Source organism: Eupeodes corollae, chromosome 3 (assembly GCF_945859685.1).
Source record: "Eupeodes corollae chromosome 3, idEupCoro1.1, whole genome shotgun sequence".
NCBI lineage: Eukaryota > Metazoa > Arthropoda > Insecta > Diptera > Syrphidae > Eupeodes > Eupeodes corollae.
In genome coordinates, this window is record NC_079149.1 from 3,265,461 (window position 1) to 3,523,702 (window position 258,242).

A 258,242-nucleotide genomic window follows, 5' to 3' on the forward strand; every position below is an offset into this window, starting at 1 on the left:
TGGACAAAATAAAAAATTCTATCATAATATTATTTAATTTTTTTTCTACATACAAGTACATATATAAATATATATATATTTACATAAAAATAAACAAAAAGAAAACAAAGCTGATACCAGTTAATAAATAAATGGAGTGAATACAATTTATATATTTAAATAAAATCAATTTTTTTTTGTTTAAAGTAAAAAATATAAAAAAGTAAAAAGTAAAAAAAAACAAAACATGCACATTAACATATTATATTATATTATTATCATTATTGCAGATTTTATTATATATATATATTTTATATTATATTATTTTGATCGACCTAATATTGTTGGGTGTTTTTATTGATTATTATTTTTTTAAGGAACAATAATAAAATTATGTATTACAAACAATTTGTATATTTCACTATAAAAAAAAAACAAAACAACAACAAAATACAGATAATTATATTATGTGTATACATATAAATATCAAAACAAAAACAACAACAAACAAAAAAAAACAACAAAAAAAGCGTTTTAAAGAAAAGTTTATCAAGAACATTTTTTGGAACAATAAAAAATTATTTTTTATTTATAAAAATAAATATATAAATTTGTTTTATTTGATATTTTGTTAATGGGAACATTTCTTACTTTTGAATTAAACAGATTTTTGTCACTTGAATAAAATTAACACGTAAGGATCGCACAAACGCCGACACAAAATAAACGCTGGTGTGCCCCAGGGCTCTGTTTTGTCTCCGATGCTCTTCTTATTTTTATAAATGATATTCTATCTGGAACTTCTAACCCACTAAATTGTTTCGCTGATGACAGTTCTTAGCTTTTTATATTAATGTTTAGCTTTAGATGCCCATCTTTGTCCCTCGGATGTGGACTATTAACGGCAGCATATAATAAGTTCACTAAATATTGATCTTGAAAGCTTAGGTTTTCTCCGTCGATGCAAGAAGTTTTTTTACCCCTTCTGGTCTGGCTATAATTTATAAAGAGTATATTCACCCGAAAATCGAGTACAATTCCCATATCTGGGCAGGTGGTCCAACAACCCACTTGGGTCTTTTGGACAGAATTCAAAAGAGAGCTCTAAAAATGCTACGTTAGCGTTGTTTAAGTGAAACTTTTGTATGTTTTAAGCACCTTCGCCGTCGTAAGGTTTCATGTCTTTCATTATTCTATTACTATTTTTATAAACAATGCTCTAATGAAATAGTTGCATTCCTCCCCACAAATTCAACCATAATGGCCGTTTTTCTAGAAACGCCCATCAGTTTACCCTCGAGTCCAATTTCGGACTTATTGTTAAGTACAGAGATTCTTTTTTAGTTGCACTACACGAATTTGGAACAGACATTAAAGACAGACAAAACTAATGTGCATCGGTATCTAATCCTCTCATAATTGCTCGCACTGTCAAACATTATAAGGGTATTCAAATCCCCTTGAAAAACAGAAGTCCTACGTTTTTTTTTAACATAGCACAAAAGTTGTATAATTTTTTTCTAATTTATTTTTTCTTTTGTACAAAATAGGTAATCCAGTCTTTTATTATTATGCTTAAAGACTACTTTGTTTAAAACAAATAAGGTAGTAAAAACATGAATTTTATCAAAATAAAGCCAAAACGAATAGTTCAAAATAAAGTATAAAAAGCTAAAAAGAAATATTCAATATTAAGATTTTTTTCCAGTATTTTGTGGAAAATCCTTTGTTTTTTATAATTGCTGCACATCTGCGTGGCATAGAGTTCAGAAGGGCCTGACAACACTCAACTGGAATTTGGTCCCATGTTTCCTCGACAGCGTCCCACAACAGCTTCAAATTCAAGGGTCTTCGTCGAGAAACACCCTTTTTCACATCTGCCCATAAATTTTCTATGGGATTGAGGTCAGCCTCAACCTAAACCTCATTGACCCGAAAAAATTCTTTGGCAGACTTACTGGTGTGTTTCGGGTCGTTGCCTTGTTGAAATACCCATTAATCCGGCATATTCCAACTCGCATAAGGCAGCATCACACTGGACATTATATCCACATAAACGCGCTGGTCCATCGTGCCAATGATTTGATGTATGGGGCCAACACCAGCGTAAGAGAAACTGCCTAATGCCATCACTTTAGCACCTCCATGCTTTAATGGTGTACCGAGGGTTAAACTCGGAATTTTCTGGACGTCGGACGTATTGCCTAGAGCCAGTTCCACCTAATAAAACAATTTTGGTCTCGTCAGTCCACAAAATGTTTCGATATTTCTCTGCAGGCCAATTAGCATGGCTTCTTGCAAATTTTAAACGAGCGGCTACATGTTTTTTTGTAAGCATCGGCACTTTTCGTGGACTGCGAGCGGAAAGATTGTGTTCCAAGAATCGCCTTCTTATTGTTTCGCTACTTACTGCCAGTCCTAGATATTCCTGGATCATCTTAGATGACGCAAAAGGATCCTTTCGGCTGTAGCGAACAATACGATGATCGTCATTTTCACTCGTTTCTCGTTTCCGTCCCCGGGCTTCGACTTTTCATATTTTACAGCATTGGCGATCATTTGGTCGTTTATATCCTTATACGTTTTTCCTTTATTTCGCAACTTTTGTATGATTTCCCGTTTTTCGTCGGTGCAGTGCTTTCCTCGGCCCACTAAATAACCAAACTTGTTTAGATATTCCATTTATTTAATATTTAATATTCCTATTTTAATTTAGTTACTTTTTTTAAGTTTTAGATTTTTTTTGTACGTACAATATAACTCACACTCCTATTATTTTGAATATCCTGATGAAGAGTAAAGACCATTTGATCTCTGGTTACAAATGTAAACGGTTATGAATTGCAAACCAGTTAATTGTTTTATCATATTTAATGTCCCGTTATACTTACCGGTAGAGAAATGGGCTGATTAAGTGATTACCTGTATGCACATGGTAAAAAAAAACACTTGAGCAAATTTTGTAAAAGCACTCCTATTATTTTGAACACAACTGTATGTATTTTTTGTATTACAAATTTTCTAATAAATAAATTCAAAATAATTAAATCAATATACATATTAATTTGCCTTTCAAAACTCCTTTGTTCCTTATGAGGAATATTGGTAAAATAAATCAATTTATTTTTGATATGGATCTGTCAAAATACAAATTTCCCCTGTTTTTGCATTGGTCGCATTCGAAAAGCTAGTGGCTACGTAGTCAAGGGGTTCTGATTGGCTAAATCTAGCTACAAAAGTAGTTGAAATTTCCCCTCCGACGTAGTGTAAAAATTTCGGCTAAAAAGTTAGTTGGCACTGATTTTGACGTTTCACAATCAGCTGTTGAAAAAATTTAAAAAAGATACAAACATTTCAAAATGAAACTTATTGTGCAGTATTTAGAAATAAATTACGAAATAGAGGCAGATGAAGAAATTTGCAATAAAATCTTAACAGGTAATGTTTTTTAAGTAAGCATAGGACTTGAAACATCCAAATATTTCAATCGACGAAATCGGCCTTTGAGAAAACCAAAAGTTCGCTCTATGGTTATTCTGGCACTGCTAAGGCGTGTATTGAAATTGATTTGCCTTTCGAGAAGGTGTCCATTGTCACGGAAGGGAGTTATTAGGTTTTGACCTAGAGGGTAGGCAGCATCTCCTACAAGATGGTAGTCGGCAGGCAAGAATTGAGCCAATTTATCAGAGAGAGGGCTATTTCTAAAAACTCGAGCATCATGTAGTCGACCAGGAGCGCCTACATAAATATCGATGAAAACAGCTCGATGGTCACAAACTCCTTTTAAAGAAATTAATATGTAAATATATTTGTTAAAATTAATATAATATTAAGTGTACCTTGTAAAATAATCGAATGCGTATTTTTTCTGTTGTAGTAGTCTATAGGGTTCTTGACCGGCTGTTTTATTTGAATGTGACACCCATCTATCGCACCAACGATCCCGGGAATATAACCTCCTGATTTTTCTCGAAATACCTTCATTAGAATATTTATGTATGTGTTATTTCAAAATGATGAACTGAATTTGTCAAAAATTTTATGTACACATACCCGGGATATATCATTATATTGGCTTATTGATGGCCACTTAATGTATTGAGCCAAAAGGGAACACAACAAATCCAGAATCTCACAAAATGAATTGTGTGCTGAACTTGGTGCTAAATTGAAACGATCGCCAGATGACAAAAAACTCTCTTGTTTGCTTAAAGTCCAAATAGTATACAAAAGTTTTTTTTCCAACTGATGAACACACTTGAGATTTCCAATCTTTGTCATAAGATCCTTTAAAGAACTAATTAATAACATACTTATATAAACAAAAAAAAATTACCGAAAAACAACTTCGACTCATTCGAAAATGGCACCGGAATTCTTCTAAACTGTAATCTGGAATTACTACTTCATAATAGTTCGTATTCCTTACGCGATCTTCTTTAATGTTTTCTTGAAGTTGGTCAGATAAGGAACCCACTGCGAGGAGATCGTTTACGACAATCACAGCTCTAGCTATTTGGCAAATATATGAAGTGTCTTAAATTGACCACAATTAAACTATTTTACATACTCACTCATTTTATCTAATTTTTTGTATTTGTTTTTATTTAATTTAAAAATATTGTTGTTATTTGTTTAAAATTCTTAAAACTTTCTCAAATGTTTCCGATTTTGCGTTTGTTTACTTTTGCATCTGTCATTAATATGACAGCTCAGGATTGACTAGCTTTGTAGTGAAGTTTTGCATTCACAAATCTAGTTGAATTTCGACTACGTAGCCACTAGCTTTTCGAATGCGACCATTCCATGGGGCAAAAATAATCTGTTTTTGAGTTAAGATATCAAAATTTCAAATAGTGAAAAAGTAGAGTTCTGAAATTATACCCCTGAAGTTTGGAATCCATTGAAAATTAGAAAACCAATATTAAAGCCTTCTTTTGGGTGTATCCAATTTGTATTATGGGTGGAATAGTAAGGTAAAAGCTCAGCTATTTTGGAATTACTTTAAAATTTTGGCTTTACAAATATGCCTCATATATGTTGGGTTCAGCACGAAATGTTATGTTAACGAAGCTCTGATTTAAAAGGAACAAAATGTATGTTTTTACATGCTCAATTCTCAATTCAACAATTCGAGTCACATAGATAGGGACAAGCTTTTTTGGTTTTTTATTTGCCGATATTTCTTAAGCCCTTAGGTTTTTTTGTAAACCCAAATGTGGAATGAATGAGGTATGTAATAAGTTCATATTGCAAACAAACATTTCGGATTAAGTTGGTAAATACAAGTTTTTTGGTTATTTATCCGGAGGTCATAAATAGTGACTGTTTTTTGAATAGCTACAAGATCTAAATATAAATAGAAGACCCTTTAAAGTAAAACAACAACACAAAATCTTATGTTTTAGGTAAATATTGATTTTATTAAATGGATTCAAATAATTTTTAGTAATGTGTGCTGCCCTTGTCCCTATCCATGTGAGTTGTATGTCAGTACCTAGTTTTGGCTCTGTAAAAAATAGAATTATCTAACAATTTTCGACTTAATATCAAATTTTAAATCTATGAACAAATATACTGGGTGTCGCCGAAAATGATTATCTAAAATCAAAATGGTGACCTTTCAGAATTTGACAACTTGTTATACCGAATCATGACGGTTTTCGAGTAACCGATGATTTATAGTCCAGTAACTTTGCCATTGAATTGAAATTCGGTATTTTTTATATCTTGGCAACTTGTTTCTTATCTTGGCCTAATTAATAATTCAAGTTTCCGATTTATATTTCACTCTCCATGCAAGAAAGCGTAAAAGGCCTTTCATTATCATCCCGAAAGTATTACTTTTCATTTGAAATTCATTAGAAATAGTCGGTTCAAAATATCTTTTCAGAAATGTTTACTTTCCGAACAAAAAAAGAGTAAGTGCCTTTATACTTAACCAATTAAATTTCCCAAGCCTTAAACTTGCTATCGATGTCTTCAAAAGTATTCTTTAAAATGTTTACCATATAAAAGCTTTGACCAGTTTCATGATATTTTTCAACGTGTTTTCTTCTACAAAATGATTCATTGCTTGGTACTATTTTTATCCGCAGTAACCAATTGTCTAATTGATCAAACTTAACGAAAAACAAAACTATTTATCACCCTTATTGTGAAGATCAACTATCAATTAATAATTTAAATTTTTTAATCAATTTTATTAAATGGTATTGTGAGTGTCAACTGTCAATGAATTCCTGATACATTGTAGATTTTTATCAATATCCTATTGTGAATGGAAAAAAATTGGTATTGTGAAAAAAATTTATCGACTTTCTTGTCAACTGGCAATTTTTTTTTCAATCGTAAATTTGTAGTCGATGAGTTCGTGTTTGCTGAAAAAATAACAAAAAAATGTGAGTTTCGAATTATACAAATTTATAAAATCGTAATATTTTTATTTTAAAGGTCTCAAAAAGTTATTAGTAACAAAAAACAGATATGTAGATTAGTCCAGTTGATGTTACAAAATATTGAACTCGCTAAGGGATTCTGCCCAAAAGCTGGAGGACATTCAATATGGGAAAAAATTTCTGTAGAGCTGAATAGCTTAGGGCCGCCAGAATGTACTTCAGAGAAGTGGCAAAGAGTTTGGGTCGACCTAAAATGCAAAACAAAGAAAAAGAAAACCGAAATATCAGCCACTGGTGGTGGTCCAAATAGACTTCACCACTTCAGCGATATGGAAGAAGCTGTTGTAAGTTTATTTGGTCTAAATACACCCGGAAGAGAATTTGGTTTGGAAACTATTAACACCTCAAATGAAAATGATTTATTGACTGAAGAAGCCGCATATGAACGATCAACGGGTTAACAGATTGACCCGGATCTAGTTGAAGTTGTTGACAAACAGCAGAAAAAAACCTCTTCAAAGAAATAAAATGAAGACGATAGAATATTCTTATTAAAAACCCAGACTGCAGACCAAACACGGCACTGCTCGAATACTTTTGCAGGGCTTCAACTTGTCCTCTATTTCTTGGAAAAGATCATGAAATGCATCATTGAGGAGAGCAGGTACTGATTAAGTTATTTGTGTCTTAAAATCAAAACCTTTTTACTCACATTGGCTTTCCAGTTCCAAAGGATTGGATGCATCTCTCAAACTCCTTCGCATTCTCGCCATTTCAATGAGTTCAGAATCATTTGAATCATCATCATCAAAAAATAATTCAGTCGAAGTCATTTTTTATTTTGTTTTAAATTTTTGTATTTGCTTTCAAAACTTCTGTCAGTTGCAAGAATAATAAAATAATTTTGAAGGCATTCACAATAGCACAATATTTTGTCAATTGATTTTCACAATACCGATTTTAATTTGAAATTATATAGTCTATCAACCGACAATCGGTTGATAGTTGATCTTCGCAATAAGGATGTATATTTTATTTTTCAGAAATCTGGAATAAACTATACCTTATTTATCGTCGAGTAGCTTTGTCGCATGTTTCAGGACATAAAACTGTTTTTTTCTCAAATCCTGTAGATCTGACTATTTTGAACGTATATATTTTGTCCATAGACTAGTTTCTGTATCTTGCTTAAATACTTATGAATGTGTTTTGTAGTTGCAATATAGAACTTAGTGCATTGAGCGGTGTGAGTATTTACTTACAAGTAAAGTGTAACGAGTATTTAAACTCCAAGTAAACCGATGTGAAAAAAGGGTCGAGTTTACTTTTGACAGTGTACTCGTCAAACCATTAGTTACTAGCAAGTATTTATAACTTCATTCCGATCTAAATTATATAGAGGTACATTTTCTTGAGTCACACCATTTTCGATTCCGTCTTCCACTTCCCAAGGATCATTCAAATGTTATGCTGCATTGTGAAACACTGCACAAAATTTTTGACTGCTATTCTAACTTGGCTCGAGAGTATGGGAAAACGACGTTTCATCTGTCCAAAAACTTGTTCAATTATTACACTTTCCTGAGCATGGGTCGAAGTGTAATTCCGCTCACGAGCATTTCTTGGTTCGTGAAAAGGAGTCAGTAATCAAGAAGTAATTTCATATCCGCCGTCCTGAATTCCGCTCACTCACCAAATCCTGCCATCATGTACCGACATAAATCCTGGATCACTAACGTATCTCAGAAAAATGTCCATCTTTTTCCGTGCAGTTAGTCCATCAGTGTTTCAAGAAAGTCAGAAAATCTACGTTTTCATTCTCAAACCGTAATAGTCCCTTAGATAGATCAGGACTTATATCACGACGGTATCTATAACGTTACTCACGCAGGTGAGTAAATGCAGCCATCTTTTGTGAACAAGAACGACTGCAAGTCTGGGGTCGGGTTGACTTGCGTTTAGACGAATATTTACTTGCGTTTATTCACATCAAAATTGACATTTTTTCGGGTTTTACTAGTCTCTCAAGTATTTACTCGGGAGTAAGAGTAAATACTTGTTTTATTCACTTTAATTTGGCGGTCACTTGTTATTTTGATATGTTCAAGTATTTACTTGTCCTACTAGTTTTTATTCACACCGCTCATTATATTTTTAAAATAAACCAAGTTCTTTTTTTATATTTCAAAAATGTTAATATTTTAATTCAAAATAAAATAATTAATAGCTAAAAATTGATCTTTATAATTTAATTCAGTTAAATTCTATAAATTCTATCAATTAAAATGAGAACATAGAAAAGATTGTTAAATAAAATGGCCTCTGGAAGTCGTCTCTCAATCAGCTCCAAGCATAACCTTGATATTGCTAATTAGCAATTGATTGTTGTAATCACAAATAGCGTTTGAAAATTGATTGCGATGCAAATGCACAATATCAACAAAACACAGAACATCTGGATTCTCCATCAAAGTCTCATAAAGCTTTCGAATACTTTCGGTTGTTTCTGCAGAATGTTTTATCACTTCTATGCTAATTTCTCCGTTTCCTGAGATCCGACATGTGACGAACATATTCGCAGTGAGGTAACGTAAAATCGAAGCACTAAAGTGAGTCAAAAATAGAACATTGCTGAATCGAATGGTCTTTGGTTGAATGTCGATTATTTTCTGAAGAATCTGGGAATAAAATTTCCTCTGGTGGTCATCCTCAAATTTGGTAAGGTTTCCATCAGTTTCAGTAGACCATAGTTCGCGATTTTCCTCAGATCCCAAAGTACACTGAGGTTTACCTTGTACAATAGGATCTATATTGTAGAGTGAGACTATTTTTTGCCGCAGGAATAGTATTTCCACATTCGCGAATAGACTGCTCCTCAAGTCGACCAAAGGTTTCCCCCTAAATAGCTTCAATGGCAATGGGTCATCAGGAGATCCCACCAAACAAGCTATTTGCTCATACTGCCACAAAAACACTTTTTCAATTTCATTTAATGCCTTGCGAAGATGGAACAGTTGCTCCTCGGTGGACAGATTCTTTATGCAAACCCTCTTGTTATGGGAACCACGATAAACTTGGGTCTTAATGCCATACACAATTTTACTCCGAGCATTTTGTAGGATCTTTTGTTCCGGTGCAATCGGCTTTACTTTAAATCGCTCAAAGAATAGCTGCCGCACCTGACTGCGTATCTCATGGCACTTCCTGTTGTCCAACTTTGACTTCAGTTCGTAGGAGTAAATGTTCGATTCGATGGCCTGCATCTGTTCGAACATGAATTTCCGATTACACACTTCGTGCTGGATATAGAAATCCATTGGAATATATTTTTTCGGAAACAAGGGGAAAATGTTGCGGGTTCCTATTTTGGCCATCATCGCGTCGAGGTAGTCTCCGATATTGTCGGGTTTTAGGTAGTTCAAACAGACCAGATAGCATTCAGAGTTGCCTCGCTTCGAGGTGGCTGGTTTAAAGACATTCACCTCCTCAAACACGCAATTTAAAAAGAATACCAAATTGACACTGGGCGCCTCGAAGAGTGTGAACATTTTGAGAAGGAAGCTCCCACCTTTGGCAAGAATAAGAAGGCCTGCGCAAAACTCAGCAAAATGCAAAGCTGAAACTACTTCTTCCTGTTCGTCTGGGGTCTCAACGCAATCAATCGATCCATCGGCTGTGACCAAGTGAACGTCGCCAAGTTTCTCTTTGCATTCCTTGACCATGTGTAGGATATTTTCGGGGTCCATGATGTTTCCACTGAAATCTTCGTGGAAGAGCCAACGATCTAGGGTGTGCAGCAAGAACCGGTCATCTATTATCATCTTATTCAGAGGATTCCCTTCGTAGTAGGGATTGAGTGTGGTTGAAAGCCATTTCCAATTTACCTACCAGAAAAATTTGTATACAAAGGTTACTTATATTATAGCCATTACTCGCCCTTACCTCATCAAAGTTAGAATGCAAATAATGATTCAGAGCTGCTATAAACGCTCCAGGAGCTTCGCACAAATGCATGCTGTTCAAAGTTCCATCTTTGACCATTTTGTATTGATGCAGGCATTCGAATAACTTGCACCATGCAACTGTAACGAATTCAGCTTGAACTTCATTCTTAAGTTTCCATGGAATTTCCGTAGATGGATCCTTCATCTTTGTATGGACACTCCAGTCTTCCAGGACATAATCATTGAGTTTGCTCTTCACGGCATTCAAGTCGTGTTTGAGTTGTTGTAAATTATCAAATTGATAGAATTCTTTAAATAGCTCGTCAACTGGTGGAAGCGTCCACTCGGTTGTTTTGGTATATTTATATTTCTTTTCGAATAAATATTGATGTACCCCAATTGAGTTTTGAACTCCCAAATAGTTCGATGGTGGGCTTTGATGCCGGATAGCATCTTCGAAATTATTTTTATTTGATGGTAACGACATCATCTTGGAGTTGTTATGCATTTATTTTGTACTGGGATTGGTTTTTCATTATTTTTATAAGCCTTTTAATTTATTACTTGAGGAAGAGTGTAATATTTTGCAAATATTTGTTTAATGTTTTGTCGACTATTGGATTAAATTTGTTGTTTTCTTTTATTTTGAAAGATGCATTTTGGGCGAGTTCAAAGAAGTATATTCCAAAAGTGCTGCCAAGAATATTATTTTTAAATAGAAGCAGAAATTATGCTTTAAACGCAATGCACACGTTTGAGTTGGATACTATTTTCAAACGTTTGACAGAATGTTATTCCATGAAGAGATTACGAACATTTGAGACAAGCGAGTTTTGAGATTTTCGAAATGTTCAACTTTTCTTAAGTGAAGCATGGATTTTCACATCGCTAAGTAGTAAGGAAATATTTAGTTTGATTTTCAAAGTTTTACTTTACTTCTTACACAATTTATACCCATTTTAAAACGATAGCAAGGAATCCACAAATAAACATGGCGGAGCCCATGTTTAAGCTGTTTTTGAATCTATATAATGTCAAAAATAAACAAACTGAGAAAATTGTAGTACCCGTGGCATGATGGTTAGTGCGTTGGACTGTCATGCAAGGGGTCTTGGGTTCAATCCCTGCCTGTGCCACCTTAATTTAAAAAAAATTAATTTTCGCGGGTACTGCCTCTTGCGAGGAATTGACAAATCCTTCAAGAGTAATTCTTGTCATGAAAAAGTGCTTTCTCAAACTAGCCGTTCGGATTCGGCCTAAAATTGTAGGTCCCTAGCATTCCTGACAACAGTACTCGCACACAGGAATGGTTGAGAGTTGTAAGCCACTAGGCCCTGGTTCACAACGGACTGTTGCGCCACCCCATTTTTTTTGATTGAGAAAATTAAGTTGTGAGACAATTAAAAAATTAAAATGTCAAAAGGCTTAAGCATATACATACGAGTTCATATCAATTCTTTGATATTTTGCTGGATGTTGGAATGCTACCACCCAGAGAAAATCAAAACCTCTACTTAACCTGAATCGATCACTTTGAAATAGATGAGGACGATTTGTATGAAAGGTATCGATTTGAGAAAGAAAATGTCAAGTTTATGATTAACGTTCTAAATTTTGAAGATCGAAATTCAATGAAAGATTTGTTTCAATGAAAGATGTTTCCAAGTCTTAACAGTACCAGCGCTTACATAAAATGTCTCCAGTTCAAATAAACACGGGTTTAAATTATGACTATGAATATTTCCTATACTGTTTTATTTTATCCTACAATCTATTTTTGTGATCCAATAATTAGTTTTTCTATTTCACATCAGGGGGAATTTCGTCTTGAAAAGTTTTTACGGTTTCCAACTACAGTTTCAACAGACTATTTTAATGTATATGCAAGTGCAATATTTTTTAATTAAAGAAAGATGTATATTTGGCAAAATACATATGTATAATTTTTCCCAAAGAAAGAACAAACGAATCATCATTGGACAAAATGATTGAATGGCAACTCCTTTGTAAACGTTTTTTTAGGAAAAAATAAATAATGTTATGGCCAAGGATTTAGCTATATTGCAAAGATAATGTTTGAAATTTTGTTTTAAAAATCTTTTCGGGCAATCTCTGCCACAACTGGTTCCAATAAATTCCAGCTGAATGGCCCATTTTTCGACAAATTTTTAGCTATAGGGCTACATTTGTGTCATGTAAGCAATAATGTGCAGATTATTATCTTCAAAGGAGTCAATCGTCTCCGCCGATAAGTGACTTTAAATAAACCAGAAAAATAGTCCGGTGTTAAATGACATTTTCTTCAAGGACAATATACGTCACAGGCCTACCACGTAAGGTAATGGCACTCCTTCAATAAATGAATGCTTCACGCGAGCCCAACCATTATTTTTTTGGTAATAAATTTTGCACAATTTGGAAACGTTGTTAAGATTTAAACATATTAATTATGAAACAGAAAACCAAAATGTGCAAATACAAATTTCAAAATAAAACCAAATATTTGTAGTTTGATTTAAATTTGACAGTTCTTAATAGACTTGACAGATAAATAATCTCTCCAACTTCAGAAATTTCCTTGACTTTCCAAAAATATTTGTAGAGATTAATATTGTGGATATAAAATTTAGCTTTATTATCAGGCTCAAGTTTAATGTCAAGGAGCATCACAAGCTAGGAGCAGCGCTCTGAGCTTCGGTACCTGCAAAAAGTTGCAGATTTTATTTCCATTAACGTCGGAAATACAATTTATATGAGGGTTTAACGTTAAACAAATATAAGGCGCTTCTCCTCAGCAAATCTCTCCAAATAAAACTGGTTAGAAATAAAATATTACATTCATTGCTACTCCTTGTTTAAGCCTAGTACATACTTGTGAACCCTCTCGTGAACCCATACAAATTCCATTTTTTGGTTCAACCGTAAACTTGCTCGTGAAGCTGAGTGGAGAACAAAGTGGAGAGTTTTCGTTCACGGGCAATTCACGTGCAAAATGTACGGGAACTGTTGGTGAAGCTTGGACATTTGGTTTCAAATGTTCACAACGTGTACTCACAAGTGTGTACCAGTGAGCAATGTCAAAAGTTCACTTTCTCCACTGGCGAACGTTCACTTCACGAGGAAGTATGTACTAGGCTTTATTTTGGTGAAATACCTTTACCACTCATACGTAGTTGTAGAAATTGATGTTTTGAAAATCTTAGAAATATGTATGTACGTTCTATAAATTAGCTCCCGTTTTATTTAAAGCAACATGTTCAAATTGATTGTAATTGCATGCATTAATAGGAGTTCGTAACGTATACATTATAAGAAAAAGTCCATTCTCAAAAGTATGTAAAAGGAATAAAAAACACTTGTTGAACAATGTCTCGTACAAGCTCGTAAATCAGAGTAATTTTATTTATATCCCAAACCCAAAAGCTCATAGCGAGAATATATGAACATAACATCCAAAGACGTTATGTTCTACTAACATGATGTTAAATGAAATACTTTTAGTTTTATAGTCTGTTGTAATTGTCATCGTTAAATGTGTACGTTTCGTGAAAACATTTGAAGGATTATGCAGCTTTTAAAGCTTGAAGTTCCATATAGGGTTATGCTCAAAGTTAGTTCCTTAAAAACATCACTAAACAACATCGTTGTTACTTGTAAGAAGCTTCAATTAACAGGAAAAATACATAAAATTATAACTCATCTTATTACTATTCAAGAACTATTATCCGGACGAAGTTTTAGTTTGATTACTATTTTATTGCAGAAAAAACACCAAATAAACCAATGAAATGAACGCGCCACAGTGAGGAGAGAAATGTAGGAACCAGCGCAGCGGTTTTATGTAGTTTGGTTGGCGACAGACTTTTGTTCATTTAGCGTTGATATACGACATTTTTATAGTAAGATACATACTAATTTAATTTGCTCCTACTTTGGGTGTATCCTGTTAATAAAGGGTGTTTTTTGAAGAGCTTGATAAATTTAATTAAAAATACCGGACAGAAATGTTGTTGGAAATCATTTAGTTTTTGAAAATAAGACTTACATACATACATAGTCCATTCGAGTAGTCCATTTTTTTACCACTTTACTTTACTAGCGTGTAAACCGCACTTAAATTTAATTTAATGAATGTAATCATGATTCTTAATTGTCGTGAGATTTGAAATTAGCTGATTGATCAAGCCATTAAAGCAGAAATGTGCATTGTCAATCTTTGGTTGGAATGTGCTTTTAACGGAGTTAAAAGTAAATTTCAACAATTTGTTCTACCGCTTAACAATACATGATAATTTTCGAAATAGAAATGTCAACACAATTTGACATTCTCAGCTGTCAAAAAAATACCAAAAAAAAACACCCTACAGATAAATAACGTTACTATGTACATAAAATATCAATTGTGACGTTTGTTATTTAATAAGTTGAGCCCATTAGACTTAAATTAAACATTACAAATCTTTTGTTGGAGTACGTTATTGTTTTTAAAATATCAACATTATTAGACAGCGTGTTTTTTTTGATGTCGTAGCTTTAAATAAAACAAACATTTTTTTTTTAAATTGACATAACAATTAAATTTACTTTATTTAAAAGTTAATCTTCTGGTATTAAAATTTCATTATGATTTCTGATATATGAATGCCACGACTCAATGAATGTTTCCAACATTTGTTATATGGGAAATAACGCAGAAAAAGTTGTCCTCCAAGTCATCAATCGTTTCGGGCTTATCACTGTAGACTAGCAACATCACATATCGACAGAGAAAATGGTCAAGCGGAGTGGCTTTAACTGTCAGAATACCAAACGAAACTGAAAATAGATCATTTGACAGCTTAAAAAGTGGCCGACAGTTAAAATAGTGTTGCCAACTTAAAGTTCTATGCCTCTAAGAAACACCTGTTATGATCATCGTGGTGAACGTGCGGTATCAATTGTGGCTTAAGAATGTTAATGCTTTAAGAGTTTCTGGTTTTCACTTAATTGATTTAGCAATAAATTGATAGCTACTTACTTACTTAAGGTGGCGCTACAGTCCGGGGCGGACCTGGGCCACAACCAACAAGCGTCTCCAGCCAGCTCGGTCCCTAGCTAGCTGTCTCCAGTTTCGCACGCCAAGTTGGTTGAGGTCCTCTCCCACCTGGGTGCGCCACCTGAGTCGCGGTCTTCCTCTACTGCGCCGTCCCTCGGGATTGGATTCGAAGACCTTCCGGGCTGGAGCGTTGATGTCCATCCGCTCTACATGACCTAGCCATCTAAGCCGTTGGACTTTAATTCTGTTAACTAGGTCAGTGTCGCTATACAGCCCGTACAGTTCGTCGTTATATCTTCTCCTCCATTCTCCATCTATGCGTACGGGACCAAAAATCACCCGAAGAATTTTTCTCTCGAAGCGTCCTAAGACGCTCTCATCTTTCTTTGACAGGGTCCAGGCCTCAGCGCCATAAATGAGAACCGGTATAATGAGTGTCTTATAGATGGTGATTTTACATGCTCGAGAGAGGACTTTACTTCTAAATTGCCTTCTAAGTCCAAAGAAGCAGCGATTTGCAAGAGTTATTCTTCGTTCGATTTCAGCGCTGGTGTCGTTGTCTGCATTAATAGCGGTGCCTAGGTAGACAAAGTCCTTAACTACCTCAAAGTTATAGCTGTCAATGGTGACGTTTTGTCCAATACGTCGTCGTTCAGTGTCCTTTTTTGATGACAGCATATACTTGGTCTTGCCCTCATTGACCACTAAACCCATCTTCTTCGCTTCCGTCGCAATGCTCAAAAACGCTCCACTGACATCACGCTTTGATCTTCCAATTATGTCAATATCATCTGCGTATCCGAGTAATTGGATGGATCTTTGGAAGATTGTGCCTCTAGTGTTGACGGTTGAGTTTTGCACAATTTTTTCCAGAACGATGTTGAAGAAGTCGCATGACAGTGCATCGCCTTGTCTAAAACCTTTTTTGATAGCTAAGTGCTTTCTATTTCAAGCTGCACCGTATTGTTTTATCCAAATGTCATTTATGTTCACTAATTCATTTTTGTAAAGAAAGTTTCTACAATAGAAGTGATGTTCTGGAGTTAAATAATTCATGATGAATTGCCAAATCTAACTGAACAGAAATGTCAACAAAATTTGTCATTCGTAACTTTCAAACCATTAAAAATAACCATCAAAACTTTTCATGTAGCTAAAAACATCATTCGCCACTAAAAGGGTTTTCCTTATTTAAATAAAATCAATAATTTTTTTGATCTCGATCTATGATTTAAGATCAAATTTCCAGATCTAGATTTCTTGGAAGATATACCACTCTTGGTACCAATATAATTATAAAAAATATACGATGTTAAACTAAAAAATCCCAATCGAGTTCCGTGTGCCACAAAAAAAATGGAAAACCCCATAAGCATATAAGCTATGAACTTTGACACTTTCCAATTTTTAAACAAATAAATATATAACAAATTTCTTACAGGAGCATGGAGCATCCAGAAAATCAAGGAGTAAATACTTATTTTTGAAATATTTATTTATTTCATCAATTGATCGAAGATCTGCTGATTACAAAATTACTATAAAATAATAAAGCTTATAAGATACATACATATTTGCAAGGAATTTTAGATTACTTTTAATTAATTAATCAATTTCATATTTCTAGAATTTATTTCTTAAAACAATCTCTATTCATACATAGATCAATTTCATTATAAACCATATTAAATAGATACAGTTAACGCCTTATTGGTTAATTTAGACCATAATTAATCCTATAATAAAATAAATAATACATTATGTTGGAATAGAATAAGTGAAAGTAAATCACAAGAATTTAATTGTTTATCAATAATATCCTTAAAAAACATAAACAACAATAGACATAAATAAGGTCTTCAAAGTAAAGGAATCCTTAAAATCTTTGGAATTCCACTCCAAGAAACCTAAAAGTGAATTACCTTTAGATACCATGTAATCAACATGAGATCTAGAGTCAATTTTTGAATCAAAAATCACCCCAAGATCATTTACTTCAATTTATTACCCTCAGAAGACTAACATCATAGAATTTATTTATATTCAAAGTCAATAAGGGATGAAGACTTAGATACACTAAAAATTGTACACTTCAAGTAGTTCAGCTGAAGATGATTTTAGTTGCACCAATTAAGAAAATTCTTTATATCTTTATAGGAGAAGACCATGATGCACTCGGTCAAAAGCTTTAACAAGTATGTATACATTACATCAACTTGTCTACCCTTTTCAACATGGTTATAACAATAATTTTCAAATAGACTTAAATACGTACACGTTGATCTACCCTTTACAGAACCATGTTGTTTTTGAGACAAGAAATTCTTGAAAGCAAAATAAAGTCTTTGGGTGACCAATTTTTTTTTTTTAAGTTTGGGAATAACTGATAGTTTTGATATTGGTCTATAGTTCTTCACTAACTGCTTATAACCACTATTATAAATGGGATCTTTTTACGATATTTTCCATTCATTAAGAAAAACACCAGTTTATAAAGATTTATTAAAAATAAGGGTTAAAACACTACAAAGTGAATACGAACATTTTGAAGATTTCTTTTAAGCTACCCAAAACGTCTTGTTCTGAAAAACTCTGTAGTTTAAAATAAATCAAAGGAGTTATATCAGGATACCGCTGCTAATATTTGTTAAAATATCACAATTATAAGAAGTTTGAAAGAATCGAGCAAATAGATCGCATGAGGACTGAATATCATTGGATGTAATTTCATCGTATTCCATTCATTGAGGAAAAGAAGAACAATTTCTTTTAGAGCTCAGAAATATCCAAAAAGATTTCGAATTATGTGTTATATTAGATTCAGTATTTATAATATAATTGCTATACAAAAACTTGTTGAGAAAGTCAAATTCTTTTCTTAACTGAAGAAATACTGCACGATCTTCCGAAGAATTTGTTACTTTATAACGCTTAAATGACTTATTTTTAGGATTTTCAAAATTGTTTATCCTTTTGTTAAACCATGGAAGCTTAAACTACTTTTTCTTAGTTAAGGTAGAAACAAATCGTTCAATGCCTTCATTAACAATACTTTTTAAACTTGTAAACATATCAACTAGAGACTTGCCGCCCAATAAACCATTCCAGTTAACAATATTATACAAATTATTTAATGTCGTGGAATCTGCCTTTGCAAAATAAATTTTTTTTTGTTTTTCGAGAGGGGCAGAAGCATAATTATAATTTTTTAAAAGAAAGATAAATAGCCTTATGATGAACAGAGATATTTAAAAGAGGAAAATCAGAAATTTGTAAGAAATACTTTAAATCATTGTTAATAAAAACTTAATCCAATATTCTATTTACACTGTTCTTAACATTATTAATTTGAAACAGGCCCATGGAAAAAAATGAATCAACTACTAACATTTGTACATCTTTATTTTTGAAAAATATCAAAGCTAATAGAGTTTGTTTTTAAGAGCAGCGCACATTAATGACCATTAAAAGGTTCAAAGGGTCAATCGTTTTCTAAAACAAATATATATTTCAAAGCCTGTGTGTTGCAAACACGAAAAACTTGATACATAACAATCCTAAAAGTTTACTTACCATTTTTCTCTTACAATTCATTTATCAATTTATTGAGGAAATTTTTTGATTTCCCCTGAAAATAAAATTGTTTGTTTATTTTTTTTGTTTAAATAAGAATACAAATAGAAGCTGATTTATTTTAAACATCTATGAAAACTTTTCTGAGAAATGTACGTAGGTATATAGAAAAAACCTTCCCTAAATAATCCCCAAATAAAATGTGATTGTAAACATTAGGGTGTTCGATATTTAACAAAATTTATTTATTTTTTTAAATCCTATTAAATTCATATTGAGTAAAATAAGTGTGTCAGAGAAATTGGAAATCAAATTCATGTTTTGAATGAGCTTTTCACAAGAGATATTTTTAAAAATAAATTTTATTAAATAAAAACATTGATTTTGAAAAATAAAGGACACCCTAGAATACAAACTTGTAGTCAAAGCGAAATTGGAATTTTCAACAATAGAAAGAAACAACGAAAGTCATTGAAAGAATCTTTAATACTCAAAGTTCTGTTCGATTTCGAAAAAAGTTTAAGGAAAGTTTTCAAATTGATTATTTCTATAGCTCATAGTAAGAATAGTATAAAATAAATAGATAGAATAAAGGCGGATTAAGACCTTTTCTTATTGCTAAGGTGCTTGTATGACACTTTTATAGCATTTATATTTGATACAAATAATTTCAAGATAGGAGAAACCAACAAAAAGTAAATAAGCATTTTCCAAAGGTAACTACTTTCAAAAGTAAACTTGACTTGTAATTTCCTTTTTTCAAGCTTTTTATTATATTTTTGTAATAGAAAAAAGTCATGCAAAAATAAAACAATTCTTTTTATTTATTTTTGTTGTGTTTTAAAGAAAATATATGGTTTCTTAGAGGTAAACCTTTGATGTGTTTTTTTCTTGAAAAAAAAAATAAAACGATTTTATTTTTTAAGTATATAGAACATTTACAGATGTTGGGACAAAAATTGTTCCCAACCAACATTAAGTAAGGTAGTGGAAGTTAGGGGTTGACTTTTGGGTAAACTTTTCCACAAAACCATCAAACCCACAAAATATTTAATCTGTACAAATATGGTTTTGCTTAAATTGACAAAAACGTTGTTTGATAGGATTTGGGTTGGTCTTTTTCATGTTGATAAAATGTGCGGCTTCACCATTATTGAATTTTGAAATGAAACAAAACCTAAAAGGAGGTATAGGCATATGTAAGTAAAGTACCTACCTATAAGAACATTTTCTTTTTAAATCAACTTGGATCATTGAATTTCATTTTTAAAGTAACATGCGACTTTAAGAAATTATTGAAAAATTACCCTTGTTTTGTTGGAAAATCTATCCATAGTATAGTAGAATTTTACGCGAATAACAAAAACAATATCCGTAGTATGAATACTAGCGATAAAAGTTAGAGTAGAATCTTACTAAAGATGGGTTTTTGAGATTTATACGAGTCTCGAATGGATCTTATGTGATTCCAATTTATCTGAACTGTAGTCACTGGCAACGCGACTTTGAAAAACTGCAAGACCTAAAATCCATTAGAACCAACAAATTTGGTGCTGATAGGAGACTTGAATGGAAGAATAGGCTTTTCACAAAATAATTTCAGTAGTGGAATCGACACATCAAAAATTGCTTACCGTCGTACGTTAAATCAAAGGGAGAACAAATTCTTGAACTAGAAAATGCATTTGATTGTCGTATATTAAATGGAAGTTGTAAAGGTTATCGTATAGGAGAATTTACTTTTATTCGTGGTTCAGCATGATCAATAACAGATTATTGTTTTATTTCTGGAGATTGGTACTTGTGTTTTAACGATTTAAGAGTAACAGTTAAACGGGTTTCAGATCATATGCAATTAGAGGTAACATTCAAAGCAAGATCATCTTCAAGTGAAGCTGCTGTGCATATGACTGAGCTTCTTCCAAAACTTATATGGAGAGACGACTTCCGACCGATATGTCGGCGAAATCTAAAAAGAGAGCTTAATTACCAGGTAACCGATAACAGTTTAAGGATGCCAGACGTAAAAACTCTAATTAATATAATCAAAAAAGCAATACCACAAGCAACATCAAGAAGAAAAGTTTTAGAACAGAAGCATAAAATGGTTTGACAGTGAATGTTTGAGAGCTTAAAATGAGTCTTTTGCTCTTTTGAAACAAATGAGAACAACCAACAACTGTCCCTTCAAATTGCTATATGCACAGGCAGATAAATATTACAAAATGCTCTGTAAGAAAAAAAGCTAAATGGATCGGAGAAATATTGAGACAATAAACAAAACAAAATCTTCAGAGGAGTTTTGGAAAGCAGTTAAGCTTGTAAGTGTGGAAAAAACATGACCTGCACAGTTATCAATATAAAAGAGTTAAAAATGCATTTCATGAATCTTCTCAACACAGCACAAATATCACGATCGCCTCAGTATCCGCCACCTTACATACTTGAGGAATTTTCAGATGCTCCTATCACGCTCCCTGGAGGTAGAATTGGTTATAGAGAAATCTAAAAATGGGAAAGCTCCGGGAGAGGATAGAATACCCTTTGAATATTTTAAAAATCTAACACCCGAATTTTTAAACTTTCATACCGTGGAGTACAACAGAATTTTTGAGACAGGTGATGTACACAAGAAAGGAGACCCTGAAGATCCGACTAATTACAGAGGCATTTCACTTCTCAACGCAGTGGCAAAGTTATTTGAAGCAAAAGTGTTCAAGCGGTTAAGCGAGTGGGTCGAGTATTTCTTGGGACAAAATCAAGAAGAAGTCAGTATGTTATTTAAAATAAGAGTTAAAGACATTGGTTTGAATTATATTCCACATCGACCAGAACTACCATTATTGTGCGATGTATGCAATTTAAAAATGCCCGGAGATGTTTTTCACTTTGTGAGAATCTGTCCAATACTCAAGGAATTTCGAAGGCGTTTCTTTGCAGTGGGGTCTCTTGGTCTAGACGAAGTAATCATAATTTTGAATTGAGAGAGCGATTGGGACCTTCTAGTTGGGTATATTACGAAAGCTTTTCGTTACAGAAACCAAATTATACAATAAAAATAATAATAATAATAATTTGATGTGTTAAGCTTTTTATATTTGAAAATGTACAAATTAAATCAAAATGTCACTCTGGTAGACGGCCTTCGGCCAAACCATAAAAGACTTAGTTTTATCAAAACACTGAAATGTAAATTTGTTTATATTTTTGAAGTCAATAAAACTAAACTATCCTATGTGATGTTGGTACGATTGTATTGCATTTGTATCTCGATGGCTGTGTTCGTTGAGTAGTTGTGCATTTGAAATCATGTGTTTTCCATAGGCGAAAAAAAATCAATCTGTTACTGTTGATATTAATAACTTCCCATAAGAAGTTATTGTAATGGGTCCGATTTGTCAAATTGAAAATTTTTACATTTCTCGACGTTTCAAGGTCCCTAGAGTCGAAATAAAAGATTTTTAGAAAGATGTCTGTGCGTGCGTGTGTACATACGTTCGTACGTCCGTACGTAGCTCAAGAACCAGAAGAGATATCGATTTCAAATAAATTTTGTTATACAGATAATAGGCAGAAAGATGCAGAAAGGGCTCTCAAGAAAATTGCGTGGGTAGTTTTTTTACCATAGCAGTTTAAAAAAGATGAAAATTTTGGTTAACGCTAAATATCTTACAGACCAAAAACGCTGGAGACTTGAATTAAATTTTATATAATATATTGTAACGTGATATCGAAGAATTATATTTTTTGAAAAAAAATCCATCTAACGGTTTTTTATAAACCAAAAAAACAGAAAAAAAATTTGTCACCTCCAAAACTTTAACAAAATATGGTTTCATCTCCAAAACAATTGTTTTTTTTGAGCAACGAAGAATAATGTTTTTGAAATCTGATAAAATTTTGAGAAAAATCGTTTTTTTTATAAAAAATAAAAATCTAAAAGTTGGTAAAAATTGAATATCGATTCAAATATCTTTCCAAAAACTTGAAATTTAGGCTTCAAACTTATTTTATCTTATAAGAAATATTGTTTTCAACATTCTGAAAAATGTTGAGAAAAATCTAATTGACAGTTTTCTTACAAAAAATAAAAACCTAAAAAAAATTTATAAAAGTTGGTAAAAATTTACTTTCGACTCAAATAGCTCTTCAAAAACTAAAAATATTGGTTTCAAACTTATTTTATTTATGTTATCCATATTCAGTTATTTGTATATACAAATCCAACAATCGGTTTTTTCATAAAAAATAAAATCTACAAAAAATAGTACGCAAATTTGGTAAAAATTGATACGAGTACATATAGACAAACTTTTAAGCAAGTCAAATCGACAGACGGGATGGGAAGTTATCAGTGTGGGTCGCATCCCAGCCTCTTTTTTTGGGATTATTTTGCAAGCAAAAATGTTGAGTTTGACAGCACTTTCTAAATTGTAAATGTTGTTTTGATGTTTCTTATGAAGTGCAAGTGAGATAGTTTGATTCGTGTTAAACAATGAAGAATGAAGAAAAAAAAACTATATTTTTTGTACAGAACCATGCAAATAAACACACCATAATGTATTATCTGCAAAGCCAACTCCTCCACACAGGTTTTTGTTCACACATTTTTAATAGACTCTGACTGATGGTTAGTGCGTTGGACTGTCATGCTAGAGGTCTTGGGTTCGATCCCTGCCTATGCCATCTAAAGTCTTTTCACGGGTACTGCCTCTTGGGATGAATTGACAAATTCTCCAAGAGTAACTATTGTCATGAAAAAGTGCTTTCTCAAAATTAGCCGTTCGGAGTCGGCATATAAACTGTAGGTCCCCTCCATTCCTGACAACATTTACCCAATTATACCCAATTTATTTTTTTATTTATGCAATTGTTAAATAAACTTTTTTTTATATAATCTCAATTTCCAGATGTTTTCTTACCATTTCTTCTTTAAAATTTTCCATTTTATTAGCTTTAGTTAGTTTTTTTTGCTAAGTTATTTTACCGTTTGATTTTCACAAAACTTTCTTCTGTTTGTGTGTTTTTATTATTATTCTGACCGATCTTCTTTCAGTTGTACCAACTTTAAATACAAAAAACTGGCTACTGCGGATCGTTTTGATGGCAATTTCTCACTCTACTATGTATGGAATACGAAATAAAACGCACTTATTATACTAGTAAATTTAATGGAAATTTGTTCATATCTTATTTTGAATACTTCATATTTTTCTTGTGGATATTTATTCAGTACTGCATTATTTTATATATAAAAACACAAACAAAATAAGTAAAAAATGGGGCTTATTTATCTAATCAACCAAAAACCTTAACGAACGCCTTTTTGGCATATTCTAAGTTATTGCTTGTATTCCTTATTTATCGAAAGCTTATTTTTTAAGATTCATATCTATTAATAAGCTGCTTAGTATTGAAATATCATTATAGTCTAAGAAGAAAATCATATTAAAGCACCCAAGCTGACCAACTAAACTAACATAATAATAATTGCGAATAAAGTAGATGGAAATAGAAAACACAATTTCTGGACGATTTAACCTTTTATTACTTATTTTCCTCTTTCTTTTTTGTGGCCAAAATTCAGGGCTGTATTTTAAGGAATGTAACAAAATTAATATTTTTGTCTGGAAACAAAATTAAAAGAGAGGATGGGATGCGACCACGCTGATAACTTCCCATTCCGTCTGTCGATTTGTCTTGCATAAAAGTTTGTAGAGTTGGGTTAAAAAAATTGTTGGTTAAATTATTCTTAAAAGTTTTAAAATTACCAACAATATTTTTCTTATAAAGAAATAGGTTAGTTTGAAAATTTCGTTTTGTTAAATAGATTTTTAGTCAAAAACAAATTTTTACCAATTTACCATTTCTTAAATTTTTACAAATTGGATGAATGAAATAAATTTGAGAGATATCAAGAACCGAACATCAATTTTTACCAAATTTACGTTCTTTTTTTTGAAGATTTTATTTTTTATGAAAAAACGAAAGTTGGATTTTTATAAAAAAAAACTACTCAATATCGAAAACAATATTTTCTGTGAAATACAAAAAAGTATGAAGACAATAGTTTTAATTTTTGAAAAGCTATTTGAGTCGAAAATAATTTTTTACCTAGTTTTATTATCGTTTTTTTGTTAGGTTTTTGTTTTTGGTAAAAAACTGTCAATTCGATTTTTCTCAAAATTTTAATGAATGTTGTCAACAATATTTTTTAAAAGATAAAAGTAGTTTAAAGCCAATATCTCAAAGTTTTGAAAAGATATTTGAGTAGTACACGTGACATGATGGTTAGTGCGTTGGACTGTCATGCCAGAGGTTTTGGGTTCGATCCCTGCCTTTGCCATCTTAAGTTTTTTCACGGGTACTTCCTCTTGCGAGGAATTGACAAATTCTCCAAGAGTAACTCTTGTCCTAAAAAAGTGCTTTCTCAAATTAGCCGTTCGGATTCGGCATATAAACTGTAGGTCCCCTCCATTCCTGAAAACATTAGTCGCACACAGGAATGGTTGCGAGTTGTAAGTCACTAGGCTCTAGTTCTCAACGGACTGTTGCGCCACCCAAAACAAAAACAAAAAACATTTGAGTCAAAATTTAATTTTGACCAACTTTTACTAATTTTTTTGTTTATGTTTTTATTTTTTGTAAAAAAACGGTAAATCCAAATTTTCTCAAAATTTTTCAAAATGTTGAAAACAATATTTCTTATATTTGGAATTTTAAGACGTCATCTTCAGTTTATCTCAAAACCATGAACTGATTAGTGAATTTAAAGCTAAAGGACTTTTTACGGTAAAATATAATTTGACTTCATTTCCATACAAAATGTCGAAATTGATTTCTGTTCTTCATTTAAATTTACAATAACTGTTTTATTCTGAAAGTTCAAAAAAAAATGTTGTTGCCCAAAAAATTATATATTTAAATTAAACATAAAGAACAAACAATTGACATTTACTCAAATAATGAGTAAATGAAAATTGAAAAAAAAAAACTTGTACAATATTCTAAAAAGGAGCAGAACAAACTAAAGGGTGTTTTTTTAAGATGCATGAGAAGTTTCGATGATTGTCTGTGTGTAGTTTGACAGCTGAGAATAAAAACTGTACAGATATTTCTGTTGGTTGGTAATTCAAAATCATGAATCGTTAAGAACCTGAATGTTTGGTTAATACTGTAAAACCACCAATTTTTAAAATACTTTAAGCCAATATTCAAGCTACTAGCCTTACGGCTCAATTCATTGGAAAAGACATGTTTTTAAAATATTATTCAAGAAATAAATGCCAATAGATTAAAATATTAAAAACTAATTTCAACAAAATTGTCTTGTATAATTATTTTGAATTCTGAAGCTTATAAAAAACACCCATTAATTGGGTGTTGAATTCAACAACAAATCAAATGGGGTGGCGCAACAGTCCGTTGTGAACCAGGGCCTAGTGACTTACAACTCTCAACCATTCCTGTGTGCGAGTACTGTTGTCAGGAATGGAGGGGACCTACAATTTAAGGCCGAATCCGAACGGCTAGTTTGAGAAAGCACTTTTTCATGACAAGAATTACTCCTGAAGGATTTGTCAATTCCTCGCAAGAGGTAGTACCCGTGAAAATTATTTTTTTTTTTTTTAAATTAAGGTGGCACAGGCAGGGATTGAACCCAAGACCCCTTGCATGACAGTCCAACGCACTAACCATCATGCCACGGGTACTACGAATTCAACAACAGCTGATGTTTAAAAAAACATTTTGAAGGTTTAGGTGAAATATTGGATCTGTTTAATAAGCATCTAAGTTCAAAAGATGATTTTGATAACTTTTAAGCGATTTCAGCATTTAAACAACTATTAACATCTTACTAAATTTGAACTCACTTTTGTAACTTTTATTCAAATCTTCTAGATCGAAATGACATTTGAGTTTCTGACATTTATGGCTGAAACACAAACACGCTTCAGCTTCGGCTTCGCCTGACGTTTACGAGTTCAGCCATAGGAATTCAATGCATGCTATCACAATGGAGCTTCGACCTCACGTTTCGTTTGACAATCGTAAGGAAAAGAACGTAATGTGACTCCAAACGGAAGCTCTAGTTCAATTATCTGAACATTTGCTTTGTCTGACAGCTCATCAGCTGTAAATAATGTCAACAAACAAAATATTTGCTCTTTGGAGGGATGAAATAATAGAAATGTCATTCAAAGCAACCTCGAAGCAGGCCTAACGTAACGCAGATGAAGCCGAAGCTGAAGCGTGTATGTGTTTCAGCCATTAGAATTAATAGCTTCGTTCGTTAGATTTAGATCTGTTTGCTTTTTTTCACATACTGTCAGTACTTAGACGTGTTCATATGCACCACCGTTTTAATATAAATAATAAGTATCTTATTTCTTAGAAAATGATTAACTTTCTGAAAAAGCTACAAAACTTTCAAATGTCTATCTTATATTTTCTTGGTCGAACAATGTATAGAAGTCCCTCAACAAGTAATAACATAACCCTAGTTTCTCTGCCCAAATAAATCCATCCCTTAGCCATTACGCACTCGTTCATAAAAAAATAGAAATACAAAGAAAAAAGATTGACATGAACAAACTATATTTATATAAAAACCATTAGAAGATATTCTTTCTTCCAGATTTCGAACAAATGACACAGTATTCGGAACATTAATGTTTCATTACTACATTCGTCTAAGAGTGTGTAGAACTATTTGCCATATTGGCATTTATATGTCAATTACAGATAAATCTCGTCTTTGGCATTTTTTTTTCGTTCTTGGCTTTTGGCTTTTATTATGTTTGATAGAATAAGTTTTCTCATTAAAAGAACACAATAGAAGGATGGATGTTAAATTGAAAAGAGGGCAATATTGATAGAAAAAGAAATGATAGAACATTCGAAGAAAGATTTGAGTTGGGAATTCACCATTTTTGTAAATTATATTTATCTGCTATGTTATAATAATGATTCATAAGTGATTTTGAATGTTATTATCTAAATACCGTTCATGGTAGATTTATTTTTGATTGAGTCTGATTTGAAATTAAATATTCAGAATAGTTTTACTGTTCATCAGAAGAAGCTTTCTTTCTTACAGTTGCGGTCTTTAGCTTTTTACGTGCTTAAGCAACTTTTCCAAATACCCCTTCCATCTTAAAATAAAATAATCCTTACCTCCCAGATTTTTATTCCAATACTCTGCTACTTAATTATAAAACATCTTACAACAAAAGACGGTCTACAATTGTGCTATTGTTTTTAACAAGGCACTTCTGCCATACCCAAGAAACTACATTATTTTTTAATTAACTTACCCATTACCCAAGGTATTGCTTTGGACTTCTATAATAAACTTATTTTAATAGGTTGTCGGAAGGAACTCTTATAAGAAGTTATTTCTCGTCTTTGTCATTGTGTTTTAGGTCGATCCTTGTCCTTTCCTACAATACAAGCCCACAAGTCCTCAAGCCCACACGCCAGAGCTGCTGACGCTTCGTCTTCATCTTCTTATATATATGTATGTTTGTATGTATATGTATCTACGGTTGTCGTTATCGTCTATTACCACCAATTTCACTCATCGATTCATTCGACTTGAAAAGTAGAAGTTTTCTTTCGTTATTTTCTAATTACCGCTTTTAAACCTTAAGAAAGAACAAATAGCCAATCTATTCAAACGTTAATTATTTTTATTCCAAAATGAAAAGAAAAGAAAAAAAGTTGAACAAAAAAGGAAGCTTTTGCAATTTTCTTTCAACATTCTTTTCTTAGATCGTAAAAATTGCATAATGGAAGGATATTTGTGAGGGTTTATTGGAATAATTTTAACAATTTAAACACACTTGAATAGACAAATATCATTTAATCTTCTTTTCAAAGTTAAAAACTTAGATAATTAACTTATGAACACTATTTTCCCTTTGAAATTTTAAACATTTCCTCACCTGTACATTTTTGAATTTATGTTTAGTCTATTACAGCTCCTTGATTGAAGAATATTTAAATGAAAATTTCGCTTGTATGGTTTCATAAGAATTTTCATTGTTAAAGGTTAAATAAAAAATTATCATATTTTTTCTAATGCGTCCAAGTGAGAATGTCGGGACAAAAACCACTATATACCAATTTTTGATGGACTTTTACGCTGCAAAGCTGTTTTTAAAAAAAGTAATACTTTAATTCTCCCGACTGTATCAAACAGGAAAGCTGTTTTGGCATTGAGTGAAACTCAAATAGGTGAAGATTCCGATCATTCGGAATTCAATCTAAACATTATGGCTTTCGTAGCAATAGGTCCACTGGTGATCTCATGGTTTTTATCGCACGGAAGAGTGGAACAAATCTGTACATCGTTTTGGAGAAAGTAAGATTATTGCACTTGATATTTCTAAAGCATTTGATAGAGTTTGGCACCAATCTCCTTTATCGAAAATGCGTGCTTTTGGTATTGATGAATCTCGTATTCGTTGGATTAGTAATTACCTTTCTAACCGTTCAATACAAGTTGTATGAAATGGTTTTAAGTCTGAAAATCAAAATATAAATGCTGGTATCCCCCAGGGCTCCGTTTTGTCTCCGACTTTCTTTCTTATATTCATAAATGATCTTATGTCTGCCACTTCTAACCCATTAAACTGCTTTACTGACGACAGTACCCTCAGATTCTCATACTCGTTTCTAGATTCACATCCTTGTCCTTCGGATATGGAACTTAAACGGCAGCGTATAAATTATGATCTTGACAGCATTGTCCAATGGGGAGTCAGAAACAGTGTAGAATTTAATGCTTCGAAAACTCAATGATGTATCCTATAGTTAAAGCGTAACACACACCCGATTCCACTGTCTATGAGTGGCACTTGCATCAAAGAAACTAATCAACTGTCAGTAATCGGTATGTGTATCACAGATCACCTTTTAAGGAATGGTCATATGTTTGATATTGCCAAAAATGCTGATAGGTTCTTAGGATTTCTCCAACGCCTTCTTAATCTGGCTGTAATTTACAAAGATTCTTTCTTAAATCGCACATCGAGAATGTGGAATGCTTTAGCCACCTCTGTGTTTCCCTCCCGTTTTTATGTTCAGAATTTTACGAACAATGTGCACCGGTATCTCCTCTTAAATCCTTCCCTATTTTCCTAATGCTCGCACTGTGTTTAAATGTAAACATATAAAGGGTACTAATAAACCCTTGAGTGCCTGTTAGTTATTTAAAAAAAACTGGAAATTTAATTAAATACTACATGACATTGCGATCTATTGTCAGTCTATCTGTTCTTGCCCCTATACCCTAAAAAATTTGGTCAATTGAGTTCAAAATTAAAGTTTTGGGTTGTAAGCAAATTTTGTTCGGGTGTTCTTATTATTTCTCTCTTGAGACCAAAAATAATAAGAAGACTATGAAGAGAAAATGATAGAACTTCTGTCTGACCGCTCTACATATAGAGTCATGAGAACGACCCCCCTCACCCCCCTGCAAAACAAAAACAATGAATTTGTTAAATGGTTACACACTAAAAAGATCATCGAAGACAGAGAGAAAACAAAAATGACCAACTACACAGCACAAATACCTGCTATATATGGACTACCGAAAATACACAAACAAAACATGCCTCTCCGCCCGATAGCATCATCGATGAAAGTGCCTTGTTACGAACTCGTCAGGTTTCTTGGTAGAATATTACAGTGTGTCACGAAAGGATTTTCCTACTCAGTCAGAAATTCGATAGAGTTCAAGTGCAAAGCGAAAGATTTAATAATCGATAAAAATGAAGTTTTGGTTTCTTACGACGCTGTTTCTCTGTTCACTAATGTTCCTGTTCAACTTGTCAACATTATTAAAAGGAAATGGGAAATTATAAGCGAAAACACAAGGTTGAGCCAAAGAAAATTTCTCGAATTGTTTAATTTTTGCATAAAGGACAATAACTACTAACAGTTTAAAGACAATTTGTACAAACAAATACATGGTATGCCAATGGGAAATCCTCTTTCCCCGAAGATTGCTGACTTGATTTTACACTATTTGCTTGAAGAATGTTTTAAACTAAACTACAGACCTAAGTTTATAGCAAAGTATGTTGATGATATTTTCGCGATTGATAAAAGAGAAGAAATTGATAACGTGCTACCAATTCAACGAAAAGATCCAATTTACCGTAGAGAAGGAAGAAAGTGAGTCAATAACATTCTTAGACGTTAAAATCTATCGGGAAAATGACCGTCTATCTTTCGATTGGTATCAGAAGGATACGGCATCTGGAAGACTTGTCAATTTCCGATTCAATCAAGCCAAACAGATACGTATGAACACAGCTTTCAAAATCATAAATAAAGTCTTTGCATTGAGTGACTCAAAATACCACTCCGACAATGAGAAAAAAGTAACACAAATACTCATTGACAATAGCTTTCCGATAAAAATCATAAGAAACTTGATACCTCGTCAAAAGTGTTGTGTATGTTCCCAAACTCTCGGAAAATTTCATAGAAGTTGTCGCCAAAAACAACCCTGACGTGAAGTTAGCATATAAATCAAACCAGACAGTTGCATCTTTATTTAATAATTGATCTTACAGCCGAAGCTGGAGCGTGTTTGTGATTCAGTCATAACGGATGAAACACAAACACGCTTCGGCTTCGTCTGCGTTACATTGGGCCTGCTTCGAGGTTGCTTTGAATAACACTTCTAATCACGGTTACCACATTGGTCATCTGTGTACAAATTTGGTCGTTATTTTTTCAATTGGTCAAATAATAATTTTTTTATTCCACTTGGTCATATTTTTCGAAAACGAAAAAAGATGTTCGGCAGTTTGAGTAACGAAAACGTTCTTTTAACATACCCACTTGGCTAAACAGAAACAACGGTTAAACTCATTAAAGCAACTTTGTGTACATAAAAACTTTATTAAAAATATAAACTCTTGATCTGAATTGGACTTAGGGAACAGAGAAAATTATCTACTCATTACATAAGCCCTACAAATTCTCAAAACAACTTACTACTTTTAATACAATTATTCTAAAAACAAACGCTTTACATTTTTATTTACGTATATAGAATTTTTGAAACGACTGCTACTAGTTATTTAAATTAAACCTTAGTAATAACTAATAACAATTTAAGAAATGTATCCAAAATAACTCCAAAAAGTTTTTTGTAGGATTTCGAAATTTCAATATCATCTTTAGTTGTTTTTTTTTTTAACTTGGTTCAGGGTGATCCCAATGATGAAGTAATTGAATGGACGATGCTTATATTTTCAAAAAAAAAAAAACAATCAACGATAATATTGACATTATGCGAATTTTTTGGAAAAGTCCGTTCTTTTTTTATTTTTTTGAATAGTTTGTTTAAAAAAAACGAACAGACTTAATTTTAATTACGTGCTGGGCAAAGAGCTTCAAAATAACAGAATAGTCTTACTGCCTGTATTTGCATTTATATTTTTTAAGCTTATAAACTATGATCTCATATTAAAACTTTTTGTTTTTATGGTTCGTTACCTTCATTTGGGTTAATCTAATTTAATTAAGTTTGTTACAGATTTGGTGAGTTTATTTGTACGTAATTAAAAAATAAATGTCATCTGCATAATATGGAAAATATGTTAAGAAAATGTGAAGACTTAATTAATCTGTGTTTACAAATTTTTCGGACTTGAATTATTTATGTTCGTCATTTTTACCTACAAGTGGTCATTTTTATTTTCTAATTTGGACACAAGCTTTTTTTCAGGTTGGTAACCGTGCTTCCAATGTGACATTTCTAAAATGGCACTTCTGTCATTAGCAGCTGTTATTTTCTCTCAAAATAAAAAATATGAGTTTTGAAATCGAAAAAATTAAATTTATCGCGGAAGTAGCTTGCATAACCTACATATAATAACCAATGGGAGTCCCTCTAAAAGCAAATGAATTTTGTTTGTGGACTTTTTCTTACAGCTGTTGAACTGTCAGACAAAGCAAATGTTCAGCAAATTTGAACGAGAGCTTCCGTTTGGAGTCACATTACGCAACATTACGTTATTTCCTTACGATTGTCAAATGGAACGTGAGGTCGAAGCTTATGATAGCATGCATTGAATTCCTACGTCAGGCGAAGTCGAATCTGAAGCGTGTTGGTGATTCAGCCATAATATAATTTCACTTACTGATTTGAAACACTTCATTTTCATCTATGCAGTGAATAGTTCAGGACCTAAAATAATAATAATAAAAATCAAAAAATAAATAAGATAACGTTTAAATTTCTCCAAATGGTCTTTATTCCACGTTGATTTTTTGTTTTTACAATTACTTCTTGCAAATAAACACTTAACATTTTATTTTGCGCTAATATTTTTATGTTCTTATTTTCTTATTTATTAATAGCTAAAATACTTTTGTTTTAGTTTTTCCTTAATATTTTGTTTCGACTCAAATGGAATCTTTTGTTCAAATATATGACTTGCATAAAAAAGTTACACAAGTTTTTTAAGAACCTTAGTGATCTAGAGTGATGAAAAATTTTGTGTGTATTTTTTGAGTATGTGAAATGTAACAAACAATGAAAACAACAATGAACAACAAATATTTCTTATAAATAAAATACCGTAATGACACCGCGATATTATTTAATTTTTCTTCTTCTTATAGTTTTGTTTGTTAAAGTTTTTTAATAAAGTGATTGTCTTTATTTTATTTTTATGTTTTCTTACATTTAAATGTAGGTGCTTTATAAGCATGAAATGTTTTTTATTTCTACTTTACAGAAAGAACATAATTTAATTAAAATCTATAAAACACTATAATAATATTTATTTATTCTTTGAAAACTTAATAGTTAGCACAAATTTGTTCTATTTTTCAATAAACAAAATTTATTGATTTAAAAATAAAAATAAAATTACATTTGTTTTTATTGAAAATTTAAAAAAATTGGATTTGTGATTCGCAGATTTTTGTTGTATTATTACGTTTTTTTTGTTTTAATAAATTTTACAGCATAAGCATAGTCCTAGCTTTTAACCCCTTTTTTAAGATTTTTTGTTTGTATTTAACACTATTGTAATCTTTTTTGGTTTAAAGTTTTTTTTTCTTTTAATTTAATTTGTTTTATTATAGAAAAAATGCTGGTTAAAAGTTTTCGACTTAAAAATTGTGTATTTTTTTCCTTTATATTTTCTACATAAAATATTTTTTTATAATACCTTTGGTTTTTCATTTTTTTTAAAATAAATTGTACGTTGTTTTTTATTAGTAGTAACCACTTGCTGCAAAATGATCTTTAAATAGAGTTTAATAAAAGAAATTATAATGAATAAATTTATTTTATTATGAAGTTGAAAATATAAATATTTGAATTGAAAAATAAATTTAAATGTTTTGTACTGCTACAAAATTGTATTGTAATTTATTTATTTTCTCTTGCAACTACGTGACATGTTGAGCAAATCATAAGAAGCATTTTGTTGTACCTAAATCTTTGTGAAATAAGAACTAAATAATTTATTCAGCTATTAAATCATACAAATAATTTTTTAAATCATAAATATAAACAAAAAATAAATAATATGTTTGTAATTTAAAGGTTAAACAAACAAAAATAATGGTTTTCATTTTGAAAGTTTTTATTTGCAAAACAATTGATCTTTCCTCACAAAATAATATATTATTTATTTAAAAAATAAAATTAAGTCGTTTTAAGAAGGTTGCTATTTTATGTCACTTTGTATTGTTAAAATGATTTAAAAAAACTTTTTGTCCACTGAAAGAAGAAAGAAAATGAAAACCTTCATATTAACATATTCACTGACTACAATTTGAAAGTTACTTCAACAAAAACTGTAGTCTTTTCAAAATATTCATGGCTCAATAAAAATACACATCGGTTTATTCGAGTCACCATGATATTGGTAAAATTTGCGATTGCAATCAATTAATTCAGTTAAAAGATTGCATTCATTTAATTCACATAACGACTGGGAATCAATTAAATTTAAAAAGATTTTTAAAATTTGTGTCCACAATCATTTCCTCACAATCTATTGACTGCAATCTTTTAAGACTGTATTCACTTGGAATGATTGCAATCTTTGAATTTAAAAAAAGTCTTTATATTCTTTTAAAATCTTTGCAATCATTATATTTACGTTAATGCAAAAATTAAAAATTAAAACAGAATGCAAAGACAGAAAAAAGAATACAATGACGCTAGAAGAATGCAAAGACTGCAAAAGAATGCGCAGACTGCAATTGAATGCAAATACTTCAAGTTGACTTTTCAGAAAATAAGTAAGTGGCTCAAGAGTAAAGTTGTAAAACAATGAAAAAATTTGCGATTTCAATCAATTAATTCAGTTTAAAGATTGTATTCATTTAATTCACATAACGACTGGGAATCAATTGACTTTGAAAACATTTTTAAAATTTGTGGCAACAATCATTTCACAGTCTATTGACTGCAATCTTTTAAGACTGTATGCATTCACTTGGAGTGATTGCAATCTTTGAATTTTATTAAATTCTTTACATTCTTTTAGAGTATTTGCAATCAGTGCATTTACGTCAATTCAAAAAGAATAAAAAGGCAGAAAAAAGAATACAATGACGGTAGAAGAATGCAAAGACTGCAAAAGAAAGCACAGACTGCAATTGAATCCAAATACTTTAAGTGAATGCAAAAGAATGCAATCAATTGATTGCAGTGAAACTATTGAACAGTGATGTATTGTAGTCTTTTTAGGGAAAAATGATTGAAGATTGCAACATTTTAAGTCATAATCTCTAGTTGATGTAATTGTTGTAATCATTGACTTTTCAGAAAATATGAAAGTGGCTCAAGAGTACAATTGTCAAACAATGCATAAATTTGCGATTGAAGTCAATTAATGCAGTTAGAAGATTACATTCATTTAATTCATATAACGACTGGAAATCAATTGACTTTAAAAAAAATTTTAAAATTTGTGTCCACAGTTATTTCCTCACAATCTATTGAGTGTAATCTTTTAAGACTGAATGCATTCACTTAGAGTGATTGCAATCTTTGAATTTAGTTAAAGTCTTTCAGTCTTTTAAAGTTTTTGCAATCATTATATTCAATGCAAAAATTCAAACATTTAGAAAGACAGAAAAAGGAATACAAAGACACTAGAAGAATGCAAAGACTGCAAAAGAAAGCACGGACTGCAATTGAATGCGAATACTTTAAGTGAATGCAAAAGAATGCAATCAATTAATTGCAGTGAATAATTGCGTAATATATTGCAGTCTTTTAAAGGAAATAAATTGTAATGATCGCATTCAGAAAAGACTACATTCTTTTACAAACCTTCTCAAGAAAATTGTATCATAACTTGTAAGGCTATAATAGCACGTACATTTGGGAGTCGACGCTTTAAGCTTTAAGACATATGTATTGTGTCATTAAAACCTTCATTGAATTCAAATATTTAGTGGTTAAAGTCTTCCTTTAATATAATATGAAAAATAAAATTTAAATAATTTTTTTAAAGGTGTATCTATAAATAAATAAGTTGTATAAAAATAAAAAATAAATTGAACAAAAATAAAAATAAAACAGCACACTACTATTCTCAATAAAATTCCACAAGCTAACTTACTTTTTTTTTGCTTTCAAAAACCACATCCTTATAATATTTTAATTTAATATTTTTACTTACGTACATTTTTATCCAACAAAGTTTATCATCTGATTCTTATGCAACTAAGGACAATACAATATGCACACTTTCTAAGCTTCTAAATTCATATTTAAATTTAATTTTTTTTTACTTCTGCGTGATGTGTATTGAGTTTTTTAAATTTTTATTTGAGGTATTTTTAGACAGTTTACAAGCATTTACCTTATAAAATACTCTAGTTTTATTGCAAGTGAAAATTAATTAATTTTGTTTGCTTTTTTATTCAAACACATTTTTGCATTAATAATAATTTTGTTTGTAAAATTTGTTTGGTTAGCAGAAGTATACATTTTTCAAGCATGAAGTGAAAGCTTAAAGCCTAATATAGCAAATTTAATAATATTTATTTAACTAATAATAAAACAAATATAAAAGCAATTCAAATATGCGCATAAATTAAAACATGTACATAATAATAATTTATTATTTATAAGCAACATTTTAGCCAATTTGGTTATTAAGTTTTGACCATAAAATCTCATCGATCAAATCTATAAAATAAATAAAAATTAATGAAATAAAATATATAATTTTGTTGTTTTTTTTTTATTACGAATGTTGTTATTTTTTTTGTTAAATTTAATTTGTTTAGGGCTTAGAATATTTATGAGTACTTTAGTTGTTCTAGTTTAGGCGAATTTCAGGAGTTAGGTCATCCAATTCAACATCAGGGACGCTTTAATCTAATAAAATTTCTACGGAAGTAAAACTATTTAACTTATAACAAAAACACAATAGGAAACGACAAATGGGTTGCCTTAAATTTCTTATTCTACTTAATGGATTCTTATTTTTTGGTTTTTGTTTAATCGTGCTTTTCTAATCTATGATTTTATATAATTTAAAAATAAAAAGTAATGTTTTTTGTTAGTCATTATTTATTGTTTAATAATTATTTATATCAAATGCCACACATACAAAATGTCCGTTTTAGTTATTTAGTTGTGTATATACGTAATCTGTAGATATTAAATTTTTCTAATATTTAACAAAAACACATTCGGTTTCAGCAGGAAATTCAAGATAATTATTATTTTTGGAGAACTTAAATGGGCTGTTGTAACGAACTTCTGGAACTGGTTTTTGAATGCACTGGATGTAAAATTATGTTAAGGTAAAAAATACAAAAGAAGAAAATGAAAAAAGGTTAACTTTTCCTATATTGTTTTTATTTTCAATCAAAGGAGCGTTTTTAAAAAAAACGGAATTTTAATGTTGTTTTTTAAACACCGAAAAAGGATCTACTAACGAAGGAATTTAAACTTATTAAAATAGTTTTCTAAGCAAACAAAACATTCAAAACATCAAATCTTAGAATATGTATATTCATACAAGGAAATTATTAAACTACTAGTACTTACCTATGTAATGAAATGTACATGTTTAAAAAGGTTTAAAATTATAAATATAATACTAAAAATGTACTTACTTTGTTGTTATTTATTTTAGTCAATACATTTTTAAAAATATTTCGAAGTTATGATTTTACCTTTTAAAATTTATTTAAGTCAATCGTTCCTTCGAAATTACGAACAGACAACCAGTTTTAGCAATTTTTACGAACGAAAGGGTGTTTTTTCGACGTATATACATTTAAAATGGAATAGGAAGAGTAAAGATTAATATTTCTTAAACTGACAAACAATTTGGTTTTTGTTAGCGAAAAGTAATCTTTTATGACCGTCATGGTTAGTTCGAAGGTACTTTTATCAGGAGGTATTATTTTCAATAACTGTTTCCAATATTTGTGGCTATAAATCATAATTAGCTCCAATGTTCAACTCAAATAGCCAATGGTTTGGCTTCAACGAAACAGTCAAGCGGAAGCGTAAAATTAAACGATCTTTGAGGCCGATACAAGGGTCCATAACGTGAAAGTTTCCAGTTACCAAACATTTCCTTAATATTTAAATTAATTGTGGCACGAGCTGTGTGAAATTTTGCACCGTCTTGTTGAAACCGAAACTGCTGCACCTTATAAATAAATAAGGTGGCGGAACAGTCCATTCTTGTGTGCGAGTACTGTTGTCAGTGATGGAGGGGACCTACAGTTTTTAGCCGAATGCGAAGGGCTAATTTGAGAAAGCACTTTCCATGACAAGAATTACTCTTGGAGAACTTGTCAATTCCTCGCAAGAGGCAGTAACCGTGAAAAAAACTTTAGATGGCACAAGCAGGGATCGAACTCAGGATCTTTGGCATGACATTCCAACGTACTTTTTTTTTTTTTTTTTAAATTCATTTTTATTAGTTCAATCTTAAACCTATCTTAAAGCTAGACAAAAATTCATAAAACTAGCCTAATTATCCATAACTTACAACTAACTTAATGGTCCCATACGGACACTCTAAGTTAAACTATAACACTTAAAACTAATGCCTTTCGGCCCTAAGATCTATTTTACTTCATTTAAATTTTATTTCATTTATTTTTGTATTTATTAGAAAATTTGAACAAAAAACTAATATCAATATCCTTTTTTTATTTATTTTTACTTACAAACTACTTAAAGTTAGGTCCTTAAATAAAACTTAAAACTAACTTAAACTACCTATTCTACCTATAAACTACTTAAAACTAGAACAACCACAGCAGCAAATCTAACATTTTTCGTTTTTATATTTTATTGTCTTTTTTGTACGTTTTTTAATTTTTTTGTATTTTTTTGTTTTTGTTTTTTTTTATATTCCATGTTTTTTTTTTTTTTTTTTTAATTTTTTTTTTTTTTTTTTTTTTTTTGTATTTTTTTTTTGTGCCACCATGCCTATTCTACTTAAAACTAAACCCTAAAACTATAAAACAAGTATGTAAGCCGGCCAAGGCTTAAAACCCCATCCCGACTACCCACTATCAAGTGCCGATTGAAGCCACCAAAACTGGTTCTCCTGCTTCACCCTATCAGTTCGGTCCCGCTCGGACACAGCCCTACTGAACCGAAGGAGCTCTGCTCCGCCTTGTGCCATGACGTCCCGATTGTACAGGAGTCGCCTATCCACGGTTCTTCGTCTGACGTGGTAGATTAACGGAACTGCCAATCTATCCTGTATCAGACCGCATCTATCTAAAAAGAGGAATGCCTCTGGGGGAATGAAGCCGCTCAAGCGTGCACTCTCAAAATACTCGTCGTTCGGATAGAACGCCCCGAAAATTAAATTGTTGGTCGAAGACATAGCTCTTGCAATGTGACCTCGAACGAGTTTTATCACGAAATTGTCAATTCTGTTGATTCGAGCCCCGTTGTACAGGACCTCGTTGGAATAATAATGCACATAAGAAGATTCGGCTGTTCGATATAAGCCGGTACAGCGTCGTAAACACTGCCGCTCGAACACCCGAAACTTCTCCATCTGGGAAGGGGCAACGTTGAACCACACAGGACAACCATACACGATCATTGGCCGTATGAGGGCCATGTAGCAAATTACCTTCACTCTGGGGTCAAGCCGACTGCTAAAAAACAGTCGTTTCGTCAGAGCGAAGGCTCCTCTGGCCCTGGTCAGAGCAGCATTTATATGTCTGTCGAAATATAAATACTGATCTAACCAGATACCGAGGTACTTCACTACACTTTTGCTCGCTAATGGCTGCCCGTGAAGATCAACGATGACCATCTTGCGCCAATTCTTACACGTATCCCTCGTGGCCCCAGCCAACGGAGTCCGGAACAGAATTGTCTCTGACTTCTGGACATTTATTTTCAGTTTCCAGTCGTCGCAATATCGCTGAATCTTGTCGAAATCACGCTGCAAGAGAATTCTAATAACCTCAACCTTTCGGGCCGTTCTGTACGCAATTAGATCGTCGGCGTACGCAATTGCCTTTGTAAGACTACCTATCAGATCGCTGGTGTAAATGCTGAAGAGAATCGGCGAATTCACCGCTCCCTGTTGAAGACCATTTTTAATTGAGAATGTTGTGGTAGAAGTTACATTGCCACTTTTGACAACAAACTTTCTACCGTTAAGCATATCATAAAGTATATACAACAATGGCTTGCTTATGCCAAGCCTGCTCAGTTTTAGGTAAAGACCCTCTAACCATACGGTGTCAAAGGCCTTTTCCAAATCAACCAGAACAGCACCTGTGCATTGTTGTTTTGATTTATTCCATTGGATATCAGAAACGAGTTTAGACGCAGCATGAATTGTGTCATGACCCGCCTTGAACCCGAACTGATTATCCGGAATTATTTTGTTGTCCGCAGCCCACTTAGTCAGAGCCCTATTAATGATTTTTTCGAAAACTTTGCTGATGCTCGGAAGAAGACTTATCGACCGAAGATTTGACGGGTTGGAGTTGTCCTTTCCCTTTTTCGGGAGAGGATGAACCACAGCGGTCTTCCAATGCACTGGATAATATGCATTATTCAGTGCATTATTGAAGAGCGTGGTGTAAATGTCAATTGCTTCCATCGGTAAATGTCTTAGTACAACGTTGGATATACCATCGACACCTGCTGACTTTTTGTTTTTTATTGAATTTAAGATGAGCTGAAGCTCAACCTTCGTCACTAACAAAGGACTTGGTCCCGTTTGCTCGGCGATTATGGCATTTGCCAAGGAATCGTCATTGAACCGCATGAAACCGCGGTTCTCAGATCGCCATTGTGTCATATCATTTCGAAGGTAAAAGTGATTAAGTAGGGCTCTGTTTTCCAGGTCGTGGTTGGGGCGAATGCTAACATTCACCTTGTACACTTGCTGGAAAGCAGCTCCCACCGCCTCCACTTTTTCCTTCGGATCTTCAATTATATAAAAGTCATCGTCAAAGATGGCTTCTTCTGGATCTATTTGCGCTGTCATGAGTACGTCTCTGTTTTCTTCGGTTCTTTGGAGTTTCAGACTCGGAAGGTCATTGTCGTTCTTTTTTCTGAATATCTTGTTGATTTTAGGGAACATACTAGGGTCGCTCGAATTAACTGACCGGATCTTGCGGTCCCAGTACTTGTTAATTGATAGCCTGTAGTTCTCCTTAATCAACAGATTGACATTTTTTATTGACGACTTCAGTGTCCTAACCTCCAAGTCGTGTGGGTCTGTAAGTCGTCTGTACAAATTTTTGAGTCTTGTCAGTAATCCACTCTTGTGCTTTCGCAGTGCGTCAATTGTCGCGTTTCTGTAAGCGTCCATTTGGTCCCGTTCTCTGTACTTTGGAATTGTCCGTTCCATCGTTCGTTTTATTGTTTCGTCCATCTGTTGTAAATGTTGGTCAATTTCTGTATTTGTCAGGTTTCTGTTGTTTGGTGGGGCTATGTCACTCGAACGAAGTTCTCTCGCTAGGGCATTGGTGAAACGAGGCCACCGCATCTTACTGTAATTGTAAGAATGCGTTGGAACGTATTCCTCCAACTCCACGCGTTCGTTCGGAATCTGCATTACAGCAGCCAGTCCGCAGTGATCACTGTCGTACTCGACTGTCTGTAAGCAGTTTCGCGGGTGATTACCCACTTTGTCTGTAACTGTCAGTCTGGTGTCGTACAGCAAAAGGTCCAGAAAGGAGCCGCTTCTTGGATACGATGGCCTTTCAGTAGCCAGCAGGTCGACGCCATATTCAACGCTGTAAAGATTCATCAAATTAAAAAGATGATTACCTCTGGGATTATTATGTTGATTTCCCCAATCTTCATGTTTTGCGTTCAAATCACCAGCCAAGATGAAATAGTTTTCTTCCAAGCTCAGTTTCAGTTCCCTAAAAAGAATCTCGAGTTCTGAAGCAAAGTAAGTAACCTGCGGAGCTCCAGCCGCATAAGCCGCAATCATATACATCCGCTTCCCTTGAGTGAGAGAGATGCATACAACGCAAACTTCTAGCGTCTTGAGCTTTCGCAATTCATTGTTGTATATGACTTTATAATTAATACCTTTTCGTATAAAGAGAGCGACACCGCCCCCTTGAGTGGAGTCGGGCCGGTCTCTTCTTACGATATTGTAATTTTTATGAGTCAATTTGTGTTTGCGGTTTAGCTTAGTTTCGCTAGCCATAAACACATCGGGACTGTAGTCTTTCAACAATTGGAACATATTGGCTCTTCGTTCAATCCTAATCAGTGAATTTACATTCACAGCTAGGACTTTTAGGCGCGTCTCCGGCAGCGCGCCCATTATGGTCTAAATTGCGCCAGGCCAGGCAACAAAGAGTAGAGATGATCTACCCTTTTGCCTTGCTCCTTTATCTGACTTTGCAGTCCTGTTAGTTGACCTTGAATGCTCAACAACAAGGCTACAATGTCAGGCTGCACCTCTGGTGCCTTAGGCACAGGGGCCTTGGGGGCAACCGTTGGTGGAGCCTGTCTCGTATTCCCATTCCCTGACACCATTTGGGCGTAAGAGAATTTGGGATCCACGAATATTTGTGTTGGAGCCTGTCGAACTGTTCGACTTCTTTCGGCTTTTTGACTGGCCTGTTTTTGTTTAATTTCTTGGACCTTAGGGCAACCCCTATAACTAGCCGGGTGCCCTTGGTTTCCGCAAAGGACACACTTGAGCAGGGTCAAATCCTCAACCCGCTCATTCCCCAGCTTGCACTCTCCTTCTTTGTGGGTTTCTCCGCACCTCACACAACGCAACTGCATATTGCAGTTGGCATTGGCATGGCCAAACCTCTGGCACTTCGTACATTGTAGAATGTCGTCGTGCCTTTTTAATGTCTCCCAGCGTACAGCTTGATTGTCGAGAGATTCGATTCTCTCGACACTACTAAAACTGCTTTGGGGCGATAATGTTACGAGGAACATTGGCAGCCTATAACCCCCTCGCCTGGACTTCACCGTAGTGAAAGGCTTGACCCCGATAAAATCGAGATCGTCACTGGCTTTTTGGCGGAGCTCAGCTAAGAGCTCCTCCGGTTCCGTGCAGGAACTTATGCCCTTCAGAAGGACCGTCTTAAACTTTTCACTTTTGGGTGTGTAGCTGAAGAACTCAGCTGTGGCCTCTTTAAGCAACTCTTTTACTAGCTTGTATTCGGCCAGTGAGAAGCACTGGACCGAATAGCTCTTTTCTTTTTCATTCAAAATTTTTATAAGAAATTTGCCCTTAGTGGCCGACTTACATACCTGTTTTATGTCCTGTATGTCAACCCGGTATGTCCTTATTGGTGGTACCTTTTCCTTCTTGGGCTGTGGTTGTTTCTGGTGTTGCTGCTGTTGCTGTTTTTGCTGCTGCTGTTTCTGCTGCTGCTGTTTCTGCTGCTGTTGCTGCTGCTGCTGCTGTTGCTGCTGTTGCAGGATTGGTTGTTGCTGCGGCTGTTTTGGCTGTTCTTGTAGCCGTTGTTTGGCTTTTGTTGAGGTTGTTGGGTCCTCAACATTTGGGCCTGCTGTTGCTGGCGGTGCCTTTTTAAATTGCTCCGCTCCCGAGATTTTAGAAGCGGGCTTGCTTTGTGGATGTTGCTGCTGTGGTTGTTGTTGCTGTTGTTTTTGTTGCTTCTGCTTTTGGTACAGTAGCCGTTGTGCTGCCTCTTGTTGTCGGCGGGCCTCTTGCTTCTGCTTGAGTTGACTGAGGAGCGGCTGCATTTCCTCCTTCAGTTTCTTCAGATTTTCTTCAAATTCACTGATGGCTGCCTGTTTAGATTGCAGGGCCTGCATCAGTGTATTTTCTTCTTGGCGGATTTGGTCAACATCCACCTCCAACGCCTTATTTGTCGACGGGTCTGGCTTTGTTAAGCTCTCAGGTCTGTTTTTCGGTGACCTATACCGCCCTTCTCCTCCGTCAGAGACGTACACGGGGGTCTCCGAATCGTCTCCCTCAGATACTTCACTCTCTGACGTCATCCCTGTATTATTAAGTGGCAACGTCAGCGGCAGCTTTCCTTTCAAGGCTGCTCGCTTAGCTGCGTTGGGTCGCTTTATTAGGTTGGGCGTCTGTCTTTTCCTTTTAACAGATGATTGCGGATCTGATGTGTAGCCTGATATTACAGGCATTTTCGATACCGCTGTTGGAACTGTTCTGGCATCACCCGATGTGTCAGCCGAGGTATCTTTCGATACCCCTGCTCTTTTCTTCTTCACCATTTGTTTCTCTTCCCAACTAATAAAATCCACAATTTCTCGGTTGTGAAAAAAAGCTATCAATTTTTTGGTAGACTCCGACTGGGACTCGAACCCACGACCCTTCGATCTGCCTTCGGACGCCACTTCCACTGGGCTATCGAATTGTTATTTTTCTTAGTGGCAAACTGCCAACTTTACTTATGATTTACTTTGCACTGTTTTACTTTAAAATAAATATAAATAAAAACACCTCTTCACTGCTTGGAAGTCAAAGAACGACTGTCATTCCAACGTACTAACCATCATGCCACGGGTACCACAGCTGCTGCACCTTATGGTTGTTAAATTTTGTTTCAACGCTGTCACCATTGACTGAAACATTCTTCGAAGCACCTATTTTAAAGAAATGAAGACCAATCATTTCAAAGCAAGCTCATAAAGCACACCAAAAAGTCTGTTTTTGTAGATGCAATGGTGCCTCAACAAAGAAGTTTATCATCAATTAAAAAATTAAATTTTGGTTATTGACGTATCAGTTCATCCAAAAGTGGAATCAACCGCTTAGCGCGATAGGGATTTTGAACAGACACATGATTTTGAAAATAAATTTGGAGAATTTGGAAGTGTTTTTAAAGCGTGAGTCTATTCATATTGAAATTTTAAACCAAATTTAAAAGAAATCACTTGACAGCTGACAAAATGGCCGCCGGTTGAAATAGTCAGTGCCGGATTTAGAGGTCCAGAGGCCTCTGGGCAATATAGGAGGGGAGTCCTCGCCCAAATTATATTCAAAATAAAGTAAACTTTTTTTTCACTCGAGTTTTTCAATAAATAATTTATTGTTAAACCGAGTAGATTTTTTTATTGAACAAACGGATAAAAGAATTATCTAAAATAAAATTTTAGGGTTAACGAACAAAACCTTTCGATTGATTTTTTATATAGTCCTTTTCCTTTTTGTATGATCCAATCGAAGACACAAATTGAATCAACTCATTACGAAGACTAGGCTCTAAATCATCCGGATACCAATTCACCAATGCCTCTGTTGCAGCGTCCAAAGCATCCATCTTCTCGATGTGATTCAGGAATCCAAATCTCGAACTTACAGCTTCATAGGCATGCAATCTTTCAGTAAGAGAAACGGATAGCTGGTCAATCACTGGGATGAAGTTCGATAATTTGTATTTTTCCTTGGATGACAGATTTGCGTCTTGTGCTTTCGCGTAATCTAGCGGATTTAACCTCACATTTCTCGTTCTGGTGCGGGTACGCACCCGCATATTCATAGTATGTACATATTCATTAGTATGGGATATTTTTTTGGCTGTTTTATCAAAATTATTTCGTTTGGATTCCACGAATGATTTCAATGATTCTAGTGCACCCATTGCCAATTCAAGAATTATTTTCGGGTTTTGCAACATCTTGTTTGTAGCGTTGAATCGCTCCAAGCGGTTTCGAGGCCACTCATTTTCTGTAAAAGGTGTACTGCTTAATTCCTCGCGATGTCTTTTTACTCTTTATTGGAAGATATACTGGTTAGACCTTCTTCGATTTCCGAATAGCCGTTGACTTAGGCTTTCGTAGCTTTGCTTCAGCTCAACAAGACCAACGATAGTCGCTGAGCTTTTTCAAGACTAAAAACTGGCCGCTTTTCTTCTCCGATAATAATTTCTCAATCAGAATTCGGTGTTGCTCTGTACTGGATGTGAAAGAAGTTTACAAATTCAGCCGATGGACAAGAGCTACCAACTGCTTTTCCCACTTAATTTAGAGAATGACCAAATCAAGGTACGAACGCCGATAAATGATTTTTCTCCAAAATAACAGCCAGCTTCTCCTTGTATTTGCCACTTCTAATTAGGGCCATTAGAGATTTTGATATTTCACTGATTGCCTGATTGGAGTGAACAAATATGGATCAATGATTTCTGTTTTATTAATATAATTAAATAATCTAATCACGTATGTACAAAGTACTTTGGGCTGTAGGTAAAGGTAAAAGAGCAAAACAAAAAATACACATGAAAGGAAAAGCGGTTTATTGGTTTTTGCTAGTTCCCCGGGGGCTTCCACTCCAGTTGCACTCCCTTAAATCCGGCCCTGGAAACAGTGTCGCCAACTTAGAGTTATATGCCTCTAAAATATTCTCATTAATCAGCTGTGTGTCAACTTGATTAAAAGTAAGCTTCATAAATTGAAGATGATGAATGGTTCTTTCATGTGCCGTTTAAAGTAATGTTTTTGTTGCTCAGAATATTTTGAGAAACGTCAAATCATACCGACATTTTCTATCATTTTGGTCTTTTAAGTAAGACACAAGGCTTTTTGGTGCTGTGGTTTATTCTTTACAATAAGTTGCAATAATAACTTACAATTTTAGGAGTACCTACTTTAGAATATTTAAAAAACATTATTAAACAAATGATTGAGTAAAATTAATAGCTTGAAAACTGAACATTGAACTTAGTGGATTTATTTTATTGCATATTTTTATAATTTACAAACGTTAATCTAATTGATGTTGTCATCTTTATCTGTCAAACTATTCAAACTTCTCATTCAGTTAAAAAATACACCTCTATTTGGACCGAAACCATCTATTCTATTATCTATGAATAATTGTGCAGTTCGTTCCCGAAAATATTGACAAACACTAAAACTTAAATGTTAAAGATTTTATATTTTAGAAGCTAAGAACTTACCTTTGATCCACTTTTTTTTGTTTAAATAAATATTTAGATATAAATTAAAAACAACTTAAAAAGAAGAAGAAATTTCATACACATTTCCTTTATTGCTCACCACATTTAATAAGAAAAATAAATACAAAATAAAACATACTTTTGTTTACAATCTAACTTATAATTAAAAGAAAAAATATAAATAATATTTAACACAAACAATTTTCTAATGAGGGGACATCGAGATTCGAGAGTGCTCGTGATCAATTGAGTAAGGTTTTTCTATAACGACATTTTAACTGTAACAAGTGGTTAAAAGAAATTTTACAGAAAAAACAACAAAAGAACTACATTTTAGAAAAAAGGTAAATTTGAAAAAATGTACAAAACTAAATTTTTGAAAATTAAGTGATTTTGAGTTAGGTATATAATTGAACTACTGTGCAAGGCAGGAAGTGTGTTCGTTTGTTGAATTTGTTCTAAAACTACGTTTGTGCTTTTTGTTTTTTGCCGTTGAAGGATCAACATCAGTCAATACGTTTGAAGAGGCCACAAGGACCTTTCCACGTCTATGCAAATGGAATATATTGAACATTTTAAATTTGCTCTGTAATTGTTCTGGAATTTCTCCGTCACGTTTAACGATCGACTGATCTTGATTGTCTTCAGAGCGATCGTGACGATCAATGGTTGGGTCATGAGGTTCAATTAGAATCGTTGCGGGAATTGTGGGGATATCTTTATCTTTGGACTCGTTGGGTTCAAGAGAATTGCAAATACGTTGGCGTCGTTGATTATGACTGTGACGCTTGAGGGACTTCCAACGGAATATACTCCAATTTTGTGTGGATTTTGAACTTTTACAAATCTTACAATTCGAACAGCCAGTCATATGAAATGGGTCGAAAGAGGAATTCTTGGACACTGATGGCTCAACACGGAGATCTTTAACTAAATCTGGTTGAACATCATGATCCAAACCACTGACCGTAAGATCTATGGCACTACATGTTTCCCATGCAGCTACAGGGAGCGACATTGGACGCATTTTTAACATTCCAGGACTTAAATAACAATTATCAACTGTTTCTGTGGATGGAGACATACCTGCACGCTCGTCATGGTACTCATCGTCGTCGGATGATTCAAGGCGATCTTCAACAAGGGATGTTTGACGCGATAGACCCTTTTGAAATAGCAAAAATAAAAATAGAAACAACCATTTTGTATTATTTTAATTTTTATAATTTCCTTGCTTAAAAAATGTTGCTAAAACATTTTTGAAATGTTTCTGAAACAGAAATTTTGTTTGGTGGTAATAGATCCAACCAATTTTTCTGTCGCTGATTCTGCAAAGTATAACTCTTGCAGCAGAACACAGAAATAAATTTTTTTCCAAATAACTTTTCAGAAGTTTCTTGGACCGTTATGCTTTAGTATCTCTCAATATTTATTGAAGAACTTATTTAATGTTTTAGCTAGCTTCTTTCTAAACCTACCGTATTATGACGTCTTCTAGGCGGTGATCTCTTATTCCAGAGTGCTTCTAATTGATCGAAATGCTGTGATTGTGCTAAGGCCGCTTGTTCAGGCCCCAGATTTGTTTGTGATGTAAGTGTTTTCATTTCAGCGATTTTGGAAATTTCTTCCATGCTAGCTGATACCGAAAATCTCCTCTTCAAACGTTCATCGACTTGAGCCATCATTACCGAAGACGTCAAGTGTCCATACTTTTTCTGCCAAGTATATGTGTCTAGTGATACTTCCTTTTTGAGCAAACGTTTCATTTGACGTTTCGGTCCCTGGGGTCGAAGATCTAATTGACCAAGAGGCTTTAGAAAAATGTACATAACAGATAAAAGTCTCAATTGATTTACCTTCTACATCTCTAGCTGGGGCTGAGTATGTTGGAAGTTTAACGTATTGTGCTGGAGTATTGTGCAAGCAAATCACTGGCAAGTTAAAACTATCTACAAGTTGAATGAGAATTCTGGAACAGTCCAAACTGATGTCGAACCGTGTGAAGGACACATGGAGTTGTAATGAAGTTAAGGCCAAACCACGCTTCGTCTCCCATACGATGATTGTTTTGTCATCACTTCCTGAGACAGCGGTTGTTCCTATTTTAGATGATCCCAAAAGTTTAATGGAATGATTCTACCACATTTTGACACCGTAAACTCACCATCAGCAGAAACTTTGACACATGTCACTTGAGCCAAATGACCAGCCAGTGTATGCAACTCTTCTCCTGTATGTAAATCCCAAACAATCAAATTATAGTCCTTCGAGCCGGATATCACCTGTGTCTTATTGGTTACCGAAACCGTGACGCAAGTGACCGCATCTGTGTGTCCAACTAGAACTTGAGCCAACTTTCCACCCGTTGCTTGCCAAACCTTAAGTGACATATCTTTCGAACCCGTTATTACGTATAAACTGTCAGCTGTTATTGTGAAACAAGTGATGTCATCTGAATGCGATACCGAATACTTTTCGTCCTCTCTCGTAAGGGACCAAATTTTCAGACTGTTATCACCGTTAGTACAAACCTTCAAAGCAACGAATAAAAAACCAATCAATTTTAAAATATATGCATTTGGAATTGTTCGTCCGAAGACTTACAGCAAATTTCATGTTGTTAGTGGAAGCGAGAAACTTGCATGGTCCTTGGACAGTTTGCAGGAGAGTAGCTGCTTCAGCTAACCAAACATACAAAAAACCTTCACGATCCGATGAAATAACTCTTCGGGAATCCATTAAAACCACCACTGACGTGATTGTTGAATTGTGCCCCTATGAATAAAAAGTATTTGATTTGAGATGGAGTTCCATACCACTTAATACGGTCACGTAAAAACGGAATCTATTATGCAAATATCTAAAATTATAAACTTACTTTAAATCTTGTGACAACTGCTCCTTGAGAAATTCCCCAAATGCTAACAGTCTTATCTTCAGAACCGCATGCCAAAAATTCACTATTCGGTGCAAAGCTGAGGCATGTGACAGCCCCCGTGTGTCCGTCGCAAGTCATCTGATATTCCGGTGTGTTATTCACCTTTAGAATATGAACACTCTTGCCCGAGGCAATGGCAGCCAACTGCGAGTCTCGTGATACATCAAAACAGCTTATCGGTGGTAGGGTGGTGGAGGGAGACCTTTGCGATTGCATTCGCTTGAGGGAGCGTTTTCGCCGTTGATTGTGCGAATATGGATGAACGTAGAGCTCCTCATTGCGGAACGAATAAAAGGTAATTTTATTTCCACCCACTGTAATCAAGAAATCATCATTGTCCATGGCATACACAGCTGTTACTGGTCCCGGATTTGGTGGCATGGACCGGATAAGCTTTCCCGAATGCATGTCAAAAATTAAGGCTCGTGTATCCTCGCAGCCGACCACAGCCCTTTGGCTATCCTTTGCAATTGACAGAGTTCGTATCTGTGGATTTTGTATGCATGTACAGAAAACCATTTTTTCAAAAATTTTAGATCCTCTTAAAGCCTTTTCGACTTGAATTGTGGATGAGGATGTGGTATAATACCCATTGGCAGTTCATGTATGGTCTAGGGAGTGTGGAGTGTTGAGGAATGGGAAATGGGGGGGGGGGAGAATTTATGTATTCATTACCTTGGATTTGTGTCCTTTGAGAGAATGCAGCTCCGTGCCAGTTGCTAGGGTACGCAGATACAATCCATTGTCCTCACAATGAGCAAGAAGGAATACCTGTTGAAAGGGAGGCGGAAGGATTTTTTTTTATTAATCATTTTCTGAAGTCCTTAGGGCTAGTAGCAAAGTTGGAATTTCAGGAACCCCATGACTGAGCTATTATTTTGATTAAGGGTTGCTGTGTACTGTGTAGTGTATCAAGTGGGTCGATACGCAAATGGCAACAGTGTAACAACAGAATAGGTGGTTGGTCGGTTGGTCTATACTCGACGGTTTGATGGAAGTTTCTTCGTCTTTATAGCAAAAAGGAATAAAATGTGGAGTTAATTTAGGGAGACGATGATTCCCCCTTCATTTCAAAACGCAGCTCAAATAATTCTTAGAGTCTGAATATTATTTTTTTTCGGGATGAAAAATTGTTTTCTTAAGCATTTTATCGATGAGGCGTGCCATATAGTTGCGCTGCTGATGGTAAGGCACGCTATACTTATACACCATAGCAGAGGTGGTGAAAGTAAAAAGTATTTACCGAGAGATTTTCAAGGAGAATCCTTGTGGCATCAGCATAAACTTTAACGGCGCTATTAAATAATTTGTTGGTAAATATTTGATGTTTTTCGAATTTAAAGCAGATGCGGTACGTTTAGCAAAGTTTTGCTCTGAAAAATATGTTTTTTATGTTGCAAAAAAAGGTTAAATTGCTGTAATTAGTGTGTGTTGATATTTTGTGAAGATTATTATCGAATATAATGAGAAACTAAGACCATTGTGAAAATATTTGTTGATTAAAAATATTATAAAAAAATAATTATACAAGTTTATTTTGAAGGTCTTGAAGAACAAAGGAAACTTATATGTTTGACAATGTTAATGTTGTTTAATTGCTTAAAGCTTGAAGGTTTATTTAATGTTTAATAATGCTCCATAAATTGTTATTTATAATTATAATGAAAGGAATGAGTCTTGGTGACTTTAGTATTTTCTAAAAATTGATTTCGTTTTGCGAATTTAAAACACCCCAATATTTTATGTCCGGGAAACACCTTAATGGCTGAAACACAAACACGCTTCAGCTAAAGCTACTTCGGCGATAAAATGAAATTTTATCGAGAAGCGAACTCGTTTTTAATGGAGTCAAAGATTGTGTAAACGTACGAAGTACTCCATAAACCTAACCAACGAGTCTATTTATATGATCATTCCAAGTCAAAAGACGATTAAAAGTCACACCAATATTCTTTGCTGTGACCACATATTCGATTGGAGCATTGCTCAGAACAATCGGTGGAAAACAAGAAACGTCAAGAGATTTTCTATTAATTACAAGACATTTTGATTTCTTAGGATTCAACATAAGTCAATTTGACAAAGGCCAATTTGCCGCTCTTTTCAGGTCTTTATTGACGCAGAAAGCTCCATGTTCGATAAGGCCAAGTGGACAGCTGAAGTAAAGCTGAACGTCATCAGCATGCAAGTGAGAGTTGCAATTAACTAATGAAGATGGAAGTTCATTTACATAAGCAGAAAATAACAGAGGATCCATTATGGAACCTTGTGGTACACCAGTGGCATTTGGCAAAAATTTGACAGTGTGTCACCAACTTGCACTGCCTGTTTTCCTATCAGTTAGATAAGAAAAAATTAATTTAGCTGCACTAGATGAAAAATTAAAATTTTGCGTTAGCTTTCTACATAGATTGACATAATTAATTTAATAGAAAGCTTTGAAAAAATCCAACAAAACTGGAAACGTAACCTCGATTTTCTCTAATGCTTTTTTAATGTCATCAGTAACGTTTAAAACTGCGGTAATACAGCTGTGTTTCTTCCGAAAACCAGATTGATGAAAACCACCTGATTCCGAAAACCAGCAGATGAGATGAGCAGTAAGTTTGTAGATAGAAAGACGATAATTTGCTTTTGAAGGTTCCTTTCAAAAACTTTCGACAAAAATGGCGATACCGAAATATGTCTAAAATCATCTCTTTTAGCTTTTTTGGGAAGTGGAATGATTTCAGCAACTTTCCATGACTCAGAGATGTACATTATCGAGCCCAACAGCTTTTGACTTAATAGAAAGAAAACTTTCGACTACATCAGCACTATCTACTGCGGAAAATTCAAAACCAGGCACATTACTGTCGCGTTAGTCAGTTAAAAAATTGAACGCCAAATTTGTGGGACCTGTGGAGATGGAGAAGAAATTAATTTCATTAAAAAATCATTATGTTTATTGCCATCAATGTCCTCAACAGCACCGAATTTTGTCTTTCCGATTCCGATTTTGCATAGATTTTTCCAGAGCTGGGGACCAGTTAAACTTGTGCAAAGCTGTTGAGAAAACTGTGGTATTTAGCCTCGCGTATCATAGCTACGGAGCTACTCTGCTACGGAGTGAGCGAAACATACGACGCAGCTCGGTTAGTCGATATCTTTTCCAATTCGTATACGCGTCATCTCGCTGTTGCATGAAGTCTCTAATGGCACGAGGAAACCATGGATTATTGTTTTGTTTATTGAAAACAAAGTACTTCATGATTTAAAACTCCAAAAAATGTATATAATTACATAATGTATGTGTTTTTTTTTCGAAACTCAAAAGTAATATTTCAAAAACCTGACATAATAGAATAATTTTGGTTGGTGTCTGATTTTAATTAACTCTAACGAAAAAGTGTAATTAGGTTCTCGGAAACAAAATCATTATAATTCAAAAATCACAAATGCTTGCTCGAAAAAAAGTTCACATATTTGCAAAAACCAGGGAAAGTTTTAGGTTAAATAGCTTGATCTCGTTTCTGTACTCTCGAATTATTTTTTTAGTGTTTCTGAAAAAATTTTTTTCGGCTTCTATAGAGTATTCTAAACTCTTACGTTTTAAACAAATAAACGGACTAACGAGCTTTTAAATTTATTTACTAAAATTTGTTTTTTTCATTTTTTCAGGCATTAAAATAACAATACCTTTTTTAAAATAAGTCACTAATTATTTGTAGTTATTTTACATTGAACGAACAAATTGAAAATTTTCCGAAGGCAGCATTCTCTAGAATATTTTGGAATGATTGGCTGTATTATAAATTCGAATCGGTTTAAAAATCAATCAAATCTTTTCAACAAAAGTACTTATACGTATATTGACTACTCAACCATTTTATGTCTTTTTTGTATTTCTTATAAAATCACATACAACTCTAATGATGTCTAAGATCCGTCTTTGAGCTTTCATAAGTCTGTTAAACTGGTAAACATGTCTATTTTATTACTGACATTGCTCAATTTTTGTATCCTCTCTATTGTTTTGTTTTTCAACTGAAGACTTAGCATTTTTTTAAAAAAGAAAAAAAAAACAACAGAAAATAGAAAACTCAAAAAGAAAATAAATACAATGCGTTAAATTGTTGGGAAAAATGTTTCATACATAACCATAAGTCTTTCTCCCAACCCCAAACATATACACCCTTTGAGGTTATGAGGTTTTCCGAGAGACTGGGAAGTTGGTTTTCTTTGTTTTTATTTTCTGGGAATGGAAAGAACAAAAGATTTCTTTATTTTCCTTCGTAAGAAAAAAGACAAATCGACATTAAAAAAATGTTCCAAACTACAATCTGTTTTACTATCTGGATTTCTACCACCACCGTGTAACCCTGTAGATCTACGACAAGGAAGCTCAATTCATATCCAGAGGGTACGTGGCGAATTTATTTGTAGGGGCAGCAGTAACAAGGTTTGTAAGCCACAAAGACTTGAAGTGAATTTTTTCTCTAACTAAAGAGAAGGGAACGAAATAAAAAAGCATTATAAGGATAATCTCCGTTGCCGGAATTTTGTTTCCTTATCCTGAAGCTTTAAGAGACAGACCAAATAATAATAATAAATGGATTCCCGGATACGGATCCGAACCTTACCGAATCTCACCGCACCGCATCACACAGCTTCCAACTATACAAAACACGAGTAAAAATGAAGATAAGGAAAACAACTTACCGAATCACACGATATGTCTATTCTCATCACAGGACTTGCCATTGTCATGGTGTTAAGTAAAGTATAATCTTCCAAGGACCATAGACAGATGAGCTTGTCATGGCTGGCCGAGATGAGTACATCGCAAGCGGAGCTCACTTTGACAGATGTCACCGGTCCGCGATGATGTTCGATTTTTTGAAGCTAAATAAGAAGAAATATAAAGAAAGAAAGAAGGAAAGAAAAATATAAAGAAAAACAATATGTAATGAAGCACGTAAGGCATTGTAAGTTATTTATTGAAATAGGGGCCACATTTGGTCAAACAGTATTAATACATTTTGTAGTAGATTCCTTCTGTAAGGATAAGATACCACGTGGAACTTATTTGTGATGGATAAATGAGTTGATTTGGATGGAATAAATGGAAAGCATATATATTAATTTTACCCCATAATTGAAAGGATATGTATTACGTGATTAATCTTAATTATATATTCTTGAATGCTGAAAAACGATAGATTACAATAAATTGATTTAAGTTATTTTGCTATTTGTTTTTGTGGTAAGTGGTGGTATTTCCGAAATTATCTATATTAACCATAAGAACCTTATTTGTAGCAATGTGCAATTGTATGATTGATAACAAACTTTACTTGTCAACTTTAAGTTTGTTAAGGAGAAGTAAGTTATCCAGAATGTATGTTTGAATTTTTGAGGCAATGTTTAAAATTCGCGCGAATGCCTCAAAAATTCAAACATGCATTCTGGATTTTTGCATTCGAGATTTTTTTTTTTCTAGATTTTGGCATTTCGAGATTTTATTTTCTAGATTATTGTTTTCGAGATTTTTTCCATTCTATATTTTTGTTTTCGAGATTTTCATATTCGAGATTTTTGCTTTCTAGATAATTAATTTCTAGATATCGTGGTAGACCCGTTTTCTAGAGTCAATTTGATCTTTATTGCTATTCAATAAAATTCATATTAAATTACAATCACTTACTGTTCCTAACGTCAAAGAGTCAATTTGCAATTTATTACCGCTGCATAAAGTTCAAATTCAATCATATCTATGAAAATAGTCTTCGCGTGCGCTTTGGAGGATCTTATGTCGCGTTCCGAAAATAAACAAAAGTGAATCGAGAACGCGACAAAATATGTAATAAACTATTTCTGATTTTTAATTATTTTGGTCGGCTTCGCTAAACTTTATTTTAGCTAACTTCAGTAGTAATGGTATCAGATTATTTTTTTTAAATTTGATAAATCTTAAACTATGTCACAAATTAAGTTTCTCAACACAACCATAATATTTGACATTAGTTTCAACAATCAACTAATATGTCAATCATTCTGTCACACTGTCCAAAAAAAAAAAATATAAATAAAAAAAATCAGAACACGGGAAAAAGTATTACGATTGACGATATTGTGTTATGATCATGGTTATGATATTCTATGAGTGTTCCTTGATGCTCCCAGATTAACCGGAAAAACTTTCTTAATTTCATTTCTTTTGGCGAGGATCAGGTCGCGAAATGATGTTGCTCTAGCGCTGTCTTCATCATTGAAATTACCATTAAATATACAAATCACCCTAGCACCCCTTTGCAACATAGCCAAAAATGGCCAAGATCCAGGTATGCAAGTTAATTGTTTGGGATGAATGCACAATGGCCCATAAGAGGCCACTGGAGGCGCTGGACAGAGCATTGAAGAATCTTCGTGACAACCAAAATATTTTTAGTGGGGCCATGATTCTGTTGTCAGGTGATTTTCGTCAGACTCTTCCAGTTATTCCCCGATCAACTGTTGCTGATGAACGAAATGCATGCCTAAAATCATCGAATTTGTGGCAGTACGTAAAGCCACTCCAATTAACAACTAACATGCGAGTATTTTTGCAACATTATGAAACTGCAAATGTGTTTGCGAAGCAGTTGTTAGATATTGGAAATAATAAAGTTGCAATGGACAACTCGACCGTGTTCATCACATTTCCCACAGATTTCTGTCAAATCACAGATTCAAAAGAGGAGCTTATTCAGCGTGTTTGTCGTATAAGTATTTAAGGAGTGGCCTAGATTTTTTTAAATTTCTCTTGTTGACGATGATGATGGTCTTTTTAGATGTTGAATATATATATTTTCATTAACTTTTGCGATAACATTCGAAAAGATATCTTGACAGTCATCTATGTTAAACTCATTCAGTTCAAGAGAAACATTATGCAATCGGGCAAGTTGAGTCCATTCCTTGAATGGCAATACTTCTGTTCGCAAAAGAACCTTCATGATAGACGTGTGAAGATTCGAACTTGGTTTACTCATTACTCCTGTTAGAAAATATGCATGCAATTTCAAATTTGTACATGAATTGCACAGGTTGGAGTCAAACTAGGTAACCGAAATAATCTTTAAAAAAAGGACTTTGTATCAACTCAAGTTCTTCAAAATAGGTGTGACCAAAAACTTGAATACTGTAAAACAAGCAAGTGTTAATGGTTGTTTAAAAAACTCGGTATTTTGATCCTAAGTCTATGTTTTTGTTAGAGAAGAAAGTTGGCCACACTATGTTGAGAGCTTCTTTAGCTTCTTTACTCTTAAGCTGAACATGTTTATTGAAGCTACCGTTAGCAGACATCAACACTCCAAGATATTTAAATTTTTGTGTTATTTCAATAGGTTGGTTGTTAAGGAATCACCTTTCTTGTCTCAACCTTCTACAACTCCGTGCCTAAAATACCATTATTTTTGTTTTCTCTGGGTTTATATTAAGGTCCCAGATATTGGAGTTTGTTAGGACCCTATTACTTTCTAGCTGAAGAGAGATGGGTTATCGGCTAGCATAACCAAGTCATCCGCGTAAAGAAGTACTTTTATACGAATATTAGAAAAACAAACTCAACCGGGTAAATTATCTGAAATATCATCAATGTAAAGGGGAAACAAGATTGAGCTGAGGATACATCCTTGGGTAAAACCTACAGGCGTTTAAAACCAATTTGAAATCTCGGCCCCATCCCAAACTGTCCCATACAAACTTTTCGTAGATATTTAGAAATTTTCTTGATATACCAAGTGAGGCCATTTTGTAAATGAGAGCTTGTCCATTGACGGTATCAAATGCAGCTTTAAGTCGATAAAGCAAGTTTACATCTTCTTTTTTGGATAATTTATTATCAATACTCGATAAAGCAAAAATATGGTCAACAATTGAAAAGCTCTCACGAAACCCAGCTTGAAACATACTTAGCGAATGTTTGATTCTACCCAATTGATAAGTTTTTTGCATAGGATTCAGCAAATACTTTTCTAATGGAATTTAATATTGAAATACCTCTGTTATTCTCAGGTAAGCTAGCATCTACTTACTTAGGGTGGCTTACGAATGGTCGACAAAAAAAATTTCGACTGGCCAACTGAAAACTTTACAGATTCTTAAAATGTCGACTGAAGTTTGATCGCTAAAAAAAAAGTTGCCCATTTAAATGTCGACTATAAAAAATGTCGACTGAAAAGTTGTCGGTTAAAATGTCGACTGTTGTAAAGAAAAAAACAAGAAACTCTCTCTTTAATGTGGAAACTCAATTTTATTTTTAATTGAATGATATACTATACACATCGGTTCATAAAAAAATACAAATTAATAATTTCTTTAAACAAAACTTTAAACGAATGTAAACATTAACAGTTAACCGAGAGTGACTTGTTGATCGATAGTGACAAAGTGAATGATGTTCACATGCAAGCGACGCCGCATGCATGTGAACATCATTCACTTTGTCACTGTCGACCTTTTACTAGTCGATATTTTCAAAATCGACATTATAAGAGTTGGCATTTTGTCCGTCGGTATTTTCATCAATCGACTTTTCGACAATCGACATTATAATGGTCAACTTTTTTAAATCGACATTTTAAAAATCGGCAAATCGTACCCAACCCACTTACTTACTTACTTAAGGTGGCGCTACAGTCCGGGGCGGACCTGGGCCTCAACCAACAAGCGTCTCCAGCCAGCTCGGTCCCTAGCTAGCTGTCTCCAGTTTCGCACGCCAAGTTGGTTGAGGTCCACTCCCACCTGCGTGCTCCACCTGAGTCGCGGTCTTCCTCTACTGCGCCGTCCCTCGGGATTGGATTCGAAGACCTTCCGGGCTGGAGCGTTGATGTCCATCCGCTTTACATGACCTAGCCATCTAAGCCGTTGAACTTTAATTCTGCTAACTAGGTCAGTGTCGCTGTACAGCCCGTACAGTTCGTCGTTATATCTTCTCCTCCATTCTCCATCTATGCGTACGGGACCAAAAATCACCCGAAGAATTTTTCTCTCGAAGCATCCTAAGACGCTCTCATCTTTCTTTGACAGGGTCCAGGCCTCAGCGCCATAAATGAGAACCGGGATGATGAGTGTCTTATAGATGGTGATTTTACATGCCCGAGAGAGGACTTTACTTCTCAATTGCCTTCTAAGTCCAAAGAAGCAGCGATTTGCAAGAGTTATTCTTCGTTTGATTTCAGCGCTGGTGTCGTTGTCTGCATTAATAGCGGTGCCTAGGTAGAAAAAGTCCTTAACTACCTCAAAGTTATAGCTGTCCATGGTGACGTTTTGTCCAAGACGTCGTCGTTCAGTGTCCTTTTTTGATGACAGCATATACTTGGTCTTGCCCTCATTGACCACTAAACCCATCTTCTTCGCTTCCGTCGCAATGCTCAAAAACGCTCCACTGACATCACGCTTTGATCTTCCAATTATGTCAATATCATCTGCGTATCCGAGTAATTGGATGGACCTTTGGAGATTGTGCCTCTAGTGTTGACGGTTGAGTTTTGCACAATTCTTTCCAGAACGATGTTGAAGAAGTCGCATGACAGTGCATCGCCTTGTCTAAAACCTTTTTTGACATCAAATGCATCGGTAAGATCTTTTCCGACCTTGATAGAGCAGCGTGCATTCTCCATCGTCATTCTGCACAAACGGATAAGTTTGACAGGGATGCCAAAACTAGACATTGCTCGGTAGAGCTCTTCCCTATAGATGCTGTCATACGCGGCTTTAAAATCGATAAAGAGATGGTGGGTATCGATTTGAAGCTCCTGGGTTTTTTCCAAGATCTGCCGTAGTGTGAATATTTGGTCAAAGTGGACTTTCCTGGTCTGAAGCCACACTGATAAGGACCAATCAGGTTGTTGACGAATGGCTTCAGACGTTCACATAATACGGCAGAGAGGATCTTATACGCAATGTTAAGGAGACTGATGGGTAAGCTAGCATCACCTTTCTTAAATATTGAAGATTAAACAGCCTTTTATAAAGCTCGTGGGAATACAAGCGGAATCGTACAAGTTGTTGTAAAAAGCAAGAAGATATTGTTTGTATTCTAAAGATGAGTTTTTTTTAGAAATTCAACGGGAATGCCATCAATTCCTGGGGGCTTATTGTTTTTTATGTTAAAAAGAGCACTTTTCAGTTCATCAAGGACTATTACAAAATCAAGCAAATTGTCGACTATGTCTGGCAAGCGTAATGAAACGAGTGCAAGTCATCTTGACATTACAACAAGGATCAGAAATGGGATGCCAGAACTTCAGCTTGTTATACATTTGAAGACATACGATTGCTTCCACCCAACTCCTGTACATTATGCCAAAAATTCTTTGAATCTTTACACCTTTCTAAGCTGGTCGGTAGATTTAGTGTGTAATTTAACTTTTTAGCCTCGCAGACCTGTTTTTATATTTTGTTAGCTTCCAGATATATGGATTTAAAATGGTCTAAATTAAATCTTCTAAATAACTTAAGGAAAGCAATAGATTTTTTTCTGAGCCTCATACATTCGGAATCAAACCATTTTTTTCTGATTTGCAGCTGCTTGAGACTACTAAAAGCTCCCTACGACGTTGCTGTGCTAGTTTTGACTTTGTGAGAGTGGCAGATATGGCCTTTATTGTTGCTTGGGTGACGATTAATATGTCTATGCATTAGTTTTCCTTATTTCGGGAAGAAAGATTCTTAGCGGCTTCAGAAACCGCTAGTACCTCATCCCTAAGGACAGGTACGGCTTTTGAATAGTCTGACTAGGTGCGAATGTCTATGTTAATTGTGTTCTTTATGTTCCTGTGACCAAAGGAAGCCATCTTCCAGTTGTTACACTGTATTCGACGAATTGATTTTTTTGCCGCCAGTTTCTTCACGAGTATAAGAGGGACTTGCGATAGCAATGTCTTTAGGGCTGCAGTTGATGTGGTCCTCGTGGCACTTGTATTACCTATACATACAATTCTTTGAATTACTACTTTTACTATTGCCATTAAACACGACGATATAAGAATGGTTCACTGTGGCGTATACGCACTATTTAATTTAATTGAGATTTAAGTATAAAATACTGTTTTTCATACCCATTTTGTATTGGGGAAGTACCCTACGACCTAAAAGCATGCAAGCGTGTTCAAATCTCACTCATTCGGATTACTTTGAAAACAAGGTTTGTTGATAAAAGCGGACTTTTCAAAAGTTTAAAACTGTGTACCAGAAAGTTATACAAAAAAACTACATTAATCCATAAATAACTAAAAATGTTGAAATTTTATTTTCAAACACGCAAAAACAGAATATACGCTATGTTAAAGAATTCAATGGAATTACACCACAACAATAATAATAAAAACATAAAGGATCGTTTGGCATCACCATCACCATTTGTGTTTTATTTTTGTGAGTTGTTAATTAATTTATAAATGAAACAATATGAATATGTACAAGAGAATATGTAAAAATATGAGAACTAAGGTAGCTGAAGAGGAAACACAACAGATGTCCATAAAAATTATTACAAAATTCTTCATATAACGATTTTATATTATGCATGCTCATATGAAGACATTAATATGCATATTCGGCGTTCCAATTCTCTCTCATATATAGGAAGGGCTCGTAGGTACCTCTGTGGCCTATAATTCCAACGAGGTCTTTGTTGTAATTCCAACAAAAGTCCATGTAAATTGAACGAGATACCCCCCTTTTTTTTTGCCATAGAATTCGTGTACAGGTTCAGTACCTACACGGCTGGTTTGGATGGTTGCACGAAAATAATAAAAATTTGAAGGCTTCGCGTACACTCGAACCACCAACTTGTGTACGAGTATGTTATACGCAGACTTTAAACGAACCAAAACTCGCACTTGACTCTTTGTTCCGACACGACACGCTACCGCGACGTCTGCGTCTGTCGCGTAAATCACTATAAAATCCTCTTGTTTGTTCTGCTCCAAAAATAGTATTTCTATGTTGTGTACCTTTAGTCTTTACCACCTCCTGTTTCAAATTGGAGGCGGAATAGAGGTACCATAGAGTCCCTAATAAAATCTGCATGATACCAACTTTGACTTTCAAATGTTTTGTAGATTTTACGAGCGTTTTTGGAGGGTAGGTAAAGGATATAGTGTGGGACATATCACGAGGTGGTTGTACAATGACAAAAAACCAGTGCGTAGTAAAATATACACAAAATAAAACGCGCGTATCACACGGTAATATAGCTCATACACCAAATCAACGATAAATGCGTAGGTCACACGCATCACGCACGCGGGTGGTAGCGAGTACCTATATAATATTTAGAGTCTTTAATAAAGTTTATTTTTCCTTAACCGTTAAGCCTGTCATCTTTGGATTTATCTGTAAAACGAACAGAAGTTTTGTGACGGTAGGAGAGAATACCTGTGTACCGTAGCTGACTCCTACCTCCTGCCTTCAGCCTGTGCAATGGTGAAATATAGCATTATTATTAGGAGAAATTTTTATGACACCTAAATGGTGATACTTTAACGAGAAAAGGTTTTCTGGTGGAATTTCCCTTACATGATAGGTACACACATAACATACATATATTATAATCTTGGGTTGTAGGCTATCACGCAATGTATAGTGCGTAACGTGTAATATAATATACACAAGTTTTCCAAAATCCACTGGGGGACGGACGTTGTAACGCATAACTTAGAACGAAATAACTTAAAATCGAAAGTATGTAATATGTTTGTTTTATGATTAAGGTAAAGGCAAAGTTAGATACGTAATAAGTGTTGGTTTCATCTTAAAACGAATAGCTTAGCTGTTTCACACGTACCTGGCTGTAAAGTTTTAGAACTTGATACAAGGAAAGTCATAAGTTCAAAATTCACAACTCTTTTTTTAATCCAAGTGAATTGGTAATAAAACTTATCGCAATTTTTATATTTTCTTGTAAAACGTGTGGTGTAAATGTGTTAGCTGATACTTCAACAAACTTATTTGTGTACTAGCTGGGCCATCTGGCTTTGCTTGAATAGACAAATCATAGATACATATGTGCAGAAAAACATAAGATAACTTTCTTAATTTATATTTACACTGGACAAAAATATCAAGAAAAAGAAAAGATACTGAGATTATTTTAATATTAACTTGGCTTTTGATATGAATAATATGTTTTTGTATTGCTACAAAAAGCTACACTTTATAAAGTCTTTATTTTTTGTATTTTATTTTCTTCTGCACAAGCTTGTTATTTGATGTTCGAAAACAACTATTTTTTTGGATGTAAACAAGATATTACATTTTTTTTTCAATTAATTATATTGCAAAGTTAAACTCGTGTCACATTCATTAATGTTTAAACAACAACGTTACCTTCGCCACTGTACCTTCAATTCTATGAACGTTCCAAAGAAGGCATTAGGTCCATAGCTCCGTTTCAATTTTTGTAACTTTAAGGTCAATGGACATTCTAACCGCATATATTTTGTAAATCAATAATGCAATATGTCAAATCACATCGTTTATTCCGAAAATTTATTAGAACCAAGTAAGCAAAACATTTAAGAAAAAAAAAAATAATATTAAAAAAAAGAGGGTGAGATGCGATCCAGACTGATAACTTCCCATCCCGTCTGTCTATTTGTCTTGCTTAAAAGTTTGTAGGGTTGAATTAAAAAAGTTGTTAGTTGAATTATTCTTAAAAAATTTATAAAGTAATCAACAATATAAAGAAAAAGTTTAGTTTGAAAATCTAGTTTTGTTAAATAGATTTTTAGTCGAAAACAAATATTTAACAATTTAAGTAGCATTTCTTAAATTTGTACAAATTGGATGAATGAAATTAATTTGAGAGATATCAAGAATCGAAAATCAAATTTTACTTAATTTGCGTACTATATCTTGTAGATTTTATATTTTTGTGAAAAAACCGATTTTTGGATTAAAAAAAAAACTGCTGAATATCGAAAACAATATTTTCTGTGAAATAAAAAAGTTTGAAGACAATATTTTTAATTTTTAAAAGGCTATTTGAGTCGAAAGTAAAGTTTAAGAATTGTTTTTTTGTTAGGATTTTATTTTTTTGTAAAAAAACTGTCAATTCGATTTTTCTCAAAATTTTACTGAATGTTGACAAAAATAATTTTTAAGAGATTAAAGTAGTTTTAAGCCAATATCTAAAAGTTTTTAAAAGATATTTGAGTGGAAAATCAATTTTTACCAACTTCTATTAATTTTTTTGTTTAGGTTTCTATTTTTTGTAAAAAACTTTCGATTTGATTTTTATCAAAATTTTACCAGATGTTAAAAACGTTATTTTCCGTTGCACGAAATTGTTTTAGAGACAAAATAATTTTATATACCTTAAATTTTCGTTGTGACAATTTTCTTTTAGGTTTTTTGATTTATAAAAAACCGTTATTTAGATTTTTTCAAAAAATGTATTTGTTTGGTATCACGTTACAGTATATTATACAAAATTTAAATCAAGTCTCTAGCGTTTTTAGTTCGTAGGATATTTAGGGTTAACCAAAATTGTCAACTTTTTTTTAAACTGCTGTGGTAAAAAAACCACCCACGCAATTTGCTTGAGAGTTCTTTCTGCATTATTATTTGTATAACGAAATTTATTTGAAGTCGGTATCTCTTCTGGTTCTTGATGTATGGATGACGAAAAAACGTCACGAAAGTACGGACGTACGAACGTAGGTCTTTTATTTCGAATCTAGGGACCTTGACACGTCGAGAAATGTCAAAATTTTCAATTTGACAAGTCGGACCTATTACAATAACTTCCTATGGGAAATTAAAAATTCTACCGGGTGCTATAAAAGTAGTTAGTTATTCGTTAAAACTTTGTTTTGTTAAACCGAAATCTAAGTGCATAAAACGCAGTAATAAGTTTACCCTGATTTCTATTGAAATTTTAAAAATTGAAGAAATGCTCGAGTCTAAATAATTTTCAAACCAATTTTAAAAGAAAAACCAAGACTTTTAAATTAATTTTAGAACTTTCTTTGTAAAAGGAATTACAATTTTGACGATAAACTTATTTTTGGGTACATTTTAAAATCTTGTGTTTCACGTACTATTTTAAAACAGACTCTTTGGAAACAAATACGTACGACCCAACCATGCAGTTTGTTTTTGAATCCATTTTTCATAGGAAATTATTGCAATCTATCCGATTTGTCGAATTGAAAATTTTGAAATTTATCGACGTTTCAAGGTCCCTAGAGTCTAAATAAAAGATTTTGCAGAGAGAGATGTCTGTGCGTCTGTGTGGACGTTCCGGAAGCTTTTTTCGTCGTCCATATTTCAAGAACCAGTAGAAATATCGGCTTTAGAAAAATGTTGTTATATGATAATAATGCAGAAAGTTGCAGAAAGGGCTCTCAAAAAATTTAAAAAAAAGTGAAAATTTTGGCTAACCCAAAATATCTCTGGAATCAGTAACGTTAGCGACTTGAATACATTTTTTTATTATATGACGTGAAAAAACAAACAAAAACGATTTTATCTTCAAAACAATTTCAAGGTACGAAGTATAACGTTTTTGACATGTAGTGAAATGTTTGTGAAAAATCGAATTGACAGTTTTTTTTTACAAAAAATGAAAATCTGAACAAAACATTGCAAGAACTTGGTAAAACTTGATAAATCTCAAATGTATTTTGAAAAATATATGATATTATTTTAAAATTAATTTCATCTTTCAAAGAATATAGCTTTCAACATTCAATAAAATTTTACAAAAAACATTACGAAAACTTGGTAAAAATAGATTTTCGACCCAAGTATCTTTTCAAAAATTTCAGATTTTGGTTTCAAACTCGTTTGTGGTTTGCGGTATTCAATAAATTTTTTATAAAAATCCAACATTCAGTTTTTTCATACAAATTAAAATTTACAAAAAATAGTACTCACAATTGGTAAAAATTTATGTTCGGTTTCCAATATCTCGTGATTTATTGACCTCAAAATGATTTCGGCTTTAGGTATTTGTTTATATAAAAAATACTAATTTTCAAGAAATGCAACTAAAATTGGTAAAAATTGGTTTTCGACTAAAGATCTCGTTAAAATAAACAGATTTTGAAATCAAACTATTTCATTATAAGCAAAATATTGTTGATAATATTTATTTAATTTTTAAGAATTCAACTGACAACTGTAAAAAACACGAAAACTTACAAATACAACTGAAAACTTATAAGAAATGGTTTTCGACTCAAGTATTAGAAAACAAAGAAAAATATCGACTTAAAATTATTTATCTTAAACAAAATATTGTTATGAATATTCTGTTAAAGTTTTAAGCAAGACAAATCGACAGTCGGGATGGGAAGATAACAAAAACTAGTTGCCAAAAACCTTGTTCTTAATTTGAATGTATTCATTTGTTTGTTTAGGTAATTTTTGGTTTATCTTACAAGCTGACATCTTTCTAAAACCATGAACCTTGATTCTAGGGACCTTGAAACGTTGAGAATAGTCAAAATTTATAACCGATTGCAATTCCTTCCAATAGGGAGTTAAACAAATAGACGACATACAAAAAGGTGTGTCCACACCAAAGAAACATTTCAGGAAACTTTGTTTAAGAAACGTCTCTGAAATGTTTCAAATTTGTTAAAAAAAACATATCGAATATATTGCTTTGTTTTCTTTTTTAGAGAAAAATGTCTGAATTTTTTTTTTGTTTCCTATGGATTTTTGTATCTATCTCATCTTTTGTATAAGTAATATTTTCGGAAATTTTAGACAAATTATTTTGTTTTTAATTTATTTCGAAAATTTTCTTAAAGTTGGTTTTACAAAAATATTTGTATGCATTCTCATTAATTAAATAACATTTTTATTAATCCACAGTTTTCAGACACATTTCACATACGTTTTTTAAATGTTTCAAAAATGTTTGTTTAGTCTGGACGCACATTATTCAAGATACCACACTCTGCAGAGCACACACTTCTGACAAAGAAAAACACCTGCTGAACTGTCAACGATACAACATAAATTTACTTTTTTTTTTGACGTAGGTCCAGTGTATACAAATTTATATCATTTCTATAAAATCGTGATAGGCCCCGTATTGTGCCTGAAAACCCTTTTAACTAGCCTTGTTAAATGTTTGTAAAAATTCAAATGACTATAAACCAGAGTCATACCTTAAAACAGGCTTAATTCTTAACTTATTTCAAAACATTTATATTCCGTTTGAACAAACGTGCCTTAATCACATTTTCTCTAATTCTATTCGTGCTTGCTTCTTAGAATTTTCATTTCTGACTTAATTAAAATCACAAAAAACACGAACTTTACTCTAATATACGAGAAGCCCATATAAAATTAAGATTTAAATTCATAGTATACATAGGTCCTTATACTCACTTTCTTTCCAGTATGCAAGTTAAATATGACAATTGTTGCATCCTCACTGCCACTAATCACGACGGTATTATTTACGCCAACAGCAACGCACGTAACTGGACCTGTTTGTTCTCTGCAAATAGAAACAAATCGCCCCTCAAAAAAGTGTTAGAAGCCATCAAAAGGATATTCTCAAAATGAGACAGAAAAAAAAACAAATTTTTAAAGACATAGAAATGAAAACTAAACTAACCGAATGTGAACTTTCATTTCACGGTTGCTCACGTCCCATACAATCACAGAAGTATCCTCGGAGCCAGTCAACAGAATATCCGATTGTGGTGCAACTAGCATACACGTGACCGCTGCCGTATGTCCTGCGGATAGATATAGACGACACATTCATATATGAGTTGCTGTTGCATTGATGCAAGCAGAGTTGCACGATAAACATGCATTTAATTTCAGTTCACGTCCGTTGTCCGTAAACGTAAACGTCGACGTCGACTTCTACGGCAACCAATGTCGCCTCCGTACGTTCGTCCTTTCGTCCGTATGGACAAAAGGAAAAAAAAGGTTATATCAATGCAATGGTAAATTTCAAACTTACCCTTAAATGTGTGTTCCAATGAATTGCTCATTATGTGCCATAGCTGGACGTCACCGGATTTCGTAGCCAGGATGAGGTGTTGTTTCGATGGAGCAACTACAATATCTCGAATTGGACCCGTTCCGGATACAGTCATTGTGCGTATCTGTGATGGCAGAGGGGCCGGAAGCCATCCCGTAAGTGGTACGAGCAATGGAACAGTGTATCCGTCGCACCAAGCTGTTGCTGAACGAACTGTGATGCTTAACAGCGAATTGTCATTCTCATCGTGTTCGCTTATAGGACGCAACCAGGAGATTACCTAATTGCGCGAATGATAATAATGATACTTAAAAATATATATATACTCGTATTGCTGTGAATGGTGTCTTACCTGAGCTCCTAATTGCATTGGATCACGCGTAAGGACATCACTAGACTTACGAATTGTGTAGTAGATTAGCTCAATGTCACGGTCGAGCAAGTAACATCGGACATGCTCGATTAAGCAGCGAAGGTAACTTATCGAAACGGTTTGTACCTGGGTTCCATAATAAAGACGAACGAGATAAAATAAATTAAGGGAAGAAAATGTTTAAAAATTAATTTCAAACTTTTGAAAGGAATTTATTGTGATTCGAAAATATATCGGTTTGGTGAAGGACAATCTTTAATTCAATGGCAAATCATTTAAATATTGGTAGTTAAATGAAATGCGGGAACCTTAAGCCATAGGTAGGATGACAAAATGAATAAAATGGTCATGTTTTTTTGTTTATATTAATATGATGTTGGCGTGTGAAGATATAATAAATTATAAAAATCTATGCCCTATTAATAGAGAAAAGAATTATCACGTATAACCACTTTAACATAGTGTGGTTCCTTGAAGATATAAATCATAAAATTATGTTGACTCACTTAATTTGGATGAATAAGTCAATAAGTCGCATCACCTTTGCCTTAAAGACCCATTTAATAAATTACAACCTATGTGGCATGACATTTCTTGTATTGAATTAACTACTTAAAATAAATTACTGAAGAGACAAAATAATTGAATGTAAATCAGACTCCAGAAATATCTCCAATTTGATGAAACCTTGAAATCAATCCTTTTGAAAAACTTGAAAAGCCTTAGATACGTTGAAACATTCACCTTTTATTTGTACCTATATACTCAACCACTTTTCAAAAACACAATCTTATATCAACGTTAAAGATTTTTCTTGAAAATCGTCTGAGCTTTTATTTGGAATAAAAGCAATTCTAAGAATTGCTTTTAAAAAATCATGCATGATGCTAGATGCAAGGAGAATCATTGAACTTGTTATAGAAGTCATTGAAATATAATCACTTTAAACCTTAAATCATTTATTTTCATTTTTCATTGTGATATTCGATATATGACCTTTGACTTGACTTTTATTTTATTTCATTTGATTTTTTTTTTTAGAAAGACAAACATGATGATCAAAAAAACAATTTTATAACTTTATTGAAAAATCAATGTTATGACATGAAATGATAACAATGACTTTATTGTTAAATATAAGGTTATTCTTTTTCTTTTACTTTGTTCTCTTTGATTCTTTGGGAAAAGGTTCATTGTTTGAACTTTGAAAAATATTCAACTTGTTCGACAGTGACGGATTAAGGAATTTAAGACACCTATCATGAGCAATTTAAATTGGGGGGCGCTAAAAAATTGAGATCCATTTTCATTGCTAGAAAATTGCATTTAAAAGTAATCATATAAGGGATATGACAAAAAAAATAAAAATTACATAGCTAACGAATTTGACTGAAAGCTGACGAAGGCGTTTTTTTGCCTTTAAGGCCATTTAAATTTAAGCATTCAAATATTGGTGTTGCACTTATTTATTTCAACTAAACAGGTATTCCGCAGAAAAAATCTCAAGTTGCAAAAAGTGTTTTTTTAGGTTCTCAAATATTTTGGTTAGTGCGATGCACTGTCATGCGAGAGGTCTTGGGTTCGATCCCTGCCTGTGCCACCCAATGTTTCTTCACGGGTACTGCCTCTTGCGAGGAATTGACAAATTCTTCAAGAGTAATTCTTGTCATGAAAAGTGCTTTCTCAAATTTGCCAGTCGGATTCGGCTTAAAACTGTAGATTCCTTCCATCCCTGACAACAGTACTCGCACACAGGAATGGTTGAGAGTTGTCAGTCACTAGGCCCTAGTTCTCAAACGGACTGTTGCGCCACAGAATTTATTTTATTTAGGTATTTAAATATTTTACAAAAAATTGCCTGCCGGAAAATCAAAGGTAATAGATATTTGTATTCTCGACAATCCAAAACTCAATTATTTTAACTTGCGCTATGTAAAAAAGGTATGAAAATCAAAGTACCTAGACTAATGGGATTTTTTAATGAGAGGATTATTTTGATTTGAAAATAAATATTTGTATCCAATATTTCAAGACAAACTCGCACTTTCTGTGCTGGTTGTTTTCGATAAGGATTGTCATATCTAAGCTGAAGGACACAAAGTCGCTGGAGCGAATGGCTTGAATGCCGAGCTCTCTAAAGAAGCTGGAGATAAGTTGGTTAGGAGCATGCACCAACTTATCTGTAAGATATGGTTGGTAGAAAGTATGCCCGTTGAATGGAACCCCAGCATTGGTTGCCCAATTCTGAAAAAGGAGACCCTCTAAACTGCACCAACTATAGAGGAATCAGTCTAATTATCATTGCTTACAAAATTTTCTCTGCCTTAATATGTGAATGTCTAAAGCCCATCGTCAACAACCTGATAGGTCCTTATCAGTGTGGTTTTAGACCAGGAAAGTGCAGAGTCGATTAAATATTCACATTACGGCAGATCCTGGAAAACCCCAAGAACACCAAATCGACAACCACTATATTTTCATAGATTTCAAGGCCGCATTTGACAGCATCTACAGGGACGAGCTGTACAGAGCCATGTCTAGTCTTGATATCCATGTCAAACTCGTCCGTTTGTGCAGGATGACCATGAATGTTGGAAACAACTAAACAGAACCTTTCTTTGTCAAAAAAGACTTTAGGCACGTTGATGCGCTGTCATTCGATTTCTTTAACATCGTTTTTGAAAGAATAGTACAGAGCTTCCACGTCAAAACTGTCTTTTAAAAGTCTTTCCAATTACTAGCTTATGCTGATAACATTGAAATGATCGGAATAACTCAGCGTAACGTCAATGGTCTAAAACAAAAGTGGATGAAAGGTTGGGTCGTTTCGAGAAAAAAGTGTTTCGTGTGATCTACGGTCCCGAATGCAAAGAATTGGTGTTCAGGAAAATATGGGTCACAGAGAGCACATGGAAGCAAAAGATCCGGGCCCGAAAGTTTTTTTGGAGCCACACCCAGAGGATAGCGCAGTAGAGGAAGCCCGCGGAGTGGAAAGTGAACTCACCCAACTTTGAGCGCGAAACTGGAGAAATTAAGCTGGGAACCAAGCTAGATGGAGAAGTTTGTTGGGTGAAGCCCAAGTTCACACAGGGCTATAGCTCCACCTTAAGTAAGTGAGTAAGTTTTCGATAACTTCACGAAACCTATTTTTAAGATTTTAATTAATTGGGGGCTATTTGCTCATAGCTGCAAATAAAAAGTCTTAAAATGTTAAATCACAAGACCACGGTGGTCACTTATAGTCACCACTTTAAAAATAACACGGTCGGGAAACTTATTTTGCAAAATTGCATGCCGACAGCCGTCGTCAACCGCCAGAATAAAAATTATATCAATCTGTAGCGAGTTGGAAAGGGAGAGGCATTTTAACAATCATTGTTGGATTTCCTTAAATGTGTCAATTTTGCTTAAGGCTTTAAAGTGAAATAGTAGCCTTATCACTAAAAATGATTTTTCGATTAAAATTCGGATAATTTTTGATGCCCTTCAACTATGCAATCAGCGAAGATGCGGGATTGTTAGTGATCGACTGGCTTGAGTTCTTGGGCTTACTTAACTTGAAAAGCTTTACAGTTTATACAAATTCCAAAGATTAGCGATGAATCGACAGATTGAATTTTCTCCGACACCACAATTTACATCAGAAGTATTTGTATTGTTCTTGACAGACGCACATAGTTCTGATTCTTCTCACCAGAAACTTGTCAACACCCCAAATTTCTACCAGTTTTTTCTTGTCGGTAGAGAAAGTGCTTTACAACACGACCTAAAAAAGCTCTAATTTTTCCTAATGATGTCTTTAAAATTTGTATAACCAATTTTAACCATTTCAATGCGTTGTTCAAGAGTGTATCGTTCAATTTTTGGTAATGGCGTAATTTTCAATAGTCAAAAGATGACTGCTTTAAAATTAACGGTTGCGTAAATAGAGGGATATTGCAAATTAAACCTCTTACTGAAAAATCCTTTATATACAAAATAAGATCTACAAAATCAACTTTTAGGGTCAGTTATTATTGAAATCAACCCGGAAATGTTTTGAATAGATATTTCACAGTGTTTCTGAATGATAATTTCATGTTTAAAATTGAAATAAAACGTTCCACTAATTTGTATTCCAATTTTACAAATGTCCAATGGCAGTAATCTGTCAGTAAAAATGTTTGAATCAAGAAATTTTGTTCAATTACTGGAATTTTCGCTATAAGCGACCTGCGAAAAATTTAAATGATTGGTTTCAATAATAAAAATCGATGATAGCTATAACTGGCCCCTTAAGTTTAAGTCAAGAAAATAAGTGAATGCTTTAAATTTGATTTGCTTGAATTTTATCTCTTGTTAAAATTGAAAGTTTAGAAGTTTGAGTATCCTGCCATTTTTGTAAGGAACATCTCAAACTATATCTAAACCTTATTCATTGAAATTCATCTCTTTTATGCAGTTAACTCAAATGAATATTATTAAAGTGAAATAAATTTTCGTTATATTATAAAACAACCAAACAAAGTTAGAAGCTCTTTTCATTTCCTTGATACAACAATCATTATAGTTTGAAAAAGAAAAGACTACACACTAAAACTTCCCTGCCATTACTTTTTTTTGCTGCTTTCGTCCTTTTTTTAAATTTATTTTTATACCTAGTTGTTCATTGTTCTTCATGGTCATTAATTAGTTGAGTTCCTGTGTTTGATAGAAAAAAGTTTTCCCATAAAAGAACTTCTTCACTCAACTCAGGTAATGATAACAAGGAATTATGGAAAAGCCAACAGAAAAGGGAAGAGAATATCAAATGTAAAGGAAGTATGAGAATCTATCCTTGTTTCGTGTTTTCAGAAAAAAAATGTTATTACAATGCTCCCCTATTCGTAGTGTAGTCTGGAGCCTTGTTATAGCGAGAAGACGAAGAGTGGTTAAATATAACGACACATAGCCAGAAACAGACCATCATTAAAAGTTATATTCGAATTTATTATTTTTCCAAAACTTATTCATATCTGTGGTCCTCTTGAAGTGATTCCATGTCATTGGCATTGGCATGACAATCAGCATTATGTGATGGCTTGGAAAAATAAAACTTTTTTAATTCATATTTTGAATGCTTCAAAAGTTTGTATATTTTTTTTACTTTTCTTGTTGTTAATTTTGTCTGTTCTGATTGTGTTGAGAGGTGCAATTGAAGAGTTTTGAAATTATTCAAAAAAGAAATCGAATTAGACTTTTTATTTGAAGCTGTTCAGAAATGCAGAAGTTTAATGATATTTTAATTTTTTTACTATCAGCGAGTAAATAATGGAAAAAGATTAAAAACTTTTAATGTTTAATTCGACAATAAAGAATTTAAATTTGTACTAAACACAAAAGACTTCTCTAGAATTTTGAAAAAAATTTGCCATACTATATTTTTTACCCAAAGAAATGGAAATACTGATTAGTGCGATGGTTAATAACGGGTGTGTTTTGTAGAGGTATACAACTTTAAGTTAGAAGCACTACTTTAACAGGCGGCCATTTTGTCAGCTGTCAAGTGATTTATTTAAAGTAACGTTTGACGTATCAACAGAAGTGCCTCCAAGTTGTCCAAATTTATAATGAAATTCATGGTTCTATTCCAAAGCAAATTTTGTTAAGCGATGAAACTTACTCCTGGTTGAATGGGTACGTTAATACACAAAACTGCCGTATTAAGAGTGAGGATAATTATTAAGTGTAGTGTAGTGTTAAGACACCATTACAACCACAAAAACTTAGAGTTTGGAGTACTTAATGGGTTGGTGTTCTAATTGATCCGTACTTATTTCAGAACGTTGCATGGTAACCAGAACTGACAATTAATAGGGACTGCTATAGAGCCGTGAATACTCACTTTTTTCGTTCATCTATTGAACAACCAAGATGTGGTTTCAATGGAAGGTAAGGCATTCCACATTCGTATAGTGCAAATAAAATATGAATCTCTGTACTATATGATACGTCCGAAATTGGATTCAAGGATAAACTGATGACCATTTCTAGAAGAACGGATAGTGCGGTTGAATTATTGTTTTAGGGAAGAAATACAACTGGCTATTTTACTAGAGAATTGTTTATGAAAATAGCAATAAAATAACGAAAGACATGAAACCTTAAAAGGACAATGTTAATCAAAGCTCAGCTTTAATTTTTAGAGCTCTCTTTTGCATTCTGTCTAAGAGAGCTAAGTGGGTTATTGCAGCACCTAGCCAGATATGGTAATTGTACTCGAATTTCCTACGAAAATAGGCTTTATAAATAATAGCCAGATCAGAAGGGACGGAGAAAACTTTAACATTTAGCAGTGTTTTTTGGCGACAGTCCACAAGAGGTGATTTGTGATGAACATACATAGAACTGAAGGCTGTTTAATTTCTAGAATGCAAGTACAATCCACGAATAAGGGTATTGGGGTAGAGTTATGTTTCTGAGACAGTAGACGGTATTGAGTTTTTGAAGCATTAAACTTCTACACAATTTTTTGATAGCCCACATTCAAATGACAAGGATGAAATTCTAAAAATGAATATGAAAAGCTGAGGTGAGGGTACTGTCATCAGTAAACACTTTAGTGCTGTCATCAGAAACAATTTAGTCAGTGAGAAGTTTCAGACAAATGATCATTTAAAAAAAATAAGAAAAAATGTTGGAGACAAAACGGAGTCCTGGGGTACACCAGTAGATATAAGATTTGAACCCGCCCAATACTTCTTATATTAAACGGTCCGAAAAACAATTTCTAACCTAACGAAGAAGAGATTCATCAATACCAAATGCACGTATTTTTGATAATAGAGCTTGATGCCCAACTCTAACAAATGTCTTTGAAATATCAAGTGCAAGACCCTTACTTCCTCCAGAACGATATAAAGATTTTTTCCACTGTTCGGTGAGATAACCATAAGATCAACAGTGGACCTATGGCAATGAAAGCTACAACTACAGGTCATTAGGAAGCTTTAGGTCTTAGAGGACAACATTTCGCGAGTTATTGCAGATACTCGGTCACAAATTTTTAAATAAGTCATTAACGATTTGATCTCTAGATTAGACTACATCCGATGCAGCCAAAGTAGTCACAAGCCAGAAACCATATTTTAATTATGTTGCCAGAAGATTATATTTCGAAAAAAGTGAATTTCTTGTTATTTAAAAAAAACATCTTAGTTTTTATCCATTTCAAAGTGTTTTACTTCAAAAAAACACCCTTTACATAAATCCTCCAGGATACTGACAATTTCTCAAATTATTAAAAAGTTCCAGAAACAATAAATTAGCATCGTTTCAAAAAGTAAAAGAAAAGACTTGACATTTAGATGTTGTTGCAACACTCTTAATGTTTCATTTAAAAAATATTTATGAATAGGAATTTTCACACACAAATGACATTTTTCTTTTCAAACAAAAAAGTATTCTATTGAGATTTAAATCCTCTTACTGCCCTTCTGCTTCTTCTTGATAATCAGCTATTAAAATGTTTCGCTAAAAGAAAACCAACATGCACTTATGTACAATTCGAGGATTTAACTTATTTTAAACCTCTTATAAAGTACTCGTGCTTAAAATACAGAATACAAAAAATCTCCCTTATTTTTATTATACGAGAATTTATTTAAATGGAAAACAAGTGAAAAATAAAATTTAAGAGGCAAAAATGTTGTCTGTTAAATAAAATTCTTTCAGTTATCCTCTGCAGTTTATTATGCAAAGTCAGCTTATCTGGCCAACATAAGTCCTGAAGCCAAGCGCATAATTGATTTTTTTTGCTGTTGTTGTTTTAATATTTTATTTTGTATGAGGAAAAGTGGAAAACTTTTTTTACCACGAGAGAGCCCTTCATCAACTTGAATTATTTCCTTTTTTCATTTTTAATTTTCTATTTTCTCCATTGTCATGATTTGATACCAAAAAACAAAAAAAAAAGAACTTAAACCATCTTCCAACTCCCATTCAAAACCCCAACACCTACTCCTTCATATATACTGAAATTGCCTTAGCCTCTTATGTCCTCAAAAAAAAAAAACAAGGACAAAGTTTGACAAAATCTAGTGCTGACTTTGTGTCTCTCCAATTTGCATCCCATTAGATTTCCAAAATTCCGCACACTCAATGTTTTGTTCATCAGAGACTTCAGTTCCACAGTCAAAATATATTTTAAGGTATTAATTCAATGAAGCCACACAAAGCTTTTAGAAATATGCAAGTTTCTGCAAGGGATGGCACTTTCAATTCTTCAATCTTCACGTTGAACTATCCTCAAAAATTCTTTTGATTTTGTGACCTCAATTTATCAGAATATAATTACTTAATTTGTTTTAAATGAAAAGATAAGAATCCTTTGGGGGGGTGCGGAGCGGATGTGGTAAAGGATTTTGGAGGAATGCAAATAGCACACATACTTACCGCGGCAAGGAGAAAATCGAAATTGCACACAGCGATTTGTTTGAATTTTGTGGTATCATCGGACCGCATCAGATGATGCCAGGACTCCTCTACGTGTCGTATGCTGTAGGAGACGTCTGCTGCTATCGGATTGTAGAATGTCGAGTTGTCATCTTGATGATGTGAAGGTTGCTTTGCGGATTCGGTGTCTCGTTCCCGTTGGCTTATGACTGCGGGTTTTTAAAACAATGAAATTGAATTAAATTTAATGTTGTATAAAAAGAGCTGAGGGTGATGTGATGGCTGTTAAATCAAATTTAACCAATTTTCTTAGAAAACGACTTCCAGCGCCATGGCAGAACATGTATACATGACTGATTTAATCAGAAGTGGAACATTTAATAGCCTGGAATATTGCTAAATCTTATATTGAAGATTTTTTAAAAATCACAAAAGTTAAACAACACGATTAAATAAAATTTTGGTAAGTTAGTAAATTAAAAAAAGAAGTTTGCTAATTTTATTCAATTTTAATGTTTTAAGTTCGCAGAGTGTTCCAACTGGACGTACAATATTTTAACATTATAACACTCCACCATTTTATTTCCGATTTAAGGAATTCTTTGTCAAAATTTAACGGTTTGCTGTTGATTATGTCTCCAATTTTTAAAAATAAGGCTCAAATGCCGATTCAGACTTTTAAAATAAGGATAAGTTTTTGAGCAACGCTTAAAAATTGCCTTTAATATTTTATAAAGGAGGTTGACAAAATTAGAAACCCCTAATGTGTATCTTAACCTTACATTTACATATTTCAAGATCTAAAGTTACAATTTTATTTATAAGATTATTTTAGAACACTATTGTCCAGGAAGGTATATTCTAACTATTTAGTTTGGTTGACCCTCTACACATGAAAGCATTCCAAGAATCCAACAGTTTTCTAAATATGCAATATTTAAGATCAAAATAGAATAGTTTAGAAGGTGTTTCTTCAGAAATGTAAGAAATTGTGTTGAAACGTAGTTTTTTTTCAAAAATAATATATTCTGTTCTTTTGGACATTTCTATGAATGCGAAGAGTGCTACAAAAATATTAAAACCCAGAAAAATGTGATATTTTTTCGTAGGAAAACGTGACGTATTTATTCGGACTCAAGTTTCGATAGTCTTGCTGCTTGTAGATTGTAGCTGATGCTAGACGACAATGGGCTCTCAACAGCTTCAAACCATTTAAATCTACAGGACCAGATGGAATAATACCAGCCGAGCTACAAAAGACTTCTGACATAATTGCACCAATCCTTGAGGCAATTTTTACCAGCTGTATTTACCTGGTCCATGGTCCGTCGGCATGGAGAGAAGTTAAAGTCGTTTTAATACCCAAAGCGGGTAAATGCTCGCAAGTCCATCCTAAAGATCTACGACCTATAAGTCTATCATCATTCCTTCTAAGACCTTGGAAGGATTGATTGATATCCATTTAAGGGCAAGTATTGATACAAGACTTCTGCCTTCGTCGAGGGTGACTTTAACAACGTGGACTCATCTGCAGTCACATCTGCACTAGCATCTCTAAATGTAAAGAGTTCGCTTCGAGGGTGAATTCATTTAATGCTGACTAGATGAATTATTCGTTAGTAGAGAGACACCGCAAGGTGGTGTTTTATCCCCTCTCCTCTGAAACCTAGTGGTAAAATCCCAACTCATCTGGATGCAGGGGGTTTCAGAGTGATAGCCTATGCGGACGACGTTGCTATAGCAGTTTCAGGAAAGCATCTTAAAACCGTAAAAGAACTCTTACAAAATGCCTTAGACAGGCTAATACTTTGGGCTGATCGGTGTGAACTGGCTGTTAACCCACACAAAACCGATCTTATTTTCGAGGAGATACAAAATTTCATTTGTCAACCCTTTCTAAGTTAAAGAAATTCTCAGACAAGGCTAAATACCTGGGTCTTGTTTTAGATAAAAAAAAAATAAAGAGTTGCGTAATCCAGGCGGAACTTTTGGCGATAAAAGAAGTCTTGTCCTGGCTTAAAGAAAACGTGTTATCAACACCTGATATCTGTATTTTCTCAGATAGTCAGGCTGCTATCAAATCTCTGTAATAGTCCATAACTGTCGATCATCTCCAATAAAGATGGCACAGCAGTTTATTATTCACCTTTGATGGGTACCGGGCAATAGAGACATTCCAATAAACTTTAAGGCAGATGAACTTACCAGGAACGGTACAGTGCAGCTCATTCTACCACGTTTGGCACATACTGGCATACCAAACACTACTTGTAACTGTTGCTACTGCAAGACGCTATGAAGAAGGCAAACACCAGGTGTAACAACATCACCACGTGTCAGGCCACAAAAAACATCTGGCCAACACTAGATTTAAAAGTTCAAGGTGCTTGCTTGCTAGCGTTTTCTGACTTTTGCAGAAGCTGTATGGACGAGGAAGAGGAAGAAAATATTCTTCATCTTCACTGTACATGCCCTGCTCTATCTTAAAAACACAAGAATTACCTAGGAGAAATCTTCTTTAACGATCTAAACGATCTAAATAATATCAGCATAATCAGCCTCTCACGTTTCGTAAGGGACTCAAACTGGTTCCATTGAGCTTAGGCGGAAGCCCCAAGATTCATGTGCTATGGGCTATTAAACTGGCCTAAGTGTTTTCGTTTCCATCTTGGACAGCCACTTAAACCTAACCTAGAAGATAAATTATAAAAAAATACAATTTTGTTTAACCATTTGAAAATATATTGATATTAAAGGAGTCACCAAACATGAAAATGGTTGAAAGAAAAATGTTTGGTTTTTTAATTTAGGGGATCAGGTGCACAATTTTCTAAAAATGTAAATGAAACAAATTAAGATAAACAAATAAGTTAAAAAGAAACTTTAGTGTGTCCTGTTCACACTTTAGTTCCCAAGCCATCCAAAGCTTTTATATTGAATTAATAGATATTTAATGTATATTAGGTTTTTCAATTAGATATAAGCTTTAGGAATGTGCACTTTTGCTGTTCTTGGGACATTTATATTTTTGAAATTCGTGTTTAAATCTCAGTTCTAGAGCATCTAAATCAAATTTACTTAAAAAAGTAGATTTTTTAATTTTTAAAGACCTTAAAGGTTTTTGAATTTAATAGAAAATCAAATAAAACAATTTTAAAACAAGTTTTTCCAGATCCTAAATTGTGTAAAAACAATAATTTTAGTTGCTTTTGGCAGCATACCACTTTTTGGTGAATCGTTAAATTTATAACAAATCTTTAGATGAAATCTTTACTTATAAAACTTGACTTTATTAGCAATTATGTTATTAGTCAAGTTCTCATCTATAATTAGACTCTTAGCAATAAAGTTTAAAGCAGTAAAATAAAAATTTTATTTCCACATAGCTATGCAAAAGAAATAATTCAAAATATAACGAGGGTCATATCCAATAAAGCAATAAGAAAAGTTTTAAAATCAAGGGAATCCAAGGGAGTTTTTTTTTCGGTATTTATTTATTCATAATTAAATTGGCAGTGAATGACGTTTGCCTCAAAAATGGCGGAGTTGTAATCAATCTAGATGGCCTATCCAGTATTTAAAACCTTTATTTAGTATACACTGTCTTTTTATAAAAATTAATTTTGTCAACCTACGCAAACGCGCCCCGCTCAAAAGTTCAATTTATGTTTCCCATCATCATCGCCCCCAATGGTAGGTGTTTTAAAAATATTCAATTCCGAAAATCACCTGAAACATTATCACTTTTTTCCGCACTCGTATCGTCACTTTCTTCTGCTTCTTGATTGAAAAATATATTTGCAATTTCCATGTGCATCGTCCTCGTACTCTTTGCGTCCATATAACGAGATTTTGCAATTTCCGCACAAAATCGATGTCGCCACTGAATCAGAACCTTTCCGGACATGATTTTCTCTCGAAAAAGATATTCTGTAATGGAAAGTGAAAAACCATAAAACATATTTAAATGGTATAAAACTTTAAACATTTTTCTTCATAACAAAATCAAAAAATATGTGAAATTGTAAATTAGAACGGATGTGTTCAAAAAAGGAAGAAAATTCATCGTCACCAATATTTTATTTTTGTACACTTACTCATTTCGTTGCGGATTTTCTTCAGCGAGGAGAAGTTAAAGTTTCCCTTTTCTAGTTCGATAAACATCTCAGGGTTGTCGCAAGGCATGAGCAATTCCAGCAGTTCTGTTTCCGAAAGGCCATATTCCGAACAAGTTATGTATGCAGCTAATCTACCGAAGGCCTTCCTGCCGTAGCGGTTCTCAAAATGGTCAAATTGCTGCTGGATTTTCTCTTCGAAAGGTAGATCGTCAATTGTCCGCAACTTGGTGAAATTTGCCTCAACCGACAAATCAAACAGATACTCTGTGGATTTGAATCTGTCCTTTTGAATGTTTGTGAACTTAAGCTGGTCAATGGGGGTGGTTGTGCTGCAGATTATTTGCACATTCCAGGGAAGGCTTATAGGCAGCCACGACAGAGCCGCCACTATATCACAATCCAAGGGATTTAGCTTGTGCAAGTCATCGATAAACAAGAACAAGATGTCATTGTTCATGTCCTCGCATCTTTTTAGCAGATTCTGAAACCAGTTGTTGATGTAGAGCGGGTCAAAGGATGCGTCTTTAGGCAAATAGCCCTCGGGAATATTGAATATAATAGAAATCTGTTGGCAAATGACTCTGAGCAGTTCCAAGCTGTAGGCGGACCGTGGAGTGGCAGACCCAAATCGAATCATACGATGGGCACGGGTTGGTAGTTCCGCAAACCATTTGATAACTTGACTATATAAATCAGCCATTAGGGTGCTTTTGCCGCTGCCGTTCTTGCCGTAGATAAAGTAGGGAGCATGACGACTTCCATTGCGGAAATTAAGCATGACGCTTGCTCGAAGACGATCCGGCACCGATGATGAGATGAGACTTTGCGAGTCAAGATGCTCCTTGAGAAATCTCAAGTGGGTGGAGTGTTCGTGGAAAATTTCCTAAAATACAGATACAATAAAGAAACAAGAGTACAGTTTTACAACAATTTTAAGGAGACACTCAGATAAGATGAGGTGAATATCGATTGAGAGCTTTTGAGATGTGATGGTTCATTGGACTAATTTTTTTTTGTATTCATTTTGTTGTACCTTAAATTGAGGAACCTTACGGAATAAGGATATTTTTTAGAATAATGACACTTTGTATCGCAGAAAAAGAAAAATGCTTACGTTATCATTCGAAGAAGAGTGAAGTTTATATAACTGGATACTTAAGGATAACAAAGTATTCAAAGTATTTCATTGTCTTTTTAACAGATATGCATTTGTCTGAGACTTCAAATACTCGTGATAGTGGAAAGAAAAGGATTTTTCCCTTAAATTGAATTGAATGAAATATGGAAACGAAATAAATGAGGTGTTCAGTTCATACTTTCTTTAATGTTAATAGAAAGTCGAACCCAAACCTATTTTATTAGTAAACAGTGGGTGGGATGCGACCCACACTGATAAATGTGGATATTTTTAAAAGTTTTCCCAATTATTAATAACAACATTTTGTGTGAAGGAACAAATATTTGAAGTCAATATTTTTCTTTGTTCTCAAAATACCTGAGTTGAAAACCATTTTTTATCAGTTTTAGTTGTTTTTTAAGGTTAACGGTTTTTGTTAAAGTTTTGAACTGAATTAAATAAAAATGTTTGACATTTGATAACTTAAGTTTGATACCGATATTTGTTTTTGTTTGAAACCAATTTTTACTAAAGTACTTACATATATTTTGTTCAAAGGCTTTTATTTCTTAAAAAATTGAGTTATATCCAAAAATACATTTTGTTCAAAATAAAATGATTTTGAGACTAATAACTCTATTTATTTTTGAGATATTCGATTGAAAAATCAGTTGTTACCAATTTGTCGGTAGTATTTTTAGTAGTTTTTTCTTTTTATTAAAAATCGTTCTTAGTTTTAACTAAAAATCTTACCAAATGTTATAAACAACGTTTTCTGTAAGATAAATTACCTTAGAGCCAATATATTCATTTGTTGATAAGATATTAAAGTCGAAAATACATTTTTAACAGCTTTTACATACAAAGTTGTATTTTTTCAGATTTTTCGATAAAACCCACTTAGGTTTTTATAAAAATCTTCGCAGATGTTGAAAACTTGAGTTTTCAATACATACAGTTGTTTAAGAGGTAATTTAATTTTTGTTTACGAAATATTTAAGGGAACAATATTTTTTTTTCAGTTGTTTTGATTTATAAAAAATCTCATTTTTAACTTCCCATAGGAAGTTATTGTAATGGGTCCGATTTGTCAAATTGAAAATTTTGACATTTCTCGACGTTTCAAGGTCCCTTGAGTCGAAATAAAAGATTTTTAGAAAGATGTCTGACGTGCGTGTGTACGTACGTTCGTACGTCCGTACGTTCGCAACGTTTTTTTCGTCGTCCATAGCTCAACAACCAGTAGAGATATCGACTTCAAATAAATTTTGTTATACAGATAATAAGGCAGAAAGATGCAGAAAGGGCTCTCAAGAAAATTGCGTGGGTGGTTTTTTACCATAGCAGTTTAAAAAAAAGGTGAACATTTTGGTTAATCCTAAATATCTTACGAACCAAAACCGCTAGAGACTTGAATTAAATTTTATATAATAAACTGTAACGTGATCTCAAAGAAGTATATTTTTTGAAAAAAGTCTAACTAACGATTTTTTTCTAAATCAAAAAAACTGAAAAAAAAAATTTGTCACCTCCTAAATTTAACGACTTACATATGATTTCATCTCCAAAACAATTTTGAGCAACGGAGAATAATGTTTTTGAAATCTGATAAAATTTTGAGAAAAATCGAATTGACAGTTTTTTTTATAAAAAATAAAAATCTAAAAAAAACATTACTCAAAGTTCGTAAAAATTAAATATCGATTCAAATATCTTTTCAAAAACTTGAAATTTAGGCTTCAAGCTTATTTTATCTTATAAGACATATTGTTTTCAACATTCAGTAAAATTTTGAACAAAATCTAATTGACAGTTTTTTTTATAAAAAATTAAAAACCGAACAAAAATTAACAAAAGTTGGTAAAAATTGAATATGGATTCAAATATCTTTTCAGAAACTTGAAAGTTAGACTTCAAACTTATTTTATCTTATAAGAAATATTGTTTTAAGCATTCTGAAATATATGGAGAAAAATCAAATTGACAGTTTTTTTTACAAAAAATAAAAACCTTACAAAAAAATTTATAAAATTTGGTCAAAATTGATTTTCGACTCAAATATCTTTTCAAAAATTGCAGATATTAGCTTTTAACTACTTTATCTTTCAAAAAATATTGTTGTTAACATTTAGTAAAATTTTGAAAAAAATCGAATTGACAGTTTTTTTTTCAAAAAATAAAACTCTAAAAAAAAACAATACTAAAACTTGGTAAAAATTTACTTTCAACTCTAATAGCTTTTCAAAAATTAAAAATATAGGCTTTAAACTTATTTTATTTTACAGAAAATATTGTTTCCGATATTCAGTGATTTTTATATAAAAATCCAACAGTCCGTTTTTTCATAAAAAATAAAATCTATAAAAAATAGTACGCAAATTTGGTAAAATTGATACTAGTACATATAGACAAAGTTTTAAGCTAGACAAATTGACAGACGGGATGGGAAGTTATCAGTGTGGGTCGCATCCCAGCCCCTTTTTGAAATAATGAAGTCGATGTATCAGCTAGTTCTTGAGATATGAAGGACGAACAAAGGTTTTCCGAACGTACGAGTTTTCAAACACACGCACAAATAGTAATGTAAAAGTGTTTTCTATTCTAATGACTACAAAGATGTTTTTTTTTATTATTCAACAAAAAATTAGAAGTAATAAAAAAAATTTTATTTGTTATTGATTCACTTAGAGTCCTTTGTAAATAAGCCTACATTGATTTTCTTAACTGAAATTTTGATATATGAGTATGAAAAAGATCGTTTTTTAATTCCTGGTTACTTTTTATATACTAAGTGTAACAATACATATGCTGCAGATGGTATTGTTGTGTTTTATAAATGAAAGTTTAAATTTTGATTGTTGTAGTAAGGACCTTGTAAGTTCTGATATGATTGAAATATCATTAGTATTTAATTCTATCGAACTGGTTTTTATGTGTTTCTATAGATTTCATAAATTCAATGAAAATGTTAACATCGATGAACTTAATTCATTGCTAAACACTAATAATGCAAAGCACAAAGGAATGGTGTATAGTAAATTCACTGTTCGGTAAATACAAATTTTAATAATATAGGTACTGATACCATCGTTAATGCTGGTATTGTTAACTTCATCTTTAAATATTCTGAAGTTTGTTTCAAAGAAAATTTTCGGTTTTGAAGTTTCTTTTTCCTCTTTTGAAATCTACAGAGCTATTCAAAATCTAAATAGTTCCTCTTCAACTACAAATTAATATAGTTGATACTTTACTCCAGTATTTATCAAGGCATTTTCCGGGATAGTTTGAAACTAGCTGAGATTACTCCAGTTTTTAAAAAAGAGGATAAAAAAGTATTTCTAAAAGCTATTTCTATTTTACCATTTTTTTTTATTTTTGAAAAAGTTATGAAATCAAGAATTGTGAGCTTTTTAGAGAGTATTTCGTTTTTCAATGATAAGCAGTTTGGGTTTAGTGCTGGAAAATTGACGGAAGGTGTGCTCTTATCTCACTGTAGTATAATTTATGAAGGTTTGTCAGATTGTCAAAATGGATGGTAACTTCAGTGAAGTAAAAAATATTAACATAGGAGTCCCGCAAGGTTCTGTCTTAGTTCCAATTTTATTTCTTTTTTATATTAATAGTATACTTGCTCTTAATTTAGGAGCAAAAGTAGTTCGCTTTGCTGATGATATAGCGTGTGTTTATTCTAGTTCCACTTTGTTTGATTTGTTTTCAGAAATTATTCATGACTTAGAGTTATTAAGGCATTGATTTAGCATACATAAACTAGTTATTAGTGAGAAAACAAGAATTATATTTTTCAAATCACTTGCTCTAGACTTGAGTCTTCCTCTTCTTGTTCAGCATAGTTATGACAATACTAATCAATTTTTAAATTGCACCTAGATTTCACCTAGACTTTTTAACTTACTGGCTTTTGTATTACGAAGCTTTCGATCAACTTATTTGTTTAACAAAAACATAAAAAAATGGCTTTTTAGCTTTGATCTCAATGAAATCAATAATATTATCAGAATTCTTATCTAATGTTTAATTTACTCTTTTTTCCCATTATTAAATTAAATATGTCTTTTTTTGTATATATATCTTTTCAAGTGTTCACCTCTCAACACTTCTAAAGTAAATTATGTCAAATCCTTTAATATCTTGAATTCCTTTCGGTACTTTTGATTCTTGTCTTTGGCAACAGATTGTACCTTCTTCTTATCTACCAAATGAAAAACACTTAAATATGATAATTTAATATTAGTTAAATGAATTATATTATAAATCATGTTAAACTAATTTTTGTATGTTTGCATTTAAAATGTATTATATATTTAATATTCTATTTTGGTAATAAGAATAAAAAAAATAAATAAATAATACAAAATAAAAAAAATCCCTCTAAAAACCTTTAATTTATAATTTAGGGACCTTGAAAAATCGACAAATGTCACAATTTTCAATTCAAGAAATCAAAATGATTACAATAAATGCCTATGGAAAGACTCAAATAACCAGAAGGTATTCGAATTCCTAGTTTTAGTCGGAGCCCTGTAAAGAAGCAAAAGTTTAATATTCATAGGGAAACAAGGCTCATTAGTCGTAATCTTTATCAACAAGCCAACAATTCTTACAACTGCCAACATTGAAAAAATAGCATTTACAAATTATAGTAAAACCCAGATGGGTCCCTCACCTTTGTGTTGATGGTTCCATTTTCAGATCAGGTGGTTATGTTAAACCAGCTTAAAAGATCATATATACATTGTGTAAACTATTTTAGTGTTTTAATATTTTATATTTGAATTTTAAGACAAGAAACAGGAAAATAAGTTTTTTATTTTTACTTTATTTCGAAAGTCTAACTAAGAACTCTTTTAAAGTTAAATTCGGTAGATTTATACAGAAGAAAAGACAGTTTAGTGGGAAGTGTAGTTAAGGAAAGTTACTAAAAAGATGATTTTCTCAGACAAAATCGATAAAAGAGTTTTGGCTTTCAAAAATAATAACAAACTTATTACGCGAATGCACTTATCTGGGTCTTACTGTACCACATTTTCCCATATATCGAAGTCAAATAGCTATATTTTATTTTGCGCTTACTTTTGAAATGGAAATTGTTTTTAATTTATATTACACACCTAACCTACATACATACGTACATATATACATCCTTGGTTATATGTATGCATGTTATGTTAATATTCCTCAGCTCCTGTCTCAAGAGCATAACCAATGTATCAATTTATGTTCATCATTTGGTGGCGTGTGGTTGGAATTTTAATATTAAAGAAACGCTTTATTAAAATTTTCACCTCGAAATTTATTGTTTAACCCATTTGATGAAATTTATCAAAGCTTAAGCACCAATCGGCTATAAAAGCATTCATGGTTAAAGGAATAAAAAAAAGTAAGGTGTATTCCATCGGCAAATTATGGAACATACACCTGGGTGTCTCTGTTTATTTCTTCATTCTTCATCCTACTTTCTTTTTATTGTCGAAATAAACCATTCTAAAGGTGGGGTCTAATATGAGGTGTGCGGTGTTTAAATAGGTCTTAAAATTAATATAAAATCATTCTGGCGAAATCGTAAACATTTTAAAAGCTATACAGTATAAAGATAGATATTGTATGTGGGAATCAAATTTCTATTTGCACCAGGAGCTCAATTTCAACATTCATCCAGATAAGGGAAGGGCTGCTGATGGGGAAATGGAGATGGTAGCTTTCACTTTTTTGTTTTTGTTTTGCCTACAAGTGAAATCCATTATATTTTGATTGTTCTTCGTTACTTTGAAGTGGTGCGGTTTTGTGGAAAAGGCTCTGCAGCAGTAACCATATAAGGGTAGTAATATTTTATGGTATTTTGAATGTGAAACCTGCTAAAAAGGGAAGGTACGTAGTATATTTTATATGACTCTCAATTCAATTAAGTTCTTGTATATTATGATGAAAAAAAGACTAATAAAATGTGTTCTTCGAAAATTCAGGTATTAAGGTCTTTAATCTGATATTACGAACAATCAATACAATCTACAGGTACCAGTGTTATAAAACCATTGTGGAGGCTTATTTAAACATGTGTGAAATGGATTGAAAGAAAAGAAAATATTAAATAACTAAATCTTAATCTGAATAAAATTGTTTAACACATTTGATAAGCGCAAAGTCATCATATGTGACGATTTAACTTCATTATCTCGCAAAAAGTTTTTGCAAATTTTTTAGAAATAAAAAAAAACCTTGAAAAAATTATTTAAAATTTAGGATAGAAAATATTTGTTGATTTGATTTATTAAAAAACCAATTCGTTATATTTAATAACATTTATGCATTGCAAAATAATTTATCGTGGCCATCTATTAAGGACACTAAATAGGGACTACATTCAAACTAAGAATACTTACGAAGCATTGCATTATTATTGCTCGACAAGTCGTAGTGTGTTAATGCAGTACCTCGTAAATGTATTTTTTATGCAAATAAGCCAATGAAAGTCGTAACTTGAAGAATAACAACGAAGTGCTTAAACTTTTACGGGATTTAAAATGTGATTTTTGTCTTTCATGAAAAGTTTTCAGAACATTAGTGTTCATCTGAAAATGGAAAAAGATGGCTCTGAACTTTCTGATAAACTCTCAAAATGAAAGACAAATAAATAATGTGTTGAAAAAAGAGACATTTCTTTAGACTGAAATACATTCTAAATGAAAATATGAAAAACTGGGAAAATATTTATGTTAACAGAAATGAGCTATAAACTTGAATAAACTAATCGAATGCACAAACCATTTTTTTGGTTTCTTGGTAATTTATGGGATGAGTTTTTTCTCACGTTATGAGTGGTGAGCTCATCCTCTAAACTCATCCCAAGAAAAAATATGGACACTTAATTGATTGAATTAAGACCATTTTTAAGAAAGTTTTAAGTGCAGGGTGGAAAAACAAATTGGTATGAAAACCAAGGATTCGACAATTTTGAGTTAGTTAAAAAGTTCCTTTCAACACCATACCTCTTTTTTCTTAGCAATTTCAATATATTCAATTGGAGAGTTTCGTAAGAACGCCAGTTTAAATCAAGAAAGGTCAATTACTTTCATTGAAATCATAAGACTTACAGTTTTCTTAGGATTTAATACCAGTCCATTCTTCTGACCTTTATTAAGATAGCTTACACCGTGTTCTATAAGACCAAACGGGCAACTTAACTGCGTTTCCACATCATCATTTTTGTACAACTGATGGTAATTTCATTTACATAAGTGAAAATAACAAAGGACCAAAAATAGAACCTTGTGGAACACCGTGAGAGATTGGTAGAAGTTTGAAAAAATCGTTGCTCAATTGAAATGCTTGCTTTCGATCTGTTAAGTAGGAACGACAGCGTTGTACAGCACAGAACGAGAAAGAAATTAAAATGTCGAAAGAATTTGTCGCATAAAACTGAATATCGAATGCCTTCAAAAAAGAGTACCAAGATTTTTTTTTTACGTGTCCACCTAAATCTTATCGTAAGGCTTCCGTTACTTTAAGCAAAGCTGGGTCCAACAATGATCTTTCCGAAAACAAGATTGTTTAGGTGTCAGTAAGTTTGTAGAACCGAGATATGTGGTCATTCGATTTTACAGGAATCTCTCGAAAACTTTCGACAGAAAGGGTAGAATTGCAATTGGCTTGAATTCATCACAATGAGAATTTTTGTGAATTGGTTCAAAATTTGCTATTTTCTAATTATGTGGATATTTACCTGAAGCTACAAAAGTGTTATGTTACAAAAGGTAAACAAATGGCAATATCAGCTTAAGATATTTTGGACGCATCTCACCAAGTCCAATAGCATAAGATTTCATTGATAAGATACAAGCAAATACTTCTGTGCTATTGACAGATTTTAACGCAGTGTTTATAGGGGGCGCTGCTGGAAGCGAATTAAATTTACTGCTGAGTTCATTACAATTATTATTGATGACATAAGAATTTTTGCATCTGCCAACACCTGTTTGTCCACAATTGCCGTCGAGTCAAGAAAGAATTTAAGCAGGTAGAATATATTTTAATAGGGACAGAGATGTTCATTTGAATAAAACCCTTTCCGGCGTCTGTATGCATTGTCTCGATCTAGAATTGGAGACCAAATTTGATTTGAAAACCATGGTTTGATAGGTTTACAATTTTTGTGTTATCAGAACACAATTGTCAATTCTGCTAAAAGCTTCTGTGTTTGCATACTCCAGATTAATTCTTAACCAAAATTAAAAAATTGTTCTGATAACTTCATAAAAAGAAAGCAAAAACTGAGACTATTCTTTTTTGTGGTTTCGAAAGTATAGGGCTGGAATTCGACATCTGTCAAAGTACGTTGTTGAACCAATTTTTGATTTCAGTTTAAAGTCTGATATTAGTGGAAATGGATCGCTTAGCTATCGTACAACGCTTATAAATTTTAAAAACCTACTACAAAAATAGTGGTTCTGCCACAGCCACATTAATTGCTTTAAGAGAAGGTTATGGTATACATAATCGTCCAACAACGCATGCAATTGGAAACATTGTGAAGAAATTTGAATATACTGGATTTTTTTCAGATATTGTCAGGCCTGTTAGTAAGTAAGTAAGTAAGTAAAAGTATTGCGTGAAGACCCCAATGTGTCGATTCCTCGTTCTTTTCAGAAATATGGACTGTCTTACGGCACATTACGGCATATTTTGCATTTGGATCTACGCCTAAATCCATATAAGCTCAGGCGTACACAACAACTGAAGCTAGCTGAGCTGACAACATCGTAGATACGTTGAATGGGTGTTTGAAAACAGGTGGGTATGTTAATAAACTAAATTGTGGTATTTGGGGTTTGAGAATCCTCAAGTAATTGAAGAGATGCCATTATATCCACAAAAAGTTTGTTGTTTGTTGCGCTCTTTGGTCCGAAGGTGTGATTGGACATGCTATTGAAGAATACGACTTAGAAAATATGTAGTTTCAACGAGACGATGCCACATGCCACACAACTAGAGCGAATATGGCTTTATTGCAAGCTACATTTCCAGGCCGCGTAATTTTTCGTCGTGGCGATATCAACTGGCCACCAAGATCGTGCGATTCGACACCGCTGGATTTTTTGTTGTAAGGCTACGTGAAAGACGTTTACTCTGAAGCCGCAAAATGGATAAGCCTGTATATGAAAAACAATTATTTTAAGTCAATATTTTTAAGGAGTAATATTGATTTAGATTTAAGGAACATTACAAATCGATAAATATCAAAAGTTTCAGATTGACAAATTGATACCATGACAATAAAAATCAATGAGAAGTAAATAAAAGAGAATGAGTATTTAATAAACAATGTTTACAAAGTTTCTATTCTAACCACGTAGTTGGTGGAGTCTTTAAAACCAGGTTCTTTAAAATGTTGCGTTAATATTGTTTTTAAATTTTGTTTCAATTAACAAAATTTTAGAAGCAAGTTAATATGACCTAGTCGAGCGTTTTATTTCCCAAACAGAAAGATTGCTCTAATTTCTATCAAACGTCCTTCGAATACGTAATGTTATTTAAATTATCCTTAATTGAAAACACGTTCTATGTGATTTTGAATTATTTTACTGTGAACAAAAATCTAACAGCGGAAACTCCATTATTTCATTGAATCATATTAAAACACTGACATACCTAGATAAAGCTTATGAAATTTAATTTTATTTGAAACGAGAGATTAGAAAAGCGGAGTAGAAGATTTGTGTGACTCATGTAATGTGTGGCATATATAATATTCTTCTGAACCTCCTTGGTTTGTTATATCCTTTCAAATTAAACATTTAAGGAATTTTAATAATCGTCGTCGTCTTGTGCACCTCAAATTTTTCTACATTCCCACATTAAATAAAGATTTCAATTTAAAGTCAATTTAAATTAAGATAGAACATTTTTTTTTCTTGTATTTTCATTGGATGAATTTTTGTATACGCTTGAATAAATTCACAAATTGAAAATTTATTTCCCAACAAAGATAAACCATAAATATGTCTAGATCTACATACATACATAGTAGCATAGTAGGTACGGAAATGATGGAGAGGAAAATTTAAATATCCAATTTGCACAAAAAAAAATACTTTAATTTTAACAACTTTTTCAATTTCACACTGCAGAAATTATTTTAAATGGAATTTTTGTTTATTTTAGATTTATTGTTTTAGCAAAAATTATATACATATAGTGATTTGTATGATTAAGTATAATCCGATTAAGTGAAAGCTATTTTTTAATCTCATTGTGCAACATCATAAGCTTATAAATAATAACACACGGTTAGCCATCAGAATTAATGTACATATGTTTTCAAACTCCACTGCATTTGTGAGAGCTTTAAAAAAATTGTTTTAAGGTAAAGATGAATAGACAAAACTTGTATTGGTGATGACAAGGACTTATAGTAAAAAATCATGAAAAATATTTACATTTAAATGAGTTCCTTAACCTTTTGATATGAAGCCAGGAATCAGACTTTAGTTAACAGTGATATAGAGATCCCTCATATTCTTTGCTTCCCAGAGCTTTTCCATTTAATATACAAAATAATATGGAAATATCTCTTGAATTATTAGGGCATGAACTTAAAGCCATTTGAAATCCAAGTGAGACTAGAAGAATTCGAAATCCATGACGACTGAATACAACTTCTGTTTACATTTCATCACCGCGCTGAAGCAATAAAGTTTTGAAATTGTTTTGGCTTTTTATTTAACTACCTTCCTTTTTTGTTTTTGTTTTTCTTACTCCAAAGTAAACAGCAAGAACCATGTCAGCAAATAAAAGTCTCAACAATTTTGCAAGGAAACATAACAACTTGAATTAACTTTCAAAATAGATGGATTCTCTTCTTCCCTTAAAATAACCATAAAAAACCTTAATTCATGACTAAAATGTTGAAATATTGTTCAAAATATATGTCACATAAAAAACCCCTAACAACAAAACGAAACACAAAATATTCAAATTTATTCATCCGTAGACACAAATTCAAGCATCAGAATTCTGAAAACCGCGTGCAACAAAAACCCTCACCTATTTGTTGAGTGGAGTCCTTTATGTGTGTGTGTTTTGAAATGTGTCAAAACGCTGCTGGTTGATATATCTTTTGCCATTGTGAACACAACACACAAAAGCAACTAGAATCCATTTATCAAAAATTATTGCCATCGATTTCGAACATCAATCGCAAGCAATAAATCAAATTCAATTACTCATTCAAATCAGCAGTTTGAATCTAAAGTACCTTCAAGCCTGATGAGAGAGACACACGCGAAGGGAATGAAGAACGAAGGATATGTACATGAGCTTAACACTCTTCAAGGACACACTACTCTATAAATGTTTGTCTCTATGATACAATTCATTGAGGAAACATTTTTATCCGGTTTTAGGATATTTTGGGGAGGTCCTTCGATGGAAATATGAGTACACATGTATGTAGTGTACTTGTGTACTCCGTGTGAACGATATTGTAATAAACATCAATTATTCATCTTGAAAATGTCGCATTCGCCGTAATAATCCTCAATATACTTTATCCCTCATCCTTGTAAATTCATATATGAGCTGAGCTGAGTTGAGTTGAGTACCTATATTCTGTATGGTTAAAATTGGTTACGTATACGCCCTAGTGAGCGAGAAGTACTTTATTTTTTATCGTTGTGAACTTTTAGTAAATTGAATATTTTTTTATGATCTCTCTTCTTATACACTCAGTTCGTTCACAAATAAAGGTCAGCAAAAAAGCCAATAGAGGGGTATTGCGGAGAGTTGAGGGTGACGAGGTTGAAGGAATCCTACATCAAGGATATGAGTTGTAAAATAAAAAAAATATATGAACAAGCTCGTCAGCGAATCAATGAAAGACATGAGGGGATTATGGTGTTCCATATCTCCATTGTGCCCGTTGACAGGATGTGCAGAGGAAATGCAATTAGTTAATTAATGTGAACTGAATTTAGCACAATACTCACACATTCGTGGAAAGTTTCGAGAATCTATATCTCTCTCTTTCCCTATGTCTGCATGGATAGTTTATTCAGATAGATTTTACATAATGCACATACATATAAGTACATTTGTATGAACTCATAGTTTTATAGATACGTATGATATATGATGGTTGGATATGCAATCTCTTACAAAATATGGAAGAAGGTCAAAATTTTAATGGAGGTACCTAAATTTACTTATATGAAAGCTGAGTAGAGGCGATGTTGGTTAATAGCAAATTTTAACAGGTTTTGAGAATAAATTTAGAATGAAATGGAATTAGTGGTTGAAGGGCTTTTAGACTTAAATATTTTTTCCACTAACATGATTAGTAGGTATAGAAGCACTTAAAATTTGTCCTCTGCTTTAGCATAATTTTGAATATGAAAACTATATGCTTCATTAGTAAAATTTATCTAGCGAGGCTTTTTAAAATAATTAAAATATATTATAATACACTCAAAAATATGAGTTATCTTATTAGCAACAGAGTAGGTAAGCTCCATTTTCAATCATGCCCAATTCACAACTTAGGTGAATCTGGACATCATCTGCATACAAATCAATGGACGAATAGTTGGAAGGTCATTAAAACACATGCAAAATAGCAATGGTCTTAGTATTGATCCCTGGGGGACTCCGGGATAAAGATCAAGCAATCCTGAAGCATGTTTTTCTACAACAACATCTTGTTTTCTCCCAGAAAGGTAGGAAAACATTAAATCAGAAGCTAAATCTTTGAACCGGAACAGCCTTTCCATTTTGAAAATACGAATCGGAGTATTTTTATAGAATAAACTAGGGGTCCAGTAAACATGACCACTTCTTAGAAAAATTTGTTACTAAATTAATTTTTCAATGAATTGAAGCATAAGCCCCCTGAATGATAAGTGATAATTTTGAAAATAAGAACACTGTGATTAACCTATCAAAGGCTTTCGAGAAGTCAAGTACACCTTAAAATCATACTTGATCATGGTCAATAGCACATCTTAGATCATCAGTTACTTTAATGATAGCAGATACACAACTGTGATTTATTCTAAAACCGGATTGGTTAACACATAAGAGATTGTTATTTTTCAACAAATTTAAGATCTGGCTATGTAAAATTTTTTCTAATACTTTTGAAATAAATGGAAGAATCGAAATTTCTTGATCACAGGAATTACTTTTGCAACTTTCCAGGTATGAGCAAAAGAGCTTGTCGTAATCATTGTATTGAAAATATGCGTAAGGGTGGGAAGTATGTGAGGAGTATTATTTTAATAAACGAGGGATGCATTTCATCAAACCCCATGGCCTTAGATTTAATTTTTAAAATATTTTATACTAAATCAGGTTCTTCAACTGCTTGAAATTCAAAACAATTTATACTCGGATCAACTGGTTCTATATCATTAGCTATTTCTACTTCATTAAGACATTCAGACTTTCGCAAAATCAGCATTAAGAACATCAGGATTAATGTTTTCAGGGTATTTTCCTTTCAATGGTCCTACTCCAAGATCTCGTATAATTTCCAAAGTGTTTTAGAAGGTAGAACTTTCCTTAAACGATTTAAATAAACCTGTATTTTAGCTTCCATTATTTTAATGCGTACTTTGCTTCGAAAGTCAAGAAAAGTATTTTGAAACTCAGTCAATCGAAAATCGACCATTGTTTGTAAGCTTAGTGTCTTGGCTTCATCAGTTCCTTAATTTCAAGAGAAAGGCACGAATTTTTCTTGAACTTGACTACCTTTGTTTTGTGTTTCACATGCTTATCAAATAAACTACGAATAGAATTTCTACGAATAAAACCTGGTCATTGGCAGAAGCCATAAAACATATTTGTTGCCAGTTAATTTGAAATCGTGCTCCAGTTGAGCCAAGTCAATATTTTTGAAATCTCGATATTCAATAGTAGTAGCTACTGTTCGAGACACAAAATCAAAGGTAGCAAAAATTAAATCATGGATGCGGAAAGTTGGTCGTAGATCAAGAAGTATTCGATATTAGCAAGTTTGTTTGAATTTGAAGTTAAAAATAAACTCTAAATAACTGCATTCAAAAACATTTTTAAACTAAATTTGAAAAATTTTATTTATACAAAATTAATTAAAAAAACCACTCTAAGAATTTTCAAATAATTTTTTTGAAAAATTAAGGTTTTGTTGTGAAATAAAATTCAATTTTTGAAAACAATTTTGCAGGTACATTTTTAATACGTACAATACAGGGAATATTTTGAAAATAACTCTTTGGATACGTGACCTAGTTCGTACTATCCAGTCGTGCATTTTATTTAAATACGATATTCAGCATATGTCCATACATAGGATCAGTCCAATTCTTTGCTATTTTATACAAAATCTGACTGCATGGATTTAATTGTCTCTCGAATATTGGCTTCCAATTCCTTAAAAGTTCCTTGTTTGTCGGTTTAAACCAATAACTTGACAAATCCCTAAAAAAGTAATCGCGAGGCTTTTTATAGAACAAACGAGGAATCAAGTAAATAAGACCATTTCTGGAAAAATTGTCACTAAATAAATTTTTCCATTGATTGATAAATAAGCCCGCTGTATGATAAGGTGAGAAATCTTATTAAAACTAAATTTTAGTCACATTTTTTTTTTTTTTTTTATAATAAGCGCACACTCAAGGGGATATATTACCCTTATTATGTAGACACAGTGTGAGCACTAGGAAAGGAAGAGAGGGGTTGAAAGGAGATGTCGGTGCACATTGGTTTTGAATTCCTGAATATTGCAATAGCTGGGAAAGACAGAGTGTGGCAAGGCATTCCACATTCGCATAGTACGGCTAAAGAACGAATCTCTGTACTTGACAGTACGACCGAAGATGGGCTCGAGGGTATATTGATGAGCATTCCTAGAAGCGCGAGTATTACGGTTGAACTGTTTAAGGGGAGGAATGCAACTGGCTATTTCTCTAGAGTATAAACCATTAAAATAACGGTAAAACAGGGTGAGACAAGAAACATTTCGACGATGTTCAAGTGACGTAAATGATCTTATTATGATCACCAATCAATCTAAATGCTCTACGTTCAATACTGTCCAAGAGGCTAAAGTAAGTTGTAGGAGCACCGGCCCAGATATGGGAGTTATACTCAAGCTTTGGACGTATATAAGACTTGTAAATAACAGCCAGATCAGAGGGGGAGAAAAACTTCTTGCATAGCCTTAGAAAACCCAAACATCTTGCGGCATTTTTGGCGACATTGCGTATGTGATCCTTCCACAAAAGGTGGTTGGTGATACACATACCAAGAATATCCAGATGTTCAGTTTCCTAGATGCAAGTGCCATTTATGGATAATGGCAGGGGGGGTATATTTCGCTTTAACGATACAAGACAGCATTGCGTTTTCGAAGCATTAAATTCCACGCGGTTTCTTATTCCCCATTGTACAATGCTGTTTAGGTCGGAATTTAATGAGCTTATCATATTTTGCCGTTGCAGTTCCACAACCGAAGAAGAGGGGTGTGAATCTGAAAACGAATATGAAATGCTAAGAGTACTATCGTCAGCGAAACAATGTATTGGATTAGATGTTGCAGACAGGAGATCATTAATAAAAATGAGAAAGAGTGTTGGAGATAGAACAGATCCCTGGGGCACACCAGCATTTATTTTGTGGTTTTCAAACTTGAATCCATCCAATACAACTTGTATTGAACGATTCGAAAGGTAATTACTAATCCAATGAAGTAGGGATTCATGGAAACCGAAAGCACGCATTTTCGATAAGAGAGCCTGATGCCAAACCCTATCAAACGCTTTTGAAATATCTAGTGCAATAATCTTACTTTCTCCAAAACTATGTAAAGATTTGTTCTACTGTTCGGTGAGATGAACCATGAGATCACCAGTGGACCTATTGCTACGAAAGCCATACTGTCGGTCATTAAGAAGTTTTCGTTCTTCAAGATATTTCTTGAGCTGATAATTAATCACCGTTTCCATGACCTTGGAAAGAAGGGACGTAAGTGCAATCGGTCGATAATTAGACGGTGAGGAAGATTCGCCTTTTTTGGGAATAGGCTGGACAAATGCGGTTTTCCATCCGCTCGGAACGAGACCTGAGGAGTAGGACAGATGAAAAAGCTTACGCAGTGGTTTTGCCAGCGATGAAGAACACCTCTTCAGAATAATAGCGGGGATACCATCCGGAACAGCAGATTTGTGTATGTTAAGATCTTTTAGGACTCTCGCTACAGTACGAGTGCGAAAAAAAGATTTGCCCCATAGAATCATTAACTCGCTCAAGTACAGGCGGAGTCATAGCACTCACTGGCAGAGTTGAATTGGCGGCGAACTGCCTAGCACATAACTCATTTCCACATTTTCTCACACAATTCTTTGGTTAAATTATTTTATGAGCTTCGCAAGCACATTTACTTTTTATAAATGTAAATTTTTAAAATTTAAAGCGTTGTTCTGTCATAAAACGTTTGACGATAAATTGTTAAGTCCTAATGAACAGAAATGTCACCATAGTTTGACACTTCCACTTGTGAAACCTTAAACAAAATCCATCAACACGTCTCATTCATCTAAAAAAAGCACCCCATACAATGCAACACGAATATTTTAGTTTTAAGTCAAAAATAATTTAAACGGAAATTGAAATGATAAATATTTTCCTTATGCAGTTGTTCTCTGAATATTTTTCTTGTAACTTAAGTTTTTGGTGAAAAGTAAATGTTTTTTAAGACTTTATTCTCAAAACTAGGACTTTTATTTTGTAGCTTATATTTGATCGTATTTACTGTTTCTTCTTTTATTTTTTGTGTGTGTTCAGAATACTAATTTTAACTCTGCACCTTGAAATTAAACAACAATTTTAAATAGGTGATTAAGACAGAAGTTCTATGAAAAAAAAACTAATGTACAAAACATCTTTTGCTCTTGGCACTTTTTCAACCACAGGTTCTTGCTGCTATGCCGTCTTAACAGTAGAAACTATATCCGTCCTTGGAAATCCTGAAAGTGAAGTACACAAAACTACATGGTGTCCTTATATGGAGGTACTCAGGAATAAAATGTTGTGCTCTTGCAAGATGATTCAACAAAATAAGAACGAAAGCAAAATTTAAAAACCATTCAACTTCAAAGGAATTGCTTCCTCCACACCTCTGACGTGATGTTCACTTTACTTCTCTATCTATCTGTTTGTCTCTCTCTCTCTTTCTCTTTCTTTGATAATCAAAACTTTTCGTCCTTGCTTTTTAAAAAAAACTAATTCAAACATCGCACATCGAGAGCGAGAGCCTGAAGTAATTTTAAAAATTTCCACAAAATATAATTGCATTTTGTTTTTATTACGGAAGTTTTATCTCAAATCTTTTTCCATCATCTTTCTTACCCTCAAAAAGGGATTAAAAATTTAATCACGCATACTTTGAGTAAAATTTTTGTTGTCTTCATTTATTTTTTCTTTTTTTTGTGTTCTTTTTCCTTCCTTTATCAACATCCTACGTTTTACCTAGACTCATATATAAATGTATGTAAATGGAAATGAATGCCACCTCTTGGAAAATTCTGTGGTTTTAATCTGCCGCAGGTGCAAAGGATTTTCAACACAAAACTTCTTTGCAAAGGATTAAGCTAACAAACGTTACAGAGTGACATTTTAAATTTTAAATCGACGTCATTACAACCATATTATACCACCAAAGTACCAGTAAATGCCTTAAAAGGTTTTGACATTAAGTTCATGATGTTCATACTCGTATATGGTGAAGCTCACTCTAGAGCGCACATGTTTGTGGTTTTTGACTTACGTAGAAGAAAAAGTATAGAAAAGATAGAAACAAAATACGTATGTTGGTAAATAAAAAATGTCATAAGAAACATAAATAATACAAATAATCTTCTCTCTCTTGTTAGCAGGTTTAAGATTTAATCCTTTTTGAAAGTAATTAAATAATAAAGTTTACTAATCTTAGGTCTTTCTTAAGTTCAAAATGTTAAGTCAAAAATGACAACAAAGTTGCAAGGAACTTTCTGAAAATAATTTAACATTTTCCAACTAAACTTTGTATTAGAATACAAGGACTCTTTTAAAACCTCTAAAGTAAATGCTTAAGTGTTTTTACTGATGGGGTAAACGTTGAGCTTGAACGTGTTAACCAGCAAATACAAAGATGCTCTTTAGAAGTTTAAGATATCTGGTCAGTTATGAGAATTGCACATTTAAAACTGATTAATGATTGATCAAATACTTGAGACTTCTTGGTGAAGATCTTTCTTTCATTGTTGTACAATTTATACTCAAAGAAAAGTTCATCAAATTTTGATTTTTAATTCGACCTTATTTTATTTTGTGTTCGTTTAATATCAAGTCATCAAAAAGAGAAATATGTACAATCCAGTTTATCTGTGCTTATGTCAGCGATAGCAGCACGAATATTATTTTTATACCAACGATAAAATCACATGGGGCTAAATCTGTCGATCGTGCTGGCCACTGAAGATCACCTCTAAGAGAGATAAGGCGTTCGGAGAATATTCATTGGCCTTCTTGCCGTGTGAACTGAAGCGTCATCTTGTTGAAACCACACTTCCCCTACATTCATTTCTTTAAGTTTGGGCAGACAAATATCCACAATCATGCTGATATAACGTCGGAATTGACCGTAATAGCTCTTTCGTTCTCTTCAAAGAACCATGGGCCAATAATGCCATGAAGTTCTCTCGGGTTAGTGTGGTGCCAATATCGCATGTTTTGTTTGTTGTTTGAAGAATTCGTCACTGTGCGACTAGAAATCTCTAAAGCAGCCGAATGTTTGTGTGCAGATCGCTTAGGGAATTTCAAAATCGCCGCCCTTACCCTTTCGATGTTTTCTGGCGTCATTACGGTTCTGGAAGGTCCACTATCTTTTTTCTGCATACTAGCGGTATTCCTCAACGTGTCCACCCACAAAAAAATCGTTTTTCGATTAGGCACACGACCTGAAGGTGCAATATTGAAATGGTTTCCGAAAGCACGCTGAATTGCGATGATCGAACAGCTGGAAGAAAAGTAGGTCTTCACACAAACGCACGATCTTGCTTTGTCCCCTGCATTGTTGACACTGAACTAGTCATAACGAAAATCTTAGATAACGTGCTTTCGAACAAGCCATAAACCAACGCTCTACTATAAATAGAAGCTCAGTTGCGAACGTTTCAAGTAAGTAAGTAACCACGCCGACTCCTATTAGCTCATAAACTTACTTTATCTTTTTTCGATGTTAGAACAAAACATACAAATATGGCATTAATTGTATGGTTTCCTTTTCTATTCACAAAAACTGCATCGTTTTCAGATGATGCATCAATTTTGTTAAAGAACTATCTACAATTTCTGCACCACATGAACAATTTGCAAAACTCCTGAAACGTTGTCGTACGAAAATTCTATTTTCTGGCCGGCGAATTTCTTCTCCCAAGAGTTGTTGTACCATTAAATTGCAAAGTTTTCTGACACACCTGTGAATTGATGACTTAGAAACAACCTGTCCATCGGCAAAAACATGTTATTGAGTTCCACTTCCAGGCCAATGTAATTAACTTAAAAATGTGTTTCAGGGTACAAAAAGTAATTCCTCTTTGATGCTGTAAATGTGCACCAGTTTTTAATATTCCAGTGCTGTTTTAATGACTAGAAATGATTCATTATTTATTTTTTTTTAATCTCCGAGCGCGCCGGCTACTTATTGCCCTACATGGAGACTAAACTGAGAATCGTTATAAATTTCACTTTCACTTGAAAATATATAGTTTATCATTTAAGGTATTTTCTCTGTCAATACTTTACATTGAATACTGACAAATATGTGAGTTATAATTTTGTTTTCACTTCATAAAAAATGAAAAAAATTGCCGGAAATTCCTGAAAATTTTAGAAAAATACTTGACAACTTATTTTCATGAGAATTTTTGTATGAAACTAAAAGATGATAGCTGTGGAATATTATTACTTTAACAGGTTTTGACAATTGTCAAGTTGCCAAAAACAAATTGTCACATGTTGCAATTTTAAATGTTTATGAAATAAGTCATAGTTGTTATTTAAGTTGCAGGTAATCTTAGTAAAAGTTATAACAGAAGCGTTCGTTTAAAAAATTCAGGATTTTTATTGTGCGCTCCAGCTTTTGATTGCACTACAATTCAGTGCGATTTATTTGTTCGTAAATGTATTTATAAAATTTCTACCTTAATTCCTTTAAGCCGGTAAGCCGGAGAAGAACAATTGCAAGTGGTTTTGGAAAAGTCTAAAGTCGAGAAAAAAAAAAACGTTTTCGGTGACCTCTGCCGGATAAATGCGAACACATAGACGTTTGTCGGAACCATATGCGGTTTCCCTCCCTTTTTCCATTTTTGGAAAACACAAAGATTTCTGTTATCACCTTTTCACTCCGAAAATCAGCACTCAGATTTTGGCCTAAATGAATCTGAATAGTCAAGTTAATAAGTCTTGATCATGTCTTCATTGATAAGTTTATTTTTAAACCCGTGAATAATGTTTCCCAAATTAGCTCAACATGGAACATTAGCTTTATTCTATTTGATGTCGATACCATCATTTTTCAGTAGGGTACAGAATTTAAACAAAATCAGTAAAATTCCCAAATTTAATTTAGTTTAACCAAATTTTAAGGCGCTGTGTCAAAATTTCATACAGATTAAAGGTCCATTATGAACTTTAAACCCAACGCCGTGTGTCAAAAAATCCAAAAGAAAGTCGGTCGTATGTTCGTGTTTTTATGAAAGTGGTCAAAAGGAGACGGATTAAATCCAACATCCTTAAAATTCAAGATCCCGCAAAGCCAAAATCCCGAAAACCCAAATCTCGAAAGACTAAAATTTTGAAAGTTCAAAATTACAAAATTGTGCCGAACAATGGAAATTTGAAAGACTTCTTTTGCTTCTTTTGTATTCAATGAACTTTATTTCATAACTACGAATAACAATTTTGAAACCTTGCATTGCATTTATTTTGTATTTACAGTTTTCATACAAATTTAGTCCTTTTTCAAGGCAAACAAATAAAAATACAAATTTCCTGGCATTTTTAACATAAATTTTCTGGCGAAATATTCGGAAGTGTGTAAAATGTCTGTTTCGTTTGAAATTATTGAAATTGACTGATCCATTTTTCCAAAAATTCAAATTTCACAAAAATAACTTCGAAAATTATTTTTTTAAAAGAAAAAAATAAATAACCAAAGCTCTAAGATGTCAACTTAAGTTAATTTGGTAATATACTAAAAATTAACTTTTTTCTCAAAAAGCCACATTGTAGCCTATAAGTCGTTTGAGCACACTTATAAATCAAATGAAAGAATATTACAAACGTTTTCTCTTTTAAGAACTGATGAATACGTGTGCTTTAGGAATTTAACTGCGATCGATAACTGACGCCCTTGGTATACAATATGGAGTGGAGAGGCTTCTCGAAATAACGAACTTGCTTGCATTAGACAGGTAATTTTCTACTACTTCTGATGCGGTATCGTCTGTCAAACATTTTACTTTATAACATTTCCATTGCATGTAAAAGGTTATTACTCTTGTGCCACCAAGTTCCATTGTGCGTATGTACTAGAATCAAAGGACTCAAAACACGAGGATAACATAAAATATTGATGGGGTTAGAGCCTTAGGGAGGGTGTTTGATTTCGTGAAAGAGGCACATTCAACTGGCAATCATGTCTGTCAATACAAGAATTGCCATAATATTTACATACATTCAGTTATTTTCTCAATAATAAAATAACTGTAGTATAGATATGTAAAATATTTGTATATAGTAGTTAAAGGAAAAGGACTCCCTTTTATCTTGGAATCATGAGGCATTATTCTTGGTGTTTACGTTTGGATTGAATAAAATCAAATTCAAGTGGAACGACGAACATCCGGAATGACATACAGAAGGTGTTCTCAAATATTTGCTTTGATTTGTTTTTTCTGTTTCTGTTTCTGTTTTAGTTCTTAGTCCTTAGTTCAAAGTCCTTTTCATATTCAATCATAAAATTTACTCGGAAAATACACAACATTTAACCCTTGAACTGGAAAGAAGTCGAATGAAAATTGATTGATTCTATGGTTTTTGGGAGAAAATCGAAGCACATGTAAGGTTTGTAAATATTATTAATAATATGGTTGAGTTCGTGCATTGGACACATCAATCAATATTTGTTTAAAGTTAAATTTATTCATTTATCAAAGTTGCAAGAGAAATTTAATAGATGATTTGAATTGATGAATTGATTATTATTAATTAATATGTTTTTGGGTACTTTGAGATCAATTAAATTGAAGAGAAATTCTAAAAAGCTTCAGAATGCTTTTATTTTAAAGGATTTTCTATTTTCACAAAGGTAAGGTACTTATTTGTATATGAAATGAAATCAAAATCCAGGAGCTTCAAGAGTCTTTACGGAATTCTTCGCATTTTCGATTCATTTATTTTATACATGATTAACTTATCTAATAAATGGGTGTTTTTTTTTAAAGCATATAACTTTAAGATGGTAATATTATTTTATCTGGTTGCTATTTTATCAATTGTCAAGTATTTCAAGTATTGAAGCCATAAGGTTACAAGGCGTAGATTCAATGAATGTGCCAAAAACAAGATTGCCGTTGATCCTAGTTTTCATAAGCGAATTGTGTTAACCGATACAAATCTGTTGCTTTTGTGTAGTTATGTGAATCCTCAACTCTACTGACAACTATCATTAAAATTGTACCTTTACAAAGGATTTCGGTGGCCTTAATTCAAAATATATTCAGTTGAAATATTAGTATTCTTTCATATAATATTCGAAACAACTTCAAAAGTTGTAAGATTTTACCTGTCTTACAAAAATCCAAAAGAAACGCTGAACCATTTAAGCTGAAATGATTTTTAACAGAGTTGTCTGTTGTCTAAACAATTCTTTTATATCAAGTTTTTAAAATATATTACAAAATATTAAAATAATGTTAAAAAAGGTATTTTTAAAGAGTTTGGATTTTCTTAATTAGCAAAAAAAGTGAATTCAAAAACTAATTTTCAAAAACTATGAAAATATCAAATTCAAGTTTTTCTCGAAACTTCATAAAGATTAAAATAAACTCTAGTAACTAATGAGAATTTCCAGAAACTAAGTAAGGTAATAAAGATTTGTACTTTTGAAAATTGTTATACAATTAATTGTTAAAAGATATTGTGAGATTTAAATTATGTTAAAAAGCCAGTTTGTGGTTGTTTTTAGCATTTCTAAAGAGTTGCATTTTTAAAATAAGATATGATACAAAAAAATTTATATGATAGAAAAAAATTTAGGACATCCTTATCTTTTGAAAAAGTATTGTTTCGTTCGCACAATAGAAAAAAAAAACTCAATTTTGCCCACCAATTCAATTGGCCCGCACTTCTTAAAAAACTATGCCGCTTAAATAGGTTACCATGATATAGGAGCCATGATTACCAAATTTCGTTCTTCAACAATTGAACATCCATGATGTGCAAGAGCTGTGGTCTTAACAAGACGGCGGGCGCAACATGTTACACTGCTCTTGCCATGTTTGGTTTATTAAAAGAAATGTTTTGTAGCCGCATAGTCTTATTGCATTATAGTGTTAAATTATAATGCCGCTGACTACATTGTTCTGCTCGCGTATACTCCGCAGTTCCTTCAGCTAATGATAAATAAGCTTGCTGAATAAATAAATCCAAAGTGATGGTTTTTAAGAATGGAGGTGGAAGATCGGTAGCAAGTCAGCAATGGCACTATAATGCTGAAAGAGTAGAGTAGAGTAGAGCAGAGTCTTCGAAGCTTTATCGGAATCAGTTATGTTTTATGCGGAGCAAGCTTGAGGAGGACGGAAATATGAACAATTGAACATGTTGAAAAACTGCTCAGATTTTATATAAAACGGATTTTTCACCTTCCTTCGAGAACGCCAAACTACATGATCATTGATCATACTGGAAATGGGTTTATTGCCTTTATTTATAAGAAAAATCAAGCTGCAGGTCGATTAAATCCTTCAAGCTCTGGGTATGCAAAGTTATCGTATCCCAAAGAAAGCAGTTCTTCAAACAATCCAATCCCGAAGTGGATGGTTTAAAGACTGGATAGAACTAGCGAAGCAGATGTATAGTAACCTTGAATATTGGATGCCAACTTTATATCGCCTTATAGCTCGTCTGGATGAAGCCTCAAGAACACAATACACGCAGTAAGCCAAAAGCTTACTGCACCGCATGATTTACAGTAGAATAGACTACGATCTCTGGAAAAGAAACTACTTCCACGACAAATATATAATCGAACAAATTTCGTGCATGTTCAGGCTTAGAGGAGAACTTCTTAATTTTAACTCCATTCCTCAATGTGAGGACTGAACGATTTAATGCAACCTTTATAACTTAAAGGAGCGCGAGGATGTTTTTCATTTTGTTGGACGATGTGCGATATTGAGAGAATTAAGAAGACTTATCCTAGGCAGTGACTTTCTTCCAAATTCTACAGGAAATGCATGTCACAAAGTTTAAAGTTATATGCACATTGCAGAACAGAATTTAAATATAGACATCAAATTTTAATCTTAAACTGCACTTTCTTTTTTTTAAATTTATATAAAACTATACTTTTAGTTGTCAATCAGGCAGACGGTAATGCCATGCATCATATTTGTTGTATTAACCAAATTATTGTTAAAAATATATGTTTAAATAAAATCAGAATCTAATTTAATCTTATGACAGAAGATTATTTTTTTTCAATAAAGTTTGAGCTTTAAAAAAATCAACTATATTTTAATCCATTTCAAAGTTCTATACGTTTGAAGAACACCCTTTTTAAATGGAATGAGGTTAACATACAATCCATACTTATTAATTAACATTGATGTCCTTAAATGTTTATATACTAATTTTAGTGATTATTATTATTTTCATAAGAACTTCAAAAAGTTTAAGCTGTTACCTTTCCAGATATTCAAGACGTTAACTTAATAAGAAAATATATTTGGTAAGACTCTATTTCATATAAAAAAAATACTGTTTAATGTATCCTTAGCAAAAATTATTAAATATTTAAGCAAAAATATTATTTTTTTTCAGTAATTATTATTATTATTAATTATTATTATTATTATTTATTATTATATTCCAATTCACAGTAAGAGTACACTTATAAATTTGTGAAAATTAAAAATATTTAAATTATAAAGCTTTACAATATAACAAAAAATAATTATATGCTTACAAAATAATAAAAAAAAAATGAAAAATAAATAAAACATAAAACAAATTAATCATAGTAACATTACGTTATTCCAGGCATACAAAAGTTAAAGTTGAAGTTGCTTGATAAGGGAAAATGGGAGCGGGTTTGGGGGTGAAAGTTAGCTAGTTGCTTTGGTTAATAAAATACAGTCTTAACTCGTCCCTAAATTGTTGCTTGTCACTTAGTTCTCTCAAGTTTCGCGGAATTGTATTCCAAAGGCGTATAGCTGAGATAAAGAATTGTTTCTCAGATGTAAGGTGTAATGTGGTAAGAGTATTAAGTATTAAGTAATATTTATGTAGGTTTTTAATTTTTCCAAAAAATTGGCAATTTGATTTTTCCCTAAACTTTACTTTATGTCAAAAACGTGTCTTTTGTTGTATAAAATTATTTTGGGGAAAATATGATATTGTGTTCGTAAAATATTTGAAGGGGTAAATATTTTGTTTCAGTTCTTTGTTTTTCTTTTTAGTTATAGAAAACTATCAGTTAAATATTTTGTAAGTTCATTTCAATTCGCTCACAATGTAAACTGTTTGTTAGTTGATTTGTTTTAAATTTTGTTGATTCGTGAGTTAACTTAATATTTCACTATTTTTTAAATTGCTATATAAAAAAAAAACACCCGGTGAGATTGTTGAAAGACCTCTGTGCATATCTTGCTGACTGTAAGACTCAATTTACTTGACGTAGTTAGATCTGCTGGTTCTTGAGTCATAGCCAAGGAAAAAAGGTGTCAAGTAAGTACTGAAGAATAAAAGTAAGTACAGACATATCTCTTAAAACATGGACTAAGATTCTAAGCACCATCAAGAACTGTCAAAACTATCAACTTGACAAATCGGACCGATTGCAATAACTCTCATTAGCAAAAACATGTATAAATGAAAATTGTCTTCTTCTTTTCTATACATACATAGTTACCGGTTTTCCATCAACCCAGAAATAAGGTTATTTTTTGGTTTCAACTGCATAAAATGGAAAATGACTAAAAATCATAATTTTAAGAATTGTCTGCATGAAGAAGACTTCAAAGGATTTAAAAACACTCAAAATAAAATCAAAAAAATGGATTGTGAAATCATCCTTTAATAAAATTTTCCATTAAACCATAAGAGATAAGAATTAAGTGGACAGGAAAAGAAAACTCTTGAAAATTGATATTTTCAAATAAAAAAGTCACCCCAAAGTATCTGAGCATACACATCGAAGAAAAAAGGTCAAACTTTTGTTTCACCTTCCTTAACCTAATATCAAAACAAACACAAACAATGAAAACTTACCTGTACAGTCTTTTTTCTCCCCTTAATGACATCGGGATCATTTGAAATGTGTTCCTCGATTAAATTTCGCATTTTGTCAAAAATTTTATTTTTAAATTTACTCAAATAGGTTTCGTGTTCATCTAAGTCAGCATCAATCCGATGGTTTTCGGATTTTCCTGCAACTCTAAGGAAACGAAACGAAACAAAAGAAAAACAACATTTGTCAAAGTCAAGAAATACGATATTTTTTTTTTGTTAACATTTCCAAAACTTACACCAATGTTGTGTAATTATCCGAAGAGAGATTTATTGTAAGACGATCTTTAAGTTGGCGTAACCTTTCACCGGACTCAACGTCCGGAGGGCTTTGATGGCTTGACCATTCCCGGAATACAGCAATTAATTTATCATTTGAGAGCTCTGTAAAAAACAACATTTTAAGTTAAATTTCATGATATGATACTCTTCGTACAACATCAAGAAAACATCACTTGAGAAAAGTTCAAAAGTTTGAGGATGAGACGCATAACATACCCAAAGCCTTATGAACTTCCATCTCCATTGGTGTCATACGCATCTGTTGGATACGGTCTTGGAGCTCTTTTGAATGATGTTTCTGTTTCATTACAGTGTTGAGTGATTTTTCAATTGTGTTAAGAAGTTTCACGTACTCCGAATGCCATTTCTCATAAGAAAGTGATCTATGTTAATGAAAAATTACAAAAAGAAAAAGATTAAATTCACAGAGAAGCACTTAGTCCTTTACTGCTGAGATGGAATTCAAAACACAAGAGATTTAATATGATTATGACACTACCTCTTCGTACCCTACCCTACCATACCCATACAAGGTACTAAATGACACCAGGATGAATGTGTTTTTGAGTTCAAAAATATAATAAAGTTTAAAGGAGGGTTTCTTCCTTTGAATATTTAGGTACCTACATAAGGAGCATATATAAACCTATACTATGTACGTGGAGTCACACAGGATGAAATGTGTAATCCTGGAAGATATTTATTTGCATTTTTGGTCCAACTTTAAAGTTGGGGGTTTGCCTTCTTTCACAACCAGAAAGGAAACTTCTTCGTCTTTCGGAATTTTATTCTTCTCCATATCCTCTAGAAAACCTTACCTATACTTTATTCGTGTAAAAGGACAAAAAAGCAAGTTTTGAGATTTAGGAAGAAAGAAGAAAGAAATATGAAGACTTTATTGCTCTCGCAAGGATACGTAAATCGTATTTTGCAATGGAAATTTTTGAACAACTACGACTATTTTCTTGAGTTTGTTGTTGAATTGGTTTGTTGTTGAAGTGAAGACTATTTTACAGGCAGATTACTTTGTTTAATCGGATTTGAGTGAGTTCACGAGTAAAATTTGAATTTTTAGGTTGTTTAAAATATTTAACAAGAGAGTGCAGGTAGTTTTAACATTTTATGCAGGACCAACATCAACTTTGTAGAAAACGAAAACAATAAAATAAAAATTGACTACATAGAGTGAATGGAGGTAGAAATAAAAACGTACAAATATAATAACAGTCCTTCAAACTTTATAAGATGGAAAATTTATGTTAGGACCTGGGTTTAAGATGACAGAAAACTTTCAAACTTCTGAAAAAGGAAATGGGTCAAAGATGACAAAGGATCGTTGTAAAAATTAATATTTAAAATGGTCAATTTGGTTTTGATATGTAAGTTCAATTGGAGAAGAATTTTAAATACATTCGTAAGTATGAATTTAATGCTAAAACAGGAATTGAGTGGGAATTGGATGATTTCATTTAAAAATAGTATTTTATAAAATGCATCTTGTCTACTAACTTCTGCTCTCAAATACCTTCAGTTAATCCGAAAGAAATAGAACTGAATCTCAAGGTTGTGTTTTAAGAAATTTGTATATTAACTGTTTGGACAAAAATTATGTTTAAAATGGGGAACTCCTATTGAAATGATGTGTGTTTTTTTTATAGCTATAGAACTTTAAGCTGTCAATACTATTTTTACTGATTGCAATTTTGTCAAGTGTCAATATGGGTTTCTTCTTAATTTCTTAATTTGGCTTGAAATTTCAACATGAATAGACTTGAGTATAAACAACGCTTGCAAATTGTGGACAATTATTTTTAAAATCGTGGTTCTATTCGAAATAAGAAAAAAGCGAACTATGTTTAGCGATATGAATCATATTTAGTTTAAAGGCAGAAAAGCCCGAAACTATTGGGCATAAAAGTTCGCCGTGTTTTGGTCACAATTGTTTCAAAAAACCATCGAAAATTGGAGCTCTAGATTAAAATACGTCTGACACAGTCGTGGTGGTTTATATAATACCAAAAGATGATTTTTCGAATAAAGGCCAATTAAAACAAAATGCACGACTGGGTCAAACGAACTGTCACTAGTCTGTTTAAAAAGTATAAGAGTTAAAAATATGCCTGTAAAATAAGTCTTCAAAGATATAAATGCCATTTGACTTGTCAAAAAAAACACGCGATTCATCTCAAGACAAAGCTCATCCTAGGACATCCCGGAAATGAATGTATGTATTCAACTAGTTCGTTCAAAGCCTTTTCCTTTGGACAGCTTTATTTAAGTTTAAAATTAGAAGAACCAGGATTGAAAATAAATTATCAGAAGATATGAAAAAGGCAGAACATGTATGTTTAAATTGTAAAGCGATCGCCTATTGGTTGTGTAGGTAGGTGTCTAAAACATAAATTTTGAAAAAAAATCAATATTTTTTTTAGAAATCCAAACAATAAAAAATTGCACTTTTGATAATCAAATATTGTTAAGGAAATATAAGATCTTATTTTTATTAAAAGAAGCCAAGTTGTAAAATAAAATTTTTGAGCAAATTTTATTTTAAAAAAACGCCTAATGCGAATCTGCTCAAAACCTGAACTTCCAAGTTTATAATCAATCTACCCAATGGTTTGGGCTATAGGAGTGTGGACAGACAGACAAAACAGACGGGACGGAATCGCGGGACCCACTTCTCTAAAATCGTAATATCATATTTGATTAAAATCTCGAGTTCGAAATTTTTTACGAATGCAAAACTTGCCATACAGTTCCTATCATCTCAAGGTTTTTTCCCAAAAAAAACACTCTCTAGAAGCATTGAATGTAGTTAGTTTCGAATCATTTATGATGCTCAAGTTTTACATATTGGGAGTTCCGTGTCCATCTGTCGAAATACTAAACATCTAGAAAATCTTAGGCCCATATTATTCAGTTTGCTCAAAACTAGTTTAACGACAAAACTAGGTTTCAAGCGGTTTTGAGGCTTAATTTTTGTCAAATATTTGATACACATAGATGTCAATTCAATCAAAATAGTGTTTGAATAAGAATAACTTTATTGAAATGAAAATCCAATTGCTAAAAAAATAAACCCAAAACCATTTTTGAATTTAATATTTTCGTAAAACTGGTTTTGAAGAAACTCAATAATAGAATAATAAGCAGTTAGAAATTAAATTCTTTGAATCATTTTTTTTTTTAAATCTCTGGATATTGTGAATGCAAAGTCGTTATCAGGGCATTTTTTTGTATCGAAAACTGATTTGAAAGATTCAGAAAACTATTATAGTGGCTTTTTTTCTCGTCTCTAATTTGTATTCTCATAAACTTAAAAAAAAACAAGTTTTTAAAGCATCTCACATTCTTGGTGTGCAGCTAAAGAAAAATAAAGGCAGAAATAAAGGTAAAACTTCTTTTCGGTAATTGTGTTCAATAATATTCCATTAAAAAGTCGGAAGAGGATACATTTAACATAAATGTTGGTCTTAAGTCAACGTATCGTACTGTGTTTCCATTGAAAATGGCAGTTGACTTCTTCAAGGCGTCCTCTACAATGGGCCTTTTGCTTTTTTTGTAAATTTTCTTCAATACCTTTCAAAACAGGCAGCACTTCGCCAATTGATGTTCATTGATAAGAATATTGTTAGCTTATAATAAGAAGATACAGACTCTCAAATATACCTGATTTTTGATCTAGTTCAAATGTTAATTCAAAAATACGATTTAAAATTCAGTTTCAAAAAAAAAAACAGTTTAAAATGGCAGTGGAAATTCAGGTTCCATATCCTTAAAAAAAAAAAATCCGAGATGGACTCTTTAGAAATACTTTTTTCAAGTTTGACAAACTTTGCTTACATCTTGAGTGACGAAAGTTACGTAAACTACTTTCGAGTACAATCCTTGTAGATTTTTGCCACTCTTCTTCATACACGGTAAACCGTCTGTTACTAACAACAAAACCTTTTCTCTCTTAGGATCATCGGGCCACAAAAATCGCATCGAATCGGCAAAAAGCTAGTTTCTCAACTAAAGATGCTAAACGGTATGCGAAAATGTTCGCATTTCTTTTAATGCAAAACCTATTATTAGATATTTCTTAACAAAATTTAATATAAAAGCAAAAAAGGCAACAATGGCAACAATGGCGAAAAAAGGCGATTATGGTATAAAAAGGCAAAGAAAGGCAAAGTATTGCAATCACCAGGCCTTGAAACATGTTTGTCAAAATTCGCTTCCGGTTAACAAAAAATAAACCAAAGTTAGTAAAATTTTATCCCTGCTTATAATTAAATAAGCAAGAATAACAATTGGCATAGAACTGTTTTAAAATATTTGAATTAATAGGAACATTTTTGTCGATTTTAATGTAAGACTATCTTAAAGAAATCAATCAAACGTCTTGTGAACAAAACTAAGAAGCTTTGATATGTTATTGCGTAGGAAAGTTCATTTTGGTTTAAATATAAGAAAACAAAATGATTTTTAAATTTCCTCGTAACATTTTCAATTTAAAAGAATGTTATCCAGATCTAAACATCATAGAAAATAAATTGTCCTATGTCTTTGTCATTCTTTTGTGTAACTTATTTATTAATTCATATCATATGAAGACATCAGTAGTTACAAAACATTTAAACATTCTTAGCCAGAAAGAATCCTTCACATCTTTCCTTTATTGACAAATTCATATACTCGTATATCTATGTTATGCCTGCGTTGTGCTCTTAAAGTCCAGGATCTCAATTAAAGGCTCGTAATATGTTCGTTAAAAATACATTTATCTATCTTCTTTTGAAAAACGGAATGTCACACTTATGTAAGATTTAATGAAATAAAAAAGGATCTAACTCCATAAACGGTGGTGGTCCTTATACTTACCGATAGTCTTCTTTAAGTCTATAACAGTTGTTATTGGTGCTGCCGTTGACTTTATTACTGCTCAATAAATACCATTTGTTCAATAGAATTCTTTCATCTTCAGCTATACAGCTACTAGAGATGGTTGAAAAAATGTCAGCATCTATGTGTGTGGGAAGCCACATTTTTCCAATACTTTCCCCAACAAGGGCCTGTCAGAAAAATAAATAAAACAAGATAAAGGCAAAACCAAAACCAAGACCAAAAAACACACTGATAAAGACATCCTGTCATCCATAACATTAACTTACAATAAAAAACACACTTTTCGAAACACGATGACAAGTTTCGATTTCGTCAAGGTAATCGTGAATTAAATATGGATCCTGTTCCAAGGCAATTACGTCCGGAGGCCCAGTTCCAAAGTGCATATCGACAATTTCAATCTATATCATGAGTTTGGAGAGATTCAAAGAAAAAAGAGAAGAAGAAAAATATTTAAATTCAAATTTAAATTTACCAAGATATTTTTTTCTTATATTCTTTTTATCTTAATAGCAGAATGGAGGAGGGGGGAGGTAGGATTAAATAGAATAAACCATGATGATAAATGATGTCTTTAGAAGTTGAAGACTTAAAAAAGAATTAAGTTAACTTAAAGAAAAGCCATTTTATATATGACATCATTCTTCATCATTAGAAAATAAGTTTTAAGCAAGTCTAAAAGTTCAGCTTGATTATCTCTGCCAAATATAACTTTATCCACATTTTGAATTTTTCTTATAAGAATGTTTAATATATTGAAACGAAAATTTAACACAATTTTTGGGAACATTTTCAAAACACTTTCGTTCATTAACTTCCAATGTCATGTCTTTCATTGCTTAGAAGGAAAAGTTCATCTTCATCTACATACATTTTGTGTTTTTAAGTTTCCAGAAATTCATGAATGTCATCTCATCAAAAAGTAAGTGACTTGTGTTTATGATTCTGACAGAAATGTGTTCTCGGGAGTTTTTGTGTTTTGTGTCTATGCAAAGAATGTTTAAGCAGCCCGTGGCGTAAGAATGTCATGATAAATGCCTGGAGATCAGAATCTCCAGGCATTTATCATGACATGGTTAGCTTAGAAACCATGAAAATTTATCTTTTTTAACAGAACTAAAATTGTATCTCAATACAGATTGTTTACTTACATTTATTCAAAAATATATTTCAGCAAAATATATAAAATAGGGTGTTTTTTTAGCTGCATCAGAAGTTTCAATGGTTTTTGGTTGTGATTTGACAGTGGAGGATGTCAACAGTTTTGTTCAGTAAGTTTTGAAATCATAAACCATTTTCGAATCGCTTAACGTCAGAACAATGCTTCAACATTGTGAAAAGTTATAATACGAACAAATAAATCTGTTCGCAAAGCTCATAGAGAATTTTTGTCAATTTTAAGGTGCTAAGTCATAAAAGTAATTTCTGGTTAAATATCTTCGTGAAAAAGTATAATTACCGTACAAGGAAATAGACAATCCTCAAGCCAGGAACGAGTCAACATTCGAACTGACCGTTTCCTGCGGCTTACACGCTGGTGGTGCTGGTAGCATCATTCTTATATCTTTCGAAATGTGGAATAAGCTGCAGTTACTATAAATTTCGAGGAACATTTTGAGGAAATTTGTTTAGTGAAGACGGTGCAACTTTTTGTACAGCATACCATAAAGTTATTGCCAAGTGAATTTGGTGGTAACTTTATTTCTTTTAAAAGTTATCCTGTTAACTGACCCATTAGTTCGTAAGACTTAACACCTTTTTATGGGAGCATCTATAATGTTTGGCTTAAATTGCACAAACTTTTGAAGCATTTCTCAGAATTATTGGAAAAAGTAGTGAAAAATTGGATTATAATATGAAAAATCCATTTCATTAATATTTCTGTCTTGTGTTACTATTTGAAATTATCAAGCTCCTTGAAAAACACCCGATACAAAAATTTTAATTTTGTGAAACCGTTTTTAAATGATCCCAAAGATGTCTTGACATCAGTAATGAAGGGCACTAATTGATATCCGGACATTTAACACAGTTCCTTACTTTAGATTCGTTTCATTCATTAACATTAAATATTTTAACGTCAAGTAATTGGTTTTTGTTTAATGTTTTACTTTAATTGAATTTCAATACCCAACTAATTTCTCGGAATTTGTTTACCCTTTACATTATTTTACATTTGTGTTTATTTCGAGGGAAAAGGTTAAAAATTAACCTTTTCTTTGATTCTTCGTAAAACACCACAACCACTTGAAGATTTATTTTTAAAAATACAGAATAAATCTCAACTGATAAGTTCAATTGATTTTTGTATAAAATGTCAAACCGAAATCTCTTAAAAATCATGTGGTAATATTCTGACAGAAATTAATTGAAAATAATATATGACAGTTAGTTGCTTGAAAAGTAAAGTGAAATTGATGAGCATTTTTTTTAATTTTAAATAGATTCTGATTTATCTAATTTAAAATGATTGATGTTATATTGGTTGTGTCATTTTGTTAGGTTTTTTATTTTAAAATAATTTGGGCATTGATAGTTGAAAAAAAAAATTAATTTTTGGCACATGTCACTTTTGTTTTCTAGCGATGAACTAATCACCTACAAACTTATTTATTTTTTCATTCATCGATTTGAGATAAAGAGCAAGACATGTAAACACCACCTAATAGGAAATTACGTTTACAGCCTAAATACGTTTTCTGAATGACATAAAATATCGCTTTAAATGGCTCCTGTGTTCTAATATAGAATTCGAACATCGATTTGAGAAAATTTTAATAATAAATGTATCTTTATGTGTTTCCATTAAATTAGTGCATATACGTTTAATGTAGTGAATTGGAAATAGAAATTTAATACCTCAATTTGTCGGTCATCATACATCGATTGTAGCTCAGGGCCCACCAGCTCCAGCAGCATACGACGTTCCTCGATGAATTCTGTTGGGTGATATATAAATTGAAAGTCATGACGATGACGTATCAATAAGTACGTGTTGCAATGATAAAATGTAAACTTCTCTATCGAATGAAGAATTAATTACATTCTTTCTCAACAAATAGCAAATAAAAATAAGAAAACGATTAAAATCTTATTGATATGTACACAGCAACAAGAACACAAAAATTACGGAAACAATGTCCGTATAGTGAAAAAATAAAATAAGAAAAATAAAAAGTCAAATAGTAATTATATTGGCCATCTCTGATGATGGCCAACAACAAGAGAACACTCTTCATCAATTCGAGTAAAATTAAAAGGAAAAAATAGAAACGAACTTACCGTCCTTCAAACTGGACACATAGACTTTGATGAGCAATGGCTGGGGCAGGCGTGTTGATTCAGTTGTTACACCCCGGAGGGCGTTCAGGATGCCCTCCTCGACAGGGACAGCCATTTTGTGCTGTAAGAGGGATTTTGCTTTTGTTTAGGGATTTTGGGTAAATTAAATGTCACTTTGGTGTCTTTAATCAAAGTCCCAATTGTTTTTGGGATGCTGAGCTACTGCTGCTATCCTGAAGGTTGTCTGTCCGATGATGATGATGAGATGGTGAAGTATACGGTGGTTCCAAAATTTAATAACAAGCTGATACAATTTGCACAAATTTGATGAAAGTATCAAATTTAATGTATTTACTATCTACGTTTTAAGTGATGTATATAGAGTTGTTTTCTAATATTGCTTAAAGGACGACATCATGATGGTGATGACTGCTGAGTAGTCGGTTTCGGGTCGGTCGACTATGGTTCTTCACGATTTATGAACTGTAATGGAATAATGGAAATTTTTTAGATTATAGTACACGACTTAAGTTGGAAAATCGTTATTAATAAGTTTAAATTTATCAAAGACGTAGAATTTGCAAAAACTAAATTGAGTTACAATAAATGGCTATGACTTGATGTTTTAGAGCTTTATAGTAGAAATACATGTAAGGGTATCCCAAATTTGAAAATTTAAGAATGAAGCTACGTTATAAAATAAGAAAGGAATTATTAAACAACAAAAGGAAACAAGTTTCTTTCTTCACTTAATTTCAACGTATATAAGTGTTAAGTATTTTGAACAGAATCCAAACATTAGATTTGAAAATGACAGGCTATAGAATTATGACACAAACTGGAACAATATATAAGTACCCATATAAGTACCCATATTTCGGTTGAATTAGTCATTTTCATTCCCCCTCTCCCCCTCTTACCTTTAAACAATGCATTCGTAATTTTGGCACTTCCTGGAATACACATTACGTTACCCTTGAGTTAGATTTCGGACGTATTTTCTTAGAGATTCTGTTATTAATCGCACATCACGAATGTGAAAGGTTTACTCAACTTCGTTTTTCCATTCCATTTTGATGTTTAAGACTTTAAGACCAATACGTTTTTCCAATTTTTCTGCGACTTAAAGGTCAAGGTTTTAACTTTCAACATTTTAGGTGAGCATGTTAAAAATATAATGCACACATGGGTTGCACGAACTTACTTATGTATCTTAAGAGTTGGTTTTAAATAACATCTTTATTTAAGTCTTAAAATTTACCCAAAAAAAACTTTGATTTCAAAAATTTAGATGCCATTTGTTTTATCAAAAAGCCTTTATATTTCAAAATTTTGTTTTGAAATTCGTTTGATCGTATATTTTAATTATTTTTGTATATATTTTTTGAATTTGACCTTAAAATATTTTTAGTCCTCAGTTATTTATAACTTTAAATATTTAATATTTTTTTTAAATCAAAAGTAAAATTCTTGATAATTAAATATTTTTGAGACATTATAAAAATGTGTGCAGAAATTTTCGAAATTGAAATCGGTTCATTAATTCTTGAAATTAAATTCTTAAAAACAAAGTAACGGAGGTACCCTAAAAGAAACCAAAATAAGTTTGGATTTTTGACCCCAACATTTGTATGGGAAATACTGATATTTTAAGTCTTAAACTAGTTTAAAAAAACGGCTGACGTTTTGACGGCTTAAAACATTGATTTCCAAATTTAAAGTAAATCGACGCAATGGCGAGGACATATACGCCATGGCCAACTTAATAGCAACGGTCCTTACTTTTAGGTAATACTGTATCTTGTACTTTAGTTAGGCGAACATGTTAACAAATAGGTAGGTTATTGTAACGGTTATTATATTGCCAATCTATTCAACGTTTTATCTTGTGGGTAAAAAAAAGTTATTTGTAATATTATGCACTCAGTAGATAGCAACTACAAAATTTGCGGGCCAAAAAAAATACAAACGTTTGAATAAAAGTAAAAATTATTTCCATTATCGTAAAAGTTGTTATTATCTTGAAAAAGTCAACATTTTGGTGAGAATAGTTTTGAAATATGGCACATAGAAATGGGAAGAGCTCTGAATAACAGCGGTGGATTCATGAGAGAGATAGCAAAAGTCATTGGGCGCTCTGCCCGAATGGTGTGGAATGCTATAAACTCCAAAAATGTTGAAGAAACCGGAGGGCGTCTGTCTAAAATGAGAGCAAGAGACAAAGCTACGTTGGTGAGAAAAGCTTAAACGAATCCGTTTATGTCCTGAAAAAATCTGGAGCGAGAAATACGAACGTTAGTTAGTTCTAGAACGATCTTTAAGGCAGGTGCCTTACTAAGAAAAATACACACCCAGAAGCGGATCTGTTTTGAAAAAAAGGCATCAGATGAAAAGCGACCCACTTCAGGCCAAGCAGCATTGGAGGAATGTGCTTTGGAGCGACGAAACGAAAATACATTTATTCGGAATGGATGGAAAATAGTGTGTTCGTCGCCCAAAGTGCGAGGCCTACAATCTGCGGTGCACATCACCAACCGTGAGGCATGGAGGTGGCAGCATAATGTTATGGGGTTGTTTTTCTTGTTGGGGTTAGACCTATAGAAATGGGAAAATCAAGAAAATACGATTTTTTCTACTTTTGACGGTACATAACTTACGAGGCGGACAAGACAAAGGGAAGGTATACAAACAAATTTCCAGCTTATTATTTTTCATTGCAAGGTTCACCCTTATTTCACATTATTTCACTAAACTTTTAGACAATATAATAGTTTGTTCAAATAAAAATTATTTAAATCAGTTCGTATGGTTTTGAGGATTAAAAAAAAGGTAATAGTTCTATGGAGCATTCCTTTCTAAAGCATTAAAAAATGTAATTTTTAAATTGGAAAATGGCTTTTTTGCTAATAAAAAATACTGTAATACAAATAAATCTGTCTGTTGTTTGAACAATAAATAAACGCTTAACAGAAACCTGCTGAAAAAATGCTATTTTTCCAATTTTGTAATGAACTGAGCCAATGGTTTAAGTTGTAGGGGTGAGGTTCGAATTTTTTACCAATTTAAAATTTAATAGTGATCACTTAGTTTCTATAAGTGGTTGGAAGTTACACTTCAAATATCCATTCATGAATTTTGAAAATTTTTTAAATTGAAGTTTTGTCAGCATTTATTGAAAAAATTAGTGATTTTGTGCTCCTTCTTCGAATAATATTAAACAAATTAAATCAATCAAATTTTAAAGAGATAAATTGAGTTTGAAAACAAATTAGTTTAAAGGTCAAATAAATTCTATATTAGAAGGTGTAAATAATTTAATCTTTTATCCTCACGTATTTATTTACACGAGACGTAAAAAAGTAGAATGTTTAAAAAAAAAAAAAAACAAACACAAATGAATATCAAATAATAGTTTTTGGTAATTGAAAACCTTAAAGAATCAACATGCATTCCCTCTAACATTCCAATTCTGCACTTTATAAATTCTTACTTCTAACACAAAAATCTATAGTTTGTTTTTTCATCTTAAATTTCTCGTATTTTTACCTTCTTTTATACTTTGTGTGGTACGGTGTAAATAACAATGTAAAATGATATAGAAAGAGGTGTATAATAAATTCCTGGATACAATGGAAGAGTCTTCCTTTTCGAATGGATCATCATTGAATGAAAATGAAAATGAAAACATAAAAGGTAATGTTCGTTTTGAAAGTCAGACGGAAAAGCAAATCATTGAAGGAAGTTTCCATACGTATATTTAGTTACCTCTATTCTTACGACCAATTTCTATAGGAATACGATTGGAAGCTAAACGAGGGAATAGTTTCATGATACAGGTGGTATATGTGGAATGGTTTACAATTTTGTTGATGATTTCCGTTAAAATTGGTTGCTTCCGTTTCCTTTGCCTCTATCTAACTTTTGGTTCTTAAAGAGAACTTTTAGAACTCAATTAGTTTGCAAAAATTTACTTAATTTCCTTAATTTATTTATGTACTTTAATATGTTTGGAGATAACAGTTGATGAATCTAACAAGTCTAACTTAGTTTGATTATCTCCTTACACAAAACCTTAAACCTATAAGATTAGCTTAATAAAAAACAATGTTTGTAAGACCGCACCAAGAAGTAAATTTTAATAACTGAAATAGTGCTTCTTTAATAGCTTTTTTACTTACTACAATTTAACCAGAAATGAGCCTAATCACTAAAAACCACACAATGGACTAAGAAGTCTAAAAGCTTTGTAAACACTTTTATTTTTAAAATTTAGAAGCTTTGTTCTGGCGTTAATAGATTCATGATTTAAAGCTAACATTTTGATTTTCAGAACTGTCAAACGATAGACAACAACTATCGAAGCATATCATGCGGCTAAAAATACACCCATTGAGCTGAAATAAAATTAGAACATCTCCTGTACGAAATCACACAATAGAACAAAGTTCAGAAGTTCAAGAAAATCCTTCCTCTAATTTTCATCACGGCTCTTAAACTACACTTGAAAGCATAAGCAACTAATAGCAAAGGTAGTGACTTGCTTGTCTTATTATAGTTTTGATTAAAGCCTTGAATGTATAAACCTCAAACAAAAAAAAAAAAACAATTCTTGCCTATGGACCTTTATATATTAAAAGTTTCATAATTTGTGCCAAATATAAAAGTATTAATCTTCTATAATAGTTCTTTTTCCATTGCAATTGTTTAAGAATTAGTCTCCTTCTTCTTTGTCTTGTTTTCATTTCTTACATTTTATTAAATCCTCTTAGGAATTATTCAATTAAATACTTAAAAATTCTTTTGTATTCTTTTCCGAGGAGCAACATTATTTTCGCATTTTAATTTAATCTAGCAAACAAACAACAAAACAAGCAGTAACCATTTCTAATCCACATTTAAGCACTCCCTAAAGGTGAGTCTCTTAAATACTTTTATTTTTATTATAACATAATTAAACCTCAAACTCAGTCAAGGAGATCAGATGCATTTATGATTTATAACTTATACACTTTAGATTTGTTTAAACAACTCGCTTATGTATAGTCTACTCGTACCTGGTGCAGTTTTAGAAGGATGGAATGCCTTTGTTATGAAACTATGCCCCTGCCCTACAGCTATAAACATTTCTTCATTGTTTGCCATCATAATAATAGTTGTTGACCTTTTGTACTTGTACTCATACAATTAGTATTTTTCTATGCAATGTCCTCCATGTACAAGGACTTTTTATGGTTGCTATACTTATTTTTTAGTTTTCTTTTCTTTTTAGCTCATCCTTTTTACTCTTGTTTCTTTTCCTTGGAAGTGCTTTCGCATACTCTTGTGCATATGTCACGAAAATTATTTCATTCTGTGAACTTTGTCGTGTGCAAATAATGATTTTTAATGAATATAAGTGGAATACTTTCCCACTTAACCCTTTTTAGAGAACAAAGGTTTTTACTTTTAAATTGCCCTTTAAATACGTCCAAAGTGTAAAGTTGAACATTTTAATTTTAATAGATTATGTTTAAAAATATCTAATCGCTTAACGGTCGTTAACTTTTTTGAAAACCAAGAGAGTGTTTTAGGGACAGGAACGAGGTGATGATAAAAGTCTGAGGAGACCATTTTGTTGGAGCTTGGCGAGGCATCTCTAAAGTCAGATTTCAACTATTGACCATAATTATTTTGGCCAAATCAATAGGCGGTAGGTTTTTTTGCCCAATACCATATCGTCCAAATTAAAAATGTCACAGGGCCCAAACAATTTTATTAAAATTTTGATGTTGTACGATTTGGGCAATATTACCGAAAATTTGGACGTTAAAACTTATTTGAGTCTTATGACATTCTAAATTAAATGAAGCATAGGGACTTATTGCCCAATAAAACATTTTAGAAGAAAATGCCAAAAAGCCTAAAACTAATGCCATATTGCCCAGATCAATTTTAAAACATAATATCGCCCAAATTACTTATTGGCATATCGCCCAAAAGATGTCAATTGTTTCAACATTTGGGTATTCTGACAAATTGTTTTTAATATTTTGGGAACTACGACACTTGGAATTTCAAATTTTATCTTCAAAACGCAGACATTAAACGAAAAATATGTCAGAGCACACAAAAATGGTTTGCTTGCTTACAGTGCCAGCACCCAGAACTATATCGTTTGTTGTCTTAACAGTGAAATGTTACCCCCTTGCTTGGGCTGACTAAAGGATTCGGGGTAGGCAAGGCTAAGTTTCTTTAAATCCAAAAAAAAAACCCAAATCCTAAAGAGAGTCCAAGCAGGGGGTTGCAGTTCGCAATTTGCCTCATTTTAAAGCCTAACCAACCAAAATCTTTTGGACATTATGACGTTTCGAAATTTGGGCTTTATGACATTGAAAGTTGTTTTGGGTGATGTGACATTTTATTTGGGCTTTGAGACGTTTTTTTAGTGATATTTTGTACAAAGTACTTAAGTCTTTTTATGATTTGGATTTTTAACTTCTCATAGGAAGTTATTGGAATGGGACCGATTTTTCAAATTGAAAATTTTGACATTTCTCGACGTTTCAAGGTCCCTAGAGTCGAACTAAAAGATTTTTAGATAGATGACTGTGCGTGCGTGTGTACGTACGTTCGTACGTCCGTACATTCGCGACGTTTTTTCGTCGTCCATAGCTCAAGAACCAGTAGAGATATCGATTTCAAATGAATTTTGTTATACAGATAATAAGGCAGAAAGGTGCAGAAAGGGCTCTCAATTTTCTTGAGAGCGTGGGCGATTTTTTTACCATAGCTTTTAAAAAAAGGTGAAATTTCTGGTTAACCCTAAATATCTCACAAGCCAAAAATGCTAGAGACTTGTATTCAATTTTATATAATATATTGTAACATGATACCAATTAAATATATTTTTTGAAAAAAATCCTATTAACTAATTTAAAAAAATTAAATTTAAAAAATTTTCACCTTGAAAATTTTACGAATACAAAATAATGTTATCTCCAAAACAATTTTTGTGCAACGAAAAATAGCTTTTTCAACATCTGGTAAAATTAAAAAAAATCAAATTGATAATTTTTGTAATATATTTAAAATATTTCGACTAAAAATCTATTTAACAAAACTATATTTTCAAACTAAACTATTTCTTTATATGAAAAATATTGTTAATAATTTGAATTATCAGTGTGGGTCGCATCCCAGCCTCTTTTTATGTTTTGGGTCATATGTAGTTAGGTGATAAGACATAAGAAACGATGGAAATCATAACCGTCCTTATGCTCAAAATAAATGTCAGAAATGCCAAACTCTAGGTCATAAAACCCAAATTCAAAATTAAAAACTCTTTTGGGCAAAATGACAACTAACAATTTATGCGTTCTTTTATAAAAACTTTATTTGGGCGTTGCCACATTGGATTTTGGTTTTCTAACGATCTTCTTTTTAAATTTTGTGACCAATTTTGGACTTTATGACATTTTACGATTGTGGCGATATGGTTTTTGGCGAAGGACCTAACTTCAATCAATATTACATAAACACACATTTACATCTAGAGAAGTTGGTATGGTTGAAAAGTAAATTTCGAATCTTTAAAAGTTTTTGCCGGAGAAAAAATTATGTAAGTAGGCATCTTACGTTTGAGGAATGATAAATAATGAGCGTACATTCCCAATTTCCGTGAAAGTTTTCTGTAAGCCCGGGACAATGAATTTTGCTAGTTAGTTTTCATTATTTTAACATTTGTCTCCAGATTTAAAATAGAAAGTCAAACTTGTTATTATTATAGTTAAAATGAAAACACATTACTTAACCCAGACATTTATTTTTAGTTAATTTATAATTTTTTAATGAAAGTCAGAAACTAAGAAGTTATGATATGAAGAAGAAGAAGAAGTTAAAATATGAAAAGTTAAAAACTTAACTGGATTTAAAATTTTACAAAATCGTTTTAAAATTTTGCGGCTTTGCCTTTTTAGGTCACGCCTCATTATGTCAACTTAACATTTATTTAATATTATTAGAAACAAAAAATAGAATGGTTGATTTAATTTTATATTTAAGTACTCAAAACCTTAACTATAAAACCTCAAATAATGTGATATAAGGATATCAGAATATTTCTAATTGTATAAATACAATTATATTTGTAATTGATTAAATGAGATTAAATAATGCACTGATATGCCAAAGAACTTACGATTTACCTCAGATAGAAGAGATAATCAAAGCATCTTACTACACAGTTAACACCAACACTCAGCGAAACTCTTCAGCACCATGGTATGATGCCGACTGTAAAAAATACAGAAAATTATCGTTTGGCTGGTTAAGAGCGTATAGGACCTCAAATGAGGACTATTTCAGACACCAGTATTTGATGGCTAATAAGGCGTACAAAGAAATATGTAATAAAAAAAAGGCTGTTTTCTACGAAGCTGAATCAAGACGATTAGCGCTATGCAAAAACTCAAAAGATTTTTGGAACTTGGCAAGACAGCTGAATGGCAAACGGTTTTCAATCCAAACGAACTTGAGTCCAAACCTTCTGGCAGCTCACTTTGAGAAACTGTTGAATCCAGTACATGAGACACCTTCGGTGGAATACGCTATACCAGCCTATGAATGTGGTGTTCTTGATGCTACAATTAGTTACCAAGAAGTAATATCAGCTGTAACAAAGCTTAAAGATGGAATAGCTGCAGGTTCGAATGGCATATCAGCTGAATTTTATAAGTATGGGACACCAGAACTACTCACAAGGCTAACTTTCATATTTAACAATATCATGGAAACCGGGACTATACCAAATGAATTCAAAGAATCGATTATTTTTCCGATTCACAAGAAAGGAAACATGGCTGAACCAGCTAATTACAGAGGTATATCGTTCCTAAATGCTTCATACAAGATATTTACACTAATACTACAGAAACGATTCAACGAATGGATTGATAGCGACAAACTACTGCAGGAGTACCAGGCAGGATTTAGAAGTGGATATTCAACGATCGATCATATTTTTACCCTTAGATGTATGGCTGAAACATTCCTTCGCAAGAAAAAGAAGCTATATGCCTTCTTCGTCGATTTTAGAGCTGCTTTCGATATGATCGATAGAAAGGCTCTATTTTATAAGCTATATAGTAAAGGTATGTCATGCAAGTTTGGAAGAGTCATACAGAATCTCTACGACGACACAACAAGTAAAGTATGGAATGGTGAAGCGCTTTCGGAAGAATTCAAAACACAATCGGGAGTCAGGCAAGGTTGTACATTGAGCCCAAGCATGTTCGCATTGTTCATTGATGATCTGGTTGACATTCTGCCATGTGGAGTAGAGTACGCGGGGATGATAATAAAACTATTGATGTTTGCAGACGATATTGTTCTGTTGGCAGCCTCTTCTGAATCATTGCAGTTGATGATTAACCGATTATTCGAATACTGTCGGGTTTGGAATCTGATAGTTAACCTTGACAAATCCAAGATTTTAATATTCAAGAGTGGAAGAGGCCGCAAATGTGCAAACGAAAAATGGCATTATAATGGAGAAAATATAGAGGTTGTAACGGAATTCAAATATCTAGGAGTTATTTTCACGCAAAACCTGAGTATGGAAAAACATCTGAAGGAAAAATTAATGAAGGCAAAATGTGCAATCAGTGCTACATGGAATAGATGCTTTCATAACAAAAGTATAGCACACAGCAGTAAATTCAAATTATTTGAAGCGATATCAGCATCAATCCTTTTCTACGCAGCTCAGACATGGGGTACAAGGCAGTACGATACGGTGGAAAATCTTCTACGATACTACTGCAAAAGAATCTTCCAGCTTCCGCGTAGCACACCTAACTACGTTATCATGTTAGAAACAGGAATCTCGCCATTGTTCATTCGAACATTAAAAATGCAAGTGGATTATGTCACGAAAGTCTTGAAGATGGATGATAATCGACTACCTAAAATAGTAGCTCTTGAAGTCATAAGGACAAAGACAAGTTGGTGCGCTGATTGGTTGGAACTTGCTTCAGAATGTGGGATAGTCTTAAACCTGTGCAGTGAAGAATTAGAAACTTCGCTTTATCAACTCATTGCTGCAGTGGACTTAAAACATCGTGATAAATATATAAATGAGGCAACAGGATCTATCTATAGACAACTATATAGCCAATTGAATCATAACCTGGAGGAGAAAAATTATTTTAGGGATGACAATAGTACAGCCGAGATTTCAATGATGGTAAAACTGCGGAGCGAACTTATGCCACTGAACTACATACCTCATAGAGATGATTTACCCATTGTGTGCTCTTTGTGCAACTTAGGTGAAAGAGAAGATAATTTTCACTTTATGGGTAAATGTCCGATCTTAAGAGAAATCAGAAGGGATGTATTCGGAAGTGACATGTTGACACAAAGCCAAATTATACAACTGCTTAACAATATGGATATACAAAAATTATACAAATACTGCAGGCTAGCTCTTCTCTACAGAAACAAAATCATAAATGAAAGCTTCTAAGATAAACTAATTTTTTTTTTTTTTTTTATAAATATATTTTGCAAAAATACATACGAATTATTGCTCAAAAGCAAATTTTCATATTATGTGAAATTTTCATGTTTTGTCAACTAGGCAGACGGCAAAATGCCATGCTTTTATGTTTTTGTAAATTAGGAATTTAATCATTGAAAAAATAATAAAACCAATCTAAATCTAAAAAATCTAATCTATTTGTAATTGGGACTAGGCTAAATTTCTTTATAATAAAATTTCAATTAATACAAACTAATTTTTACAGAAGGCCTCAGAAAAGTCCAACTCATGAACACATATCCTTTGAATATTTTTGATCCGAAAAATATTGCAATTAAGTTTAAGCAGCCTACAAAATCCGTTGGTCCTTAAGCAGTTTCTAATTTTATAGCAAAACCATTTGCAAAGTTTAATATTTAAAATTGTATATATATGTGTAGGTATCTATTCAATGCCCATCGTTAAGCTTATATTCACTTATATATATATTCACCCCTCTACATCAGCCTTGATCTTATAAAAATTTTTGGTCATCAACATTTTAGCATCCTTTTTAGTCGTATTATGAGAGGGCATAAGCTTGTAAGTAAACTTTCTTAATCTTCATTTTCTACTTCTTCTTCTTTTAGTGTGTACTTATATACATATAGATGGATATGTGTATCTTTGCTCCTTTTCGCATTTATTTTAATGGTAATTTTCATTTTAAACTTTTCCCAAAGACAAAGAACCAAGAAGAATATTTCAAGAGAATAACTTTTGCGACAGCTTGCATAATAAGGACATTCGAGATATTTTATACCAAAGATGGTAATTAGGGTAGGTACCTACTTTCTCCAGCTCTGCTTGCTCTCACTCGTTCGTCCTTTGTCTTTTAACACAGGATATATGCATATGTATATTCGACCTTTATAAGAAACAGCAGAAAAAACAAAAACATGGACAAAACAAACAACCAACAACAAAAACAAAAAACAAAAATATAAACAGTTTTCCATTGTCACTCTGTCAATGCATAAATTATACTTTTTCGTAGTAAAATTCTCATCAAAAGGGCTTAACTCCATCGGGGATGATAATATTAAATAAATTCAAGAAAATATAGATAGATGAGGATGAGCGCCATCAGCCAATGTGCTTTTCATCCTGACTTAAGGATAAACTCTCTATTTTGTATGTTTTGGAATAATTTCTAAATGAAAATGTTAGCACATATACAAATATCAGTGTCAGGAGCGTAGCTTAAAAAAAATTAAGTCTACATAGACCCGCGTTACTTTCAAAGGAATAAAAATTACTATAGGAAAATTAGATATGAAAATGGGCTTACTTTGAAAAATTCTTACAAAGCTGAATTTTAGTGAAGGGAATCATATCTAAATCCAATAAACTCCTTAAAAATTCTTCTTATTTTGGACCGGGTGGTGTGATGGTTTGTTAGTAGGACTGTCTCGACAGAGGTCTTATTCAATTCCAATATCCACACCTCCTACAAAAATTAACCTGAGTTTGCGTTTATTATGAAGGGTGGTGTTAAATGTATACCATTTGCATTGACGGGCTATATTTTTTCTAAAAAGTGTTATTTCACGTGGTTGAGCAACAACAATTCAAGATCTAAAGGATGAGATAACTCCGCACATTTGGACCATCGGGTGGTGGTGTGCCGATGAGGTCGTTTCAGAGTAGTACCGGCAAGGAAGAATACTATTATTTAATATCTCCCAAGAAGTTAATTTTTTTTAAAAAAGATTGAAAACAAACTTCGGACAGCAATCATTTTTTAAAAGATAACATGACCATTGTAAGTGAATTAGTTTTTGAGTTAAAGTGGTCCAAACCTTATTTTTCATAAAGATTAAAGTAAGGAAACTTGCATTTTACGTCCTTTTGTTTAGATTTTTTGAAAAACGTGAACAAGTAGATTGTATAGATTACTGATTTCAGCAAGGCCCTTGACAAATTGTTTCATAAAACATTACTTTTAAAACTAGCACAGCAAGATCTTAACGACTATTTCATAAACTGGGTCTCCTCATATTTTTAAGATAGATGTTATAGTGTTAAACTTTGTAATGAGTGCTCAAATTTATTTGTTGTGAATTCTGGTGTCCCTCAGGGTAGCCATCTTGGTCCTATTCTATTTGTTTTGTTTATAAATAATTTGGTTTCGATCATACAAAATTCATCTGACTTAATATAAGAGTATGCTGTTGACATTAAAAATTTCAAAAAATTCAATACTACACCTGTCTTCTCCTGCAAGAAGACTCAATATTATTCAGGGAATGGAGCAATGTAAGACCATGAGTTTTACAGCCAAAAAAGTTATAATCGTCTTTAATTACGTGTTTGATTCTTATCCTCTAAGTACAGTACAGTGTTTGTATTTTCTGACTTCAATGTTGTCTTAGATTCTTAACTAACATTTAATAAACATAAAATTAACTTAATAGTTAAAATACCAAATAGAGTTTTGGGTTTCATTAAGAGATTTGGTCGTTATTTCTGTGATCCATATGTTTTAAAATTACTTTTTGTTTCATTTGTGAGACCAGTCCTGGAATATGCCTGTACAGTCTCCTTACTACGCTGTACAATCCATAAGACTTGAAGCCAACTAGAAAAAGTGTGTGTGTTTCTGTCTACGATCCCTTCCGTGGTTTCATGGTATTCATATATTACCGCCTTACTCACAAAGGCTTTCTTAAACCTTTGTTCTCATAGGAAGTTCTTGCAATTTTGTTTTATTTTTGAAATAAAAAATGGAATAATTTCAAAAATATCAATTATTCGTAGTTTAAACTTTAGTTTTAGTTGTTTATGTATAAGACTACCGAAACCATTTTATTCTAATTTTAGTAGATCAAACTAAGTGGTACATAGCCCCTTAAATCAATTAATTGAAATCTATAACAAATGTCTGTTGGACTGTCATGCCTGAGGTCTTGGGTTTGATACCTGAACGTGCCATGAGAAGTTTTTTTTTAACGGGTACTGCATCTTGCGGAGAATTGAAGTCATAAAAAGTGTTTTCTCAAAATAGTAGTTCGGATTAGGCTTAAAACTGTAGGCTCCTTCCATTCCTGATAATATTACTTGCACCTAGGAATGGTTGAGAATTGTGAGTCACTAGGCCCTAATTGTCAACGGACTGTTGCGTCACCTATAAGATTGTTAACGTTATAATGGTGAAACTTTGTATGTTTTATCTCAATTGCAGAAGGTTTTTTTAGTGAATATCTTTAAAAAAGGGTACTTGAACCCCTTTTTTTCCATGGTCCAAAATAAAAGTATTTTTAGGGAAAGTAAAAGAAGTATAAATGAAGCTTTTTAAGTAAATATTTTATTTTCCTGGATTAAAGTTAGTTTGAAAAATTATGCTTCTACTTCACCCCCCCCCCATTACTACGGTTCTGATCTAATATATACAGGCTGTCCTTATATGATATTTTTTGCACATAGTATTCATTGTCACTTTGATAGTGGGTCTTGGTGCAGTGGGTGTTGCTGTTGCCTACAGAGTGTACATCCATAAACAGTTTCTGTCATCCTAAAGGATAAAGTGCAAATATAAAGAGATCCTTATTGCTCGTATTTTATGACACATCCTATATAAAATATAAGAGAAAGTTATCAACATCATATACAAACGACACTTTGTTATAATATGTGACAAAGGCACTATTCTTTTTTTTTCTAAATACATACATAGGTACATACATATTTCTGCGATAGTTTTCTTTTTTATTTTCCTGAATAAACAATTTATTCAGACACAGAGGTCAGGTCTTGTTAGAATGGGTGTTTATTTTACTAAAGCCAAGGCAATCATTTCAAGAGGGGGCATAATGTTGCTTGAACCTTGGATTGGAATATCAGTTTTCTACGAATTCAATGTTGTTCTTATAAAATTCAAATGTCAACTGTCAGTTCACAATGTCAATTTATTCAAAAAATTAAATGTTTTTGAAAATCAAAGAATTCTAAGATGGTTTTGGTTTATTTTATTTGATTATTATCCTTTGTAGGAAAATAAGATTTGCTGCTTTGTGTCGGTTTTCTTCCGGACCCAAGATATTCCGAAAATGAATAGCTTTGACTTTATTTACTATTTTGTATTTCTTATTCAAATATGTTGACTGTTTTGTTTTAAATATTATGATGTATGTACATATGTACATTATAAAACTTATTTGAGCTTGAAGTAATATTTCCCTTTAGTATCCGGATTCAAACAAAACGGAAATAATTTTGAGTGTGTTTATATTTATTTTGAACCTTCTAGTATGTTTTCTAAGAATTCTTTGTTTTTTAACAGTTTTATGAATATGGATCCTCATTCTATCCAGCAACACTAAACTAAACATACATATTCTGTTTTTACTTAACAAATCCCTTTTATGTTAGGTATCTTTTTTATAAGTTAAGAAAATAAGGTGTATTTATCCTATGAAGTTCTATAGGTAGGTATACAAAGTCTATACACAGGAAACTTTTATCTTTACTTACTGAGCATAATATGGAAGTATAAAATTAGTTAAAGGATAAACAAAAACCCTTTTTAGGGGAAGACATATTGTGTTGTAATTTTTGAAAGTAAAAAGAAAAACCTTTGTTTACAGGCACAATATTTAAATTGTTTGGTGTTTGTTTTGTAAACGCTACAGGCATACATAAAAAGGTAAATCAATTATTTTTTTGTTTTATTCTCCATATTTGTTGAAAACTGATATTAATAAAATTTTAAGATAAAGTTTTGTAGAAGCCATAGCACGGGAAGATCTGGCTTTTGGACAAATTTAAAGTTTCTATGTGTTGAAAAATGTTTAATTTCTTGTAATTTCTCTTAATTTGTATCAATTGTATTTTTATTTTCTCTGAGAAAATTAACATTTGTGATTCTTTAGGTTATTAATACATAATACGTTTTTGATGCAAACTTGTTCACTCAAGCGTATACGTACTTTTATTATTTTGATATATTTTTAAAACTTTTTTCTTTTTCTTTTATCTTTTCATGATGAATTCTCTGCAATTTAATTGATAAAATATAAAATAGCATTTTCTTTGAATTGCGATTGAAAGCAGTTGGTTTAATTTAAACGTATATAAACAATTAAATTTTTAGGAGTTAGACCCTTCGTAATTTACATTCAATTCAAAATTGATTCATCAATGCAATTGATGAGATACTATAAATTAGCCACTTTTATCGCGATATTTTATGGTTTGGTTTGATTAAAGATTCTATGAAAGTTTTTATTTATTCAGCTATAACTAAACTTAACTTAACTTAATTTTTTTTTAGTTCTTGTTATCAGTTTTCAACATTAATTCATATGGTCTCGAGGCCCACATAAAAGCTCTTAGAGACACACAAAAAGGAGACAGATTGCAGATTTTTAGGTGTTGGTGTTAAGATGAATATCACTCAGGAGCGCCGGAGAATCAATATTACCCATTTACAATTGGTGTGCACATAATATATAAGCGTTCTTGCGTCTGATATATAAGAGTTGCAATTCTATCAATTTTAATCGATCGGCGTAAGGAGGCAAGTTGGATGACTAATCCAAGGGAAGGCCACGTTAGTCAAATCGAATGAAACGTCTTTGAACATTTTCAATACTCAGTGAATGGTTTTCATAAAAGGGAGACCATACTTGGCATGCATATTCAAGATGAGATCGGACTAGGAAAATGTAAAGCGCATTATTTACATAAGGTGTGGAAAATTCGTTTGACCATCTCTTTATAAAACCGAAAGACCTATTAGCTTTATTAATAAATTGGTAAAAATGGGATGCAAATTCAGGTGTTTCTTACACAAATAGAACAGACTAAGTGGACGGCTTCATAAAAGAAGTTGTAAACTCTATGAGATGGGATTTGTTTGCGTGAAAAGGTCATTTGTTTACATTTGCCTACATTTAACTCTAAGAAATTATGCATGCGCCAAACAAAAAAGATATTAAGATCATTTTGTAAAAATAAAGAATCAGATGGAGTTAAGATAGTCTTAAAAATGTTCTTATCATCCGCAAACATTAGGATGTCTGAGTTTTTTAATTTAAGACAGGCATCGTTAACACATAAGACGAAGAGTAGGGGTCTGGAAACTGAGTTACGGAAGAGGTTTCTATAAGTTCTATTCGCAAGGTAGGAGCCAAGTTCTCTTAGATAAATTATCTTATGGGATATTTTATCAAAGACTTTGCTGTAATCGGTGTTAACAACATCAACTTCATTACCATTCTCAAGGGCTGACAAAACTTTTGATATAAATGGCTCCTCGCAGTTATTCCCCATACCGGAAATCTATACAATAATAGGGATTGGAATATTATATGATTTTGTTTTCAATTTTTAGTGAAAAATTTCTTTTTTATAAACGTTATTACTCTTTTTTGTTAGAGTATAATTTGTATGTTGCCTGAAATTTAGTTTGATATAAAGGCTAACTCCCAGATACTTAAAGGTTGTTTTAATTTAATAGTGGTTTCAGTAAATAAAAGTTGGCTACTAAGAAAAAAGCAAGCTTTAATTTTTAACAAAAAAAAGATTGCTAGTATTTTTTCTTTCATTATTTATTGTAATGTTCTTCCAATATTTGAATTGCTTTTTTTAAATTCGTTTCAATGTTGAGAGGAAATGCATGCAATGTGAATATTATTGTGACTTCTTCAAATTGTCAAGAAAGATGGTTATCCAAGATTGGAGAGAATAGGACGCTGGGAAGCATCGAAAAACGCTAATCTCAAAAATCCTTACAAGTAAATAAATAAATACAATCCAAATAGAAAAAGTAAATATGTGAACAACCAAAAATAAATAAATAAATACATAAATAAATAAATAAATAAATAAAAATTAAAAAAAAATAAATAATTACATAAATAAATAAATAATCAAATAAACAAATGCAAAAACATGTAAATAAATAAAAACAATAAAAACAGAAAAAGTAAATATGATAAGAAACAAAAATAAATAAATAAATAAAGAAAGACAGAAATAAATAATGAAATAAATAAATAAATAAATAAATAAATAAATAAATAAGTACCAAATTAAAGCTTTAACCATTTTTTTAAGCTTTTATTTTTACATTATTTTTTTCAGTTTCGTGTTTTTTTTTTATTTCGAAATAGCCAAATTTGAGATAAGGTGGTTTTCCGATAGTCTGCAAGATGTATTATATCGCTCAAACAAATAACTTATTCTAAATGAAACTTTTTCAATTTTGGCAAGTAAGTGGAGATTTCCGTAGAATAGTGCCATGGCAGATTTAACATCATTTTTAGTATTTTATTTTGGGTTCTTTGTAATCGAAGTAAATGGCTATTAGCACATTTACCCCAAACATGTGACCCATATAGCATGATACTTTGAAAGATAACCTTAAAAATGATGAGCTTATTTTCAACACTGAGTTTTGATTTCCTGTTAATAAACGGATATAGAATTTTTAAAGCTAAGTTCACCTTATTGATTGCTTCTTGTATATGAACACCAAAAGTAAGTGTTTTGTCTAGGTGTACTCCTAAATATTTAGTGCTCGATTTTCATTCTGTTGGAATACCATTAATTTGAAGCATATTGGTGGCTTGAGTTTTCCCATTTATTTTATTTTTCCAATCATTAATGTACGTTTGCACAATATTCAGCGCAGATTGCAAGTTGGTTTCGATGTTAAAACCAACTGAATCTGATGAATACAAACACGTATCGTCTGCAAAAATAGCTGATTTACAGTTTGTTAACGTCGGGAAATCATAAGTAAATATGGTATACAAAACAGGACCAAGAACTGATCCTTGAGGTACACCTGCAAGGATTTCATATAGATCAGAGTAGGAACCGTTTACTGAAACTTTAAAAAATCTTTCAGTTAAAAAGGAATTTATCATTTTTATAATGAAAATTGGAAAATCCAGAACTAAGAGTTTGTGGAGAAGGCCTTTATGCCACACAGTGTCAAAGGTCTTCTCTACATTTAGTAAGACCAGACCAGTGCTTTTCCCTACTGCGAAATTACTTTTTATGTCATTAGTTATTCTATGTACTTGATGCACTGTGCTATGACAACTTCTAAAACAAATTTGTTTCGCTGGAAGGATATTATGCTCGTTCAAATGCAAAACTATTTTATTTTTTATGAGTTTCTCAAGACCTTTACTCAGAGAACTGAGTAGACTAATGGTATAATAGCTAGAACTTATAGAAGGATTTTTTCCAGGTTTTTGAATGGTAATAGCACTTTAATTGGCATAATGGAACCTATTTTATATATGGTTCCATTATGCCAAACAGAATTAAAAGCTTTCAATCAATATTATTCCTGTTGACTGTCTTACAACATTATTATCCAAAACAAAATTTAAAAATTGTTCTTTTCAAACATATTGCGTATGTTGCTTGTCAAACTTAAACAGTGTTGTTCGAAAAATGTTGGTCAAACATTTTATTACCCTTTTCTAGATCAGTTCTTATAATTTTAGAAACACTACGGGTTTTTTTTTGAATGGCACTGCTCGTCTATAGCTTGAAGGTAAATTAGATTGTTTTCCTACTTTGAGTATAGTCACGACTTTTTTTTCCAAGCTCTAAGAAAATAATGTAATTTATGACACGCATTGATGAGAAATGTTAAAAATTGTATTATAATGTGTGGTAGATGTTTCAAGAAGACATTTTTTTATTTTTCTAAGCCTTTTACCTTTCGAAGGTCGTAAGTTAAGCCAGTGGTGTCAACACTTTACCATCAATTTAAATTCTGCTTCTATTTTTAATGTAATGGAAGTAATATCTTTTAGTTTAAATAAAGTTTAAATTTAGTTTAAAAAAAGAGGTTATCTCAAAACAGCATTATTCAAAATGAAATTGAAAAAATATTATTTTTATCCCTCCTGCCAAAAAAAATAAATAAATGGTATTTAAGAATTTTTGAATACGATCGACTTTATTGGGATACACTTGTTATCCAAAGATTTTATTCTCGTCAAGTGGTTTTGAATATGACCAATTTTAAGTTGTTTCCCAGTATCCTTAAAATGCGGTCACATAGTCGTCTGTATAAACCATTTTTGAAATCAGAAAGTCGAAGGCGTTAAGATCCAATGCGTTTTGAGTGTTTCCTCTCATTAATTCAACTTTCGGAATAGTTGTTCTTTGGATGCACTTTTTCTCAGAAACATAGCCACTAAGTGCTTTTAAAACGAACGTTTTGGTTATCACCTTTACTAAGACTACCTGAAACTTTTAAATCAAGCCAAAATTTTGTTCTGGTCTATATTTTAAGTCCATAATGTATTTAAATTATCTTCCTTTATCTAGCAACAAGTCCTATTTGAATTAAAATCCCTTTTGTTTAAATTATGTATATGACATAGTACATGCTTATTTTAGAAGGCGTTAATAAACTATGAGCATCATTTATGCTTATTGTCTTTGTATGATACGTATCTGATCTATATTTATGTTACTGATTTATGAGTTACACTCAACTCCATTCTATAAAGGTCATACCTCTAAACATTGTGTAAAATATTCTCGTTTTAAATAATTTGTATTAATGCATTAAAAATCATTCGTGTTAAGGGTTGTTTTATAGGAAGCTGAAAAGAAAGCATGAGGTACATGTTTATAAGGATTTTGGGTGTTATAATGTTTGAGTCAGCAATTTATGATTTTATTTACTGTCTAAGTATCCATCACATCAATCATTTTTATTTATTGGAGTTTTGTGTTTAACTAAGGAATATCGAATAATGTGATTTCAAAATTAACTTTTTTTCCTCATCCCTTTAAAAATATCAACGTCATTCTTCATTCAGGCCTAAACTCCTAACTCACCCAACCAAACCCACATAGTCAAAGCAAAGTGATGTTAAAGTGTGGAGTGTATGTAAACAAAAACACCAAAAAAAACACCCTCTATACTCACTTTTTCTTTGTTTTTTTACACACTCATCTCTGGTGTGTGTCATAAAATAAAACTCACATTTCAGATCGATTGACTGAAAGATATTGCAGGAGCTTCTGCCCTTACGTCCTTTATATAAAATACATAGGTTTAGGTACACATAACCGCTCACGTTCAATATTTTTTAGGCACGAACTTGATGATGTTTTTCTGCAACAAACATAATGTTCTCGATTTACGAAAAAACAAACTTTTTGCCGAAAGCATTTTTTATTATACATTACACCATCTATACATATGTACATCTGTGTAGATGGATGTACATCTTACATACCTTCAAAATATTGCTCATCCTTAATCAATCAATATAAAATTTGTATATGAATTGGTTTTTTCATCGCACCCAATTATTTCGCACATGAGTCAAAACATTGAAGTCTACTGTTTCTATACATCAATTTTTTTTTGAAGGACATTCGATATTACTACGTGGATGTGAGTCATGTTGGATTTGAAGAGCCAAAACCAAAAAGAACTGAATGAATACTTAATCAATTTTTGACATAAACCAATTTCAAAGTCAATAAGTTTTGATGAAAAAATCGGCTGTATGGGACAAATAACTGTCTGTAATTTGCTCCTATGGTCCAATCAAAGAATGATCGAAAACTAATTTGAGAGTGTCAAATGAAATAATACAACTTTTCATACTTTTTGTAAGTTTTACTTTAGCGATAAACATTTAGTACATAGTGTTACCAAATTATTGCTGAGGCAATTCTGGCAAGAAATACAAAATTGTATGTTCTTTTTGTAGACTTATTTAGAAGCTATACGGACTTGGTATGACTGAAAAGTTGGGAAAACTAATTTAAAACATATACAGCGGAATGGAAAAAAATAAATCGGAGTGGTTTGCAACTCAATCCGGAGTTCCACAAGGCTGCACCCTTAGTCCAGATCTTATTGCTCTTTATATAAATGAATAAGTGAACTGTTTAACATGAGGTATTGAATGAGAAGGACTGCAAATCAATGATTTTGGCATATTCTCCTGAAACTCTACAACTTATAATTAACAAGTTAAAATAATATTGCGATCTTTGGAACCTTTGTGTACAATCTGGACAAATCCAAAGTCATGATAGTAAAGAAGGGAGGTAGAAGAACAAGTTCGAGCGACAAATGGTTTATGATGGAAATGCTGTTATAGTTGTAAAGGCGACTTTGAAAAATTACTTCAATAACAGTCAAATAAGCCACAGCTGCAAGTATCGGGTTTTTGAAGCTATTATGGAATTTTCTATCTGCTTCACAGACCCAAAGAGTTGGTCAGAAAAGCAGACCTAAGATATAGATCTAAATCAATTTGACGGTGACGGCCTCACTAATGTCGCGTCGTTTTCAAAAAAGTACGGAGCAATTACGCCGCCACCACTGACCCAAAATCCACACTACACTGTTACTTCTTGACGATTCATTATCACCTGGTCAACCTCGCGTGGGTTGGTGTATACGCATATACGAATATTTTGCTTGTTAACACAGCCATTCATCCAAAAATGTGCTTCTTCAAATTGGTCCTCTTCCAAACGATTATTATTATCATTTGATTGTGCTGTTCAATCGTGTAACTTTCCATGAAGATTTGGCATAAGTAACTGAATAATGAACAAAAGATTTGACAGATGTCACCAAAAATTAATAATTTTCGAGATGAGAACAACAGAGCCAAAATCTAACTGATATTCCGACTACTAGAGGAATTATTGGATCTAAATTTCGTACCTTATAGAAGTATTATACCAGTCTTATGTAATCTTTGCAACCGAAGACAATGAAAGAATATCATAAATTTTAGAATCTTGCGAGGGATAAGACGAAACGTAGTAAAAAGTGATAATTTAACAGGGGATTCGTGAACTTTATTATTAAATGTGATAGATGTTAATAAACTATACACATAGGTCAAGGCTGCACTTAAATATAGGAGTCGCATACAGAACGACAACTTTTAAACAATCCAAAAAAATAAACAATTTTAATTAAACAATATTAAAAAAAACATTGAGCAACGAAAAAATTTATAATTTTTAATTCATTAATTGATTGTCAATTCCGCAGACGGAAAAGCCATGCCAAAATGATTTTTTGTATATATTTTAAATTGTAACCAATCTTTGATTAAATAAAATAATAAAACAATTTAATCTTAAATGTTACCAGTTGTAGGTCGAATTTAATTCCAACAGTCAAAAAATAAAATATTGAAACAAAATTTATAAAACGAGATTAAGCAGATTGCTAAATATCATTTGTACGCCATGTGCTTAATTCTCAAGGCAATATGATGAGATTTTAAGCATGCGGAATATCAAGTCATAGGCCTTTTTTCCCACATTCGAAATAGAATTCAAATAATTACTCTTTGATCTTCGGTTTTAGTGGCTTTGCAAATCTTATTGCTATTAAAAACACATTTCCTTCTCTTTCAAAAAACTGTTTGTATTTTTGGAATTCATAACGAAAAGATTGCATATAGTTCGAATCACAGACATTTGGTCTCATTCCTATCTCTACTCTGGGGGCTATAAAATGTTCTTCTTATTAACGTTTTGCTTAGATATACGCAAAACGTTAATAATATTTTCTTCTTCTTTCCATAATAATAAAATGTATTTTTGATTCGAAGCATGAATTTCTTGCGGAAAATTAAATTATTAGTATTGGTTGATTTGTTTTGGTTTTGGTTTTTCTTGGTGTGAGAAAAATAAAATCATTTTTAATTGAGGCTATCAAAATGAGTTGGTTGGAGTTTTTTTTCATCTTCGATGTTTTTGTTATAAAATTGGATGAAGGCCACTTTATGAATTTATTTCATTTGAAAAGAGTGGGAAGTGTTTAATTTTGATTCACTTAGATTTATTTTCGACTTTTTGCAGAAATTTCAATGAATGTTTTATTACTTCTATCTCACTTTAGAATTTATTTAGGAAAGTGAGCCTCATGTCATGATGAAAATGTTATTACACTCATGTCAGAAGAATTTACTGGACAATTTAATTTTATCCCAACTTTTCTTACTTTGAAAGCCTAGACGATTGTTGCAATCATAATTAAAATCAAAGAGTCGAAGGCCTCAATATGCAATACATTTGAGGTGGTTTCTTTCCATATTTCAACGTTCGAAAAATTGTGTTGGTTGAGACTGTTAACTTCGAATAAAAGAAGTTTTCAGAAATGCTAAAAAAAAGATTTTAAAGAAGTTTTTAATATCTCCCTTTGTTCAAAATTCTTCCAAATATTTGTGTTCTCTTCGACTTCTCAGAAAGAAAAAGAGAGATGGTGAGAAGTTCAAAAGTAGAAGTGAAGTTCGAAAGTTTTATAAGCAGGTTAAACGAAATTAACAATTCTATAAACTTGCATACCTGAGGATATGGAAGGATCATTTCCGAAGACTGTATAACGGCCACGAAGAAAGCCAACAATCCCGTCCTCCCAACTGAGACGATGTAAAGATTGTCATATCTAAGCTGAACTCTAACAAAGCCGCTGGTGACGTAATGTTCGAACGTCTAAAATTCATTGCCAACAACTTGATAGTTTTTTATCAGTGTGGTCTTAGATCAGGAACGCAGATGAAATATTCTCATTACGGCAGAAGAAAGAAAAAACCCAAGAACATCAAATTGACAACCACCAACTCTTCAAGGCCGCATATCTTATCATCTACAGGGAGGAGCTGTAAAGATCCATGTCCAGTTTTGGTGTCCACACAAAACTCGTCTATTTATGCATAATGGCCACAGAGAATTCGCGCTGCTCCATAAAAGCTGGAAAGAACTAAACAGAACTTTTCCATGTCAAAAAAGGTTTTAGACAAGTTGACGCGCTGTCATGTGATTTTTTTAACATCGTGCTTGAAAGAATAATGCAGAGCTCACACGTCAACACTATAGGCACTATCTTTCAAAAGACTGACCAATTATAAGCATATGCTGATGACATTGACATAATCGGAACAACTCAGCGTGATGTCAATGGGACAGAGGCGGAAAAAATAGGTTTAAGGGTTAATGAGGGCAAAACAAAGTACACGCTGTTGTCAAGAAAGGACCTTCAACACCGACGTCTTGGTCAAAACGTCACCATTGAAAGACGTAAGTTTGAGGTAGTCAAAGATTTCGTCTACCTGGGCTCCGCTATGGACGCCGAAAACACCAGCGCTAAGATCAAACGAAGAATTACTCTTGCTAACCGCTGTTTTTTGGACTAAGAAAGCAATTGAGTGGCAAAGTCCTCTCTCGAGAAACCAAAGTTTCGCTATATAAGACCCTCATCATCTCCGTCCCACTTTATAGTTCAGAAGCATGGACTATGACAAAAGCGGATGAAAGCACCTTGCACGTTTTGAAAGAAAAGTTATTTGCGTGATCTACGGTCCCGTATGCGTAGAAAATGAGTGGAGGAGATGTACGGGCTGTACACCGACGTAGACATATGCAGAAGGATAAAGCTCAGGCCGGAAAAGTCATCGAATCCACGCCCACAGGATAGCGCAGTAGAGGAAGACCGCGGATCAGGTGGTGTGCACAAATGGAAAGTGACATCACTCAACTTGGAGTGCCCAACTGGCGACTTCTAGATGAAGAAGGACCGAGATAGATGAAGAAGTTTGCTGGATTAGGCCATAGTTCAAACAGGATTGTAGCGCTGCCTTAAGTAAGTAAGTCTTATTGGTAAAATCAAATGACTAATCATTAAAAAAAAAACGGTCGGACAGAAATTTAATTTTTGACATTTTTAAACTGTGCTTTTTCTTTTATTAAAAGCTGTTGAATTTTCAATATTAGTTACAGAAGATTTATCAAATTAGTTTGTAGTTCTAGACGATTCTTTTTACTATAAAAGACAATATCTCTGGAAAAAATGTTTTAATAAATTAGAAATCTTAAATATGTATATGACGTTTTGGGATAATTCATTTTAGAATCAACTTTATAACTTAGGCAGATACAAAGGCATATAAATCATCCTAAGTTTCATTATAGAGGCCATCAAAATATTATTGACTTTCTTTCAATTAATCATCAAAATGAGATAAAAGAAACCCTTAAACAAATCAAAAAATATATAGCTTTTCAAAATCTCTTTCAAATATGTTGGTGACAATCCTTATCTGTATTTAGAACCTTTATCAATTTTAATTTTATTTCTTTTCAAATATTCATCAAAATCGAAATAAGTGTCAATTGAAGTTACACTCTCTAAATAAAAGGGTCTCCAACATACCTACAGCTCGAATAAACGAAAACAAATCAAAGTATTTTCCAATTCCTACTCAATTAATCTCTCCTCATTTTTGTTCGTCTAGCAATTTTTACCAAAAACAACAAAAATATACAATCCCTTTTTCCAAAAGCTGTAAAAATCCAATTTTGTGTCAATACACCCTCAGTTATTATTGAATAAAAACGATCCTGATGTATGCCAAACATACCTTCAGACCTATGTTCATATATATTTATCAGGACTTAGGAGTGAGGCATAGTAGAACACGTCATGCATAAATCATGATGGAACCCACCATCATTGCTAATGGACTTCTAATATTTTCTCTTCTTTTTCTTGTTGTTGTTGGCGTTGCTGCTGCTTTGCTTTGCCTTGGTTTATTTTCTAAGGATAACAGCCGCAGCCCCATATAAACTTCAATGAACGCATAGTCAAAGTCTCAGTTCCAGGATACGAGTATATCCATTTTGTATTTTTTATGTCTTCTCACATCATTTTGTATCCTCATCAAAGTTTATGATAATAATGTTGACGTCCGTCGGTTCTCGGTTCTTAGTTCTTGGTTCTTGGTTGTTGCAAGGGCTATAATTATTAAATTATATGAAAACAACTTATCTCCGTTTTGATCCGATAAATATATATTTATACTCAAACATAAATATTTGCCAAAATGTATATAAACAACAAAAACAACAACAACAATAACTAGAAATAGGACGAATCGGTGTACTCGTATTTTTCGTTTGTGCCGATGTTGTTGTTAATGGTTTTGATGGTTTCGTCCTGCAAACTTTACACAGAGAAAACCTTTCTGACCAAAGACTAAAAACTTTTATGATGAATACAGTCTTCCTTTTTTGTGTACCTATGTAAAAAAGGAGGTCCTTTTTAATAATTTTTTTTAGGTAAAAGCACTCATCCTTATTATTTCTTAATATTTTTTCTTAAATTTTTTATTTGCGCAAAATCAAATGAAGCATCCTGATTTTTGGAAAGAACGATGGTGGCGGGGGGGCTTAGGTGTGGTAAGTTGTTTCTTTTACATTTTTAAAGTTGTGCCAGTAGATGAAAGGAAGAAGATAAAGAACCTATTTCCAGACAAAATATTTAAAAAAAGAAGAAAATAATATGAAAGAAAAACCCACAGGCAAGAACGAAAAAAAAAACTTACAAAGCTTGTTTCAAGAAGTTATCAAAGAATTATCTAGATTTCTTTATTTTTTTCTCTTAATTTTTTCACAGCAAAATTATAAAGTTTATGAAAATTTTTATCTTTAAAAAAGGAGCTTCATAAATATCATTATTATCATAGGTTTTATTTTATACAACGTTAAGTTGTAGTTAAGATATGAAAAAGATGCCACCATAGACTTTATCAGTAGGGTCAAATCAAATATCCATTTAACGAAATAATTGGATAAGGAAAAGATTTACAAATTACAAATGGTTACTGTTTGAAAAATAATTGTACATACCTAAATTTCCTCAAAATAAACGTTCGTCCTTTTATCTTGAAATGAACAAAAGAATTGAGATGGGTATCTTATATCTGCTGCAATAGTGTTTTAAAATGGAAATGGACTATTAAAGTAGACTTAGATGAATTCAATTCTGTTGTTACAGGTGACGGACGGTGGGAGTTTTTATTTCATACGCTTGGACAAAGTTGACAGACGAAAAGCTTAAGACCAATATTTTGAACTCGAAAATTGCTATGCATAGCTTGGAGCAGCACACTTTAGAACAAATCACTTGGAAAGAGAGTTGGGTTCCTATAAAAAATGGAATGTGACAGCTGTCATATAAAATAAAATTTATTAGGTGTTGATTATTATTGTTGGATAAGCTAACAAAACTTAAGTCTACTAACATTGGCGTTCAGGCTATGTGTAAACGAAGGGTTTAACGAACAAGAAGTGAAAAGGGTCTGTGATGCTTTTCAAAGATATGTTTGATGTAATACTTAGCACTATGTAGTGTATTCGAATGCCAAATAGGTTGGAAGGGTCTACATAAATGGCAAGGAAAAGTTAGAATTATAACGACAACCAATAAAAAAACTGGGTTTTCAGAACTTTCATCCTTCACAAAAAAGAAAACAACAGACGATTTGATAAAACGTTTTTGGGTAAATTTGAATTTAATTTAAATATTATTTAACTTTTAAAAAAGAACTAAGTTTTAAAAAATGCATTTATTTATATTTAATGTTTTCTTTGGAAATTTTCTAATTCTTAAAAAGATACGAATTTCAGAATTTTGAATTTTATATATAAATTTGAGTTTCAATACAATAATCTTAATTTTAACAGTAACATTTACTATTAACAGTTCAATTCAAGTAACCATTAAATAAAGTGAGTAAGGTAAGAAGAAAATAGTTTGTATTACTATAGAAAGATCGTGCAGAAAAAGACGTATCAAATAAAAGGTGAAGTTTAACAAATTAAACGATTTGAAACAAGAAACGAAAACTTTAGTTTTACAAACTCACAAAAGGATTAAGCAGTTTATTTGGAAGAGTATTGATTATTCTTATTTTTAAGCAGCATCAACAAATTTGTGTTTATTAGCACCGATAACAAAGACTTGACTCTTACAATCAAGATATTTAAATTTGAGGTATTGCACTTGAAGTACAAAACTGGATTTGATTATACTGGTCAAGAGGTGTCTGTATATGAAAAATCTTAAATAAAGCTATTAAGATCTTTATTTTTAAGAAGTTGTTAAAGGTTACAGCAAATAAACTTTTCGACTTTATAGCTATTTCACTCAAGGAAATGAACATAAACAGAAAATATCACAACCATATTTAAAAATAGATACGATTTATATATTATGATTTAGCTAGCATTTTTCTCAGACCAAGCAGAGTTACTTTTTTTTAAGTTGAAAATCACTCAAATGGTAGTTTTAATCTAAGGTTCTGTTAAAACAAACCTCTAGACTCTAAGATTTCTCATTATACTCTACAGAAGCTCCAATAATCCCTACAGGAGGAAACTAACAAATCAAAGGCCTTTCTAGGAATGACGTTGCATTTTGTTTTAATGGGATTTAGTACAAGACAACAATCATTCATTTATTATACGAACACAATCTTCAATAAGATGCGAATTAAAACTTTTTATAAGCTGAAAATCGTTTGCATAAATTCGTCTTTCTCAAGATTTTATTGAAAGTGGCAAATCGTTTACGTATGCAGAAAAAAGAAGTGGCCCAAAAGCGGAACCTTGGGGTACAACATAGCTCAGAAAGAGTGAATCAGAAAGCCAACTTCTTGAAACTACTGATTGACTTCTTCCGGAAACGTAAGGAAAAAATAGCTTACACATTGGAAAGATTGAAAAAATGTTATAGGTTTCTGAACATTTTATTATGATCCAAAGTATCAATTTCGAATGAAATTCACATGGAAAAAAACATCTGATCCTGGGAGTCGATAACCGATCTGTTAAATTGGCAATCGATACAGTTCTAAGCACTTCAAATTAATTTCAATTCTAAATAAGTAAAAACTAAAAACAAACTCTAAAACATGTTTAAATTTAATATAACAGAAAAATCATCATGGAGGATTTTTGGCATTGATATTAAAAACGATAATTTTTAAAGAGAAATCAATTCATTCGTATTTCCTGTCAAAAACGAAGGTTCACCATTAACAATAGAAAAAGATTCCATGGCTTGATAGCTTTCCAAAATCACATCTAAAAAGTCTTCAATCAATTGTGCAAATTAATAATTTTTATAAGTGGGACGTTTATTATTAGTTATTTTGGAAACCATACGAAACAGAAATGTAATGATTGAAAAGTATTTACATATTTCAATTTTCCAGATAAATAAATTCAATTATAAAAAAACACGTGGCTTGATGGTTAGTGCGTTTGCTCCCTAAAATCAACAAGATATTTAGGGAAAAGAATGATAATGACCTCCCGTGTCTGAAACTCCTAAGAACTGAAGAGAACAGAGACGTACTCAGGAGTCAGGACAGCGCAAATACACCCAGAAGAAGCCTTCTTTAATGATGACTTTTATATAGTTGAATATCAGAAGGAAAACGTGGAGGCGTTGGGAGCTGCTTTCCAGCAAGTGTACATGTGAATGTTAGCATTCGCTCCAACCATGCATATTATCCAGTGTATTGGAAGACCTCTGTGGTTCATCCTCTCCCGAAAAAAGGAAAGGACAACTCCAAACCGTCAAATATTCGGTCTATATAAGTCTTCTTTTGAGCATCAGCAAAGTTTACGAAAAGATCATCAATAGGGTTCTGATTAAGTGGGCTGCGGACAACAAAATAATTCCGGATAAACAGTTCGGGTTCAAGGCGGGTCATGACACAATTCATGTTGCGTCTAAACTCGTTTCTGATATCCAATGGAATAAATCAAAACAACAATGCACAGGTGTTGTTCTGGTTGATTTGGAACACCGTATCGTTAGAGAGTCTTTACCTTAAACTGAGCAAGCTTGGCGTAAGCAAACCATTATTGTATATACTTTATACTTAACGGTAGAAAGTTTGTTGTCGAAAGTGGGAATGTAACTTCTACCACAACATTCTCAATCAAAAATTGTCTTCAACAGGGAGCGGTGAATTCGCCGAAACGGCTGTTTTTTTAGCATACGTCTTGACCCCAGAGTGAAGGTAATTTGCTATATGGCCCTCATACGGCCGATGATCGTTTATGGTTGTCCTGTGTGGTTAACGTTGTCCCTTCCCAGATGGAGATGTTTCGGGTGTTCGAGCAGCAGTGTTAACGACGCTGTACCAGCTTTTATCGAACAGGCGAATCTTCTTCTTGCATTACTATTCCAAGGTCCTGTATAACGGGGCTCGAATCAACAGAATTGACAATTCCGTGATAAGACTCTATTGAGGTCTCATTACAGGAGCTATGTCTTCGACCAAGTTATGGTTAATTAGACAAGTTTAATGAATTTTTGTCTAGCTTTAAGAAAGTTTAAAGAATAATTTAATAAAAATGAATTTAAAAAAAGAGTACTTTTGCTTGTCATGCCAGAAATCTTGGGTTCAAACCCTGTCTGTGTCATCTAAATTTTTGGAATTGGTACTGCTTCGTGCGAGGAATCCATCCTTCCATCCCTGACACTAAGCCCTAGTTCTCAACAAACTGTTGAGAGACCAAATTTATTTATTTACAGACTTTGAAAACTATTTGTCCCGATCTGTTCGAGAATCCTTTAAGGCTAATCCAAGAAATAATAAAATGAAGAATCCCTCTCAATACTGAAATGATATTTTTTGTATCAGTTTATTTCAAACATAAGAATTTAAAAAAAAATTGTTCTGCGTAATTTAGTGGATTTTGTTCAAGTTCTAACTAATCAGAAAGAAAATTACATAGGGAAGTCCATAATTAGCCAGGGACCTTAAGGTATAGTAACGAGTATTCCTAGAAGCGCGAGGTTTGCAATTGAATTGTTTGAGGGGAAGATCGCAGCTCGCTATTCCTCTAGAGTATACACAGTTAAAATAACGGTAAAAAGGATGAGACAAAAAGCTTTACCACCATGTTCAATGATCAAATGATGGTAGCATCACCAATCAATCTAAATGCCATACGTTCAATACTATCCAAGAGGCTTGATTAAGTTGCGGAAACACCAGGCAAAGATGGGAGTTAAACTGAAGCTTTAGACGTATACATATAAATATTGTAGATAACAGACAAATCAGAGGGAAAGAAAAACTTCTTGCATCGCGTTAGAAAATCTTAACATCTTGCAGTATTTTCGGCAACTTCACGTAAGGGACTGTTCCACAAGAGGTGGTTCGTGGAACACATACCGAAAATATCGAGATCTCATTCAAGTGCTATCTTTTTCTACAAAATCTCCTTTATACAGGTCAAATATACAACTAAATTATTTTAAAGAAAATATTGAAAGTAAACATTGAAGTAATAAGCAAACATGTTTTATCCGAATGGAATGTTACTAAACTTGAAACTTTATAGCATTTAAGTAGACCAACAAAATTGCTCATTACACAATCAACTTCCACTATGACCTTTACCACCATATACCATAGAATCACGCTCCTTAATAACTTAACTGATTTATTTTATAGCTTTAATAAAATGTTCGGATAAAAGCAACCACGACCACCGTTTCATGTAAAATACCATCGAATTGATTCCATTGGGGCAACTTAAACATTTTCACATGCTTCCGCATGGCTTATCCAACAAATTCCAAACCCTCCTCTTTCCCTCTCTGAAAATTCCCTCCAAAACCAATTCGTATCCTTATACGAACATAGAAATATTAATGTTTCAACAAAATCAAGCTTCATGCTATGCGGTCTGCATCTGAATTCTGAAATACTGATGCATATTACATGCACTCGTACAAAATACGGAATGAAAACGAAGTAAAATTTGATTTCGTACCATTAAATGGAAACGAGCATCATAATAATGATGATGATTATTGCATTGTATGTTTTGTATAAATGTATATATTTATATAAATCCTGGATAAAAGCCTCATTCTGCATGGTGATGCTACTGCTGCTACTTCTGCTGCTGCAGTAGCTGCGACTGCGATTCATGACAATCTGAGCTGTGTGTATTTATGATGGTATCATTATAAAGCTCCGGAGATTTGTTCAGCCGAAAATGATTATTTCCATGGAAGCAATCGATTTGGCACCTAATGAATTGAATATCCACAACACAGACAACCAACGACGCAGAGATTCAAAAGCTTGTTGCTGTTTAAGAAACCAATTGAAGCATTTATTAATACAACAACGGCAACGTTCTGGATCTGAATATGGAGAAACAAGAGAAGTTGTTTTGTTTCCTGATGATGATGCCATCCCGTATTGGATTGAAGCCATCCATGAGTTGTAGATGATTTTGAATCAAAATCGGATTTAATCGAAAACTTTCTATACTCATTTTCAGAATATAATTGAAGAAAACAGAGTTTGTATAGTTTTGCTGTCACCGCAATGATGCATTCAAGCATTAGTCCACTTTTCAAATGCAAGAATATTTGTGAAGTTTGGAGATGGTCCTTGATGAATGTGTTTAAGTGTTGCCAAATATGCGTGTATACTTATAGTCCTTTGAATTTAATTCCACTCAAGCTCTTGGACTTAAGTACCTTATTAGGCTTAAATGGAATGGTTTTCGAAAATCAAACATACTTTTTTAAACAGTTGAAGTTTTCTAAATTAAAATTTATACGTTTAATGTTTTGATATTCTATGAGCAAAATTTAAGATAAAGTTGCTGATTGAAAATATCTCAGTCAGAAGAGATAAGCAATTTTAAACCAATCTGGAATTTTCCTAAAAATAAAGGGTAACACCTGTGATTTCGTGTGAAAACAGTCGGAAACTAAAAAATCTCATATATTTCAACATCAACACGTGGCAACCATTTGCAACCCTCGTATAGCTCCGTTTTATATGGCTTTTCGACTTTTCTTCCACTCAAAAACATGAATATTTCAAGTACTTTTTTTTTGTTTTGAATCAAATCAATGCATCAGTGCTGGAAAATATTTGTTTTGAATTTCATTTCTCTCAAAAAACCTTCCATCCTTTTATATGTTGTGTGCCTGTGCAGCCAGTATGCAGAACCGAACCCCCAAAAAGAGGGAATCTAACTTGAATGTGAAGAACGAAAGGGAGTAGGACTGAAATTAGATTAAATTGCATCGTCTTAGTCATCGTAGTCGTCGTCTATGGCGGCAGCAACATCGGAGGTGACGGGCGGCGTTCATCCTAAACTAAATAATAATAAAAAAAAATATTCCACATACACCATGTGTGACGTTTATGAGATTTATGCTGACTCCGTAGGTGGTGTTTGGTTAGCACGAAATATGTTTTCATATTTTTTTTCTATTATTTCTCAAAAACTTTTTACTTTTTTTTAGGAACTCGTGCGTGCTAAAATTTTAAGCAATTTTGTATGCAGAATTTATGAGAGTTTTGCAAACAATTTGTGTCTTGTTTTCCTTTTACATTGATGAATAAATTTTGTCGATATAAACATGCAGAAAAAGGTGTTTTTTTTAGGTGGATGAGAAGATTTAATTGTTGTTTGTCTATGGTTTGACAGCTGAGAATCTTAAGGTTTGGAAATGCATTTTGGCTCGTTTAACTTCAGTTTTCGAAAATCATGGACTGTTTCGTCTATTTTAATGATGTTCATTCCCAGTTAAATTGTTGTAGATTGAGAAAGATGCTGTTGTTAAAGTAAATGACACGATCCTTAAAGCTATACTTCTATAAAGGTCGAAAAAATCTCACTGTTGTATTTTATGTCCAAAAGGGTTTTAGACAAGGCGATGCACTGCCATGCGACTTCTTCAACACCGTTCTGGAAAGAACTGTGGAAACCTCAACCGTCAACACTAGAGGCACAATCTTCCAAATGTTCATCCATTTACTTGGATATGCCGATGATATATAGTTGGAAGATCAATGCGTGATGTCAGTGGAGATATAAGATGGGTTTAATATCAATTAGGGCAAGACCAAGTAGATGCTGTCATCAAAAAAAAAAAAAAACATTGAATGACAACGTTATAGCACTAAAGCCTGGACCCTGTTTAAAAAAGATAAGAGTATCTTAGGATGATTCGAGAGAAAAATTGTATTGCTAATTTTTAGTTCCATTTGTATAGATAGAGAGTGGAAGAGAAGATAGATCGTAGAACTGTACGGAATGTACAGCGACACAGAACTGATTAAAAAAATAAAAGTCCAACTACTTAGATTGCTGGGTAATGTAGAGCGCAGTAAAGAAAGACCGCTACTCAACTTCAACCAACTTGGCGTTCGAAACTGGAGACACTTAGCTAGGAACTGATCTGGCTTGAGAAGCATGAGGCCCAGGTCCACCCCGGACTGTAGAACCGCCTTAAGTAAGTAAGTATAGAGCTATGCTGACCGATTTTTTGCTTCCACAAATTAATCAGCTAAACATCAACAAAATCCAACCCAAGACATACAGACAGATTTATTTGAAATAGAATTGAAAAATTGGAATGATTGAAGAGACTATTTAAAACCACCTATAAGCTGGAAATCATATTAAAAAAATAATTGCCATGAAATTATCCACCGGATTATTATTTTAAGTTGTCAAGCTCCCAAAAAAACACCCGATATTAAGTAGGTACATATGAATCACATTATTCATTTTAGCTGATGGAAAAAAGTAAACAGTCTAATTTTTTGCTTCGAGATTAAGCGGGATATTTATTTAATCCTGAAAGTTTATGTATCAAGCTTATTGGTATGAGGTGGAAAAAATTTAAAAATGTTTTTGTTTTTATTATTTAAAAAACCGCAGTTTTTGTCATAGCTTTGGTTTTATTTAAAAGCCTTAAATCATTTACAAATAATTATCATGAATCCGATAATAAGTCTTCACTCCACAGAATCATTTGTTGTTCTGCACTTACTTTTGAAAAAAGTTCAAACCAATTTATCTAACTTTCATTTACTCAGACAACCTCCAGTGAAAGCAGCGTTGCCACAATAGCAAATTCAAATGATGTTCTTTAAAAAATTCTTTCTCTTAGTTAAGTAAGAGTGTACACAAAAACACATTTTTAAATAAACTTAGAAATTCTACAGCTAGTTGAAGTCTGGGCAAAGAAATGAAAATAAAACTTTATTCGAAAAGCCACAAAGAAATGTATGTTGACAAAAATGCTTTCGTGACACAACGGCAACGTTGGCCGCAAGTGTCTGTTATAAAAGAAAGTCGTGTTAGTTACACTATTTATAACTCAAGAACGGTTGTACCGATATGGCTAAAAATTGGTGGGTGGGTGCCTGGGTGGTTAGCTTAGAGCCAGGAGACGGACATGGGATATTGTTTATCCCGTTTGACAGCGTCCCCGTTATTTGTCTTCATTGAGTAAGTATTCAACACATGGGGCTATGTCAAACTTCATATAAGCTTCAATTTAATAGCATAACCACTACATGGTGCTGAGGCTAAAGTATAATAAATAAATTGGGTAGCGCAACAGTCCGTAGAGAACCAAGGGCTAGTGACTTACATATCTCAACCATTCCTGTGAGCTAGTAATTGCAGGAATGGCGGAGACCTACAGTTTATATGCCGAATTCGAATGGCTAATTTGAGAAAACACTTTTTCATGACAAGAATCACTCTTGGAGAGTTTGTCAATTCCTCGCAGAAGCAAATACAACTTTAGGTGGCACAGATAGTACCTGTACTGTTCTAAAGGAAAAAAATAATTTATTGAGAGTATTTTTCCAGATAAACAGAGTAATTATTTGAATCATAACTGGCTCAGGCTATATGGACAGCCAAAAATGTCGAAGAAATTAACTTCCAGATACAACTTGCAGATACAACAGTTTTTACCAGACAAGCTGATGTCTTTTAAATCAATCGATATTGTTGTTAACATAAATGATAGCGTACATCTTTTAATTGAATTTTTAAAATGACTAGATATACCTGGAATGCTACCACATAATCTTCGATTAAAGATTGGTTCACCTGTTATTCTCCTGCATAATTTGAATCGACCTTAATTATGCAATGGTTCACATTAGGTCATCAAAAAGATCACCGGAAATATTCTTGAAGCAACCATTTTAATTGAAAAAATCAAATGAAAAGTGGTCCTGTTGCCACTCATGATATTGTCTACCATACCCTTTATAAGGTTACAGTTTTTAATTCGTTTAGCTTTTGCATCAACTGTAAACAATAATGTCTATTTGAAGGTTAGATTTAAAAAATCTGTATTTTTTCTTTTGAGCAGCTATATGTTGCATGTTGAAAAACTATCGAACCTATTTGTGTTAGCGAAAGACAGGTTAACCAAAAATATTGTGCACCGATTAGTGCTTAATTAAATTGAAATTGAAAGTATTTGTAAATCAAAATAATAAATTTTAATATTGTTAGAAGTTTTTAAACTATCTTCCCCATTTAACTGATTTATAAGTTTAACTGTCACATTTTTTACTAAAAAACTTTGTTATTTGTTACAAACTCGAAAAATAAATTTTAAATTTAATTCTTTTGTATTTTTGATTGTACGAAAACTTGGACCAATTGCGTTCAAAGTGCTTCCCCATCAAATTTCAAACCAGGCAATTTGTAGAATAGCTTTAACGTTTCCGTCTTCGTTCGTAAGTAATAATTTCATTGTCAAAATCAGTCATGAAAGTCGCTATGTGTTTTTACAAATGGCATATATGTACATATGTATAAAAGCATGCTGGTGCGTATGTCTGATGTTCTACTAACGTTCCCCTTAAATAATGTAATATGTCGAAAAACGTTACACACGGCAACGCGTGGCCGGGTTTGCAAGTATTTTTATTAAAAAGACAAATCTATTTTATTTATGTGAACCACTTTTGTTAAATTACATGAAGTCCTTTTTTTAAATAATTTTGATTAAAATCCAATACTCATGCTCGTTATTTAAATTAAATAAGATTCGAAAGATTCCATTCGTATGATGTTGTGGGCGAAGAAAATATGTTGTTCAAAATGTGGAAAAATATCTTCAATAAATTCTTGTTGTATAGACAAACATGGACTTATGTACAAATATTATAAATTAAATGGTCTCTTTTGGCTCCAAGATAATTTATTGATAAAAGTTTTATATTTCTTTTTCTTCCGAAGTTTTCATTTGGCACCAGTTTGTTTCCTTGAATTTCTGTAATAAATTTTCCAAAGAATTTCCTTAATGTGGAAATTCCCATGTTCTTAAGTTAATTGAAATAATATTTATGAGATAAAAAATATGTTCTTCTTTTTGATAGAATTTGATTTTCGATATTCATAAGCTTATGCCAATACATAATTTTTGTATTTGCATAAATAAAAATAACAATAAATCAAAGAGAAATTGATTTAAACAAAATCATAACTGTCCGGAAGTTGATTAATAACAAAAATTCTATTTTTTCGTATGAAATTCACATCTACTGGTTTCCGAGAAAACTGTGGCTGTCGCTTTTGATGTTTACAAATAGGAATCGCATTACTACTAAATTCTCTTTCGTTTTTTAAGTTGGACAGTGGGTTGCCAAAGCTGTAGTCCAACAATGCTATAGGCGGTCGGGGTGCTCTAATCAAATGAATAAAATATCGAATTTTCAAGGACAAAATTTACATCAATCTTTCATAGGGAAAAACTCATATGTTTAGTTAAAAAGGTCTATACCAGAATATATTCCTAAGGTACAAAGCGAATTCGTCTAACCAAAGGCCAAATATTGTCAAACCAGATAAATTGAATTTAAAGATCAAACAAAAAATCATTCTTGTCAATCGCAGATTTCTTTGGGAGGGTTGAGGTGTGGACATTGAAGAAATGAAGGAATCGGTTATCAGAACAGGGCCTAGTGACTTCTTACAACCCTCAAGCATTCCATTTTTATGCCGAATCCGAACGGCTAATTTGAGAAGCACTTTTCATGACAAGAATTACTTACGGGGGATTTGTAAATTTAAATAAATAAAGGCGATACCCATGAAATAAAATTCTAGGTGGAACAGGCAGGGATTAAACCCAGACTTTTAACATGAAAGTCATTCGCCCCAACCATCACGCCACGAATTCTACGAAAGCGTCTTCTTAGGCCAATTAATAAAAAGCTTTGAATTTTTGTGTTGTTGTTGATTAAATCCAATCTGAATGATCCCTTACCAAATATACAGGATTACGATTTTAACTTCGATATAGACTTTATCCTGTATATAAGTACATAAGGTAATATCTTATTCTCCTGTTTAGTAATCTTTTTCACATTTAACTAAATTATCTACCATTAGGCGGCCATGAACTTGACACAGAAAAAAGAAAAGAAAAAATAAGAAATTCTATTAAACGAAAAAAGTAAGAAAAAATTCATTGATCCCATTTATTTGAACTTTTCTATAACAAAATAACAAAAAGAATTATCTCAATGTCACGCAGAATTATCTGATTAATTGAATTACATAAAATCCAAAATCTGTATTCAATTTTGTTTATTTTATTTATTTTGTTTGGTTTGTTTGTTGTTCCTTTATTCAATCAAAAAACCTTTATATACCTACTTTTTCAGAATGTATCACGATAATCCCTTAATTCACTTTGAAAAGTAACTATGAAAGACAAATTTTATTGACTTAAATTTTATAAAAAGAAGGACAATTTTTTTTTTGTAATTCGTTTATATGTTTATACCAAACGGATTTTTTCCCAAATGAAATGAAATAACTTTTTCACAGAAATCTTTCAGTGTGATTGAAATTTTTACAGGGCCGTGTCTAAAGAATGTTTTTGAAATGAACAAAAATCTGAGAAGTGGATAGCTTTTCTGAGAAGTTATTATGAGAGAAACAGGTGCTTTTAAAACAAGTTTGGGTTTTTTATATAGGAACCAAAAAAGAGTATTTAAAATGATAGGTGAAAGAACGATAACCGAAACAACTACGTCACTCGAAAACCGCCGCATTGTTTCATGTATTCAGTTGTTCTACCGGTATTTTAATAAACAGTTTTCTGTTAAATTAGTCGGTTACACAACCGCTCCCTCCCAAATAATTCACTCAGTTTCTTACGTGTCGTCAAGGTAAGATATTCTTTTTTAACCACACATCAAGAATGTGGAATGCCTTACCCAACTCTGTTTTTCCCTATCATTTCGATATTCAAAACTTTAAGACCAGTGTGCACCGGTATCTCATCTTAAATCCTTCCTTTTTTTCCTAAAGCTCGCACTCTGTTCATTCAAACTTAATACTTGTTAAGAGTTTTAATAACCCCTTGTCTGCCCGTTAATTATACCAAAAAATGGACAAAACAGTACTGTCCCTTAAGTGCTTAGTAAAAACTGCTAAGCCCTTTCCGCTAAATTATCGTAAGTTCCAAAATAAAAGAGCTTTAAACGTTAAAGATAAATCAAAAGTTTACTAACGGTCCATGAAACCGTTTTTGCCCTTAGTCATAATTAAATATTATTAATTGTTATTAAGCAAACACTCGACAATAGGTTTTATGACTTTATGTATAAGGAACAAACAAAACTTTAAAGCTTTTTCAAACGAAATTGGTAAAATTTGAAAAAGCTGACTTTTACTGGACTGCTTCATTTGTGCGCCCTCAATACTCCCTCTCATTTTGGACCTAAGCAAAATATTTTTAGGCGGGAGGAATAAGGGTCTCAAAAACTCTTTTTAACAAATTAATCGAAAACTAAATCTTTTTTGAAAAAAAATTATAAGTAAATTTTGATGCTCATCTAATTCTAAACAAAAAAGAAAACAAACATTTGCTAAATATTAGAATAGAGTGCGTTTAATAAAAACTGTAACTAAGTCCTATTTTTGAGTAGGGAAGTTTTTGTATTGTTCCGAACAAAATGTGTCATTAGAAAATCAAAATTTAGCTTTTCGGTAATTTTTCGAAGTAATGCCATTTTTATTAAGTTTGCCTCGACTATAACTCTTTTCAAGCAGAATAATTCAAAACCAAATTAAAAAGGCAAAGTTTTTGACTTTTATAAACTTTATAAACAATAAAAAGTTGTAACCCACGTCTGCACAACCAAAATATTTAAAAAAAGGTTAAATTTTCCAACCAAATACTTCCACAGTGCATATTGGAAATACGCTAAATAAATATATACTGTTCAGAAAAACGAAGATAGTTTTGATAGATATGATAGAAAAAATAATGTCAAGGATTCCTGATATCGATTCCAAATATTCACATGAGGAAAATAAGAACTTTGGTAAGTTCTGCCGTAAACAGAGGATAAATTCCAAGCCTATTTTAAAATATTTATATATATAATAATAATATAATATTTATATAAAAAATAAATACATACATTGATTTTGAAATTGAGTTATCAAGAAAATAAAACACCCGATACCTTGACTGTACATACATTTTTTAGCTAAATCGAAAATTATCAAAAAAAAAACTGGCTATAAAATCAACGCATTGACTCGTAGTTGTTTTTTGGGGACCCGACTAAGCAATCTCAATAATTTCCTGTATGAAGCATTCGGTGCTTGTTTTTTAAGAACTTTGCGGAACTTGAAAACGAGAAACCATCAAGAATTGTTTGCTTAACTAAATCTCCAAAAGCACAATTTAATGAAGAAAGCATTAAGTGTACAGTGGCCATAAATGGTAACTTAGGTGGAATGGTTTCTCTTTATTACTAACTTGAAAATGGGTATTTCAATTTTTTCCGGGTGCGGATAGCAATGGAATTGAGTAATTCATCTCTTAATGGTTTCAAAAACATCTATAAATTATACCGTTGCTGTAATTTATCCCTTGCACTTAATACTTAACCCAAAAACAGAAAAAGTCTGTTTTAAGGAGCAGACCAAAATTGGTGGTGGCATCTGGACCTGGCCCATTCATTATAGCCATAAAACCATTGCTAAGAAAAGATGAAATACTTTTACTCTTACAAGTCTTATATGAACCAGATTTCCATCAGCTACGGAACTGCTAAACAAATGTATCTTAGGCAACAAGTTAGATAAGAGGGATGTTTCATCATCATATAGCAGTACTTAGACACATCTTTCACCCTCCACCCTAAACTAGGGGTTGTTTTTGTGGGAAAAATATAATCATTTTCATCAAAAATTGAGTTAAATATAAAAGAATAATTTGCTTTACGATTACTGCCAAAAATAAATTGATACACTAAGCCGATGATAAGCGACAGACACAGAAACAAAAACAGGAAGAAAAAGCTCACATATTTATATGATGGCAATTGTAGGGAAATTATTCAACTTGGTATATTTGATTACTCCAATTAAGGGTTTCGTGCTAAAGAACCGGAATAAATGGTAATTACATGGCACGACGTCACGATTGCTTTTGGGAGGATGAAATATTACCTACTTTCTTTATTTTGGACAATGTACATATTATAATGAAGAAGTCGGTCATGACTGTGCCATGACGATGACGAAGACGGCGTGTGATGATGATGGTGGTATGAAGGCTTTTCAAGGTTGACGCGCCTTGGTTGGTAATTAAGAAAAACAAATTATATAATAGTGTAAAAAAATGCTAATTTTTGTTATTTTGTTGTTTATTTGAGGTTGAAAATTCCACAAAGTTTAATGACATTTTGAGTGAGTCATCAATTTTTTAAAAGAAACAAAGGTACATACACAGAAAGACAGAATGGAGTTTAAATAAACTACGAGGAAGGAAAGTTTGAGGATAACTTTGTCAGTAAACAAGGAGAGGAAATCCTTGAACGTGTATATTCGTTTAACTTTTTTGGAACCAAAAATCCTTATAAACTCTTAAAGTTTACACATCTTAAGAAACATATATGTAGTTTCATTTTGCATAAGTAGGTTCCCATAAAGTAGTCAGAATGTACATCGGAATAGCAAATCAAAATTATTCTGGGAAAACTTGTGCAATATGAATTTTGTGAAGCATTTGCTCATATGATTTCAAAAAGTTACCATACTGGGGTATAGTGCATCTTCTTCTTCGCTCTGACGACGAGGACGATGAAGGCTTGTTGAAATTTACTTTTCCATATGATAAAGTGAAAGTCAAATATGTCACAATCATACAAAATATGAGTGCATATATGAAATAACTTCATTTCTTATAAAATGCAAAACTTATATAAGTTTTGAATACAATTCGTTTGTCAAAAGAAATATTGCTTTCTATTTGAAATACCAGTTTTAAGTTCAATGCAAACGTTTATTAATCTTTTAAGAAAGTTATGAGTGACTTATGATGTATTTGAATAGAGAAAATCTTTGTGTGCGTTAATATGAATTGCACCTTTCATCTTGAAGTCAAATTGTAGTCAAGTAAATTTTTGATACTAATTTTATTACGACAGTCAATTTGCAGTCAAATTTTGGGCTCCAAGATCTTAATTCTACAAAACCAAAAACAATCGCATATGGATTGGTTCTCATGCATGCAAAACTATCCATTCGTTTTAGTTAACATCAGGTGATTTTGGTCATACTTGAGGGAACACTGACAAATTTAAAATAATAGAAGGCCTTAAACAGGGAAACCATCTTAGCCCGTTACTTTTTGCCCTGTATATGGACGATTTAGTACACTAGTTAAAATTGGTGATATAACAAATAAAGTTATTATGTATGCTGAAGACATTGTCACATTAGCAGAGACGGCTAAATCCCTTCAACTGATGATAAATAGCCTAGCAGACTACTGTAGAATATGGAGTTCAGAAGTCAACACAGATAAGTCTAAAGTTATGATTTTCCAGAAGGGCAGTGGGAGACTTTCAAGTGGTTAACACTGGAAGTTTGATCGAAGAGATTTGGAAGTAGTAAAAGAGTACACTTAACTTGGAATGCAGTTTACATTTTATGTCAATATGGAAAAACACTTACACTTACTCGAAGATTTAAGAGATGGTCGCAACCCACTGTAAGTAACAGATAATTTGTAATAAAATTACCAATTACTTTGATAAAATTTAACTACATTTTTTTGTGTTATACTTTCGGCTTAGCAAACACGCTTTTAAATATGTTGTGATTTCTCGAATGTGGAAGTTATCAAAATAGTGTAGGAAATGACTTTGAGCTAGGTTTCTCCCAACCTACTGTTTCAGTAGTTTTAAGCGAAGTTCTTAATTTGCTTGAAGCAAGAATCTCCCCAGTTAGGATCAATGCAGATATGTCCCCTAATGAAAAGCAAGAAACAATTTTTTTTTCAAAGAGCAGGCTTACCAGGGATAGTTGGATGTGTAGACGGAACTTACATTGGTATCATAGCTCTTGCTCAGGTAAAACACCAATATATAAATAGAAAAGGTTTTTACAGCTTAAATGCGATGCTGGTAACGTACTTCAAAATTGAATCTTGATGTTTAGCTAAAACTTTTTCTTATCAAGGCTTGTGACAATAATGGAGTAATAACATTTATTGATGGTAGATATCCTGGTTCTATACGCATGACTCGTTTGTGTGGAATTATAGTGCGTTAAAATATTTGTTGGAAAGGTGGTGGATAAACGTAGAGCGGTCAAGATATCTTGACCGATATTAGCATATGTTTAAACAATAGGAGATTCAGGATATTCTCTACTCCCGTCTTTAATCATTCAATTAGGAAATGCCTTCACAGTGTCTAGAAAAGGACTACTCAATAAAAATCATGCGAAGGCAAGAAACAGTATTAAGAGAACACTTGGCATTTTAAGAAGTAGATTAAGGTGAGTCCACAAAAAGCCATTAAAAACATCCGGGCACCCTTGGCAATGTCGGGGTTTGCCTCCATTACCTCCACCAACTTTGAGAACTGGGCGTTGTTTGGTTCTTTTAATTCTATACCAATAAAAGTGGTAAATATAATTTATTTAATAATTATTTAATTTGTTCTTACCTTTGTCGATTTCCACTCATTTTTTTGAATTAAAAAAAACTGTGATTTTTTCAAAGTCACCAAGAATTACAGTTCGACCGATTATGACTGATAAAGTTAAGCATTCGTGAATTGTAATAGTACGACATTAATAATTTCAATTCGCCCAAATGTTTGAAGTTTAAGGCGCACGTCAACTTGGCGAATCGGAAACAGTAATGCGAAAAAGTCACATTCGCTTATTTTTTTAGGCGATTCGCGAGTGATAATACGTTCCCTAATCTATCTTAATCTTATCTTTAATTCTTTCTTAGCTTAACTAACAATTTCGTTGTTTTGAACAAAGTATTTCAAAGTTGATTTCTTAGCAATGTTGCAATTGCAATTTGTAATCTTCCAAATAGTGAAGTTTAGTCTGAAGTTTGAGTTTTTTCAAAATCATTTAAATTCGTTTAAAAAAGAGTCTTATACCAGGTGTTCCGAAAACAGTTTCAAAAATTTAATTCCGAAATTCCTTGATTGTTTCAAAGAAATTTTAATTTATTTGGAATAAAGCTTATTAACATCGTTCTAAGGGTTTTCATATTCAAAAATATTTGTCGGTTTTATGATTTTCTTATTTTTGTTTTCCCATATTTTCAAAAACGGTTTCTTTCGCAAAGATTTATAATGCAGTTGTTTTTGTATTCATAAATGAATTTAAGTATATTAAAAACAGGGTTTGGGCACAAATTACGAATTAGGCCAGAGTTGACTCGACTTGAGTTCATTTTCAAAATTTTTGTTTAATATTAACTTATTTGTAATAAACTTGACAAATGTGTGTGGCACATTTTATAATATTTTAAAGACTACTCTACAATGGTACACTTAGGTGTATACTTTTTTCTAAAAACTTCAGTACCATTTTTTGTTCGGCTATATCTCAAGGATTACTAAAGAAATTGAAGAGCGAGAAAATTTGTTTTCAGGATTCTATGTATCGATTGATTTCATAACTTTGTATACTTTTCCAAACTACTTTATAATCATGATATGTACAATTTCTTTTCAATATAATAAATACAAAAATATTAGTATTTTTCTATTAATTATATGTGTATTACAACTATCTACAGATTTATAATTACTTCCGAAGGGTAGCTTTCAAATATCATTTGAAAATGACTGTGGACTTAGTCGAAATTGTGTCTTAAAAGTTTTTAAAGAACATTGTTTTACTTGAAATATTACAGGGAAGACATTTGTCGTTCTTTAAAACCATTTTTTCCGTTAAATTAAATACGAAGTAGAAATATAAGAATAAACTTTCCCCGAAGTCCCTTTTTGTTTTAACACAAATGTCTGCTGTAGTATTTTTAAAAATTAAATACTCTTAATCTAGTTGAGTTAAAATTATTTAAAAATAAAAAAGTACAACACGAAAACTTGCTCCATTTTCACTTCTAAAAAATCAATCAATCAATAAATATAAAAATAAATTTCAGTTTATCAATTTTTATTTTTAAATCAAATTTAAAGTTCATTTCGAGTAAAATTGGAATTTAAAACTTTGCTAAATACAGGAATTGGGAATTAAATTTTTATTTGGTCTGAAATATCCTATGACCAAAAAACGATTTCTACTTAAATTACGCCTTATAAAATTATACAGAAATATTTATCAATTATTATTCTTTGTATTTACATAATATAAGAACGAAAATTATAATACATTGAGAATCATTTTAAACTTCGAAGAATTGAGTGGTGTGAAGTCAAAGCTGTCTAAAAAAATTGTTTGTCCACCTCCAGAATAAAAGAAATTACGATTTTCTTTCTCCAAAAACTGAAAAAGTCATATACTGCCGGCAGAATTCTTGGACCGAGTGGGTTTTTTTTAACCACCTACTCCTTATAACTTTGACCAAATATTTTTCTTCGTCTTTCTTTAGTTCAAAAGTTATTTGACTTTTCATTTTTATAACGTCTACCAAATATTTTTTCCACAACCATACTATTGCAATTCAAAATCCATTTTTGTCCAGTTCAAAAACAATTTATTTCGAAAACCCGCTGAAATTCAACGCACAAGGCTAAAGCAAGACGTTCTGGTAAAATTTATAGAAACATTAAATTGACAGCTTTTGTTACCACAAATTAAAAAAAAATTGTACAAAATAATACCAACAACTGGTAAAGCGTTAATATTAATGAAACGCATATTTTGAGGACAACAAAAATAGAAGAAGTCAACAGGAAACTGCCTGAACTTCAATATTGATTTGTTTATTTGTTCGAAGTTCCTTAAATGAAGGCTTTGGAAAGCCAATGGAAAACAATCAATAAAGGTTGCATTCCAATCTCTTTTTTTGTTCAATTCCGGTACCATAAGAATCTCGTTTTTTTTTTTTTAATTTTTGAAGAATGCAATATGTTCACTTTCATTTTAAATTGTATTCTTTTTCCAAAACGTCTCCTACCCTTTCTTCTAAAGTTAGGTCATTGTTCTTAAGAAAGCAAATAAAGTTCATCCCAAGTTAAGGTGTATAATGAATGCAGCCAAACATAACTAAAAATTGTTTCTCTAGAATGCTTTCACAGGTTCATAACTCTTGAAGTCTTTTGCACAACTTTTTCATAAACTTTGATTTATTTTTCATTTTTCATCATACAAATGAAAAACTTCCGAGTATCTTTAGTTTGTTTTGTATTTATTTTATTTATTAAGTGCTCTACGGAAAAAAGAATTACTTGTGAACTACTTCCTTTTTTCTGTTAGTTTATTGATTCAAAATGAATTAAAGTTCAAGAAAACTTTGAGTAGGTAAAGGCATAAGGAAAACTTCAACATAATATGATTTCCAAAAATATCTCTCATAAAAGGTTATAATAATAATCAGAATACCAAACAAAAACGAAAGCAAACCACCTGCTCTCAAGTTATGAAGGTTTACAAAGGTTTTTATCAATGGAAACGCAGATAGGAAAGCTATATATGGCTATGTGTAGGTAGGTAGGTCCAATGCCATATACCAGAGCCTAGAACCAAGAACTAACCAACTAAGAACCAGAACCACACGAAGGATTTTGTTTCACTGTCACGTACCACGAATATAATGTGTCCTTTCGTGTGGAAGAGACAAGAATACAAAAATAAAATATTCTTGGGGGTTCAATGAAACGAGCTTCCTGGAGTACCTATATCTTTACCTTTATACACAACTTGGAACTCCTGATGCCGAAAAAAGCAAAATAAAACAAAATTCAATTGAATCACATCAAAGGATGAATTTATGATCCAATAAAGTCACACTCCCAGAGAAAAGAGGAACTCGCCTTCGTTTGTTCTTCCTCACTCGTTTTTCCACCCTCTCAATGCACCACATGACAAAAGATGTCGAAAGAAAGAAATTGTAATAAATTGAAAGATAACTCGGGGGAAATATTATATCCCGCCCCAATAAATAAATATACAAAAATTATTATGTCAATTCGTATTTGTTAGAAATAAATTGAAGCACATAGTGAATGGGGTGGTGGGATGGGAAAAGTTTTTCACAGAGTGTATAGAGCTGATGAGGAGAAGGACGAAGGGAAAGGGGTGGAAGCAAGGGAGTTACTTTTTAAAAGAAAGCATTTCCGCAGGTGATTTTGTCTGTCAATGCCAAATAATGAAACTTTTTTGAAAGGAAGCTTCAGGGGATTCGAATGAATCTACGCGGTGGCGGAGATTTCAAGCTTTTTAAGTTAAGGAAGAGTGCGTGTTTATTTAAGGTGCCTTGCATATACTTTTCACGAAAGGAAAGAAGTGTTCTAGGTAATGATTAAGCAAGCATTTTTGTTCGGTATGGTATAGGGTGCAAACCAAATAAACATAATAGGAGTAAAAGATATAAAGAAGAATATATATTGTTTGTGGGTTGAATGACGTATTTTGGCTATTTTTGAGGAATGTTTATGTTTTAAGAAATAAGTTCTGCAAATTTTAAGTACCTGTGATAAAAACGGATATTTATTTTTCTGAAAATTTAATTTTTAAACAGGAAATTCATTATATATATGTTTGTATCTATTATAATTCAATCAGTCTTGAGACATTATTATCATAGTCAAAGTTCATAGACAGCAGAATAGTGGCTTATCATTCTTACACATTTCCACACGCGAACTCATTTAATAACGTTAGATATTCACCGCTTGATAAAGAATGAAAACATCAACAATTATTGTTTTAAGGATCTTCATTATTATAAATTTTATTGTTAATAACAGAATTTGGAATATTCTATATTATAAAAATGTATGTTCTTAATTTTTTTATTTTAAAGTTAAACTTGTATATCAATACTTTATCAAACGCCTTTGCAGTTTAAATCATATTTAAATAATTTATTGTTATAGTAAATAATAGTAATTTTTGGTGATCCTTCTTCGTCATAAGATGACTTATAAGCCTTCATTTGATTTTAAATGAAGTTTTTTAATACTTTGAATCAACGTCCAAAACTGATTTGACCTCAAAACTAGGTTTTGAGTTTCTCAAAACTTTGATAAAGATGTCAATCAAATAAAAATAGCCTTTGAATAATAGCCATTTCATTTGTTTTTAAAACAAATTGCTGAAACATTGCAAAACTATATATACCATTAAACTGGTCTTAGAGAAACTCTATAAATAATATGGTACTTCAAAATTGGAGAAACTGGAGCTCGAGATTTTTTTTAATGAGCGCACACTCAAATGAATGTTACAACTCTTATTACGCAGAGACACAGTGAGGAGAGAGGGTTTAAAAGGATATGTCGATGCATATTGGTTTTGAATTTCTGAATATTGCAATGACTTGGAAAAACAGAGTGTGGTAAGGCATTACACATTCGCGTAGTACGGCTAAAGAACTTTCTTAGATGCGCAAGTATTACGGTTGAACTGTTTAAGTGGAGGAATGCAACTGGCTATTTCACTAGAGCATAAGCCGGTTAAATAACGGTAAAAAAAGTGTCAAACAAGAAACGTTACGACAATGTTCAAGCGAAGTTAATGAACTTATGATGATATTATCATCTAGCAATTTAAATGCTTTGCGTTCAATACTATCCAAGAGAATTAGTAAATTGTAGAAGCACCAGCCCAGATATGGGATATATACTCAAGCCTTGGAAGTATTTAAGTGTTACAGATAACAGCCAGGTGAAATATTTCTTGCATCGCATAAACACCTTGCGGAATTTTTGGCGACATCGCGTATTTTATCGTTCCACAAGAGGTGGTTGGTAACACACATACCGAGAATATCGAGGTGTTCAGTCTCATTGATGCAAATTCCATCCATGTATAATTGCAAAGGGGTAATATCTTGCTTTGACGATACAAGACAGCATTAGGTTTTTAAAGCATTAAATTTTACGCGGTTTTTTATTCCCCACTGTACAATGCTGTTTAGGTCGGAATTTAATGAACTTATCATATTTTATCGCTGCAGTTCCACATCCGAGAAGAGTTAAAAGTACTATCGTCAGTGAAACAATGTATTGGACTTGCAGTTGCAGACAGGAGATCATTAATAAAAATGAGAAAGAGTGTTGGAGATAGAACAGAGCCCTGGGGCACACCAACATTTATTTTGAGGTTTTTAGACTTGAATCCATCCAATACAACTTGTATTGAACAATCAGAAAGCTAATTACTAATCCAATGAAGCAGGGATTCACGAAAACCGAAAGCACGCATTTTCTATAAGAGAGCCTGATGCCAAACCCTATCATATGCTTTTGAAATATCAAGTGCAATAATCTTACTTTCTCCAAAGCGATGTAAAGATTTGCTCCACTGTTCGGTGAGATGAACCATGAGATCACCAGTGGACCTATTGCTTCGAAAGCCGTACTGCCGGTCATTAAGAAGCTTTCGATCTTCAAGATATTTCTTGAGCTGATAATTAATTAGCGTTTCCATGACCTTGAAAAGAAGGGACGTAATTGCAATCGGTCGGTAATTAGAGGTTGAGGAAGATTCGCCTTTTTGGGGATGGGCTGGACAAATGCAGTTTTCCATCCTCTCGGAACGAGACCTGAGCACTAGGATTTATGTGTGACTCTTGCCACAGAACGAGTGCGAAAAAATATTGATCCCATAACTAACTTTCTCGCTCAAGTACAAGCGTAGTCATCTACACTCACTGGCAGCGTAGAATTGGCGGCGAACTGCCTAGCAAAGAGATTAGCTTTCTCTTAAGAGCTAACAAAATGAGTGTCATTGGCAACAAGCGGAGGAACCGATGAAGAGAAAGAATCCTCTTTTTTTTTGTTTACAAATAACCAAAAATTTGTACTGCCTTTGGGACAATACAGTATTTTTTGCCGTAACTTTTGGTCATGTAAAAATTTGGTCCTTCTAATATGGGCGTTGCAGTCCTTCCTGGCTTGTTTGAACTTTTTCCGGCTTTCCTTAGTACGGTTAGCTTACTTCCTTGGAACTAATAACCTATTTATAGCTAGCGTCAAACCATGTGTTTTCCTTAGGTCTGATGCTTTTAACCCTGTTTGGGATAAAAAGTCGTTAAAAGTACGCCCCGATCCCTTCCGCCTGGCTGCCTGTCTGTCCACGCCCCTTCAGCCCAAATTATTAGGTCGATTGAGTTTAAAGTTGGAAATTAAGGCTTTGAGTTGATTCACGTTAGGCGTTTTTTCTGTTTTTTAAGACTAAAAATCCGGCATACATTTTTTTAGTCAAAAATAAAAAAATCGAATTTTTTTCAAAAACCAACCGATAGATTTTTCTCTTAATTTTATAACATTGCTTCTTTCAATAAAAAAAAAAATATTTCTGTGTTGCTACAGATGGGCTCATCAAACGATTTTAATATTTTTTTTCTGCACGGGCTCTTGTACTTTCCCAATAATATTTGATTATCAAAACATTTTTTCATTAACCATTTTTTTCAAAATTCGATATTTTAAAAACAGGTCACTGTTTTTTTATCGAAAATTGAATGTAAAATGTATATTAAAATGCCCTTAATAACTGCATACTACAAATGTTTTTAAACTTAAATTGAACAATAATATATACACAACACTAATTTAAATAGAAATTATAAAGAAATTTAATAAGTAATGATTTTTTTGATAAATTAAATTCTATTTAAAGATTTGGAGACAATTTAATTTTATTTGTGAATTTTTAAAATTTAAAAATATAAGTTCTATTTGTATACAGAGCCTTTGGATCCTGTCGTGCACTTTATTTTTGAACAAGTGCCTAAGTTGTAGAGTTAATTTTTGATGCTGATTTTGAATCTGAACATAGATTTTAGCACATTAGATCCCCTATTTTAACATTATTTTTGTATTGAACTGGTATATATAATTTCAAAATTTGATGGACCAAAATTGTTAAGATGACGAATTCCTTTGAAGAACAATAAATTACTTTCACATTATTTCACTTTTTTCTGTTCAAAAACCATAAATATAGAAAGGGAGATCAAGACCAACAACTAATGAGTTTTTAGTAATAACTTATATAGGAATAAGATAATTATCACGATTTTTATTGAAAAAAATATTCCTAAATTCACATATGTAGCCTTTTATGATAAATTGTTTTTGAAGTCGGATTCGAACTAAAGCCATCATAAACATCAGGAAAAAGTATTATTTTATTATTTATTGCAATTTAACGGCACAATAATGATTTATTTTGACATTCTCTCTTTTTTTTGCTTCCGTGGTTTTATTGATTTTTGTAGCTGTTTCTTAAAGGTTTTTTTTTTAAAAGAAAATTTCCTTTGTCGCTTAAGCATAAATGTAAGTTTTGCTTAGGAAAATTGTGGACTTTGGGTAGTGTAAACTCGTACACTCTTAGCGGCGAAAATGATTTGTATGTGGCTGGGACAGCAGCCGAAAAACTGAGTTTATATCAGGGGAACCTGAAAAAAAATATGGTAAATGCGTATATCTGTCTTATCCTCCGAGGTGATTTGAGCGTGAGTCAAAAGACACTTGTACAAAAATTAAGGTTAAAACCGAAAATAAAAATATCCTTTTTAATGATTTAACAGCGGTTTCTCGCTCTAATAATTAAATGCTACTCTATTCAAATTCTTACCTAATTCTATGTAATTATAATAAGCATTCATAAATCACATAACCAACTTTATCCAATAGAAAATTTCTTAACCTCTCTCTATAAGCTCATAGATAATACCATATTAAATCAACTCATATAGCAATTCTCATTAAGAACATACAAACAGTACGCGTCAGAATATACCTTTATCTGTCAACAATCTCAAATCAAAAACTAATCATAAGGCTTACCAACTCGCATTTATATACATGTACATAAGTAGAGATTTTATCTTTCATGTTTTGTTAATAATGCAAAATTACCTTCATTAAAAGTCAATATACCCACTTCAATCCGATTATATAGAAATTAGTGCTACATATGTACAGGCAACAAAATAAAAAACAAAGCCTGTGGTCTTGGAGTGTTGAGAACAAAGAACAGCTCCTATCCCAGTGTATAATGACCAATTTATATATACGAGTATGTTTGGATGCATATACCTGTAATATCATTAATCGTGTAGTTTTCATGGTAACTCATAAGCCTATTTGCTTTATATAATAGAAAAAGACCTCCTTTTAATATCCATGCCTTCGCAACTACGTGCAGTATTACATACAGTTGTGGTCATAAAATCAACTCACAAAACGAATAAAAACACATTATTTCACAATATAGTGCTTCTGCTACAAGTTAAGGAGACTAAAAGTTCACTAATAAATTTCGGGTCGTGGCAATAAGAACATAGTTGGTAGCGGTCTTAGTAAAGTTTTAGGAGGTCAAAGATTTAAAATAAATCTATTTAGGGGAAAATTTTGCTTACTGATGTTTACCCTTCCCCAGCTTTTAATAATCTGGACATAAAAAGGTGGTCATTGCATTACACATAAACTATCATTGATTTTACCATTGTAATTCACAACAAAAATAAGTTTTGAAATAAATTAAGGGTTATTGAAACCGAAAATATCAATCCTTTTTTTAAAGTATTTTGAGATACATGCAACAAAATTTGCTTATTGTGTTGATAAGAAACCCATAAAAACTTAATTAAATATAATTTAACTACCATAAACTTTACATATCGATTTAAAATTTAACTTTTCAACGGTACATATATTTGTATAAATGGAATAATATAAATTAATCTACATAGTCTAGTAAAATAAATACAAAACAGGGTACAAAATCGGAATGAGAGATTGTAAGCCGAACATTTTTTCAGCTAACATATTTTGAAGAAAAAGTACTTCCTGTTAGTAATATTCATTTTTTTTAAATATTAATTAAAAACAAAATTGCTGAGCCTTTTTCTACTCTCTTTCTTATTTTAGACAAAATATTAAATTTTATGCCTGATAATTTTCGTAAGGGTGTTAACAGCTATCGAAATGGAGATAGTCACGAAAAAGTTGCTTTTGTTAACTTTGGCGACACGAAATTTTAGGAGACTTTCTACATATCTTTAGAATACTAAAAGGAAGGTATAAAGACATTTTCAGCTTACTACCTATCATTTCGAGGTATTTTACTGAACTGCACAAATTATCAAAATCTAAGAGAAACAAACGGAGTATTCGAAAGGCTTTTGGATAGGATCTAAAAAAGAGCTTTGAAAATGAGAGGAGATAAAAATATAACCAAAATATTTATATCACTTAAACACCGTCGTAATGTTTCATGCCTTTCGTTACTTAACATATATTATTACCAGGAATATTTTGTCGAATTAGCCAGGTGCATTCCTCTCCTAAAATAATTCAGCCGTAATACTAGCACTGTTGCTGCTCGCAATAAATTAACTTTGGTTGTTACCATACACCCAAAACATAACCCTATAATGTTTTAAGTTTCTTTCTAGCACCAAACAGCAACTTCAATGTCAATGCCAAAAACAAATGTAGGCCATGACCAATTAATGCCCCAAGGGCAGAGTATCAACATCAATGGCAACGGCTGACCTTGACACCTATACCAAGTTTTCCATCATCAATCGTCGCTCCCAAATAGCGGTAGTTGCAACTGACTTTTAATTTTCTTATCACGTTTTGGTTCATTTCGCATTTTTTGCTCACTTTAATTTTGGGAAATCTTTGCTTTAAAGCACTTCCAGGAATGCTACTCGTTTACCCTAGATTTCAATTTTGTACCACTTTTAACCACTCATCGAGAATGCGGAATACTCTGTTTTATCCTCCCATTTTAATGTTCAAAATTGTAAGACCAATGTACACCGTTCTTAAACCCTTCCCTATTTTCCTAACACAAGCACAGTGATTAAATGTACACATGTTAAGGGTGTTAATAAACCCTGGAGGGCCTGTAAACTATACAAAAAAAGAGGCTGGGATGCGACCCACACTGATAACTTCCCATCCCGTCTGTCGATTTGTCTATATGTATGTACTCGTATCAATTTTTACCAAATTTGCGAACTATTTTTTGTAGATTTGTAGGACTGTTGGATTTTTATATAAAAATTACTGAATATCGAAAACAATATTTTCTGTGAAATAAAATAGTTTGAAACCAATATTTTTAATTTTTGAAAAGCTATATAAAACGAAAGTAAATTTTTACCAAGTTTTAGTATTGTTTTATTTAGAGTTATATTTTTTTGTAAGAAAACTGTCAATTCGATTTTTTTCAATATTTTTATAAGTAAAAATTAGTCAGAAGCTATTTTCTTAAATTTTTGAAAAGATATTTGAGTCAAAAATAATTTTCTACCAACTTTTGTAATTTTTTTTTGGTTTTTAATTTGTTGTAAAAAAATTGTCAATTCGATATTGTCAAAATTTTACAAAATTTTCAAAGATAAAAGTAAATTAAAGCCAATATCTCAAAGTTTTGAAATGATATTTGAGTCGAAAATCAATTTTTACCAACTTTTATTAATGTTTTTTTAGATTTTTATTTTTGTAAGAAAACTGTCAATTCGATTTTTCTCAATATTTTTCAAAATGTTGGAAACAATATTTCTTATAAGATAAAATAAGTTTGAAGCCTAAATTTCAATTTTTTGAAAAGATATTTGAATCGATATTCAATTTTTACCAACTTTGAGTAATGTTTTTTTTAGATTTTTAATTTTTATAAAAAAACTGTCAATTCGATTTTTCTCAAAATTTTATTAGACGTCAAAAACATTATTCTTTCTTGCACACAATTGTTTTGGAGATGAAATCATATTTTAGTCGTAAAATTTTGAAGGTGACAATTTTTTTTGTTCAGTTTTTTTGATTTATAAAAAAATCTTTAAATGGATTTTTTCAAAAAATATACTTCTTTGATATCACGTAACAATATATTTTATAAAATTTAATTCAAGTCTATAGCGTTTCTGGTTTGAAACATATTAAGGGTTAACCAAAATGTTCACCTATTTTCAAACTGCTATGGTAAAAAAACCGCCCGCTCAATTTTTTTGAGAACCCTTTCTGAAATTTATTTGAAATCGATATCTCTTCTCGTTCTTGAGCTATGGACGACGAAAAAACGTCGTACGTCGCGAACGTACGAACGTACGTACACACGCACGCACAGACATCTTTCTAATAATCTTTTATTTCGACTCTAGGGACCTTGAAACGTCGAGAAATGTCAAAATTTTCAATTTGACAAATCGGACTAAATACAATAACTTCCTATGAGTAGTTAAAAAAGTTGTAAATATCGACGCAAAACATAGAAAAGCTATTAAAGAATAAGAACATGAAAAGACGCATTGCTTGGGGTTTACCAAAGGTTTCATAATATTAACCGAAAACATCATTTCCGGGGAAAACATCTTCAGAAAAACTTGTGTTTTGAAATTCTACTCAAGTTATGGGTTGGCTTGCTCAAAGTGTTGTATAAAGCCTCATAGACAATAAAGTTCAGTTGCGTCACAAAAACCGGTGAATAAGGCCTAACTTTGGCAATTATCCAATCGGAATATATTAAAACTAGTCCTCAATGTGCATGTCTGGTCGGTCCTGTCTTTAAGAGATGTGCAGAAGTTATACTTCCACTTGAGTTTATGAAATCTTGAAATTTTGAAAAGCAATGAAATCAATTATTTGATTAATGTACCTAGTTTAATTAATTATTCCAATGAATACTTACATGTTAACAAAAAATTACTTTAATTTCAGTGTTTTAATTATATGACAATAGCTGTATGAACAAAGATATCATATCAAAATATGAAGGCTTCTCTATATCGTAGTTTTTCATTCATTCAGAACTCATGTGAAAGGAATTATCTTACAGATGTACATACATATATGATATATAATCTTCCATACCTAAAATACATTCATATATCACTAGGACATAGTCGCTATTATTCCTTCTCTCAGTTGGTTATAGAAAATTCCCATACAAGTCCCCAATTATACGTTTACACATAAATAAAATACCCTAGACCCTGTCAACTAAAAAAGGATAACTACTGCCAACGGGCAGCCTCTAAAATGTTCCCCCATCACCCAACCCAAAAGCGCCCACGTCACATACTCGTATATCCACATGTTTTCATTAAAAGTTTGTAAATAACAATTTAATGTGAATAAAATTGTGGGTAGTGAACCAAATAAGGTACAATTCTAAATGGCCGGATTAGAACATGTAAATGTGATGTAAATGGTAATAAAAGTCATGGGACCTCGAATTTTTTTCAATTAAAATCAATTAATTAACGTTGTGGTTATCCTTTTGACAAATAGACATTTTTGTTTGGGATATCAAGGACAAAATAAAACTGATTTAGGGCCTACCATGGGCCTTGAGGTATTGCATAATCTGTCCTCATGGATGCTCCCCACCTGAGTGCTGTAAGTTGGACCCAACTCACAGAGCAAATTAATGCCACCAGCAGTCTCTAACTATACTCGTACTCTCTTTGGATGTACGCCTGAGTTAGACATGGCATATTATATTGTCGCACCGAATAGAAATATTACGGGATACGGTGGTGGTTGCGGTGCAGGGGTGAAAAGTTTATAATAGAACTATGAAACACGAGCTGCAGGTTTTTTTGTTTACTTTATAGTATTTTTGTCGTTGTTGGATTAGTTATCTCTTATAGCTTTTTAATCTGGCCTGTGTGTTATTTGGCTTTTCCATTTTGCCATTAGGGCTCTAAATTATAATTTTACCTTCCCTCTTCCATCATCAGAATATACCTATGTAGGTGTATCAAGCCATCATCGTCACCATAGTCCTTCGTCGTCGTTGTAGTCGTTATAGGATGTCCACCAGGATCAGCAACCACGAATATAAATGTACAAACCTTCATTCGTTAGTTAGTTGGCTAAAATGTGTCTCTTTCATAATATTGCACGCAATAGAGTTTTCCTACTTTTTTGTTGTTGTTGCTGTTGTCCTTGCGCGAAAACCATCACGGCCACAATCTGTATTACGTTATATGTAGACCGCTATACCTATAGGTATTTACTAATTAATTAAAATTCATAATTATGTTTTGTTCTGGACTGCAATTATATTATTTCGTGGTTGTTTCTATTAATTGAAGAGAAAATTCTATTATATCAAAAATGTAGCCTATGCAAATGAAGTTATGCGGGATTTACACGCGGATTGACGAAGTAAGATAATAATTTATGTCACTTATTTTTCATAATCTCCATTGTTTAATGAAACTCGAATTGTTGTGAATATTTATGCAAAAACTAGTTAAAATAATAATATGATAATCTTACAGCATAAGCTTCATTTAATGAAGAAGAATTGTCTATTTTATCTAAAAATGTTTCGCTAATAAACGCAATTCTCTCAGCAACGACTATAGAAAAATATTTTGTATTAAATTCGAGCAGATTTTTGCTTAATTCTTTAATCACAAAACTAATTGAAAAATTAACGCTTAAGCGAAACAAGTCACGAAAATAAGGCATCATTTATGAATGTGATAAAAAAAATCGGAGACAAAATCGAACCCTGGGGTACACCAGTATTTGTTTCATGAGTACCAAAGTTGATTTCATTTAAAACAAGCGACAAGATTGGAGGTTGGTAAGTGGAATTATGGACGTTCTGTCATTTTGAGACTCCAAAAAGGTGATCTCAGCTTTTTTCTATTGTATCAAAACTTCTCTGGTAGCTAACAGCGGAGGGAGAGTCATCATTTTAAGCTTGTTTAAAGATTAATTCTTCATAAAATATACATACATATATGGAATAAGAGAAGCTAACATTTATACAACTTCTTTTAATTTTATAAAAATGGAGATAATTGTAATATGCAAATATTTAATCATTTGAAGTGCAAACAAATGATTTTTGCAGATTTAAATTTTAGAATTTTCTTTGATCTATGGGATCTTGATCACGCAATATTCATATTATGGTGAGGTGAAAATTTTTTCTCTTCAAACAAAAGTAAACAATTGCGTTTCAGAGATTCTAACAAGGCTACCTAGATTGCAAAATTCGTGATACAATATTTTACAGTAGACATCAATAGGGCAGATTCCAGCAGTAAAATTTACCTTTAAATATGGCGTGGATCGGGTTTGTCAATTCGTCTAAAATTAAGTTAATGGTTTTTTTTTAATTTCTTCGACTTCACAACAATTATGGAAACAGATTTAGATGAAATTGTCTGTGGGAATTAGATTGAAAATAAATAAATTAGTTAACACAACTCTCATTCCTGTTAGCGAGTACTATTGTCAGGGATGGAGGGGGTCTAGAGTTTTAAGCCGAATGCGAATGGCTAATATGATAAAGCACTTTTCTTTATAAGAATAACTTGTAGAGATTAGAGGATTTGTCAATTCCTCGCAAGAGGCAGTACCAGTGAAAATATCTTTTAAGTGACACAGAAGTAATTGAACTCAAGACCTGTGGCATGACAGTCTAACGCACAAGCTATCATGCAACCGGTACTACTCGAATTTAGTGCCAATTCTTTTTACACAAGTTTAGGAACTTGACGAATTATGCAGACGATAGGTTTTAATGTAGAGACGCGACCAAGAAACGAAAAGCTATAGTAAAAGAATGTAATCTTTAGTGAATGCGGTAATTGCATTCTTTTGAAACTTTTGCAATTATGGTATAATCGTGATTGCCAATAATTGCTATAACATCAAGTTATGGGACAGATTGACAAAGGTTGCAAGGATTGTAAAAAAATAAACTTGATATGAAATCTTATATTTTGACGAAGCAGCAGGTATGTTCATTTTCACGTACGTTCACTGTTTATTCACTCCGTAATGCATAATTGGTAATTGGAAGTCAGGTCAGAAAATATATGACAGTCAAAATCGGTTCAAACATTTGTTCGTTATATCCGTTGTCTCCTTATTATAAATAATTTTCAATTTTGTGTCCTTTATCAAAAAAAAAGCAATATTGCTTTTTGACTGTATTTTATTTTCTGTCCAAATTAAATTCTTCTGGCTTCCTGGCATTTCTGACTCCGGCAAATAGTTGGGTTTATTTTTAAGCTCAGATAAACCGAAAACCATATAATAATTCCATTACTTTGAACCTCTTAAGTTAGTTACGCATGTAAATATTTGGAAACAATTATTAAGCAATTCGTTTATTGGATTTTTCTGGATTTATTATTGTTTCCAATTAGCAGATTTATTATAAATTTTTTAGTGGTATAAAAATGTTATAAACAAAAATAATATTATGAGTCCAGTGAAAAAAATTCTCATACTTATATTATCATATGTTACCAACATTTTAAATAACTTTTAATGACCACTAAATTTCATTTTTTTTTTAAATTCGAATCTTGAATAATTGTTCATAGCATAACGACGATTTAATTAAAACAGCTTCAAATTGATTTCAACCCAAATGATAAATATTCGAGTATTTTTTTATTCACATTTTTATGATGAATTGTGATATGAGGATTTTTTACTCAATCATCGGTTGGTATTCTATTTTTTTCGAACGCACTTTCATTCTATTTATTTCGATTTTTCATCCATCGTTAGCGGTAATTAAATTAGACCTCTAAAGTGACTGATTGATATTTAAATTTAAACAAAAAATAAAACCGAGCACATTTTTGATGTCGCTATAGAATCGATATGATATGAATCACATGGAGTGTCCTTACATTTACTTAGAGATTACCTCTTGCTTCAAGATTGATTGATTAATTGAAATTTTAGTATTTTGTGTTTTGTAAATACTCAAAAATGACAAAAAATTATATAAGACAGCAACATTCACATTCTTTAAAAGTTAGAATGTATTAATATTTTTGTCTTAATATTTTAGGGGATATTTGTCATAAAATGAATTCAAAATACTTCATTTGAAAATATTGCCTTTAAGAATTATGAATAAAACATAATATGTTCAGGAATTAAAGTTCTGATTATTAAAAATTATATACTTTAAATTTGTTTAAATAAATTGAAAAATAGAAACCATTTAAAAAATGTGAAAAAGGGCGCGATTTCTAACATTTTGTTAAATTTTTAAAATGAAAAAAGTGGTAAACTTATTTCCATTGTTGAGCAATGTTTCAATAACGATTATAGAATGGCGGCCATCTTAGTGCCAACAACTTTAATAAACAATTGATGAAAATTCAATATCCGTTCTCATATATTCAAACTCTGGAGTCCTTCAAGGGAGCCACCTATCAACGACGTTATTAATGTCATTGATAGTTTAACTATCTCTATCTATTTCGGATGATGTGAATATAAAAAATGTTATTTAAATTCTATCTGATCTTTAATCAGTTCAGACTTGGTGGGGGGGGGAATACCTTCGAAGTCAATGTATCTCAATGTCAATTCATAACATTCACCAGTAAGTGATCAATTCTTATCTGCCAAACTTAAGGCTTACAGCATCGCAATGTTACAATTCATTCTGTCTGTTTTATTCTTGGTTGCGACCTAGAAGTTTAACTTAGTTAAATTTTCGAGCCCAATTTGATTATAATATTAACAAAGCTAAATCATACCTTGGCTCCATCAAACATTGGTCTAAAGAATTCACAAACTCCAATATCACTAAATCCTTGTGTACCACCTTTGTTAGTCCTCCCCATCAAAACTCGTACTCTCAAAGATTTTAATCTGTACAACACAGATTTCTTTGATTTACACTTAGCGATCTACCTTGGATGAAAATCTATTCTCACCACCTTATGAAGATCGTTTAAAACTTATTAATCTGTATACCCCAGAAAAACGCCGCTAAGCTGATGTACTCTTTTTACATCAGCTTTTTACATCGACTTACCATTTCGTCTAGAAAGAATTCCTATTTATGTGTATAGAAAAATTAGGTTTTCCTTCGGCTTTTTTGGTCACTTTGATCGTGGCAATGAAACAAGGTTGTTACATTAACTTTTCCCGACGTTTCGGCAGGGGTTGCTGCCTTCCTCAGGGGAACTTTATTAAACATGAAATTTAAACACATAGTACAATATTGTGGACAACAAGAATAAGAAAAAAAAACTTACAATTTAACAATTAATTTTAAAAAAAGTGTAAAAAAAAAAAAAAAAAAACTGTATACTATTCCAAAGAACGTCAGACATGCCCCTCTCTTCGCTCTTCTCTTTGTGTTTTTGCAAGTTGTGATGCAACTAAATGGAAGTTATGTTATTGACAATTTCAATAAATACTGTTTTGAGAAAAAAATGGTTAATTTTATAATCTAGAAATTCCCCATCTCTTGATTTTCTTACAAGGACAAAAATTGCAAACAAAACATTCTTAAAACTATAAAAGTATTTTTCTAGAGTTATTCAATTTACAATAATTTAAAAAAAGAACATAAAAATGTACCTCTAGTTTATTTCTAAGGAAAACATAATCCACAATCTAAGAAGTGTCCTTTTTATTTAACTCTATTCATATCTTAAAAAAAAAGAACAGAGTAATAAACATTTTTATATATTTAATCGCATTATCTGAGCCTTTATATTTCCTCTATTATCTTCTATACGAAAGGCAAAAACAAGAATGTTCAACATCTTGTCTTGGAGATAGGAGATATAATAAATTTTGTTTCCAACAAAAAACTGTTGCTTCAAGAAGAAAGAACCGAAAACGAGAAGAGTATTTAAAATACTTCTGTTTGAAATATTGGTTGCTCCCGGTGGTGATGGTGGTGTTGGTGTTGATGGTGGTGGAAAGATATTGAACCCCAAAAATCTTCGTTTTTGTACCCACAAGCCGTTCCTTACTTCAAGTGTCGACAGATTCAAAAACATTTTTTCCTGAATTGTGTTTTTGTAGACGTTTAAAAAATAGCATTTCAATATCTGCCTGTGTGCTTTTTTCAGTATCAGTTTTCCTCGCCTTCATGTTTTTTCTTTTGTAGGTGTTTTTTAAGATACTAAATTAACGAGTATGGAAACATTCCCCACACAATAAAATAAGGACATAAAAGTTTTGTGGAACATAAAAACCCAGCAGAAAATAGATAAGAAGTTAAGTGTTTTTCTTCGTTTTTGTATTTAAAGAAATTAAAGGTTGTTGAGAATAAAAAAGGTTGTTGAAGATTGCAATCTTCTCTCGTATAAACTTAATTTAGTGGTCAGTATTTTCAGTGATAAAACCTTAAAAAAATGTTTGGGTGACCTGTAATTGTAAATTCTTGTTGAATCCCTTTGCCACTTTTTATAAAAATAACCCTAAAATTGATTGCTATTTTCATTTCTTTTTGAGTTTTTTTTTTAAATTTCAGTTGTAAAAATAGCTTTAATTAATGTTTTAATCTTTTAAGGCAATTATGATACATTCTTTTTTTTAAATTCTTAACTCTCTAATCTTAACGATATAACTCTTTAAATTCAATGTACGTTGCTTCTCTTCTGGGTACTTGTCGTTTTCAATGTTTGATTTTTTTTATCATAATTTTCATTAAAATCTGATGTTGAACAAAAGGGTCTATGTTATCAATATTTAAGATTAAACTTTACATAAATAAGAAATATTGTCAAAACAAACTTGGAAAGTCACTATATTTTCAGTTTTTAAAAAAATAATAAGTTTTCAAAAACCAAAGTCTCATATAAAATCCTATTCCTATTATGATTGTTAATCATCATCACTATTTGACATTTGTAATAAATTTGATTAATTGGTCTTATCGTTGGGCAGGTTAAGGCGAAATAAGGGACTTGAATCTAGAATCTGATTGGGCTACTGCAAAAAAATTGCCTTTAAATTAAGGATTTTCATATCCGTTTTTAGATTCTTTTCCTTGTTCTTCGGATGTAGACTACCAACGCAACGGCAGCATAAGTTAAGCTCATTAAATTGATTGTTCAATGGGGATTCAAAAACCGTGTAGAATTAATTGCTTCGAAAACTCAATGCTGTCTGCTGTCACAAAATCGTAACCCTCCCCCAATGCCACTATCCATTAGTGGTACTTGCATCGAGAAGATTGAACAACTAACAGTCCTAGGTATGTGCATCACAAAGCACTTGTTGTGGAGTGATCACATATTTGACATCGCCAAAATTGCTGCTAAGTGTTTAGGTTTTCTTCGATGATGCAAGAAGTTTTTTACTCCTTCTGATCTGGCTATAATTTGCAAACCTTTTATTACTCCAAAACTTGAGTATTACTCTCATATTTGGGCTGGTGCTCCGATAAAGTACCTGAGTTTTCTGGATAGAATTGAAAAAAGAGTTTTAAAACTGATTGGAGATCATTCTCTCATCGAGACATTTGCTTCTCTTAAACATCGCCGCAAGGTTTCATGACTCTCATTGAAATAGTCAGTTTCATTCCTCCCCTAAAAAAATTCAACCGTAATACCCGTACTGCTAGAAATGCCCGTCAGTTTACCCTAGAACCCAATTTCGGAAGTACTGTTAAGTACAGAGATTCGTTCCTTAGCCGTACTACACGAATGTGGAATGCTGTACCAGGCTTAATATTTCCCACTCTTTACAATGAGCAGACATTCAAAACCAATGTGCATCGGTGTCTCCTTTCTAATCCTATCATCCTTTCCTAATTGCTCACACTGTGTTTAATCATTATAAGGGTATTCATAACCTTTATTGCGCGCATAATGTAAAAAAAAAATTTAACTGGAAAGTTAGTCAAGAAAAGTCTTCCTAACTTCATGTTAAGTCTACCTATGTCGAAATGACAATTGATAACGTTTTTTCATTCAACTGAAAGCTGGACTTTACTACTCTATGATTTATTTATTGTCTGCAAAATTCTCTTTATTGTTTTGTATAAAAGTTTTAATTGTAAAATTTGAAAAGAAATAAGTAATATTTGTCTACAATACATAACACAAATGGTGATGGACTTGTAGCTTGTCTAAAGATTGTTTTGTAGACAATATAATGTTTTTGGTAGTGAAGTAAGGTTACACGTTTGAAATGTATGACACTTGAAAAGAAATTCTGCAAATGAAGTTCCTTATGTTGTCTGAACCTGACCGTTGTCATCAATCAAATGTTAATCTTAGACCTATTGTGTATGGTTAAAATTAACATTATTGATATTTTTATTGTAAAAATTGTTGATGGTTATTTAGTTTTCAGTTAGTCAAAAATTTTTTATTGAAACAATATTTGTACGCATCACGAAAGCTAAAAGTATGGCTATTAGATCAATTTTCACTAAAAATAAAGCTGAAGAAGAAAACACATTGAAGCAAGCACAAATATGTATTACGTTACAAAAATTTGTTAAACCAAATACCTGATGTATCCAAAACCTTAGTCTTTGAATAATGTATTTAGAGATATCACTTCCAAGTTAAGTGAAACTTAAAACAGCAATCCCTTCAGCTGTTGGTAACACTCCTATTCTTTATTATCTTAAAAAATGGTCATGGATCTTGAAGAAAGAAAAAGCTTTTCTGCGCTGTAGGTTGTTCCCACAATTTGCAAGGCAAATGCATAGAGATATTAATTGAAAGACTATTTACAATCAAGTTAATTTCTGCCACTGTCACCACAAAGTGAAGACTGTAATGTAATGTCGTAAATAGCTTCGTTTACTCAACGAAACCAACACGGTTACCCTCTGTTGGGTCCCAGAACACTGCGACATTGACAGCAGGTCGAGAACGTTTAGGGGCGCTCTCAACCTAAATTATCATCAACCTACTCATACGCTTCAATATGCATTCCCTTTCCTGGGGAACACCAGGGATCCAAAGTGATCCAAGTCAGATGTTTTCTCGAACCTACTTAATACTTTCAAATGGTTGATATCGTTGTTTTCTTTTGATACGAATTTGGTAAGAACTTCCGTCAGCTTTACCTGGAGAAAATATTTTAATTGCTTAAGAAAAGTCCTTACAGCAAATAGAACAAACATAAATTCATAAGTACAAACTACAAACTTTTGGAAACGTCAATAGGCACCACTCACAATAGGGCTTTTTTTTCATTGACAATTATTAAATAATTTAACAAATTACCGATTATTGATAAATTTTATTAATAGTATGTTAATCTTCACATATTTTATTTTTAATTTTAGGACCTGCTTTTTGTGTACAACTTGACTTAAGCCAAAATAAAACATTTTAAGGATTAACCAATTCCACCGCAAAATTAGTTTTATATGTTTGTAACATAAATCATATTAAAATCATATTTCAACAAGGCCTTCATTGAACTAAAATCAGGCAACAGAATTAATTTTTGTAAAAACTGCAAACATACTTTTCAATAATATTCAAAAATAGACTATTTTTGTATTTTACTTAATTGCAAAAGCCTTAAACGTTTTTAAATTCTTGCTTGTAAACAACCCATGACACATCTATCTTTCAATTCTAAAATAAATAATTTTAACATTGTATAGTATTGAAATCGGAAGTCTTTGAAATGATTTTTCCATTGACTTTCGGAATGCAATTTGATTGACAATTTGTTTTGTTGATGTAAAAATACACATGAAAACGTCTATAAATGTTCTGATGAGATTTTTAGGTTCCTGCGTATTTATCTAAAAATAAGAATTCAAAAATACCAAACCACATACCACATATGTATATGAAGAAAGCTTATGCATATATTAAATCGTAAGCCTTGTATTTTTATTGAGGACAATTTTATGTACAACATTTCTTGCGAAATTTACATTTATTTTTATAGTAAGACCCTTAAAGTCATCATTTTATTATTTGGAAGATATTCGTTTATCTTTTCTTGCTGATGACGAGAAAAGGGCAAATATGTTCTTTAGTTTGCATATTTTCTAAAAACCTAACATAGACAACAAAAACGAAAATAACGTTATCAAATTCTCCATTCCAAAAAACCATCCCTACATAAGGTGTTACAATAACATTTTTGAATCTAATTTTTATTTTACCTCAAAAAAAGGCTTTTTATCAGCAAAATGTAGGAGTAGAGTATGTTTTGAAAAAATTGAAAAGCCCTAAACGTATATACTCCTACAATGTATGTCTAACATAGAATATCCCTGAATTGACAAAATTGATAGGAAAAAATAAATGAAAAGGATGTAAAAAAAGGAGAAGAAAACATTAAGCTACTTTGCATGAGTTTGTCCTTTGTCAATATGTACCTAAAGGATTTCGAATGTATTTTCGGGTTGAGTTTGTTGCCTTCCCTTGGTTGGGAATGTGTGTTATCGATAGCTGTGCATAGGGCATGCCATATCCTTTGGGGGCTTTTTGACCGATTGAAAATCCAAAACGTATTCATCTGTGCCACTGTGCGTGTTGTAAAAATTTAATTTCAAATTGTATAACAAGCCCTAACTTTGTGGCTTTTTTGAGTTTTTTTTTGTGTAAGTTCTTTTCTATTTCAATACTATGATGGATTTGGGCGAGTGCGAGAATTGAAGAGGAAAGGAAAAAAGGTCAGTTCCTAGATTTAATATCTATACAATTGATTTGTGGTAGGTTTTTTATACCTTTTTTTAATTTAAATCGTTTAGGTAGGTTTTCTTTTTCTTAGGATAGGTAAATTGAATGTGTTTTATTGACCTTAGAACAATTCATAGATTTCCCAAGAAAAGAAGTTACCCAAATGTGAATGAGTTGAGAATGAGATAAGGACTTCTAAGGATGTCAAGTAAAAATTATGTAAATATTCTTTTGTATATAAACTCAAAGATATTGTTATTGTTGCTCAATTTTCCGTAAATTCATCTTTTTTGCAAAATTTCCAAGAAATCCTGTTTGAAAAGAAAATGAGTGATGAAGTTATCAAAAATACAGGTATTCTAAAGTTACTGACGTTTCTGTATGGAGTATGTATAGGGTGTTTTTTAGATGCATTGTTACTTTGCAATTGTGCAACTTTGTTGATTTGTACTTCTATTCCGTAAGAGGTGACAGTTCATAAAGAATCCTTAAAAGCTTCCAAATAAAAAAAAAATCTTTTCAAGAAATTTATGCAGTACCTACAGTGTTTAGTGTGAAACCCATTTCTGGTTAATTAGCTACGTCAATAAACAAAACTGCGGAAAAGGTTGACATATTTAGGCTAGATTTATTTTAAAAAAGTATTTTTAATTTATTATTTATTTCCCATTTCTTGGCTCTAGAATCTGTCCTCTAGGGCATTATTCAAAGAAGAGCTTTTAAAATGTTTGGTGACTTACTGTTACTCATCAGTCATCACTAATTCACTAACGTTTATTCTCTAGAACCTAGTTAAATAAGCACTTGCATTCCTCACTAAATTAATTTAACCGAAATACTGAAGCTTGTAGGAATATCCATCAGTTAACCCTTAAGCCCAACTTTGGCCGCACTATGAAGTTAAGAAATAAGTTTTTTAGCTGTACTACGAGAATGTGGATTGCAATGTTCAACACTTTAGAATCGCGTTTCAAACCCATAATTCTCTTTTTATTGTTGTTTTTTTAATACAGCACAAACTATATGTGTGCGTTACTTAAAAAATAAAATATTAATAAATATTCATTCCAACAATATTTCTGTTTTGTATTCAAATTCTTTAAAAAAACACTTGATACAAATTTGTGTTTGAAAACTATGGAAGATGAGTGTCATCGTTGGACGCATGTTGAATATGTAAAAACTTTAAACGTGTTAAGCATTGACTCATCTTGAATGAGCCACATTTAAATTCCACTTAAAATTTAATAGTTTTCTTCCTCATAACTTAAGTTCATTTTACATCTTTTGATTTTTATCCTTCTGTCTACAACGACAATCTTGAAGTAAGAAATCTTCATGCGTCATGTAGCCTTATATTTTCGAAACCAAGATCTACCTTATGTTATCTTGATCCGTAGCTTACAGACGTCAGTGTCAGACGTCACTTTGCAATTTATTCGATTCAAAACTTTTGTTTTTATTTCATTTTCACACAAACATCTTGTGGTAAAAATATATACGTCCTCCACCGTCACCGTCACCGTCACCGCACCGCATCATTGTGGATTCACTTAGTTTTAGTTATGGTTCTCACGTTCATCTGACGCCATCTGTGAACCTAGACAAAAAGTAAACAAACTGTAGGGGTTGATGATGGCAAACAAGGTGAACTCGTATTCCGTATATTTTTGAAATAAGCTCACATATAGTGCAATCGATTGAAATAATGCATTAGAAGGATAAAACTGAAACGCTGATGATGGAGAGGAAGAAGCTTTTCTAATATTAGATTGATAAGGACTATGAGGGTGGTATACCCTCTAACACATACATACGAATGTATCCATGTTGGTATATTTAAAGTGATGGTACTTTATGCTTTTTACATCACGGGTGATAGGTTATAGCTAAAAGCTAATGCATCAAAACAAAAAGTAAACACACTGGGTTTACAGTGAAAGGGTATTTAAAATCATTGATGGTGGATTAAGGATGCGTCCTTGCCTTGAGCCTTGACACACTAGCCTCTTTTCTTTCCAATTCAAATCGAAGGAATTATATTTTTGTTTTATTTTCTTTCTTAAGCTAAACCGAAGGTTTTTATTGATTCATTAAGGCTGTCGATTATTTCATTAAAACCTAGATTAAACGATTGGCAAAATTGATATAATTGAAATACAAGAATGTCCTTTGATTTCAGTCAAATGTGTTACATCCCATTAAGACATATTAATTTGGCAAAACACGTTTACACACAAAAACGTTCGTATTAAGAAAATGAGCAAAAAGGATTTTTTTCTGTTTCTTCGTAAACGAATCGTAAAACTCCTTCATAAATCAAACGTCAAACGCATTGACCTATTGACTTTTTCTGTCTATCTTTTCCCTCTTCTTGTAATAAGGTAAGACCAGATGTTTCTTTTTTGTGCTTGACCAAGCCACAAGCTGTTTTCGAGATATACAATTTTGGTTTTTATGTAAGGTAGGTATAATAAATAATGGTGGAGAACAAAAATTAATTTGCGGTCAGACGAAATGTTTATTGTAACCATTTTTCAACTTAATTTTTCTCGATTAAACATTTGTGAATGCGGTCGTATGAAAAATGTACCTTAAACCTTTATTTGTATTCTGGTTTTGGTGTAATTTGTGATATCGAAATGATTTTAACCTTCGAAAATTAAATGGAGGGCCAGGATCATTGGAATTCAGTTGAGGATTTCTTGGTACACAAATACAAATATTTCAAAAATTCAGTTGGTAAAAAACTACTTTATAACTTTTAGAACTAATTGTCAATGTTATTCAAATCCTCTGAATATTCAACTTACTGGTGGTGATTTTATGAAACTTTATGAAAATTGTATTTGTAATGCATTGAATACAAAACACAAACTTCTCGTACGGCAGAAAAATTTAAATATTTTATTTTGGAAATCCGATGAATTAATATTACTTTGAATACTATTTATTCGAAAACAAAACGTTGTCTAGGTTCTTAGAACTTTTTTTGATAATTTACCTATGGGCACGTGACCAAAACGAATGATACATGAATAGGACTTCTTTCTGTATCACAAAGCTGAAATACTTGTCAACATATTGTTATAAACTCTGCATTTTAATAGTTACAAATTTCCTAAATATTTTACAATTCACTAGCATTTCCTAGATTTGAATAATTATTTATTCGTTTTACAAGCTTGAGAAAAAATAGCTGTGTCCAACCAACTGCACTGGAATCATGTTGGCAGAAAAGTGTACCTTTTTGTGTCCATTGAGTAGATTTCACTAAAAAGCATTCATTGAGCTGAATAGTGTACTCTAGTTTTGAATAATCTGCCCTAAATTTTAAGCTACTGAAGGTTGGTAAGAACTGTCAAAATTAGTCGATGTCATTATTCGATTCTATTTTCCAAATGAATAAATTTGATTTGGTTTTCTTCGCTTTATATTTTTGATTTAAATAAAATAATCGGATCTAAGAGCTATCTATGAGTGTCTCTGGTGATTCAGTGTTGTCCCAACACCAAATTAAATTTGGAGGAAAATAAGAAGTTTATGGCTTGAATTTGCTCCGACAGCTTATATGAACCTTCAATGCACTAAACTACTCTTCATTGGAATTTTCTACTTTACAGTAATTTTTGAAAATTGTAAGTCACTAGCTTCTGGTTTCTTACGAGCTGTAGCGGTAACATCCAAGGATTGGACTTATTATTCCAACGTTAGTAAAAGTCAAAATATTAAAAGATAGTATTAAGAGAAACTTACAAAAATGACTTCAACTTTTAACATCAACTCAATCCTTTTACATATATCTTGGGCAATTGTCTTTGAGCAAGTTAAAAAATATGAAATTTAAAAGACAGGCACAATCAATACTTTTACGATTTCAATACATATTTGTTTTGTCAAAACAAATGAATTTTAATTTTTTTTGACGTTACGATGGTAATGAAATCGAAAAGGGTTCCCCGAATCTGTTCACCTGTGTGTTATTTTATTAGCCCAGCTGTCCAAACATGGAAATTAAGGATTTAAGCCAATTTGCATTTGACGTTTTTTTATTTTTTTATACTTTACATTTATAACTTCCGATTAGTCGTAAATTAAAAAAATTGACATTTCTTGACGTTTCAAAGTACCTAGAGTCGAAATAAAAGATTTTTAGAAAGATGTCTGTGCAAACGTGTGTACGTACGTTCGTTCGTCTGTACGTTCGCGATGTTTTTTTTGTCGTCCATAGCTCAATAACCAGAAGAGATATCGACTTCAAATAAATCTTGTTATATAGATCTTAATGCAGAAAGGGCTCTCGAGAAAATTGCGTGGTTGTTTTCTTTTACCATAGCAGTTTAAAAAAAAGGTGAACATTTTGGTTAACCCTAAATATCTCATGAACCAAAAACGCTAGAGACTTGAATTAAATTTGATATAATATATTGTAACGTGATAACAAACAAGCATATTTTTTGAAAAAAATCCAAAAAATAAAAAAACCGAACAAAAAAAAACAATACTAAAACTTTTTTTTAAATTTACTTTCGACTCAAATATTTTTTCAAAAATTGAAAATATTGTCTTCAAACTTTTTTAATTCACAGAAAATATTGTTTTCTATATTTCAACAGTTCGTTTTTATAAAAAAAAATGAAATATACAAAAAAAATTGATGTTCGGTTCTTGATATCTCACAAATTAACTTTATTCAACCCAACCCAACCCTACAAACTTTTAAGCAAGACAAATCTGCAGACGGGATGGGAAGTTATCAGTGTGGAAGGCATCCCAGCCTCTTTTTTTTGGAAATTCAAAATATCGAAAATTGGTCATTATTTTTTTACGAAATTGAAATGCAAAACGTATATTATATAACTGCATACTTCAAACATTTTTAAGGTAAAACTGAAAAAATGTCTATTATATTTACAAAATAAATTTAAAAACCGTTTTTTTTTTTTTTTTTTTTTTATAATTTGCAGGCACTCAAGGGGTTATTAGTACCCTTTATATGTTTATATTTAAACACAGTGCGAGCATTAGGAAAAAATGTTCTAATGATTAAGAAAAAAATTGAATAATTAAGTATTTTCTAAGAATCAAATGGCATGAAATTTAAGTTTTTGAAAGAAAATTTGTTTGCAGGCACAGTTTTAAATTTTAAAATAAATGTAATATTTTAAACAGCTCAATTAAGTTTGATTGGATACAATTTTACAAATAATTAAGTTAAACTTATCTTTAATTTTCAAAATTTTGAATTAAATGACTTAATTCTGGTGTTTCTTTAAGACTGATTGCTTAAATATTTGGTGATCAATAATAATGATTATAATGCTTGGTAACCATTTAAGCATAAAACACGTAGAATCAATTTTTTTTCCAAAAATTGGTGCAATACTTTGAAAAAAGAAAAGAATTACGATAGTTTCCAATTATTAAAATAACACTTCAGTTATTCATTACAGAAATGTCATTGACAAATTTCCAACAATATTTACAGTTTTTAAAACCACTGCTCAAAAATAAAAGGTTTTTTTTTTTCTGCAAAAGGTCTAAAATTTCAAAAATTAAAAAAAAATTAATATAAAATAAATGTTTGTGTATTCATTTATGATTCGTTTTGAAGTAAATTAAAAAAAATGTAAACATTGTTATAGGCAATCAAAATAAGCAATAACTTTAATAAGCACGAACATTGGTAAAAATGTATTAATAGTTCTCATACCTTGTTGCCCAAATCAATTAAACCTATTGTAAATTCTAATAAGTTTAATTTTATTTTGTTTTCATTTTTATTTTCGAGTAATTAAACAAAAGCATCGTTGTTTAATTTGTTTACCTTGCAGTTTTATTTTATTGTATACGGTCAGAGATATTCGTACTAGTAATTTTCATGATTTTATATTTTCAAAATCAAATTTTATGATCTGACACAGCCTCAAAACCAGAAAAAGAATTTTTTTTGAGGAAAAGGTGATGCTGAGGAGGAGAATATCACTGAAAAGAATATTCAGAAGAAAAAACATTTATAATGTGCACTTAATCTCAAAATAAATAATTTAACGTTTTCATTTGTGGGTTGGATACGTTCAGATTCTGTGGTAGTGGGTAGATATACTTTCGTTGAGAAAAATTGTTTGTTTTTCAAAAAATATAAACCATTTTTTAATTAATTACCTAAACAATGAGGAGTTCTCAAAACCCGGCATGCTGCTTTAATCTACATATATATGTATGTACATACTTATGTATATAGAGTATATAGCAAAATAAAAATAATTTATATTTTTGTATACATTTTCAAGACGATGATAGATGAGAAGGCCTTGAATGATTTACACAAAACATCAATTCAAAATTAAACAATACAAAAAAAAAAACAAACACAAAACTTCAATATCGATGCGGGATAAATTGTAAGTGATTATATAGATATAGACATTGAAAGGGGTGTGGGGGCAGAAAGAGAGAAATATACAAAAAAAAAGGATCTAAAAAGGATGAATCGACCTTTTTACCATTTTTCAAAAAATAGATAAGTTGATGAGCAAGGAAGAAAAATCCAAGGAATAAAGTATCTCATGAATCTTCCATTTATTTTGAACCAGTAAAAAAAGGGCTATATGAAACCGTTGATTTTTGGAAGTGATTTCAAATAAACGTACGAATGTATAAACACTGTGTGTGGAAGAAAAATCAAGGATATCAATTTATTTTTATGAGAAATTAGTTTTTTTTTGTTTTTATTTGTTTTTTCGGAAACAATACAAATCTGTTTGACCGAAATGAAAATTGTATGTGTTGCTGCGTATGTTTGTTCCAAAAAAAGAAAGAATCCTTTTTTTTCTGATGTTTTTTCATCATCGTGCGAATGATTTTTCGTTTAATCCTTTGACCTTCTTTGACTGTTGTATCTTCTACGAGTATATGTATGTATGTATATGCATTAGTAAGAAACCATCAAGAACATTGTAATTTATGATTGACAGGATATCCATATTGAGTACAAATAGCAATGCGAGATTTTAATCGAGGCTAATGGAACCTTTTATCTTCACAAAAACACAGTGAACGCTAACGCACAAAGGATTCAAAAAAGCTCGACACATAAACGCTAATGATTCATGTCAATATTAATAGTAGGAAATATTTGTGTGTGTACTTTTACAATGTCGGATCATTGACCTAGAGAGCTACTACAAAAGCAAGCAGCTATATTTGCGACCAAAGCCTTGCAAACAGTCATCACTTAATGCGTAGTTGAAATAAGATCAAAAAACAAAACAATGTCCTAAATTTTCAAATGATTTAAAAAACATTCAAATGTCATTTTATAAAAATGCTGCTTAAAAAGATGGTTTTGCTAATCTACAAAAAATTTAATTGAAATTTATTAAAGTTAATAAAATAATGGTCAGAGTTTCTGACATTCCTAATTAAGGGGTCATAGGCTTTTTACACCGAGATCAAAACCCGGTTTTCGCAAAATTATAGGTTTTGCCCGAAAACCTACATACACCGAAAACTGAAGTTTTCCCATAAATTTTTGGTAAACCACAAGTTTTCGTAAACCACAAGTTTTGTATAAAACCTCTCGAAAACTTGAAGCAATTCAAAGTTGAACTAAACAAACAAACCTTTCGAAAAATTCAGCGATCAAATTAATGTAAACAAAACAGCTGATGGCTGCTGTCAAACCAAATATTTCATTTTGAAATAAATTTGGTCGTGGTAAGTAATATTATTTATACAATTTAATTACAAAATAAGAATTATGTATTGCTATTTTTATTTACAGAATTACGCAGCGGTCTAGGAATATTTGTGCCAAAACATTCCACAATGTGGGAATCGTTGTTTCAGTGAATAAAACCACAACAATGGACTATCGCTCCTTGATGGACAGCGATGCCAATATCAAGAATATCCTCAGTGCTTTGGACAAGCCAGGCGAGTCCTCAAAGGAAGAAGTCAAAGAGATAGTCATGGAGAAATTGCAGCCCATCATAACAGCTTCAGTGATCGCTTTGGATGAGTGTGATTTTGGTACGAATCTTCAACTAGGAATTGAAGTTTTCTGCTCCGGTCATAAGGACCTACACGAAATCGTTCAGAATCTTCTCAACCCCGCCTATAGTTTGCTCGGATGGCCACAATTGTATGTCGATTCTGAAAGCACATTTTGCCCAGTATTTTGGATTGAATTTGTTTTTAAAGAAGAAGAAAATGTTTTAAATAAAATTAATTTTTATTGTAATAGTTTTGTTTGTTGTTGATTCTATAATATATTTTCTAGACAATTAGCTTCTACCTGGTGAATTGTTCGGACCGGTTGAAGTGAACAAAGAGGATAGCTGCAAAAAACCGAGCTTGTAGTTCTTGTTGGCTCATGTCATGAGCCCATTCCACCCGTCCCCAGAACTTCAGTTGAAATTCTTCTTCGAGACGCGCTAGTTACGGCCTTGTCTGCGCTGATATGCTGCTCTATGACAACACAGGAAAGGATTATCGACTTAAGGGTGTCGACGGCAAAGAAAAATCCTTTGGAGAATATTTGCACTTCAAGAATTTTCAAAAAATTGAATCTTGAGAGAATACATACCATATAGAACAACTTCACTGTGTGAAAGGAAGTATTTGGATATTTTCATTTAATCCGCATCCGAGACGTTGGTGTTCGTATCGAAAAGTTTGTTAAACCACTAAGTGATGGGGTCCCATTCGTTCTTTTGGAGCTCTAAAGTTTCTATCTTGCATTTCCAAATCGTTTAGTTCATCAACATAAAATTTGACAGCCGGTGTTAAACAAATTTAAATGTCAAATGAAAACGTGTAAATGTTCGGTGTGAACGATTTTTGGGTTTTCGAAAACTTTTTGCCGAAAACTCTTTGGGGTTTGATTAAGAACTGTATGCTTTGTGTTTTATTGAAGAACGAGTTCAGATGTTTATAATAAAATGGAGTAAGTGTTTCACCCGTGGCATAATGGTTAGTGCGTTGGACTGTCATGCAAGTGGTCTTGGGTTCAATCCCTGCCTGTGCCACCTTAATTAAAAAAAATTAATTATAGCGGGTACTGCCTCTTGCGAGGAATTGACAAATCCTTCAAGAGTAATTCTTGTCATGAAAAAGTGCTTTCTCAAACTAGCCGTTCGGATTCGATCTAAAATTGTAGGTCCCTTTCATTCCTGACAACAGTGCTCACACACATTAATGGTTGGAGTTGTAAATCAATAGGCCCTGGTTCACAACGGACTGTTGCGCCACCCCATTTGATTTTGAAGTGTTTCACTAGTAAATAAAGGATTTTAATATTAATGTACAAAAATTGATTATTAGTAAAATGGTTAGTCATTCTGGGTTGTTAAAAACTTTACTCCATGATTTTCCTTCAAGATGAAAATTGTTTCGAACTAAATCGCTCCTTCTTGGACGTTAATTCAAGGGTCCGTGACGTAAAAATATGCGGTTCCCAAACGTTTTCCTCAATAAATCTGTATTTGCACAAGCTGTGTGATATGTTGGGCTGTTTTCTAGAAAACACTGCTCTTACACATGATTGATAAATGGAAAAGTCAGTTATATGTTTTTGGGTATGTAACCGTGACACAAAATAATACTGTAAATGATGCAGTATTGTTTATTGACGTATCCATTTAAGCAAACTTGAGCTTTATCGCTACTCAAAATTCGGGCTATTCATGTGTCGACCTTATCATGATTTTCAAAATATATTTGCAAAATTTTAAAGCGTTGTCTATTTATGTGGAAATTCGAAACCAATGTAATAATACATTTTTTGACAGTTGACAATTAAAATGGTGTTGCCAACTTAAATTTCTTTCTCTTAAGAAAACACCTATTATAAATTATTACAAACCTAGGTGGGTGGAAATAAGCTGGTTATTGAAAGCATTTAACTCATTGCAATCAACTCTCAAGTCATGCTCATTAGATGACTAGCAGTAAAATCAAAGTTAGCCATATATAAAAAAATTAATAGTTTCTACATTTTATTTCGATTTCTGTTAAAGCGTTCTTTTTATACATAGGTTTTCAGACTTTAACTATTTGCTTATGAGTTTATGACATTTGTAAGTTGTCATTATTACTAACATAAACTGTATGGGAATTAATTTTTTTAGCAGCCATTTTGATAGGCGTTATTTTCAGTGTTTTAAGATAATTTTAGATTAAATATATTGTCATTGGTCCTTCATAGTTCCTTAAGTTTAAATTAAATCTGATGATTTAAAGTGGGTCAAAAATAAGTTCAGTAAAGTCGTTTATAAACAATTAAACATCGCATAAATTGTATACTTAATCTTTAACTCATTGTACCCAACTCTCAATAAACTTTAAAAATTGTAAAGTTCTTCATTTCTTTTAAATTAACTTGAACAAACGCCCTTACTCAAAGGGAAACTAATCTAATAGAGTGATTGAGGCAATCCATTCGTTTTTATTAATTTGTAAACTTTGAAGTTCAATAGACAAATATAATTTCTTTTTGGTTCAATCTCTCATTTTTTATAAAGACTATTAATTTAAATTTCCTGGAAACACGAACATTTTTTCTGTTAATTATTTCAACCACGAATTTATTTATTTATTTACACTTTTTCACTTTTTTTATTCAATGTTCTGAAATTTAAATTATGCTGCTAACCGCATCAATTAGGTATTTATAAATTTCAATATACTCTGCATATTTACACTTTTTTTAATTGAAAAATAAAAAATAAAAAATAAAAAAACAAAAAGAATGAATAAATTTCAATCAATATTCAGTTCACTATTAAGGCATTTTTTTTAAATATTTGGACTTGTTTTACGAGTTTAAAAATATTAACAAAAAAAAATAAAAAATGATTAAATACTCATAATTCACATTTTATTTCTTTCGACACGTGTATAAATATATCTCTGATGGTTAGAACAATGACTTTATGATGTGTTATTATTAATGTAATTTATTATTACATTAAATATGTAGGCTACTTTGAACTGGTCGTACTTTTTTTTTTGTAGATATATAATTATTGGTAATTAATTATTTTTAATGATGGATTCAATCACAATTACTTCATGAATGATTTATCGTTTTTATCGGCTGATGTCAACCATCCGAACAAATGACCATCAACCATCAACAGCAAAGTAAGTAAATGTATAGACCTGAAATAGTGTCGTTATATGGATTTCATTGTTTCCGAAAAAGTGAACTATATAATTATGGATATCAGCAATACCATAAATGGCCTCAAAATATTAAGTTAACATTGACAAAAGGCACTATGGTATCAGCTGAGTTTTAAGGCCAACTTATATGCCAATTAAAAAAGATTTTTGGTGAGTTTTAGAAATACGACAAGATAAATTGATATAACAGAACAGGAATTTTATTTTACATAATGCTGACTGCTAACAATAATATTTTTAAGAGATTTGATTCAGATTGGTTGCTGTGCAGCATTTTTGCGATAATTTCCCTTAAATTTTATCGTAATGAGCCATAATTATTGCAAAATTTGCTTAGGACCCTTAAATAATTGTTAGTAACAATTTAACATTAGTGCCCGAGGCGTGATGGTAGAGGCGTAGGACTGACGTCATGCCAGAAGTTTTGGGTTCAATCCCTCCAAGTGCCACCTTTAAATTTTTGTTGACGAGTACTGTCTCTTGCAATTGATTGACAAATCTTTCAAGAGTAATTAAATTGTCATTAAAAGTGCTTTTTCAAATGAACCATTCTAATTCGGCATAAGACTGCAGGTCCCCTTCATCCCCAGAATGTCTCGCACACAGGAATGGCTGAGAGTTGTAAGTCACTAGGGCCTGGTTGGGACTGTTGCGCCACCTGATTTTGTTTTTTTTTTTAAACAATTAAACCATATGCAGTACAAAAAATCATAGTTTCTTTAGAGGTCCTGTTTTCTTAAAATTCAAAAGTTCAAGCCAACCGACTGAGTTATAAATCATGCCAATTTAAAAAATGGATTATTGAGTAAAAGAAAATTATGAACAATTTTGCAATAAATTTTACACTAAAGTTCGAAAACCAATAATAATCTTCAGAGATATCAATTTTAATTTCTATTTCTTGAAAATTCTTGGTGGCCGTTCTTAAAAGGAACAATTATTAAAATACTTCTTAAAGTACATAAAGAATGAGCTTTTTCTCACCCAGATTTTGGAAAGTCAAAATTTTTAAATTATAAGAAAAAAAGTTTTCTAAATACAAATTCTGTAATCATATAAGAAGCAGACAATGTACAATTGGCTAACCTTGACAATCGGCTAACCTTTATCCAGATTTTATGATTTAAATCTTTAATATGGTTGGATATGGTAATATTAAGTTTTTTCCAAAAAGAACTCATTTAAGATGAAACGAATACAAACAAAAGTCGCGTGATAACAAGTTTTTCTCACCCGTTAGCTGATGAGTCCATAAGTGACAAAAATATGGGGCCGAAAGGCCGAAATTCCAATTTTGTATGGAATTTTAGGCCGTTAAGCTATCTCAAATTTATAATAGCACAAAATTTTAAACGATTTAGTAAAATGTTAAAGCCATTTTTAGCAATTTACTAAGCTTTAAAGATGAATTACCTAACTTTAAACAATTGTAGCATCTTACTATCTCTAAGCAATTTTTAAAAGTTAAAATCAGGGAATGGCTTCTTCAACTTTTTCTAAATCTATATGACGATATTAAAATTGTCCTGGGCGATTTTAATGCCAAGCTAGGTATGGAAGACATCTTTGGTGGAATAATCGGGAAAAACAGCCTGCACGACAACACTTCTGACAACGGATTCATGCTCATAGAGATAATCCGGAGTTTAAAAATAAACACTACGGAACCTATGAAATGTCAAAAAATGTCAATATTTTGATATTTTGCTGGATTTTAAAATGCTACCAACTAACAGAAAACGAAACCTCTACTTAAACCCTTTGAAATAGATGAACACGATTTGTGTGAAAGGTATCGATTCGAGAAAAAAACTGTCAAGTTTATGATTGACCTTCTAAATATTATAGATCGAAATTCAATGAAATGTTTGATAATATCTGCGTGCTTCCAAGTCTTAAAACCATCTTCATTTCTCAACTGATAGCAAACAAAATAGTTTGAAGGGTTTCAGAGATTTTGTCTCTCCAGCTAACGAAATTTATTTTGTTTTCCTCTACAAGCTATTTGGTATAGGTGTAAGTGATATTTTTCAGAAGTGTAGTAAAATATGCCTTAAACCTGTTTCTAACTAAACAGAGCTGACAAATTCTTTGTGAATAGCAGCTGTGTCTAACCTTTAGGGATGTTAAATTTAGATTCCAGTTCAAATAAACTCGGGTTTAAAATATGAAAAATATAAAATAATGTTTTGTGTCTTGCATTAAGGTATGTTTAAATGGAGAAACGCATTCAAATGTTTAATTTTAAGTTTAAGAGACATCGTGTAACTTTCATTATTTATTTGATTCTTGTTCTTGAAAAATAGGGAAAAAACGCTACAAAGACAAACAGGTTTGCTGTTTTTGTTTTAAAATATTCTTGGGTCACAATTCAAGAAATGGAAAAAGTTAAGTCAAAAGATTTTTTTTTTAATTTAAATTTGAAACTAACATAAATGAACCGAAGAATTTGTCGGTGTTTTGATATTTAAATGTGTCATAAGTGGCCGTGATATCGTTTCAAAAACGGGTAAAACAAGGTAATTTTCTCTTTTAATTTTTTTCATTTTTAGCCAGAGAGAGCAGCTCTGTGTTAATAGTAATACTTAGTTTCATACAAAAAGTTAAAAACGCTTCACCTTCTACCTCAGTGTTGGAAACTAAAAATACCTTACATTTTAATTGTTAGTATGAATAAAACCAAGAAAAATATTTTTCTTTCCTTACCAAAAAATACAGAAATATATTGTTCTGATTTAGCGTGTTTGTGTTTTGTTCACAATTTCTATCACCGTAGCAAATTTATTGAAATGTTTCGTTTAATATAGTTTTTTTTTTCTTTTGAGCAATAATGGATATTTGATTACTGCACATATTCTGATAAAATGGCGGTTGGGTTAGCCCCCAAAACAACTACTGGCTACCTGCGTTTGCCCTGCTGTCTGTTATTAAATCATTTGCATCCAACAATTCAAAAAGTGTTCCGAATTTCTGACAGTTTAAATAAATAGAACTCTTCCCCAGATTTCACAAAATATCACTGTTGTGCGGTAAAATAAGGCCAAGTAAAATAAGACCAACTTTCATAAATGGCCAATTTATGAATTATTGCCCTTTATGTCAAATTTTCATATTTCACTTGTACAAAGTGAAACAAAGCCAAATTTGTTTGGGAAATGAGAACAAATTATTTTTACGGTGAGGTATCAATTTGGCAATTAGCATTATTACACTTTAAAAAAATTGAAATAAGGCCAATTTTTGAAATTTTGACTTGATTCACTGCATTGTGTTTAAACAAAAATTTGGAATAGCTAGTGAATAACTAAATGCTTAAGACTTGGCTAAACACTAAGCCCAAACAATACATTATTTTAAATTTGTGATGATTTGTCAAATTTTCAAAATCTCAAATGTTAAAAGCTGACTTCTGTCTGACAGTCCTTTGCAAGAAAAATCACACCTCAGGCGTTACCTGCATGTGAATACACTCATCAAAGATTAAAGATACTTTTGTTATGATTTTATGAAATATTTATGCAATGACTTTACATAGTATAGAATGATTATAAATTCATAACGGATATTTATTTGTAATGCATGTAGTCAGCATAAATTTAAACACGTAATATACATGATACATATGTATGTGCATTTGACGTACATAAGTACATTCAAATAAATGTCTACATTATTGTGCTGAGCACGATTTCCTCAATGAATAAAAAATCCGGAAATGCTGATGAGTGAAGCGTGATGTCCTTACATTTTGTGGAAATTTCCTGAATTTCAGTTTATGCAATATTTCCAAAATAAAACAAGGAAGTTCTATATTTAGATCTGCCCGCACCCGCAGCCTCAATTATACATCTACGTGCATAAAGACCTATGGGCAAAATGAAAACCAACCGACTCTTCGAACCATAAACGATTATTGCCCATTTGCAGTTTCGAAGCTTATATTCTCATATAGTTAATGGAATTTAATTCCGAAACACATCACTAATTAATTAAATTTATGCCAAACAATTATATTTTGTTTTTATGTCGTATTTTATTTATATTTATTATTATTTGTGATTTGTATAAACAAACAGAAATAATGCTTTGTATGTACAGAACTTAAGGCTGAAGTTTAATTAACGAACAAACGTTTTAATTAACTGAATATAAGTAATATTTGTTTAATACAAATAATACTTTATGTGCCTGCAATTGTTTTGTATTTATTTATTTATTTATGTATTTCAAGCCCACACATTTCAGAGTTTTCCTTTATATAGATATGCCAGGTAAATTTAACCACCATAGATAAAATCGATTCGATTCGAAGCTACTGCAGATACAATAAGTAAGAAAAATGACCAGTGATATAAAATAAATTATTGTTAAGGTTAAAATTGGAAACTTTTATAATCACTTTATACATTTGAAACTTTCTTTTTTTTTAATTAATCAAATCTACTTTTCGATACAAAATTGCTATTTCCCCAAATGAATAAAAATTATTCTACCCATTAAGCCAACATTTATCCATAATCGGATAATTGATAAATCATGTTCAACTGAATTAACACTCCTTTCCAAAAATAAAAGCGAAACATTACAGCAACAAAAAAGAATAAACTCAATAAATTGCAGAATTAATGGAATATTAAAATACCCAACGATAATAATTGTCTATCAAATCACACACACACGCCCAAAAAAAAAGGTCCTTTTTCCCAGTTGTAATCCATTTTAATATTTTAACAACCCCAATAAATTATTCAAAACCTCGCGTATCCTTCACAAAATAATCGAACCTATATTTAAACCTTGGTTTTGAATATCGAACTTAAAGAATATTTCACCTATTTTTTATTTTGTGTTGGTCAGAAAAAAAAAATTAAAATTTAAATGTTTAGATATCCTAAAATCGATTTAGGATTCTTAATTTAGAAGCAAAGCTCTTATGAACTTTACACAAGGATTTATAAAAATAGATTAAAATAGGAAAAGGTAGGATAGGTAGGCGTCTTGTCGTGGGTTGGGTAAAGGTGTTAGAGAAGTGATTACTGATTATGATGCAATAAAAAAACCCAAAGTCTATTTTATCATTTGGGTTGCCATGTCCATACACGATTCCAGTATTCCTGTGCGATTTGGTGCCACCTCCTGTTGCGGGTAACAAATTTTCAGTACTATATACTCGTGTATTGAAAATTGTACACCAGAGGCCCCACATTGCGTTGTTATAATTAACAGTAAAACTTGCTATAATTTGGGATTCTAATTTGCTCGAATGGATGCTTACCCAAATGGAAATATCCTGCTGATTCTTTTTTCTCTCTTGATCCTGATGAACGGAAGTTGATGGTGGCGTTGTTGGTGGCAATGGCGGTGGCCGGTGCGGCGATGATGATGGCAACAAGAAAAGAAATCCTTATCCACAGGATTCGTACTTTTGTACTCTAATATTTTGTAAAGGTACACAAAACAACTGAACGATAATAATTTGGATCACTTTTTACACATACACAGGCATAGGATACTCGTATATTTTCTTTTTGTTGTTTTAGGTTTTACTTTGATTAAAATTATTTCTTTTTATTTTCTCCAATCACAAAAACCATTAAACAAACTTTCGCACTTAATCAAACATTTTTTTTGTAATTTCTTGCTTTTAATCACACACTTTTTGTGTCCTTTATAGACAAAAGGAAAAGAGAGAGGGAAAAGTATATAAAATAAATTTAAAGGACCATAAACACGGTAAAACTTATAGGGACATAACTTATTCAGGAAGATGGGAAAGTAAGAAAAATATTGAAAACAAAAATAACTGAAAAAAGGAAGAAATGTTGCCCTCGTTGAATTGGACCACCACCACTATTCTCTAAGGATTATCCACAACGAGCAACGAGCAGAAGAGAAAGAAATTTTTTTCTTTTTTTTTAACTTTTTTCTTTTATTTCAATTTCATATGGAGGATTTGAAAAAAGGATGAAAACCGCAATGCACATTCGAATGTAACGATTCCTTTGGGGTTTTTCTTTCTATACTTTAGTATTTTTGTTCTCATTTCTTTTTTTTAATTTACTACTAGAACTTGTGGCTTTTAGCAAACGAAGGAGGAATAAGGAACAACTAAATTGCACTGTCAGACCAAATGTCCTTCTTCTTCCTAGCCGAGCCGACCAAATCGACGGCGGTGGTTTGAAGGCGGAGAATCCGGGGTTTCTTTTCTGCTCTCTAATGTAGGACAAAAATAATATAGTACCACAATTTTATAGCCCCTCTGGGGATGTTCACTGAATCATTCTTTTTATTAATAAAACAAAAACAAATAACAAACATTAAAGTGAAATGAGAGTACACAGGCAAAAATAATGTTCTATAAAACTTTCTTATCCCAGCGAAGTCCCGGAGTCCACTATTTCAGGGAATATACACATTTTAAATATTTACATCTTTCGGTCTTCAATTTAATGAGAACAAAAAGGAAAACCAACGGTATACATACAATAGCGCACAGAAAAGACACTCACACACACAAACACAAAATCTACCTATAATGAAAAAACACCTGTGTGTACTGTTAGGCCACCATTTAGAAGAAGAAATATAACGGAAGGAAACCCCCACTGAAGTGGAAAATCACTTTTTTCTTATTTGTATCTCTCTGCTGGGGCGATCAATACGCGATGCACGGCCGAGGAAACTGAACTTTTCGATTTAAAGCTTGTCAAGAGACTAAATGTGGCAACAGCAGTAGCCAGCCTCTGTAGGGGTTGATATTTTCGAGTTGGAAAAACTTTGTACTGTTATTTTTTGTACTCGTAAGAGTACACAACAATGTTGAAATAGAGAAAATGTTGCTGAAACATTTTTGGCGGTCTTGACCTGGAATGAACTAGAAATGGGTAACATCAACATCACGAAAGTCGACCGATGTTCTATTATATTTTCATCTAGATATGCATTGGTATGTTATAGGGGGAAAGGGGGATGTTTCCAAGAATATTTATAGTGAAATTAGGTGGGAATGGGGATGGATTGGTCTAGCCAAAAATTGATGGGGTGCTTTTGGCGGGAATTGAAAAGTTTCGAAGGAAAAAAAATAAATGTTCGTACGTGAGTTGGCATCTTTCTTAGGGGTGATTTCCTAAGTCTGGCCAATTGGTAGGTCCGCTGTTTTTAATTTGCGTGTTGGAAATTTAAAGTTAATATTTTGCCTTTTTAATAATTACATTTAAATTGTACCTAAAACTTTCTTAAGAAATATGTTCACAAAGTACTGACATTTGATATTTAATTACTCCACTAGTTCTGCAAAACATTGAGAATTTATCAACAAAAAGAATCATTAAAAAACTTTCTAGTTGCAAGTCCACAGTAAGCAAAAATAAAATTCTTAAAATCCAAAAGGTGTAATAAAGTTTGAAAGTGGAGAAATGCAAGTAATATACCAACAAGTGGTTTTGAAAATCATTAAAGGTTCTAGAACAAGAGCTCTGAAAACAAGCCCAGGAAAATTAGATAAAAGAGTGGCCTTTGTTAAAAAATCATGCCTATTACCAATGTCGTCTCGTTTTTTCGACGACTCTCATCTTTAAGTGGCATTCCATAAGTTCTTCGACACGTCGAATTTGTAGGAGATTTTTCAAACGATGCAAAAGTAACAAACATCTGTCAAAATGAAATTGAAGTCTAAATAAAAAATAATTGTTCAATGTTTAATAAATGCGGTTTTCTTTAATTATTGGTAAATAAATAAGTAATTTAAATGATAAGTGTACAAATGTATTAAAACACAAGTAGCGATAGTGATGATGATGAAGAAGGTGGAGAACGAAGTCTTGAAGAAGCACAATTAATTATAAAAAAAAAAGCAGATAAGACAAACCCATTTGATTTGCCTGATTCAAAGTGAGGCAAGTTCAATTTTATACAAAATAAATATTGAATATTTGACAAAGTATTATTTACTTCTCAAACAGGTTAATAAATTAAGTTCTTTGTAACAAAGTGAGCTTTGTCAACATATTTGAATTGAATTTCTAATTTTCCTGGACTGTTATTTAAAAATGCGATAGTTTTTTATAGGCAAGAGTTTATCCGGTTGCGGTAGCAAGCTGCAAGGGATATCCACGAGTATTTCAGGAATATTTGTTTCGATATTGTTACAACTGACGCTGGTAAATTGCATCGAAGTGCGATCAAATACGTTTTTTTCTTTTTCCAATTTCCTCCGTCATAATTGATCGCGTAGCATTTTAAAGTTTTTAATAAAGTTTTGAAAAAGGTAAAAAGCTTTTTGGTATCTTGTCAAACGAAAAAACAAGCACGAAACAGTTCGAGCGCCTGGAGAGCATTTACATATGTAGATATGTAGAATTATTTCTTCCGGAGACAGAAACTCAAGATGCAATTTGAATCTTGAAGACAATTTTCCGCACTGAACGGGGGCGTGCCGTGCCGTGCCGATGGTGCCCTTGGTTTATCATGTACGATTTCACTGTTCTTCCACGATTCTAACACAAGCAATTCAAAATTTTCTAAGGATTTTTCGGTACATTAGAATACTTCAATGGAGTTTCACAGTTTACGAGTAATAAAAGAAAAATTCGGAGCTATCATAATGGAAATCCCATTTTATGGAAATATTATCAAAAAAGAAGGACGAAACCTAACTCACCATTTAGGCGGTTCTACAAATTAGACAACATAAGATCTTGGTAAAAATTACAAAACTACAAAATTGCACAAGAACATAAACCAAATTAATGTATGAAATAACAATCATGACAAAATTAAAACTATTTTGACTTGAGTACAAATGAGTCTCTTTTGTTCCTATATCTATGTATTTAATTTGATGTAAACATTTCATTGAAATATCAGACTAACTATGACTCGCCTATTAGTCTAACCCAGATCTCAGCATGCTGCCGTCTTTGGTGTGTCATTTTCATTTCCACCATAAACATTTTCTTCACACTTCGCACAGACGAAGCGACCCAAAAACAAATTTCCAATAACCTCCTCTATAGCTTTATAGTAAATACGTTGCGTATTAAAACGCTAGTAGTTTATGAATTTTCAAGTCCATATGAAAACAAGCAAATTTTAATTGCACTCCAGGCCGGAAGTCTATTTTGCGTTTATTTATTTTGGCTTTATACAAAAAAAAGAGAAGTGCTTGTAACCAACCGGTAAATTCGAAGCTAATTTCCATAGATAACAAAATTGTGCTTTTGGTTGAATCAGCTTTTTAGATTGAGAAAGATACACAACAGTTTGATTATAATTTTGTATTCTAACAGGTATACAATGTTGCTGAAATATTGGCTAAGATGATAGAGAAGATTTGGGGTTCAACAATGCGCAGGTTTCAAACTTGTATATTGAGAGAGAAAGAGTATATGATATGATATTTTCTCAAAGATACAAAATGACGAAAATGCTGCTATAGGGAACGTGCATAAAATTAAAAAAAAATGTTTGTTGACACCGTGAACCTAACCTACCACCCACCTGTGAGAACTCATAGTGTGATTCTGAATAGGGTTGCCAAATGGTCCCAACACGAGTCTTTTTTTTTTTTAAATAGTGCTATACTTTATTATTATTGTTAAATTTGCGCCTCGTTTTTGAAAATTTCGATATTTGTCTGTAGATGCTTTATAATTGCTTTTTAAATTCCCAGATTTTTTATAACAAGTTTATGTTTTATTTGAGGGATGTCAACATTTCTTTAGGGACTGTCCGTCATCTGAGCCGTTTCGAATTAGGCGTTTTTTTTAATTTTTTTAAGACTAATAATACATAACATGTTACTCAGCACATAATATCTTAATACTTTGAGCGACTAGACTATATAAAACACATGATAACAGCACGCGGTAGATTCCGAGATGGTCTACTAACCAATATCACCGATGCTTGATTCATTTCGGTGATTGATGAGAACGAATGCCTTATCAAGACTAAAAACGTTTTTTTTAGGCAAAAATCTAAAGTTCGAACTTTTTTAAAAACGAACCGATAGACTTTTATTAAATTTTGTCTTCTCTTTTTTAACTTAGCTTTTTTAATAAAGAATACCATATAACCATTATTTTGTTTTAATTTTTTTTTCAAGAGATAATTAATTAATTTCAAACATTTTTTTTTGCACAGGCTCCTAAAATACATTGGTTTTTATTTAAAAAAAATATTAGCATTTTTTCACAATTCGATATCTCAAAAACGGGTTAAAGTATTTTACCACAATCAAATATTAAATGTAATTTAATAAGCCTTAAATAACTGCATACTTAAAATATTTTTAAGCGCAAATTTAAAAACAGCATTTATAAAAAATAAATTTAAACAAATTACCGCATTATTTTGAAGTTTTATTCTTGGGGGATTTTAAAGTTTTTTCGCATTTAAAGGAGGATTTTTTAAAAGCTGTAGAAAAGTTTTTCAAAAAAAAAATAGACAAACAAATCTATGAAATCTTTATTTGAATCGATAGCATTCTATATAATTTAATGTTTGAAGATTATTTCATGCAAATGTTGCAAATGTTGTTGAGCGCCTGAAATGATCATTCCGCATAGTCTTATTTTGGCATACTCTTTCCAACATTTCGGCCGGTATCTGACGAATAAATGCTTCAACGTGTGTGTAGACATGAGCTCTAAAATAGACCCACAAAAAATAGTCTAAAGGCGTTAAATCTATGCAGCCACTTGATCGGTCCCCAACGTAAAATAAAATGTTCACCCAATTCCCCTGTTAATGAGTCCATTGTTGCGAGTTCCGTTTGGCGTGTGGCACCGTCTTGTTGAAACCACATGTCATGCAAGTCAAGCTCTTGTATTTTGGGCAAAAACAGATAGATAATATCTCACGGTAGTGCTCACCATTCACAGTTACGTTACGATTCGCATCATCTTTGAAGAAGTACGGTCCAATGATGGCACCAGCCCATAAACCGCACCAAACTGTGACTTTTTCTCTTGCAATGCTTCTGGCTGATATTCACTTCAAAATCAACAATTCTGCTTGTTTACTTGCCCATTGAGACAAAAACGAGCTTCGTCGCTGAAAACAATTTTTCGGTAAAAAATGGATCTTTGGCCAACTTTCCAAAAATCCATTTACCAAAACTTTTACGTTGCAATAGGACGTTTGGCTTCAACTCTTGCACCAGCTGTATTTTGAATCACGCCTAAATACTTCGTCCACGTTGTTGAGTAAGAGAGGTCAAATTGCTGCGAACGGCGACGAATCGATAATTGATGGTCATCATTAAAACTGGCAGATACAACTGCGATAATTTCTACAATTCGCACTCTACGTAAGCGTGTTGGTAGTTTAATGTCCAACAACGTAAATTTGATGCTAAATTTAGTCACAATAGCCTGAATAGCCGCTTCAGTGGGCCAATTGAACTGACCATAAAATGGAAGAAGCGGGCGATGAACTTTCTTAACAGAGCGAGTATTTTGATAATAAAATTGAATAATTTGCAAGCGTTGTTCGTTTCGTAAACAAAAAATGATTGACAGTGAAAAAAAACACGAAATGTGCCTCAGCTTTTTAAACCAGTGTTGCCAAAAAGACAATAGCTAAAAATCACATTTTATATTTTTTGCAAAATAACATATGGACCTTACTAAACAATTTATGATTAAAAAACAAAAAACTAAAACTTAAAACTTTTGCGTAATAAACTACAGTTTTTAAAATTTAATTTATGGCAATCAATTTATTTTCGTCAACTTCAAGAGTTTAAAAGTTTTTACCAAATTATTGATAATAAGTGATACGATATACATTGATAACATCCTATTAGTACTCCTAAAAATGTGTAAGTTTGATTTTTTTTCACAAACCAAAGTGTCATTTAAGGAACTTCAAAAAGTATTCAATCAAAAAATTAATGCTGTTTTTTGTTGAGACTTCTACAAGTGTTAACATCAACATTCTTTGTTTGTTCTTATCATATTTAATAGAGAATTAAATTTGTACCAATCTTTGGGTTACAAAAGTTAAATTTTGTTTAAAAAGAAACTGTTAATTGAATGTTTCTAAGTAAAACCATACAAACAATACTTTTCGTAAGATGAAATAATTTTGAAGTCAAAATATTTCACTGTCGAAGCTTTCAAGTTAAAAGCCAATAGGTACCAATTTTAGTAATACTGTTATTTTTGCAAGAAAGCCGTGAGTTTGATTTTTCTAAAATTTAATAATATTATTCATCGTTATATTTGTATATTTTGTAGGGAATTTAATATGTATTCCTAAATAATTCAGGCAGATATATATAAGTATATTTTTTCATATTCTATTGATTTATAAAAAACCCACTAATTCTTTAAAACGTCTGTTTGAACAATATTACTTTTAATTGAAGTCGATATCATTATTGTTTTGTGAGCTTTTAAAGGTCAACCATTTTTTCGAATTACAATTGTAAAAAGAGCCTGGGATGTGACTCACATTCCGTCTGTCCATTTTTCTTGCTTTGAGGATCTGTAGTTTTTTATTTTTGTCAAAAAAGTTATCAGTTGAATTATTCTAAAAATTTTAAAAACTTGCATATGATGAAATAGTTTGATTTCATAATTTATTTTTCTAAATGAGCTTTTTAATGGAAAACCAATTTAAACCAAATTTTAGTAGGATTTCTTAAAATGCTATATTTCTTTTATTAACAAATACAAATTGGATGAATAAAATTAATTTGAAGTCAAAATCTTCTATTGCTTACGAGATATCGAGAACCGAACATCAATTTATAAAAATGTTGGGTACTTTTTTTTGTAGATTTTATTTTTGTATGAAAAAAAACGGATTATTGAATGTTTGTAAAAAAACTTACTGAATGTCTAAAACAATATTTTCTCTAAGGTAAAATTAGTTTGAAGCCAATATTTCAATTTTTACCATTTTTTAGTAATGTTTTGTTTTAGGTTTATATTTTTTATATACAAAACTGTCAATTCAATTCAGCCCACAAAATTATTTTGGAGATTCAATCAATATTGGGAAAAATAAAAAGTTTTAAATACAATCAAGAAATTTTCTTGCAACCTTTAAAATTGGATAAAACAACCTTTAAACAAACCTTTTTAATGTAAAGAAAAAAAATAAAACAATTTCAAAAAATGTTCAGAACAAAAATTACTGACAAAAAAACAAATGTACCTTATATTTAAAACTTTTAAGTGGTGTTAACCTACTTGAATGAATGTTAGTAAATTAAATCTTCAAGACTTCATAATTTTTAAAACAAACAAAACATTAATATGAAAACTCTAATTGCATTATTCCAAGAAATGTTTAAACTTTTAAAATTAACCCTTTGCTGTCGCTTTTCATTTCAAAAGTGGTTATTACCTTATCGCTTATAAAATACTGAAACTAAAAAATAAAACACAAATGTACATAAAACTTCATATTTTATGACATTAATTTACAAAGTTTTCCCTTCAACATGTGTCATCCCGAAAATGAGCAAACTCGTACGTTAAAAGGACCCTATCTAGATTAACCAAAATATTTCCTGTTCCAATATTCGTAGACGTAGATATAATGAAAATATTTAATTATCCTTCGATATACCCTCGAAAACTCTCAGGGACAAGTTTTACCCTAATATACATTTATTTATCATATATGCAAGCCTGATAAACGTTAACGTCAGATTCATAAGGTTTTAAAATTTAATTAAATTCAAAATTTCGAATTATGTAATATAATTTCATAACAAGAACATAAATATATACTCTATAGCACACATCACAATACTGAAAACACACGTTCCAAAATACTAGCATAATATATATCTACAAAATACACAGAACACGAACGTAACCTCTTGAATATTATTGGTTCAATAAAAATGTCATCTATACAACTCAAACGTACATTGGGTCTAGAGGTAAGGTATACCTTCAATATGGGGTTTGAGTTTATTCATATTTCGAGTGCTTATTCCATTTTACATTGGAATGGAACTCATCGTCATCATTGAAATTATTATGTGAGAGAGTTTTGTAAATTTGCTTAATTAAATTGGATCAAGAGGATAAATCAAAATGCGAATCCAAATTCGAATCCGAATCCGAACCAGAAGTGATAAGCGAAGCAAGATTTCCCAAATCGAATATGTAAATTCTTCTTGTAAATTGAATTATAATATTTGAATTGACAACAAATGGTAATTATATTGATTGAACAATATGTGTGTTTGCAATTAATTTTGCACTCTCTCACATCATTATCATTATAATGGCAGGGAAAATATTTATATACGAGTGTACGTAACATAATGCCAAGTTTAAATTTGATTTCTGATTTATATTTGCATTGAATAAATAAGTTATTAAATTGTATGAAAGTGTTGATTGCGAATATTGATGAAAGTTGTAAGTGCACACAAATTCTTTACTTAAACAAAACATAAATACAAAAAAATGATGCCGTCTGGGTTATTGATTAAGGTGTTAATTATCTACTAATTAGCTAACAATTAGGTTGTGTGTTTTCCATACATGGCACATCAATATTGCGTATTCACCTTAGATTTTGTATCAATCAATCCAAACAAATGGCTCAACGGGTTGACACATTGGGAAACAAAACTTATAATCTTATTTTTATCATACGTCAAATAAATAATTCAATAAGTCAATAATTCTAACTAATACATTTTATATCTAAGCTTTAATAGATTGTTAAACCCATTTTATCGAGTTACTAATTAAGTAGATTACTAAGCTTTGTACAACTCTTTTAGTTTCTTAATATTTTAAAATTACAAAATGGCTACTTTTGAGTTTCTGACAGTTCAAACTAAAATATCCGGCCCTGGGATTCAGGATTGTTTGCTTTGCTTTACGAACTGCAACTTTTTAGACATGTTCATACGCTTTGTTTGTAATAAAAATGTGAAACTCAAAAGTCACCATTAGTGCCTTACAAAATTTGGAAATGATATTCAACTTCAACAAGATCACAAAATTTAAATTTCAAGATATTTTCTGTAGAGACATTTGAGACGTTTAGTAGGATATTTGTTTATTTTGAAAAAAATGTCAAAAGTCGTAATTTAGCAAAATCTAAACAACAATATTTTGTATAGTTTGAAGTCAATATGTCATTTTTGGTAGGTTTGCATTTTTCGAAAAACTTACTGTGTGTCAAAAATTGTTACTAATACTAAGATACTTGAGGTGACAAATTGTTGTTTTTAGTTGTTTTTGTTTATTTAAAAGCAAACAGTCAGTTGAATTCTTTATATGATCACCGTGTATAATCAAAAATGTAGTTTTATTCGTTATTAGTTCGTGAGATATTCGGAATAAACTAAATTTTTACTTTTTTTTTACAAATTGGTGTTGCAAAAATATACCAGCTTTTTTTAATGTACAGGCACTCAAGGGGATATTAATACCATCAAAAAGATTACGTTTAAACACAGTGCGAGTGTAAGGAAAATAGAGACAAATTTAAGTGGAGATATGATACTAAACAGAACGTCCGAAATCGAGTGGAAACTGATTAACATTTCCTGAAGTTCGAGTATTTCGGCTGAATTGTTTAAGGGGGGAATACAACTGGCTTATTCGAAATAACATTGTTTTTGTAAGAAAAATATCTGTAAAACAACGAAAAACATGAAACATTGCAGTGATGTTCCAGTGATTTATATGTTTCGGTTACGGTCCAATCGGTTATCATTTTTTACAGCTGTTTTTTTAATCCAATCCAAAAAACTTACACTTGTTTTAGAGCCATCTGCTAATACGTAAAATACAGCCTTGTCTCATGTTAGAGCTGAGCTAAAATGTTTGTGTTGCTGCTTGATCTAGATTTCCTTGAAAGAGCTTATTTGTAGATAATAAAAAAAAGAGGCTGGGATGCGACCCACACTGATAACTTCAAATCCCGTCTGTCGATTTGCCTGGGTTGGCTTAAAATGTTGTTAATGAATTATTCTCAAAAATATTAAAAGTACCATCAATATTTTTCATATAAAGAAATAGTTTAGTTTGAAAATCTAATACTGTTAACTAGATTTGTAGTCGAAAACAAATTTTTACCAATTTAAGTAGCATTTCTTAAATTTTTACAAATTGGAAGTATGAAATTAATTTGAGAGATATCAGGAACTGAACATCAATTTTTACCAAATTTGCGTACTATTTTTTGTAAATTTTTTTTTTATGAAAAAAAAAAAACGGACGGCTGAATTTATATCCAAAAAAATTACTGAATATCGAAAACAATATTTTCTGTGAAATATAAAAGTTTGTAGACAATAATTTTAATTTTTGAAAAGGTACATGAGTCGAAAGTAGATTTTTACCAAGTTTTAGTATTGTTTTTTTGTTAGGTTTTTATTTTTTGGTAAAAAAAAACTGTCAATTCGAGTTTTTTTCAAAATTTTACCGAATGTTGAAAACAATATATCTTCTAATTAAAAGTAAGTTTGAAGCCATAATCTCAAGTTTTTGAAAAGATATTTGAATCGACATTTAATTTTTACCAACTTTGAGTAATGTTTTTTTTAGGGTTTTTATTACTGATACAAAAACTGTCAATTTGATTTTTCTCAACATTTTACCAGATGTTAACTTTATTTTTCTCTGCACAAAATTGTTTTGGAGATAAAATCATTTTGTATTCGTAAAATTTTCGAGGTGACAAATTTTTGTTCAGTTTTTTTGTATTAATAAAAAAAACTGTTAATTGGATTTTCCTCAAAAATTTAATTCAAGTCTCTATCGTCATTCTTTTAAACTTCTATGGTATAAAAACCACTCACGCAATTTTCTTGAGAGCTCTTTTTGCATTATTATCTAGTTCATGTGCAACGGACAACGAAGAAAACGTTGCGGACGTACATCTTTCTAAAAATCTTTTATTTCGACTCTAGATACCTTGAAACGTCGAGAAATGGCAACATTTTCAACTCGACAAATCGACGCATTACAATAACTTCCTATGGGAAGTAAATAAATATGTTTACTTTGATAGACCCGGGAGTTGTGGTCCATGTTTTAGAAAAGGTAGACAAAAGGACACACAAGTAGGTTTCTTATGATCTTCTTATAAATTAAAAAAATATCTTATATCACGTTAGAGTTGCGAATTTGTTAAATGCATTTTGCCTAGGATCTTAAGGGAGTACATCACAATCATAATCATCTTCGAATTTTGAGAAATTTCTTGTTATTTCATAAATTTCGAGTAGGATAGGAAGACTTTCCTCGAAGAAATGGCGCCCAACAAAAGGTCCATAAAAATGTGAAAACCTTAAAAGGCTTCCTATGAACCAATTACAAATGTTAAAATAATAAGAGTCTATAATTCCTTTGAACTTAAAGGTTGCTAAAGTTTTGACCATATTTAAAAATTTCAAATATATACACCTTAGCAATGGCTAAGCTATAAAACAAAGTAAGGGCATAAGTGGAGATGTACTTTTTAGACACTACCGCCAGTCAACAGGCAATGGGATGATATCAGCGCAAATGATATTGAAATGATTCAAATTGTGACGAATTAGTTTATGCCAATTCCGAAATGTTAATCTCATCTAAAATTGTAAATGTCTATTTACTTAAATAATAACTTTGTGAGTTAAAATATAAACTCTAAGTAATTTGACTTTTATAGAAGAAAGGTTTATAAATAATCATTACTTATTCAAAATTCATGTCCAAACTGCACAAACATAATAATAAAGATCTTTCGACTCCAATAAGACGATGCCAAGGACAGACGTTCTTATGTTGTTTCAAAAGGCAAGCCCTTAAATCCTAAAAGGTTTTAAAAGCGAATATTAAATTATATCTAAAAATTCATTAAACTTAAACGAAGTTAATTGCACTTTTAAACTTTTCATAGCTTATCAATTTTATATTTACAACCCAACATCTTCCAAAAATCTTAATTCCACCAAATCCAATTTTTATTAGCTGCAATCTACAACACTTGCTTGATTTTATGATTATAAAATCTCGGTTCTCGAAAAATAAACTCGCATCTTTTTGTTTTTCTTATATAAACAATCTTATCCATTTTATCTCTCAGTTTCGTCCAACATTTATATTCACGCCATCAAATGAAATCCTTGCATTTAATTACATCCTAAAAATATATACACAATCTATTTTATAGCATTGCTGCTTGCTGGTGGGGCGGTAGCGGGCGTGACGATGAAAGAGTCTTGATTGTCCAGCAAATCTCCATTAATCAAATATAATATTGTGAGATAAAGTAAAATAAAACGCCTTATTTTTACTACAGTTTAATATAAAAGGCAATCAAATTTTCAAATCAAATCCAATGCAAAACGGTTCGTAATCGGTTTTTACAACCGACTTTTCAATGACTCTTTAAGGATGAGGAAAAAGGATGTTAAACTCGGCCCTATAATGAAGTCACAGGACACAGAAACTGTAACTGATAAGATAATGACACACAACAAACAATGAACACTGCAGCAAAATAAAAAACATAAAACTTTAATGTGTGACCGACGACGTGGGGTTGGTCTTGAGATCCTTTTTTTGTATGTTTAAAGTGAGGTTACGAACGAGCAGGAACAGAAAGACGAACCGCCCAGAGATGTTGTCACCTCCTGGCCCTTAAGAGCAAATATTTTATCTTAAATAAAAAATGAATACAAAATTTATTACATTTTCTCCCTTGCAAAATGTATCTTAAGAGCTTTTCAATTGATTTCCACATCATCCTGTGAGTCGCATCATCATCGTCATCATCATCATCATCATTATCATCGTCATTATGGTTGTGTTCATTGAAAATTTGTCTTACTAAAAAACTTAAGGGTAGAGGCGTTCCCATAGGAGAAAAGATGAGACAAGGACGAGACAGGAGACAAGAAACAGAAGACAGGAGAAGATATCTGTCTTTTGCAACTATTCATCTAAACATCGATTGACACCCATTTGAGTGATGCTCTACTCTAAATTTTCCCAAGACGTCTTAGGTAATGAAGTTTAAGGATAAAAGGCAAGCAAATTGTGTAAAATAAGATGGTGGTGTCGGCCTCGGTATCGGTAGTGTGGCAAGGTTTTGCTATTAAGATCTATAAAGACAAATCGCATTTGAAACTTTTGACAGGAAGAACGTCACCCCTAGAGGTTAATGGTTTTCTATTTTGAGTTTAACAATTTTCCAGTTATTGAATAAGAGTCTAAGAAATATATATATGTTTCGGAAACATAGGTACACATGTATATACATATATACCTTAGACTATAACTAAAGTAGGTATAAGAGTAAGGAAGTTAAATTCATAAAATTATACAAGCCAGAGAGGAAAAAGGTCTACAAGTCGACTATGACGACGACGACGATGACTACGACAACGACATCACCACCACCATCACCGGGGCTCTTGAGGTTCTATAGAACATACCTAGGTACAATTCTGTAAACGTTTCTATGCCCATAACCCAACATAGAGATGTTTTTTGGGAATAAGCTGTCATTGCGTTGCTCTAAAAAGTTGATTGAAGATAATGTCCGGATGTCATGACTTCAAATGCCTTTGAATATTTTCTTTTTTTAACTTTTTGTTTCAGGATAGTGATGGAAATTCCTTAAATAAACCCCTTTTATGGTAGATTGACGTTCAATGCCAAAACAACAACAACAAAAAACACAATTTGATTGATGTTTCCATGGAAAAAGTGATGGAGTAGAAACATTTTATCTTGGAAAACATTTTATAATTGTCTTCCCGTTCTTTAAGTTTTTGACTATGGTAGGGCAATAAGTCGACTTTGGGCAGCAAGTCTGCTTTACTACAAGACAAATTTTGGTTCTTTAGGCCAGAACTTGCTTTTTGTGAAATTAAATGAATAAGATGGTCTATAAGTTAAAATCCTGGAAAGTGGGCATGTAATAGTTCTTGAGAGTTTGACTTGAACAGTGTTATATCTGAGGAAGAAATTCGAGTTGGTATGCAAAAGACGTTATCATGATTAATTAGTCTAGGCCAAGAGATTTACATTTTAAAGCTCATGGCAGTCATGATGTTTTGTATGTTTGACCGATGTACGTATATTGAAGTAAAATGTTTTTATTTCAAGAAATTACTTATAACTTATTAACATAAGACATAAACATTGGGGATGTCTTGAACAAAACCTCACCATATACTGCTTTGAGATATTTGCGAAATTTTATCCAGACATCGCTATCAAATCAGATAACAACACCAGCGCTGACATTAAACAAAGAAAAATCTTACGAATAGTGGCTTCTTTGGATTTAGAAAGCAATTGAGTAGTAAAGTCTCCTTTCAAGATGAAGTGTAAATTAATCCTGAATAAGAATTTTCATCAGTAAAACTATTTTTAATTATTAAAATCCGGCTCGAAGGACCAAAAAATACTATTGCACAAGACACTTATTTTCCCGGTTAATGTTAAAGGCGTTAAAGTTTAGACCTTTTCAAGGTAGGATGAGAATCTCTGTCTTGGAGAGACTTCGAAAGACGTTGCTTTAGAGCTGGATCGCGTCTCCGGTGGTCTCAACCAACTTGGCTTGCGAAACTAGGGCAATTTTTGGTTGGAGCTGTGTATTGGGCCTAGATCCTTCCTGAAACAATGTTAACTTTAAGATATAAGAAGTTATATTGAAATGATTCAAATTCATTATAATAATAGAAAACAAACTAAATTTGGTATCACTGGCATTGTCAACAAAGTATGTGTGTTATTACACTCAGACTTTCTGTATGCTGCGTGTTTCGCATATTTTCTTTTGAACACCCATCCTGTCAATTTCGCATTATTATACTAGGATGTTTTACGGTTGCGTATTTTTGACACTTCTCTTTATTTTTTTGTTCTCATCCATCAAAGTGTGAAAATAATTAAAGAAAACTGCACTTTTTACCACAGCAATGATTATTGACATCAAGAATATGGATAATAATTCCGAAGGGTTGTTAGACCTTTGTGAGGATGTTTTGAAAATTTCTTAGCAAAAGAAAAAGGGAATTGGATTGAAATCAGGAGAGAATCCTTTATTTTCTTGACAAATGAACTTAAATCAAATGATAAACCATCGTTTTTAAATTATGTAAGGATGAATAAGAAAACTTTTAATCTTCTTTTTTCGTTCATTGAAAATGACATTAAAAGAAATACAAATTTGAGAGACAGAAACTTGAAAGGGTGAAACTTTCCATAGCTTAAACTACCAAGCTACTCTCTTTCAATCATTCCTTCATTTAATTCGGATATAAGGTCTTTGCTCCACTTAAAATTGCCGGTGGCATATTTCTTGTTTACTCGGAAACACTAGAAACAATAATAAAGCAATGCCAAGAAACAAGAAAGGCAAGAAAGAGAAACGTCAAAAACCATCCAAGACAATCCTGAACCCAAAACTCTGCGGGTTGTGACTTTTTAAGATATTTCTATTTCACCTACTTTCTCTTTCGTACTTATTTGCGTCTTTTTAAAAACATCTGAGTGTATAACACACCATATGTTACCTCGAATGTCAGTTCTTGATTTCATTAGCAGGGATGTATTCAAAAGTTTCGGTTTTCTCTGGATTTGATCAAATATATATCTGATGAAAAGTTTTTTTTATTAATGAATGTGAAAATAACAATTGGAAAACCAATTCATATTGATCCTAATGCAAACAAAGCATACAAAAGAAAAGAAATCAACAAAAATGAAAATAATACTTATTACTTTTGGCAACAAGACTCTACTACACCACGTAAGTATTTTTACTGACTACTGAGTTATTTTTGTTCATACATTCGTCTTTATTGTTGTCGGTCATTAGTTTTAAAAAAACACATGGCTATAGACACTATTCATGAGGATCTCGATTGTCTGTCTCCAAGTTGCAAGAGTACATGCTTTGCGGACTCCGTGACTGAATCGAGGTTTGCGATCTACACGCACAAAGTTCTCAAAGCTATATCCACCATTTCAACACATTCGTTACACCCTGTATTTTATTAATAATTGCTTTGTTAAAAATTCTACGGGTTTAAAAAAATTTATTTTGTAATAATCATAACTTTATTTAATGTTTAAGCATCTTATGATTACATAAAGATAGCCAACATTTTGTTTTCATCTCTTATGCGCGGCATAAAACGCACACACGTAAATTGCTGTTTCATCCGCATTCCAAGTCTTAAATTTGGTCCTTCGAGCCGGATTCGCTCTTTCATCTTCCCTTGAACATGGCTTGATGCATGATTTCTACTAAAACAATACTTTTTCAAGTTTTCAACAAAAAATATATCCTACACCTTTACCTCAAAGTAACACTCAACTATTTCGAGATTCTTACAGCTAAAGTGACGTGTTTCTTTTTCTCTTTCAAGAACACAATTTCAATGTTGTTGGTTCCCAAACGACTAACCAAACAAATGCAACCATTGAAGAAGGTATTTCTACTTTAATTACCCAGAAATTTGTTCCCAGAAAACACTAAATATTCATTGAGGTTTGATTATAAAAACAACATCAATAAAGCAATCTCAAAGGCAGTTATATAGAAAATGATCTTTATTCATGACTGCAAAATGAATATCTTCTTAATTTCTTATACGAGAAGGAAGCTATATTCTGTAAAGGTTATTCCAAAAGTTTCAAAATTACTATGTACATAATATATTGCATAGCATTCTTCTTAATAAACGACCTATATCTTCTTCTGCCTACACTGTATATACCCATAGACCCGCATCAGACAGAACCGATATACCAACTTTTTTTGGTCTGTTTAGAAGTTTGAGAATATCTTTCAGCTTTCTCCGACCACAATCGAAACCAAGCCAAGCATTCAAACATTATACGTTGTTACACAAAGTATATAAGAACAAGTACTTACCTCCAGGAGATGTATTCGTCCCTGGAGGCAGCATTCGAACAGCTACAACATTCATATTCTCATATGCTTGAGCCAGTACGTTAAGCAAGCTCTCTACCGGAACTAATCCTGATTATTCCATCTGTACTTTTATCAGAAATATTTTATGTTTATTAGTTTAACCACCTTTCAACCCCTAAAAACCCCCAAAACCCTTATTTTTTGTGTATACGAGTACATTCGAATACCTGGCCTATAGAAATTCAAAATCATTTCTGCACCTGAGCATCAGAGCAGTTAGTTGTGGATTTACGGCAACGGCCTTTGGGTATATTATTGTCTGTCTATGTTAAAGGAATAAATTGAGCTATAGCCTGAATATATATTTAGAAGATATCAGAAGGATTTTCGGACTATAGTATAAATTCTCCCAGTCAGACCAAAGTTAGTTCTTATCACCTTGAAAATAATTCTTATCCCAGGCCAGACAGACTTAGATCCGAGAATAGAAAAATATTTATCCATCTTCACCCGAAAACAAAAGAAAAGCATCGGAAATTACTTTTTTAGAAAAAGAAGACCTAAAAGATTATTTGATCTTCATTTTCTTTTGTATTTTATTTTTCTTAGCTTAGTTTATGTATTTATCGGGCTTCGATTATATTATCGTCACAAATTTAATAAAAAATCAATTTCATTGACTTTATTGTGTTTTGGATGACAATGAGCGAGAGTAAAGGTGAGGCTATACTTTTTCGTTTTATGTTCCTGGATAATAATAAAAAAGAAAAACTTATACAACGAGGCCAAAATCAATCAAACGAAAATTGCGATTTACCTTTCCTTTAATAGAATCGGAGGAAGGTAAAAAGCTATAGGGACCTTCTTGCGTAGGATGGGGAAATCCCGATAGTTTTGCCTTTCTCAGGAAATGAATTACAAATAACAAATTGTTTTGGGGGCAAAAGTTTTGAATCAGTAAGCATAATAAATGGAATCGAAGAATATAAATTAATGTCGTCGTCGTAAACTATAGGTACTAGTTTATGTAACTAAAGAAGAAAGTAAGTTATTCTGAAAAGAAATATATTTTTGATGGTGTTTTAATTTTATTTCGAAAATAAATAGGTTTGTATCAATTTGAATCAATATGCATACATCAATTGAAAATAAAACGATTGTTAGAAGAGAAGGTTGAAGTGCGTCTCTGATTAATTCTTAAAAAGTATTTTCTTACAAGAAGGGTTACCAAAGGTCTTTTTTGTGTATATTGCTTATAATGATCAAGCAAAGTGCGAGTAATTAGGAAAGGAAGGATTAGCACATTGAAATGAATGGAAAGTACTGACTCTCATAAAGAATTCCACATTCGTGAAGTGCGACTAAAAAAAGAATCTCTGTACTTTATAGTACGACCGAAATTGGATTCAAAATACAAATTTAATGCTTCTAGCTCAAACAATTCAACCGTCCCGTTTTTCTATGAATGGTCATCAGTTTATATGATGACTATTCATAGAAATACGGGTAGTACAGCTGAATTTTTTGAGGAGAGGAATGCAACCGCCTTTTGCACTATAGCATTGTTTATGGAAATAGAGATAAAATAATAAAAGACATGAAACCTTACGACGATGCTCAAGAGACACAAAAATGTCAGTTAAACAAAGCTCACCTATAATTTTTAGAGCTTTCTTTTGAATTCTGTCCATGAGACAGTACCTTGTCAGATATGGAAATTGATCTCCAGTTTCGGACGAATGTAAGCTTTATAAATTATAGCCAGATCAGAAGGGGTAACAAATCTTCTTGTATCGATGGAGAAAACCTTAACCTTATCACTCCATAACAGATTTTTTGTGGTGCATTGGGGGAGAGCTACGCTTTTGGGTTTTCGAAGCTTTCATTGAATAATGCAGTCAATATCAGAATTTAATGAGCTTATCATACGCTGTCGTTGATAGCCCACATCCAAATGACAAGGAATCTAAAAACGAATACGAGAAGCTAAGGCACTGTCATGACGACAGCGTTTGTTTTGTGTACATTAGATTTGAACCCGTCCAACACTACTTAAATTTAATGGTCCGAAATTTAATTTTTCACCCAACTAAGAATAGATTCATTAATACCAAATGCACGCATTTTCAATAAAAGAGCTTGATGCCAAACTCTATTAAATGCCTTTGAAATATCAAGTGCAATAATCTTGAGACTTGCCATGAGATCACCATTGAACCTATTGCAACAAAACCCAAACTGCCATCATTAAGAAGCTTTCATTCTTCAAGGCATTCCTTAAACTGAAAATTGATCAACGTTTCCATGACCTAAGAAAGAAGGGCCGTAAGTGCATTTCATTGATAGCTAGAGGGTAAGGAGCATATTTCAACAGTATTTCGACTGGCAGCCATTTTTTCAGCTGTCAAGTTTGTTTTTTTTTTTAGTTTGGTTTGACATTTTAACAATTGAAACCAGAAAATGAACTAGCAAAACGTAGTTTTAGTGAAGATTGCGGTTGAACCGAATTGAATTTTTGTTTAGCGATGAAGCTCTTTTTTACGTCAATATTGTCATATTTGTACTGAAGACAATTATCAAGTGTATGTTTAGAAAATAATTGGTCCATACTTCTTTAAAACGATGCTGCTCAAAACGTTACAATCAATGGTGACCGCTATAGAGAAATTATTACTGACTTTTTTGTTCACAAATTGAACAACCATAATTTTCAGTTATTGTGATTTCAAGAAGAAGACAGTGGAGCAACATCTCACACAGCTAGTGTCTAAATAAATGAATAAATAAAAAGTTTGGTAACCGTTTAAGTATTTTCTGCGAAAATATTTTAAGTCAGTAGCCTACGCCGATAAATCTGAATAAAAACGAGAAAAGAGGAAAGAAGGAAAGAATGTGTCGATGCACACTAGCTTTGAATTCCTAAATATTGCAACTCTTGGAAAGGACAAATTGTGTTAAAATATTGCACATTCGTGTAGTACGGCCAAAAAAGCAATATCTGTATCTGACGATACAATACAGCTTTTTTAATTCGAAGCAATTAATTCTGCTCGATTGTTTGTTTCTTATTCAGTGCTCTCAAGGTTAGAATTAAGTGAGCTTATCATAGATTTCCGTTGAAAATCTACATTCAAAGAGAAGGAGTGAGAATCTCAAATCGAGTATGGAAAGCTGAGGGTATTGTAATCAGCGCAGGAGAGAGAAACAGTGTTGGAGACAGCAATGAGCCCTGAGGCAGATTTCTTATAAATAAATATCTTTTCATGTGAGAAACCAACCCACACGTCACAAGTAAAACCAAAATTCGCCTTTTCAAAACTTTATAATGCAAACATAGCCTTAAAACCATTATTTTCTGAGAAAACTCTTTCTGGTCAATTGTCAGAAGTAAACTTATACCTTAACCCTTGAGGAAATATTTAAATTAAAAAAAATAACAACTTCAAGACAACTTAAAACTGTTCAGCTGTCACTTCAGCATTATCTAACCAGATCTTCCTAATAATTAATAAGACATAAAAAGTTGCAAGAAAAGAAACAGATCTTCTTTGAGGTTAATTAAGATTTATATCATTCATATGAACATGAAGGAAGAGTGCCTTAATTAGAATGAAATCATCCTTTTTTCTTAAGGGAAGAGGTGCTTTTTTCTTAGAACTTAAAAGACTGTTCCATTGAAAAGTCTTCCTAAACTTAACTTTTGAATTCTTAGTTTGTAAATTTGAAAATTATAAACTCTATTTTATCATTTCCTGAAAATTTCCAGAATGTTAATCACACTCATTCTTTTTTAAATGAAGCCCTTTAGATGTTTTTTTCTTTAACAGAAACTTTTCTAACTTATAACAAAAAAGAAACAAGTAGAGGACATCACCTTATTAGCTTATTACCTACATACATTCATACAAATTTACGTTAAAGCCAAATAAATGAATGAATGAGAAAGACTAAAAACAAGAAAATCCATTAAAATTAAAACTTTTTCCAGGTGTTTGCTTCCGCCTTCATTTGAAAGACCTAATTAGGAGTAATTCTACAGGGAAGAAGTTAGGTATGAAGCCACTTAACAAGGTAAAAGTTACCATTAACTTTTTTTTCCTGTCCTTCCTTCACTCTCTCTCTTTGTGTTAATACGAAAATTATAATATATTTTTTTTTTGGTTTCCCATAAAAATTAGTGAAGTGAAAAGCGTTTTTAACATTAATTTTGATTACTAAAAGGTTAGTTCTTCATGTTTGCTTAAGTTTAATTAAGTTTTTTACTTTTCAGACCTCATTTATTTGGGTTTCTCGATACAAAACTTTAAGAATTGGATCAAACAAATATCAAAACAGTCTTCCTGGTTCCTGTGCTTCCACTCAAGGTCCATTGTTTTATTATTTTGGTTTCTATAAAACAACTAAAGAGAAAGAACAAGAACATATAAATATAAAACATATTTGAAAAATTATACTATATTTTGTGACATTGGGACTCGGAAAAGCATCCATCAACTTCAGGCACATTCGCGCATTACACAATTGTCACCATCAATCAAGTTGTTTGTACAATGGTAGCAGAACAAAAAAGAAATTGATTGTATTACGAGTAAATCCCTCGGGACATTTCAAGAAGGACGTACCCCACCTACTGCCTGCTTGCCTTCTTTTGGCTGGCTGGATGGCTGGCTTCACAAACCACCCTCTGATGGTATCCCAAGTCAGCGGCGCGCATTGAAGGTGGTATGAAACGCCGCTGTATAAAAGGGTTTAAAATAATATCAACGTTTACTGTCGTTGTTTTTTTTGTATTTTCCCTCTTTTAATAGGAAAATCCACATTTTTTCTCATTGCATCGCCAACGGTCTTCGTCGTCGTCGTCGTATTCGTAGTCGTTCATCCAACACCTACGCTGATGTGCGATTCCGTGTTCCTTATCGTCCTTTTACCGATCAGGTTGCGCTTTAATTTAATCAGATTTAATGTTGATGAATATACTTTTTGCTCCTTTGTGTACGTATGTACGTATGTGCGGCAAATGAGCAACGAACATAAAGTGTAGCTTCACGTTGGGCGCCATTTTCACTTCAACCTCATCTACCAACTTTGTTATTCCATTGCTGTTCTCCAGACATAATAATTAATCAAGATGGCTTTGCAAAAAGCATCAAACTGCAGGTTAATTGATGCTGATGAATAAAAAGGTGTGTGTGAGCGTCAAATCAAATCAAATTAATGCGCTTCATTAATTTTCACTTGCATCCAACCAACGCCAACGTGCGTCGTCGGCGTCGTTTTCGTTGTCGTTGCCGTATAGTCGATGTTCCCGCCGCCACACTACATAGAAGCATTGCAAGCATTCCTTCTTCTCGATGAAAGTGCGACGTAATAGAACTCCACCGATGATGGTATCTATCTAATGTTTATTCCGAAGCTTGTATTCGAGGAACGTGCTCCTGGGAGTATCATCATCTTACATCCGGGAAATTAATGCAAGCATAGCACACCGAACGTTTTACGTGAAAATCTTGAAAAACAACTGAGCTCTAAGCTGAGAATGTGGTAATGTATAGTAAAGTTTGGTGTTCGGTTTTATTTTTGGGAACATGAGATGGATGCATAATGTTCGAGGGGCACTTCTTCTGGCATTCCTCAATTTCGTGCTTGAACCTTCGATGGCAGATATAATTCTTATAGCAGCTAAAATAAATCGATTAAAACTGAATAATGCACGATATCGTGTTTACCCATAGTAAAAGCCCCCACTCCCTCACCGATGACTTCGACTCCGTCGTCGTTGTCCTTGTCCCGTCACCGTCGCCGTCGCCGTAGCTCGTCGTCGTCGTGTTTCCGGAGTGATGAGAGCTGACGAAATAATATTGATTGGTGCACTTGAAGTAATTATATGCTTGAAGTGCAAAGTCATAAAATATTCCTTGTTGTAAAAACTAAAAGTGGGTTAATGGAAGTGGTAATACGTTAAAACTGCTGAAGTGTACGCTGCCGTTATGAAGAGTATATTTAAAAAAAAAACATAAAAAGGCTTTAGAATTTAAGAAAGAACTCCCTTTGAAATATTAATTTTGAGAATATTTTGAAATTTACAATAAAATGCAAAATCATTTGAATTGAAAGTAAATTTTAATTATCGAGTATTAATTGAATGCAGTTTTGTATTAATGATGCAAAATTTTCAAATGCTAGCTGTTTTATTATTGAAGAATTTTATCAAAGCCATTTCTTAATATTCAACTAAATTACAAAATAGGTACTTTAACTTCGAGAAATTTTGTAGGGAATCACCCTACGACTTCCGACTTCTAACTTAGGAACTATTTTAGGAACTATTATTTTGCTAGTTATGGAAAACGATTTAAATTAAATCTTGGAATAGCTTTAAAGCTTAAATACTCCTGCTTCAACAATAGCTTGTTCAAAAATTCAAACTTTCAACTTATTCAACTTTCAAAATTTAAAAGTTTGTATGCAAAGTGAAAGAAAGTCAATGTCAATTTTTTAATTGAAAAACTCTTTAAAAAATTGTTTAATATCTATACGAAAATTTCCAATAAAATATTTCAAAAAGATTAATATTTCCTAAGCAAATGAATGTATACGTTTTTCATTGGAAGGAGGAAGGTACGCCATCAATAATGAAAAACGATGTTACCCAAATCGCTGTTATGGCAACGTAATGGTTGCTGCAGTATATCCTTTTCCATGACCAATTTGCATATTTGCGGTTGAATGTAAGCGATAGCCTTAGAATTCAACTCCTTAATGTTTTTTCAAGCACAAGCATGAAGGGCTACTCAAATGAAACTTCTTATTGGAAAACACAATGTTTTAATTATGTTCCAGAAATAAAAAAATATCAATTTTCATGACATGGTTACACAAAAATGGTTCATCTGAAGAAAATATCAAATATTTGCCTTTTTTAAAAAAATCTTTTAACTATATTATGCACAGATCGATTTTTGTACCAAAAATATGTATGTAATTTTATTTTAAATAATTTGCACGAACTAAATTACTACTCTTAATAGGTTTAAAATTAAACACAGTTCCGGCGTTAAAAAAAGGGGAAGAATTTAAGAGGAGATACCAAGGCACTTGATGTGCGGCTGAAAAAAATAAATCTATATCTGAAAGTAGTACCCGTGGCATGATGGTTAGTGCGTTGGCCTGTCATGCAAGGGGTCTTGGGTTCAATCCCTGCCTGTGCCAGCTTAATTTAAAAAAATTAATTTTCGCGGGTACTGCCTCTTGCGAGGAATTGACAAATCCTTCCAGAGTAATTCTTATCATGAAAAAGTGCTTTCTCAAACTAGCCGTTCGGATTCGGCCTTAAATTGTAGGTCCGTCCCTTCCATTCCTGACAACAGTACTCGCACACAGGAATGGTTGAGAGTTGTAAGTCACTAGGCCTTGGTTCACAACGGACTGTTGCGCCACCCCATTTGATTTGATATCTGAAAGTATGTCCAAAATAATGGAAACAATAATAAAATGTCAAACCTAGTTCAAATGTTCATACGTATAAGCAATGTTTAAAGTTTTTAAAGGGCTCAAATATCCACGATTTTTTTTCGTCATACTGCATAATACTTTTTGGCTCAGTATTCAAAAATATAAATGCTGTTCTTTTTCATAAAAAAAACTTTCGAAATCAGAATTTTTTTAAAATTTCACTTAGAATACAGAGAGTAACTCGGATGCGACCATGCAATTTTGATGGGTTTATGGAAACTCTTTTATGGAACATAATTTATTATTTAAATGTTTGACTTTGTAGCCAGAAAGGAATTTTTCAATGAATAACCGTGGAATCCTTCAAATAGCTTAAGTCAGTAGTAGAAGCCGATGACGACATAAAAGAAGAAATACGTGAGCGGTTACTCAAAGCCTACTACTTTAGGCTTTTTAGATCCAGAAACCTTACCAAAACTTCTAAGCCGCTGCTGTACAGAACGATGGTTCCACGAGTACTTACATATGGACCCGAGACATGGGTGCTTAAAAAAAGGCACTCCGAGCTTCATAGGAGCTTTCGAGAGGGAGGTCTTGCAGAGACATGTGTGAGTAAGGATGATTCCGGAGGGGCTACAATCAAGAACTGTATGTAATCGACGTCAAAGCTGAGAGATATTGATAGACACTTTATTTTTCATAGATAAGGCTTTACAAAAATTTAGGTAGTACGCAGCTTGCTCAGAGATTTGATATTTACAATTTATCTTAAAACTGAAAAATGTAATGAAAGTTAATAAATACATTTGAATTACAAAATAACTTTCTAGGGGAAGTTAAAAAGAATGATAAAAAACTGATATTGTGACGAAAATTCTTTGGAAAACTACTTAAAGTTAGAATTATTTCCTTTTTATAAAAATACATAACTTCTTCAGCAAAAATCAGTTTAGTTTCAGAACATGCTAAAGGGCAGCTTTTTAATTTGCTTAATTATTATTTGAAAATACAAAACAACGAGCGAAGACAAATGGAATTTTCAGTGAATCAAGGCTAATAAAAATTGGTAAGCCACAGAGCTCTGTACTTGGCCCCTTGGCCTCTAGTTTAATGATACCTCAACAGCTTTTACTGATAACATAGTTTTCACATATTCATCAAGCACTGTCTTTGAAAGTATTGTGCGTATTTAGCAAGACCTTGAAATCTTAAGATTGTGGTTTATTTATCATAAATTGATTTTATAAGCGAAAAAACTAAACTCATGTGTTCGAGGATAACTGAAAATAACTTAGATGATTTTAATTTACGTTTTCACGCTCATAATTGTAAACAATTTAATTTGTCTATTCATGAGTGTGGTAGAAGTAATTTTAAAAATAACTTGTAATATGCCTTTTTCTAGGCATCAAGTCTCTTGAATCAAGAAGAAAAATTCATGGTATAATGCTTGTGAGGGATATTTTATGTTACCACGTACGTTGTCCATCTTTGCTTTTAATTGTACCAATTTATGTTCCGTCAAGAGCTTTGCGTGGTAGAAAATTTCTGTTTGAATGTTTTCACAGAACAAGCTACGGTATTAATGAGCCGATTTGTAGATCGATAAGGCAATTCTATGAAGTTTGTCAATTTATTGAATTAAGTAATTCTAGGGATTTGTTTAAGGCCAATTTACTTTTATTTAATTTTGTAATATTTTAATTTTTAAGATCAAATCTGTTAGCTTTAAGCTTGTAAAGGGTGATTTTTTTGAGGTTAGGATTTTCATGCATTAGTATTTGACAGATCACGCGGGATTTCAGACATGGTGTCAAAGAGAAAGATGCTCAGTATGCTTTGACATTTCATCATGAACAGACTTACCTCGTTAGTAAAGTTTTGTTCCATGTAGACAAAAATTGTAGACTACACGATTGTCTACGTGTAGACTACTCAACGTAGACAATTCATCATTGTCTACATGTCAATGTAGATAATGTAAACAATGTAGACAATCAATTTTATTTAAATTTTTCAACTTTGTTTTCTTTTCTTAATCATAGAAACAAAACAAATTTGTATTATTTGAGTCATTCACTCTGCATTTTGTATTGATTTAAACAAAAATAAAAATCGTAAATGCTTATGTATTTCATGAATACAATGAGAAGCCTTATTCATTTTCGTCTTTGACGTCTTCATCAAAACGATTACATTGATTATCCTCGATTCTCAATAAATAATAAAAATGAAGGAGTTTCTTCAATCGTTCAAAAGTCAAGCGGTTTCTCGACATGGAATGAATATACGACCAACTTAAAAAAACTTTTTCGATTTGAGCGGAAGCGGCTGGAATAAGAATAAGTTTTTTTTTGCCAAATTCGCCAGATTTGGATGTTTTATAGAAGCCATATTCCAAAAAAAAACAAAAACTGAGATGCGATTTCATTTTGACTAACCGTCAGCTTCAAAAAGTAAAAATGAGGGTGTAAATAATAAGCTGAGAGAGCATATTTGTTCAGAACCATATCCAGGCGCGATATTAAATATGTTTCGTGTTGTGATTTAAATCTATCTGACAGTTTAAACACAGTCAAAGATGAACTGCTTCTCGAGCAGAACAATCAACACCTTTAACCTGGTTTTTAATGTGCAGACTGGATCAAGAAGCTCCATGTAACTCTTTATATCTTGTTTGAACTCTTTAAAAATCAAAGCAACCTTAGCATTAATATTTTTGTCGCTTAAGACTTCGGCTAAAAGATTTCCAATATGACAGACAGACATTTTTCCCCATTTTCTTCATTGTCGACATGATTGTCTACATTGTCGACATTGTCTACCTTGTCTACATTGTTGACACAATTGTCTACGTAGAAAGGTAGACAATCAAAGTCGACATGTAGAGGAACAACACTGCTAACGAGCAACGCTTGCAAATCATTGAATTTTATTACCAAAATCAGTGTTGGGTTCGAAATGTGTTTCACGCTTTACGTCCGATTTATGGTCTACATAATCGACCAGTGAGCAAACAATTAATGCGATTGTGACCAAGTTTCGCACTCAGTTTACTTTATTGGACATTAAACCAACCCCACGAATGCGTACAGTGCGTACAGAAGAGAATATTGCGTCTGTTTCTGAGAGTGTTGCTGAAGACCGTGAAATGTCGATTCGTCGCCGTTCGCAGCAATTGGGTTTGTGTTATTCGACATGGAAGATTTTACGCAAAGATCTTGGTGTAAAACCGTATAAAATACAGCTCGTGCAAGAACTGAAGCCGAACGATCTGCCACAACGTCGAATTTTCAGTGAATGGGCCCTAGAAAAGTTGGCAGAAAATCCGCTTTTTTATCGACAAATTTTGTTCAGCGATGAGGCTCATTTCTGGTTGAATGGCTACGTAAATAAGCAAAATTGCCGCATTTGGAGTGAAGAGCAACCAGAAGCCGTTCAAGAACTGCCCATGCATCCCGAAAAATGCACTGTTTGGTGTGGTTTGTACGCTGGTGGAATCATTGGACCGTATTTTTTCAAAGATGCTGTTGGACGCAACGTTACGGTGAATGGCGATCGCTATCGTTCAATGCTGACAAACTTTTTGTTGCCAAAAATGGAAGAACTGAACTTGGTTGACATGTGGTTTCAACAAGATGGTGCTACATGCCACACAGCTCGCGATTCTATGGCCATTTTGAGGGAAAACTTCGGAGAACAATTCATCTCAAGGAATGGACCGGTAAGTTGGCCACCAAGATCATGCGATTTGACGCCTTTAGACTATTTTTTGTGGGGCTACGTCAAGTCTAAAGTCTACACAAATAAGCCAGCAACTATTCCAGCTTTGGAAGACAACATTTCCGAAGAAATTCGGGCTATTCCGGCCGAAATGCTCGAAAAAGTTACCCAAAATTGGACTTTCCGAATGGACCACCTAAGACGCAGCCGCGGTCAACATTTAAATGAAATTATCTTCAAAAAGTAAATGTCATGGACCAATCTAACGTGTCAAATAAAGAATCGATGAGATTTTGCAAATTTTATGCGTTTTTTTTTTTTTAAAGTTCTCAAGCTCTTAAAAAATCACCGTTTAGATAAATAAATAAATAAAAATAAATAAATAAATATATTTGTTTCCAAATCAAAGCAGTTTATCATTTCAAGTAATTCTGTGTTGTTATTGACTGTAATTGCAAAGATCACATTCAAACGATTAAATCATATTATGTTGTTTGTCACGTGAAAAATGTATTCAATTTAATTTGTCTGTTCCGAAAAGGTCTTAAAATGTATGTACTATTGACTTGCACACTCAAAATTGCAGTACGGTATAATCATCTGTAATGGTTCGTGAGCGAATTTTCTTCAACCAAAAAGTATTTAATTCGCCTCATCATAAACAAAAACAGATTGACTGAAAATTGACCATTATTCAAAACACCGAAAATTTTTCAAATTAGACATTTACATATGTGTTTTTAAAGTTTTGAGAGTATTTTTCAAACAAAGTGGAAATATCAAAAGTGGAAGTTATCAAATGTACAAATAACGAGTAAAAAGTATGTTTTATATTCTTTCATACGCTGTTGGTAAGTATTTTTCCATTTTTGTTCTCTACATTCAATGTCCACTTATTGTCAGCCCACAGTAGTACAAATTTATAAAATTATTGATGTATCATTCATAACTAATTAAAGAATGTTCACTATCAGTTAACTAAGTTTTATTATTATATTTTAATTGTAATTTTAAGTTATAATGAATGAATATAAAATCAAAATGAAAAAAATTAAAAAATATGTTCAATCTTTAAAATTATTCCAGACTTAAAAAACCCACATGAGAACACACTTAAATTATAAAACCCCTAAATCATCACCATGAAGAGGCATACCAAAATTTACCAACGGAAAAATGGCAAGCCACAAAAACTTATTCCCCCTTTGGTATTCTTGTTCTAAATATTTATAAACATATATTTTTTTAAATTCTCTTTTAGCTTAAATTTTAAAATGAAATGATATATACTCAATCTTCCCTCATCCAAACATGATGCACTTTATGGTTGACTAAAAGGATTTTCAGAGCCTTTTTTCTCTCTCTTTTAAAGACGAGAAAATAACAAACGTGAAAAAAAAATATTTTCAAAACCTTGAAGCATTTGGATTTATGAAAAAGTTCAATCTATCTAAAAGATATGAATGCGGTTGGATGCCTCGCTTGTTGGCTTACATGCTTTAATGCACTTTTCACAACCTCCTTCTCATCCTGAACTCATGATGTTCATAGCATACATACATATAATTGATCCCATATCTATTCTATATGTACTATGTAGGATAGGCTAGAGGTAGGTATCTCATCTCTGATATGCTCCTCGAGAATGAGGTTTACATTAGAAATTGCATTTGATGGAATGTATATCATGCCATTACCATCCACGCTCAAGTAGGTTTTGCTTTTACTCTTCAATTCATTTCCTATTCCTTCATTTTAGTCACTATCAACCGGAAGTCAAACCAAAGAAGGCTGGCAACAAGGAAGAGGAAAGAGGGAAGGAAAGTTAGGAAGGTATTTATTAGTATCCGTTGCGTTGCGTCGCGTCGGTGGCAGGCGTCACTCCTTCGGTCGGTCGGTTCCTTTCTCATTCAATATCGATTCAATTTAATGCAGTTCTTAATTTCCGATCCACGTTCCTTCTGCAAATGTCTTGAATAACTTAATCATTTTGATATTATGCACGACACGCGATTCTGGCACTAAAATAGTAGAGCACAAAAAGCAACAAAATAGGTACCTTCTTACCATATACGAAATTGAAAAGAAGAACAAAAATGTCAAACTTCCGCCAAAGGAATACGCTACAGAATTACAATTAGATTATGTATCGAGAAATACAGGTTTGTGCCTTTAAACGCAAAGGACAAGCTAGAAATATCCTTTTCACGAACGGCTCCTGTTATGGTTGTTACCTCTCCATAGGTATCTTTACTCTTGGTGACAAACGAGACTAAACAGAGGGCTCGAGAAACATTTGTGGAATACAAATTTTCATCAAACACACGCTGTCTTCAGTCTTCAAATCCTCTCCTTTTCCTTAACTTGTCTTCCTTATACTCCTTCTCTGCCTTCACGCAACCACCTTTCAGAATTTTAACGTTGCGGGTTGTAAGGTAGCCCACGAAAATGCCAAAAAACGATACCTACCTTCTTTTATGAAGATACAAAATAAACGGTACATTGAAAGTGATATATTATTCCTACGTGAGCTGCATTTGATTTTGATTTTGAATTGGAATTGGTTTTTTTTTTCAAATATTTTTCATTCAGGATTAGCATAATAATTTTGACAGTTGGACATTTGTTTTGTTTATAAATCATGTTTATTTTATTCATTCCTTAATTTATTTACATTTCTATGATTTGAAAAAAATATAAGATGCAACCATCTAAATTGGAACCTACATTGAAGTTTTATCTGTACAAAATTGACATGAATTAAATTTAGCTTTTTAAATCAAAAAGTGCATCTTAGTTATGTTCTTTAATATTTTATTTAAGCTAAGATCACGAGCACTTACTAAATCTGACAGTTTAAGGTTTGTTTGTTTTGTTTATTTTTCAAGAACTGTCACTATTTTAGACGAGTTCGAATACACGATTTAAAAGTTGGAATACCTTAGCTCGAAAATTGTGAAATGTTTAGAAAATTGTCTACTAGTTATAAAAAATCATTCTGCAATAAATTGTACAAAATAAAAATAACAATTAAATAAGATTTTTTTCTAAGTGCATGAAAAGTTTCAATGGGTTTATAGAAGAGAATGTCAAACTGGTTTGACATTCTGTTCCGTATTATTTGGCAATCCATTATATAAATGTCCCTTTTTCTTCATCAGCTTAAAAAGAGTCCTGAACAGAGGCCAAGCATATAAATAGCATGCTCTGAGCATCCTGTTAACAAAGTCATTTGTTTGACATTTTCCAATTGTTGTTTTCTACAGAAACAAGAAAATTGATTCAAAACTTAAATTGAACTGGACAAAACTAATTACCCTTGAAGACAACTTAGTTTTTCCAATGAGTTTTGGTGACCCTAATTCAAATTCGTCTGCCAAAGTAGTGCGTTTTGTCAGCTTTTTAAAACAATTCTTTTGAAAATTCGAAAAATTCCTATAAGAGGCCTTTTCAGACTTTCTAAATTTATGAAGTATGCAGCTTTTTTAATATAATCCGTTATGTTTTTCCAAATCTAAAATCCCTTATTTAGACTGACTTTTTCACTCTTGCTCCATTTTAATTGTTTGACATTTTGTCTTAATCTTTATCTGTTCTTTATCTCTTAACAAGATCAGAACTCTTTCAGAACGAACAATAAAACAAAAATTTAAAGCCCTGAATCTTCAAAAACTGAAAAAGAAACATACTTTTTCATTTGACAGTTTAAGCTCTTTTCTCTATTCAAAAAAAAAACTCCTAAGATTGACTGTTTGGCACGGTTTACACTGTTTATACAATGATGATTGCTATAGATGCTGATTGATTTTTTGTTTCAAATAATTAAAGAGCTTACATCGACGAAATTTAAGTTCTAAGAAGATGAAGCCCTAACTTGTCATTCATTGTGCTTTAATATCAATTTATTAACAACTTTATTTAAAGAAGTGGTTCTGCTAAAATGGTCATTTCATTCGTGAGACTCAAAACCTTTCGATTGCTTTTTATGTGGTTTTTGCCTTTTTGGTTCACTTTTTTCATAAATAAAGGTGACAAATATTTGTTGACCCAAATACACAAAAAAAACACCCTATTAAAGGATGAGACTCTTATTTTGGATCGTAAGCTCGTTAATTTTTTAGTTGGTAAGCAATAGATAAAAGAAAAGGTGTGAACAAACAAGACGAAAGGTAATCCTATTATCTGCTTTGAACTTAAGCACAATTTTACCTTTAATCTCATTGAGACTGAAATATGAACTTACACGTTTCTAAAGGTACTTAAGCAAATGATATACGTTTATAAAACTTTTCCGGAAGTTGTGCTTGGCCTAGTTATTGCTTTATATATCGTAAACCTATCATTTACCATCAAGAATACTAAATGTCCCTTATTCTTATTCCTTCTGCTTGAATTCTAGAAGGCATGTGACATGCAATGTTTGTGTTTGATCCTTAAACAATGTTTTCCTGTTCCCAAGGAGTAGAAGCTTTGTCTATAGATATACTTCGAATAGAATATTCAACCTTGAAGCAGCATATTCCTCGACAACGTCGGCTATGGTAAACAAAATGAAAATGAAAATACAAGAAGAGGATCCTGGGGGAGAAAACTCTCCTTTAATTAATATCATGCAACCAACATCGTTTCTTCATTCGAAAAGAACTTTTTTATTTTTCTGCTTGATTTTTGTTCAAGCTTTGAAAAAAACATGAGATCAAAGAATGATGGCGAAGCGATGGGTCTATACTCTTGGTACATCTAGAACCTAGAAGAGTGAACCATCTGTTGAGTTGTGAATAATTGCTGGCTGCCAAGATTGTTTTTAGTCTAATGCCATCCATTTATACTCATTGCTCTTTTCATGTGCTATGCACAGATGTTAAGCTTTTTTCTTGTCCAAGTGAAACAAAGAGGGTCAGTCAAGTTTTGCGCGCAAATCGTTCTTGTTTTTTTTCTATTTTTTATTCAGGAGCGGAAAACAACTTTCTTGCAAGAAAAACTTTTTAAAGGGGTTATAATAATTTATAGCTCAGCTTTTGTGTCTTGATGTAAAGGGAAAAATAAGATAAGATAGAAATTCATGACATTAAAAACATGAAACATTTTTAATAATTAAAACGGAAACTAAAAGAATGCCTGAAAAAATGTGTCTGATTTTTTAAAATCTATTTTACTATTTTTCTCTCGAAATATTTTATATGATTTTTTCTTTTATTACAATAAGTAACAAATAATGTGTTTCGTGTGGAACATATAAAGTAAATGGAAACGCCCATAAGCTTACTCTTAAGTTCAATTTCGGATGTTTTACCAACTATAGATATTCTTTGTCCAACCGCACATTAAGAACGAGAAATTTTTAAACCAACTTTATTTTTTCTGCAATATTTGTATTCAAAAATTTAAGAATAAAAGAATAAGACTTTTCTTAACCCGAACTTAACCCGACAACTTACTGCTGTTTTTGAGTTCTTTACATTTCAATTCTTAGATGTAACTGCCCTTAACACAAAATCTGAAGGAACTATGCATATTTTGTGTATAAATAAGGGATTATATTTTTAGATTTTGACTATTAGATTTTTATATCGTTGAAATGCATTAAAATTTCATTCAATACATTTTCAACATCAACCAATTTTATCAATACTGTGTTAACCTTCTTTCTCTTTGATAATTTTGAATTTGAATTAGTTTGTGTTTTGAGAAAGCATTTTGAAATTACTCGACGTTTCAAGGTCCCCCGAATCAATCAATTATTAGACGCACCTTAGATTTTATGCAAAATTCTAATTTCCAGCTATTTTAGTCAGGTTTTCGAATTTTGTATAAAGGATCTATATGACAAGTTTTTAATTGACATCACGATGGCGATGGGGGAAAAGTTGAAAAAAGTGGGTCCCCCGATTACGTCCGTCAGTCTGTCTATGTGTCGACAGCCCAAAACATTGGCTCGATTGACTCCAAATTTGGAGCCAATTTGCGTAATAAGTTCTTTTTAATTAAAGTAAGACTAAAAATAACAGAAGTCCCCATAAAATTGTTTTGAATAAAAATCGGAAATTCAAATTTTTAAGAAAATAAACCCATACATTTTTTCTTAATTTGGGCTTCTTTCAATAGGAAAAAAAGTATTTTTTTATTAACTCCCATAGAACCTTTATCCTGTTTTTAGGGTTTCTCAAGAACTAATAAACGGATTTCAATAATTTTTTTGCACAAGCTCTTATATTGTCTCCATAATAATTGATGATCATAAATGGCATTGTTTTTATTTTTGATTTAACAAAAAAATAGTACAAAAAATATTTTTTTTTGAAATTCGACATCTCGAACATGTACATATATATATAAACTTAATTTAAAAAACTGTTCTAGACAATTTAAAATCAAGTTTTGAAAAATTAAGGGCATTTCAATTTTAAAAAATAAACTTTTTTGCAGGTACATTTCAAAATCTTCAAATAAAGGAAATATTTTTAACAGATTAACATTTAATTTTTTCCATCGTTTTAGAAATTAATTGACTTCAAACTTATTCTATTTCAAAGAAAATATTTTGGTTAATACAGGGTTTTTCAACAAGGGCGCTAAAAAATTAGAGCGATAGGGACAGCAACGACGCCATATTTCTTGCCGCTGTTTTGACATTTTTCTTCAGTAAAATTTACCATTTTAAAATGGAAAGATAAACGAGCCAACAACAAGTCAAAATTATTAAAATTTACTACCGATATTCGGAGTCATTGGCCTCAACGTTAAAAGCGCTACGTCCAATGTATGGTCGTCATAATCATCTTAGCAGATCAACATTTGAGCGTCTAGAGGAAAAATTTGAATCCACAGGCTCAGTACAAAATGTTCCCGTGGCAGTGAGATAAAGAAGTGCTCGGAGTGCCGAGAATATTGCTGCCGCTGAGGCTTCAGTTGCAGAAAGCCCAAACGTAGCTCTCACACGTCGTTTTCAAGCGTTGGGCATCTCTGTGACGTTGTTGTGGCGAATTTTGCGAAAAGATCTTTGCTTGCAAAATAAGATTAAATATTGACCCAAGAACTGAAGCCGGTTGACCACCACACGCTTCGTATGTTCCTGAATTGGGCTGAGCAAACACTTGAAAATGATTTGGTTTTTCATCGAACATCATCTTCAAATCATTAACTTCGTCAATAAACAAAATATGCGTTATTAGTCAGGCAGCAATCCACACGTACTCTATGAGAAGTCATTGCATCCCGAAGAAATTTCGGTTTGGCCGGCAGCGGTGGCGTCATTGAGGCGTACTTCTTTCGTGATAATCAAGACCGGTACGTTACTCTGAATGGGGATTGCTAACGTTCAATGATTACCAACTATTTTTGACCCCAATTGAATGCTATGGACTTGGAGGACATGTGATTCCAAGTGGTCCAACTCGCTCGTTAAATTATTTCCTACGCTACGTCAAGTCTATGGTCCAAGCAAACAATCCAGAGGTGGTTGATAAAATTTGTACGAATATTGAATGTGAAATTGATGCAGTATCGGTCGATTTTTGCTTAAAAATTGCGGAAAATTGGAATCAGCGTCTTAAGTTTCTGCAAGGTAGTCCGTGGTGGATTTTCATTTATAATGACATCAAACGTACGTTCAAAAACAACTAATTTTATTGATATCCAAAACCATTTTTTGTTTTATTTAAAAAAAAAAATTGTGTGGCGCTTTTATTGAAAAAAACGATATTTGATAAAATTTAAAACTCAAACAAAAATTAAAAAATATTCCTAGAAATGTATAAAATTATATTTTGAATAAAATACTTGAGAACGAATTCATTTCAGTAAGTAAGTAAGTGTTATTTTTCTTTAAATTAAAAAATTAATTGACATAAATGACTAAGCACCACACGAAATTGGTTCAATGTCCCGAACATTCCCACAAAAGCAGCAAGCTGCAACTATTGATTGCATACTTTTTCCCTCTTCAGAATTTTTAAACTATGGTTAAAGGATCTTCATAAGTGCAATTTTTAATTGTTAGTGAGCAAAATAACACAATTACATCCTAACACACGCACAAAATACAAAACATAATAAACTTTCCGAAATCCCTGAAATGAGAATTGGGCGAATCCAAGCTTCATCCTTCAATTATTTTATTCTTCAGCATTGGATTATCAAAGTTTTAAGATTTAACATGGCGTAGTCTAAAAAATCATTTACCTTTTCAATGAAGTCTTACGATAAATTTCCTGTTTAATTTGTAAAAGTATACCATATTAATGTATGGTCGATTTTATTGCAATCGTTTATGGTTTTAACTTAAATCACATCCAAACTAGGATTTTCTTGGGAAAACATATCTTAAATCGTAAATATATGAACATATCTTTCTACTCAAATCTGTTTTGACATAAAACAGACACAGTGTGTTCGCACATGAGTCATATATTTTGCACCTTAAATGCGTAATTCGCACATTTATATCAGTTCAAGTATAAAACATGATACATATTGTATTATGCCTGTTTCTAAGTTATTTTGTGAACATCAAATAAATTTGACAAAATTTCACTGACACATTTTATAATAACAATACCCAAATGAGCAATTTCCATTGCAAGCTCATGTGTGAATATTTTGTTGTTGTTGTTGTTATAGGAAGTGATGTAAATGCTGTATTCATGATGTTTAATGAATAAATTCATTCATGAATATTTCCAGGAAAAACAAAAAACACATTAAAAATTTGAGTGTGATAGATAAATCTGAAAACATTCGGGAAAGGTAAACACAAAAGACACAACATTCAACAGAGAAGAGTTGCGAGGAAACCACACATCAGATTGAATAAATTATATAAATATATGTTCATGTTCATACCTTCAAAATTTGGGTTAATCTAAAAAAAAAGGAATACCCAGAAGCAAACCATTTCGTCCTCCCAAAGTTCTCATTTTTGTCTCGGAGAAAAATCTATTATTTACTACTCGTATTCCCGCGCATATAAATGTCCTCAACGAGTTATTTGTACTTTTTAGCATTTTTATATCTCATTCCTCCTAATGTCCGCATAAATAATTAAGTATTCTCTCCTCACTCCCAATTCACCTGTGCCACATTTGGGATTCCAGAACGTAGTCCGTTCATATCGTTCGTCCTTGAGAACGAATGATGCCAAGTTATACGAGTATATTCGTATAGCTCCCCAAATATAGCAGCAGCATTAGAGATATAATAAATCCAGGAGTGGAGAAAACGAGATACGTAATATTTTTGAAGGTACTCTCATAAAAATGTCCTCAGCCGAACTCTGTCCAATGTAATTCATGTCCCACCGATTCAGAGCACACCTTTCTCGGGTAATATGCTATACCTATCCCAACTATTTGCTTTTGCTCCTCCGCACAGTGCCATCTGGGGGTAAAAGTATGTCACATAATAATAATAATTATTGTTTATGTCGGTTGCTCATGAATATGCGATAAATCACTTTCATATATAACGGAAAGCATAAGTTCCATATCCTGGATGTCGAGAGGTAAGTTATATAAAGTGAGAGAGAGTTTTCCCGTCTGCCCAACCAAACCAGCCATCTCCCGTCTGCCCAACCAACAGCAGCAGCAGGACGAAAGCGAGTACGAGTGGGCGGATGACAGAGTGAATCCTTGAGATTGTCTGTTTCTGAGGTGTGTTATTACAGCCAAGTATATGAAATATCTTATTATTTTTGTTGTTTTTTTTTTCTTTTTTGGTAGCCAACTAAGCTTCGTTTGAGTGAAGCGAAAAATGGAAATTTATGATCCCAAAAACAGGTATGTCTCATACAGAACGTGTTTCGTTTCAAGTAAAACGAAGGCAGTCGGGTTGTTGGTCTTTTGTCTATAGCTATGTAGGTATTGTTTGTTTCTTTTTCGTGATATTGTTGTTGGCTTGAAAATGCATACATTCCCTTGCTATTGTAGATGAGTAAATGTGTATATGCACTTTGTCTTAAGAAGGATCTATGACCAAAATAAATTACTTTCTTTGAAGATGAAGTGCGAAAAGTAATCATGTACCTTGTTGCTCATAAACAAGTTAAAGAAGGCTTAAGATGAAGATTCTCCGAAGTGAAAATGTTGTATATCCTTATATCCTTCGGTAAGTGTGTGATCTAATTATATAATGCAAATATTGTCTTCTACAAGTTGGTTGCATGTTTTAATTGAACGAATTAATGAACTAACATTGACTTAAGTAGTTTCAAGGAATTCCCATAGAGTATCATAGCATTGAAATAGATTTGAAAATATTCATTGATAGTGTTCACGATGAACTCTCTTGAGGCTTCTCATATTGATATTTTATTTAGCTCACACTTAAAATAAATAAATTAGGTGGCGCAACAGTCCGTTGATAACAAGGTCCTGGTGACTTACATCTCTCAACCATTCCTGTGGGCGAGTACTGCTGTCAGGGATGGAGGGTACCTACCCTACAGTTTTAAGCCAAATCCGGACGGATAATTTGTGAAAGCACTCTTCACGACAAGAATTACTCTTGGAGAATTTATCAATTCCTCGTGAAAAAAACTTTAGATGTCATAGGCAGGGATTGAACCCATGACATCTGGCCTGACAGCCCAACGCTCTAACCATCATGCCAATGGTTCTACTCACACTTATATTTTAAAATATTTAAAACACTATGCCTTTTTTAACCACCATTTTAAAGGATACATAATTTTGGGACGTCAAAATGTTTCCGTTTGCTATTAAATCGGACATGTCAAAGTTAATAGTACCAACTACTCAGTGTTCATATTGTATTAACTTCAGGCAACTTATTTTGACGTTTGATTGTTTTATCTTGACAGAAAGAAGCATTGAAGCTTACAAAGATTGTTTTATAGAATAGATTCTAAATTTAACATTTAAAATTGTGACGTTTGATTTAAAAGCCAATTTTTTAAAAAAATATGTCTTCACTTTATTTTGTCCGAAAAATAATGTGTGAAGTTTTATAAGATGTTTTTGAATATCCCGCTATTGGGAAAGCTGTCTTCGTTTTACATAAGGCAGGTAAAGACTAAACGATATCACACATATAGAGTTTTTTTGGCGCGGGTAGATTTTGGCACCCAATGGAAGCCATTTTGCTTTGGTCACATCTGTCAAATCTTTTGTTTATTATTTAGATGTTTATGCCAAATGACAATTAAAGAGCACGTTCAAGTGATAAGACTTAATAATCAAAATGAGTGTTCGTTAACGCAAAAGTTGCGTGCATTGCGTCCATTTTACGGTCGACGTGGTGGCCTTTCATCGCCGACTGTTTGGTGGCCAAATTTGAAACGATCAAGAAACGCAAGATCGGCAGAGAATATCGTCGCGCCGCGGTCCATGAAAGTGTACAGCAGAACCCGAGTCAGTTTAGTCCCCGCCGTGCACAAGAACTCGGCAGACTTCAACTTGGCGAATTAAGCGTCGGGTCTTAGGCTCGTTTCACACTACACGGTTTTGACCGCACGGCAATGGCTAATTACACATTATACGGTTTTAAACGTACGGTAAAACACGATGTATGCACGGTTACTGAGCTTAGTATACTTTTCCACAGGTTTAGTTCCAACTCTGCCGCACGAAAAAAAAGGTATGATGTGAAAACATGCATTTCGTCACGTACGTTACTAAGCTTATAGCGCCGCGCCGTCCGGCTGCCGTATACTGTAGTGGCATTTTTCCGTGATCGTATTATATGAAAGCGTATATGCCCTTCCGTACGGTCAAAACCGTGTATGTGTACACCCATACAAGATCCAAATGACACAGGAGCTCAAAGTTCATGACCATAGACAACACCGTTTGTTTGTGACTGGGTCTCGAATAGTTTGGAGGAGGACACCAGTTCTTAGCCTGAAAATCATCTTTAATGACGAGGCACATTTTAGATGAATGGCTGTGTTTATAAGAAAATGACCGTATATGGAACTAACCCATGCGAGGGCCACCAGGTGATAATCCATCCTTAAATAGTTACCGTTTGGTGTAGATTTTGGTCCGGCGGCGTAATTGGTCCGTATTTGGTCAGTGCTTTTTTGAAAACCGACGTTAGTGAGGCGGTCACAGTCAACAGTGAGCGCTACATAACGATGATAACTACTTTCTCATGGCTCAAATTCAATCATATGGACCTAGACGACTAGTGGTTCCAGCAGGACGACGCTACGTTCCACACAGCAAACGCCACGATATCTACACACAGCATCTACCCAATCCGCTGAAGTTCCTGTAAAACCATCTAAAGACCAATGCCGCTTTACCAAAGTTCTCGAAAAAGTCCAAACCATCAATTTGCATTAAGAAATAAACAATCTACGGTAGACGCATTATCGAATTACGGAATGTTTGAAAAGGCACTTGAAGATAAACAAGAATGCTCATCTATATTTTTAGATGTTGGCCAAGACCTTTGAAAAAGTTTAACACTTGGGTCTCGAGTAAAAACTATATAGAGCAATTCCTAGACAGTACTACAAAACACAGAAATCATACATGACGAACTAACTGTTTGAAGATCGATACGACTAAAAAAAATTCGAACAAAAGTAAATTGAATTAAGTATCCTAAGGCCAACTTTGTATTTTGTAAATGTTCCAATCGTGTTACTTTTCGAACATGCTACGACTTTGGCAATGCTTCAGAACTAATTCAAGACTTTGAATTTGGAGTTCGTGAAATCATTCAGCAAATTCAGTCGTTAATTGTGCAAATTAGTAATGGACTATTTTATGAACTGTCATCATCGCTTAAGCCATTTGACTTATATCGTTTTTTATTGTTAATGGACGGTAAAGATTAATAAACAGTCATTAACTTCTTCTATTTGTGTTTCGAATTTCAAAAACATTTTCAGTGGATTTCAGAATTTTCGCAGAGTTTTTTGGCTTGAGTTTTTTGTTTAAAAGTAAAGTGAATTAAATCAAAATGACGACATAATTATAAAGTGGTAATTTTATTGAAAAACTTAAATTTTAAGGATAACAGATGATCAGTTTCATGAAACGGATTACTGAGAATTCTTCTTGTATACTGTCAAATGTTTATTACTGAAAATACTAAATAGAATTTGCTTGGCTCCTTTTTGAGAAATCTCTGAAATCTTAAAGCACGGTATTCTTCCTAAGTATACCTTTTTCATATAAAAATTAGACATTAAACATTTGACGCCATTATAAAATCTATGAAATTCTCCGGTTTGGTAGCTGATAAGTCCTTTCCGTTACTCTGAACTTAGATATTTCCAAAGTACCAGAGAACTCAATTGAGTTCTGACTAATTAACTTCTCAAATATTAGAACTGTAACTTAAATCTCAATTTGAATAAGAACTTCGATTCATTAGACAATAAAATTTGGAGGTCTAGGATATTAGAACTTGGTTTAGCAATGTCTATTTCTTCGAAAGGCTAAATTTATAAATTTCGGATAACAAGGATTTGTATGTGCAATTATAAAATAGTTTTAGAAAATGCTTAAACATGGACGGTTTCCAAAATAGTCATAAACAGGAGCTGCTTAACGTAATATGTTGTGAACGCTGAAAGTTTCATAAAGTATAAAATTTGCATAAGCATTTAAACCCATTAAAATTTTATCTTTTTGAGCCTTAAAACCAATTATATTTTTATCTTTATGCAATTAAGATAATCATTGAAACACGAGTAAATGCATTGTGCATATTTTAAATTAAAAAAATCTAAAACGAAATCCAAAAAGATTCGAAAAACATTTCTTATTTCGAATACATGTGAGAATATAAATTCCAAATCCTTAAACGAATAGCCGAATCAACGAAGACTGACAGATTTTTAAAAATTTTGTTTGTAAAATGTCAGAATTTTGAGTCAGAATTAATTAGCTACAAAAATAGCAAAAAACATGTTAGAACTCAGTTCCATTTAACAGAGATCTAAAATTCTAAAAATTCAAATGAATTCCATAAATAAACCGAGAATTACTAGATCGATTTTTTATTTTTATTTAGAACTTCGTTAAAATTTGGGCCGTATGATTTCTGAGATCGATAGAAGAGGAAAATCAAATTTAAACAGACTTAACTATTCATTCTTAAAAAGCGATCAAATTTTCCTTGCATTTCTTATCTTTAAACGTCCGAGGCCTAAGAAATATTATGTAAATTGCCCGAATTTGTTTTCTTTTTTGTTGCTAAAATAATAATGACAAACACAAAAAAATAATTAAAACAAAATCTTAATCATGGAAATTCCAAATATTAACTTGGATTCCAAAACAAATATGTACATATATATGTATGTAATTGAGGACTTGAGCTAATATAGACCTTTAATTGTAGACTTCGTCCTTATTTCCTTCGAACTCATCACCACACCACACTCAAATTAAACAAAAAATACATGATATCATTAAAGTTCTTCCAAGTGGAATTACGAGTGTTTGAGTTGAAAGTTGACCCAATTGGATAAAATATACTCGTATACAAAAATATTTACTTTTCAAGACTAATTGACTTTTTTCCCTCAAGAGATCTCATCAAGAGTTTCAAGATTTTCTTTTTTGATGAAGATACCTATGACTTAAATCAACTAGATACCCTAGAATGTAATTTATCAGTCTCCAATTCTTCAATTACTTTATAAGAAACTTTGTTCATACATTTTTTGAAAAAGAAAGAACTTTTTTAATTCATGTATGTTGTTTGTAGGTGTTGCAATTATAAACCATAAAGTGAAGGTTGTTATTAGTTACGTTTGTGTATCTAATCCTAGCAAATTCTTCTAAGCCAAACAAAAGTTCGTCCTTGAAAGAATAGCTTTAGCAATAGCAGCCTTCTCTTTTATGCGGGTGGCTAAAAAAATGAAAAGTAGGGTATACCTGTGTACGAGTTTATACCTCAATGCAATGAGGACGACAAATACGACTACGATAAAAAGTTTTGTGGAATTTTATTTGTTTACCCAATCGCAAAACATTGTTTGTAATAATCTTTTCTCCACCTAAGTTACCTATACGACCAATGCCAGCAGTAGCAATGCCAGTGCCAGCACAATGAAAAATAATAAGGATAAAGATAACCCCTCAAGGATTATTTTGCCAGCCAGCAAAGAGCATAAAAATAATGTTGGCGTGAGTAGTTCCTTTTTTATGTTTTTGTTCCCCTACCTCGCACATTTGACGATAAACTCTTTCGTCCTTTTTGTCGTTTTGTTTCTTTGCTTTCTTCATTTGTGTGTACAGAAGCATTTCACTTTGTTGTTGATGAAAACGTGATTCGTCCTTTTTTATTTTTATTATTACAATTTTATCGTTTTTTTTTCTTTCTTATTTAAGTCTCATCACAACTTTAAAGGAAGCTTAAACAAACTTTTAGTGAGCTTATTCACATTCCTTGTTTATCTCCGTTTTTCATTTTGTTTATTTCGACCTATATTTTTATATTTTTAAGTTGGCCACTAAATCTTAAGCAAACAACTCGGCTTCTAGGACATTTCAATATAGTACCCATCAGTGAAAGGGTTGCGCCTCCCTTAATAATGAGAAAAGGACCTATACAGTTACAGTTTAAAGGACTATGTGAATGGAATCTGAAATTACTATTGAAATGGTCCAAAGTAATGATTCTCTCTGAGGTTCTGTTATCCCATTCAGACGGTTTATCAAAGAAGAAGGTGGACGTTGACCAGTGGGTGGCCCAGTGGACGATGGATGTGAAAACATTCTAGTTCTTGCAGAGAACACACTTTCTAAAAGTGTTACGTGAGTCAAAGCGTGTACATGAAGCTGAAAAGAGGTGGAAAATAAAAAGCGTTTGCTTTTTTCACTGTTTTTGATTTCTTCCAAGCAAATTAGGCTACGACGAACAAGGTTTTCTATTTATGGGATAAAAGTTTTCCTTTACAGTTAACAAGAAAAATCCTTAGCATTTTACATCATACCGGGTTGGTATACCGGTATATTGCCTTCCTTGTGAGTTTCCTTTTTTAAGGATTCATTTTCCTTTCTTCTTTAAACCATTTCGTAAATCGGATGGTTTAGCAAAGAATAAAAGGTCAGGGGATTAACTTATTTTTCTTTCTTTTTTTGGCTCGTTTTCGAAAATGGATTTTTAGTATTATATTTTTTTTTTCAACTCTACCTTTGCTTCGATGTAATAATTTATTCAGATGCTTTTGTACTCGTTTAGGGGTAAATACAACATTTTTTTTGGTAATCGAAGAAATGAAGAAGCAAAAAGGTTGTTTTTTTGGCGGGCTTTTGTGATTGAATTTTTGTGTATATTGGGGAACGTCAGAATTAAAGCGCGGGGATTACTCTTCTGTGACAGGTTTCTATTTTTGGAAATGGATTTTTTGTAAAGGTAAATTGAGTAGGTGTATTTTCATGTAAATTTATTCGTAAAATGGGACTCATATGAAGATATACACATACAATGTATAGTTTGGTATGCATGAATGTACAATAAGTAGTATGATTTATCTAGGATTTGGATTTGGAATATCAAGTTTACTTCCTTGAATAAAACATTATACTAAATTAGCTTTTTAAAAGGAACAAAGAAGGTATTTCTTATTTAACTGAAAAACAAACAAATATTATCTGATTTTTAACTGCATATTGAAAATGTAGAGGATTGGGCAGCTGTCACTCTTGAATCTGTCATCTTTTGACATGTGACAGATGTAAAATGTGGCATCGATAAAAATGGAACAATACACGCTTTAACATTGGAATTTCGCACTCAAGAAAAGTTTCTTAGACACCAAGGTCTTTTATTTATTTTCATTCTTTAAACACTAACGGAAACAAGACTTAAAGATAATACTTACAATTTAAAAAAGCATAGTTTTAAATTTAATGCATTTTAGGTCATTTTTTATAGACTCTATACGAAATTGATATTGTAATCTTATAATTACTTGTACGACTAAAACTGAAATTTAAATGACTTAGAACTGATTGAGTAGCATAAATCTTCTCTAAATAGCTTCAAGTCTTGTTATATGAACGGAGTAGTAAGGTGAAACAATAGGAAGCGTAAGAACGAAAGGGTCACGAAAATTGTGACCGAATCTCTTTTAGCATCCTAGGATCATATTACCTTTCTTATCTATGTAACTGAATGCTCATTAAATGTTGACTTGGGATCAAGAATACGACCTTAATCAAAAAACACAGAGACTTTGCTGATGAAATAAATAAATAAAATAAATAAAAAAACAGAGACTTTACTAAAATGAAATGTATCAAACGTATAATTAAAATCAAATAGAACTTTACACTTGTCAACATTCAAAACGAGACACGATTTTTATTTCACCATTTTCTAAATATTAACAAGTCTTCTTTCAAAAGTAAATAGTCAGAAGTTGTTTTTATACTTTTGGTAAAATTAATGATCGAAAGCAAGTCATTTATAAATAAGATAAATAAAATTGGACCTTAATGGCTTCTCTGAGGGACACCAAATTGATCCGAATGCTCATTACGAAATACAACACTAAAAATTCTATATTTTAAATACGATGAGATGTATATTATGTATTATATATTTTGGCACAACTTTTCAAAGGCTTAACTAAAGTCAATAAATTAACAATCGACTGAACAAGGGAAGGACTTGAAGGTGAAGAAGTTAGTAACTATAGATCTTTTTATGCTGATTATCACATATATAAACTATATAGACAATAAACTCAACCAATTTCAGTATCACAGATAGTGAAGCTACAGGTCGGTAGTTCAAAACTTTATTTTTATTACTTGTCTTGTGCACAAGTGTAAAGGAAAAAAAGAGCTATTTAATGAATTCAGGATAAATAAGCAACACATTGAATTCTTCAGAAGATGAGATGAAAGAACTGTTGTCATCGTTTGTATCTGTAAAAGACTCTTTGAAGAAGTTTGCATACTTGTTTGCGATAACCTTAGACTCATGACTAATTGACGATAAATTAGGGTAGCCAATAGCTTTTTTTAGGATTTACGAATTTTCAAAAAATATTTGGATAAGATTTAAATTATGTAAATACTCAAAAATAAATAATGCTCATATTTGTTATGTAATAAACTTATATACGCATATTTAAATAATCTTAAAATTTATTTTGAAACTTATTTTTTGATAGATAAATAAATAAATACGAAATACAGCTTTCATTGAAGCCTTTTACCTTTTTTAAGGAGTTAAGGACAAGATTTCAAAATGAAATCTATTATTGGAAACCCCTTAACACATTTTTATGTACAGTTATGGAAAAAATAATAGAAACGATGAAAAAACTATTCAACATTCTTAACTGTCATCTTTGTGTATCTGGGATTGAATTTAGAATTTGATCATAAATTTAGAAAAAAAAAGACAAATTTGTTCAGATAAGATGGAAAAATCATGTCAAATTAATGAAGAGGGTAGTTAAGAAGTTTGGTGGAAGCACTTTGAATTTTGGAGCCAATTTTTTTTAAATTAATGAAAAACATACGCTATTGACCCAATTTGGACTCTAAGCATCAAAATGATGCCAAGATAATGAACTTATGGGGAAATTAGTGTTAATTACTGCAGAGATTTTTTTATTATTTCCTTGAGTCTTAATTCAAAAATTCAAGATGATATTTTTTCATATACTCTTCCCAGTACCCTTAATAATGTACATATTTAATAAATCTTTAACAAGGCCTAAATGTTTTGGTAATGCAAATAAGTACGTGGTTTTTTCTACTTGTAATAAATAATAAAACTACAGTCTAAAGTCTATAATTCATAAATAATTTTAACCATAAAGGGAGTTTTTTTTAAGAACTTCTAAAGCGCTTAAAAATATTAATGGAATGAGCTTTAAATCTAATTTCATGGCCATTGATTTCTTAATAAAATTTCTGGCATCCATTTTTTTTATCAATTTTTCCAATTGATTTGAGGCTGCCGTAAATTGACTATAGTCTTCGTTCCACTAAGTGCTAAGTAAGCTTCGAGAACAGTTTTTTTTGTAAAGTAAATTTTTAAAACCCGAAGGCATTCTGGCTTCAAAGGATTCAAGCTGCTGAATTGATAAAACTTCCTGAACAAAAATGTCAACCCACATTTATAACTGTCAAACCATGCACAATAAATAGGTACAACCATCACAACTTCGCTTACATCAAGCTCTCCCAAATGTAGCCTAAGGTTCACATCCTTAAAAGAAGAACTTCGGCACATCTACTCACTTTTGATAATGAATATTTAATCATTCACATTTCCTGACATTCCTTTATTTTCATACTTTTTGTTGATAGAAGAGTGTGTTGTGCTGTGTTAAAGACTACCCTTCTTTGAACTGTCAAAAAAAAAAAAAAGAATGAAACATGTAAACTCTTCACGTGACCGCAGAGAAACTGCTTTTGTCGTTTTATTTTCTGATGTTAACCCCGCAAAAAATTCACCGGAATAAACACGAGTATACTTTGAAAATTTTAACATTTTGCACCCTTACACTCCTCAGAGTACATTCTTTTCAAGTACCTATACCCAAGTCGTTTGGTGTTTCAGTTTGGTACCTTTACTAATGCTAACCTATACCAACGGTCCGTGTCGTCGTCACCGCAACGTCCCGTCATTCACACGAATTTTATATAAAATCAACATAATGCAGCTTAAAGTGTGCCAGCACTTAGAGCATAGAAAAACCGCATATTCATCATTTTTGCCGCTTGCAATGATGGACTTAGCTACACCGAGTCACATCACATCCCAATACCACATCGCCATCGCCATCGCATAACAGCTTTAAAAACTGTGCGGTCTTACCTTAATATTATAATGTTTACTACTAACTCATGTCCTTTTAGCTGTTTCCCATCCCTTGTTAAGAGATATGCACTGCAAAATATGGAAGTAGGGACACGATACCGAAAAGTGGGAAGGGGGCGGTATGAGGAATTACTATAAGTCATGCTCGTGTATACAAAGTCACATGTCGGGTAGAGCTGCCGGTGGGGGGGGGCGGTTAAGACGAACGACGACAGGGAGAGTGTGTTTGCATTGAATTTTTTCAAAAGCAGACATCCTGGCGTATAATAAGACATGAGGCTTTTGCATGATGGGAGTGAGCGTAAGGGGTGTTCGTTATGGGATGCTTTTTTTGAAATGAGGACACACTTTAGAAAGCAACCTCATTTTGACGTTGACGGTCTTCTTGTTCTTGGTGTAAATTCATGTATATATATTCTTGGATTTAATTATGTTCTGAAGGCAGGATAGTTTTTTTTCCTGTTTTATTTTTTAATAATTTTTGCTTCACATTGAGAACGCACTCGAGGTGCAGTGTAAGTCTTTTCTTGGTCTTAGGAACTTGCATTTTATGGCACAAAAAAGAAGGTTTTAAATTTGTAACACATTTTATACAAAGCTATTCAGTTCATACATATAAATATTCAACTTGTTCGTAGTGCTACGTAACATAATTGTAATATCAATGAATTCAAGACCTGCCATATCCCTGTACTATCTAAAAGTTTTGTTTCTACTGTTACTTCATAACAACTTTAAAAATATTTAGTAATTCAGACGCTTTTTCAAATTTTAAATCGTTTTGCTGCCTAATAAAATATCTCGCCTTCAACGTTGCATCTGAACACGTCTAGAAAGTGACAGCTCGTGATTTAAAACAAAACAAACAAACCCAAATGTCATTTAAATGTCAAAAAATATTATTTTGGTTTGGCAAATAAGTAAAAGCTAAAAGGTAGCTATTTTATAATTCCTACCCCTGTGGAGTTTGAAAAATGTTAGTAAATTCTTGTCATGAAAAAGGGTTCTCAAAAATAATTATTGGATTCACCATTAAGTCGTAGGTAAGCTGTATTCCTTTCTTGAATACGAACATTTTGAGAAAAAATTGTATCAATATACCTTGATTCTATTTAAGCTATTCACATACCAAGCTTGTAAAAGAATGCTGTTGTAAGTGAATACAATATCCATATGACTTTAATTTAAAGATTGAATTCACTTAGAGGCAGAGACTTAAAAGACAATGCAAAATACTGCAATTGAATGGAAAGGAATCTAGTGAATGCAAAAGAATGCATCAAATGATTGCAATCAATTGATTGGAGTGAGAGGATTGGGTTAAAAATGAATGCACTCTTTTTAAATTGAAATGGAAATTTAAGTTCTAATTTCTAGGAAAAGACAATGCAAACAATTTATAAGTGAATTTAATAGATGATTTATAATAATTGCATTTTCATACGACTAAATCTCTGTATTCATATGAATGCTGATATAAATTTTATGAATCTGTTAAGAACCTAAAGCTCTCAAAGATCTTTCAAGTAAAATGTCTACTGTCAGCTCATATATATCATGCATGCTATATTTTCCAAAAAAAACATTTGAATTTTGACATCAGTCTGTGCCGGGCTACCGCTATTCAACTTCAGCATGAAATCAGCGACCATAAGTTTGCAGGAATGTTACATTTCGCATGACTGATTGCTTTTATAAGTATCATCATACTAAAAATGTTGATGCTTATATATTATACAAGAGTGGTTTTCAAGCTCTCTCTTAGCGTTGAAGTAGATTGTATTTATATTTTATTTCACATACCCTATATACATATGTATTTATCCGCACAGCAATTAAGGATACAGCTTGTAAGGGCTTTATATCCACTCACATATGATGATGGGCTAGGCTCTAATGTTGTTATTTGAATATGGGTTTTTAAAGGTTTTTAAAACACGTCATACAAATATATAAAAGTTGCACTATACTCTCACCGATGAAACCAAGTTATGCAGAATTGTGTCAAGGATTTTTGTCCCCGTGAATGGATTTTTCATTTAACAACAGGTCATTGCAGCTCAGTGTTGCGCAACAATGGCTAGGTTTTGTTCTTTCTTTTATTTCAAAACATGTCATGCAATTTCGCTACAAAAATGGATTTAATAGGTGCTACAAGTCACTGTGATATATCGTATATGGTACATGGCAGGTGGTAATTATTTCTTAAAATTTTGTAGAACAAAGGAAATGCACTTTTCTTTTTAAGTTCATGATTTGTTTAGAACTTGTGTGGCAGTGTGTTAATGTAGAGAAGAAAAGGGAGCCATATACGTTTTCCATTTTAGCTTTAATATTGGCGTTTTTCAGAAAACAACATTGTTTTTTTCCTAAATGACCTGGACAAATTCGGATGTAAGGTTTGCACTTTAAGTCAAAACAAATATTGCCTCCACTCAAATGAGTGGTAACATCAGAAGTGGTAAGAAGATTTTCCCCCATTCAGGGAACTTCCATGAAGAAAAATAATATTGTTTGACACCTCAAAAAGTAATTAATCGTTAAATGTTCAGCTTTCATACTCGAAGCTAAAAATAAAAGAGCCTGGGATGCGACCCACACTGATAACTACCCATCCCGTCTGTCGATTCGTCTTGCTTAAAAGTTTGTCTATATGTACTCGTATCAATTTTTACCAAATTTGCGTACTATTTTTTGTAGATTTTATTTTTTATGAAGAAACGGACTGTTGGATTTTTATATAAAAATTACTCAATATCGAACACAATATAAATAAAATAAGTTTGAAGCCAATATTTTCAATTTTTGAAAAGCTATTTCAGTCGAAAGTAAATTTTTACCAAGTTTTAGTACTGTTTTTTTTTAGGTTTTATTTTTTGTAAAAACACTGTCAATTCGATTATTTTCAAAATTTTACTGAATGTTAAAAACAATATTTTTTGAAAGATAAAAGTAGTCTAAAGCCAATATCTCAAAGTTTTGAAAAGATATTTGAGTCGAAAATCAATTTTTACCAACTTTTGTTAAATTTGTTTTAGGTTTTTATTTTTTGTAAAAAAAACTGTTAATTCGATTTTTCTCAAAATGTGTCCTAATGTTGAAAACAATATTTCTTATAAGTAAAAATTAGTGAGAAGCTATTATCTCAAATTTTTAAAAAGATATTTGAGTCAAAAATCATTTTTTACCAACTTTTGTAACATTTTTTTTTTGTTTTTAATTTTTTGTACAAAAGCTGTCAATTCGATTTTTTTTCAAAATTTAACTAAATGTTGAAAACAATATTTTTTGAAAGATAAAAGTAGTTTAAAATCCAATATCTCAAAGTTTTGAAAAGACATTTGAGTCGAAAATCAATTTTTACCAACTTTTATTAATTTTTTTTTGGTTTTTATTTTTTGTAAAAAAACTGTCAATTTGATTTTTCCCAAAATTTTATCAGATGTCAAAAATATTATTCTTCGTTGCACAAAATTGATTTGGAAATGAAATCATATTTTAGTCGTAAAATATTGCAGTTGACAATTTTTTTTTCAGTTTTTTTTTTGATTCATAAAAGTTAGCAAGACATTTATTTTCAGTTCAGTTTGGCATTTCAACCCGATGCCCGAACAACGGTTCTAACTTTTGAAATTTTTTTGAAAATCATGGTTCTATTCGAAATACGTATCGTGCAAATTTTGCTGAGCCGTAAAAGTCTTTTTCGTATTTGAAGTGATGATAAACCTCAGGGTATGTTGAGACACTTCTATATACCCAAAAAATGACTGTTTGAGGAAGTCTACGAGGAAAAGAACAAAACTATTGACAACTTAAAGGACCATATTAAAACGTTATAGCTGATTTTCGGCCACATGTTTTGGAAAAACTCATCAGAAAGTGGTTCTCTAGATTAGACTACGTCAGAACCACCAGTTCAAGAAAATCGTCATTGTTTCATTGAATTTCAAAGTTTTCCAGACTTCAGCGCCATAAATGAGAACCGGGGTGATGAGTGTCTTATAGATGGTGATTTTAGATGCTCGAGAGAGGACTTTACTACTCAATTGCCTTCTAAGTCCAAAAAAGCAGCGATTTGGAAGAGTTATGCTTCGTTTGATCAGCTCTGGTGTCGTTGTTTGAGTTTAAAGCAGTGCCTAGGTAGACAAAGTCTTCAAGTAACTCATAGTTAAAGCTGTTCATAGTGCCGTTTTGTTTAAGACATCTTCGTTTCATGTTCTTTTTTGATGACAGCATATACTTAGTCTTGCCCTCATTGACCACTTCTTCGCTTCCGTAGCAATACTCAAAACCGCTTTACTGACATCACGCTTTGATCGTCTAATTAAATTATTTCAATATCATCTGCGTATCTGAGTAGTTGGATGTACCTTTGGAAGATTGTGCCTCTAGTGTTGACGGTTCAATTTTGCACAATTCTTTCCAGAACGATGTTGTAGAAGTCGCATGGCAGCCTTGTCTAAAACCTTTTTGACATCAAATGCATCGTTGAAATCGTTTTCCGACATTGATAAAACAGCCAGCATTCTCCATCATCACAAACGGATAAGTTTGACAGGGATGCCAAAACTAGACATTGCTCTGTAGAGCTCTTCCCTATAGGTGCTGTCATACGTGGCTTTAAAATCGATAAAAAGATGGCGGGTATCGATTTGAAGTTCCTGTTTTTTTTCCAAGATCTGCCGTGAATAATTGATCGGCTGTGGGCATTCCTTGTCTGAAGCCACACTGGTAAGGACCTTTGAGGTTGTTGACGAACAGCTTCAGACGTTTACATAATACGGGAGAGAGGATGAGTTAGTGCATAGTCCCTTCCAAGTCATCGTCTGCTGCTTTGATACCATCAGCTCCAGCACTTTTTTGACTTCAGTTAAGATACAGCTACCTTCACTTCGTCGAGGTCGGGTAGGTGGAATAGTTGATCTGCGTTGCCTAGGTTGAGTGGTTCTATCTCCCTTACAGCGGAATTCGGTTCGTCATCGCCGTTATATAATTTTAATTTATATAATTTTTTTTATAACTTTAAAGTTTTATTCCTCTTCATTAAACACCCTTTAAGTAAGAACAAATCGATTTGTATCTGTATTTTCTATTTTATTCACAACTTAAGGTTATAATAAATTAGGTGGCGTAACAGTCAGTTGAGAACTAGGGTCTATTGAATTACAACTCTCAACCATTCCTGTGTGCGAGTCTGCTAAGCTAATCAAAAATAATCTTGAATTTTTCCTACCCCCAAAATTAATTCTCCTTTATCATGTTCAACTCAAACAATCAATAAAACTTAATGTCTTACTTCTTCTAAAAAAAATAAAAATAAAGCACAAAATTCCAAAACAAAATAAAATGAAAAATAATCCAAAGAAATGAAAACGTAAAATAAATTCCCATCTTAAGAATTCAATTTGGCATCGCAAATGCAATTTAAATTTCATTACAAATTTTGTGAAAATTGAAATTAATTACATTTCTGATTTCCTACAACCGTCATAATACCTGACAAGTCATTATAAATTGCGCCAAGATAATAATTTTTGAAGGCGTAAGTTAGGAAAAGTATCACGTTTTCATCCACAACCCCTGTGTCTCCTGTCTACCATTCCTTCACGTGCGTCCCGTCGTTGTCGGTCGTCGTCATCATCATCGGCGACTCTGAAAGCGGGAGGAGGAGACGTCTAAGTTGTTTCCACCAAAAACAATTTGGACAACAAATCACAATTAATTGACATCTAGATAAAGTGAGCAAATTAATTAGGTTTTTTTTTCTTTCTTAAAAAACATCGCATAACCCAAAACACTGCCGGAGAACCATGAAGAAATCCACGATTACCATTACCTTAATTTTTATATTTTTTCTAAGATGGGACATACTTTGAAGGACCCTTATCAAATGGACCTCATGTAGTACTCTCCCTTTCTCTCTTTTTATTTTCCATTTTGGAATCGCAGAGTCCTAAAGGTGATCTTCGTAAGTAATCAAAATCACCATAAAATAAATATATCTTCAACCGTATTTAGCCGTGATGGTAATCGTAGTTCGTAGGCACTCCGTGTCCTTCGTCCAATTAATGCTGGCCTCGAATTTCAATTTTGGCGGATATCCAAAGATTTGCCATTTCACTTGACTGCTTCGCCTTAAGGACAAGACAGACAGACGTAACCTGAGAACGATGACGGAGAAATTATACGATGACGGCAGAGCAGAACCAACAACGTCAGAGTTCCATTTGAAATTTTGATTTCAATTTTAATTAAATCTCACAATATTGTTTTGGTTTTTAATCTTTTTTGTTTTGTTTGGTATTCGAAAGGTAAAACGATAACAAAGTGAAGCATCGGCATCGACTTCGAAGACCGACGACTTACGACGAATACGATGAACTTGAGTTGGGGGTGGTGGAATGGTGACTTTGAAAAAGAAAGATTTTTAGACTTATCGTTCGTAGGGACAAAAGGAATTTCCATAAAATCTAAAGAAGATTCTATGGCTTGTTGTTCTTGGTCTTGTTGGTTGTCCTTGTTGTTGGAGAATGGTTCAGCAGAGCGTTCTACTTTTCTACCTATCTAGAAACCAACCTTTTCGCTTTTGGGATTGGGAGGATATGAATGCCAATTCAATTATCGGCACCAGAACAATGCCACACACAAAAGGTGGATTGGAGCTTGTGTTCGAGTATATGAGAGAGAGAGAGCATCATCATCTATAAGAAAGGACATGAAATGGAAACGCAATCTCGGATTTAGGGAACCATGAAGTTAGAAATAGCAATTAAAGTGGAAAAGAATGGCTTTCATCGTGGATGGTTAACTTTTCTAGGGGTGGCTATATGGTATAGCGAAGATGGTTAAATTGGAGTATCGGATGTTGAGGCTTTGACAGTTTATCTTTTAAAACGGCTAAAATGGGTGTATTCTTTTTGAATTCGAGATTTGAGACACTTGAGGAGGAAAGCCATAGAGAAACTTTTTTATTTTAAGCGCTAGCAAATAAAATAATAAACCAGCATAAGTAGAGAAAATTAAAAGGTTTTGGCTTTGTATAAATTTTGGGGGGGTTTATTGTCTGTTTTCTTAAAATATTTAAATATGCTAAGTACAATTTAATGAACTTCAGACAAAAACGTTTAATTTTCAAATTTAAATTCATAATGAATAGCACGAAGTTTTAATTAAAGGTGTTAGATGATCAGTTTTTTGGGATGATAGTACGCTTAAATATCATTATTATTGGTGGGTTGGTAGTAGATAGCATGTAGAAGAACCTTAGAAATTAGAGTTTATTCAGAGCTAAGGCAATAAGTTACGTTAATTAGGTTATGAAACTTTGTATTCATGTCAATATCTCTTAAGAGAAAAATACCATAAAATGGTGAATAACATCCCGAAATAATTTGTGCCATTGAGGCAATAAATTAAAGGGTATTCAAAAATACATTCAATTCCATAGAGATTTTAATCAATCTTATCTATTCGATGTATCAGTATCTGTAATTTTCAATAGTTGCAAATGAAACAAGTTAAATGCTAACTCTGAAGTTCCACAAGGTAGCCACTTAGGCCATATTTTCTTTATTTTACTTACATAAACCATCGAAACAATTTTATGATCCCTGTTATAAGACAGCTTCTAATAGCATTTAATCGACCAATTCTTGTATTGGCTTATCAGATCTGAGCACCAAATCAGGCCTGTCATTAATTAAGCTTACAACTTGTGCAAAAAATGGTCGTAAAATTTGCGATGATTGGCTTGGGAAGGGATAATCCATAAGAACTTAGTCTTAAAATTATTGATATAGGCGTCTTGAGAGCAGACTTTCTTATTTATGGTTTGTGTATATTTTTAAATATTTATGAATGAAAATATTGACTCTTTTCACCTTCTATATTGTGTTAAAGAAATCTGAAGACTTTATCCGATTGTAAACGTATTTGAAAAAATGTCAGGCTTTTTATGAATAATGTGCTAATATGAATGACATGTATTAGTTAGTTAATTATTTTAATGTTGAATGTAGATATTTGTTTGACTATATAGTGAAATTGTCAAATAAATTCAAACCGACTTCTTTCGCCAATTACTCGTATATTTAAAATGAAGACTGGAGAGCAAGAGATTATTTAAATAGACAAATAAATATACATATTCCAATTAGAAGTATTATTTTTTGTCAAAAATGTACACAATTTTGCGATTTCAGATGACTAAAAAAAAATCTTTCCTTTTGAATTTTTTTTTGAAAAAGTACTTTTTTGATTCAAATACTTAAAAAAATTTACTTCAAATTAAAAGTATTGAAATATAAACAAAATTTAAAAGTTTTGTAAAAGTATATTAACTTAAGAACACTTAGAAACCCTTTTCTTCACTCTTTTTCAAATTGTTTCCAACTCTGTAGTTGATCACCTTCAGAGTTTATATCAAACTAAAACTTGAAAGTAAAAGTCGAGAATTGTTTTTTTCCACTTACGTAGCTTCCAACTCAAGAGTACAATTTGGAAGTTGAGCTGTTAAACGATTTTAAAATATACTCTGGAAAATGAATGATAGATTTGAATATTTTTGTAATAAATTTGAAATGGATTTTCCTCAAACGTTTTCGGATCGACCTTCGATGGTCTCCACCCAAAAGCCCAAAGGGGTCATAATAATTGCAGCTCCAAGGAGGCCAATCGAAGGTTCACAGCTTTTACAAGGGAAAAGGCTTTTTTCTCCAAAATAGAGCTTTGCAAAAAGCTTTTTTCTTTTGTATTCAAAGTAAACTAGGTCCTAACGGTAAATTGCAAGCACACTATGAAATGCAATTAAAAAAAGAGCATTTCCCATCGGTCAATAGAATAGGTTCATCTGCTTTAAAGTTAGTTCAGGTTCAAA

At 32.3% G+C, this 258,242-nt stretch overlaps 3 protein-coding genes across 8 annotated transcripts; all 3 read right to left on the reverse strand.

Annotated features, from left to right (window-relative positions):
• Positions 1 to 3,427: 3,427 nt before the first annotated feature.
• LOC129948971 (putative nuclease HARBI1) lies at positions 3,428 to 4,528 on the reverse strand. Its single transcript, XM_056060135.1, has 4 exons — positions 4,316 to 4,528; positions 4,033 to 4,266; positions 3,819 to 3,957; positions 3,428 to 3,759 (listed from the first exon to the last, which is right to left on the reverse strand). Exons 1-4 carry the CDS (start codon positions 4,334 to 4,336, stop codon positions 3,428 to 3,430), a joined length of 726 nt encoding a protein of 241 aa, XP_055916110.1. The 5' UTR covers positions 4,337 to 4,528.
• A 4,031-nt stretch (positions 4,529 to 8,559) lies between these two features.
• On the reverse strand, positions 8,560 to 10,992 carry LOC129952044 (cap-specific mRNA (nucleoside-2'-O-)-methyltransferase 2). The gene is made up of 2 exons (XM_056064470.1): positions 10,320 to 10,992; positions 8,560 to 10,261 (listed from the first exon to the last, which is right to left on the reverse strand). Exons 1-2 carry the CDS (start codon positions 10,827 to 10,829, stop codon positions 8,714 to 8,716), a joined length of 2,058 nt encoding a protein of 685 aa, XP_055920445.1. The 5' UTR covers positions 10,830 to 10,992; the 3' UTR covers positions 8,560 to 8,713.
• Positions 10,993 to 33,184: 22,192 nt separating this feature from the next.
• On the reverse strand, positions 33,185 to 202,253 carry LOC129949920 (protein qui-1). Of its 6 annotated transcripts, none has more exons than XM_056061646.1 (25): positions 202,078 to 202,244; positions 200,823 to 201,213; positions 117,321 to 117,803; positions 116,898 to 116,977; positions 114,305 to 114,439; positions 114,015 to 114,205; positions 109,362 to 109,528; positions 109,103 to 109,247; positions 108,846 to 109,011; positions 81,128 to 82,031; positions 80,760 to 80,960; positions 77,031 to 77,239; positions 68,598 to 68,744; positions 68,225 to 68,525; positions 67,868 to 67,991; positions 67,636 to 67,747; positions 54,961 to 55,143; positions 50,935 to 51,030; positions 50,200 to 50,745; positions 49,926 to 50,096; positions 49,486 to 49,852; positions 49,178 to 49,420; positions 48,800 to 49,116; positions 48,408 to 48,486; positions 33,185 to 34,207 (listed from the first exon to the last, which is right to left on the reverse strand). In XM_056061646.1, exons 3-25 carry the CDS (start codon positions 117,433 to 117,435, stop codon positions 34,179 to 34,181), a joined length of 5,028 nt encoding a protein of 1,675 aa, XP_055917621.1. In that variant the 5' UTR covers positions 117,436 to 117,803; positions 200,823 to 201,213; positions 202,078 to 202,244; the 3' UTR covers positions 33,185 to 34,178. The 6 variants fall into 6 exon arrangements, with proteins under 6 accessions (XP_055917621.1, XP_055917620.1, XP_055917617.1 ...); XM_056061645.1 differs by lacking the exon at positions 33,185 to 34,207 and adding an exon at positions 36,378 to 37,720; XM_056061647.1 differs by lacking the exon at positions 33,185 to 34,207 and adding an exon at positions 47,391 to 47,599.
• Between the last annotated feature and the right edge of the window lie 55,989 nt (positions 202,254 to 258,242).

Bases quoted from the DNA above. Each gene is read 5' to 3' on its own strand.
- LOC129952044 (XM_056064470.1), bottom strand. From the start codon at position 10,829: ATGCATAACAACTCCAAGATGATGTCGTTACCATCAAATAAAAATAAT. The intron at 10,262-10,319 runs GTAAGGGCGAGT...TTTTTCTGGTAG, and splicing joins TGCATTCTAACTTTGATGAG to GTAAATTGGAAATGGCTTTC.
- LOC129949920 (XM_056061642.1), bottom strand. From the start codon at position 117,435: ATGGCTGTCCCTGTCGAGGAGGGCATCCTGAACGCCCTCCGGGGTGTA. The intron at 109,012-109,102 runs GTAAGTTTTGGA...TCGTTTCCTTAG, and splicing joins GATAATTACACAACATTGGT to AGTTGCAGGAAAATCCGAAA. The intron at 80,961-81,127 runs GTAAGTGTACAA...TTTCCATTACAG, and splicing joins GAAAATCCGCAACGAAATGA to AATATCTTTTTCGAGAGAAA.
- LOC129948971 (XM_056060135.1), bottom strand. From the start codon at position 4,336: ATGAGTCGAAGTTGTTTTTCG. The intron at 3,958-4,032 runs GTATGTGTACAT...ATTCTAATGAAG, and splicing joins AATATAATGATATATCCCGG to GTATTTCGAGAAAAATCAGG. The intron at 3,760-3,818 runs GTACACTTAATA...TTTCTTTAAAAG, and splicing joins GCATTCGATTATTTTACAAG to GAGTTTGTGACCATCGAGCT.